The sequence below is a fragment of the Sciurus carolinensis genome, chromosome 3, assembly GCF_902686445.1.
Source record: "Sciurus carolinensis chromosome 3, mSciCar1.2, whole genome shotgun sequence".
Taxonomy (NCBI): Eukaryota; Metazoa; Chordata; class Mammalia; order Rodentia; family Sciuridae; genus Sciurus; species Sciurus carolinensis.
The window spans coordinates 64,841,604-65,129,961 of NC_062215.1; the positions used below are offsets into that span (position 1 = coordinate 64,841,604).

At 39.8% G+C, this 288,358-nt stretch overlaps 10 protein-coding genes and 1 non-coding gene across 23 annotated transcripts; 6 read left to right on the forward strand and 5 right to left on the reverse strand.

Moving 5' to 3' along the window:
• The first annotated feature begins 2,134 nt into the window (after window positions 1-2,134).
• On the forward strand, window positions 2,135-8,852 carry Slc46a1 (solute carrier family 46 member 1). Its single transcript, XM_047545133.1, has 5 exons — window positions 2,135-2,459; window positions 2,826-3,678; window positions 5,803-5,886; window positions 7,305-7,461; window positions 8,203-8,852. Exons 1-5 carry the CDS (start codon window positions 2,232-2,234, stop codon window positions 8,249-8,251), a joined length of 1,371 nt encoding a protein of 456 aa, XP_047401089.1. The 5' UTR covers window positions 2,135-2,231; the 3' UTR covers window positions 8,252-8,852.
• Window positions 8,853-10,323: 1,471 nt separating this feature from the next.
• Sarm1 (sterile alpha and TIR motif containing 1) lies at window positions 10,324-30,197 on the reverse strand. The gene is made up of 9 exons (XM_047545132.1): window positions 29,413-30,197; window positions 24,671-25,289; window positions 22,313-22,525; window positions 21,970-22,061; window positions 21,628-21,863; window positions 18,556-18,658; window positions 18,295-18,484; window positions 12,446-12,567; window positions 10,324-12,307 (listed from the first exon to the last, which is right to left on the reverse strand). The coding sequence occupies exons 1-9, from the start codon at window positions 29,880-29,882 to the stop codon at window positions 12,178-12,180; spliced, it is 2,175 nt and encodes a 724-aa protein (XP_047401088.1). The 5' UTR covers window positions 29,883-30,197; the 3' UTR covers window positions 10,324-12,177.
• A 1,566-nt stretch (window positions 30,198-31,763) lies between these two features.
• On the forward strand, window positions 31,764-34,734 carry Vtn (vitronectin). Its single transcript, XM_047545425.1, has 8 exons — window positions 31,764-31,925; window positions 32,022-32,141; window positions 32,220-32,549; window positions 32,630-32,769; window positions 33,038-33,194; window positions 33,382-33,534; window positions 33,996-34,337; window positions 34,539-34,734. The coding sequence occupies exons 1-8, from the start codon at window positions 31,862-31,864 to the stop codon at window positions 34,649-34,651; spliced, it is 1,419 nt and encodes a 472-aa protein (XP_047401381.1). The 5' UTR covers window positions 31,764-31,861; the 3' UTR covers window positions 34,652-34,734.
• Sebox (SEBOX homeobox) lies at window positions 34,720-37,645 on the forward strand. Of its 2 annotated transcripts, XM_047545426.1 has the most exons (5): window positions 34,720-34,779; window positions 35,411-35,454; window positions 36,087-36,121; window positions 36,284-36,444; window positions 36,601-37,645. In XM_047545426.1, exons 3-5 carry the CDS (start codon window positions 36,091-36,093, stop codon window positions 36,976-36,978), a joined length of 570 nt encoding a protein of 189 aa, XP_047401382.1. In that variant the 5' UTR covers window positions 34,720-34,779; window positions 35,411-35,454; window positions 36,087-36,090; the 3' UTR covers window positions 36,979-37,645. The 2 variants fall into 2 exon arrangements, with proteins under 2 accessions (XP_047401382.1, XP_047401383.1); XM_047545427.1 differs by lacking the exons at window positions 34,720-34,779; window positions 35,411-35,454 and having other exon boundaries at window positions 35,992-36,121.
• A 1,746-nt stretch (window positions 37,646-39,391) lies between these two features.
• Window positions 39,392-43,559, reverse strand: Tmem199 (transmembrane protein 199). The gene is made up of 6 exons (XM_047545509.1): window positions 43,332-43,559; window positions 41,863-41,936; window positions 41,445-41,534; window positions 40,896-40,938; window positions 40,579-40,691; window positions 39,392-40,287 (listed from the first exon to the last, which is right to left on the reverse strand). The coding sequence occupies exons 1-6, from the start codon at window positions 43,540-43,542 to the stop codon at window positions 40,192-40,194; spliced, it is 627 nt and encodes a 208-aa protein (XP_047401465.1). The 5' UTR covers window positions 43,543-43,559; the 3' UTR covers window positions 39,392-40,191.
• Window positions 43,560-43,667: 108 nt separating this feature from the next.
• Window positions 43,668-52,521, forward strand: Poldip2 (DNA polymerase delta interacting protein 2). Its single transcript, XM_047543937.1, has 11 exons — window positions 43,668-43,916; window positions 45,421-45,502; window positions 46,423-46,520; window positions 47,180-47,276; window positions 47,449-47,524; window positions 47,738-47,845; window positions 48,281-48,417; window positions 49,223-49,249; window positions 49,453-49,578; window positions 50,589-50,668; window positions 51,464-52,521. The coding sequence occupies exons 1-11, from the start codon at window positions 43,756-43,758 to the stop codon at window positions 51,576-51,578; spliced, it is 1,107 nt and encodes a 368-aa protein (XP_047399893.1). The 5' UTR covers window positions 43,668-43,755; the 3' UTR covers window positions 51,579-52,521.
• A 172-nt stretch (window positions 52,522-52,693) lies between these two features.
• Tnfaip1 (TNF alpha induced protein 1) lies at window positions 52,694-64,489 on the reverse strand. 6 transcript variants are annotated; one of them, XM_047543942.1, is made up of 8 exons: window positions 64,347-64,478; window positions 62,830-62,983; window positions 59,946-60,264; window positions 59,165-59,334; window positions 58,454-58,543; window positions 58,325-58,377; window positions 57,206-57,401; window positions 52,694-55,382 (listed from the first exon to the last, which is right to left on the reverse strand). In XM_047543942.1, exons 3-8 carry the CDS (start codon window positions 60,148-60,150, stop codon window positions 55,146-55,148), a joined length of 951 nt encoding a protein of 316 aa, XP_047399898.1. In that variant the 5' UTR covers window positions 60,151-60,264; window positions 62,830-62,983; window positions 64,347-64,478; the 3' UTR covers window positions 52,694-55,145. The 6 variants fall into 6 exon arrangements, with proteins under 6 accessions (XP_047399898.1, XP_047399895.1, XP_047399896.1 ...); XM_047543939.1 differs by lacking the exons at window positions 62,830-62,983; window positions 64,347-64,478 and adding exons at window positions 60,843-61,226; window positions 61,579-62,818; XM_047543940.1 differs by lacking the exons at window positions 62,830-62,983; window positions 64,347-64,478 and adding exons at window positions 60,843-60,998; window positions 61,099-62,818.
• Window positions 64,490-64,722: 233 nt separating this feature from the next.
• Ift20 (intraflagellar transport 20) lies at window positions 64,723-71,315 on the forward strand. 7 transcript variants are annotated; one of them, XM_047546291.1, is made up of 6 exons: window positions 64,723-64,876; window positions 67,506-67,738; window positions 67,894-68,022; window positions 69,140-69,225; window positions 70,368-70,471; window positions 70,914-71,315. In XM_047546291.1, exons 3-6 carry the CDS (start codon window positions 67,896-67,898, stop codon window positions 70,993-70,995), a joined length of 399 nt encoding a protein of 132 aa, XP_047402247.1. In that variant the 5' UTR covers window positions 64,723-64,876; window positions 67,506-67,738; window positions 67,894-67,895; the 3' UTR covers window positions 70,996-71,315. The 7 variants fall into 7 exon arrangements, with proteins under 7 accessions (XP_047402247.1, XP_047402254.1, XP_047402253.1 ...); XM_047546295.1 differs by having other exon boundaries at window positions 64,725-64,876; window positions 67,703-67,738; XM_047546293.1 differs by having other exon boundaries at window positions 64,726-64,876; window positions 67,527-67,738.
• Window positions 71,316-71,383: 68 nt separating this feature from the next.
• Tmem97 (transmembrane protein 97) lies at window positions 71,384-80,139 on the reverse strand. The gene is made up of 3 exons (XM_047546290.1): window positions 79,857-80,139; window positions 73,508-73,652; window positions 71,384-72,687 (listed from the first exon to the last, which is right to left on the reverse strand). Exons 1-3 carry the CDS (start codon window positions 80,124-80,126, stop codon window positions 72,434-72,436), a joined length of 669 nt encoding a protein of 222 aa, XP_047402246.1. The 5' UTR covers window positions 80,127-80,139; the 3' UTR covers window positions 71,384-72,433.
• A 9,536-nt stretch (window positions 80,140-89,675) lies between these two features.
• Nlk (nemo like kinase) lies at window positions 89,676-229,644 on the reverse strand. The gene is made up of 11 exons (XM_047546043.1): window positions 228,995-229,644; window positions 150,217-150,346; window positions 140,632-140,687; window positions 117,537-117,643; window positions 115,620-115,705; window positions 112,080-112,289; window positions 108,468-108,569; window positions 99,833-99,919; window positions 94,958-95,156; window positions 93,708-93,801; window positions 89,676-91,712 (listed from the first exon to the last, which is right to left on the reverse strand). Exons 1-11 carry the CDS (start codon window positions 229,450-229,452, stop codon window positions 91,658-91,660), a joined length of 1,584 nt encoding a protein of 527 aa, XP_047401999.1. The 5' UTR covers window positions 229,453-229,644; the 3' UTR covers window positions 89,676-91,657.
• LOC124981474 (U6 spliceosomal RNA) lies at window positions 179,165-179,269 on the forward strand. Its single transcript, XR_007107998.1, has one exon. It is a non-coding gene; the product is annotated as a U6 spliceosomal RNA (small nuclear RNA).
• Window positions 229,645-288,358: the final 58,714 nt, after the last annotated feature.

Below are 288,358 nucleotides of genomic sequence, written 5' to 3' on the forward strand. Positions count from 1 at the left end.
ACAGGGACTTGGTCAAAGTCTCACGTGACAGACACATAGTTGTGACTCTGACTCAGTGCTATGAACACACCCTTAGTCCATACTGAAATGGATGATGCTCTGATTTTTAGGGCTGATACGTGAGAAGCAACAACTCAAAGTAGGAAATGGCTTTCCCTCATGCTTGCCCCTCTCTTCCTCTTTGTGTCCTAAAACAGAAACAACTTTATGAAAGCTGTGATTGGCCACTTCTGGAAAGAAAGCTCAGTCTGGGTGCAGGCTGACAAAGCTGCCATTTGAGTGAGGAATCCATGTTTCTGGTTACAGTCTCCCAGCTTCTAGGTACTTCCCCAAAGCCCCTCAAAGCTTACTGAGCACTTATTCACTGATTCCAGGATTAAACACAGTTTTGAGAGCCTAGTACTTACCACCCCTGAGCCCATGGCAGACATTGCTAGTGGACCACAAGACTCCTTCCCACCAAGCCAGAGAAGCAGTTTATCTTAATGCAGCAATTACGACACCCCTCCCTCTCTTTGGTTGACCTCACTGGACCAAGCTTTGTGTAGGGGTGTGGGGGTGATGACAGGCACCTAGAGACTTAAATGTTTCATGTGGTATTGCCTGGAAGTCCATGGAAGGTAGTGGGGCATCAGTACCTAGCCAGCATTCACCTAATCTGAGCCTCATATTCTGGTCCAGGGGAGATGAGAATAGTCAATAAATCTTAACAAGCCCAGACATGGTATGGTGGCTAGAAGTGGAGTCACCTTCCACTCTAAGAATCAGGCCTTTTTCGAGTCACAACTAGTGCAGGGGCCTGCCTCCAGAAAACCATCCATTCAGCTGCCCTGTTAGTTGTCAGGAAGGGCCTTCCCTAATTCTGTTCCCCTGTTAGTCCAGGTCTCTGAGTGAGAACACTTGGAGCCCCCGCCCTCACTTCTTTAAAGTATTTGCCACAATTGCAGTTTTACATCAGTTGGAGGGACCAATCAATTCCATCAATTCTGTCTCCCCTACCATTCTAGAAACTACCAGGCCTACAGAGGGCTTTGTCTATTTTCTTCAATATTATGTTCCTAGAGACTCCAAGTATGGTGGCTGGTTCATAAGGGGTGCTTAATAAGTGCACTTAATGAATGAATAAATAAGTGATAGGGAATAAGGCAGGTATGTATGTATTTATTTATTTATGGTGCTGGAAATGGAACTCAGGGCCTCTGCATGCCAGGCAAGCATTCTACCTGGGCCACACTCCCAGCCCTCTTATTCCCTTTTACAGGCAATAAAACAGAGGCCCAGACAGGAGGTCTGAGCTACTCAGCAGCAGACCAGGTGACTACCTTCCGGCCCAGTTCCTACAGTGGGCGCACCCAAGAACCTAAGATCACACCCAAATGGCCCTCCTCTGTCTTCTGCTCACACACTGCTGCCTTAGGGGAATTGCAGAGTCAGACCCCAGCCCCAGAAACAAGATTAGTTTTGCAGGAAAGGGATCCTAGCTCAAGAGTGGGGCAAGTGAGAATCTACTATTAAAAATAATAGCACTTTCAGCGTATCAGACACTGTTCTTTCCCAATAACTTTTTAAGGCAGGTTTTATTATGAAGAAACAGGTACAGGGAGGTAAGTGGTATGCCCCAGGCAGTGGCAGAGCCCAAGTAGTCCAGCCCGGGCAGTTGGTTTCGGGCTCCACGCCTTCACGCCTCCACGCCTCCATCCGAGTTGCCTCTGCACAGTACTGCAGAACATCAGCCCAGGCATCTGCAGTCATGTGCTCCTCTAGCTCTGCTTGAGTGCCAGTTGACCTTGCTTCTACATCTGTAGATTTGGATAATAGGTGTGGCTAGCCTATTAAGTTGTTCGAAGATTAATGCACACAAAAGTTTAATACTGTGTCCAGTATACAGTAAGTGTTCAATAAATGTTAATTATTGATGTTATTATTGTCAAAGTGTTTCTGAGCCTAGGAGTGAGGGCTACCGGGCGGTATCCTCCCGCACAGTACACGTGAGGTCACCCTGCAGGCCAGGCCTGCAGAGCTCCTCGCCGCCCACTCCCAGCCTAGAGCACGCCCAGCAAGAGTTTGGGGTGTGAGTACCACGCCCCGCCCCACCTGAATTTAAGAAGGGACGCTGGACCCGGGCGCAGGCGCAGACAGCGCAGGTCCTGGCCTCCAGCCGGGGATCCGGGGCGGCGAGTCACGCTCCAGCCCAGCCGCCGGCCTCCAGCAGGCCCCCGACGCGCACGCGCATGGAGGGGCAAGCGAGCCCCGCGGGCGAGTCCCGCACTCCACGCGCGCCGCCTGTGCTGTTCCGTGGCCCTGTGGAGCCTCTTGTCTTCCTGGCTAATTTTGCCTTGGTCCTGCAGGGCCCGGTCACCACGCAGTATCTGTGGCACCGTTTCAGCGCGGATCTCGGCTACAATGGCACTCGCGACCGAGGGAACTGCGGCAACCATAGCGTGGACCCCAGGATGAAGGTAACAGCGTGGCAAGGGTGGAAGGCCGCGGGGCGGGCCCTGGCCTCGAGAGTGGGGGCTGCCGAGGGGCGGGGCCTGCGGGAAGGAGGGTTTGTGATTGCAGGGTGCCCTGCCCCCCACCCCCCGCCCCCAGCACAGGGATCCTGCCTGAGAATTGCAGCGTAGGGCATCCCCTGGGCAATTAACAAAGGGGGAAAGGTAGAGAAATGGGGCCGTTTCCTCGTCCCACTGTACCCTCCGGTGACTGTTTTTGAGACTTGTATGAAGATTCTCTGAAGTTTAGGCCTCCAAAGAAAGTTCTCAACCCTGTATCTCAGTGGTAGGCAACCACTGAGGAGTTGCATCCTAATAATTGTGTTCCCCCAGGAAGTGGAAACCCTTACCTCCCATTGGACCCTGTACATGAATGTGGGCGGCTTCCTGGTGGATATCTTCTCATCCACGCTGCTTGGAGCCTGGAGTGACCAGGTGGGCCGCCGCCCGCTGCTGGTGTTGGCCTCGCTTGGCCTGCTGCTGCAAGCTGTGGTGTCCATCTTTGTGGTGCAGCTCCAACTCCACGTCGGCTACTTTGTGCTAGGCCGCATCCTTTGTGCCTTCCTCGGTGACTTCAATGGGCTCTTGGCTGCTAGCTTTGCCTCCGTAGCAGATGTCAGCTCTAACCACAGCCGCACCTTCCGAATGGCTCTGCTGGAAGCGTGCATTGGCGTGGCTGGGATGTTGGCAAGCCTCCTTGGGGGTCACTGGCTCCGGGCCCAGGGTTATGCTAACCCCTTCTGGTTGGCTTTGGCCTTGCTAATAGTCATGACTCTATATGCAGCATTCTGCTTTGGCGAGACGTTGAAGGAGCCAAAATCCACCCGGCTATTCACTCTCCGTCATCATCGATCCATTGTCCACCTCTACCTGTCTCCAGCCCCGGAAAAGTCCAGGAAGCATTTAGCCCTGTACTCATTGGCTTTCTTCCTGGTGATCACCGTGCACTTTGGGGCTCAGGACATCCTGACCATCTATGAGTTGAGCACACCACTGTGCTGGGACTCCAGGCTGATTGGCTATGGTTCTGCGGCCCAGCAACTCCCCTACCTCACCAGTCTGCTGGGCCTTCGGCTTCTGCAGTGCTGCCTGGCCGACACCTGGGTGGCTGAGATTGGTCTGACCTTCAACATTCTGGGGTTGGTGGTGTTTGCATTTGCTACCATTACAGCTCTCATGTTCACAGGTACAGTATATGGGCTCAGGGATAGCTAGTCCCAGAGGCACTGGGACAAAATTGGGGGCCAGCCACTCATTGCTCCCTAATGTGGTTCAGACCTGTGTCTTTGGAAACATGTTATGCCTTCTGCCTGCCAGAGGACAGATAACTAAGAAACCCAGAAAATGCCACCTTTTTTAAAAAAAATATTTTTAGTTATAGGTGGACACCTTTATTTTATTTATTTGTATGGTGCTGAGGATCAAACCCAGTGCCTCACACGTGCTAGGCAAGTGCTCTACCACTGAGCTACAACCCCAGCCCCCCAAAATGCCATCTTTGATAAATGGAAAATATAGCCTTTAAATAGCCAAAGTAATTAATGCACAGTATCAACCATAAATATTGTTAGTAATTAGAGCAAAAGACAAAAGTATGGCTCATAGACTAATTGCTTCACCCCTTGGCCTCCCATAGCCTATTCATGGTGTTCTTAAACAAAGTTCATGCCATTAATGCCTTGATACTCGCTTCTCTGATAAGAACCACAGGACCTACCTCAAGTATCTCAATCAACTTTGTTGGGTTTTTGCTTTTTTTTTTTTTTTGAAGCCAGTCTTCTCACACCACAGATCTGAAATGCCTGCTTGCTCAGTTCCTCTTCTCCCTGCTTCCTCATCTCTCTCTCTGTTTTGTTTTTTTTCCCCCCAGCTGTGTGGCTGGCAAAGGAATGAAGAAATTAACTGTTTTAAAGGGACAGATTTATTTTGATAGAGTCCTAAAATATGTTGTATACAAAGTCAACCATTCATTAGTCACAGATTTCTTAACTCAGTTTCTTGTCTGATAATGAAGCAGGGGGACCAGGTACCTTTCATTCATACCTGCAACCCTTGGGGGTTCAGAGAGGATGAAGATACTGCCATTATTCTGGGGAGACTCCAAGTGGAATTTGGGTGTCCTAAAACCTGAAGTGTTCTTGGGGTGCTTCATCATATACTGACAACAGTCATGTAGGAAGAATAGTTATGAAGAAAACAGGGTATACCCATAAATAACTAAGTACAAAAGGAAAAGGAGCTTATATTTACTATGTCCTTAATGTGCACACCTGTAATCCCAGTGACTCAGGAGGCCAAGGCAGGAGGATTGCAAGTTCAAGACCAGCCTCAGCAACTTAGCCAGACTATCTCAAAATTAGAGTAAATAAATAAATAAATAGAACTAGGGATGTAGCTCAGTAGTAGAACACAACCTCTGAGCATCTTTTCAATCCCTTGTACTGAAAAAAAAAAAAATAACACAGATTGGGAAGTTTAAAACAACAGAAATTTATTCTCTCACAGTTTTGGAAGCCAGAAGTCCAAAATCAATATTACCAGACTGAAATTGAGGTGTTGATGGGGCAGTGCTCCCTCTAAACGCTCTAGGAGAGAATCTGTTTTTCACCTCTTGCAGCTTCTGGTGGCTGTTGGCACTTCTCACACATGATCACATCACCAATTTCTACCTCTGTGGTCACATTGCCTTATCTCTGTGCCTTCTGTCTGTGTCAAATTGTCCGTCTGCTGGAAAGTATATGTATGATTTCATTTAGGGCCCAATGTGATCATCCAAGATAATCTGTCCTTCTTAAGATCCTTACCTTAATCACATCTGCAAAGGCCCATTTTTTAAATAAGGCATCATTTACAGATTCCAGGATTTAGGACCTGGTGTTTTTCAGTCCCCTATACTGCAGAACTATCCTGTGATGAATGTCTTACAATCTTCCTTTTATAGACTGGGAGTTGGGCTCAGGGAGGTACCCAGGGCACACACATAGTAAGCAATGGCATTAGATGTTGAACTTGGGGTTGACTCCAAAGTCCGTGCTTGTTTTCTGTGCCCTGCCACCTCCCACTAACTGCTCCATGGATGGGTGATGTCTGTAGTGGCCATAAGAGATACTCTGACAACAAAGCCATTGGTGGGAATCAGCACCCATTCTTGAAAGAGATAGCCGATAGGTGAACCCAGAGAAGGATGCTCTTCCCACCCTCACCATCAAGAAAGTTCTTCCTGGGTCTAACTTAAGTCCCACATAGGTATGTATAGGAGCTCTCTGCCTGTCCCTGACCCCACTTTCCTGATACATCTATTTCTTCACAGGGTATGGCTTACTCTTCCTGTCATTAGTCATCACACCTATCATCCGGGCCAAGCTGTCCAAGCTGGTGGGCGAGTCTGAGCAGGGTGAGTATCAGAATCAATCTTCATCTGGTTCCTCATGCCCTGTGTTACCTGAACTGGGCAGCCAGGTGGAGGAACAGCCTGTCTTCCTCCCATCTGGGAGAAGTAGCCAAGACAAATGCACTATTGTCCGATGGCCTAGGCCTGGTGGATGTTGGCACCGCCTTGGATTTTTGCAATCAGCAGCACTTGCCTGTGTTTTTTCTTGATAACTGGAGTGGAAGATTTACTCTTTCCAGACCTCAGTTCTTCCATCCATGATGATTCTAGGGTTCCCTGCTTTTCTAGGGTCAGAGTGTACAAACCCAGAGGAAATAAACAATCTTGTACCCCAATGGACAGGTAGGGAAACAGCCCTAGAGAGTTAAATCTATTCAATCAAAGTCACTCAGGAGCTAGGATGCAAATTTGGGTCTCAGGAGCTGGGTTTCAGCCCTGGCTCTGTCATGGACCTCCATTTCCTTCTGTGTAACTGAGTGGCTTGCTCTTGGTGACACATTTACAAACCCTTCAGCTCTGACAGTTTAATCTCAATTTCTACTGGGTCGTTGCTCATTTGTGCAAACTGGTTTCTGCTGGCATAGCTATAAAAGATAGCTCTTCAGTCTTCTGGGTCCTTATATTTCAGTCTGGAAACATCTGTCCTGGAAACAGGATCTGTTGATATCTGGTGGTTTACACAGCCCACCATGGGCTCAGGTGTCACCAGAACCCAGCTGCCTTCATTCACTCACTTAATAAGCTTTTTACCCAGTACTTTTCACTGGGTCCAGACATGTCAAGGGGAAAAGGAGAAAACAGCCTTTATTTACTAGCTACCTCCAGTAGGCACCCTGTGATACATGCTTTACATGTGAGCTGTAAGTTGCTGACAACCTTTGAAGTAGCTGTTAGCCTTATTTTACAGGAGGAGGAACAGAAACCCATCAGGATAAGCTACTCTTCAGTGATCACAGCTATGAATATTGAAACTGGGAATCAAACCAGCAGTTGATACCAAATAGGAGATGATTCCAAAGAGGATAACCCCCCCAAAACAAAACAAAACAAAACATTTCCATCAGGCTTTCATTAGAAGCTATCACCTCTACTTTTATTGTGGATTTAAAAGCAGCCACTTACGTAGTAGCCCCTTTGTGGGGGATGCTTTCCATGCATAATTTTATTGAATCTTTATCATGATATTTGATGTGGTAGGATTCATAGGTGAGAGGGAGGTTAAGTGACTTGCCCTGGGTCTCACAGCTGTGAAGTGGTGGTGGTACCAGGATTTTACCCTGAGTCTTTTTAACTCTGGAACTTGACTTTTTTCCCCCCCTTGGTTCTGGAGATTGAACCCAGGGCCTTGCACATGATAGGCATGTGTTCCACCACTGAGCTTCTCCCCCAGCCCTCAGAGTGTATCATTTATTTCTTCACAGGTGCTCTCTTTTCTGCTGTGGCCTGTGTGAGTAGCTTGGCCATGCTGGCAGCCTCCGGGATCTTCAACTCACTCTATCCAGCCACTCTGAACTTCATGAAGGGATTCCCCTTCCTCCTGGGAGCTGGTCTCCTCTTCATCCCAGCCATTTTGATTGGGTAATATAGGGCTCTAAACCCAGGCTTATAATGGAACTTTATCCTAAAAGGGTTCCTTTTCCTCCTGCTCCCACCCAGAAATGGCAGCTTCATTCCCAGTCCTTCTCCTGTGGGTGTCCCATCCTGGCTGACTACCCCTTGCAGATGGCTTCCTAATCCTCCAGGAGTCAGGCAGAGGGGCAGGTAGGGAAGGATCAGGCTAACACTGCTTCTTGGCCAGGCTGTTACCTCCCCAGGTTCCCTCATTTCCTTTCATTCCTATTTTACAGGTGGAGCTAGGGGCAGCAGAACTGTGTTAAAGGGACTTCCATGGAGCTTCCTCTCTACTGGTGGCTGGGCCACAGGCTAGCCCAATTCACTGACTTCTTACCCTGTTGTCTCTTTTATTTTGAGTACTGGGGATTGAACCTGGAGTACACTACTACTGAGCTATGCCCCCTACCCCTTTTTATATTTTGTTTGAGACAGGGTCTCACTAAATTGCCCAAGCAGTCTTTCTGCACTAGCCTCACAAGTAGCTGGGATTATAGGCCTGCACCACTTCACCTGGATCCACAGTTGTCTTAAGAGTTATTTTCCAGAAACATCTGTCTCTGGATAGTGTTTTTAGCTCTCAGCTTGGGAGGGAGGAATTCAGGAGGGGACCCTGGAACAGCTCACCCAAGTGAATCCTGTGTCACTTTTCCAGACAAGAGTTGAGAATTCTTGTCAAATCTGAACACTCTCTCTGTTCTCTTACAGCATGCTGGAAAGGGATCATCCTCACTCTGAATTCCAGAATATTTCTTAGAGCCCCTGATCCACCTGTGCCAGAGGACAGAGGTCAAGAGAAGCAGAGTGAACACACTGAATGCAAGTTCGCATCTGGGAACCAGAGAGGGCAGCACTTCCTTTGACAAGGTGGTCAAGCTCATTCAAGGTGCCACCTGGTCCAGAGCTGAGCCAGCCTCTGTCTAGGATCAAGAATCCCAATCTGACAGGCCCACTCCAGGGCAGGCAGAAGGGGTCCATTTTCCTTTTATGACATCCATCACTTGGAACCCTCTAAGGGAGACAAGAAGACCTGATGGAGTGAAACCTCAGGGACCAAGTGAAGTGTGTGAGCTGGCATCACTCCCTTCCAGCCCAAACTACACAGCCACGTGTTCTTGATTTGTGCAGCAGCTGCCAATCAATCATTCCTTAATGATGACTATGGTATCCAGTTAGTGCCAGTCTTGGGGCAGGGGCAGGCTTTGGGAGGGACGTGGTTCCTCTGAAGGGAGAATGCTGCTGTCACTGTGGATGGACTTAATCCTTGACTACAGCATTCCCACCCCTGGGTTTAACTGTGCCAATCATAATAAATTAATAGAATCAAACCAAAAAGAACCTTCTGGTCCCCAAGGCATTGGGCTTTGGGGCCTTCTGTTTTTCTGGTCTGCTCACCATAGGTCAGATACCAGCCACTGCTGAGCTGGGCAGGGAGCCCCTGGGTTACCTGTGGGTTTGGTCCTGAGTGTGACCATCCAGCTACATCAGGCTCCCCACTCTCACTTCCTGAGCTGTCAGGAGGTGAAAAGCTGCCAGGTTTGTATGAAGCCAGCAGGATAGCTGGGGGCAGGGCCCTAGCTGCCTGTTCTTGAGGGTCAGTGAGATGCACTTCCCAGAGCCACCTACACTGGTCTTCCTGGCTACACCAGCCCAGGCAGGATCAGTTTTCATTGCCACTCAGCCCTCTGACACCTGCCACAGCTGAGCACTTCAGCAGTCATGTACCAAGCCCATCCTTCTGTCTCTGAAGGTCTTCTGGGAGCTGAACCTGATTTCCCATATGATTCAGGTCTGGAGCTTCCCAGAAAATGAGGGATGCATTTCTAGGGAGTTAGGAAGGTCTAGACCTGAATTGGAAGGCAGAATCTTATTTAATATTAAGGCACTAGCTTTGATGAGGGCCATAAGTGCCCTAGTAGACCCAAATCAGGGGCTACATGACTCTTCACACCAGAACTGCCCTTGGGGGCTTGGCCTGCTGCCTTTTCTCCCCACTTTCTCATCTGCCCTGTAAACCAGTTTGCTGGCTGAAAATCATGCAGGGTAATGGGCGGTTCAGGGCTGGCTAGAGCTCCTGCAGCCTGGGCCCTTGTTGCCAGACTTCTGCCTCACTGACCCACCCATCATGAGGCTGTGAGGAGTGCAGGGAGATGGCTCCGAGCTGGCCTCAGGCCTGGTTCTGGCTAGCTGTGACTTGAGCAGTCTCCTCTAGAAAAGGCTAGATCAGCAGTGCCCCCACAATGTCTGAATGTGGGAATCACACCTGGATGGACGTATCAGGACACATCCTAGAATGAGATGCCTATCTTCATGTACTAAAGAGAAGGAAGAATGAATTGTGGCTGGACTTTTGGTCTCTGAATGTCCCTGAGTAGCTCTTGGCCCTTGATAAGGGGTAGGTGAGGTGGGGTAGGGACCTTATTGACTCAGCCTTAACCTGGGGGCAACAGCTATAGCCCAGACAAGCAGGAAACCTCGACCTTGCAGACCCATGTCAGAGCAGGCTGTGGGAGAGAGGCTACTTCGGAGTCCTATCTCAGGATGAACTCTGAGGTAGAAGTGGAGGGCCTAGCTTTTTGCCCTGGCTGCAATCTGAGCAGTGTTTGACATGGCAGGGGAGGCCACCACCCTGAGCACACTGGCCTGGTTGGGGCAGGCTCATCAGTTCAACTGCCCTGGCTGGAGCCAGAGGCCAAGCTCCGGATTGCCTGCAGAGACTGAAGAGGAGGCAAAAGCTGGACAGTGGAGGTGGTCAGCAGTGGAGCATGTGCCAGACAAAACCCAGGAACTTCTCTGAGTACTACCCATAGGGACAGAAAGACAGACAGATACCCCTGGGGATACTTGCATGCTGTATTATTGACTTCTCTGTGAGGGCAACATCCAGTTTGCTGCATCCTTCACATCCAGGACAGAATCCCTGCTTGAACTGGTGTGCACTCGTGCTGAGTGATGGGGGGAATGGTGTGTGGTCAAAGCCAGGAATGGACACAATCCACTTAAGATGAGGTGAGGGTGGGAAGTGGAAGGAAGGGGTCCCAAGCCTGCAATGAGCCCTTGGCCTTCTGATGATGTGGTCCAAAAGCAAAGAGAAAACTGGTTAGTTCTACAGGGCAGGAGTCTAGGAGCTGAGCCAGCCCTGAGACTTGAACCCACTGCCTCCAGAGGGAAATGCAGGGCAGGGAAGAGCCGACCACACTAGCTGGAGCCTGGGTTATTGGAGGGAGGGCACTTTCTTGCCCTCCTACTCCAGTGGATGGAGGCCAGAGGGACATTCCTGTCTAGCTATTTCTGTATGACCTCCGGGTCAGCCTTTTGGCTAAAACCTATCCCTTGCTGGGGATAGATTCTCGGGCATGGGAGAAGCCACAGCCCTGCAGGGGGTGCATCCTCCAGAATGATTCTCAGGAATCATCAGCCAAGTCTGTCTGCAGTGGCCTGAGTGCTGGGATGCCTGGTTCTGGATCCTGGGGCTGCCAATAATGATTTGAAAAATGGGACCCATTACTCAGTCTTTCTTCCTTACCTGTAAAAGAGGCTGTAAAAGAGGGACAGTACTGGACGGGGTTGCTGTGACGATTACAGAGACTATGAGTGGAGTGTTTGGGAAATGACAAAGATCTGTGAAGGACTTGCTGCTCAGTGTGGTCCCTTGACCACCTGCATCAGCTTGCCCAGGGATTTATGAGAAATTCAGATGCTCAGGACCTACCCCAGATCTCCTGAATTGAATTTTAACAAGATTCCTGGGGGCTGAATGCACTTTACATTTGGAGAAACCACCCTAGGTCATCACCCTTGCCCTTCAGGATCTTGCCTCTTCCCACAGAGCTGCAGGTGTTGTCCAGGCTACTGATGCTGTTGGGGGGCTGCCTGGTCCCCCTCTTCCCTGAGCAAGTAGGTGGGAAGCTATGGGTGGGTGAGGAGCTGGGGAAGCCACTGGGGAATCTTAGGCAGAGCACCATGCCAGGCAGGAATCTTAGGCAGAGCACCAAGGCCTGGGGTAGGTGGGCTTTGAGACATGGCCTCCCTGCCCAGACCTGGGCCCTGGCAGGAGGCTCCCATGCACAAATGTGGCAAAGCAGCCTAGCTGTTTACCAGCCTGTGGGCTGGCTCACCCACAACCTTGACCCCAGCTAAGGGGAAGGCTGGGAGGGGCACTCAGTGGTTATAGGGCAAGGCCACAAGGCAGTAGGAAGTGTCATTGGGGCCCAGGCACAGTCTAGGTAGACAGTACAGTCTGGGTGGACCTGTCCCTGGCTGCCTCCCAGGCCTCAGCCCTTGCTCAGACTATGGGGCCCAGGCAGAGGGGTTGCACGTTGCCCTGATTCCTCAGAGGCTGCCTATTCAAGCCGGCTGCTCTCAGGGCAGCATGTGGGAGAATGTGCAGCTACCCTCCTGCCAGTCTCCTGTGTTTCCAGAACTTGCGGGGACACAGCTCTGGAGGTGGGAGACAGAAAACCTGATGGGAGGGCCTGAGGGGAGAGGACGCCACACTTCTAGGCCCAGCTTCTTACCCTTTCCAGATACTGAGGAAGTTGGGTTTGAAGTGGGCCATGAGGCTGGGGGACAGGGAGAGCCATTTCCTGAGAAGAGCCCAGGCTGACTCAGTTTAAAGAGCTGTTCCGGCAGGGAGGACCATGGAAATGGGAGCCACAGCAGGGGTTGGGAACTGAGAACTGGCTAAGGTGGGCCCATGGGTGCAGCACCCTCCAAACTGGTGTCGGAGCCTGCAGACGAGTCCCTGGAGGAGCGACCCTGCAGGAAGCGGATGATCTTCTCAATGGTGGCCTCCTGGTACTCATGGGACCACCTGTGGGCACAAAGGCCAAGGGATCAGATGGCTGGACAGATGGAGCTGCTGGCCAGGGGTCTGTTTGCTTTACCCTTGTGCTGCCTGTTGGGGTGATGTGTACCCGCTCCCCTTGGCTTTCAGTCCCCAGGGGCTCACTTGATGCCATTGAAGGTAAGCACAGCCTGCATGTCCTCTGGTAGAGCCTGGGGTTCAGGCCACTCAAAGCCATCAATGATGGGCACAATGTTCTTGCCACAGCTTAGAGCAGTCACAATCTCCTGAAGAAAGAAGAGAGAGGAGGAAGAAATTCCTGTCCCATTTAGGAGCCCTGGGGCCACACAGGTGCTGGAGCAGCAGGGGTTGGGGGTGCTGGCCTGAGACTGAGCTGGGGAAGACATTGGTCTTCAAATCCCCTGTGACTTCTCCTTCACTCTCAATAGTATAAAAAATATTTGATCTTGTCCTGGGGCAGAGCTTGGCACAGAGCTCCTAAAACCATGGGAATCTCCTGATTGATAAGAGAATATCTTCTGCTAATGAGATAACTCCCAGCCAGGGGTGAGTGGGTGCAGTGGCCAAGAAAGTCAGGAAGAGGGCTTGTCACCAGAAAGACCCAGGCATGATTAGGTGACTTCTGGAGAGAGGCTACAGGTTGGGTTCAATCCCCATGGCCAGTGATTGATCAATCATGCCTATTTAATAAAACTTCCATAAAATCCCCTAAACAATGGATTTAAAGAGCTTCTGGGTTGGTGAAGGAGCCAGGAAGGTGGTGCCAGGGAGAAGGTATGGAAGCTCCATGCCCTCCCTGCCTTGCCCTGTGCATCTGTTCCACTTGGCTTTTCCTGAGTTGTATCCTTTATAATAAACCCCACTAAGAGTAAGCAAAGTGTTGTCCTGAATTCAATGAGTCATAGAGAAAAACTGAGCTGGGCTGGGGGGTGGTTATCATGAAACTGCCAAATTGATAGCCAAGTCAGACAGAAGTGGCCTGGGCACCCGGGACTTAAGACTGAAGTCAGGGTTTGTGGGACTGAGCTCTTCAGCCTGTGCAGTTGGATGCTCCAGAATTAAACTGAATTGTAGGACACCCCATTGGTGTCAGAAAATTGATTAGTTGTTGGCGTGGGAAAAACCCACACACAATTTGCTGTTGAAGAACACCATCACACGCCTGCATCTGTGTGGCTCCATCACGAGCCCTGCCCTTTGTACTTCTTACTTATTTTTCAGTTCCACCATTTTTCTCTACCTCCACCCTGCCCAGGCTTGTCCAGCCTCCATTCTCTTCACCTCTCCACTCTCTCCTCATCCACTAGTGCCCCTTTAATTTGTTGTCTACAATGCCTTTTCACCTGAACAATCCCTGAAAAATGCAAGTCTGACATATTTATCTGATCATGTCACATCCTACTTAAAACTTCTCAAGACTTTGTCTCTTAGAATAAAGACCAACTCTAATGCAGACTATAAGGACTGTATGGTTGACCACAGCCCATTTCTTAATCCGTACCCCCTCACCACACCCGCAGCCACATAGAACCTACAGCCCTTAGATTTGTCATCTTCCTTCCCTGCATAAGGTCTTTGCATATGCTGTTTCCTCTGCCTTAAACATGCCTCTCTGCCCTTCACTACATCCACTCATCTTTCTGATCGGAGTTCAGTCAACACTTTTCTAGGGAAACTGTCCCACTTCCCTGACCAAGTCAGCTTCCCCTTTTATAGACTCTCAGATTCTACAACCCATGCAGATTTACATTAATTAACAAGTAGTTTACTTAAGTTTGTTTTCTCTGCCACACATAACTATGTGTAGTTTTTACTCACCTTATTAGCATCTTTCACAAAGCCCTGCCCTTGGTCAGCCCTTGCTAAATATTTGATGGATGAAAGAATGAAAAAAATGAATGAATGAATGAATGAATAAAGCAACGTAGCCTAGCAGAGGGGACTGCACTCTGGAATCATCAGATCATCAGATCTAGGTTCACATTGAGTCTCCAAGACAAGCTCTGTGACCATAAGCAAAAATAATGGGCTCTCAAAGTTTCTGTTTTCTAACATAAAACAAAGTTAATGAGAGTCCTGTATCTTGTAGGATTGCTGCATGGAATAATTGCAATATTCCATGGCAAGTGACGAGCTCAGGATATACTGTATGCTTAAGAAGTAATAGGTGTTCATACTCCCTGTGTAAAGTGGACATAAAACCTACCACACTGGGTTGTTCTGAGTGTATTTCTTACTATTAATGGCACTCTGGTAAGTGCTTATTGAGTGTTTTTCCTTTCAAGGGGGAACCACAGGGATGTGACTTTCTTGAGTGCAGTTCACTTGTGGTTTTCCATATTGATTACCCACTAAATGTGGCTTCAGGGAAAGGAGGATTAAAACCAGAAGCAATTAAGCATTAAAAATGACTAAAGAGGAATGATGGAGCCTTTGGGACCAGTCCAAGGCAAATGCTGTCACCATCCTGCCTGCCTCCTCCCTGCTCGCTGTCTGCTGGGATAATGGGTGACAAGCACCCATTGGAATAGAGACTTTCTGGAGAAAGGACCTGCATAACTTCAACCCTGACTGGCTTCTGGAAGCCTCTTGGTTTTACAGCTGAAGAGAAGGAAGCCTAGAGAAGGGAAAGGACCCCCCCATGGTCACCCAACACCCCCTCCAGGAGAGGCCAGGCCTCCAACTGCAGCCATCAGAGACCAAGTCCAGGCCTATTTCAACCAAGCCCTCCTGAGTCTCTGCTGAGCAACTGGATGGATTTTGATCCTGTTGCAATTTAATCAGAACTCTTTAGAATAATTTATTCCATGTAGAATTACATAGAGCCAAAGAGTACAGATTGCTCCCCAGATTCAGAGACCGGCTAAGGAAGGACAGTGGCTTGTCAAGATCCCTCAGTTGGCTAGAATGAAAAATTAAGGGCAAATCTTCTGACCTGGTAAACTTAGTAGATGTGCATTAGAATCACTCATTTGTTTAGTCATTGGTTCAATTATTCTATAAACTTTTTTCTGATACCCAAGGATGCTTTACCACTTAGCCACATCTCCAGCACTTTTAATTTTTTACTTTGAGACAGGGTCGTCCTAAGTTGCTGAGACTGACCTTGAACTTGCAATCTGGCCTCAGTTTCCCAAGTCTCTAGGATTACAGATATGTGCCACTGCACCCAGCTCTATACAATCTTTTTTTTTTTTTTTTTTTTTTTGGAGTGTGGGGGATACCAGGGATTGAACTCAGGGGTACTCGACCATGGAACCACATCCCCAGTTCAATTTTGTATTTTATTTAGAGACAGGGTCTCACTGAATTGCTCAGTACCTCGCCATTGCTGAGGCTGGCTTTTAAGTTGCCATCCTGCTATCTCAGTCTCCAGTCACTGGGATTACAGGCGTGTGCCACCACACCATGCCCGGCTCTATACACTGTTTTGAGTTTCTTTTGTTCTATGCACAGTTTTAGACTCCGGGGATACAGCATGGACATGGTGAGGTCTGAACTCTCATGGAGAGAGTTCCTCTCTCAGAGGGCACCCTGTCATCTTCTCAGAAGGCTGCCTGCTCTGGGTCATTAGCCATGTTCCTCCAGGGTATCTTCCTGGTCCAGAGCCTCCTCCTGAAGCCAGACCCAGTACATGGCTCCTCCTGCATGGCTTCTGGGGCTAGGCCCTCCTCCCCACTGCCAATCCGAACTATACTATAGTGCTGGAGCTTCCCTCCAAACACCCACTGCTAATCTCCTCCATCATGGGCTCCCTGTTTCCCAGTGTTTCAAGCACAGATCTTCTCCCTGCCTTTAGACACTCCATAACCTGGTTCCACAGTTCTTATCCAGTTCTTATCTGGTGTGCTGGTGAAAGTATAACAACTAGCTCTCCATAGAGGAAAATACCCACCCAACCAAACAAACAAAAAAAGCCAGCTGGGTGTGGTGGTGCATACCTGTAACCCCAGCAAATTGGGAGGCTGAGGCAGGAGAATGGCAAGTTCAAGGTCAGCCTCAACAACTGTGTCCCAAAAAAACAAAAACAAAACAAAACAAAAAACCAGAAAAGGCTGTGGATGTAGCTGAGTGGTAGAGCACTCCTGGGTTCAATCCCCAGTAAACACACATACACACACACACACACACACACACACACCATGATTGGTAATGGTGGCCAATTTGCTTGCTGTAAATACTCCCGCCACATGATGGCACTGGATGTGGAGCTAAGAGTAGGTGCAAGCAGCTCTGATATCAGCTGAATCCAACCCTACCTATTATCTCCCTTCCCACGAGCTCAGATTTGCATCATTGAATATAGTGCAGGTCCTGGGAGAGAACACAGGCTTTGGAATCAGACACATGGAGTTCTAAAGCCAGATTTTCTGATTTCTGCACTAGCAGTGAGGTCATGTGAAAATTACTGTACTTCCCTGAGGTTCAGTTTCTTCCTCCGTGAGGTGGATAGAGCAAGACTAGTGGTGCATATAGGTTCATCCCTACCGTCATTCCTTCACGAATGCTGTTCCCCTACCTGGGATGTCTCCTCTTCCACTCACCCACATTCTTAAGACTCTTCTCAAGTCCTGCTTCCTCCATGAAACCTTCCCTGATTATTCCAGCCCTCAATGACCCCTCCCTTCTCCATACTCCATAGCAAGCAACAGGTTCACCTACCTGGTTTAGCATTTACATCAACTTACATATGACCTAGGCAATGTGGGCATATTTGTGTGTGTGTGTGTTAAGAGACCAATGTGATCCTATGATATGTATAATCAGAAAAATGAGATATGCTCTATTTATGTATGATCTATCAAAATGTATAAATGCATTCTACTGTCATGTACAACCAATTAGAACAAATAAAATAATTAAAAAAAAACAAATAGGGGCCTCACTATGTTGCCCAGAATGGCCTCAAACTTCCTCCTGCCTCAGCGATCCTCCTGCCTCAGCCTCCAGAGTGACTGGGACTACAGATGTGAGCCACCATGCCTGACTCATGGATGGCACATTCTTATCTCCTGAACTGCTTGAAGACAAGAACCCAATCTCAGATAACTACTGCATCCCTTAGCTCCAATTCCCAATTCTTATTGACTGATTAATGATTAACCTGAAGATGTGATATGGTTCCATTTACTCATTCATCTATAAGTCTCCTCCTCCTCCTCCTCCTCCTCCTCCTCCTTCTTCTCCTTCTTCTTCTTCTTTTGGTACTAGAGATTGAACTCAGGGGTGCTTAACTACTGTTGCTGAGGCTGGTCTTGAACTTACAATCCTCCTGCCTCAGCCTCCTGAGTTGCTGGAATTACAGATGTGCGCCACTGTACCCAGCCATTTTATAAGTATTCTAAGTTCCTATTATGTGTCTTGCATTGAATATACAATGGTAAATTAAGTGGATATGGTAGGAATAATAATAATAATAATAATAATAATAATAATAATAATAATAGCTGTCATTATTGAGCAATCACTCTGTGCCAGGCATTCTGCTAAGCACTTCACGGTTTAGCTGTTTTAATCCTTGTAACAGTATCCTAGGGAGTTGGTACAATTATTGTCCTCACTTTACAGGAATAAATATGAAGTTCCTTAGAGTTAAGTAACTTGCCCAAGGCTAGAGCTAAGACTAAAACTTCCAGTTTTGTGCTCTTAACAGTGATTCCTTTCTGCCTCTCACTGTACTCTCCTGTGCCTCACAGAGGTTATTTTTCACAGCATTTTCATCCCCCTTGGACCCTCACAACAATCCTTCAAGGTGAATAAAACAGATGTGTTATCCCCATTTTGAAGATGGGAACACTGAGGCTCAAGAGCCCAGGTGACTTGCTAAAGTTGCATCCCAGTCAGAGTTCTGGCTCCCAGCTTCCAGCTGTGCCTGGGAGGTGCTCTGGGGCCAAGTGTTGCAAGGTGTGCAGAAAAGAAGGGATGGGAGGCAGACTCTGTTCCCTGGGCCTGGGGCCAGTACTGGGATGGCAGAGGCACAGGTCAGCACCTACCTTGTGCACCCAGTCCTTGCAGTCATGGTCCAGCATGCACTTGTCGAGTGCCCCAGGTGACAACACCAGCACAAAGTTGCGGGCACCCATGACGCTCTGGATGAGCTTGTCTTCAAACTTGCCTGCTTCCAGCTTCTCCACATCGATAAAGACACTGAAGCCATGCAGCTGTAGGTGCACCTTCAGGAGACTGCAGAGAGGTCCTGTGTTACCACCCTGGCCTCGCCCCAAGGCCCAGAATGCCTGCCTGCCCCTGCTTACCTGGCCAGCTGGGAGCCTGAGTTTCTTCGGTAGCTGATGAAGACATCAGGAATGTCCCCGCCGGGCTTGCAGCCAGTACAGGGCAGTGGGGAGTGCAGCATTTCTGAGTCCAACAAGAGAGAGACAGCACGGTGAAGGTAGCCCCTCCCGCCACTCACCAGGAAGTCCATCATCCCCTGGGGACTTAGTCCTGTGTCTACCCAACCTTCTCGGCCCAGCCTGGGCAAAGTAGCTTGCTCCAAAAAGTGGGCATATGGGGCCTACAGGAAGGAAGGCCATCACCATTGGTGAGTCCCTCTCAAAAAGTAGGCACTATGATTTAGGTACATTAACGTGGCCGTTCAGCCTTCCCTCCTCCCTGGAACTGCAGACCTGCACAGTCAGCAGCCCAAGGCACTTCAGACTCAACACAGCCCAGGTCCTCCCTCACCCCTTCAACCCACTTTTCACCAGAAACCTGGGTATTTCATTGATTCAATAAATACAGATGCTTCTCCACTTACAATGAGGTTACTACATCCTGAAAACCCATCGTAAGTTGAAAATATCATGTCAAAAATGCATTTAAGGCTGGGAATATGGCTCAGAGGTTAATCATTCTGGGGTTCGATCCCTGATACCCATAAATAAATAAATAAAAATGTATTTAATATATCTAGCCTATTGAACATCATAGTTTAGCCTAGCCTACCTTAAATATCCTTGGAACACTTACATTAACATACAGTAGGGCAAAATAATAATAAAATTTTTAATATCTCATGTAATTTATGAACCATTTCACTGAAAGTAAACAAACAAACAAACACACACACACACACAAAACAGAATGGTTGTGTGAGTATGCTTTCATATCATCATAAAATGGAAAGTCTGTAAGTCAAACCATTGTTAAGTTAGTGTTATGGTTTGGATGGGAGGTGTCCCCCAAAGCTTACATGTCAGATAATGCAAGAAGGTTCAGAGGAGAAACCATCGGGTTGTGAGGGTCTTGATCCAATCAGTGATTTAATCCCCTGATAGGGATTAACCGAGGGTAACTGAAGTGGTAGGGTGTGGCTACAGGAGGTGGGAATTGGGGTGTGATTTTGGGTACATATTCCTATCTGTTGAGTGGAAGATTGTCTCTGCTTCCTGTTGATGTGAGCTGCTTCCCTCTGCCACACTCTTCTACCATGATGTTCTGCCTCACCTTGAGCCCTGAGAAATGGAACCCGCCTTCTATGGACTAAGACCTATGAAACTGTGAGCCCCCAAGTAAACCTTTCCTCCTCCATAATTGTGCTGGTCAGATCCTTTTAGTCACAGCAGCAAAAAAGCTAACTAAAACAGTTGGGAACCATCTACATTTACTCAGCTGGTTCTGTGTGCCATCCTCAATGCTTGGGATACAGCAGTGAACAAAACAAGTGAAACTGTCTGGTGGAGCTAAGTTCAGCTCTCAGCACCAGGCACCCGGCTCTGTAGTTTCTACCTAGCCCCAGGATTCCATGTGCAGATCCCTGACACTAGCTACTTCAATGGGCTCCTGAAATCCAGCTAGGATTGTCCCATCTAATTCATCTGTCACACCATCCTTTCTTATCCTTTCTGCAGTACTGCGGATGGAAACCAGGGCCTCACAAATGCTAGGCAAACACTCTCCCACTAAGCTACACCCACAGTCACCAGAGGGATCTTTCTAATATCCAAATCTAAGCATGTCATTGCCCATTTAAAAACTGTGCATGCCGGGTGCATTGGTGCACACCTATAATCTCAGCAACTTGAGGAAGGAGGATCATGAGTTCAAAGTCAGCCTCAGCAACTTAGTGAGGCCCTAAGCAACTCAGTGAGACCCTATCTCTAAATTAAATACAAAGAAGGACTGGGGACATGGCTCAGTGGTTGAGTGCCCCTGGGTTCAATTCCCACTACAAACAAAACAAAACAAACAAACAAAAAACCCTGTGCATGACTCCTTATTTCCCTAGAGAAACTACTTTTGTAAGCAATTTTGGTGTGTGACCTTCCTGTTTTTTAAAAATGAAAACTTGAAATTTTATTGGGAACTATAATTTAAAAATGATAAAAGCTGACCTGGTTTGGTTGAAGCAAAAGAATGAAGCCAAGATCCAGTCCCTTGTGCATGTAGGGGCTTAGTAAGTAGTTACTGAATGAATGGGTACTATGAAAAGAATTAAAGAATTTTTTCTTATAATATTCAGAATTAACACCCACAGACATTTGTCTGTTTATGAAGCAGAAAGATGGGGCCCCAAATCCCAGTTCTGTCATCTGGTTTTTATAACCTTGTGAAATTAAATGTTTTAAACTTAGTTTCATTATCTTTAGAAGTAACAACTGTGATGGAAATGCTCTCTCGGGTAGTTTTTCCAAACTCTTCATACTGGAAACTTACATTTATTTTTAAGTCTTAGTACCTCTTTTTATGCTTTAAAAGATGTATAAAGTTGATTAAAGCATGTTAACTACCCATTGCATAGTATGGTTGTAGAAATTAATGAGGTAATATCTTAAAAATTTAATATTAGTACCTAGTGTTGATGATAAATACTACCTAAATAGTAAATTAGTAACTGAAAATACATCAGCAAATAGAGTTTTTAGAGCCCTAGATGCCTTTGTAAAACACCTCCAGAAACCATACTTTGTAAGCTGGCTGCTACCCTCTGTATGGGCCACCATGCGCTGTCCTACTACCACTACACAAGCTGCCCCTTGGCCTGGGCTGCCCATCCTGCTACCCCATCCCTACCATATACCCCTCAATCCCTGGTCAGGCACCTCCTCTGTGAAGTTTAGATCTGGGTGGACAGGGCAGTTAGTGCTGCCTCCACGCACTACTTGAGTCCTGGGCATGCATCCTGGTAGAACCACGTGGCCATGTGGATACACGCCTTACTGGCTACCCACCTCAGACCGGAACAACGTCTTTACATCCCCAGAGCCCAGTCTGACACAGGGCAGCGCTCAGTCACTCTCAAGTCAGGCTCTGAGCCTCCATCCTGTCTCCCCTCACCCCTTGAGGGCCCCGGGGCTGGGGCGGGGTTTACTAGGGTGCCAGCTGACCTCTGGCGGCTGAGAGGATGCGCGCGCGGTGCACACCCACGCGGATGCCACAGTCTTCCAGCAGCTGCTGTTCCGACACGCGATGCAGCAGGGAGCGGTCCAGGCCGCAGCTGACCAGGCCGTAGGTGTACTGACGGAAGCGCGGGTCCAGGCTGCCCAGCCAGTCTGCCAGGTTGCTGCGGTCGCACGTAGCGTAATTGGCAAACGTCTTGAGCTCCGTGAGCTCCCTGAAGAACCTGTGCCACACGGAGGAAAAGATGTGAGGTCCTGACTCAGGACTGGCTAGTGACGGAGCCGACAATTAGACCTGGTAGGGTCATGCCGGCTGGGGGCTCTCCCTACCTCTTGCGGGTGATGCTCGATTTCATTCCCAGGTCTGCCTGGAGTTCCTCCTCTGTGAGCCGCAGGAGAAGGTCGCCGTCTACCTGCTGCTCCTGGGGGAGAGGTCAGGTGTGAGGAAGGACTCCCCTCCCCAATCCTCAAACTTCAAGTACAAGATGCAAGGGTAGGAAACTGGAGGTGGCAGTGGACCCAGGGGTGGATAGGACCCAGATCAGAGATGGGGGACTTCCAGAATTGCTGTGTGCAGGTTCCCCATCCCAAAAGGACACTGTGGCACCGGAGCCTAAGTATGCAGTCTCGGGGCCCCCAACGGACTCCGGGAAGGCTGGCCCTGAGGCTCTACCCGGAAGCTCTCGCAGTACTGGGAGAAGCCGATCTGCTGCAGCCACGTCTGGACCTCGGCCTCTTTCCAGCTGGCCACGCAGGGCAGAATGCGCCGTGGCACCTCCTCACCCAGCAGGCGCAGTGCGCGCTTCGCCAGCGCGGACGTGGTGCCGTTAGTGGAGTAGGAAACCAGGCGTTTCAAGCTCTGGATTGCGCCAATGTCGCTGAACACCTATGGAGGAGGTGAGGAGAGGACGTCTAGGGTCCACCAACTCGCCAGACCAGTTCCTTCCACTCGTCTCTTCTCACTGCTGAGAGCCACCCTCTCCACCATCTACCCTAGCCCTGCCTTCATCCACTGTCACCTGGTCCTGTGGATTCTCTCTTCTAAAGTTCACTGAACTCTTGACCAGGTCCCCCTCTCCTGTCTCTTCCACAGATTTCTATTCACCTTGGGATAAAGTCTGAGTTCTCAGTATGGCCACCAGGTGGCACAGTGTAGCCACAGTCCACAGCACCCATCTCACTTCACATACTCACTAAGACTCTCACACCTCTGGGTCTCCACTCATGGTGTCTCCAAACCCTTAGTTCTTTCAGACTGTTCGTGGGAAACCTACTCATCCATCAGAATCCAAATCGATTAGCATCTCTTCTGTGCATCTGCTTTGATTCCTCCATAGCTTGGGCCATACCTCCAAATAGGACTTGTACCATGCTCTGAATACCACTGTTACTAGCAGATAATGCAATTTCCATTGGATTATAAGATGAGGACATGCTTAGTCACCACTGAAGCTCTATGCCTGGCACAATGAAGGACATAAATTGGAAATTCAATGTATCTTTGTCAAACTGCACTCATTTGTCCTTGATGGGAAAGGGGTGACAGAGCTAGTGGTCACAACTGCTGCCCAGACTCAGTCCTTGGGGTCCTCACTCCATACACCCCTCCAAATCCTTTCTGTCAAAGCAGAAAGATGTACTTTATAGAACACATCTGCCCGTGGCTCAACTCTGGACACAGAAGAATCAGAAGCTCCTAGAAAATTGGATGTTGGAAGAGACCTCAGAGACTCCTAACACAGTCTCTTTTAGACCTGAAGGGACACATGTGATGAGTGACTATCACCTATGAGATGCTCTCCTCTGAGCACCCTTGCATGAAAGCTGTGGTGCAGATAGAGTAGGCCATGGGATATAAACCACTCCCTGTGCACCAGCTGTTACCAACCCCCAAGAGCCTCCAGAAGATTGCAAAGTAGAGAGAGTGACATTATAGGGATAATCTTGAATCTGCAATATTTAAAAATAAAACCCACAAACTTTTGATAATGAAACTACCACTATTCCCACCAGGGTAAAAACTGTGGCTGTGGTCCAACCCCTTCCATTTTCCAAAGGATGAAAATGAGGCCCAGAGAGGGAGAGAAGGTGCCCAAGGTCACATACTATTTTAAAGCAGTAAGCAAAAGTTTCGATTTAGCCCCTGGTGGTGGGGACCTTCTGGGACTCAGGTGAGAGTTTTCATTTTCGTTCCTGGGTACTGGGGATTAAACCCCGGGCCTTGCACATACTAGGCAAGCACTCTACCACTGAACTGTCTATTTCATTTTGAGACAGGGTCTCACTAAGTTGCTGAGGCTGGCCTTGAATTTGCCATTCTCCTGCTTCAGTCTCCAGAGCAGCTGGGATTACAGGTGTGTGCCTCCACATCTGGCTGGTGAGAATTATTTGGTTGACACATTGATGTCCTACCCTGAGCCTCTGTCTTCAGTCACCATCTCATTTCCAGACTCCAGAACCCAAGGAAACTGCCACTAAACTAAACTGCCACTGAAGCTTCCCAACACAGCATCTCTCAGGTACCTCAAACTCAACATGTCCCACCCAACTCACTTTCTTTCTCTCACCGGCTTTACCCTGTCTCTCACCCAGTTTACCACATCCACTGGGCTGTCTATGTTTATGGCCAGGAGTCCCCCTCAGCTCCTCCTTCTCCACACAACAAGTCCAAAACTTCATCCTAAACATTTCTTGAATGCATCTGCTTCTCTCTGCCACTGCTGACACCCCTGACATTCCCTGTCCCTTGTCATAGCCTTCTATTGGGTCCCTTTACCTCCAGTCTCACCCTTGCCAACCCCCCTTTCCACACAGCAGCCAGGATAATCTTTAACAACTACAGAATCCCCTGTTTTAAAACTGGTCTTCCTCTTGCTCCCCAAACAAGTACAATCTCTTGAGTCTTGCCTTCAAAGCCCGAATGGCCTCTCAACCTTTGTCCTGCTTCATTTAATTCCTAGGTGTACTTGTAGTCTGGGAAGCATTCCCAGGCGTTCTCTAACTACTGACCCACCCTACCCTGAACTGGCACCTTTGTCTTGCCCTGCAGGCTCTTGATGGCGGCCTCAGCGCAGAGGTAGAAAGCCCCGATGCACTGTGCTTCCAAGCGCGACGAGTCAAGCAGAGGCACGAGGCGCTGCAGGTCGTCTGGTCCGCGGCCCTGCCTTGTGTCGCTGGAGTCCACCAGGCAGCGCGCGAAGCGGCCAGGGTCTAGCGAAGCCACGAGAGGCTCCACGAGCGCCAACGTGCCGGAACGCTCTACCTCGCGCTCCACCTCCTTGTTGGTTGCCAACACAGCGACAGCGAGGCAAGCGTGCAGACGGAGTAGCTCGTCCTCCTTGGAGAAAGCGAGCGGAAAGAGCCACTCAGCCGCGCGCTTTTCCACCATGCGTCGTTGCGCTGCCTGGCCGCCATGCAGCGCGCAGTTAGCCAGCGCCAGCGCGCAGTGGCGCAGGAGTGCCGGGTCTGTGCGGCGGCACCAGAACAGCACCGCGTCCAGCCCTCCAGACCCCACCAGCCTCTGGCAAGTCTCCTCGGAGTGCTTGAACATGTGCTCCAAGATGCCTGCCACACTTCGCGCCAGCTCCACGGGTTCGCGCTCCTTCGCCAGGTTCAGGATCACGCCCAGTCCAATGCGAGCCACCCGGTCTCTGCGAGGAAAAAGTGGAATGGGATGAGGGAGTTACCGCAGTCTGGGGAGCTTGGCTTACTCTGTACGAGGGACTGGTCATTTATCCTCTTAACCTCACTGGTACCATATGAGACATGGGGGACAGCATTGTCGTTCCTGCCTCTCACCCTCATTTCTGGCCCTACAAGGAGCAGGCTTCTCTGAATATAAAGGTGCCCCATCTTAGCTACACCTATGTCCCCCGCACCTCCTCCCCGTTTGAAGCAGCATGCTTCTGACTCTGGAGCCAACCCACTGAGTCCCGGGTCCTTCTCTGTCACTTTGTGAAGGATCTTGGGCACCTTTCTTTATATCTCTGCCTCAGTTTCCTTATTTCGTCAATAGGAAAATAAGAACACATCTCAGAATTATTATCAAGACTCATGAGATAACTCATATACAGTGCTGGCACCATGCCTGGCACAAAATAAAAACTCAAATGTTAACTTATGGTCATTTTAAGTTATCACTTGAATTACATCATTCTTAGCTCTCCCTTCAAACTCTTCTCACTCCATGTTGCATGACTAAAGCATATTTATTCATTTGCTCATGGGCATTTGTTGAGCACATACTGCGCACATGCTTTGTGCTAGAGAGGATAATGTTAAACAGTGACCAAGCCTGACTGGGGTTTATCCTCAACTAATAAGCAAGTCAGTGATAAGCAAGCAAATAATGAATGAACAAGATCTTAGTGATACAGTCGTGATGCTAGCAAAACTAAAAAATGTTATGGAGCATGCCTGTTGGGAACATGTACCTAAGAAGGTGACATCTGAAAGTTAAATGTTGAGAAAATCCTCCCTGCAAATATCAGAGAAGAGTATAAAAGTGAGCAAGAAGACCAGGATGAAGGCCTGGAGGTTGATGAGCTGTCATGATTGAGGAAGAGAATGAAGTCCAGTTAATGCAATGTCTAACCCCAACCAGGAAAAACTGAAAATCAGCAAGAGATCATATGGAAAGTGCACAAGTAATATTCAAATCAACATGGAGAAGCAATGAATGTAGCAGAAAATGGGCAGAGGATATAAACAGATAATTTACAAAAGAGGAAATACAAAATGTAAATAAGCAGATAAAGAGATGCTCTAACCCACTAGTATGCAGAAAAACGAATATTAAAACAACAGTTCTTGGGCTGGGGAGATAGCTCAGTCGGTAGAGTGCTTGCCGTGCAAGCACAAGGCCCTGGGTTCAATCTCCAGCACCGCAAAAAAAAAAAAAAAAAAAAAAAAAAAAAAAAAAAAAAAAACAGTTCTCACTTTATGCCTATTAGGTGAACAAAATCATATGCTATATGATAAAAGGGTTGGCAGGGTGTAAGACTGTAAATGTGCTGAAGCACTGTGGGTGGAGGTGCAGGCTGGGGCAGTCAATCTAGAGAGCAGGCAATCTCCCCCAAAGAGTATCACACAGATTAATGAGGGCAGGAGGGTAAGGATGTTCACCACAGTGTTATTTGTGGTGTGAGGAAGTTGAAGGTCATTGATATCAAGGCCAGAAGAACAGAGGTAATGTGGGCAGTGCCCAATTAGGAGGATTTTGGAACAGTAACAAGTAGCTGAGCAGATGATAACACTGCAACAAAAAGGATCTTAAAAATCTGATATTGAGCCTGCCACAGTGGTATAAGCCTGTAATCTCCAGAGTTCAAAATCTTTCATCTTCACTTTGTGCTTTCAGATATCTGACTGTGTAAACTCCTAGATCATTGGGCTAGTATGTACTTACAAAATCATCTAACCCAACGCTTTCATTTTCAGAGGACTACCTAAGGCCCAGTGAAGGGAAGGGCTTGTTTAAAAACATCCATTCAGAGCTAGGACTTTATTCCAAGTCTCTTGACCCATAGCCCTGAACTTTCAATATACACCTGGCACCTTACCAAAGTTAAAGTGTGTGCTGGTTGCGGGAACTATTTACTCAGTTCCCAATTCTGTGATCTGAGAATATGTGAATCTGATAAAATGGACACATACTCAGGATCCATGAAGGCCTGGGTTCAAATCTCAACTTGAACAGAGAGGGAAATTGTGCATATGTGACCTATACATATGTATGCAAATACTTGAGTAGGCATAGATTTTCTCTGGAAGAGTATACAGGAAACTTGCTTTCAGTGCATTGCTTCTAAAAAGGGGGCCTAGTCAGGTGTGGTGGCACATGCCTGTAATCCCAGTGGCTTGGGAGGTTGAGGCAGGAGGATTGCAATTTCAAAGCCAGCCTCAGCAACTTAGTGAGGCCCTGGATTCAATCCCTGGTACCAATTAACAAACAAAAATAAAGAGGGGGTCTGGTTGGAGAGAGCTTTTAGCTGTATTATTTCTGCACTTTTTGAACCTATGTGCAATAGTTTTCTTTACTATTTTTACTTTAAAAACCTATTTCCTCTAATTATTTATTGTGTAATCTTATGAAAACCATTTAACCTCTCTGAAGATATGTTCATTATGGTCCCTTGGTGGGGGTGGGTTGTAAATTTAGAGGGTTGGCAGTCAGATGGGACCCTCATGGAGTGTTGGGGTTTGGAGACCTGTACCTGTTGGACTTATTCTGGTAGTTCGGTGGGGAGAAAAACTTTGGCCTGAACTTCTGGGCAGTGGGTACAGCAGATCCCTGGAAAGAAAGCTGCAAGAATAGGAATGGCAAAAGAAGTGGGCGTACAGGTGGAAGAATTTTCTTTAACACGAGGTGGTGCAGGGAGGGGTCGATTGGAGTAGGAGGAAAAATGTTTCATAAACACAAATTCTCATTATGTTATCCCTCCTGTCAGGTCCTGTCCCTGGGCAGTTTAGAGGAGCACAGAGATCCTGCATTTCTTGGGAGGGATTTCCATCCTTAAAAAAAAAAAAAAAAAAAAAAAAAAAAAAAAAAAAAAAAATGCACTGCACTCTGTCCTTGGTCCTGAAGTAACACTGGCATTGGTAAATGTGTTGTTTCTTGGGACAGGGACACTGGTTAGTGACTCTCAGAAACTATGCACCAAGTGAGATTGTCATTTTTGGCCTTGAGAAATATTGATTCTGTTTGCATCTTGATGGCTTTCTCTTCCCAATTCCCAGGGGTTTTAGTTATAACTGTCCCAATTCACATGGAAAGCCCACACCCACCAACCTGGGCCTCACCACATCCAGTGAGCACCTACTCCATTTTCTAGCCCTCCAGATTCATGACCTATCTCCATCAGGACACTGATGCTAGATGATAGGTTAATGACATGCCAAACAGAACCCGATCTTGGTTTTCTAGTCTAAACTGTTTCATTCATGCATTTTTGACAGTTGTATAATTTCCACTAACTGCAAGGTTTTTTTTTTTTTTTTTTTTTTTTAATGGCAAACACCTCAACCCACTCCCATCCCACTTGTGAGGGCTGCATGACTTGAAAGTAACTCTTGCAAAATTCTTCTAAACCTGAGGAGCTTGAGAATTCAGCAGGAGACCAGAGTGTGGCAGCCTGAACTGTTCTGGCATCAGAGCAGAGAGAAAGTGAACCCTTGGGTCATACACCAGGCAAGATCCCTAGAGGGAGGCAAAATAAAAGCAACCAGGCTCAGTTGGACCCTGCTTACTGAATCTTGGTACTATGTGGGGAAGGAAGAGAGAACACATGCGTTGGCACCTGCCCAGCTCTGCTCCTCAGTTTCTTCTGCTTCCACCCATTCACCCAGCAGAAAACTTTCTGTTCCCCATCAGCAGCAGCAGAATGAGATCATGTCTAGTCAGGAGAGAAAGTAGCATAGAAGGGCACCCAGAAACATTCCAAGAGCTCTGGGTTTCGGTGGCCATTAGCAATAGGATACCATCTCCATCCATAGAACTGGAGACAGGCTCCTGTCCTAAGCTACCGGCCCTAGAAGTGAATCCTCACTGCACCATTAGTTCTCTGTGTGACTCTGGGCAAGTCACTAAACTTTACTGAACCTCAGTTTCCTCATTTGTAAAATGGACGCTCTGAGCCCTAATAGAGGTGTAGCGTGGGGATATATTGAGGTGAAGCAGGCAAAGGTACGGTGCCAGGCACACGGGAGACCCAGGCGCTCCACTGCCCTTGAACCACCTCCCGCGGCACTCTCCCCCAAGCCCAGAACCCTCACCGGTTCTCAGCCACCAGGATCTGCTCCAGCAGGCGTGCGGCCTGCACGCGGGTCTCCAGCTCCGGTGCCTGCAGCAGCCTCAACAGCAGGTCGAGGCCCCCGTCCAGGCGGATGGCGTCGCATAGACCCTGGGCAACCTCGCGGCCCACGGCCGGCAGCAGCCAGGCTTCCTCCACCAGCTGGAAGACCTCAGATAGGCCCGCGCCCACAGCCCTCGCGGCGCCCGCCTGCTTCAGCCCAGACAGCGCCTGCTGCAGCTCAGGCAGCACACGCTCCAGGGCGCCCTGCACCTCGGTGCCCACCCCAGGCGACACCTCGCGGGGCCCGCGGCAGCCAGTAGCCCACCATGGGCCTGTGCCACCGCCCCCACCCGACCCCGGCACAGTCAACCGTTCGGCCCCTGGTCGTGGGCCGGACATGGTGAAGAAGCGGCACAGCTTGTAGGCAGAGAGGAGCAGCGTCAGGACCATGGGCACAGAGCTACCGGGGACATTCCCGGACTGGAGGGATGGGGCCGGGGGGAGCGACCCGGACCTTGGGAAAACAGGCCCGAAAAAAGGGCTAAGGGGAAGAAGATGCAGAGGAAAGAAATCAGAGAAGGGTCTCAGGCAGCGAACCGGCCAGGAGTGAGGGCAGCCTTGGGGGCGCAGCGGTTGGGGAAGGGGATGCAGGCCCAGATGCACGGAATAGATGGAAGCGGGGAGTAGGGAGGCAAAGGATGGCAGACGCTAAAGGATAGAGGCGGCTAAGACCAGAACAAAGCGCGGTTCCGGCTCAGGATCCGCTGAACTGGGAAGGTCTGCAGCAGCCCCGCCCCTGAGCAGCATCTTTCCCGAGTCGACGCCCCGCCTCTGTGTCTCACGAGGCTCCTCCCTCCCCGCTTGCGCAGCCTACCCCTAGTCTTCTCCAGCCACGCCCACAAGCTGGCCCCGCCCCTTCCCGTATTCGCACCTCACTGCTTTGCTTTGGATGCAGGGAAAGTGGGTGGAGAAAGAACTGACATGGTTCCTCCTGCCCGGTCCCTGCTTTGACGTAAGAGCAATGCTGCTGATTGTACCCCTTCCCCTCCTAGTGGTTAAGGCAGTTGTAGTAACAATTTTGTAAAATTCTTAAGGTTTTATGTTTGTTTCTCAAGCCTCACAAAACGCCTGTGGAGTAGGATTAGTATTCTATTTTACAGCTGACACCATTGAGGCCCAAACAGAAGAAACTGGCCAAAGTCACACTACATTGGTTACAGAACAACAACAAAAAAAAGTCAGCTGAAAACTCAGGATCACGTCCTTCAGGTGGTGAGAGGGCTTCAGAAGTCTGTGGATGCCTAAAATTGGGCACAAAAAACAGGTGTTCTGTGCCAGCAGGCATTTTCTGGGTAGAGGGATCACACTTATTGTGTGTCTAAGCCGGGCGTGGTGGTGCATGCCTGTAATCCCAGTGACTTGGGAGACTGAGACAGGAGGATCACGAGTTCAAAGCCAGCCTCTGCAACAGTGAAGTGATAAGCAACTCAGTGAGCTGCTATCTCTAAATGAAATACAAAATAGGGCTGTGGATGTGACTCAGTGTTTGAGTGCCCCTAAGTTTAATCCCCAGTATCCCCACCCCCCCAAAAAAAGTCTAAAATGTGCTGAATAAGCCTACTCTACAAATGGGAAGACTAAGGGTGGGAACAGGGAATGACCTGCCCACCATTGGTGAATTAATGGAAGCCTTAGAAATCAAATCTGGTTCAGTGGGTTCATATTCACTTTCTTCTGTGCTGTGAAGATCAGCTTGGAGAGATAACACACCCAGAAGAAGAAGCCAAAATCGAAACTTTGTACTTCAAAGATAAAAAATAGAATTTCCCTGGAGTGCTTACCATCTCTGCTCCCATCCTCTTTTCACTGCCCTAAATACACAGCTGGTAGATGAGCACCCAGCCAGAGATGTGCCTCCTCAAATAAATCATGCATCAATAGTCATTTATGAGAATTAATTTGAAACTACTGCAGGCTCTGAGCATTTTGTCTGTTCTAGCTCATGTAACCCCTTAACACCACACAAGGCAAAGTATTGTTAGTCCCATTTTACTGAAAAGAAAGTGACAACTCAGATAAAGCAGTTTTCCCAGTGAGTGACAGCATGAACCTTCTCTCTGCCCTCCAGACCCACCATACTATTCCCTGTACTGATGACCTGATGACCCTGAGCTTGGCAAGGGTTCTGTTTCCCAGCTCTCCCAGGCCCAGGGTTCTGAGAATGTGACCCTTTTCTGCTGCAGCCTGTGGAGTTGGGAAACTGGGGGCTGGGCTGGAGGCTGAGCAAACAGAGCGATAGAAAGGGCAGCTCCTCTTCTCCAGTTCCCTCCCTCCCTGACTCATTCCCCCACCTCCTTTTTCAGGCAGCAGAGCAGAGATTCCAGGAGCTCAGAGCCCAGCTTGCCAGGCCTCTCAGCTAGGGGCCTCTCATGGCACCTCCAAGGCCCCTTCTCATCCTGGCTCTGCTGGCATGGGTTGCTCTGGCTGATCAAGGTATGGACCAAGGTGTTGATGACCATCTGGGGCAATGTAAGGGTGGGTGAGGGTGGCCTGGGCTCGGTTGTGTCAACTGACACCCCTTCTCCATAGAGTCATGCAAGGGCCGCTGCACTGAAGGTTTCAATGCTGACAAGAAGTGTCAGTGCGATGAGCTCTGCTCTTACTACCAGAGCTGCTGTGTTGACTACATGACTGAGTGCAAGCGCCAAGGTGCGTTCAATACTTAGGCAGGTGGGCCTGGGGTACCCTCTGTAGCTGGAGACTCACTACCAATCATTCTGCCTGCAGTGACTCGCGGGGATGTGTTTACTCTACCGGAAGATGAATATGGGACCTATGATTTCTATGAGAGCTCCTCCCTAAGCCCTGACCTGCAGCCCAAGCCTGAAGGGACACTTGAGTCGACAACTGTCCTGAACCCTGAGGAAGAGACTCCTACATCTAATCCCAGTACCCTGGGGCCTGAGGTGGAGACCTCAGAACCTGAGGGGGTGAACCCAATACCTGAGACCCCTGATCAAGGGCTCTCTGATTTCTCCACAGAGGAAGAGCTGTGCAGCGGGAAGCCCTTTGATGCCTTCACTGACCTCAAGAATGGTTCTCTCTTTGCCTTCCGAGGTGAGTCCAGGGGAAGGTCTTGGGGAAGGGGGTCTGCCTCAGGAGCATGCTCTCTCTCACACAGCCTCTCCTATTCTTAGGACAGTACTGCTATGAGCTAGATGAAACAGCAGTGAGGCCTGGGTACCCCAAGCTCATCCGAGATGTCTGGGGCATTGAGGGACCCATCGATGCTGCCTTCACCCGTATCAACTGTCAGGGGAAGACCTACCTCTTCAAGGTGTCAGGCCTAGGAACTGTGGGTCAGGACAGAGGGTATTTAGGGAAGGGCTGAGAGCTGATATGCCCAGAACCATGGTGGCCGGCAAGTCAGATCCAGGACCCTGTGGGACCTGCCTGGGGCTCCATAAAAACAAGGCAGCCGGTCTGAGGTCCCAGGTCCTGGATGGCAAGCCTGGAGTTGGGAATGGCCATGTTAGGGTATGGGATCCTGCCTCTGTGCCCAACCAGCTGCCTCCTTACTCCATTTCACCTTTCCTGTCTCTTAGGGTCACCAGTACTGGCGCTTTGAGGATGGTGTTCTGGATCCTGATTACCCCCGAAACATCTCTGAGGGCTTCAGTAGCATCCCAGACAACGTAGATGCAGCCTTCGCTCTTCCTGCCCACAGCTACAGTGGGCGGGAAAGGGTCTACTTCTTCAAGGGTACTCAGAGGGGTGGGAGAAGGATAGGCAGACGGTGGAGTTGTCTAGGGTTCCTTCCATGCTATCCTGGGGACAGGCCTCAGTGTATGCCCACACCCTGTGCCAGGAACTCCTAACTGGAACAGCCTCTGGGCCCTCCAGCCTTGCTCAGACCCACCCTCCTGATGCCAGCTCCCCTGCTCCCCAGGGAAGCAGTACTGGGAGTATGAGTTCCAGCACCAGCCCAGCCAGGAGGAGTGTGAAGGCAGCTCCATGTCGGCTGTGTTTGAGCACTTTGCCCTGCTGCAGCGGGACAGCTGGGAGGACATCTTTGAGCTGCTCTTCTGGGGCAGATCCTCTGGTATGGTTGAGGCAAGGCTTGCTCTTGTCTCCTGAGGTTTGGAACCCCTGGGAAGGGAGAGGGCTGAACTGCCTGGAGGGGGCTGATTGTGGAGCTATTGATCAAGCGCTGTTTACTCAACCAGACTTTGCTTCTGTTGATCTTTAGGGGGAGGCTTGGCTCCACCTGGACCCCACACCTTGGACTTTGCCTAGCACAGCCAAGGACACAGCCAGCAGAGGGAGGGGCCGTGGATTAGGGGTCTGTGGAGGCCTAGGTAGTGGGGTGGAGACACCAAGGATATGGGGGACACAGGAAGGAACACCGTACAGAGAGACAAGTCTGTGCACTGGGCTCTGTCACCAGCTTGCTGTGTCTTTTGTTAAGAAAGGCGCAGCATAAGAACCCTAAAGGTCCTGCAGGAGAAGGCAGGAATTGGGTCCTCTAAGCCCCCCCCCCCATTAACCCATTCCCTTCCACAGGTGGCGTCAGAGAGCCCAGGTTCATCAGCCGAGACTGGCATGGTGTGCCTGGGAAGGTGGATGCAGCCATGGCGGGCCGGATCTACATCTCAGGCTCAGCGCCCCGCTCCTCTGTGGCCAAGAAGCAAAAATCCAGACGTCGAAATCGCAAGCGCTACCGCTCCCGTGGCGGTCGTGGCCGTAGTCGCAGCCAGAACTCCCACCGACCATCCCGTTCCGCCTGGCTGCCCTTTTTCTCCAGTGAGGAGAGTGGGCCGGAGGCCTACAACTATGACTATGAGATGAACTGGCTTGTGCCTGCCACCTGCGAGCCCATCCAGAGTGTTTACTTCTTCTCAGGAGGTGGGAGCCCCTGCCACCTCTGAAGCTGGTTTTGCTTGAGCCTTCCCTGCTGCCTCCCGTCTCCATGATTTCAACACAGTCTAAGGGCAGAGACCCCAGAAAACCAGGCCAGGGGTCCTTAGTTGCATTGTGGATGCAGTCTTCTTTCTCAGGGCAAGGGTGGGTAGAGCCTCACCCACTCTCTTCCATCCTCTCTTTCAGACAAGTACTACCGAGTCAACCTTCGCACCCGGCGAGTGGACACAGTCAACCCTCCTTACCCACGTCCTATTGCCCAGTACTGGCTGGGCTGCCCAGCCCCTAATCTCCAGTAGAAGTCCGAGTCCACACAGCTGGGTTTCTGCAGCTTCCTCTTCCAGCTTTTCTTCCCAGCCCAATAAAGCTCACTTGGCCCTAAGTTTAAGACTACTGTCCTGACTGGGGTGGGCAGAGCCCTGCCTGGGTAAGGAGACAAGCGGAGCTATCAGAACAGGTCAAGGGGAAGAGAAACAGAAGGGCCTCACTGTCAGTCCCTGCTAAGCTTATTGCCTTCTCTGTGAACCAGAAATATTGGGGGCTTAGAGGGTGTCAGGGGAACTACCCTTCCTCCGAGCTAAGCAGCCTCCAGCAGCCCATCTAAGCAGGCACTAAACCCTCTGGTGATGACAGAAGTCACTAAGCCACTGCTCCCTGGGTTTGGCTTGCTTTGTCCCTTAGACTTGACGAGAGAGTCTTGGTGGAGAGAGAAAGGGCAAGAGAAAAGGTGGGGTCATTGGGGTCATCGTGCTCCCATAACCCACCCTCAGGGTAGGTGAGTAGGCTTGCCTGCCTGCCTTCCTTCCTCTGAGTTACATCCCTAACCCATCTTGTTTTTTGAGACACTGGCTCACACTAAGTTAACCAGGCTGGCCTTGAACTTGAGATCCTCCCTGCCTCAGCTTCCTGAGTAGCTGGGATCACAGGCATGCACTACCACACCCTGCAGGATGGGAGTTTCTTTGAGGTTTCTGTCCTGGGGTGGAGGGCAGTGAGGTCAGGAGAGATAGGGAAGGACTGGAACTGGAAGGAAATTCACATGTACCCCTTTCTTTTAGCAAACCAGCCAAGAAGCTTTCCAAGGAAGAGAGCACTGTTAAAAGTAAACATCAGTCTTAAACCCTCAATTCCACCTGCGGGGCCTCTGGCTCCAGGTTCCTGGGCCCCAGAAAGCCTGTCTGGGCTCTCAGGGGGTCAGTCAGATGCAGGAAAAACTCTAGAGCAGCCCTAGTGTGGACATCTGTTCCTGCTCATTTTCTGTCCCTATCATCTTCATCTTGTTCAGCTTCACTTCCCAGTCAGTTGTGGGATAGGCTTACTACCCACTCTTCCCTGAAGGCAGCTAGAACCAGGGCACTGAGGGCTCCAGAAGGGGCAGTTGAAGTCCTGGGAGCATGGGAAAGACGAATTTCAGTAGCTTTCTGGAAGGAGCCTGGGAGGATTTCATAAAGAACAGGATTGCAGGCGCAGACTGCCACAGTTGTTTGTAGAGGGAGGCTAGAACCTGTTTCCTTTGTGAAGCCGGGGAAGGAGGGTGGCCAACAACTGGCTCCACCCATACCCCTATCAGCCCAATCCTAACCCTGGCTTCCCCTTCCTACTTTGGACTGAACTCTAAGCCTCTCTCCTGCTGGGGGTGGTGCCAGGCACTCAGAGTAGCATAAAACCCCAAACAGATGGGTCTGGTGTGGGCACAGGCCTGGCATGGTCCTCCAGCTCCTCATTCCTTGCCAGCTCCATGGCCAGCCCTGTGGAAGCATCTCCAGCAGGTAAGGTGACAGGGATAGGGTGTGGAGGGTAACAGGTAGGGCAGGGTATGATGGGGAGGTTGAAGAGGGTGGGTGGTATGGGCTGCAGAGTCTGTCAAAGGCTTTGAGGCTGGTGGAGGCTCTGGCAGGGAGTCCTGGTTTGACCCCCATCCCAACCCACAGGCCGAGCCAGTGGATTGGGTCCCCACCGGAGAAAGAGAACCACATTCAGTGTTGGGCAGCTGCTGGAGTTGGAGCGGGTGTTTGCAGCACGACCCTACCCTGACATTGGTACCCGTGAACAGCTTGCCCGGGTCACCCACCTTCCCGAGGCCAAGATACAGGTGAGCCATGACCTCCCCCCAGGAGAGGGTGCTTTCACATAGCCAACTTCTGGCCTTGACCCACAGTTTCTCCCTGGGTGTTCTACCTTCAGGTTTTGTCCTGTCCTAGAGGAGGGGTGCTGGAGCCAGAATAGTCCCCTTCATCTTCCTTACCAGGTGTGGTTCCAGAACCGCCGGGCCAAGAAAATCAAGAACAGGAATCCAGGAGGCCTAAGCCCCAGGCCTGAGCCTCCCCAGAGTTGTTCTCTTCCAGACAACCCCCGGCAGCCCTGGGCACCCCCAACACTGGTCCAGCCTCCACCCTCCACCAGCACAGCTCAGTGTACCTCAGTGTGTCCACAGGCCCTGTGTGCAGCTCCCAGCTTGGGTCTGGGCCAGAGCTGGGCAGGGACTAAAGCTGTAGCCCCACTGGGACTGGCTGGGGCCTCAGGGGTCCACCCTTCTTTGGAGCGAGCTACTCCTCAGACCTCACTGGGCAGCCTATCTGACCTTATTTATGCCTCAGCTATTGTTACCAATGTGGACCAATCCTGATCCAGGTCCAGAATGTCCAAGACCTCTCCTCTGACTCTTGCAGTTCATCCAGCCCTCCTAGGACTGAACCCATCAGACTGGATCCCCTGCCCTCTTCTTTTACATAAGGGAGATCTCTAACGGGAAGAGTGAAGTTCAGGGATTCCTCCCTTCCACTGGCTTCCAGGGCAGCTCAGATGCAGGTCCTCTGCAGTGACTGAGCATGGCACTTGTTACCCAGCACCCTGGACCCTCCTGGGGCATACCCATTGTCTTGACAAACGGTACCATCAAGATGAGTTAAGGGGTCATGTTTCCCACTTTTCCTGCCAGGACCTGTCCCCAATTCTTACCACAGTTGGTGGCTTCCTCCCTCTGACGGGGCGGCCATCTGTTTGATTAGGGCCCTTCAGGCCATTACCTGCCTGCCTGCTATGTGTGCTAGGGGAAGAGTGCTGCTCCTATTCTTGATTGCTGGGAACCCACCCTCTTATGGTTCAAGGTCCCCTCTTCTCATCTCCCACCACCTGGACAAATTAATCAGAACTATGGATCTGAAGAGGGAGTGATATTAAAGTAATAAAGTAGAAATGGAAGCCTGGGCTTAAGTTGATTTAATTTTCAGAAAGATCAGATTGTCCACCCTCTGACATGGGGCTGTGGAGACAACCTGACAGATTTGGGGTGGAGGGGGGTACAGCTGCATTGGGTTTTGGTATCATTGTCATCTGTAATACCAACTAATCTCCAAATAAAACCCAACTCTGTACCTTAATCTGGATTGTTGTGTTGCAAATGAATGGGGTTGAGGGCCGTTTGCCTTGGAAATTTATCTTTATCACCTAATCCCTAAATAGGGCCAGGTTCCACGCAGATTCTGGTCGGGAGGTATTACAAAGGCTTCCGCTAGGATTAGTTAGGGGGATGGTTAATTGAAGGGCTTAAGGCTGACTGAGGCCCTGGGTGATGGCAGCCTCTGCTAGCACCCCTGTCTCAGTCCCACTGATTTCAGGACATCCCTGTTGCTTCCTCTTCTGGAGTTGCTTGACTTTGGGGAAAAAAGCAGAGTTGGCGATAAGTCTGTGCTGGAATGAAATCCTGGATCTGCAATTTAACTGGCAACTCTCTGAAACTATGTGCCTGAAAAGCAGAGTGATAAACTTGCTTCATCTCCCTTTTGGGAATAAGAAATAATGCAGTCAAAGGGCTTCTTGCAGTGTGTGACACAAATAAAAACTCCAAAAATGCTAGCTCCCACTGCTTCTCCATACTAGAGCTCATGAGGAACCGGGAAGGCCTCAAACTTCTTGTTTCTCTGACTTCCTGCCAGGCACTTCTTTAAACCCAGAGTGCAACAGAAGAAAGCATGACTGCCCCCCAATTCCTAATTCTAACTCTGCTCCTGCAGATTTTTTTTTTCTTCTTTTTTTTTTGGTGGTGCTGGAGATCAGGGCCTCACACACGGTCGGCAAGTACTCTACTACTGAGCAACACCACCATCCTGCCCTTGCAGATGGAACCCTCTTTGCACAATGGCCATTGCCTCCTCTTCATTTACTAGGCAGGAGCTAGGTCTTTTATCTCTAACCTCGGATGCTAGCATGATGTTCAGCACATAAAGCAGCAGCTCTCCATAAGATCTCAATGCCACGGAAATCTGTTGTGAGGAGGTGGTTCAGATCCAGTGTTGATTCCATCCTAATAAATAGTGGAAGGAGTAGAATGACTTCAATTTTGCCACATGCCTGTAATCCCAGCTACTTGGGGGGCTGAGGCAGGAAGATCACAAGTCCGAGGCCAGCCTGGGCAACTTAGTGAGACTTTATCTCAAAATAAAAAATAAAAAGGGCTGGATAAGCTGGATATGTAATTCAGTGGTAGAATGCCCCTGGGTTCAATCCCAATTTGGGCGCAGGGGGAGAGGGAATGACCCTGATTTTACTGTGAGATGTTCTAGGGTCAGAATCTGTCTGAGGAGATTCTGACAAAGTTAAATCTCTTTTAACATTTGGAATCCATTCAAGCTAAATTCAGGTTCTGGGGGGATGTGAAAGCTTAAAGCTATGTGGGCAGCCTGGAACACAAAATACACACACAAGGAAATACAGTTATGAATCCCTATAAGGCTTTAGTGCAGTTTTCTGACCAAACTTCAACAACTCAGGTTACTAGGAACACTGCAAAATGTCACCTATGTTTTCTCACAGGTGACATTTCTCTCAACCAACAAACAGAAACTGGCAAATCTTTAGAGGAATTGTCTACTGAGTCACTGTGTATATAATCTCTAAGAATAGAAAAGTTCTGGGGAAAAACAAAGACAACAGGAGCATGTACAATATTAACAAACAGTAAGAAAAACAATTCTCAGAATTATGGAAATCTTTGTGCTTTGTGTTATCTGACATGGGATTTGAAATAAGAACACACTGGGTACAATAAATATTTATTGGATAAATAACTTAAGGTTGATACCCTTTCAAGTCCCATATATAGATTCTACCATCACAACACCTAAGTTCTCAGAAGTTTCACATTAGACAGAGACATCAGGAAAACATCAGGAATCTTTGGCTCCATTTAACAGAGGAAAGACCACAGCTGGGCCATTTGGTCTCAGTGTGTTTTGCCTTCCAGAAAAGGGGCCAAATACCACTTCCTTTTCCAAAAAGATAGCTGCCTGGCATCCAGTTCAACCATCCCATACCAACCTGTCTTTCTCTTATTTGATATCTGTCCTCTGACTGGTTCCTTTTCCAGCACAAATTGAGAGAGGGAGCCTTTCTGCTTTCTCAGAGGCTTCTGCTCTCAATTATAGGCCTGCACCAAAGATGTATGGATGAAGAATAGTGAATGATTTGTGCACCTAGACAAGTTCAAGGCAGTATGGTTTACTTTTGGGAAGGCCTGGATTCCATGTACTCCTGATGGAAAAACCCCAGTCCCAGCAGTGCCCAGAATGAGCTGGAGAAGGCAAATGAGCACTGGGTTCAGGAGAAAGGTACTGAGAGATCAGTTCTTTTAGTTTTAAAGAAGTGGTGTTGTTTGAATCTCCTCCAATGCTCCCTTTGGAAATTTACAGAAGACAGTGCTTCCTGCAAGAATAGGAGGTGGCCTAGCCTGGTCCTCTAACTGGAGCTGAGTACAAAGAGCTTCATAGATTGAGCTGGTTATCAGCGATTGGGAGCCTGGGGCCTCCCAAATCTTCTCCAGACTTTGATGATGAAGCACCAGTTACAGTTCTCCCAATTCACCTTCCATCGCCCGCACCATGACATACAGCTCGGCTAGACCCACCACTGAGGCAACGATCAATGCAGCCAGCACACGCTAGGAAAGGGAAAAATTAGGCTTAAGGAATGTAAATTAAGACCCAGCTCTGCAGCCCTCAGCACCTCTAACGGGGATGGAAAACCTCCAACCCAGTCCCTAAGTTGGGGAGTGGGGAGAGTCTGGCTTCTCTTGGGATAAATACCTGTTCCCCCCCACCAAAAAATGCTCTCTTCGATTACTGCATAAATATGCTCAATTTCTAACCTGTGCAAGGCACTTCCACACACATCCCGTTTCTCCACTAACACCCCCACTTGGGTCACTTTGCACGGTCTAGCTCATACTCACCGAGGCCATTTCTGTGAAGATATACTGACTTCCAAGATAAGTGCAGACAAAGGCAGCTGCCACCGTGACAATGAAGTTGAAGATGGTAATGACCAGAGCCTTCACTGACCTCACTTTGAGGAGGAGCCCAGAGAAGAAATTTTTAGGTCAGCATTCTCCAGGAGGCCCTGTTCCCTCAGAGCTGCCTCCCCCATCAACTGGGTTCCTTTCAAAGAACAAGTCTATATAGCTCAGCCTTAAATCCAGAATGCTAGGGAAGAAATGCCACCATCCATCCCAAGGAGAGGCTTTGAAAGCCTACTCTCCTTGTACCTCACCTTGTTTTCCCAGGTCACTGAGAGTCCCACTGTGCCGTGAATCCTGGGAAAAAGAAAAAGTAGATGATTTTAGAATGGAAGCAGCTCAGAGATAACCCAGAGAGCACTCATTTGTCAGTCTGGCCTCAGCTCTCTATATTCTTCAACACACTAAGAACACACACATTTTGCCATGTATTCTTTTCTTTAGGACCAGTCTGACTTTTTGCTGGACCACAAAGCAAGCACTTCAGAGAAGAGGACATAGGCTCCCAGTACTCATCTACTCCTCTCCTGTTTTAGGGAAAGGACATGCCAGAGATTAGTAGGAATCCTGTCATAAAGAAGGCTGCAAGACTCATCTCCATCCCTACAATGTTTAAGAATGTCACCGTCTAAGGCCTGAGTCTCAGTGAGCTGGGAATTACACAGTTTTAGGTAACACAGAACTTGTATGGTTCTGGAATAGGAGACAAGCCAAGTTTCCACGTTGTTTGTTTCCTTTGCATCTGTTTTTCTTTCTGTTTTTAAGGGTTACTCAGTCCATGCATTGAGGAGCAGGCCTGTTACCTGACAGGTGACATTACGAGTGATCCGCTTATACTCCTCATTGGCCAGTTGTATCTTAATCTTCTCAAGCCGGGCAACTAGCTCTGGGTTCTAAAGCAGAAAAAAAGCATGTGAAAAGAGTGATATTCTTCTACATAAGTCGTGCTAGAAAGCGTGTCATAATCATTGGTTCCAAAGGGGCACTGAATTACTAAAGGTGCCAGAAGACCCGCGGACCCGTTACATCTTCACTGCTTTGGAAACTGGTGTTTTTTGGATCTCAGTTTTCCAAAGCTATCAAATAGAGAAGGCAATACCTGGTTTACTCATCTCAGATCTCAAAGACTTAAAAGACAAATTTTAAAGCCCCAAAATTGATTAAAAAATTTGATGCCCAACTCAGTCAATACCCACTCTCAAAAATATATCCTTCACATACCCGAGGAGGCTTCACAACTTTTGGGAGATAGATTTCACTGCCTTCCAGGAGCTCATGAAGGTATAGTGTGGAATCTGAGAAGAAAATGTTTCCAAAAATGTGGTGAGCCATAGAGCTGAGGTTGAAAAAGTAAGATGAGAGAAGGGTCCAGCTCTTTTTTCTGCCAAAATAAAAACATGCCTATACCTATGTCAACCGTTGCCAGTATCATTTTCAATTAGGAAAAAATCTAGGACAATTCCACCTAAGTATTTCCTAGTGCTGCACAGCTTACTATAACTGTCAGCTCTCAATTACTCTGCCAACATAAAAACCAACACCTAACATTTGCCTTTGGGTTAGGTCATTTCTTTTCTGTGTTTTTTTTTTTTTTTCTGGTGGAGCCGGGGATTGAACCCAGGGCTTTGTGCATGTAAGGCAAGTACTATACCAACTGAGCTATACCCCCAGCCCTGGGTTAGGTCATTTCTGTGGTCAGACAGATCTGCCCTAAATAGGTTTAAGTTACAGTGAAGCTAAATACTTAGAGATCACTGTATCTGATAATTCCTAAGATTCTTTTAGTTCTAATAGTTGAGCAGTATACATTTTGCACTTCTGGTTAGGCTCTGTTAGTTCTGGAAAAAGAACCAGTTTGTCCTACTCCCTTTCTTTATAGATAAGGGCACTGAGGCTCAGGAAGGAGGAATAACTTCTATGAGGGAAATTAGTTGCAGAACTAGGATTAAAACTCATATGCTACCAGGGTGCAGTGCTGCACGCCTGTAATCCCAGTGGTTCAGGAGGTTGAGACAGGAGGATGGCCGAGCTCAAAGCCAGTCTCATCAAGAGTGAGGCGCTAAGCAACTCAGTGAGAACCCTGTCTCTAAATAAAATACAAAACAATGCTGGGGGTATGGCTCTGTGGTTGAGCGCCCCTGAGTTCAATTCCTCCAGTTCCCCACCCTCAAAAAAACAAAAAAAAACTCACATGCTATTCCTGGTCTAGACCTTTCAACATTGCTTTTGTCATTCTATCTCCAAGAGAAAGAAACAAAGAAAGACAATGTCAGATGTCACTATTCTTGCTTTTGAGATGGACCAAAGAGCATAGCTCACTATACTATGTGATTCCTAATGTGGCAAAAAAAAAAAAAAAAAAAAAAAAAAAAGAAGGAACGGAATTTGGGAGATAGTGTTGGGTTAGATCCTCAACTTCCTCAGGGTCAGGTGGGCTTCAGATGGGTTTAGGTATGCCTGCCAAGAGAAGAGGAGACTCAAGAGAACAGAATGTGAACAAGTAAATTTTGTCGTCCAAGAATTATTCCCACAGAAGAGGAGAAGGGTGTATGGGTGGCCCTTGGGTTTATGAGAAGACTCTTGGTTGGTTACGTAAGTACTTTACAGGCGAGAGACAATGAGGGGAAAAATTTTTTTGGAGGAAGTAGATCTGGAAACAAGGAGGAGTTCTGGGCAGAAGACCGACTCACCCCTTTCTCGTAGGTGCTGGTGCAGATCCCGGATTAGACGGAAGGAAACCAAGCATCGGGGGCCACTAGGGCTATCACCGTCCGTGTGCTTCTTCCCCAGGGCGGCCTCAAGCTCGGCTCGCAGCGTCCGAGGCAACTGCTCTGATTCCAGTTCCCCGCCGGGGCCCAAAGCGCGTACCAATCGCTCGCCAGCAAGAAAGGAAGACGCCATGTCTAGCTGCCTTTGTGGTCAGGTGACCCCAAACTCGGACTTCCGCCCGCTGTGCGCCGGAAGTAACTCGGAGCTCGCGGGACGCAACTAGGCAAGTCAGAAGAGGGCCAAGGGGGCGGGACGCGGCGCGGGGCAGTGTGGGGCGGGGGCGGAACGCCGCCCCGCCGCGGGTCGGGCCCTGTGTCAGCAGCCGAGCCGGCGCTCGGACGGGATATGGCAAGCTGTGTGGCCCGGAGGGCCCTGGCCGTGGGCAGCCGCTGGTGGTCCCGGTCTCTGACCGCGGCCCGAGGGTCGAGGCCGCTCTGTGCGGCGGGTGGACCGGGGGCCTTCCCGCCAGTGGCAACTACGACGACGCGGAGGCATCTCTCGTCTCGGTGAGGGAGGGAGCACCGGGGCCGGTCTGGGGTTGGAGCCTAGGGAGCGGCGTATGGTGCTCCTGGCCCTTGACGAAGCTAGGAGGCCGGGCTGCCAGGGGGTTACCGGCATACGACCTGGGAGAAGTTCGGAGCACCGAGCGACGTTCGCTGTCTGGGACGTGTGCCAGGAGCAGAGGAGGGAGCACGGCCCAGGGGCCTCGCTGTGCAGGCTGGCCCGGAGCGGGAAGTAGTAACAGTCCCCGAGCGAACCCTACCTCCCCAGCCGAGGTTCCCAGCACCGCTGTTAGTGGACAGCTTTTGAATGCAGCCCCGGGGCTTTTGACTTCAGCCCCCATCCCCTATTGGGCCCCCTTCAGGAAGATGCTAGAGGTGGGAAGCAAGTTGGCTTGAGTGTGGGCCCTCGTGGGTCCCAGGTTTTGTTATGACCTTGGTACACCCGTCTTCTGTGTGTGATTTGGGGAAGGGGATTTGAAGTATGGCGATGGTGTGAGCAGTGTCTCTGAGGTTGGGTCAGGCAAATCAAATTGGGGCCAGTGTTTCAAGTTCTCTTCTCCAAATTAGAATAGCAGTGCTTTGAAGGGCCCCTAGAAAGAGCAACACTGTTGAGAGAGGTAAAGTGACAGAGCTGCCCTTATAGTGATTGAGATCAAACACTAATACTGGGGAGAGATGATAGTTATTTGCAAGTTAAAATCCCTGTGAAAATTAATGTCTGAACAAAACTGTAATTGAGGGGCTGGGGAGATAGCTCAGTCGGTAGAGTGCTTGCCTTGTAAGCACAAGGCCCTGGGTTCGATCCCCAGCACCGCAAAAAAAAAACAAAAACAAAAACAAAAACAAAAAACAAAAAAACTGTAATTGAGAGACTTCAGTACTTGGTGTAATGCATGGAGTACATTAGAGAATCTAGAAATGATTAAATCCTTAAGGGCAAGGTAAGGACTATAGAGGGGAAATGGACATGGAATTATGATCAGAACAAAATTGTTTTTGAGACTCTCTTATACACTAGGCTCAGGGGGGCAGCACAGACTAATCCCAGGAATTTACAGTCTCTCATGGAGATAAGAAATGGACACAAATAACTGAAATGCAAAGCAGGAGGGACAGTTAAAATGCTGTGGGAGGTCAGGAAGTGGGTTAGGGAAGACATGGGGCAAAGGGGTATATTTAAACAGGGTATGAGGGCATGATATGAGGAACACTGAGTGAGGAGAGAAGAAAGTGACCTGGGAGTAGTAAGATCTAACCCTGGGAGATTAGAGAGGTTTTCATCAAGGAGGAGCCTGTGGCTGAACCTCAGGGGAGGAAAGGTAGCCACTTTGTGGTTTGGTGGCTTGGCAGAGCCCTTACCTGTTAGATGGCCACACTTCCCAGCCTTTCTCTGCTGCCATTGCCCTGGCCCCTCAGTACCCTAGTAGGTTTTTTTTTTTTTTTCTGATGGATAAGTAGTGTTACCTTCTTAGCTTTTCATTTGCTTATTCTTTTTATTCTTGATCAGAAACCGACCAGAAGGCAAAGTGTTGGAGACAGTTGGTGTGTTTGAGGTACCAAAACAGAATGGAAAATATGAGACTGGGCAAGTAAGTTTTGGGCTGGGTCTGCTTTCATTTTCTTGCTCTGCTTTTGAGCGGAGTCATATTTAGTCACAGGACTGAATGATATGATTTTCCATCCCCCCCCCCCTTTTTTTTGGCAGTGCTGGGGAATCAAACCCAGGGCATTACACATGCTAGGCAAGTGCTCTACTGCTGAGCAACACCCCTAGCTCCATTCCACTTTGATGTTTGGTATCAGAACAGAATCACAGATTTTTTAAGATGTAGTTTCTGTGTTCCTGATTTTGAATGCACCTAATAGTGAGTTTTCTTTCCATGTTATAGTGGAGAGAGATTGTTTGGACTATAGTGAGGAGAAAGCCAAGTTGCTAAAGGTTCTTCTAACATACTGGATAGTAAGAAGTTAGTAGAGGGAGTTTTAAGGAAAGCAAACCTTTGATGTCTTGTTATCAAAGTGATTACAGTGTGGTAGCTCTGGGTGTGGGACTCTTTTTCTGTATCAGGTTTGTTCCAGGTCCACTGTGATAAATTGAGTCCTACAAAGGTAAGGAAGATTTTTTTTAAATTGTTTTTTAGTATGCCTAAAATGGACCAGGCATTATGCATTTGGGTTAAATCAGAAGGGAAGGTAGACATGGTTCTTGCCTTCATGGAGTTTATGGTTGAGGAAAGAATTAATGACATGTAAATGGTTGATAGCTGTATACTGCTAAGTGAGAAGGTTAAGGAAGGCTTCCTGAAGGCCAAACCTTTGATTTGAAGAGTCAGCCAGGAGAAGAGGGTGTACAGTGTTCTGAAGTTGGCCTGGGTTGATCCTGAGGGTCAAGGGAAGAGGTGGCAAGACCTTGTGCTGTAGTTGCCTCCACTTGTGCTGCTTTGTGCAGCCCAGCTGGATGGACTTGCTGGACTGCAGACTCACTAAGGCCACCTCTCTTTCCTTCCAGCTTTTCCTTCATAGTGTTTTTGGCTACCGAGGTGTCGTCCTGTTTCCCTGGCAGGCCAGACTGTATGACCGGGATGTGGCTTCTGCAGCTCCAGAGAAGTAAGTTTCCCTGTCCTGCCTCACAGTATTCTTAGGAGGAGGCCTGACTCATGGTAGACATGTAATTGGGGCCTCAGGGGTGAAGACAGTATCCTCCGGGAGTACTTCTGTGGTGCTCATACCCATGGAGACAATAGAGCTGAGTGCTAAGAACAGTTTAAGCCAGAGGGTCCCTTTAGGCCTACCCAGAATGCTCTCCCCAAATCTGGGTTTTCATAAGTACCCCAGGGAGCATTTTGGGGACCAGTCTTTTTGGTTTCTTGATGTTCAGTTGGAATCTTTCCTTTAATCTCACATCATCTGTAGAATACATTAAAAAAGAAAAGGAATAGCTCTATTAAATGATCACAGATAGTCCTTGGGATGTGAGACGTGTAGGGTACTCTGAACTGAGGTGACAATTAAATTTTCTCAACATGGCCCCCTGCCAGGAGGCATCTAGAGAATAAGACAAATGGTGACTGTGTGGGCCCTCCAGACTTCTTTGTTTGTCTTGACTGGAGAACAGCCAAGCTGGGCTATTGTTGAGCAGTGCCCAGCTGGTACTGAAGCTCCTTAAGATCAGGACCAGCTTGCTTAGGTGAGGAGGTGGTAGGGATCTGAGTCAGGCACCACTTCCCCTTCTCTCAGGGTAATCTTGGGCTTCTTCCACCCTGCAGAGCGGAGAACCCTGCCGGCCATGGTTCTAAGGAGGTGAAAGGAAAAACTCACACTTACTATCAGGTGCTGATTGATGCCCGTGACTGTCCACATATAGTAAGTAAGCAACATGGCTGGGTCCGGGGTCCCCTCCTTGGGAAAGGCCTGTATGTATCCCAGTGGAGACAGAGAGGGAGAGGGGTCAGACAAAGCCTAGACCAGCTCTGACCTCCAAGATGCTAGGACCAAACAGTGACCAAGAAAGCCCCTGACTCACTTCTTGCCTTAGTCTCAGAGATCTCAGACAGAAGCCGTGACCTTCTTGGCAAACCATGATGACAGCCGGGCCCTTTATGCCATCCCAGGTGAGGAGCTAGCATCTGAATGGTACTGTGGAGAAAGTGGTATGTCCCAGGGAGAGAATTCTGCTGTTCTGTCATCTTTTGGGAGGGATTTGGGTGTCAGGAGGTATGGTGCCAGTGTTTTCTACCCTGGGCAAGGCCAGGAAATGTTTCTTCTCAGTCTCTCTTCTCTCCTTTCCTCCTGTGTGAGTCTTATTCTTTCCCTTTCTGTTCCAGGCCTGGACTATGTCAGCCATGAAGACATCCTCCCCTATACCTCTACAGATCAAGTTCCCATCCAACATGAGCTCTTCGAAAGATTTCTTCTGTATGACCAGACGAAAGGTAATCTTTCTCAAGAAGGGAGACAGGAATAGGAGGGTGTTTTCTTCAAGGAGACATCCCATAATTCCACAAGTCTTATTTCCATAATCGTTTTTTAACTTCCCCTTTATCCTATGAGGGCAATGGCTCCTGTCTCCTTCTAGGGATAGAAACTGAGGCTTGAAGGTGATAAGTGACTCAAGGTTGCTTGGCAATAGCATCTGGAGGTCTGAAAACGAGGGCTGCTAACTCCTAGTACAGTTCTTTTCCCATGACATCACTATCCCCTCAGGCTTTATTCTTGGTAGCATGTCTGTGCTTTGTAGCTGTGCTTCTTTTTTCTCTGTCCTGTTTGCCTGGACCACCACTGGGAAGGAGTTTGTAGGAGGGGCAGTTGGAGCATGGGTGTAGCACCCTGGACTCTGGCTTGGACTAATCTATTGTCTCTTGTCCTAGCACCCCCATTTGTGGCTCGGGAGACACTACGGGCCTGGCAAGAGAAGAATCACCCCTGGCTAGAGCTCTCTGATGTCCACCGGGAAACAACTGAGAACATTCGTGTCACTGTCATCCCTTTTTACATGGGCATGAGGGTATGTGCCCAGCCTGTGTTCCTTCCCACAGGGCTAAGTCCCAGATTCTGTGTGTGTCCTAATATTGACTGGTAGAGTGGGGCTGGGGGCCTAAATCTAAACCATGTCCCTGGGGTTCTGCTCCAAAGTGTCATGTGTTGGGTGGAGTTGGGTAGCCTCTTGATGGTGGCTGACATGAAGACCTAGAGTAGGTTACCTATAGGTCCCAGGAAGGCATTCTCCATCTAGGCTCTCCTTTCCTGGGGCTCAGGGGGAGCCTTGCTTAAGAGTGTACACATACTTACCTGAATGAGAGCGGGCTGATCTTCACAATTTATACATTAATCAAATGTTTATTGAGCTGCGTCTTGCCTCACTCTGAGCCAGGCTTGGGATACAAATGGAAGATTGTTTCCTCCTTTTAGGTTCAGAGTCATGGAGAAGGTCAATATCCAATATATGAAGTATTACAGTATTAGAGGCTGTGGGAGGATGGAGGACAGGGTCCTGGGCAGCAGTGATGGGGGCCAGGGCTGGAAGCAGGGTGGTGAGAAAGGAAGGCACCCTGTAGTTGATTTGTTGGCATCCAGCTGTTGGTGCTCTTGGCAGGACAAAGAGGAGAGTGGCCATGAGTAGGAGTGTACACGGGAGGCTGCCTGCCTGTGGGCTTGTTGGCCGCAGTCCCAATACCTTCATCATCCCACACACATTCTCATCTTGATGTCTCTGCAACCTTTCTGGAATACTTCTACTTTGGAGGCATGTTGATGGAAAGAGACTTGGTCTTATTCTCTGAGACTTAAATTCTTTGTGTTTTTTCCCCCAGGAAGCCCAGAATTCCCACGTGTACTGGGTGAGTGTTTCTCTGGGGTGGGGTGAGCTTAGGAGGTGTGCCCCGGGGTCAGGTGGGGAGGTGTGTTCACCTCCTGGTGTGGGTGGAGCCTGTGCAATGTAGGTGTTAGCCTTTGTTGCTGTTTGCTCTCCACAGAATTCCAGGTAGGCTTGCCTAAGGTCTGTTCTTTCTCAAACATGAGCTCTCTCCCCACACCCCCACAGTGGCGCTACTGTATTCGTTTGGAGAACCTGGACAGTGATGTGGTACAGCTCCGGGAGCGGCACTGGAGGATATTCAGTCTCTCGGGCACCTTGGAGACAGTGCGAGGCCGAGGGGTGGTGGGCAGGGTGAGCATTACTGGCCAGGTCCTGCCTTGCAGGCCCCATGGGCTTCATGCATGGTTTCCTCCTCTGTGGTTACAGAGGCTTGATGTGTGAATACATTGAGTTGTCTCAATGTGGTGATAAATCTAACAGCTCTGTGGGATAGGTTACCTGTAACCCATTTCACAGATGAAGAGAGTAAGATGGAGAAGTTAAATAACAAACTCACAGTCAATCACTAGTAGTGACAGGGTCGGGACTTAAATCCAAATGATTCTGAAGTCAAGGCTTGTGTATTTGTTGAACTGCATAATATCTGAATTAAAGCCTGAATTTGAAATGTGTTTAGTTAGGTGGGATATGCATACCACCGTCACTCATGGTTGTGTTGTCTCTGGGTCTTTATATGTCTATGTCCTCTACTGGTCCTTGAAGAGATCTGATTTTACAGTACCTACCTACTCTGCCCTGTCTCCTGAGAAACAAAGTCACAAGTAGTACTAGTGCCAGGGTCAACATTCAAAGCATTTATCCATGTCAGGAGAGGATTGGGGAAGCAGGGTGGAAAAGTGAATAACAGGGCTTGGAATTATATAATTGACTTCAAATTCCAGTTGTATACTCACTGCACTTTCACCAAGTTATATAACCAAAACCTTAGCTTATTATTACTGCAATAGAGATCACACATAGAACTTTATGATCACTGGAAGTAAAGCGTCAGAGGTTTGCAGAGTACCAACTGTGGTGCCTGGCACTTAATTCTCATGAATGGACACAGGAAGGGATGCTTTCAGAGTGGGTCTTATGCCTAGCATCTTTGCTGGTACTTAGTCTGAGATTATCTTACCCAGAGTCAGAATAAAAGGCCTCCTAGGCCACTGGCAAGTAGTCACTGTGGCAGTGCCTGCTGTAGTGGTGTCTCAGGTAGGGGGCACTTAGTCTTGATGAACTGGTAGTCAGCATGTGGCCCTGTGGTTCAGGGAATGTGTCCCTGGTACTTGGCCTGACCCCTTTTGCCTGTATTCTCACAGGAACCAGTGTTATCCAAGGAGCAGCCTGCGTTCCAGTATAGCAGTCACGTCTCCCTGCAGGCTTCTAGTGGGCACATGTGGTGAGTATGTGATGGGGCAGGGGCCACTAGACTCCACAGACACTGCTACAGGTCTAAAGAATGAGAGCTCACAGCAAGCTCAGAGCTTGTGGCCAACTCTGGGCCAAGCCAGGTTGTGTGGGACTCCTCTGGGTTTTATGAGTGCCTGTTCCAAGTTCCCTGTGGTCTGTGGGCTGAGGACTTAGGCCCAGGGATCTGATGCTACACCGAGTTGGTCACATAGTTGGTTTTTCCCCCTGGTGTTTCATGTCTTTACCTAAAAATGCAACTGGATAGCTCATGCAGTATGTGTTAAATGTATTGAAAGGATGGAATCTGTACAACTATATTTTTCTTTCTTTCTTTCTTTCTTTCTTTCTTTATTCTTTTTTGAGATGGGTCTTGCTATGTTATCCAGGTTGGTCTTAAACTTTCAAGTGATCCTCTTTGCCTCAGCCTCCCAAGTTGTTTAGACTACAGGCACAAGCCACCATACCAGGCTGTGACTCCTCTTGGGTCTCTGGACCAGTCTTTTTTTTTTTAAGTTGTAGATGGACATAATACCTTTTATTTATTTATTTTTATGTGGTGCTGAGGATTGAACCCAGTGCCTCACATATCCTAAGCAAGTTGTGGGTCTGCCACTGACCCACAACCCCAGCCCTGGACCAGTCATCTTGTCATGAGCTAGACAGAAGAGAGCTCAAGCCTGCCTCACCATGCTGTGGCTCAGGAGCTGAGAGCATGGAGCCATCCAGATCCACAGAGGGTCCTCTGCCCCAGCTTCCTCTAAACCAGCTTTTCTCTGACCCTCAGGGGCACGTTCCGCTTCGAGAGACCTGATGGCTCCCACTTTGATGTCCGGATCCCACCCTTCTCTCTGGAAAGCAATAAAGATGAGAAGACACCACCCTCAGGCCTTCACTGGTAGACCAGCTGAGGCCCTGAATGTCTAGGCTTGGCCCCTCAGAACAGGTCTCAACCCACAATTGCTGCAGAACTCCTCTCTCTCCGTTAAGGGCCACATGGGGTCATTTAAATCCTTTGCAACATTTGATTGTACAGTTCTTTTGGAGGGGGGTTGTAACTGTTTTCTTTGGAAGACCCATGTAGGACTCCTCCAAGGCTGGCTTGCTCTTATTAAGCCCTGCCTACACTGTGTCCAGTAAATGTTGCCACCAGAGAACTGTGTTCAGCTGCCACAGAGGTGGAGGAGTTTCCTGGCCTGTCACTCAAGTTGTCTGGAATGTGAGGTTTGGTCAATAAACCAGTACGTGCTTGGCCATCCTTGCCATTTATGCCCTCAGGGTCTTCTCAGGCTCCCTTTCTGATCCAGTGGGGCCCTGGATTGCTTTCCATGCAAGGTCATGTCTAGGAAGCTGCCTCTGCTGCTAGGGTTTCTTTTCCCCTCTGAGTCTGGCTGGATGTCTCCCAGGGGCACTGTGCCTCTCAGCCAGTGGGTGGGCACTGGACTGGACTTTTATTTGTCATCTGCCAAGTGCAGAGGCGGCCAACTCCAGGGCCACAGTGGTCTGGCTCTTACCACTAACCAACCACCCGTGTACCTGGCCTCACAGAGCCTGGGAGAGGAGTGAGGCAAGCCAGTCAAGCTTCCTGGATTACTGGGCTTGCCAACTGTGAACATGGATCTGTCAAGCATCCAGACCACAAGTGCAGGAATTTGGCCAAGGAGCAGCTTAAGGTATGGACACTGACCAAGCCAAGCTACTTCCTGAACTTCTCTCAGTTCTCCAAGAGCCAGAGATGAATTGGGCTCATTTTGCCTCAATTCTTAGGATTCCTTCTTCACCATTGCAGTGATTGTTAGAGGTCGTTTCCTTCTTGAATGATTATTAAATCTCGGTTGCAGCCCTTGTTAGTGTGTTCTTAATCCTCCACCAGGGGGAGCCTGGGTTGTAGGGCCCTGTAGTCTAGTTTTATGACCTAGCTAAAACTCAAGGTCAGGTTGTGAACAGAAACACAAGAACCAAGCCCACAGCTGCAAGCAAGCCAAGCTCTCCTCAGTGTAAACAAAGACTGTACCACTGCAGCATAACACAATTTTATTAGAAATTAGTGTTTACTTCCATTACTTAGGCTGAGCAAGAAAGGACTGCAATTATGTGATAAAGGAAAAATTCTCTCATGCCAGGACCTGTGCCATCCTTCAGGTAGACTGTAGTCACATACCAGATTCAAAACCCCAGTACTGGTCTGCATTGTTAATGGCAAGCGTCCAGTTTTCTCAGAAACCAACAAGGTTTGACCTTCATCCACACTTTTTGTTTACTCCCCACTGGGCTGGTTGGAGTTGAAAAATTCAACACTGCCAAGAGCTGCTTTCTGAATGGGGCTGGGGAATTTCCCAAACCCTTAAGCCAAAAAGTCTGATTAAAGAAGCAGAGATCATTTCAATGAATTGTTAGTGTTTTCCTTAAGACCAAGAAGATATATTCATTCAGAAGATAAATGCCCACCTAGCCCTAGACTACAGTGCTTTCTCAGGACCAAAATGAGGTATCACTGAGACAGCCGAAGATCTGAATGTCAAAGCACCAAGTAGAAGCTAAGGGAACGTGGAGGTCAAAGGACAAGCATGAAGCTGCCTCAGTGGAGAGCTGGCAATCTGAGCATTAAAGGGCTTCATGAGTGCAGCTGAGAAAATAGGCCAGGGGTCCTAGGCTGGAGCATTCCATCTCCTTAGGAAAGCCACAAAGCCAAAGCCCAAATTTGGGGGGGGTTTGTATGTTTGTTTTTGGTGGTGTTGGGGATTGAACCTAGGGCCTCATGCATGCCAGCAAGTGCTCTACCACTAAGCCATATCCCCAGCCCCCAAAGCCTAAATTTGCCCAAAAAATGGATTGTCATCTTAATTGCAGTGAAGGCTGGAAGACCTAGTAGCTGATCACCAACCTGACTTGAGAGTCTTTAGCTAATTTTACATTCAAGACTGACTAATATAAAATGCCTGATTAATAAGTCACATTTCCCCTGTCCCATCATGTCATTCCAGGTCCTTGTGAGTGGCCAACCCTTGGCCTGGCATTTGCCCTTAAGCTCTGTGGGATCAGCTGTGAGCAGCCCTTAGAGTAGTCAAGAGGGATAAATCAGACAGCCTGTGCTCCTTCTTGAGGGAGTAGGTAACGTACATAGCCACGCTGGTTCATAAGGCTGGCAGAATACTCCCTGAGAGCATTCCTCAGGAAAGAATTCAGATGAGCAGACTCCCGAGGGCCAAGCCAAACACAGGATGAAAACCAAAGCCCTGAGAACTCATACCTTGGCTGATATGTGGCATCTCCATGCCATGAAGGAATGAGGGCCTTCAAGGGGCTTAGGTTTTTCCTATAGCTCTGTGTTCAGAGCTCACCACTGGGCAGAACCACCATCCTCAGCCAGGACAAAAACCAACAGCATGCAGGTTGGGGTGGGTCACGGGCTATTGGATGTGCAGGGCTCAGTCCACTGTCCTCAGCTAATGGGCATGTAGGCCAGCACTGTACAATGCCCATGGGCTCTAAAGACGTCCACGTGGGGCTCATGTTTATGGCCCAAGGTAGCTCCTATCCACTATTGACTACTTTAGCCTTTACAGTATGTGAAGTCAATGTGCCTTGGAGCTAAGGGTATGCAAGGACAAGAATCAAAGAGAACAGTCCTATTATATCCCAAGAGTCAGTGACATGACCCTAAGATGTGGGGGCGAAATGTCTCTTCTGGTGGCATGCTGTAAGACCACAGGTCTCATCTGACACAGCCTGCCGGCCTTGGTGCACTGGTCTGACTGGGTAGGCTGACAAAGCCAAAGCTGGTCAGTTTTGTTTTTATTGCTTTCTCTTTATCCCCTCCCTCAGAATCCCTTGCAGGAAAGGGGATTAAGGGTCAAAAAAAGGGGTGGGTCAGGGCAGATTAATCTCCTGAATAACAGTACAAAGTGCTTTAAAGACAGATCCCAAAAGCATCAAGAAGGGCTGAGGGGTCTATCTTATGCAGGCTTCTGACACCCTGCAGGGGTAACAAATGCCCAGTCCCCTCATTATACAAAACTATTCATTTCCTAGATTTTTGTTTAAAAATAAAACTCATCAAACCTGTGCTTCAACACCTTAGGAAAAAAGAAGCCCCACCTGTGATAAAGACTGGATCTCCACAGCACCAGAAGCAGCCTTTCCCCCAGAATGAAGCCATTCCCATGGGGCTCTGCTGAGGAAGGGTGCTTAGCAAAGGGCCCAGAGGGGAATGTTCTTAGCAGGAGGTGGGAGGCTGGTCAGCTCACTCCACAACAGAAGTAGCTCCCTGCTGGACAGGAAGGGAGAAGCATCTGGTAGTGCTCAGCAGTCAGGGCCAGGGAACAGGATCCACCCCTGCCCAGGCCCTTGACCTCACAGGAAGGGCCTGTCATTTCTGAGTTCTGGAGCTGACAACCAGCCAGTAGCAGTGTGGAGCTGCAAAGGGTGGGAGACAGGGCCTTTTGTGCCCTGACTCCTTGAGGGTCTTATCAGTCACGATGGGCAGACTGGTGGCCGAGCTGCCGGTCATCGTAAGTGCTATAGCGCTTGACATGGATGCGGCGCACACGATCCCGCAGTTCATAGGCTTCCTCATCTTCACTGGGGGAAGCCTGGCTGCGGCTTCGGCTTGTGGCCTCCAACAAGGAGTTGTCAGGGACTCGGGGAGTCTCATAGAGTAGGACATTGAGTGTCTCCTCATAGATTCTGGCCTCTGGAAATTCCACCTGGGGTGAGGTAAACAAGACTGATTGAGGTTTTGTCTCAGAAGGAGCAGCCTATCAGGGCTCTCAGCCCAGTGCTGCTTCATGAGGCCTCCTAACTCTCAGAGGAGACAGAGGGTTGTTTGTTTCACAAGGGTGTATAGGTCTTCCTCTGAAGGCATGAGGAGATATGATAACAGAAGACTATTCCCAACCCTGTCCCACCCTAATCCAAGACTGATGGGCTAGTTTGCACAGTGGGCCTAGATAACACCAACTTCACCTACTAACTGTGAGGCCTTGGGTCTAAGCTTTCCAGACTGCAGTTTCCATTTGTGTAAAGTGATGGTTAATATCTCCCTCCAAGAACTGCTATCAATATCGTAAGAAAGATGTAAACTGCTTAGAGAGGCTGACACAGTTTCTTTCTCTTTCTCTCTCTCTCTCCCTCTCTCTGCATCCATCCATCCATCCATCCCAGCTGCTCTGATGAGCGGTCTTATTGCTTTCTGTTGCTTGCCTGACCCAGCCTGCCCACCCCCAGGATCAATAGGGAGGAAAGACAAGGAATGGCAGAATTCCAGCAAACTTGCCATGCCAAGCTTCTGTGCCCTTATCTCTCAAATGGGGAGAATGGCAGAAGCCTGGCCTGTCTTGCAGGTGTGGTGTGAGGGGTCAGAGGAGCTCATGGACAAGAGAACATAGGAAACCAAATGGCACACATCTGTAATCCCAGTGGCTCCAGGGAATGAGACAGGAGGATTCCAAGTTCAAAGCCTGCCTCAGCAATTTAGCAAGGCCCTAAGCAACTTAGCCAGAACCTGTCTGGAAATAAAAAATAAAAAGGGCTGGGGATATGGTACAGTGGTTAAGTGCCCCTGGGTTCAATCCCTGGTCCCAAAAAAGAACACAGGAAGATGACAGGTGCTGTCATGGTTGCAACTCAGCCCCGAGTCCTCCCTCCATGGACATGGTTGAGAGTGCCATACTCACTTCTACTCTTACCCCCACTGCTAAAAATGTCAGGAGGAAGCAGGGCCACTTCCTATAAGCTACCCTTTGTCCCTCACAAAACACCCAGCTGTAGGCACTTCAGCAACCTGGTGGCCAAGAAGGTGCTATCTGAGCCTGAGCCCTTCACACCCATGACTTCCCCCAGATGAACTACTGTTCCACCTCAGAAAGGCCCTGCCATCTCTGGAACTGGCCCTTGTTATTTTCCAGGGAAGATACCTTCTGCATGCATCCTGAGTAAAAGGGGTTAGCTCTGAGTTTGTGTAAATTATCACCTGTCAAATGCCTCAGGCATGCCCAGCACTGTGGTGTTACTGCAGAGTTTAGGTGGACTGACCAGGAACACCTTACTAATGAAAGCCAGAGAGATCACATCAGTGTTCTCGAAAACCCAAGCCATACCCGCTGCACCACTCTGCTTTCTGAAGAGCTGTCTCATTTTCATATCTCTGGTAAACTTACACTCTCATTCCTGTGTTTGCAAATGAGGAAATGGGCCCAGATAGTTCAATGGCTTATCCAAAATCAGACAACTGGTATGTGGTGGAACCAGAATTCAAACCTGAATTGGGCCAACTTAACAACCTTGTCCTTCCCACTGCATCATACAGTTTCCTGCTTGTCAGTGCCTCCTGTCCCTTAGCCACCAAAGCAAATGGTTTCCATCCATTCCCCAAACCCCTTGTTCTAGTTTTGTCCTAACTAGCAGCATCAGAGCATGTTTGGCAAAGACAGCCAAACGCAGAGCCCTTTCATTGTGGAAAAGCCTCATTTGGGGGCAGCGCTGCCCCAGTTGCTGTGTGTTCTGCCTTGTGCAGAGGAAGGCCCCATACCTTGGTCTGCTTCTTCTCTGTGGCATACACGATGGAGGTGCAGCACACCTCTGCCAGCTTACGACCTTGGCCATAGAAGGACCAGCAGCAGATCTCATCACCAATCACATCCTTGATGAAGAGCACGCGGCCGTTGAAGCGCAAGGACAGCTTGTCAAACAGCTCTATGTTTTTCAGCAGGTGGTCATCGGAGTTGCTGAAAAACCCACGAGGGCCAGCAGGCCTGGGAATGAGGTTCTGGCACCAGAGGGGCTATTATGGTGAGCTGGGCCCTCCCTTCCCCTCCCTGCTGGCCATGCTGAAATGAAGACAAGTCAAGATGCCAGGGGAACAGGAAGACAGAGTCATGGGGCACCCTCTGGGTTTGGGGGCCTGTGAGGAAACTGGATTGAGTTGGTTAAATTACAGCAGAGACTAAGGGAAGGGGTCTTCTCTCCCTAAGCTCAAAGGGAAGGAGTCATGCTGCTACTCCAGCAGGTGGCTGGAGGGGTTGAATGTGCCCGTCTACAGAGAAGCACAGGGAGAGTCTGGGACTGAGTCCACAATCATCTGTGTATACTTAACTGTGGCCTGTTGCAAGGCACTGGAGGCCATGGGGAAATTGTCCCAGTAGGAAGTACAAAGGCTGCAAGAGCCTTAGGAGGACTCCCAGCCAGCTGGCTTCCTAGCAGCCCCGCTGCCTAGTGAGACTATGTTGATGAAAACACTGGGCATGCTCCTGATATGATACATGTTAAGGGCATGTTTCCTGTTCCCTCTGTATCTCAACTGGATCCTGTGCCAAGTTCCAAATGCCTCTGCCCTGATTTCCCTTCCCGCTGAGCATAACCAGTTCAAAGCCCCAGACCTGGGCTGGGGATATAGCTCAGTGGTGGAGCACTTGCCTAGCACATGTGAGGCACTGGGTTCGATCCTCAGCACCACATATAAATGAATGAATAAAATAAAGGTCCATCAACAACTAAAAATATATATAAAAATAATTAAAAAAACAACAACAACAACAACAGACTCATGCTATCCACTCCTTGGGTCTGCTGCCCTGTGACTGCTCTGGCTATGCCCTTTCAGCTACCTCTGAAGCCCCTCTGAGGTCCCCCCGCAGACATGCCCACCTACCTGGTGTAGGAATACTTATTGTTGCTTCTATTGTACAGCAGCTTTACCACGGGCTGTGAGGAAGGAGAGAATGAGGGTCAGGCTGGGGGTATGGCATCCCCTGGCCACAGCCCTCTGAGCTCCCAGTACCTTGGTGGAGGATTCGATGAGCCTGTCCTCCTCCCTCAGGGACGTGATGATGGGGATGTTGCATACAGGCTGGTAGGAGTCCTTCTTGTCCTGGGAGACACATGCACAGAGCAGAGAGCCTTCCTTGGATTCTTCTGTTTGCCAGGTTTAGCCAGGTACCCCTGTAGCCCCTCTGCCATGGCTACCTTCTGCTTAGCAAGGAGGCATCAGACAGAGATCATGAGGTCCCTGGCAAGAGACCCTGACAGCTGGCAAGCAGAACCCCATTTCCAGAAAACCTGGAGTCTACATACCTAAGCACATGGACTAGAAGCAGAGTCTATTCTCACTGCTGAGCTTCAACACCTGGCTGCCAGGTTGCTGGGCCTGCACGGCATTTCATTGTTCTAACTGGTTTGTTGGTTTGGTACTAGGAATTGAATCCAGAGGCACTTTACCACTGAGCTACATCCCCACCCTTTTTTTAAAAAAAAAAATTCTTATTTTGAGACGGTCTTGCTAAGTTGCTTAGGGCCTCACTGAATTGCTCAGGTTGGCTTTGAACTTGCGATCCTCCTGCCTCAGCCTCCTGGAATTACAGGTGTGTGCCACCACACCCGACTCATCATCAACTTCATCTTCCACACAGAAAGCCAGGCACTGACCCTTAAGTCTCCAGAGGAGTGGCAACTCCCAATCTCTTTAGGTTACCCCCAAATTCTGTCTACATACCTGCAGGGCAGTCTGGCACATGTTCACCAGGCCCTGAATGAGGTAATATTTTGCTTCAGCCATCAATTCTTTGATTTCTTGCCGGTTTTGAGGGAGGGTGATAGTGTCATCTCGGAGGTAATTCAAAATGGTGCCAAAGTGCTTTCCACATCTGTCTATGAGGATCCAGCCTAGGGATTCAGATGGGCCCCAGAGGATTAGTTTGCCTCCTGCTAACCTCAGAAGCAGGCAAAGGCCACATGATGAGCTAGGTGGCAGGTAGCAAGGAAAGGACCTACATGAGCACACAGCCCAGGGTGAGAGGAATGGGAATGCACACTTGAACTCTTAGGCCCGTGGCTGCTCTTCACCCTTCCTGTCTGAAACCAAGGACAGGCACACATCATGGGAGACACAGGCCTGCCAGGATCTGTGGAGGCTCACAGAGGTCTAAGCTCAGGAACACTAAGGCCACCCTGACAACAAAGAAATCACCAGCCCTCGCTCACTTTCTGCCCACAGCCCAGGCTGTACAGTAACAGCTCTTAAGAGAATTTAGTACTATTTAAATATTTTAAAAGTATGGATCTTCTCCCCAGAAAATGAATAAATATACAATATTTATGTACCATTTCAGATAATTCTGTGGTTCTCCTAAGTACTCCAGATAAAGAAGTCCTATTCCAAGTGAGAGAAAATGTGAATCTGGATTCTAATCTACCAGGCGTAAGGCCTGCTCTGAAGTCATTTCTCAGGACTCTCCCTTATTTCCCTACCTGCCCAGTCAGCCCTGATGCCTCACCTTCTTTGTCAGTCAGCACCTCCATGCGCCCACTGAACATGGCCTTGAGCATGGTGTCATGCCGGGTGAGTGCCCGCACCGTGGTATAGTACAGGGAGCCGCCTACATTGAGCTGCACGTACTTGTTGCCCAGCCCTCCTCCCTTGAAGCCACTTAGCTTGGGCTTGGCCCCTGAGGCTGGGCACAGACAGGTGTCCCCCGACATCTCCCGCTGCAGGTAGATCACCACACGGCAGGAGGTAGGCTTGGAAGGCTCCGCCGTGGTGGAAGTGTTCACAAGGAAGTGTCCTGGGGAGGCCAGAGCCTCATACTCTCAGTGCTGTGAGCAGGAGATAGGAGAGAAGATGAAAGTCAGCAGAAGAGTCCTCAAATGAGGGAGGGCTAACAGTAGGAACCCTCACCACAGGATTCCCTCCTTGGTAAGCCAAGCATTCCCAGCGAGGCTTCATCCCTAGGCAACAGTAGGAAAGACTTTCCTGCTGTTCCTCATTGTACTGGAAGCCAGGTCTGGGAGTAACGTCCCAGACGCCTATCTTGTTTACCTCATCAGCCTCTGAGACTCAGTTCTGGGTGGCAAGGAAGACAAGTAAAGCCTTGGAACTAGGCAGAGAGGGTCTGGGGAAGAGATCACCCTGGGGATCTACCAGTGAGATTCTAGATGTTTTCTTTACAAGGTTCCCGGGATACCAGACTTCAGCCCAAGATACCAGGAATTCAGCCAATCTAGGAGTTTCCCAGGAACCAGAGGGACAGGATGCACTTCCTTTCTCAAGATCCCAGACTCAGGAGCAGCCTGGCCAGGCCTTCCTTTAGCACTGGCAGGAGGGAGCCTGTCCTCAGGAGAGGACGGAATGGGCCAGCCTGCAGCAGCTGGCTAATGTTCTTGGCACAGGTTACCTGGACTCCTGCTGGGCTTCCTGGCTTTCCCCTTTCTTGGCACCAGACTTGACCCGAGTTCCTGAAATTGTCATCATTTTCCAAGGCAGAACAACTACAGGATAGCTATTTTTGTTTCTTTTTCCTGAGAGGGAACCCGGTTTATTCTTTTCTTTTCTTTGCTCCAAAGGAGAATGAGAAAGTATCAGAAAAGATCAGATGATAAATCTAAAAATGGCTAAGTAATGTGAGGATTAGAATACTACATGGAGCTTACAGAATTGAGGAGTAAGGAAAGCAAAGCCAGGTCACCCTCATGATTTACATCCTCTTTTCTTCACTTTTTTTGTGATTTGCATTCTAGGTTCTTAATCCATGGATTCAATCAACAGTGGATTGAAAATACTTGAAAAAAAATAACAGCATTTGTACCAAACATGTAGACTTTGTTCTTGTCATAGTCCTTAACCATTCAGTATAACAACAACTTACAATGCATTTACATTTGTTATGGCTCAGATATGAGGTATCCCCCACAAGTTTCTGTGTTAACGCAGCAATGTTAAGAGATAAAATTATTAGATTACGAGAACGGTAACAATCAGTCCATTCTAGTTTGCATGGACTCGGGCTGTGCCCTGGAAGGGAACATTTGTCCTGTGGCCCCTTCTCCCTTCCCTCTCTTTGCTCTTCCTGACCCTGCTATGAGCTGAGCAGCTTTCCTCCACTGGGCCCTTCCCCCATGATGTGCTCTCACCTTGGTCCCAGAGCCATAGCGCTGGCCATCTATGAACTGAGACCTCCAAAACCATGAGTCCCAGATAAACTTTTCCTCCTCTAAGTTGTTCTTGTTGGGTATTTTGGTCCTGGTGATGAAGGGTGGACTAAAACAACATTATAAAAGTTATGATAACCCATAAGAGATTTAAAGTATACAGGCGGATGATCATCAGTTATAGGCAAGTAATATACCATTTTATATAAGGGACTTGAGCATCCCTGGATGTCAGTATCTGTAGAGGTCCTGGAATCAACATTCTACAGATACAGAGGTACAAGTGTATTATGTTTTGGCTATCTAAACAATCAATAAAACTCATTCATTGAAGAAAAAATACAATAGCTAACATCCATAGCATATTTACTATGTACCAGATACTATTCTATGCATTTAGTATCTATTTGTTCAGCAATAAAGAGTGCTTACTATGTTAAGTAGTAGGAAACTTATGTTTTGGATATGAAGGATCCCCTAAAGACTCATCTGTTGAAGGCTTGGTCCCCAGTGCAGCAACATTCAGAGGTGGGGATTTGGGGAACTGATCAGATCATGACTTTCAACTTCAACAGTGTATCAATCCATTAGGGATTCATATTTGATGGCATTATTGGGATATGGTGGTAACTACAGGCAGTGGGGCCCAGTTGGAGGAAATGTCACTGAGGGTGTTCCTTGGAAGGGTCTATCTTTTCCCCAGCCCCTTCTTCCATCTCTCTTGCTCTCTCTGCTTCCCAGTTGCCATGGGGTGAGCAGTTTTCCTCTGCCACCGCCTTCTACCACATGTTCTACCTCACCTCAGGCCCAAAGCAATGAACCACCAATCATGGACTGAAACCTCTGAAACTGTGAGTCTAAATAAATCTTTTCTCCTCTAAGTTGTTTTTCTCAAATATATATTTTGTTCCAGCAATGGAAAGTTGACTAAGGCAAGAACCATGCAAATATACTGTCTTGCCTTCAAGTCAGAGAACATGTTAGCAAGAATTAAAAAAAAATGTTAAGAGTTAACATTTACTATGCTTCTGCTATGTGCCAGGCACTGGAAACACAGAGCAACTACAGAAGAATCATGTCCTCATGGAGCTTACATTTAAGTGGGAGAAGACAGAATATAAACATGGAAACAAACAACTGAAGGAGATGAAAATAAAACAGTGATAAGACAGTGACCAGGGAGGGGCACTAATTTAGTTGGAAGCACAGGGAAAGTCTCTTTGGCAAGGTGACCTTTCCGCTAGGGTCTGAGAAGAGCACTCCAGACAGATGGATGAGTAAGTGCAAAGTTCCTGTTAGAATCCAGTTTTAGGAACAGAAAAAAGGATATGGTGGCTGGTACACAGATAGCAGAGGAAGTTGGTTTGATGAAAGCCAGAGGAGGTACCTGAAGTAGTAAATAATAGTAAAGTGTTTGGGTTTTATATTAATTACAATCCTCCCTCCTTCCCTTCCTTCTTTCTTTCTTTCCTTATTTGCAGAATGGCCAATCGGCCACTCTACCACTGAGCTACATCCCCATCCCTTTTTATTTTTACTTTTGAGACAGGGTCTCACTAAGTTGCCGAGGCTGTCCTCAAGCTTGTGATCCTCCTACCTCAGTGTCTCAAGTTGCTGGGATTATAGGTGTGGGTCACCACACCTGGCTGCCCATCATTTCTCATAGATGCAACCCAGAAGCATGGCACTGGTTTTCCCAAGTTCCGTTCACTGTTCTGTTCCCCCAACAGTGCCAAGCACATTTTAAGTTTTCAACATACGTCAGCTTGTTAGACTGAAATTGACCCTGAAAAGATTTAGATAGGTCCCTGGGAAGAATGCTCAGAGAGGGTGCTGTATGAAGTAGTGAATTCCTTTGGTGGTTTGCCTCAGGGATCGGGTATGGATGAGATGAGCCCCAGGACACTAGAATGGCATGAAATCACTTTATCTTCCAGTGCCTACCCCAAAGGGATAAATCCACCCCTTAAAAGGTTTTAGCAAATTCCATGTGTATTTTGTGTCCAGTCCCAATACCCCCAGGATCACTGAAAGCACACATACACGTCTTTCTGCCAAATCAAAGGAACTCAATGATGGAGCTTGCCAAGAGAGGAAGTCAAATCCAGAGCTAATCTATTCTTTTCCTACAAAGCAGTTGCTTTAAGCCCCTGGATGACGTCATGCCAGATTCCACCCAGACCAATGGGTTCCAGGAGTCCTGTGGCAGGTGACGCCCTAGAAAGTAATTCCGGTGAGAATGAAGTTTCCACTGATACCTCAGTGCTCTTCCTTCCGGACTTATGTGTGGATATTTGGGGATGCCTGGGGTTAGGGGTGGATCCGTGTCTCACTCAGCAAAGCTAAAGGGAACTCAAGCAGAACAAAGGACAAACCACCGCGGCCCTGTAAGGAGGTGGGGTCCTAAAGGAAGAAGAGCTCAGAAATCAGTCATACATCGAGGACGGCGGGGGAGGGGAAGCTGTGTTTGGCAAGAGAGGACGGATCAAGCAGAAATCCTAGGTGTGAAGTTTAGGCTTCATCCAGAGGATGAAAGGGGAAATTTTAGCAACACCCAGCCTTTCTTGTAGCTAGAGTAAGCTCTCCTCCAGCCCGCACCCTGCCTTTCTACTGAGAAACCGAGACACCTACCCCCAGCCGAAGATTTGAACCCTCCATTTCCCCTAAGCCGTCCCATCCCTTTTTCCCCTGACCCGGCCCAGGGGTCAGTCCACCCCTTCCCCTACCGCATAGGCATGCCAGGCTCTCACCGTCCCTGGGGGCGCCTCTCCTTCTCAGCTGAATGGCAATTCGACTCCGTGCCGCCCCTAGCCTGTAGCCGCTTGCCCAACAGCAATCCCGGGCTGTGAGCTCACATCCTGCTCCCGCCGACTCCTCCCGGAGCAGCGGCCCTGCCCTGTCTGTCTGGGAAATTGGGACTACAAGGCCCAGCATGCACTGCACCCGATCAGGGGGCGGAGCCAGAATCCTGCGAGCGTTCCCTACTCCCCGCCCTCGCGGTGAGAGCGCAGCTACTTCCGGCGACCTCCCTGGCGCAAAGGCCTCTGGGTTGTGTAGGTAGTCATCCCTCCCCTTGGGCCTATATTTCCCAGCAGGCACTGTGGGTGTGTGGGTGCAAGTCCTTCCGGTGTCAGGCAGTGAGGCTGTGGTAAACAGATCCTGTATCCGTGGCAGCAGCCGAGGCGAGCTAGCTGCGTACAAGGCTGCAGCTAACCGGAGGTAGAAGCTGCCTGCCAACGTCAGCCTGGGCTGCAGCGCGCTGGCGTTACGGGGTTGGCAGGTAAGTGGTGATTTCGGGTCGGGTTACGGGCCGACCAGGGGCTAAAGGAATCTGACAGGCCCCCTGCGAAAGAAAAGGCAGACCCAAGCGGAAAGAAATGTGGGGATTCTGCCAGACTCTTAGGGAATGGTTTCATACCCAGCTAAGGCCTGAAGCGTGGCCCGTTGATAGCCGCAGGGAACTGCGGCTCGGAAATTGCGTGGAGTTTACTTTGAGAAGACCGCCAGTTCCTTCGCCCCGGCCTTTTCTGACTTTCTGTCCAGTGCCTCTTCCACAGCCCATTGGTGGAGCCCGTAGGTAGTGCCTAGTGTGGACCTGGGAGAGCCCGGACGCGGACAGCGTAATCACCGCCCTTGTCCTTAGGGAGCTCAGTCCCAGGTCTCTGATGTTCCTCATATACTCAGACACGTGTGTGGTGTGAGTTGTGAAAGAATCCTATAGTCCTCCGTGAACCTTCTCCCTACATCCCTTCCATCTTACCCATCTCATTAAACTATCCCCTCAAGTCATACATTTGGTTCAAGCCAGACTTATGGGAATCATGCCTGACGTTTTCACTCGTCTTCATTTCATTCCTAAGTCTTATCAGTTCATCTTAGAAAACATCTCAACTCAGAACACTTGTCTAAAGCTGCAATCTTTGGTTTTTGCAGTAACTTTCTATCTGTTTCCACAGACATTCATTCCACAAACATTAACTAAGTGCCAGTTATGTGCAGGCACCATACTAGGTGCTAGGGTGACAATGAGAAATCAGGTAAGCATGGCCCTGCCCTTTAGTTTCCTCCAGTCCAATCTCCAGACTGAGTCAGATCTTCCTAAATGATAATGTCACTTTGCTGAGAATCCACCAGGTGCCCATTACCCTCTGAAATTCTAAGTTCATTACTGCAGCTTTTGGAGCCCTTCCTAGTCTCCCTGTCTGGCTTCATCTTGATCCACTCTCTCCCTCTTGCTCATTTTTTTGATCACACTAGTCTTTCAGTTCTTGGAAGATGTCAGGATTTTTTTCTAGCCTCAGGATGTTCCCACATGCTGCTTCTTCTGCTTAAAATGCCTCCCTTCTGCCTTTACTTAACAAACTTTTTGACATCCTTTAGGTCTCAGTTTAAACATCACTTTTTCAAAAGGCCTTTACTGACCTCTTTCTGCTCCATGAGTTATGTCCTGCTGCTTCTTTACATAGCCCCACGTGCTTTTCCTCACACTATTATTATAATTTGTGATTAGTTTACTCTCTGTCCAGAGATATTTTCAACAGCACTTTATCCCCAGAGCAGGGACTTAGGAGTTTCTCAATAAACGCACACTCTCAGGTAAGGCAGTGGAAATTGACATGTTTGCTTCATCATATTATATGGATCTTTCTAGAGCATCTGGTTTGATCAGTTACCTGGTTAAGTACTTCGACTATATGTCTAAATAGAACAAGCAGGAAGACAGATTTTTTTTTTTAAAAAGCCCAATTATAAGGAAGCTTTGAATGATTAAAACGTTTAAAAAGAAAGATGGTAACTCACTTTAGTTGATTCCAGTGCAGCCAAAGGCCAGAGTCATATACAGAGATCCCAAAGACATGTAGTAGTTGACTCACACAGTGCTGTGGCAACAGTAGGACTTTAATTCTTTTATTTCTTTATTTTTTGGTACTGGAGATAGTACCCAGGGTCTTGCACATGCTGAGCATGTGCTTTGCCACTGAGCAGCATCTCCAGACCAAGGGACTTAATTCTGTCCAAATATTGTTCCTCCTGTGGTGCACCTGTTTCTGATAGTCACTCTCAGAATCATCTCATTCAGAAATAAACTTCTCTAACAAAGCTGAAAGGGAAACAGGTGTAGCTGGGGGAGATGGGAGCAGAGGAAAGAGGTGGTGCAGAGCCAGGTGATGACTGTCTTTGGAACACCCAGGTTTTGGAATAGGCATAGCAGCCAATGGCTAGACCTAATTAGCATTTCCTCCTTTTCTCTTTTCTTTTTTTGTGGTGTTGAGAATGGAACCCAGGCACCCCACCTCCCCTGCGCTTGCTACACAGGTGCTCTACTGGGCTATACTCCTATTGCCTCCCTTTTTGAATAGATCATGCATGCTTCATTTATTTTTAGTATTAAAAAATTGATTTTTGAGCCAGAATGAGGGTGAGTTTCCAGTTTCCTTCTCGGAACTGAGGCATCCTTTCAATGATGTTGTACCTGTGTCCATGCTGCTTTCTCTGCTAGGAATGCCTTTCCCTGGCCTCCTTATTTGGTATGTTCTTGCCGATACTTCATTCTATTTTGTGTTTTCTGCTAGGAAGAGACTGACTCAACTTTGGTTCCCATTTCAGGCAACTGTACAGTGTCTTGCATCGTACGTTTTGGGTAATATTCTGACTCATAGCTTATTTTTTAACCCTTTAAATTTACCCAGATTTTAAAAATTTGCTTTTTGTGTTATTCCACAAACAAAACATGTATTTGAAAAGCCTTTTTGGGTACATAAATGGGGATATATAAATATGTCTATGGCTCATAACACTTCTGATGTCACTCAAGTTAACTGGCTCTGTTCTCTTCCTGTTCTTTAGTGATATTTCTGTAAAGCACTTAACAGCATAATTTTTCAGTTTACGTGTCTGTCTTCCTCCAGCTAAACTATGTGCTCCTCCAGGGCGGGCACCATGTTGCATTCATCTCTGTACCCCCAGCATCTAGCAGTCTTGGCATGTAGTAGGCACTCAAGAAATGTGTGTTGAATGAACGATGCCTGTGACAAGCAACTGGACTTTATTCTTTCCTGACCCTTGCTCCTATGACACACCTCTTCTGCCACTGTCACCCCTTCAGAACAGAACTTCTGTAGGGAACCTGGAAGGGAAACAGGTGAGGTGAAAGGTGGAGGCAGTGGGAATGGGGATCCTTTGGAACATCAGGGGTTTTGGCATTAGTGTCTGGGGGCAGGAGTGGGCTGGGGGGGGCAGCAGGTATTTCCTCAGTGACTGAGAAGTGATTGGGTACTGGGCCTGGTTTCTCTGCAGCTATGGCCAAGGACATCCTGGGTGAAGCAGGGCTGCACTTTGATGAGCTGAACAAGCTGCGGGTGTTGGACCCAGAGGTTACCCAACAGACCATAGAGCTCAAGGAAGAGTGCAAGGAATTCGTGGATAGTGAGTATCATTTGGGGAGACACAGTGCTGCTCTGCTTTGAGCATTTCTATTTGCACCCCACCCCTACCCCTGGCTGCAACTCTTGGTCCTGCCAGAATGGATCAAGGAGCCTGACTTCTGAATCCCCATGTGCCTGCTATCTTCTTGTAGTGTCATGTCATCCTACACTGAACACATTGGGAGAAGAGGGTGTTTTTTGACATGCCATCTGTGATATTTTGCTCTCAAAAACCTTAAACTTTGTGGGGCAGAACGATGGTTTAGGGGTGGGAAATAGAATTATGTATTATTTGATTTCTTGATAGAAAGTGTTCTCAGTGGCAGGCTTTCCATTATTTGGAGTTAGAGGCAATAATTTGAAGTCTCTAGAGGCAGCTCAACAGACTTAATGAAATTACATTTGAGCTGGAGACCTCAAAATCTGTCCCAGCAACCAAGCAAGCCCAGTGCTAGTGGAGAGAGCCAAATCTAGCTGGAGCAAGGGATTTATGAACCTTCTGGGCCTCCCTGTGCTGTGAAGAGAGTTTCTGGTGAAAGTTGATGGGCTTCATTGCCAGTTAAATTGCTGTGTGCGTGTTTCACTCTTTGGGCCTTCATTTCCCCTAGTAAAATGGGGTTCCAGCTTGCCAAGGACAATGAAAAAAGTGAGTGGGAGATTAAGCATTAAAATGCTGTGAGCTCTTTACTTGGCTCTGATTATGGGTGGGAAGGTCCCACCCCACCACTGACTGAAATCTAGGGTATGTGTGACTAGTCCAGAGGTAGCACTCATGTTCTGAGACAGTCCTTTTGAGAATTGTACTTTGTGCTTCCTGTCACTCCTGAGGAATTGGGTCCTCCAGTTGGACTACCAGAAGCCTGCTGCCTTCATAGCCTGAAGTAGCAGCAGGTGGCTAGCGCAGTGGTAACTCAAGGTCCAGGAATTCCTGGTCCACTCTGGGCACCTGACCACCCTTCTCTAGGTTCAGACCAAGGATGGGAGACTTAGGTCAGCAGGCACCAAACTGTTTTGATGTAGATTAGAAGGGGCATTCAGCTCTGCACTCACTGCTTCAGGGGAGTGCTGAGAAAGAGTGATAATGCTGAGGAAACATTTTTTTGTTATTTCTCCACAAGAAATTGGCCAGTTTCAGAAAATAGTTGGTGGTCTAATCGAGCTTGTTGACCAACTTGCAAAAGAAGCAGAAAATGAAAAGATGAAGGTAAGATCAGCATGCTTCTGGCCTGGCCTGGTTCTCCAGCTTCTTAGCCTTTGCTCTCTTGGTTTGTTTTTTTTGAAGGACTGGTTGGGTCCTTTTAGTCAAAACAAGATTTAAAAAAATGTTTTATTTGTTCTTTATAGTTGTACATGACAGTAGCATGTATTTTGATGTATCATACATTACGTGAAGTACAACTTCCCATGTGGTTGTACATGATGTGGTGTTACACTGGGTGGGTATTCGTATATGAACATAGGAAAGATATGTCTGATTCTTTCTTATTTTTATCCCCCCTCCCTTCCCATCATTTCCCTTTGTCTAATCCAGTGAGCTTCTATTTCCCTCACCCCCAATGTTAGTATCCACATATCAGAGGAAACATTTGGCCTTTGGTTTTTTTGTGATTGGCTTATTTCACTTAGCATGATAGTCTCCAGTTCCATCCATTTACTGGCAAATGCCATAATTTCACTCTTTTTCATGGTTAATATTCCATTATGTATATATACCACACTTTCTTTATCCATTCATCTGTTGAAGGCCATCTGGGTTGGTTCTATAGCTTAGCTATTGTGAATTGAGCTGCTGTAAACATGGATGTGGCTGCATCACTGTAGTATGCTGATTTTAAGCCCTTTGGGTATAAACCAAGGAGTGGGATAACTGAGTCAAATTCCATTCTAAGTCAAAACAAGATTTTAGTAACAATTTTGGGTCCAATTAACCTGAGCTTATATGCCAGGATACTTGCATTGCTTCCTTGGATCTTCACATTAGCACTGAGGTGGTTTATCCTACTTATATACATGGAGAAATGAAGGCTTACATGGTATAGATAACTTGGTGGAGGGCATGAGGCTAAAGGGCACCACCCAGCCAGCCACTGAATACCTGCAGGCAGGGCTCTAGGAATAGCCCTGGACCTGCCCCTAGATATAGGCCAGTTCTCACCAGGCACTTTGTAATTGGTAGGTTAGCCATAGGTTAATCATCCTTCTGGCTTATCCCCAAAGCCCTGGTGCTCCACTTTCTTTTCTCCTCTGGGCACTGAAATAACTCCTGGTGGCCCTCCCCCATTTTGGGGACTTCCTGCTGTAGATTAGTTTAATGAAGCCATGAACTTTAGCAATTCTGTTTCTCAGGCCATTGGTGCTCGGAACTTGCTCAAATCTATAGCAAAGCAGAGAGAAGCCCAACAGCAGCAACTTCAAGCACTAATAGCAGAAAAGAAGATGCAGCTAGAAAGGTAAGAAGTCATGCTGTAAAGCCAGTTCGTCATTCCACTTAAATTCTACTTTTGCTTCTTGATCATCTTTATTCTTCATCATTTCCCCAGGAATAGCATCACAGTTGTCAACCCATTTTGAAGAGTTTTAATAAATTACATTTGATGGGAAGGAAATAGAAAATTGGTTAATATAAAAACAAACATCCTTGAGGACGTTTGCGTATGAGAATTCAGGTAGCAAGGGGCCAGTTGGCTGGCTGCCAGAGGCAACTTTATTAGGGCTGGAGGTTTCTCATGGGTGGCCCTGGGCAGGGCTTTGCCTATTTTTTCTTTTTTGACATGACTTCATTCTGAACTCACCATTTCTTGCAACCATTTAAACCACTGTAGTCTTCTCTAGAAGACTTAAGTCTATGGTTATTTCATCTTTTTCAGGGCTTCTAATAATTTTGTTTTTCAGGTATCGGGTTGAATATGAAGCTTTGTGTAAAGTAGAAGCAGAACAAAATGAATTTATTGACCAATTTATTTTTCAGAAATGAACTGAAAATTTCATTTTATACCAGGAAGGCAAAAAAAGGCCCCCAAACCAAAAAACCTCTGTACCATTCCAGTGACTGGACTAATGACCTACATGTCTTGACAGTGTGTAAGGAACACTACCCTCTGAGGGCAGTAATGCAGTCCAGGGGTAGGACTGGAATGAGTCATCAGTGAACAGCTACTGCCAGTGGCCATGAAGGGCAGGCTCTGTCCTCTTACATTCTTAGTATGAATGAAGCAGTCTGTATACTTTGATCCTCTTTTTTGTAAATTCACAAAACTTGGAAAGAAAAGCAATAAACTATCATTTTCAAATGGCTTATTTGCCTTTTTTCCCCTTGTGAGAGAACTCTGGATGCTGTTCCCCCAATCACAAAACAAACCAGGTAGTGGTCAGCAATTGCCTTTATTTGGATCAGATGCACATGAGTCAGACAGTACCAACAGTCAGACCAGTATGGCTTGTGAACAAAAAGGACAAAATCAGGGAGTTGACTGGGACCTGTTTTTTGTTTTTCCTCTTTAATGTTGGCCTCAAGTAGACTTAGAGAACACTGATGGAATGTCGAGCATTAATGTGAAGAGACCTGACAGGCACATGATGGGCTTGTCACACCCAGCTATCCCCACCCCTGAACAAAATGATAATGACCAGACTAGCAGGAAGGATGAAGCTGTCCATTAGGAAGCACACTTCCAGAACAGTCTTTAGATGCCAGACTTGTTTCAGGTGGTCTTTAAAATATGGATGACTAAGATTTGGAAATAAAATGAACAAGGTGACTTAAAATCTCCCGGGATGATGTATTTAAGAAACAAACATCTTCCAGTTTAACCTGTTTGATTGACAGGTCATCCTGGGGCTGAACCTTAAGGAGAACTAAGTTTAAACCTCTTCTGCATAGTATTTTCTCTTTTTTCTCCCAGGGGTAGAGGTAGGACCAAGAAAACATAGTTTCTAATGAGTATTAAAGAGGCACAATTTCTAATTTGAATGGCCTGAAAAACTCCACTATTTTGTTGATTGGTGACAAGCTATAACGAATCATGAGTCAAAGGTTTAGTCGTGTGTATATGCCATGGATTAGCTGCCTTATGAGTCAAGCAAGCCATGTTTTGAGGAAGCTTACTCAGCTTCTGGTCTGGTCCTGCTTTTAGAAATCCTACAATGGAACTCAGGCATATGGTAAGGTATTTGACACGACTTTCCTATGAAAACCCATACTCCTTTGCCCCACCCCTGCTGATCAATCTGTTCATCCCAGTGCCCTTGGAAGGTAAGGGTTTCATGTGGCTCCTGCCACCATCGTGTTCTTATGCACTGTTGCTGGTGTTTCAAATGCTACTGAGACATGGTTCAGAGTAGTTTTTCTTGTATTGAGTCAAAAAGGCAACTGCCTTGTGAAAGTCTCTTCCCTGGGTCAGTGGTTGTTTTCCTCATTTTCTCTTTCTTTTCTCCTCGTAGAAGGGATTCTTCAACATGAATAACAGAAGTATGAGGGGAAAGACAAAGTAGGGGGCATAGATGGCTACAAGGGTTATTCGTTCATGGAAAGTCTCAGGACCTTGTCCTTTGAAACCACTGGCTTTGGAGAAATCCCCAAATAGAAATGTGGAGAGAATTGGAATTAAGGTTGTTAGGGTGTGAACTGAGTAGATGATTGCAGGCATGCGGATCCACTTGCAGTTTCCTGAAGCAAAGAGAAAAAGATGGTTAGATCTGTGTATGACTTCCAGGATGTCTGCAATGTTCTTTACCCTGTCTCTGCCTGTTCCCTTCAAATGAACCTTTTTGTGCTTTTCTCAAGGTGGAAACTCAGAAAAAATGGTATTATCCAGTATGCAAACTTAGTTGAAAACTAGGACCCTAGTTCACTGACTGCCAGAGAATCAAGGGTGAGGGTCAGAATATAACTCAGTGAAACTGTATGACAGTAAAACTTCCATTACCAGTTTGGTCTAAAATGCAAGGGGAGGTAAACCCCTGTCCCAGCATCCTCTGTGAAGTTATCATATATAGGCAAGAAGACTGCAGTATGATTCAATGCCTCCAGTAGGCATTTTCAGCTGTATGAGCTTAGTTACTAAGGACAGGTATGGCTACCTTATTTATAAAGGTATTAATTATAAAAGAACATATAAGAATTTTTAAATGAGAAGTAAAGCCTTTTATGAATTCATTTGATGCTATTGCTTGTAGGTCAGTATACTATCCAAAGTAGGGCAGTAAAGGCAATAAAGATCCGATGCTGGAGTGAGGGGGATGACAGGTTCATCCTTTAAGTGTAATGGGAGAGGTTTCCTGATAACGAGGCAGCTATGTGGCCCAGTTGACCAAACAGTCTGAGTCACATTAATGCCCCTTTACCAGTCTATCCTGGCTGCTTCTACTGGATCCTTTGGGGCCTTTGTGTAAACTTCAGGGACTACGCCCCTCTATGTTAGAGATACTTTCTCAAGATTTCTGGGGCCTGCTTTCTCAGAAAAGGGATTTTCCCACCATTTACCAACCTCTGAAGAAGGCATATGTTGCAACAGGAAAGAAAGGCAGCTGAAACAAAAGCTCGCAAAACACGAAGGACTTAAACCACACTGGGGTGCTCTGCATCAGAGGGTCTTTGAACTCTTTAGCATACCAAGACAGCAGATTTCTAAACTGGAAAAAAAAAGAAATAAATAAAAATAAATAATAATCATGGTGAATTACAGCACCTGGCCTGGTCAGGTTCAGTAACTCCAAGTCATTTAAAGATAACTGGGGGTCTCTTATTGTCCAATCCCCTTGGCAGCAGGTGGCACACCCAGCTGGCTTCTGTGACACAGTCTAGTCATTTAACAAAAACTCACTAGCTCTAACTCAAATGTTACCTTCTCTGTGAAGTTTTTCCTCAATTCTTCCACTCCCTTCTTTATACTACCCAGCATTTAAAAAAAATTTTTTTTAGTTGTCAATGGACTTTATTTTATTTATTTATATGTAGTGCTGAGAATTGAACCCAGTACCTCACACATGCCAGGCATGGGCTCTACCAGTGAGCCACTACTCTAGCCTATTATGACCCAGCATTTGAAAACTCTGTAACACAAATTCAGTGTCCACTGTCAAGAGCAACAGACAGTTGGCATGTAGTAGGCTCTTAGGATGTTTACTGCAGGAAAGTGACATTTCTGTCCACATCCTTTTGTAGGGAAATGACAAATCTGAAAATCATCCTGACATTTTCCCTTTTACAATAACTGCACATCCAACTCCAAAGGCCAGATTCCCTCAATACAGAAATAAGTTGAATTTCCCCCTTTTTTTTTTTTTGGATGGGGGGGGGTAGTTGCGAGACCCAGAGGATAAATCTAACTTATGTGGAGATGTAATTTTTGATACCTTAATATCATAAATAAGTTCTTCATTGTTTTTAACTTTGATTCCCATTTTTTTTCCTTTGAGAACATCAGTAGGATATTTATGGAATATGAACTGCCCCAAACTATATAGCTGCTAGGTTTCAAGGCTTGACTTAGCAGTCTCAGCTCTAGCTTGGGCCCCACCCTTGTAAATACCCTGATAATCAAATAAGAAGATGCAGATCCATTCTGACATGGCTATAGGCAGAAGAAGGAAGCAGCAGAGTTTGAGGCTGCCCACTTCGTTTTATAGGAGCCCAAAGCCTAGGGGCTTGGGTCTACTACCAAGGGTCTATCACAGCCTCCAGGAGATGGCACTGTCCCAACATACATTTCAAAGCCAAATAAGTGTCTTGATATTATGAATGAAAACAACTCCATAAACTGAACATGGTGGCATATGTCTGCAATCCCAGCAACTTGGAAGACTGAGGCAGGAGGACTGCAAATTTGAGGTCAGCCTCAGCAACTCAGCAAGACTGTCTCAAAATAAAAAGGGCTGAGGATGTAGCTGGGTGGTAGAGCACCCCTGGGTTCAAACCCCAGTACCCTCCCCACAAAAAAAGGCAACTCCAAAGTTGACAATTTAAACAACAGAAAATTCAAGAGCATTTTTTGGTTAATGTTTAATCAAAAGATAAAGGTTCACTATTATGAAATAGAGGTCTATTCTTGATGTGAACTGAATTCATGGCAAGGCAATACCCTCTGCCGCCTCCTAAGCTCTTTTCAGGATAGTAATGTGGTAGGTAGGAAAACTCAAACAGGATAAGCTGTTGCTTCTCTTCAGGGCTCTATTTCCTTATCTGTAAAATGAGCAAGTTGAACTAAATGATTTATGATTCTTTTTTCTTTTTAGATTTATTTTTTAAAGTATTAGAGGAAACTATGTGCTTTAAAAGATTTACTGCATTATGTACAACTATGATGCACCAATAAAAAGTGTGGAAAAAATGAAAGTAAAAAGAAGATTTACTGCAGCTGGGTGTAGTGACACATGCATATAATCCCAGTGACTTGGGAAGCTGAGGCAGGAAGACTGCAAGTTCTAGGCCAGCCTCAGCAACTTAGGGGGTCCCTGTACAAAAACCCCCAAAAAACAAAAACAAACTTCCCAACAAATGAACCAAAACAACAACAAAAAATACACAACCTAGGCTCAATCCGCAGTATTACAAAAATAAAATAACAAAGATGTACTGCAAACTTGAAAGGCATTCTGGTAATCTTCTATTCAATTTGTAAACAACAGCAATTCACCTATTTCATACATCAAAGTAGGCTTGTACAGTGCTGGGCTATAGGGGGAAATTAGCAAAATTTAAAAATCTAGTCACTTCACCCTAATAATTAGGACTAACTGCCCACAGGCACATACCAGCCACCTGATGCCATAACATGAGCTGGACAGAGGGTAGGCAGAAGACCTAGGCCCCCAGCAGAGTGGCGAGGAGCGTGGGAGCCTGAGGCAGAGCTTTTGGCTGAGTCCTGGCTCTGGACAAGACCCTTGAGCACACTACTTGCTTCCCCATTGATGAAGCAGTGCCACCCTTACTGTGGTAAGAGACAATGACTTAATACATGTCATCTTTAGAACAATCACTAACACCTAAAATTACTTGATTGGATGTAATTAATACATATCTGGAGATGTTCAAGTTAATCCTATTAAAAATCTTGGCATTTAACTGGTCATTAATAATTATATATTAGTTAAGATCCCTCCCCCCAAATAGAAGGTAATAAAATTGTTTCCATTTACACCGGACTCACCTTTGACTCAACTCATCACTGTTACCCATGGAAATTTACCTGGCTGGGCGAGGGCTGGAGTTCAGTGGTAGTGCACTTGCCTAGCACGTGTGAGGCCCTGGGTTTGAGCCCTCGTACCACAAAAAGATTCACCTGGCCTGCACACACGGCTCTCTCAGCCAAGTTTTGCTCTAAAATCTTGTACTTCTCTAATTTAGAATGAGGACACACAACTACCTGTTTTTCCTTATTTTAACACAAGCATTTTATCTACCTGCAAATGATACTACAAAATTCTTCCCATGTGTTAACCAAGGCGAAATTCTTCTACTGTTTCATAATAAAGTAGTTTTACCAAGTGATTTGATTCAAACCAAGAAAAAAATAATATGCAAATTTCAGTCCAACCATGATGTGACCTCCCCCAACAAAATCATTATTTCCCACCCCAAAGCAGCAAGAGTGAACAGGGGAACAGGCCTTCTAAACCAGGGTGCACCCCACTTGCATGCTGATGCCGTCAATCAACAAGCACATACATACAGTTTCGGGCCAGATCCTACCTGCATTGGTGTTTTTTTGCTTGTTTATTTAATATTTTTAGTTGTAGATGGACACAATACCTTTATTTTGTTTATTTCATTTTTTAATGTGGTGCTGGGGATCGAACCCAGTGCCTCATGCATGCTAGGCAAGCGTCTACCACTGAGCCACAACCCCAGCCACTGCACTGGTTCTTAGCCTTTTAAAATCTTTTTATTTTTGGTGCTGGGGATCAAACTCAAGGCCTTGTACATGCTAGGCATACACTTCACCACGGAACTAAACTCCTAGATCCAAAGCAGAGTAAATTCTACCCAACCAAATATACCTGTTTAAATGGGGTCTTAATGATGCAGGGCACATTTTGGTTGTATTTTCTAAGTGGTGAGCAAGGAGGGGGAATGGCAGAAAGGATAAACCAACAGGCTCTTAAGTCTGGGATGGCTACATGGAGTAACATGCTAATTCCCAAGTATGTAAGGGACCTATAACATCAAGAGCTTATAAATAGGCAGCCTGCCTGAAATCTTGCCATACAGGTTTCAAAAACTATAGATATGGCAGAACAAATTCAAGTTACCTTATAAAAGTAAGGCAGAGGGAGATTTGATCAAATAAGAGAAAGTGGCAATGTGATGACCTGAAGAGATTAACGTGGTGTGGCCACAAGCTGAGAACACCGCAGAATGGGAAGAGGCCTGGAACAGGTTCTCCCACAGAACCTTGGAAAGGAACCAGTCCCGATGACACCCTGTAAGATTCATTTTGAACTTCTAATCTCAAGAATTGTGAAAGAATAAATCTGGGTGAAACCACTATGTTTGTGATGATTTGTGGAAATTACTACAATGTGTGCATACATGTATTTTGGCAGTGCTGGGGATCAAATTCAGGACCTCATGTATACTAGGTGAGTGCTCTACCACTGAGCTGTATCCCTACACCTTAGGTATGTTTGAGCTTATAACTTAAACTCCTATTTATAAGTGGAGGCTACATAGCCCTGACTTGCTCTCTCAGCCAGTTCCTGAAGAACCAAGTAGCCAGACTGTAGTACAATGCTCTTGCTACATACCTCCTACACTTTTCCCATGGAAATGGAGGTCAGAAGTCTTCCCAGTTATGCTTAGTTCTAAAAGTGAGCAAAAAGGAGACTTATTGGAGTCAGTGGTTCTAAACCTTTTTGGGAGGATTTGACCCCTGGAAAAGTTGACTCTTCCAGGAAGCACACGGCACATGCAATTTTGTATACACTATTGAGAGCTTATGGAGTTCGGATTAAGAATTGCTTTGCAGGGGCAGGGGTTGTGGCTCAGTGAAAGAGCTCTTGCCTAGCATGTGTGAGGCACTGGGTTTGATCCTCAGCACCACATAGAAATAAATAAATAAATAAAGGTAACAAATAAAGGTAAACAAACCAAAAAACTGCTTTACAAACTGGGCATGGTGGTACATGCCTGTTATCCCTTGACTGAAGAGGTCAAGGCAGGAGCACTGCAAACTGGAGGCTGCCCTCTGTAATTCAGTAAGCCCCTGTCTCAAAATAAAAGAAAGGACTGGGGAATGTAGCTCTGTGGTAAAGCATGCCTGAATTCAAACCACAAATCTCCAGCACCAAACAAAGACAAAGAACTGCTTTGCAGAGAAAAAGCAATTCAGGAGAAAGTGAGGCAAAAATCAAATCTTTAGGCAGAGGAATGGTGGCACATGCCTGTACTTCCAGTGACTCTGGAGGCTGAGGCAGGAGGATCTCAAGTCTCAAGTTTTAGGCCAGCCAGGGCAACTTTGGTGAGACCTGTCTCCAAAACTAACTAACTAACTAGCTAACTAACTAACTAAAATAAACAATTAAATAAAATCAGGGGTAGGTGAGTGGGGAGGGGAGCACTGAGAACTGTAGTTCAGAGGCAGAATGCTCCTGGAAAGGAAAGGAAAAAGAAAAATCAAATCAAATCTTTGGGTAGTGAAGACAGTCTTATCCACAGTTCTATCAAAAGGTTGGAGAAACAAAATCGAGGGCAGGAATTCCATGGAAGGTTACATGGTCCAGATAAGGGGAAAACAAAACAAAACAAACTCAGACAAGAAAACAAACAAAAAAACCAACTGTAGTTCTGAATACTTTAAAGCAAAAATGATCTCCAAAACCCAGGAAATGGGGCCGGGGTGTGACATTTCACCATTTCACTCGGGTGCTCATTCTTACTCAAACCCAGTTATAATGACAGATGTACTCAGTCTTGAGCTTGGGTTTTTTGTTTTGTTTTTCTGGTACTGGAAATGGAATCCAGGGGCGCTTTACCATTGAGCTACATTCCCCACCCCTTCTTATTTTCTATTTTGAGACAAGGTCTTGTGGAGTTGCTTGGGGCCTCACGAAGGTCCCGAGTCGCTGGGATTACCGCACCCAGCACTACTGAGCTTTTGAAGTTGCTGTACCTCCAAGATCTTGCAGAAGCGCTGTCCTAGCAGCATCAACCAAGGTGTGAAATCTTTAGACAGCTCGAATTCTATTTCTTTTCTTTCTTTGGGATTAGACTGGTATTTTAAAGCCCTCCCAGAAAACTACAACTTTGAGAGACTAGGGTTTTTTGTTTTGGTACCAGGGATTGAGCCCAGGGGCACTTAACCACAGAGTCACATCCCGAGCCCTTTTTTAATGTATTTTATTTGAAGACAGGGTCTCGTTGAGTTGTTTAGGGTCTCGCAAAATTGCTGAAGCTGGCTTTGAACTCGCGACTCTCCTGCCTCAGCCTCCCAAGCCTCTGGGATTACAGGCGTGCGCCACCATATCCGGCAAGAAAACCCTAACTTTGAAACAAATCCAACACGTGATGATAGATACTGGTTCATCCAGGCTATTTCCCTCAAACACTGACAACTGACCCAGAGGTGAAACTGTTCAGTATTAACATACCCAGGAAACAAACGGCTTTAAAGGGAACAAAACGTTTGTACCCTGCGGTGTGGGAGAAGGGGCTGGGGCAGATGAACAAAAAGGGCGAGGAAGATGCAGCACGGAAGTTAGGTAAGAGGGCGCCGGCGTAGCGGGGAGGGAGAAGTGTGCCAGGGGAGGTTCTACCGGACGCCAGAGCAAAACCGCAGAGCACCGAGGGGCCTCGAACTCGGGGGACCCGTGGGCGGGAACCCACGGGGCGCTCCTCACCTTGGCCCAGTAGAATTCTCGTGGCAGCACCACCTGCAGGTCGAAAAACAGAGTGATGGGGATGTGGGAGAGGAAGTAGAGGCCCAGCAGCAAGTCAAGGCTGCGCCTGACGATCACAGTCACCATACTGTGGTCAGGCGGGGAGGAGTCGAAGTCCTCTTCGTCCCGACCCGCAGACCTGGGAAGAAGGCCCGAGCCCTCCAGCGGCGCGGGGATCCCAGGCCGCAGCTGCCGCTCCGCCCCCTTGAAGGCCATGCAGACCACTCCCATTGGCTGGTGGAGAAGCAGAAGAGGCGCGCGAACAGGAAGCGGGACTCTCTGCGGTGCGCTATTGGCTTCTCCGCGTATAGCTTTAGGGAGGGCGCCCCGCAGGCCGTCTCCATTGGCTGCGGGGAGCGCCGCGTGAGCGGGGCGGGGCTCTGGCCCTACCACGTAAATGAGCGCACGGGATCCCGGTTGCCAGGAGATGCCTGGTGTCTCGGCGCGGACCGCGTGTTGTAAGGGGCTGCCCGCCTTGGTCCCTTTCCCTCAAGATTCTGTTCGCCCGCTGAGTCGTGTTTGCCAGCGCCTGTTAAGTGCTGGCCATGGAGCGTATGATCTGGAGCTGCCAGTACACACTGCGTGTGTCAGAGCTGGGCAGGCCGGGCTTGTGCGATGGTGCTGTCAGCAAGATCCCTGTCTGGCCGGGGTTGGGGGTCCAGGAAACTTGAGAAGGATGCTTAGGAAGTAGCCTCAGTTGATAGCGGAGGAGGTAAAACTGACAGGACTTGGTGATTGGCTGTGGAGAATGAGGGAAGATCAAGGATTCATTTCTTATTGAGCAAATCGGTGATCTTTTATGCAGAACCCAGTTCGGCTTGGAACAGGATGAGTGGGTTTGCCATTCACTGAGAACAGGGAACACAGGGGAAGTGAGTTCAAGAGTGTTGACACTGAGCAGGCTCGGCAGCATCTGGGTGGATGCTAATAGGCGGTTGAATGAACCTGTTGGAGACTAGATTTATGAAACGTCAGTGTTTGATGGGGATTAAATTTTGAGAACTGAAGGCCTGGAAGAAATTCTAAAGGAGCTCCGACCTCAGGAGTCATGCGAGGAGGGGACCGAGATGGAAGTGGGCAAGGAAGAGTATGACATCACAGGAAGTAGGGAGGGTCAGCTGGGTCAGGGCAACCCTGGGTGGTACCCACCAGTGGCCCTTTTGAGAACAGTTGTGGGGGTGGGGGAGGATGGCAGATGGCAGAGCAGCAAGGAATAAGGAAGTGGGGAAATGGAGGCAGAGAGTGTCATGAAGGGGAGGAGAGGTCCTCAAAAGAAGGTGTTTAAAGTTGATGGTCAGGGGAAAGTCTGTCCATAGAGTAGAAAATGTGGCTCAAGGCTTCTGTGAAGGTGGAGGAAGGATTAGGTTTAGGGTGGGATGGTTTGTGTGCCCCATGGGTGGAGGGATTGTTGGCAGTGCTGAGGTGAGTGGTCCTTGACCTGGAGCCCCCATTCTCCTAGGCTGTGCTTTTCTTCATTGTGAGGTCAGCTCAGGAAAAGGGAGCTGGACTCATCCAGAAGTGGTGTTCAGGAAAACAAAGGTGATTCCAGGAAGCTGAACAGGAGAGTGGTTGAAGTGATGGAGCATGCAATTCAAGCTGGTTAGGAAGACCTGAGGCCAAAGGGGGCTGGTGACAGAGAAAGTGAAGTGAATGGGTTTGAGACACTGATGAGGAAGCCCAGCGAGTGTGCTGGGTGTCATTGGCCAGGAGGTTGGAAGATTAGGACAAGGAGGTGCAATGTCTGGAATCCTGGTGTCAGGAAGTTCTGCCTGAGGGAGAGTATGACTGAAATGGAATGGGGAGGAAGGTCTTTGAAGATGAGGTCAAGGGACAAAGTATCCAAAGGCCACCTAGGCATGTTTAGGTGGGGAGAAGGCTTGTAAATAATGGTAGGAATCAGGATGAAAGTGGACATGAGCTTAGGGGTCAGGGAGACTGGTGACCCTGAGTCTGACCTTGAAGAGTGAGTAAATGAACAGTCTGCATCAGCAAGGGCTGTGGGAAAGCTGAGTTCTGGGGAGAGCCAGGTGCCAGTTTCCACAGAGTTGATGGCTGAGGGGCACGGAGGGGTTTGGCTGGGGAAGAGCCGGTGTTTACCTGGGGAGTACAGTTGGCAGCGGTTGAGAAGGCATTGCAGTAGAGGGACATGGAGGTCTGTCTGGGTTGGGGAACAAGGGATGAATGACCTGAATGGCCGAACATGCAAGAACAACAAAGTTCTGACTGGTTCTGGAGCTGGCAGGGGAGCGAGGGAGGGGTATTCAGTGCTGTTTTTTTCTGCTCCAGCAGAGAAAACTCCCCTGTAGGGAGGCTGAGGCAAGGATAACTCAGAACCTGCTGCTGCTTTTTCTAGAAAAAAGGCTGATGTCTGAGAAACTTAGGTCACCTGAGGAAATTGTTATGAAGTAAGGCCTTGAAGACAAGTTGTCCTTCCTGCCCTCCACTCTGGCTTCAGTTCTTCTTGTACAGACCTGGAAGAGAATATGAAGAGCTGGGAGGGCCCTTACAGATAATCGAGGGTCTAATACCTCATGAGGGAACATGCTTAGAGAGGTATTGTTCCAGCTCACAAAACTGGTAACAAGGCAGAGAATAGAACCTGTGTCCTAAACCCCAGCCCCTCTCTAAAAGGGTGGAGTAGTGTTTAGTTCAGGCCTTCAATCTCTGGAGCAGGGCAAGCGCCCTCCCCGACAAGGTCCCCAGACCTTCCTGATGAGGGAAGACTAGGGCCCAGGAGAGGCCTGGACAGGCAGGAAAGGGCCTGGGTGTGCCATCCCCACCCCCAACACCCAGAATGGTTTTAAGATTGTGGCAGCATCTTTTAATGAACATGGAGTAAAGACCCTTGTACTTGCTGGGGAAGGAGTGTGGGGCCCTAAGCTGGCATTTGCCCAGGGAACATGGTAACTGTACAGCTGTCAGTGTGACTGCAACTCAAAAAACATCTTGCCCAGCCAAGTTTGTTATCTGTAGATAAAGATTTTCAAGGCCAAGCACTTTCACTGGAAATCTTTATCTACAGATAAAAATTAACTAAAAAAAAAAAAAAAAAAAAAAAAAAAAAAAAAATCTCTCTCCTGTTGTGTCTTCTGTTTGAAATTCCTTTAGTGGGAGAACGGTGGTTCTTGACTTGATGAGGTCAGATCAGTCTTAGAATGCAAATGGACCTGGGAGAGGTCAGCTGAGGAGGACACAGCTAATCTGCAGTCATCACCCAAAAGCAAAAGTCCTTATGAAAAGCAAAAGTGCTTATGAGAAGAGACTATGTTTAGGACCTTATGAAATTCATTTGCATTATGATGAGACAAACACCATCAGCCCAACAGTGGACACTGTGGTGGTGCAAAGGGGATTTTAGCCACTTTCCTTCCTCTCTGTTTTTGCTTCACTTTCCTACTTAAAATGCACCCACCCTTCTTACTCTACCCCCTGCCCACCTCCCTACATCTTTCTCTATTTTAAGGCCCTGTTGAAAGCCATCCCCCGACATTGTGTCTTCCTTTTTTTTTTTTTCAGGATTGAAACCCAGGGCCACTCTACTACTTAAATTCATCCCCAGTCCTTTTTGTTTTTTTAAAAAAAAAATTTTTTTTTAAGTTGTTGATGGACTTTTATTTTTGTTTTTTTGTTTTTTTTTTTTTTTTTTGCGGTGCTGGGGATTGAACCCAGGGCCTTGTGCTTGCGAGGCAAGCACTCTACCAACTGAGCTATCTCCCCAGCCCTGGACCTTTATTTTTATGTGGTGCAAAAAAATGGAACACATTGCCTCATGCATGCTAGGCAAGTGCTCTACCACTGAGCTACAACCCCAGCCCACCCTTTTTATTGTTTGGGTCTCGATAAGTTGCCCAGGCTGGCCTTGAACTTGTTGATTCTTCTGCTTTGGCCTCCTGAGTTGCTAGAATTAAAGGCATGTGCCCTGTGCTCCCCCCACCGCCACCTCCACTGTCTCTCTTTAGTGGCACTGTCTCTGAACATGTTTCCCACTAGACCTCAGGTTCTGCACAAACAAGCACTGTGCCTTATGAACCTTGATTTTACTAACATGAAGCTGGAATCATTGTTGAATGAACTAAACAGAGAAGTCAATCCTCTGCACATGCAGACAAGTCACTTAGGAGAAGGAACACTGGGTCTAATGCCAGCTAGCCAAGGGCATGCTGTAGATGGATCAGATTTCAACAGGTTCTGATATTACGGAAAGCGGTAAAAGCTGGAAAGCCACTGTGGCTCCCCAATCAGCAGATGGCTTCATGCCTCAAGACCAAACCAGTAGACTCAGAATCTCTCCTAAGATCTGTGGGTTTCATGGAGGTGGTGGGCAGCTGGCCACCTTGCTTTAGGCTGACTTGAGTGGTTCCCCCCCGACCTTCTTTTTATCTTTTTTTGGTACTGAGGATTGAACCCAGGGGTTCTTTATTCCTGATCTATATCTCCAGCCCTTTTTATTTTTTATTTTGAGACAGGGTCTCATCAAATTGTTTAGGGCCTAAGTTGCTGAGACTGACCTCAAACTTGTATTCCTCCTGTCTTAGCCTCCCAAGTTGCTGGGATTATAGGTATGCCACTGCACTAGGCTTCTGCTGGCTTTGATGGAATGGGAAGTATGCCATATCACTCCTGTGATAGTTTTTCCAAAAAAGTTTGAAACATGGGGAAACAAATTCAAATCTTTGTGAACCTTTCTATGTGATAATTGACTTTGTCCCTTCACAAATGACAATGTCACAAAATAAGAAAAGGCAGAGGGAGGGAATCTCCTATTTTAAAGGACACTAAAAACACATGACAACCAAATATAAGATGTGATCCTAAACTAGATCCTGAATTGGAGGAAAATACTACTTATAAATGAAATGAGGAACAACTGGATAAATTTGAATATGCACGACATACTAGGTAATATATCAATTGTTAAATTTCTTAGACATTTATCATGATGGGCTGGAGATGTGTCTCAGTGTCTCCCTAGCACTGAAAAAAAAAAAAATTGGCATGATGATGGAATTATACTTAGGTAGGAAAATGTCCTTGTGTTTAGAAGATTTATTAGGGGTGAGTTTTCAGCAAAAACAAAGTCATAAAGTACATACACTTGTATACAAAATGTAAACAAATTTGCATGTACATAAACTAATAGGGAAAATGTGGCAAACTAATTAAAACTGGTGAATCTAAGTGAAAGGTATGTGAGATTTGATGATATTATTTCTTTCCACTTTCCTATAGAGAGTCAGGGCTAACAGGCCTAACCCTCAAGGAAAACAACAACGAAAGGGCTGGGCATGTGGTCCAGGCTTGACTGCTTGCCTCGTGTGCTCTGGGTTTGATTCCCAACACTTAAGATGGGAGGTGGGGTCCTTATTAAATTGGCATCATCAACTGTAAGCTTTTTATGATTATGATTCCTACTTACCCTCAAGAAAACTATAATAAATTTTTAAATTATATTTTCTACAGGACTTTAAACTTGGTTATAAAATCCTGAAGAACACATTTTTAAAAAAGAATGAGTCTAGTAGGTTGTAGGATATAATATCAATATATATAAATCAATTGTATTTTTAAACACTAGCAATGAACAATCAAAGTGAATTCAAGAAACTCTCATCAAAAAGAATAAAATACTTAGGGATAAATTTAACAGGAAAGCCTTATATACTGAAAACTGCAAAATACTGTTGAATGAAATGCTAAATAAACGGTAAGAGCCCGGTTTACTGATCAGAACTTATTATTAAGATGACAATATTCAACAGATTGATTTAAAGACTCAGTGCAATCCCTATAAAATTTTAGCTACCTTTTGTGTAGAAAATAACATTTTACAATTCGTATGAAATTGAAAGGGACCCAGAATAGCCAAAATCATCTTGAAAAAAAAAAAAAAAAGTGGAAGGACTCACTTCCTTATTTCAGAATTTACTACAAAGCTATAGTAATCAAGACAGTTTGGTACTGGCATGAAGACAAATACAAGTCAATGGAATAGAATTGAGATCTAGAAATAAACTACATTTATCTTTTTTTTTCCCAGTACTGGGTGGGAATCAAACCCAGGGTCTTGTGCATACCAGGCAAGTGCTATATCACTGAGATCCTTTTGTTTTTTATTTTGAGACAGTCTAAGTTGTCCAAATGGCCTTGAGTTTGCCATCCTCCTGCTTCAGCCTCCTGAGTAGCTGGGGTTACAGATGTGTGCTACCAGACCTGGCTTCAATTGATTTTTTTTTTTAATGTCCCTTAAAATGGTTTTATTAATTAGAAGAGACTGAAAATACATTATGTAATGGTTAAACATCTTTCCATTTGTTGGAAAAATACAACTTGTATATAAAATTTAAATGTACAGTTCGGTGGCATACTTAATGAATGTACTTAACATTCATTATTGTCCAACCATCCCCACTATCAATCTCCAGAATTTTTTCATCATCTCAAAATGAAAACCTACACCCACTGAACAACAACTTCCCAGGCACCACAGCCCCTGGTAACCACCATTCCATTTTGTGTCTCTAAGAATGTGTTCTAGGTCACTCATATATGTAGGACTATAGGTTACTTGTGCTTTTGTGTCTGGCTTATTTCACTTAAAATAATGTCTAGAAGGTTAATCCATGTTCTATATCAGAATTTCCTTCCTTTTTAAGCCTGAATAATATTGCATTGTAGTTATATCACATTTTGTTTGATGGACATTTGAGTTGTTTTCACCTTTTGGCTATTATGAATAATGCTAGGAACATGAGTGTACAAATGTTTTTGAGTCTGTTTTCAACTCATGTATGTACTCAAATGGAATTGCTAGATCAAATGAAAATTGTTTAAATTTTTTTGGAGGAACTGGCATACTGTTTTCCATAGCAGCTGCACCATTTTTCATTCCCACTAGCAATGTACAAGGGTTCCAATTTCTCCACATCCTTGCCAACATTTGTTCAATATTTAAAATTTTAAAAAATCTTTTGCTTTAAATATATTTTTGCCAGAACTGTGTAGCTGCAGATTCAGGCTAATTCTAACTATGGAAAATGTCTACCATATAAACTAAATGGAAAGTCCTCATTGGCAAAGCAAGCAGTCAAAACAGATTTCCCTTCTGTTGGAAAAAGTCAAACTTCATTTTATGTGTTTCTACAAAAAAATATCTCACTTCTCAATGTTGAGACAGAGAGCTGTGCCATGAAATTGCTGCCTGGGTGAAATGAATACTGCCAGTCTCAGTATTTCTTCTTTATTGGTACTGGGGATTGAACCCAGGGGTACTTTTAACATTACACTACAGCCCCAGGCCATTTATAGTTTTATTTTGGGGGCTGGAGATGTAACTCAGTGGTAGAGCACTTGCATACATAAAACAAAAACAAAAGACAGTGATTTATTCTGAGACAGGGCCTCGCTAAGTTGCTTAGGGCCTTGCTAAATTGTTGAGGCTGGTCTTCGACTTGTGATCCTCCTGCTTCAACCTCTTTATCAATATTTCTTCCTAATGCTCTTTGCTTTTCTTTCAAGGAGTTCTTTCTCAGGATTGACATACTATTTGACAGTAGTAATATGAAACAGATGAGGTCTTTTTTCTGTTGTGGTGGTGGGGACTGACTCGGGGGTTTTGCACATGCTGGGCAAGTGTGCTACCACCGAGTTACATCCCCAGTCTGAGATCTCTATGAACAAAAACTGCTTAAATTGTCCCTTTATTTGGCAACCCACCATGTTTTTATACCCAGGAACATTGTGCCATAGTATTATCTATGATATGTAAGAGTATATCTTTCTTTTGTAAGTGGGAGAAGAGGGATGTAGGAAAACAGTGATCTTGACTCTCCAAACCCAAACCCAAACAAGTACATGCCCATGTACTTCCTAAGAGTCTTCATTTTACCCTTAGAGGTATGTATATCTAAGTTTAAAGAATGCTGCTCTAATTTGTTTTATTCTCTTGCACCCACCATTATTAATGTTTTATGCAGTCTATGTTTGCTCACTTCTCACCAGTTTCTTTGTTCACCAGCTTTGCTTTGCATTAGAGATCTGCTCTTAGTTATTCTTTTCCTTTTCTTTTTTTTCTTTTTGGTACTGGGGATTGAACCTGGGGTACTCTACCACTGAACTACACCCCAGACCTTTTTATTTTGAGACAGCGTCTCTTAAATTATTGAGATTGGCCTTAAATTTGCCATCCTCCTGCCTCAGGAGCCTGAGTGGCTGGGATTACAGGTACACACCACGGTGCCCGGCTTCTTTCCTTTTTCTTGAAGTAAAGTAATGCCCCTTTAGAATTACCTTAAGTGGGGCTCTGCTGAAGGGAAACTAAATTTGTTTTCTAAAAATATCTTGAGTTGTCTTAATTTCAAAACTCATGCAAATTCTATTCTTTAATGTTTTTATTTTAATATGAAAATTATATTTTAAGTGAAATACTACAGGGGAAAAACAAAATAAAAATTCCAGACAAGAAATTATCTTCATCTTCTGGGATCTTAAATTACAGCTGATCGCCCTACCTTATCTGTCTATACTGACTGGTTTTAGAAATTCCACATTTTGTAATTCTAACAGATTTTGATAGATCCTTTGATTTGCTAAGCAGTTTCCAATGGGAGCAGGTCAGTATATTTTTCTCTATTATCTACCTAAGAAGGACTTTAGCTTCGAAGTTGTATGTGTGCTAGGTGCAGAGGCACATGCTTGTTATCTCAGCTACTCCAGAGGCTGAGATAAGAGGATCATAAGTTTGAGGCCAGTTTGGGTACCTTAGCAAGATCCTGTTACAAAATAAAAATAAAAGAGGCTGGGGATGTAGCTCAGTGGTAGAGTGCCTGCATTCAATCCCTAGCACCATACAAAACACACAGAAAGAGGTTATATATGCAATTCAAAATGCTCTCTTGTAAATGATGGGACACTGGGTTTCTTATTTAAACATTACTGATATTAACACAAACTTCTTATAAGCAATTATTGTACCTGGTATTCAAAGTTTATTGAACAATGGGGCTGGGCTACAGCTCAGTGCTACAGCACTTGCCTAGCATGTGTGAGGCACTGGGTTTGAGCCTCAGCACCACATAAAAATAAATGTATAAAAATAAATAAATAAAAGTATTGTGTTCATCTACAACTAAAAAAAAAATTTAAAAAACAAAGTTTATTGAACAAATCAACTAATTCGTTCTTACTCTCTCTCTTTTTTTTTTTTTTGGGTGCTGGGGATCGAACCCAGGGCCTTGTACTGACTGAGCTATCTCCCCAGCCCTCTAATTTGTTGAATGAATAAACTAATATAGGATTTTATACTAATTTATATGAGCTAGAATAGACAATGCCTGTTTTCTCCCAACCCCCATGTTTGGGGGAAACAAATCCACTCCTTTTGCTACATCAAGAAAAGAAAGGGAGAAGTAAATGCCACCTGCAAACTCAAGAGTAAAATTGCTTGGTCCAGCCTCAGGGAAAATATTCTGAAGTCAAGCAGTCTGGTTTCAGGTCTGAAGTACACCAACTGCCACAGAGCTGAGACTTCTTCCAGAGTTTGGAAGTGCCTTTGGGCTTTAGGGGCAGGACATAGGAAGAAGAGGGGGATCAAGTACTTGTGCTAGTCTCCTTCACCCAGAGCAATTTACTTTTATTTATTGTATTGTATTTCAACATATTGGGGTAAGATTTCACATGAAAATTGACTTCTTTGCCTCAAAAAAAAAAAAAAAAAAAAAAAAAAGCCTGAAAAAAAAAAAGAAAAAAGTTTGAAAATTATAGGACTGAGACTCTGGAAAGATTTCCACATTGTATATATTTAAACACCAACATCTTTGATATGGGTTAATAAAGTTTTTGGTATGTTTTTTGGTCAATCGTAGGTTTCAGGGAAGATTAAAACAAAACAAAACAACTAATGTCTTTTAGGAGATATAGTGGAAATATAAATAGCAAACATCTCAAAACTGCAGTCAGGACACAAGCCATACTAAATAGAAAACAAAGGAAAGACATGGAAATAAAACAGATGACGCATCCTTTTCAAATGTCACATTTAATGTTTTCACCACTGTACTTCAAATCTACATTGTACAAAGTGACCAGAAAGTGTGCCACGGTAATTGACCAACCTCTGAGATTGTACCTTTCACACCAGTGTCGTCTCGGGCTCTTTTGATACTAAACACGTTTCTCATTCAAGTGAATTGAAATGCTTCAGTTGGGTTGATTCTCAGGAGCCTCATAAAAAAAAACAAAGATATTGCACCATCTTTGTTTAGTAATTCAATGTTTGTTTCTTTCACAGCAAATAATTACTTCATTGAAGTTAAAACTTCCAAACATAACTTATTAATAGTCTTCAAATTCAGCTCAGATCACTCAAGATGAAAATACTCTGCTAAATACAGATAACTTACAATAACTTTAACAGTTAATTGTCCATAACACACACCAAGGTTTTTTCCTAGACCAATTTTAAGACGATCCATTAGTACTCCTTGTACAGGTGAAAAACGATCTTCAATTTTCTTGTCTTTTTATTTTTAATATAAAAGTTGGAAGGGACATTCAAGTTTCAAGTCTCCACATTGAACTTAAAAAAAAAAATAGTCATCATCAGCATGTGGAGGTAAACAAGCCAAGTTGTATAACTCCAGGAGGTAGAGGCCTTCAATTTGTATTCATATATACATATGCACAGAAGAATTCAGTGTTCCAACAGAAAAAAGAATTTGTCAAAAAGTAATAAGTTATTTACTACTGTGACATTTCCAGACTCCCACAGCTTTGCCTAAGGACACGAACACATTTGACATAATTCCCTATGTGCCTTTTTTGTGGCTTTAAATGTATTAAAAATTTGTTTTTGTCTTTTATTTATTATTTTTCACTGTCCAGTGCAGGAAAAGTCTCACAAAATTTCACAGACCTAAAATGTGCAAGCTAGTTCTCTCTCTATACAGCAATGTTGGAATTTTTTTGAAATTAGCCCAGAAATGAATTATTTACACACATGAAAGATGCATGCTTGGGTTCTTTTATGTAAGAAAGAGCAGAAAAACTTCTAATAAAAATAGATTAAATATATATATATATATTTATACTGGGTAAGGAAAACAAAAGTTTAGTCTCTCCTAGTCACAAACTCATTCTCTCTACCCACAACATTGGTTTTTAGACAGCACACATCACCATCACAGCTCTAATGAGAAGCTAATTATAGGGCTTGATCATTAGGTGGCATGCCCCTCAACCCTACCCCCCTCCCCCAGGCACAGCCACGATCAGCTCACGTGGCTCCATGATTGGTCGCAGGCAAGGTTTCTAGATTCTTTAGTTTTAGAAAACCCCAAATCTTTAGGAATGGCTCAAATATCAAAATGTATGACTGTCCTTTGTGTGTGTGTATGTGTGTGTGTGTGTTGACTGTATGTGAACAATCTCACTTCATTTAAAAAAAAGAAAAACAAAACAAAAACCCCAAACTCCCAAATTTGGTTCAATTCTCTTTTGTTCTGAGGTGAGCCATAACAGCTGCACTAATTCATAAAACATGTGCAACTCTGGGTAAAATATTTTTTCTTCTAAAAGCACAACCACTTTACAAGATTAAAAGTCTAGTAACATTTCTAAATATTATTCATATCATACAAGTAGTGGTTGTTAATTTAAAACTTCATTAGTAAAATTACAGTACAAGCATGATTAACCTCCAGAATTGCAAATCCCAGACTCCAGTGGAAAGCTACATTACATCTTCAGTAGTACATTATCTTCCACTGTCACTCCCACACCAGAGGAGACGGGGGCATCTCAGACGGCTGAGCAACAGTGGAACTGGAAGAAAACAGAGATGGTAAAATTTGTTGTAACACCACAACGGGCAAAAGGGCAATTCAGTATGAGTGCTTTCCTCTCTTTACTTGAAAAAACTTGTAAAGTTCATTTCTGGATTTTTGTTTCTTTAATTTCTTTAAAGTTGAATTTGCTTCAAATTGTTCATTTAAGTGAGGTGATATGGTATAGTAGTTAACATATGGGCTTGAAAACAAGTTATTTACTAGCTGCATGGCACTGAGCAAGCTCCTTAATCTTTCCTCATTTGGAAAAGGATCATGCTGTCTGCCTCATAGGACATTCTGATGAATAATTGAGATAATGTATGTAAAGTGTTTTCTGTGATCCCTATAATGTAAAGTAGCTGTTGTAATAATGTCTATATTCAAAGTAACCTTAAAATAGAATTGTCTATTTAAAAGTAACCTCTCAAAATAGTGGGGACCTATTTTGAAGGAGCCTCATAGCATTCTTTTATCACATATTAATGGAGTAGTATGAATAATCATTCAGCATTTGTTATCCACAGATGTTACTAGATGTACTTCCCACCTCTAAAGTTGCCAATTATATTATAAAGTGAAAGTGTGGAGGATGAGGTAGTCATTTTGCTTCCCCAGGCCCAGGTTACCAATGATTGGCACCTAGAAGGTTGCTAAACACCTAACTGAGTCACTGACTCTTAAGGGAAATATTAAAACAATGTAATTTAAAACAACAGAGAAATAAAAATTGCAAATTAATACCTCTTTCTATAGAAACAACAGGTAGAAGATTTTACAAAATTTTAAACAAATATTTCTTGACTTTGGTTCGACAAATTCAAAAAACTTTAATACCACGTATGAAAGGAAGACAGAAGTAGGGAGGGGGAAAAGGAAAGGGAGAAAGACAGGTGGGAAAGAAAGGAGGGTGTGGAGTCTCTCAGATCCAAACCCACTCTTGTCCTGCTTTGTGTGATACTGGAGCCAGATCCTATACTTCCCTCTCCTTTGCTATCTGGCTTAATGTTAGCCTTGGTCAACAGAGGGCGCTGGAAGGGCACGGCTAGGCTGTTGCATTAGGAAGCAGCTTCCCTTCCTGCTTCTGGCATGTGGGTTTTTTTTGGGTTTTTTTTTTTTTTTTTTTTTTTTGTTGTTGTTTTGTTTTTTAAACACAGAAGGCCTGACTTTGGTCAATCCAAACTCTCTGGCAAGCTTCTCTGCTATCCAGCAGACCTCTTTGATGGGCTAATTCTTCCCACACCTTTTGGCATATCTCTTCACCATCCTCAAGCTGTGTGTTCCTGTGGCAACTCTACCCTTTTAAAGAGATCCTTGGATGGAGGGGCCTCTTCTAAGTTTTTAATTTCTTCCTTATTCACTCTCCCTCAGTCCACATAGGAAGTAGCAGCTTTCTGTATTTGCTATTTCAGGATCTTTCAGAATCTTTCTTAGAAGTTAATCATGTTTTTCTAATTAATGAATCTTGTTATTAAAATTTCCCCATTCATATTCCTGGAGTGATTTCTTTTTTCTGACTGGACCCTGATTGATATAAGGAGTTAGGGGGAAAGATCAGGAAAAGGAGAGAACAAATAGAGACTGAGCTTGCTAAGTTCCAAAGTAGGTTCATAGTTCTCTAAAAAGCTTCTTGGCTTCTCCTCTAAACAGGCCACATTAGCAGTCCACCTGTAAAAAAAAATAAATTTCCTGCTTGCAGTTATTATGAAAGATGACCATATCTAATCTATGCTGCTGCAGGAGGAGCCCATACATGACCAGGCAGCATGATAGTCATCTGGGAAAAAAACTGCCAAAGCAACCACAGTGAACTGGCACCAGTGTAAGAACAATGCTCACATTTTTAATCATGACTGAAGCCAAAGTTCATAACAGAAACTTACTGTTGGGCCTTTTATCTATGTTATCTTGATAAAAACAGAAAGATACTGAGTAACAAAATCATAGTGGCATCCTTTTAATTCTAACAAGAATATTAGAATTACATAGTTACCTAATAAAGCTCTTAAAAGCAGCAGACTGAGGGTTAATGCAGAGAGGCACTCTGTTTCCTTTCTGCTGTTCCAAAATGAACTGGTGAATAATTTCTGTGAAGAAAACAAAACATCATGCAATCCATTGCCAATCTATAGGACTGAAGCAGTGAATTCTCAGCTACCTCCAGTCATCTGAATAGAATTTCCTTCTGGTTTACTTAAATCTGACTTATATATCAACTAACAAGCAGAATCCAGATAAATCCTACAACCAAAATGACAGTTGTAGCTGAACACAAACTGGTAAAAAACCCAGTGGTGGCTTATACAGACTGGAAACCCCATCAGTGGGAAGAGTAAAATGGTCTAGAAGTTTGAGAGACTCCACATGGTTAGTGTTATAAGTGAGCTCTTGTAAATTGCTGGTAATTATTACCTTTTAGAAGATCACTTAAAAACTTCACTTGGTGTTTAGGTACATAGTTTGAGCTGGTTACTGTGGGGCTGACCTTGTCTTCTAAAATGTCCTAGAGCAGACACTTAATTCATTCACAATTTTGAATCTCATCGCTTCCACTCTGACCCCAACAGAAGATTATGATGTGTAATTTTACAAGTTAGTTATCAGAAATTCCCTTCCCTTGTTACTATTCAAGGAATGTTTCTTTAGTGGGTTTTTAAATTTTTTTCCTTTTTGGTTGTGGATTGAAACCAGAACTCCAGGCATACCCAGGAAACAGTCCCCAGTCCCCTTAGTGGATTTTTAAAAAAAATATTTTTAGATGTAAATGGAAACAATACCTTTATTTTGTTTATTTATTTATTTTTATATAGTGCTGGGGATGGAACCCAGTACCTCATGCATGCTAGGCAAGTGCTCTAACACTGGGCCATAAGCCCAGACCCCCTTAGTGGATTTTTATCCTCTTGAAAACTTTGTTATATTATATAAAAAGTACAACACATTTCCTTTAATGAAATGGCACTGAGTTTATAAAAATTAAATATATTTTGAGTCACATTCATTAAAACTTTGAAAATAAGAACAAAATATGCATTCCTTTGGCTTACCTTCCCTGGAAGTAAGCATTTTTTGTAACACACATAGCTTTCTTGTCATATATTCCTTGGACAAACAGCTATAAGCAAGGTTGTAAAATAAACATATGGCGGAGCTTTGGACAACTTCTAGACCTTGGATTTTTGCTCACATAGTAAAAATGTTACTAGTCATCTTGGCTGGCCAAAGGCCAAAAAAGATACTCACCTTTAACCTGTCGGACAGAACTGAGGTTCTTCTCAAAAGTGTCATCAAATTTGGGATTGGTGACAGGCTCAAAGTCACTGGTATAAACTCTTCCAGTAGAGGTGGAAAAGCAACATTTACACATACACGTGTGATATCTTAGTCGCCCTTCATCTAGGTAGGGGTGGGCTAAGGCATCCTTAGCGGATATTCTTTTTGACTGAAATCAAATTTAGAGACCAGCACATCAACACTACAGATAAGCATGACCGTCTACACAGGATCTTTCATAAAACACTTACTGCTTTACACAGCTTATACTTAATATTCACAACATTCTGTGCAAAGAGTGATAATGGAATGTAGAGGTGTGTAACATAGCAGTAGAGGGAATATATGATTTAAGACCACAAACAATTATCTATTACTGTAAAACACTTAGAAGTGCTTTTCTGGTAAAATTCTGATAACTTCCTATCTTGAAATAGATATATATATAGGGTCCAAAGTGACAAATATAATGGCATTTAAATATATACTGAATATATACTGCTTTGAAGGGTAAGTTGACTTTTTTTTTTTTGCTATTTAAACATTTTTTGACAGTGCTAGGGAATTAAACCCAGGACCACCTGCATGCTATGCTAGTCAAGTGCTCTATCACACAGCTACATCCACAGCCCTTTTTATTTTATTTTGAGTCAGGATCTTGCTAAATTCCCAGGCTGACCTCGAACCTGTGGTCTTCCTGCTTTAGCCTCCTGAGTAGCTGGGATTATAGGCCTGTGATATGATATAAATCTACATTTTAAATAATAGCCTATGATTTCCAAATGTGTCCATATTTGGAGGAGATGCTGGCAGTTTGACAAAGCTGCTGGAAACTTTTATTCTCCTTGAATATTGAATAGATTGGACAAAAGCACATCTAAAAGCTGTTGGGATTAGGTAGAAGACAATGGTCTGAAATGCCATTTGTGAAAGACAACTCACTATTAGAAGAGTGGTCTACTCTGTGGTTTCTGGCACTTTAGATCAGAATACCTAAAATGCTAATTTTAGGCTTGCTAACCCATAAACTTTTTTTTTTTTTTTTTTTTTGAAATAGGGTTTCACTTTGTTGGAGCCCAGTTTGGGCTCCAACTTGCAAGCCTCCTGCCTTAGCCTCCAAAAAAGCTAGGACTGCAGGTGTGTGCCACTGTGCCCAACTAATCCATAAACTTTTTAACTCATTATTCCTTTAAAAAATTAAAGAAAATAACCATCCATCCTCAGTGCTCAGTGGACATATAATTATTACTGAGAAAAAGCAGATTTTACAGGATTTAAGGATAGACTCAATGGCACAGAACAAACAAAAACTGACACTTGGCTCTGCTTCCAGTATGAACAAGCACTTCATGTAACACAATTTTAAAAATAAAATAATTCTGCACTCAAATAAGTAAAAAATAACTGGACCATTCGGATTAGTTCTGGTCCCCCAAATAATAAAATGTGAGATATTTTTCATAAATCTGGATTTCCCCCAAATACTTTTTATCTCTGATTTTTGCTATGCTGATATATTAAAGGCATGTCATGACCTTTCCAGCTAAGCTAAATACAAAACAATTTTACTGTTTATCTAACATGAAGAGACAAACACAACTTGATAACCTTGTTTTTTTGTTTTGTTTTCCTTTCAATACTTGTATTTTTGGTGATCCAGCCCTTCTACAGTCTGACTGCCTGGCATTCTTAGCAAGTAATCCTTTTCTTTTTTCTAAAAATGTATGAGTCTTCTTTTGGCAGCTATTCCTGGAGCTAGAGATCCACTGGGACAGAGGTCTAGTGTTTGAACCCAAAGAAGAAACAAGCTGGCTGACAGATACTGTGCCCACTGTGTTGGTCCTGAGCCCCTCTGGCCCTTGCTTCCCTTTCCTTGGTGCCTCTGATCAGTATCATGTGAGGCACTGAGGTCTCTGCTTTGGCACACTAACTCTGGCTGTTGGCCAAGTGTGCTTGTAGCTGAGCATGCCACCTGTCCACACTGGGGCAGCAGTGATTAAATCTGGGCTTTAATTTCATCATCTGACCATTAAGTCATTCCTGTCAGGTGGCAGATGGCAGACACTGGGTCCGTCAGCTGGTATCAGCAGCTGGAATCTAGTTCCAATGTTAGTCTTTTTTGTCTGCAGATTCTGTTATTTCCTGAAATTTGAGAATGCAGGGTTGAAAAGATTTTGGTGTCTTCCTGACCACTGGTAGCACACTCTGTTGTGTTCTGTGTGCACCTATAAAGGTTCTATTTTACCTGAGAGAAACATTTGGACAAAAAGTAAATCAAATCCTTGACATGCAGTGATCAACTTCCAAGTTTCTATAAACTAACATCTTTTTAGAACTTCTCAATTTAAGTCTAAAGAAAGGTGACTATCATTTATGGACACTGGGGGGAAAAAAAAAAAAAGGAAGTAAAGGAAGAAAAAAGAAAAAAAAAAACAAAACTACTTTTCAATAGTGATCCTCTTTTGAAGGACCCAATGGTACTTAATTACATAGTGTATATGTCTTGTTTCTTTAACTGATCAACATTTGTAGTAGATATGGACACTTGTTTCTATACTAGATTTTGTTGCCTTATCATATACAATTTCCATGTTACACATATAAAATGTTTCTAAGTAAACAAACTGATATATTTTGTATACTTCTGTAAGGAAACACACATCATGAGATCTCTTATAATCAAATGGTGTAAACTCCTATTCTGTATTAATTTAAAGCTGAATTTGCTCCCTGTGGGGGAGGGAGAGGAACAAGCCATCTCTTGCCAGATAAATCTTTGTAACTATAACCACACCAAAAGTTTCATTTAATTAGGGGTGATAATCCCAATATTAAGGAATAAGGGCTATATTTCACATGTAGAAGTTATGTCTAAAAGACCTCCCAGGAAAAAGTACTTGGTGCTTGCCCTACAGCTTAGGAAATTCCAGCCTTCTAGGTTGTAAAGATTGACTTTCTGATAGGTCAGGAGCATTAATAAACATGGGCTCTTAGAGAAAATGGATACCTTACAGATATAAGCACTGCAGGCAAACCTGGCAGAGGCAAATTAATCTAAATAGAACTTAAAAAAAAAAACAAAACAAAAAAAAAACAATAAAATATTTCTAAAACAGAAAAGTAAAATTTAACCCTAGGGTCCTGGTTAAATTTGCAAAATAAAACAAAATGTCAAAATGAGACTGCCAGGTGCAGTGGTACATACCTGTAATCCCACCTACTGGGAAGGTTGAGGCAAGAGGACCTCAAATTTGAAGCCAGCCTTAGCAACTTAGGAAGATCCTCAGCAACTCAGACCCAGTCTCCAAATTTAAAAAAGGACTGAGGACGTGGCCCCTGAGTTCAATCCCCAGTTCCTTAAAACAAACCAACTAACTAACTAGTGAATAATACTGAATCACTAGCTCATTATGCAAGTATGTGACAGAAACTGTCCTTAGTGGTGGGAACTTGACCTTAAGGAGTTCATGGAAGCAAGAATTATCATTTTGTCTTGTTTCTAATATCACTATGCACTTCATATACCACAGTAAAACATGAAACAAAGTAAATAAACAAATACTTAATAAACCACCACAATAAAAAGTCCACTTTGTTCCCTAAGATGTCACAAAAATAACTTGGTTTGCCCTGATTGGTTCTGGCTCCCCGAAATAAGAAATATAAAAATAATATAAAAATGTGAGAAATATAAAAATAAGAAAACTGACTACTTTTCACAAATTGAATCTCAAACAGCACATTTTTTAAAATCCTGAGTCTTTGTTATGTTATGTCTGAAGATAGGTGTGACCTTTGTAGATTTGAAAATCATGTGAGAAATCTGTTTTTTCCTCATCTCATACCAGTGTAATTTTGATTTTTTTTTTTTGGTAGCAGGGATTGAAGCTAGGGGGTGCTTAATCACTAAGTTAAATCCCCAGCCCTTTTTATTTTTTATTTTGAGACAGGGTCTTGCTAAGTTGCTAATGCTGACTTTGAACCTGTGATCCTCCTGCCTCAGCCTCCAGAGCTGCTGAGATTGCATGCGAGCACCACCAGTTTGTGATCTCTTTTATCCTTTAAATACTTGTCATGTTTTGTATTTGGTGACTTCTTTGTATTCCTGTCAAGTAAAATTTAAAAGATTTTTCCATTTTTCAGTCTTCTTTGAAAATAATTACTGGTACAAATATGAAATATTCTTTGGATGAATGAATAAACTGAGCTGAATTTATGGCAGACTTTGCTTTGTAGTATGTCCCAGAAGAGTAAACTCAAGAAAGGGCATTCGAAAATGCTACCATCTCAACAACTCGAAATTCTTGTTCTTATGTAATACAATGAGCAGATTTTTTTCAAATAATCTTAATTTTTTTTCCTCCTGATTTGTCTTGATGTCAAGTTCTTTTTACAAATATCAAGATAAATAAGAATTATACAATTTATTTTTCTTTCTTTTCTTTGGGCATTTTACTACTGAACTACATGTCCAGCCCTTTTAATTTAGTTTTTATTTGGAGACAGAATCTCACTAAGTTGCTTGTAGGGCCTCACTAAATTGCTGAGGCTGGCCTTGAACTTGGAATCCTCTTCCCTCAGTCTCCCGAGCTGCTGGGATTACAAGTGTGTGCCACTGCTCCCAGGGCAAGTGGTAGTTTCTTATCTCTCTTCACCTAGTGTCTTGAGCATTAATAATCCAACTCTGTGTGATGAGTGAGCTTGGTAAACATGAAACTGGGGATTAAGGTTTATCATTTGACTAGTCATTGTTTATACTGCCAATCTATTCAAAACTAGGATGTTTCTCTTAGAACATGTTTATTTTTAATTCATTTAAAATATATAAAAACAAACACTACTTACTGGATCAAAGACCAACATCCTGCAAAGGAGATGGACAGCTTCATGTGTAGCCTGACTAGACAGGGTATAGAGTACAGGAAGAGATGGCTGTGAAAAAAAAAAAAAAAATCAAATATTTAAGTGAGTCTTTATGTATATAGATATGGATTATAGCCAATTTATAACAAGGTAAGAAGTCAGCTCAAATGATGATGTGTACAAATAAGTATAGACTCAAAGGGAACAAGTTTTCTCTTCATTAACCAATCTTCAAAAATAACAATTGGGGGCTGGGGAGATAGCTCAGTCAGTAGAGTGCTTACCTTGCAAGCACAAGGCCCTGGGTTCGATTCCCCAGCACCCAAAAAAAAAAAAAAAAAAAGTAACAATTGTCACCAACTTTCCAGTAGTATATTTTATACTGTATGATGACTCACTCTAGGTCGGAGCATAAAAGAGCCTCTGAAAAGTGAAATGATCCTGTAAATATTGGTTCCTTAGTGTTGCATAATAAATGCTTCGGCAAGAAGGAAAGACCAAACATGCCAAGGGGTGGGAGAAAAAAGAAAAAACTTTGGCCACATGCAAAATTAAGCACGTATGAAGTATGCAACAGAAAGCATGTGAATTATGTCGTATGACAATATTACCATAAAAGTATTAAAATACTAGTTCTAAAGGAGCTATACAGGATATTAAAAAATTTACAAAATCTTCTAAGGATGCCACTGCTTCTGCTAGGTCTGTCTGAATTGCCTTTACCACTGATTTCTTAATTGTCTCAGAAGTGGCCGGTACATCCACATGGCAATAAGTGACTTCCTTACAACTGAGGCAAGGAGATGGCTTTGATGAGAAGTCACAGAGCTAATGAAACTTCTATGTCATTGCTGGAAGTATCTGGGGACAGAGCAGGTAAATGGCATCATTGATCTCTCTAAATAAGTAAATTCTTACCATAAGAAAGGAAGAATCAAGGATGGTAACAAAAATTCTAAATTCATGATGATTATTATTGGCATGATTGTCAATTTATTTATTTATTTTTTTAAAAAAACTAATTTCTTAGTAGGGTAATTTTTTTCCCCCTAATGTGTTTAGAACTACCTCCTACCTTCAGTAGCCTGTCTGGTAGGCCAAAGTTCATCAGCTCAGATGACAGTGAAGTCAAAGCCTTGGTTAAAGAAACTAACCTGCTGGGTTGGGGATGCAGCTCAATGGTAGAGCATTTGCCCTGGGTTCAATACCCAGCAACACAAAACAAAAACCAAAAAAAAATAACTTATCTTTGGTGGTACTGACCTTCATTCTGCTTTATAAAGTGAAGCAGCTCAGAGTCATGAACTATATTTTATCTGAACCTGATCTATTCCTAGTTCTGAATACTTCTTATATCCTGTTTCTTCAGGGATTCCTCACAAAACTTAAAACTTCTGGGAAATAATTTCAGACTAGAGCAGTTTTTCATAGTTTTCTGGAGCTTAATGTATGTGGACCTGATACCAGCGACTCAGGAGGCTGAGGAAGATCTCAAGTGCGAGGCCAGCCTCAGCAACTCAATGAGGTCCTATGCAACTTAGCAAGACCCTGTCTCAAAATAACAAACAAAAAAGGGCTGATATGGCTCAGTGGTTAAGCACTCCTGGGTTCAATCCACAGTACCCCCCACCCAAAAAAATTGCAGGAGGTAATGATTCACTATACAGAAGTTTTTTAGGATCAAAGAGTAGATAAGATTAGATGTGGGGCTGGGGATATAGCTCAGTTGGTAGAGTGCTTGCCTTTCAAGCACAAGGCCCTGGGTTCAATCCCTAGCACTGCCAAAAAAAAAAAAAAAAAAAAAAATAGATGGGTATTCGAGTCCTGCCTTGTCACTAATTAGATGAATCTCAGTATCTTTAAGTATAAAGTGAGGAAGCTAGCCTAGATAAACTCTGAAGTTTACTTTCATTCTAAAATTTTATCACATTTGTTGGAGATGTATATCAGTGGTAGAAAATTTGCCTAGCATGTACAAGGACCTGGGTTCAATCTCTTGCACTGCTCAGAAAAAAAAAAAAGAAAAAAAAATCTAAAATTGTATCAGACTTAATGGAATTACTACAGATAAAAAGCATTAATTATATGCCTAGAAGACAAATTTAATTGGCATTCAAGTGTTTGTAAACCAACTTACTATTCTTGGTTCTTTGGTGCATTTACACTTTTGCAGATGGAGAAGTATTTCTTAATATCTCATTTAAAAATATGTAAGTCCCTAATTATCTGTATTGGGACAGGGAGAGAAGTGATGGAGAAGTTTTAACTTACAACTTAATTTATGTTTTCTTTATAAATTTTTTAAATTATGTAACATAATGTAATTTGATATTCTTGAGAGATTTTTGTTTTGACTTTGAAGAGCTGTCCTCTTTTGCACTGGCTTGTGCAGGTTGGCAGCCAAATTCCAGATAATTCTTAACAGACAGTGAGAGTAAAATATCTCACTATAAGCAATTCTTCCCTTTCCACTCTCTAAGTAAATCTACTCCTCATCTTATTTTTGTGATGGAGGTATATAATAGTTTACAGAAGAAAATACTGGTATAACTACTAGAAAATATGGGTTCAAATTATAACCGTGCCATCATTAGACTTGGGTAAGTTACTAGAGTCTTGGATTTCTCGTCTATTAAACTGTACCAATATAAGTATCCTTACCTACCAACAACAGTGCTCATCATTTAACATCCACTAAATGCCAGGCCCTGGTTTGGTGTGGGGGCAATAGAGATAACTAAGATCTCTCTGGCAGGCAAGGAAGACAGGTAAATAGGTAGTTCCTGACATTACTAAGGAAGATAGAGAATAAATTAGAAGGCAAAATTTATGAGACTTGAGGATGACTAGATATGGGACAGTGGGCTTGAGACAATCAAGTGAGTAGATGTTAAGGCCATCTAAAATGTCAATGGTAATGTAATCTTTCTTTACAGAGGTATACCCCAACAAATACATTAGAAATAAGACTAAGTGCCATTGCAGCCTAGAACAGCTATGTTGCAATGCCAATATTTCTTTAGAAAAACAACTGAGTTTCCAGTACTGGCTCTACAGGAAAGATGAGTACAAGAGGTACTGGACTTCTAATTCTATTTTCTTCCCACCAATTCACCATCCATTATGGTCAAAACCAGTTGGGTCCAGCAACAGATTAGAAATTTGTATTTCTCATAAGTATAAAAAATCACTTTGAATAAGAGAAATAAATTGAATGCTTAAAAGTAAGAGCTAAATAACTTATTTGGAAATAAGTTTTTACCAATTCTTCCAACATTCACACATGTACATTTTCCCCCTTTAAAAAATACAAGTTCATTTTCTGTTTGTTCTGCAAGTTTATAAGTCACTCAGTAATGGAGGAGTGAGTAGATGCCAGAGCTGAGTCATGAGGACAGAAAGGGTCATAAAGGGTGCTCTATTAATGACTATGATTAATTGTTAATGAAATGAAGCAAGAATGAGCTTCTGAACTTGGTTGAGAGGCTCTAAATGTTATGACGCAGTCACCATAAGCTAAATGCAGAGTGCTGATCACGACAGTGAAATCAACCAGGTGGTGGCAAGAATCCTGAGCAGATGTTCCCGTTAGTTTTCACCTAACTACACAAAAGTTTTAAACCTTAGCTGGCAGCAAAGAAGCTGTGGTGATCGGTCAGCAGCATTACTCAAGTACACACGATGCGTGGTGTACTACAGCAAGCACTCTAGGATGATACAAAAGAGACACCACTAGAAAATAAGTTTGAATCAACTGAACTCTAACATATTATGAGTCTATTAAAGGTAAGATAGGGTACCTGTTAAGAGATAGGACTATTTTCACTAAATTAAGCTTCTCTTCATCTAACATTTTAAGTTGTAAAAAAAGAGACAATAAATTAAAAATACCATACAATGTTTCTGTCTGCCAAGAATTCCCTGAGTTTTGGTGATCCATCCCCATTTTGCCCTCAAACTAAGTGGTTTGGCTGGGCTTGATTTCAATCTCCTAGTTCCCAAGACGGGCACCTGACTTAGACCTGGCCAATCAAATGACATGATTTCCCAAGCACCAAGACTGGCTCCAGGATGAGAATGTGGTCTAAAACTCGTTAGGAACAGACAATGGAATGGCTAGTCCAACACAGACCCTTAAACCTCTTTTCCCTTATCTGACTTTATTATTTAGAAAAGCTAAGTACTTATTTTGTCTGCTATTTTGCAACCGTGAGGCCACTTATGATATAGTTCTAGATGCTGACACGTGAGTAGAAGCATGCTAGGCAGTGGTCAGTGCCTCCCTTTTCCTGTTTTGAAAACGGACATAATTTCTAGACGAACTACAGTTATGTTGTGGACCATGAGGTGATGAGCAAGAAGAGAACAAAGTCAACATTCTAAAGATGGAAGAGTTGAAAGTAAGAAAAAAACAGACCTTGACACAGGTGAGTTGCTCTATCAGCTTTAAACTACCTGTGGACTTTTTAATATGAGGGAAAGATGAACTGATTTCTTTAAATCACTATAAGCAAGATTTTCTATTATCTTTAATTAAACACATTCCTAACTGGATCAGAAACCTCCTAAATATTTCTTCTAGAACTATTTGGAAAGCTCTTTCCAGAAGGACTGCTATGGTAGTAGAATATAGGCCTGAACTGTTGGTTCCATCTTTGCAAAAGATTTCTGAAAATGATGTCAAAACACAGGAAAACACAGCAGAAAAGGAGAGGTCAGATTCTTGACACAGAATATTATCTGGCAACCTGAATTCTAAAAGTCAGTTACTTTTCAGTTTTATGAAACTCTAAGTCCCCTTTTTTGCTTAAGTCAATTTGAACTGTGAAGAGTCCTAACTAATACAAAACACGGAAGTATATGTATTAACTAGTCACACAAGTAAATTAATTTGAGGCAGTAGTCTGTGGCTTTAAGAAGATATTCAATTAGGTATGCATGCCTGTAATCCCAACTACTCAGGAGGTTGAGGCAGAAGGATCACAAGTTTGAGGTTAGCCCAGGCAATTTAACCCTGTCTCAAAATAAAAAATAAAATAGGCCAGGAATGTCACTCAGTGGTAGGGAGCTCCTGGGTTCAATCTCTAGTACCAAAAGAAAGAAAGTATTCAACTAAGTTCTCCTTGTGTTTGTGTGTATATGTAGACATAGATATATAAACAATAACATATATGTTTATGTATCTATGTCCACACACACATACCACACATACAAATTGTATTTTTTAAAAAGTCCCAACAACTAGTAGCATATATTTATTTGTTTGTACAATACATCTAAATAAATGAACAGAAAAATGTGCCTGGAAAGATATTCTCAAACTAATTCAGAGGAGATTGGGATTAAGGATGGTACTTGAGGATGAATTTAATTCTCTATAAATTGTATTTTATTTTACATGTACTTACATCTTACTTGCATACATATATATATATGCATAAATAGTAGTTTAAAAAATATGCTGTGAAGGTGTAGGTAGATCCAGGCAATATATACTAGCTTAGAAACAGGTTTTAGAGTTAGAAAAACCTGTTTTTGAGATTGGGTTTATAATGTTAAGCATGTTATTATTTAACTTCTATAATCCCTTATCTTTATGGGTAAAAAGGAATAAAAATGTTACACTATAGTGTTTTGAGCATTTAATGAGCTAATATATAAGAATATATAAGAAGTGCTTAGGACATTTCTTAGTACATAGCAAACTTCTAATTACTGTTAGAAATTGTTACTAACAAAAATGGCTATTTGCATCTAATTTGTAGCTATTTAAACAACTACTTATAAGATACTTAGTTTTCCTTTTCATAGTTCAAACTAAAAAAACCTGAATTTTTACAAGTATTCCTCACAAGTTTAAATAGTTAACCTAAGGTTCCAATATTAAGTAATTTAGAATGCAGTTAAGACAGAGCTTGCTCCATGAAGACCTTCAATTAACCAAAGCAGTTTCACTGAGGATTACTAGGAGAGTTTTCTAAAAGTTAGATGTTCTTTCGGTATACATGCATTTTAATTTTTATGTAAGTAGTAATGTGTTATCTATCTCATTCTGCTTTGTTTATAAGCTTAAAAGGAATTCGCTTAAAACATTTCAGTAAGTTTTCGTAAAGATTCCTTATGATGATAAGACTTAAAAAGGATTGAACCTTATCAAATACTTTTTCTGCACTGAGATAATCATGAATTTTCTCATTTAAGATATTAAGATATATTAATAGATTTTCTGTAGATAAGCAATCCTTGCATTGATGGGATAAACCCCATTTGGTCATAATAGATAATTTTTTTTTTTTTTTTTTTGCGGTGCTGGGGATTTGAACCCAGGGCCTTGTGCTTGCAAGGCAAGCACTCTACCAACTGAGCTATATCCCCAACCCCAATATATAATTTTTTAAAACAGGCTTTTCATAGTATTTAGTGACAGTTTTAATGGTAAAAAAGTCATCTAAAGATAAAATTTTAAAGTCTATGCAAAGTATATCTATTTAGCCTTTGAGCAGAAATGGTCTCTTAATTTTCACCCTACTAGTTTTCTTTTCAAAGTCAAAATGTTCTGACACCAAGACTTGCTAGGGCTACCAGTAACCTTTACTGTGGTGATCCCTTAAGGCCACCAGGAAACTCAGAAATAATAAAATGTTAAATACCAAGAAGCCTTACTGTTAAGAGGCCAATTCATGCAAAAATGTATGTGAAAGGACTAAGGAGGTAGCTCTAGCCTGTATAAGGCCCTGAATTCAACCCCCAGTACCCAGTACTAAGTTAAAAAAAAAAAAAAAAAAAAAGTGTAAGAAAATATTCTGTTACACCTCAATCTATTTAAAGAAAATGGGACTTTTTCATTTCTTACTGTATATTTTAGAAAATAATGTGACATTCACTATGTTTATTTAATTGAAAGCTCTAGATTTTTACAACTGTCAAATTTTACAATTTCTGAGAGAAAAGGAATCACTTGCCAGGAATGCTCAAAGGAGTGCACAGTGAATTTTGGTGCGGTAAGTTCTTCTTCTTTTTTTTTTTTTTTGGTGCTGGGATTAAACCCAGGGGTACTTTACCACTGAGCTACATCCCCAGTCTGTTTTATTTTTTATTTTGAGATAGGGTCTCACTAAATGGCTTGGGGTCTCACTAAGTTGCTGAAGTTGGCTTTGGACTTGTGATCCTCCTGCCTCAGCCTCCCAAGTCACTGGGATTATAAGCGTGCAACACGACACCAGCGTTTGAGCTCTACTTTTAAGATGTTCTAGATACAGGTTCGAAACTTCTCAGGAAGTTTCTCTTGGCTGCTGTTTAGCAACTCTCTGACACAGAGGATTAATTAACTGGCAGCCATTAGTAATAGTTGAAACTCCTCTAGAGATGGAAGGGTGGCACCAGGGTGTCTGATTTTCACCACATTTCATTACTGTCTGTCTTTAAACTGGGTAAAATTTATTAAACGGATGAGATTAGTAAAAGAGGAAAATTATTTTGCTGCTTCCAAGGATACATTTTCTATGAAGTACTGACAAATTAGTTAATGTTCCTGATGCGGGCCATAAATGGAACACAATGGATCTTATTACTTCCTTCTATATTACAGAATCTTCCTCTAGCTTAAGAATAACTGCACTCTTCTAAGGGTGTTGGGATTTCAAATTATTTTATTGTTCTAAGCTAAATATCAGAGAAAGATGTATCCATTAGGTGGCTCTTTAAAATACAAGCATCTCTCTCTTTATTAGCTTGGGATTGACTTGGAAAACACATTTTATCTCACTTTCCTTTATGACTGTGAAAATAAGTTCTGGAGTCACACTAGAATTAGAGAGCGAACTGCAGGGAAAGACAAGGCCTTAGCCAAATGGTTGGCTGGCCATTTGAGAGGAGTGTACAACTGTCATTTGGTACTATCAATCAGATTATCTAAAAGCCCAGGAAAATTAGTTGCCAGCTCATCCTGTTCAAGCCTTATCTGTTCTGTTTCAGTTTGCTGTTCCTAAGAAAAGTATACCTCTTACTCACTCTTCACATCATTAAGCTGTTTTGTCCAAAGGGGATTAGGAAAGTGCTTCTCAAAGATGCTGCTAAATCAAGAGGTGGAGATAAAAACCATCTTGTCTTTCTGAGCAGTGATTTTGCTGGTTTCAAGTAATATTGCTCAGTACAAATCTGACGATCTCTCTTTATACTTCTTTTCTAACAACTCTCACACCTGATTTATGTTAGAGGCAAAAATGCAAAGCAACAACTTCATGTTCCTGGCTGAAATAAGAGACACCAGGAATTCCGGCTAAGTACTTGGAAAGGACATCTTGATATATTTGTACTGAGGTCAAAGCTCTGTCAACTTCTCCCGTATGTATCAATAAACCAGGAGATACAAAACCAGAGGTCATTTATTGGCAAAAGTGCTATAAAAATATGCATTTTCCCCCTATATAATTGGGAATGAACATATTTTATTCAGTTTGGCAAGTTTTAAACTTTTTTTAAAATTTAGGGCCATGAAACAAAAAATTTAATAAAACCTACAAGTAATACCTTTGTTTAAAAATTCTTAATACATTATTCTTTTAGAAGAGAAATTCTGCCCAGTTACCATATAAAGATCTCTATTTTCCCCTTTTACCTGTTTATGAGGACCCCTGAGTATGTGTGCCTTAGCGCCTTCACAAGCCGTCCTCATTGCTTCCAGTGATGGTGTGCCCAAGAGATCTGTGATCAAATCCAACTACAAGGAAACATGAAATACAAATGGATAATAAGATCATGGAAACAGTCTTTTATTACTCTTAAATAATAGCCTTAGAAACAGGACCAAATTTTGGGAAAAACCTTAAAGCAAACTCTAGATTAACTAACCAAGAGTCTCTACTTCCATTTCTGTTCTATTCAACAAAAACAAAAACAAAACTCACTAAGATATTTACTGAGCCTGGTGCAGCAGCTCCGTAGGCTGAGGCAGGAGCAACACAAGTTCAAAGCAGCCTCAGCAAAAGTAAGGTACTAAGCAACTCAGTGAGACCCTGTCTCTAAATAAAATACAAAATAGGGCTGGGGATGTGGCTCAGTTGTTGAGTTCCCCTGAGTTCAATCCCTGGTCGACCCCCTCCAATAAAAAGATATTTATTGGAAATTCATGATTAAAAAGAAAAAAAAAATATATAATATGTTTTGGTAAGCATGGCATTCTAAGGCTAGTCATTTAGGAGTCTATATCTGCATGTTGCATGCCTATTGTCTTTTTTTTTTTGGTGTGTGTGTGTGGTACTGGGGATGAAACCCAGGAACTCCCTACCACTGAGCTACATTCCCAGCCCTTTTTATTTTTTTATTCTGAGATAGGGTCTCACTAAGTTGCCCAGACTGGGCTTGAACTTGTGATCCTCCTGCCTCAGACTTCTGAGTTGCTGGGATGACAGGTGTGCACCGTGCCTGGCCTATTGTGTTGATGTTATGGCATCTATGATCTTTGTGGAGTTGAACTTTTCTTCTGATGGTGGTTAATAACTGTCCTTTCAAACAGTTAATGAATGGATTCTGATGCTTCAAATGGGTTCAAGCTCATGGAGGAGCTCCACAAGCCAGTAGTGTGGTTTAGTAAATACTCAAAACATTCTGACCTGAAATGAAAGATGAGCTCTTATGTTTGGACCAGTACACATCCTTTACATTCTAGTCATGCTAAAAATCTCTTACACTGGCAGAAAACTGTGGTACTTAGAAAACTATGAAACTGCATAAGGTCATACTTAGCTACCTGGGCACAACAAAAGAAAGCAATAAAATGGTCTCACATACAAATCTTCTGGTAGCAAATCATGAATTTCCTGTAGTGTTACAATTGTTCTAATTTTATAACCTAATTAACAATAACAGGAGCTTGGATTATAGCTCATTGTTGGAGCACTTGCCTAGCATGTGTGAGGCACTGTGTTCGATCCTCAGCACAGCATAAAAAAAATAAATAAAATAAAGGTACTGTGTCCATTTACAACTTCAAACAAACAAAAAACAATAACATTTCGTTCACATCCTTCTAGGATGGGAAATTCTGACCCAGAAAACACAGTTTTCTGCATTCATCTAAACCATCATTATCACTGCTATCCAGCAAAAAGGATATACTTGAGAAGCTTGCTTTCCATAAAAGTTAGATCTCTATACAAAACTTTTTGGGAAAAATGTAGAGGCAATATTTTTGGGTCTCTAACAACAACTCTAAAGGCAGAAGGAAACGACTGGTTTTGGGAAACATTCAGGAAGTTGTCTAAAATGCATTGGATCCATGGGAAACACGAAGTCTGCTCTTCAGCACTTAGGGTAGTTATTTCTCAAAGATACAGAGAAAATGCAACAGAAAAAATAACTACTTCTTGGGCTTGGGTTGTGGCTCAGTGGTAGAGAGTTTGCCTAGCCTGTATGAGGCACTGAGTTCGATCCTCAGCACCACATATGAATAAATAAATTAAATAAAGATCCATCAACTAAAAAAATTTTTAAAAAATAAAAAAATAACTACTTCTGTATTCAAGTTAGACTCTCTATTTTACATATTGATTTTTCATCCTAGAACACACTGACAATAGTATGAGTTCTACTCCAGTGCTAAAGACCTATGAATTTCTCTAGAAAATGAAATATATGAATCCCATAGTCCAATTGCAAACTTTTTTAGCATCAACCCGATTCTTGTTCAATATTTAGGATTTGAACACCTCTTTATTATTATTGTTTTTACTTAAGATTTTCTGTATAAGATATTGTCATATTCATTTTATGATAGTTTGTTATGTTCAGATATGATAATCTTATGGGTAAGTCTCTTAAAAAACTCTATTTTCTAAAGAAATTGAATAAAGTAGATATTTTCAATAGTAGTCAACATTAGATTATGTATTATATACATCTGATAATTTTTTAAATCACTAGGATCCATGTAATCTAGGATCAATCAAATTTTAATACTTCCTTGCTCAAAATGTTTCATTGGCAGGTTCCTTTTCTTTCCCTGTGATGTCATTTCCTATAGGCTCTTTGATCCTATTATCCCTCTAACATGCCATACTGCCTTTTATTATGATAGTCCTTCTGGGAACACTCTTCCCCACCACTTACTCTCTCATATTATGCAAGTGAAATGTCATCCTCTCAGAGAGTCCTTTACTGCTGCCCTACTCCCCCATCATTTTCTATTCTTAACTGGGTGTGATTTTTCATCGTAGACTATCATTACTTGGTACACTTATTTTTTGTCTTACGTGACAGTTTCACAAAGGCAGGAAATAACTTTGCCTTACTTACTGCTATATCCCTAGAATCCTGGCACACCACGACCATCATAACTAACATTTACTGAGTGCTTACTATGCGCCAAGCCTTATTTTCAGCTTTGGTATTTTATCTAACTTTCGGCTTTAGAAGTTTTTTTTTTTTTTTTAATTAAAAAGAAGGTCAGAGGGTTTAAGTAACTTGTCTGAGATGTAACTGATAGTAAATGGCAAAAGTTAGATTTTGAACCCATCCACCTGATTCCATGGTTTGGGCTCATTGCTGTTACATTATTTTCTTGCAAACAATATTGTTAAAATTTATGAATAAAAAATACTTAGGATATATCTAAGAAAAGATGTGCATTAATGAATTAGTATAAAGATAACTGAGGCAACATAAAAACATAAATGATTTCTTTTTTAGTTTATTTCCCCCCCCTGTGGTTCTGGGGAATGAACCTAGGACCTCAAGTGTGCTAAAGCATATGCTCTAAACTGAACCACACCCCTAGCCATGAATGATTTCTTAAAGCTACATTTTATAATAATGATTAGAAAATTTCTCAATGTTCAAATTTAAAGAAATCAGTAAAAATTTATATTCTAAGCACAAAATGGAAGTACATAAAGTCACCAAATACATCTTCAAGTCAGAGCCATTCAGTTAGAAAGAGAAACCCTCTAACAACTGAAGATTATACCTGTGCAAATTGCTACAGCAGCGTCTGCTGCTGTATGCATCAGTGCATGTAATAAAGGCAACACTTCCTCTAATAGGCTCATAAGTTACAAAATGAATCTTTCTGTAATCCTCAAGTTTATAACTTTCTGAATTTTAAGTGAACCTGAATTTGCTAAAAGCAAATTAGACAGTACAATGGATAAGCCCAAGACATGTGCAAGATGGTTTTTTCCTTCAACTCTGTAATAGAATTCAAAACTACTAAAGCCTTAAAGTGAAACCACACCTGCTGAATGGGACTCTGTGCCTGAAACAATATTCTTCGTCCTAGTAGTTCTGCAAAGATACATCCAACAGACCAGATGTCAATAGCATTGCTGTAATGACGGCTGCCCATTAGGATTTCCGGAGCCCGATAATACTGAGTAACAACTTCCTGAGTCATATGACGGGATTCATCTAATTCTTCCACTCTGGCCAATCCAAAATCACAAATCTAAATAAGAAAAGACAATCAAAACATTATCAGCAGACAGATACACATGGGAAACAAAAAACACAAAGAACCTTGACAGATCCCTGAACTTTGAAAAGTTTTTAATGATACAAGTAGAGTACATTGGTGTCAATATACAATCTGGTTTTATTCAAATGAGAGGGAAGAAAAGTCTCAAACTTCAATGTTTCCAAATAAAATGATATATCTTAAAAAAAATTCTTCTCATCTTCAATGTGTTCTCAACTGATAATTAAGTGAAACAAAGTAATAACACAGATAAATGCATATTTCTAGTTTTAAGGTAGAAACAAAACTATCTACTTTCAAGGTAGGCTTATAGAGGAAGGTATGATAAAAGAGGTATATCTTGAAGACTTCCTGAGTTGAGACTACTTGCCACTTTTATTTTATATGTACAATGTACAGTAAAATTTCTTTAAAGCTATGTGTTTCAAACTGAGTCCTACTGAATCCAATTCTGATGAGGTACTTCAGGAGTTCCATAAACACTTTATTCAAATTTCACACCTATTCATTTAAAATACTAATTCATACTCAAACATGTGCATGTCAAAATGCAGAATACTAATTCTACTAGGTTTGGTTCTTCATGCCATGAATATTTAAATGAGCACCTGTTATATTTCAGCAGTGTATTAGAATCTGGAGACACAGTTAATAAGAAAGACTGGCTGGGTGTATAGCTCAGTATTAAGAGTATGTGCTTAGCAAGTACAGGGCCCTGGGTTCAATTCCCAGTAACAATTAAAAAAAAAGAAAAAAAGTGACAAGTTGACAGACTGGTTAGTTTCTACAGGATCAACAAATAAATCTTTTCTATTGCTATTTAACTGAAAAGTAGCCTGAGGTTGCAAACTACCTGTTAATAAACTACAACAAGGTCACAGTAGCAACTACTACTTATCTCCAAGTATTGAGATTTTCTTGATATTGGGAAAACACTGATGATGAGATAAGATAGTAAAGATCATATAAGTTTCAGTGTTCTCTCTGATGAACTTTACAAGTCAATATTAGAAATGATAAAATAATGTTTTAAATCTGTTTTCTAAGTTGAGGTGCCAGAACTTGAAAAGGGATTCTAGAATATTTTCGAAAGTCTGAAAACTACTGCTTTAAAGAAAACAAAATTTACCTCTAATTTTTGGCGATCTCTCTTTCTGACTTGAATCAACTTTGTCTGGTCACATCAAATGAATGCATGTGTGCAAGTGGGGATGAGTCAGTATGAAGCCAACATTTAAAAAACTTAATAATGAAGAAAAAATTTCCAGACAACACAGAAAAGTCATAACAAAAAAAGTCCAAATTTATCACATCTTCCCAAAGGTTAGTGTTCAAGTAACATATAATATTTTTAAAACATTTATTACTAGGTCATGATTTTCTAGGATATCTTTAAAAACAAAACCAAACCAAAAGTAAGAACTTAAATTATTTCTTGCATTTGCATTTTAGGAGAAAACCCAACCAACTACCCAATGAAAAATGTCTTCTATTATAAAGCAAATCACTTTAAAAACAGCCTGATCCAGAGTCCTTTTTTTCTGTTTTTTTTTTTTTTTTGTTAGCAAGTGGAAGACAATCTGAACCTAAAGTAAGAAACTTACAATGATCAAATAACTAAAAATATACTGAGGATTTCCAGCAAAATTATCTAACTTTGCTTAATAGGAAACAAAATATGAATAGAAGCCATGCATAGTGGTACATCCCTGTAATTCCAGAGACTCAGAAAGCTGAGGCAGGAGAATTCCAAGTTCAAGACCTGGGCAACATAATGAGACTTTGTCTCACGATGAAATAAAAAGGGCTCTGGATGTAGCTCAGTGGTATAGCACTCTTGCATTCAATCCCTAGCACCTCCCCACTCCAAGATAGAGACTAATTTAAAGAAAATGTTTTGTTATAATTATCTTCAATTAATTTGTATATTTGAGAGAACAGAAGTAATGTCTATAGCTTTATACTTTACTGTGGCTTTTTAAAAGGAAGCCTCTAGGATGAGTCAAAGGAGCAGAACAAAATTTCAATTTGTTCTGATCTGTGTTGTGTATTCATAAATGACATTCTCCTTTAGTTACCCACTTATGTAGCCAGAGGTTACAATGCCATAATAGATGACTTGTAAAATGGACTTCAAGCAGTTAATAGCATCAGGCATGACAGGTTTTATACAAAAATCCTCTGTAAAGGCTTCCAACCAAAAATCCAAATAAGAAGAAACTAGTTTGTCACATGACTGATTTGGTATGAATAAGACAAAGAATTCCTAACTATAAAGTTTTTAATGTGTTTTATTGTTTAATTGGAAAAGGATAAACTAAAACTACTGCCATTTTTGAGGAAAATATGAAAAACTGTTTTTTAACTCTCTAGAGTTAAAGGAAGAACTCTTCAAGGCTATAATGAATTTTCATTCATAGGCACTACAACCCACTGTCTTTTAAAGAGAATTGACTCACAGTTCAAAGAAAGCACCTAAATTCTTTAAAAAATGCAATTTATTTCTACATTTAAAATTGTTAATGCTTGGTTTAACTGTCAACAACCTAAGTAATAACAATATTTTGATTACTTTTAAATAGGTAACATTTAAATGATGGTTCTCCATTTCAAACGTATCACTGAAATGGTAAAAATAATTACTGTAGACTAAAGTACCATACAGTACTGTACCCACTCAAGAAATAAATGAAATTTTTATTTGATTACACAGAGATGACACAGCTCTCTAAAAAAGCCCTTATCTCTAATTTCTGTGAGGAAAAATATGGTAGACCTCTCATTATTCAGGAGACCTGCCAATATATATCTGTATTAGAAGTAGGGAAATGCACAAATGTGGATCTTGCTATTTGTGAGCCTCTATAACAAAGGACAATGGAAAGTGGGACTAGGGAGAGAATTAAACTTCATGCTTTCTGGAGTGCTAAATATAATCAACCCTGTAATCCATTCCACTTCAGGGGAATAACTGAGGATTGGCTATGATAAATTGAGGAAATACACTTGATAGGTGCATAAACCTTTTTGTGGTCTAGCATTTTCACTTTTAAACATATTTCTGCTTCCTACTTTGCTACCTCAGTCAAACAGTATACAGAACTGTTAGCTGTGCAAAAATGTAGACAGTCTTCCTAAAGGCCCTATTTCACTCTCATCTAAATAGAATCTAGAACAGTCTTCTAATATTTTTTCTGATATACACTTTCTTTAACAATGGAACAATATCACAAGATGTCAACTTCTCTATTATCCACTATAATTCTAAATTCAGTGTTTTTAAAAACTGAAAAAAGATACCTTAAGAACACAGTTGCTGTTCACAAGAAGATTCCCTGGCTTAATGTCTCGATGTAAAATGCCAGCTGAATGGAGATATTTCAAACCTGAAATAATGAACAGATTTAATTGCAGATGTTTAATTCCTTTTAGTCAACCAATGATTCTGGATAAACCTTAGAAGGTTACAGAGTAGAGGATTTAAAATTGTTCCCTAAATAACAGCATAGTGAATACTATTAAAAGTTTGACTTAGTCCTCTTTCAAAAAACCCATTTTGCTACAGTAAAACCATGCATACTCCAAGATGTCTATAATTTAATATAGTACATAGATTTAAACACAGATAAGCCTCTCAGATCCCTGAGTTAAGAATGACCATACCAATATCCTTGAATTGTTTATCCTTGTGGCCACTGAAGTTCCACTACTGATTTTAACCTGTGATTCTGAACCTACTTCAACAAAATAATTTCCATTAATCAACAGGGAGTCTTTCCCAGGACAGATTTTTCACTGATATGACAAAATTGAGGAGCTTGTTCATATGTGTCAGTAGTATTCTCTACTACTGAGAATCAAGAGGGTAATCACTTTTTTTTTTTAATATACATTTTTTGGTTGTTGATGGATCTTTATTTTCTTTAATTATATGTGGTGCTGAGAATCAAACCCAGTGCCTCACACATGCTGGGCAAGTGCTCTACCACTGAGCCACAACCCTAGCATCCAGATAATCACTTTTTAAATAATTTTGACATCTTAAAAGATTGGGGCTTTCACTCTGCTAAAAGTCACAGCCTCAAGGTTAAGTCTTTTTTTTTAATGAGATGTAGCAAACCATATATTTCCGTAAGTATTAAAACAGCCAATAATCTTCTCCATTTCCTTCTACCACAGAATACCAACAAATCTATAGGAGGTGAACTTTCTAGTTTAAATATTGCTTATGCATTTTAATTCTTTTAGCAGATGCTTTTCAGTCTCTTTAAAGAAACACTTAAATCTATGAAAAATGTATTTTACTAGGTAAGAAAGCTGTTTCAGCTTTAAATAATTCTTCATTTGTAACAGCAAATTCTGAAGGACATAATTGATGGCAGAAGCGGCATCTGTCATGTTGATCTATATAATTTCTTAGTTAAGTCTGTGCTCTTTCTTTCTTTCTTTCTTTTCTTTTTCTTTTTCTTTCTTTCTTTCTTTTTTTAAAAAACTACCAGGGATTGAATCCAGGGGCACTTAACCACTGAGTCACATCCCCAGCCCTTACTTGTATTTTATTTGGAGACAGGGTCTTGCTGAGTTGCTTAGGGCCTTGCTAAGTTGCTGAGGCTGGCTTTGAACTCACGATCCTCCTGCCTCAGCTTCCTGAGTCACAAGGATTACAGGCATCTGCCAGTGTGCCTGGCTAAGTCCATGCTCTGAAAGAGCCATTCTGGAATTACTTAGCTGGCTTTTTCTATTAGTCTCCTCTTTCTGCTTTGGTTTTAAGGTCATTTTGTTTGTCTAGAGTTGGACTCAGTATGCCAACCAACACCCTGACAGGTACACCTACTGTTGGCCTGCAAGATGCATTTCATCCATAAGAATACAGTCCTTTTTAAATTTACTCATCTGGTACCATATACTCCTACTCTGTAGAGAATTAAAGCCTGCTTAAGTGGATTTGTGACAAACCACTCTGCTTATTTGCTTTCCTAGATTAACTCAATCAATTGCTCAGTGAATTTCAATGGGCCTTCTCTTCCATCATGAAAATAAGAACTATTTGCCATTATGTAATATCGAATAAAAAAATGATGAAATACATTTTGGTCCACAAGAAAAGATCATTAGGAAAGAAGAAAGTCTTGGAAGGCCAAATTAAAGTTCAAATGAACAGTAAAACATTTCATTTATGCCATGACATTGCCATTTTCTTCACGAAGAAAACCTTACCTCGCAAAATCTGATAAAGAAAAACTTTGACATGATCTGAGCTGAGTGGTTGAGGAGAGACGATAATTTTATGTAGATCACTCTGCATCAATTCTGTGACAACATATCTTAAGGTTTTAAGTTAAGGATAGTTCAGAGAATTCAGCCCTTGATCCCCTCAAAGCAGTCATCAGATCTAAAGGTAACTGCCTTTCCAAGGCTAGAAAAGTTTAAGAAAAAAAGCTTCTAGTACAATGGAGGTGAGAATTGATCCTTTACAAGATAAAACACTGACAAAATTAAAAGAATTTACATGTTTAAAAGTTAGCAGAAGTAAACAACCAAATGGTTGACTTATAAAAAGCATCATAAAAGAAAATACCAAAGGTAAACATTTGAAATGACAGGCCAGGAAAAGTGCGAAGACTAGTCTCAAGGTCTATTCAGAAATGTAACTGGAGCATCCTTTGAATTCAAACAAAAGGGGGTTTGGTAATCTCATCCTAGACCACCATGGAAAAAGATCACAACCCATCCACTGACTATTGCTTAACTTACTTTATAAAGTTTTGCAAAAAGAAGCAAAATGGTTAGTCTGAATCCAAGACTCGCCACACTCTGAACAAATTAATTTTTATTATTTAACTCTGTATAAGTTTATGAAACCTCCTTACAAAATTTCAAGATTCTTATGCTTTGTACTCAGTTGTATTCTCGGGGTTTTTTTAATCAACACATGGCAGATGATTTGAGAAACTGGGGAACCATGGAAATGTGGAATTCAAAACTCCTGCAAAGCACATGGATGTTACAGATATTAAGGAATCAACTTTTGCTGTATCTAGAATAGAATATATCCATGTCTTACCCTGCCTGAAGTTCAAAACGCATTAAAAGTTTAGATGAATTTTATGATTTAACTATAACCATCCTTAAGACAATTTCCAATTTAAAAGTTTTAGCAAACATAAGTACAAAAAGGGACAACTTGGGAGCAGGGAGAATTAATAATAGCATTTGACACAAAAGAGTGAAAATCCTTTCTCCTTGAGACATTTTTTTTCAAATGTCTTTTTAGGATACCAAATGTCTTTCCTTCTCCATCATTGTTAGCTGTTTCTATCTCTTTTGTTAGTGTTCCTTTCTTTTCCAACTAAATGTTGAAATGCCCCAGGGATTGGTTCTTGGTCCTCTTCTCTATTCACACTCAACTTCTTGGGTATTTGATTTCAGTTCCATTATCTTAACATGAGGAAGTTGCTCACACCACCAACCACAAACTTTGGAGTCATCCTTGATATTTGTCCCTCTCAAAATTCTGTTGATTTTACCTTCAAAATTTAGCTACAATTTGGGTACTTCTTAATATGTCTACTGTTATCACTCTGGCCCAGATTTCTAAAATACAGAATGATCAAAATAAATTTTTTTACTGTTTTATTTGTGCCTACACACTGGCATTTACTGTATAATACAGAAAATATGGCTGGGCAGGGTGGCACATATCTGTAATCCCAGCAGCTTGGGAGGCTGAGGCAGAGGATTCCAAATTCAAAGCCAGCCTCAGCAACTAAGTGAGACCCTGCCTCAAAATAAAAAATAAAAAGGGCTAAAAGGGCTAGGGATGTGGCTCAAGGTTAGGTTCCCCAGGATTCAATCCTTGTTATCAAGAGTTGGGGGGTGGTGGTTTCAGGCTTCTACATGCTTACATATTTTAGTCTCAGGTTTTATCATCCATGTTCTTTCCAAAGAAGTATATTTTGCCTCGTAATGAAACTGAGACAATGTGATTTGACATGTAGAATTTCCTTATGGGACAGTTTTCAGTGACAAGTTAGAATTATCCCATAAAATGATATTAGCAGGGTTATATTGAGTTTTTCTTTTTATTCAATGTTTTCTTATAAGAATTTTCAAACATACAGAAAATTTGAAGGAATTAAACAGTGATCACCCATATACATACCAACCACATAGCATCTTAATATTTTGCTATAACTGTTCTATCACACATCCATCAATTCATTTAATTTTTTTGATGTATTTCACAGAATAATATTTTGGGTTCAAATTGTGTCACTATTCTGCAAAAGCTTTCCATCTCATTTTCAGTAAAAACCAAAGTCTTTCAAAGTCCATAGAGGGTCAAAGTGATCTGACCTTCTTTTCTGACATCCTCTCCTATCACTTTTCTCCTGGCTATTCTTTGGATGTGCCAGACACATTCCAACCTTAGACTTTGCTCTAGCTGTTCCCTTCGCAAGTACTGTACTTCCCAACACCTACTTATCCCTTACATCTTTTACCTCCTCTGCAGTTTTACTTAAGCCTTATCTTTCAAATAATACCTACCTTGATCAATCTAATACTGAAACCTGTACTTCCTACCCAACTGTTACCTCCTTGCACAGCTCTCCTTTTTTCCCCTTAGTGCTTATCATCCTATATAATTTACTTCTTATGTTTATTGTTTGTTCTATTCAACCGTGCTCCATGAAGGCAAGGAATTTTGTCTGTTTTGTTTACAAGTCTATCCCAAACTGTCAGGATGGTGCCTGCACGTAGTAAACTCCTATAAACATTTACTGAATGAATGAGCTAATGTATATTGAGCACCTAATAGGTACCAGGCATACTACTAATTATTTTAAATATATTATCTCATCTAATTTTATGGCAGGCTGGGCATGTAGCTCAGTGGCAGAGCATTTGTCCCACGTACAAAGTCCTAGATTTAATTCCCAGCACAGAAAAATAAAAAACAAAAACAAACTTTCATTTAATTTTGATGGTAACCCTACAAAGTAGGTAGTAGCATCTCCAATTTACAAATGAGGAAAGTTAGGCTAACAGAGCAAGTAACCTGCCTAACTAATGTTACAAAGTGGTGATGTTTAGATTTGACTGTATCTAAAATTGCTTCAATGGCTATCCATAAGTTTGGATTTATCTTTTCTTCTTTTTGAATAACATTGAAAAAAAGCTGTTATAAAATAAACTAAATGTTTACTGTGTTCCTTCAGAATTTCAGCTGAAAAATGCAGAAGCAGTAGAACTGGGCGGGGGATCACCATTCTGCAACTTCTGTGAAATCACTGATCTAGCACTATTAATAGCTAGGAAAGCCACTTGAAAGGGATGAGGACAAGCCTGATAGCAACTCAATCCACCACTCAATTTTAGCATCACTTAATGTGGGACAAAATATTATGTCTTTGTGATATGCACACCACTGACTACAAAGTGTTCATGCCTAAAAAAAAGTCCAATTTGAGTAAAATCTGTCCTCTAGCTCTGGTTACCAGTTTATTAGAAATACAGGGAATAAAAAACCAGGATACCATGAAGAAGCAAACAGACAAACACTATATGGATCATTCTTCAGGAAATATTTCTCAACAAGTCAAAGACCCCTCCCCTAAAGTGTGAGTGATAGGTGGGAGGGGAAATGAAGTCAGTCAGGAATGTCTGGGATAAAGGAGACTCAAGAGATATAATAACCAAATGCAAATTTGTGGACTTTGTTTAGATTCTGATTCAGAGAGATCTTTAAGGCAACCTGAACAGATATGAAGGAACAAGCTAATTTTAATAGACATGATAATGGCATACTGCTTATGTTTTGGAAGTTCTTATCAGTAATGCATATTTAAGTATTTACAGGTGCAATAATGTGATGTTTGGGATGTAATTTAAAAGACTTCAGCTCTCCCCCTCAAAAAAGGAGGCATAAGGAGAGAGAGAAAATGAGATTGGCAAAATGATCAGTATCACTGAAGCTGAGCATTTCAGAATTATTACACTATTGTCTCTACTCAAATTTCCATAATAGTTTTAAATTTTATTGTAGAAAACTGGGGAAGTACAAAGAAACGTAAGAATATAAAAACTACCCAGATCATTATCTTTTTGAACTAAACAACAACATTTTGATGAAAATATGTATCTACATAAATGTATACTTAAAATAAAATTGGGCTTATGATATATACATGGCTTTGCTGTATATTTCTTTAGTGTAATAAAATATAAACAAATAAGTTAAAGATAAGGGAAGTTTCTCATTAAATAAAGCAGGATTTTATCCAGAGTTCTAAAGCTTAGATATAATTAATTTAACCAATCCACCACTGTTAAAAATAAAGTTATTAATAGGGCCTGGTGGCACATGCCTGTAATCACAGTGACTTGGGAGGTTGAGAGGAGATCACAAGTTCAAGGCCAGCCTCAGCAACATAGCAAAACTCTCAAAAACTTAGTGAGACCCTGTCTCAAAATTCAAAAATTTCAAAAAGAGCTTGGGATGTGGATCAGTGGTAAAGTGCCTCTGGGTTCAATCCCCAGTATCGACAACAACAAAAGCAACAACAAACAAACAAAAAACTCTAAGTTATTTCTATTTTTTTCCCAATTTTAAATAACCCTGGGCTAAAATCCTGTACATATAACTTTATGTGAATCTCACTATTTCCTAATGATTGATTCCTGAAGTGGATGGTATCACAGAATAATTGTATATTCTTTATTTTTCGGGTCTCTTTAATTTTTTTACTATATACTTTATTAAATTTAAAATACCATTGTATTACATAATCTTTTATGACTTAGAGTGCTATTTAGATTTTTTTTAATGTAATTTGTCATGAGGTGAGTAATCTCCCTACTACTAGATGTTTAGACTACTAGTGTTTCATTATAATGTAGCAGTTAGCGCTTTATGGTATTGCATTATGAGTGAACTTTAATTATGTGTAGATACTCTCTCTTGGTTAATACATTACTCCAGAAAAGAGCCCTCAATCTTCTGTCTTAGGAGGTATAGGCCAGGTTGCCAGGGTTCTGTGTGAGTGGGGCTGGGAGTCAGAGAAACCACAGCCTAACATGCTGCCTCCACGTAATAAACCTTCAGTCTTCTGCAAGGTAGGGTAAGGAAAGATGGGGGCATTCTACAACATCCAACACAGGTGTGTAACCAAGTCTGTGTTCAGAACCACCTGCACCCCTACTTTCTGAGACACCTGAGGCCTCCAATTTCTGAGCCTTTTTGATGTTCTGTAGCGAGAATCAAGCTGTTTCTGGTTCTCACCACTGCCACCTTAGATGTTTGCCCCTTCTGGTTTGAATTTTTATTCTTTACTGACATTTTAGGAGGACCATAGGGAGTAGTGGAAGTAAAGATTTGTGGTCTTATGACTGTGTTTGCAGGTTGAAAACCATTTACAGGTATACTGGCCACATGTTTGCATGAGCATGAGTGATGGAAAAAGAGAAAAGTGAGAGTGAGGGCAAAATGTTGTCCTTTGCTCAATTTTATACTGGGATGATAATATGCTTCCCATATTAAGTAAGATAGTAACAATCTTGTATATACTAAAAAAAAAAAAAAAAATCCCATGAAGAAATCTTAATTACAGGATATAGACAAGAAAACAGTTCTATTTGCACCATTAAGACTCAATCAGAAGATCCAATATTTTTGAGTTGTACTGGTTCCAGAAATCTTAAGGGACAAAAGCAAGGGAACATTACATAGAAAATAGAACAAAACAAAACAACAAAAACAAATGGAAAAACTTCACAAGTGCCATTACTTTACCAAGTGTTGTTCTCATAGTTTGAATGCTTAGGTCCCCCCAGAACCCATAGGTTGAAATCTTAACCCCCAAGATGATAGTATTAGGAGGTGGAGCTTTTGGGAGGGATTAGGTTATGAGGGCAGAGCCTTTAAGAATGGCATTAATGCTGCTACAAAAGAGATCCAAGGAAGCTCGTTAGTGCTTTCCACTATTTTAGGTTATAATGAAAAGACTATAAGGACAGAAAGTGGGTCCTTGGAAGATAGCCAAATCTGCTAGTGTCTTAATTTTGGACTTCCCAGCCTCTATAACTCTGAGAAACAAATTTCTGTTGTTTATAAGTTACTCAGTTTATAGTATTGTTTTTGTTATTTTTTTACAGCAGCCCAAATGGACTAAGAGAGTTGTCAACTTGAGGTTTTATTCATGAAAAAAAAAAAAAAAAAAGTCCTAAAGAGAGTAAGAAGCATTCATCTGTATGAGATATCAGTCCTACCTACTTAGTTTACTGACAGTATTTTGCTCCTGCCAGCACTGAAAAGTTCTTGCATGGCTATGAAGAGCAGGTTATATGCTATCTGCCTCACATATCTACAAAATTGGCAGCCAAGTTGCAATGTCAGAATCTTTGGTGTTAGTAGTGACAGCTGGTATGCATGCAAGCACCAGAGAGAAAACATTATAATTTTCAAGTTATCAGGTTGAATTCATAGAGCTGGCACTTTGAAAAATCTTGCTTTGATTTATAAAAGGAGCAAATTGAAACAAAATCCAAATACAGAGAATAAGTATGAAATGTCATATTCTTTCCTCCAACAGTGACTACATTTTCAAAGAAAGGAGTAAACGGAAAACTTTGACTGGAACAGGTACTGTTCTAGCCAGATATTGTATAATGAATTACTTATTTTAGAAAAATTTCATCATTTCACTTAGCATGATAAAATGTATCAGGTTAGGATGTTGTTCATCCTAGATCTTATGAATTTGAATGGACAAATTGGACTATTTTGTGATCAACAACAATTTCATATAGTTCACCCTAACACAAAGCAAAAGTATTGTCAGATATTAAAAAAATTGAAAAGTGAAGCTTTCAAAATCAATATGGAGCATGATTTCAAGTAAGTCAATTCCTCCACATTAAGACCATATACACGTGCATATTTCTCACAAAATACAAACCAGCTGGTGTTTCCTCTGCTAAGCACAAATTCCTACATCATCATGTCATTGTCTTCAGGAAACATGAACTTGAAAAACATTTCATTCAACCTTCTATTAAAACATTTAAGAAAGAAGAGTTTTTTTTTTTTTAATGCTACTTTCATATCTCTGCTTCTTGAAAAGATGACAGGTTGGATTAAAAAAGAATAGGATTAGGTTAATAAACTCCTATTAAACAAGAAAGTCTAGAGCAAAAACACAGAGCTCTTGTGTACCTTTACCATTTTCTATCTATCTTTGTTCAGAAATGTTTTCCTCTCCTAAACACAAAGGACTGAACAATTTTAAATAGTCTTTTAAAAAAATGATTAAAACAGTCACTTCACAGAGAGTAAGTCTTGTCCTGCTTTAGTTTAGAAAAGTAAAGTTTTGGGGGAAATATACTTTTCATTCTATAAATGGAACATTTTTTCTTCATAGAAAACAACCCAACAACCAGGACAAAGTTTTAAATATTTCTTTGGAAAATATAATTTCTGAATTTGAAAATTTAGCACTATATCTGCAAAAATTTAGAGGCATCACAGACCATTTTATGATAAGGTTTTTGCTTTGCTGTAGCACAAATCCTCTGAAGTCTCAATCCCCAGCATAATGTCTCCCAGATGTCTCAACTAGTTGCCATGCCAACTATAGCAGCTTAAATTAAATGAGGGCCTGAAAAGGCACCTGCATCACTTCAGGTCTGTTGCGCATTAAATAAAGCTCTCTTGACAGGGACTCAGAGGTGCCATTAACTTGAACAGCATCTATCTGATTATTGTTTCTGAGTAATTTAATGAGGGTCTCTATACAAGAGTAAAAACAGGGTGCTCTTTCCCTCTACTTTCCTTCTAAATGGGATAGCCTCTCCAACAGCTGGTGTACCTACTGGGTCAATGACTTTGCCATGGTCTTTTAAGTTACCACTGGGTGAAGATAAACTATAGAACCAAAGTTAGGTCTTTTAAGGAGAATATTAGCAGATTAACTATTTCCCCTATTAAAACTCATCATTAAAAATATGATCATTAAAAGCACACTGTGCAAGGTATGCCAACCTCAAAGTGATTTGAACAGCCCTGTTATAAAATAAATTGCTGCTGATTGCAGCAATTAGTTAAGTAGCTCCATGAAATATGAATTTCAAAATGTACTGATTTGCTTCAGAAAAACGATGATGCAAATGAATAATTACAAATGTACTGAGGAGGAGACATGGCAGCTCAGGTGCTCAAGAAAAACAGTGTCTCTATTGCTTTAAAAAGTTAATTTAACTAACATTTCAAGGTTTCTTCACTGCTTTCTCAAATATTAGTTACTGGAGAACATCATTAATAGGAGTACAAACTTGTGCTAGAGAGGTTATGCAATTTACCAAAGGTCACATTCCCAGGCAGTTAAAGCCAGGACTAGCTTCTAGTCCTGTGCTTTCTCAATCCCTCAAGCTGCTTCCCATTGGAACTTGCCTTTATGAGTCTACCATTCCCATCTCTTAACCAAATATCATAGTGTGCAATTACTTTGAAATACAGAATAGCTGAATTCCACACTTTTAATTATGGGTTATGAGGAAAGGAAAAAGTATGTTAACTTTTTTTTGGAAGCTACTCTATGACTCTTTACAAGTCATCTCATTTAATCCTCATGATACTCTAATTTGTAAGTATTCCGTATTTACAAATTAAACACATTGAAGACGAAAGAGGTTAAGATGTTTGACACAGCACTTGGATTCAAACCTTGGTTGGAATGATTCTGAAGTGTGACCTGTTATTTTTCCAGTGAAGGAATGTCAGGTTAACAGGCCCAATAATTATGATACCCCTTTTGCCAATGACTGAAGAAATACAAAGGCTATAAGAATTATAAGCAAGTTTTTCTAGTTCTCTATCTCTTTGCCTCAGTCTCTTTTTACTTCCGGAGTATTCACTTCCTTCAAGTCTTATTCCTTTTACCCTTCTTTTAATTTGATAGTTCAAGAAACATTTTCCCTGTATTTATGAATTATTTATGGTTAAGCAGTTTCATATTTCCTATTATTTTGTTAAACATGAGATGAGATAAACTTTTAAAAATCAGTGTGTGTGTGTATATAAAAGGGACAAGGGAGTTCAGGGCTTTTTTTTTTTTTCTTTTTTAAACTTGTGATTAATCCCAGGGACAGTACTGCTGAGCTACATCCCCAGCCCTTTATTTATCTTGGGACAGGATCTCCCTAAGTTGCTGACCTCAAACCTATGATCTTCCAGCCTTGGCTTCCCAAGTTGTTTGGATTATAGATGTGAACCACCACTCCTGGCAAGGCTCATTTTTTTGTGTGTGGTAGTGTAGAATGGCTGAGCTAATGGTCCTTGATAGGAAAATGGGATTTTTTTCCCCCTGAATTAGAGACTGCTGGAAATATAGGACAGGCCGTGGATGACATGTAAAAGTTGAAAATATGTTTGGGAATCATTAGATACAACAAGAAAGAAATAACAACCCCTACTTTCTATTAAATGAACTTTGTTTCAGGTAAAGCATTAGTTTTGCTTTGGGTTATAATCTTATTTTTCTTTGCAAATAACTTTTTTCTCATATTAATTTTTCATTTTTCTTTCTTTAATTAAAAAATCTGGATATTAATAATATATAAGCACATTACCATAAATAGACTGTAAGTTCAACCTTCATGGCATGAGATTGTTTAAAATAGTGCACAAGAGTGTCAAAAGCTGAGTTGTTAGTAGAGAGTGCCCAAATATAAACAGGATAGTACTGCCAGACTCCCAAGAAGATGGCTTAGGAAGAAAATGTCTTCATGGAGGACAGTATTAGGGGCAGGAAAAAGCAAAAAATAGAGGGCCTTCTGAGGATCAAAGAAATGAGATGGGAATACACTGATACAAGAAAGGCAGAGGAAAAAAAAAAGAAGAGTTTTTAGGATTAAAGTCAGGTTTGTATGGTAATTTTTTTTGCAAAAAAAAAAAAAAAATTATGGGTAAGGAGACTAGGAAACTAATCTAAGGCCTGACAGTCAACTACACCTCAATGTTAAGCCTCCTATGACCTCTTGCTACAATTAAAACAAATCTGAACTATGATCAATATTTGTTTAACCTACCTCAATGGTACTGCATCTATTTTAGGAATTTAAGAATGTAGGATAATCAGCCTCACACCAGAAATCCTGACCACCTCAACTGTCAAAGACAATTCTGCAGAAAAAGCTACACAGTCACCACAGAAACAAAATGCTTGACATCAAATTCTGACCTTCAATTATGAGTAAGATGATTGAGTACTTTCTGTTTTTAGGAAGTCATGATTACTCAAGCAGTGTCAGAGGCTGTAGGACTGATGCCAACAGAATCTTTGTTTAACCATCATCATTAGCATCAATAAATACTGACTGGGTACCAAGTGGGTGTAGAGAGAAAGCTAACTCAATGACAAGACAGAGAAAAAAGATGAATGCAAGACAACAGTCAAGGGGTTAGAAAAAGAGTGACATTGATCTATAAAAATCAAGTAGAGAAGACAAAGGAAACAAAACTATTTTAATATACAAGGACACAGAAGCTTGACTGGAAAAGAAAAAGGGCTGATATTTATTCAACGCTTTGTATGTGTTAGGCATCAGTTTTAAATTTATTTTGCCTCATCAACTCCTAGTTATTCTAAGAAGTAAGTCCTATTATGATCTCCATTATACAAAGGAGCAAAGGTTTAGAAAGGTGAAGGAACTAGTTGAAGGTATGCTAGTATGTAAAAAAGGTGGCACTAGATCCCAGTCCTTGTTTTTAATCTGTTCCTTTGAAAGAAAGTAAAACCTCAAAAATCTAAAACTACAGAAAAAAGGTAAAAACAAATAGTTCTACTTCAAAAGGGAGAAGGCCTGGAAAGTTGTTTTTTTTTTTTTTTTTTTTTTTTTTTTTTTTTTTTTAAATGAGGAGTTAAATGGATTTAGCAGTGGGAGGCAGTGTGGTGTAGGCTTTGGAATCAAAATAACCAGGATTACAGTCTTGACTCTATCACTTATTTGCTTGATAATATTAGGCAAGTTAACTTCTCTGAGTCTGTTTCTGCAGTTTGAAGCAGGAGGATCGTGAGTTCAAAGCCAGCCTCACCAAAAGTGAGGCACTAAGCAACTCAGTGAGACCCTGTCTCTAAATAAAATACAAAATAGGGTTGGGGATGTGGCTCAGTGGTTGAATGCCCCTGAGCACTTGACCCCTGGGACCCCCCAAAAGTAAAAAATTAAAAATAAAAAAAATAGGCACAATGATATCTACTACACAGGGTTACTGCCAGGATTTGGATGTATGAATTTGGAATTACATAAAAATGCCTGGCACAAGGGGAACAAAGATTAGGTGGTAATTATCATTACCACTCTTACAGGAAGGAGGAAGGGTAGAGTTATTAAACATCAATATACCAGTTGTTGTGCCCAAAGTCCCTCATACATAGAATTCAGGTATACCCTGAAATATCTCTTATAAGGAAGATTATTATGTCTATGATCACTGAGAAAAATGAGGTCCATGGAGGAGTATCAAATAATGTTTTCAAGGTCTAAAAGCTAGTAGGGCAGAGCAGGTAAGGATTTGAATTCAGGGCTGCCTGAAATAAAAGTCCATGACCTTTGCTGAAATATATGATTCTGCTCTTATTTTTCCAACATTCTTCCCCCGGGGGAAAAAAACAAAAGAACCTAAGTGAAAAGGAAACCAACAACCACTCAAAAAAATTCTCCCTTTAAGCCAATGGAATTTCAAAAGGAAAGATCAGGCACTCTCAAAATGATATCACCACTGAGGAAAATTCTATTCATTTATTAATGCAGTCTCACGTGGTTTTTGGCACTGAAAAACATTGTTCATGACAGTTACATTCCTTCAGAGTTTATTTGAATGTGAACAAAAGCCCTTTCTGAGACCAACAAAGATTTTCTATAGGAGATATAATTTTGGAGAAGTATCTACATGGTTTTGGATGGACTGGAAACTCAAGGGAATAATTAAAAATACTCCTCTTTGTGAGACCTATGAGAAGCTCCACACAAGGGACACCTGGTTTTTGGTAAAGAGGTTCTAGTAACTGAAAGGTTGCTCAGCAGCGATCAGATTAGTTTCCTGAAACTGATTAACATTCACTTATCCAAACACACACACACACACACACACACACACACACACGAACATACATAAAAAAAAATCCAAAACACGTGCAAATCATATTTCTCTTGGAAAAATGCCACTTTAACCTGATTCTATTTTCTACCATCTGGTTCTTGTGTCACCTCTAAGTGATTTATCAGTAAGAGGAAAAGACTGCCAATTAAACATATAATTATTAAACCAATTGCCAATTGTAAGAGGCAGTCTAGTTCAGTTTTCTTTATTAATATTTAACAATGACACGCACAGAGCATGCAGAGAGCAAAACAATGCAATAAGTAGCACATAAATAAATTGAACTCTGGCTAAAATAACAATTTTCACTAGTGTGTTGTAGGTCTATTAAGTTTCCTGAGGTATTGCTCTCAAATTGAGTTGATAGCAGGAGACTCAGCTGGTTTGTCAAGTGGTTAAAAGCCCCACTGATACCCTATATCCTCCAATTAAGGCAAGTCTGATATATTTAGTGGCTTCTGAAACCTCTAGGTCTCCACAAAATACATGCCTCCTGTTGTCTAGCAACTTTAAAAAATAGAAATAAAGTCAGAACAGTGGGATATGACAGAACAGATCAAATAAATACAGCCCCATGAGCTTCCTTAAACCCTCACACCTGAATTATGTATGTCAAGCGGCTAATAATCAGAAGGTTAACCAGAAGGTTAAGCAGTTTAGGAGGATGATAATGGGGTTCCGAGGCTTTTCAGAAGTTCAAATTAGGTGTGGCTTTGTAGCTATTCAATATTATACTCTAATAGTTGAGAGTCCCGATAGCATTTCATTCCCACCAGCTGGGAAGTTTTAAAGATATATTTATTTTTTAATAGGTGAAAAGATTAGAGTCAAGCTTTAGATTTTTTTTTTTTTTTGGCTTCACCTGGAACACAGGTGTTTCAAAGAGCTGCTATGAATAAGTTGCTCCAACTATAGTGATTCTTCAAAGAAGAGGGGAAAATATTCCAACTGAGCTGGAACTTTAAACAGTTTAAAAAAAAAAAAAAACCCACAGGATCAGTAATACACTAAAGCCTAGTAATCTTTATGCAGACAGGAAGGGCCTTCAAAGGAACTGAAAAAAAGGAGAGATGACAACTACTACAGGGTATAGAAAAGGGAGGTGATTCTTGGGATCTCAGGCTGAAGGATTTTATGCCATAAATTTCTAATTAATAAGAAAGGTCTGGTAAAGGCAATGGAGAAAACAGTAAGAAAGGCACAATGTGGATGCAGTTTGGATGGAAGGTTTAGGGGTGACAGAATTGTACATTGAATTTATCTTCTAGGATGAAAAGATTCATAGGAATTCCTACTTTCTTCAAGCTTCAACAAGTTTTACCTCCTCTGTAAGATGCTTCCCTTACTATTATAGCACTTACTAAGTACTAAGCACTGCTGTGTCTACCCATCTTATTTTAATTCTCAAAATAACTCTGAGGCAGGAACCATTGTTATTCTAACTTCCCGGATGAGGAAACTAGGGAACAGAGAGGTTAAGAAACTTGTAGTTTGTAGTACAAAAGTAGTAAGAGGCAAAGCTAGGATTCAAATCTAGGCAGTCTAGTTCAAGACTCTGCGGTCTTTGTCATTATAATTGATTTTCTATTACCTCAAGCTAGTAGAATGCTGGTTAGATAGGCCCTGAATCAATCATAAGACTTTTGAAATAAACAAGGATGAAGATCTTGTTCCTATTGCATATGTCATGAAACTCAAGATTTCTGTCGTCAGGCAGCAGAACTAAGGGATGATGAGAGTGTGGCAGACGGAAAGAAGAAGGGTGCTAATTTTAGAGACTGCTGTTAATTATGTTCCAATACCAAAAATACCTATTGGAGAAGGCACAAAGGCTTTGAAGGAAGAACAAAGGGAGACATATGACTGGTCAGCTTCTTAATATAAGAATACTCTGAGAATATGAGAGGAAGGTCAACTTTCCACACTTTCATGTTCAGGTCTGCCAACCTAGCCTATGACTTAGACTTTTCTTCCACCTCCCAGACAAAAGATGAAGAATAAAACTAATTTGTTACATCACTTTTAGAGAATCAGTAAGAACTGAGGGAGTGCTAGTGGTGGTGGCACATACCCATAATCCCAGCTTCAAGGGAGGAGGACTGATTGCAAGTTCAAGGCCAACCTCAGCAATCTAGTGAGACTCTGTCTCAAAATAAAAATATTTTTTAAAAAGGGGGATGGGGATGTAACTCAGTGGTAGGACATTCCTGGGTTCAATCTCTAGTAACCCACCCACCCAAACAAATAGAACTGGGGGAGGTTATAAACTATTAAAAATAAATGTTTACTTTTGATAGATGAGGTACTACACAAGTATGTAATAATGAAGCAGTGCTAAGTAAACACTTTAATAATAGAGAGCTAACCATTTTGGACAGCTCAAGTTGTACAGACGTGTGATACTGTCTTATACAAAGAAACACTACCTAACAAGTTCAAATACTCTTAAATCTAGAGTTTAGAATTATATCGGACTGGCTTGTCTGCTCAACTGAAGAACATATTTAATGTTCTATGTGCAATGAGCCACTGATGTATGAAAAACTATTAATGCTGTATTAAAATCTTTCAGGTAACAAAATAAGGATATTTAACTAATTGAGCTGAGTTGGGAAAAGAAAATGGAGAACCTGATGTATCAAATTATTTCCTACAGAATGAATGTGAACAGAAAGCTTTGAAAACTCAATTTTAATCCCTAAAAACTCTTTACTGAGTTCAGATAATGGAAACTGATCATTCTTTTTCTATTTCATATTGGACAGAAACCAACACTAAGCCAGTTTATAAAAAATAAATCTTACATGTTTATCAAGTAGGTCCCCATATTGGTTCTACAATAATTTTTCTCATTCTCTCGTTTTAAAAGAATCTTCATTTTAATATGATGTATACTGGAACAAATATGAGAGTTGGGTGACTTCTTCAAAGGACACAGTAAATTCTTAGTTATCTGCATACTATGGCTTATTAAAGCTCTAAGCCATGGATTCTCTTACACAAGTATGAGAGTTAAAACAGGCTTAAACCCACCTTATTATTATGTTTTAATAAAATATTTTTTAAAAAATATTTCTTTAGTTGTAGGTCGAAACCTTTATTTTTATTTATTTTTATGTGGTGCTGAGGATCAAACACAGTGTCTCATGCACTAGGTGAGTGCTCTACTGCTGAGCCATAACTCCAGCCCCTTAAGCCCACTTTAAACATGAATTCTGAAATCCTATCACTCCTGGTTGAAAGAAGAAAATTCCACAACTGTAAATATGTGGGACTTAATAAAATCTCTTTCCTCACTTTTTTTTTTCTTCCAAAATCAGGACTACAAGGAAGGAAATTTCAACCTAGATCTCAGATATCAAATTGCCTAGACTGAAATAAAGGGGAAGGCATTAAATAGCATGGATAAAGAAAATCTGGTTTGTGGATATCACTGATTTCAAACAATGCTTTGCAAATGAAAGAAAAACAGCAATGTGTCAGAGAGAACTGTGTTTTATTGTAACAAATTGTCAGCCCTAAATCTCATCATCTTCTTTCCAAGAAAAAGCATGGGCGCCTTTACAACCAGAAAAAAATTGGTGTGTGCTTCAATTAGAATCACTGACCTTTTCTGAAGCATGCCTATGCCTCTCTATATAAATCAATGGAATAAAAGGTCATTTTGTTAAAACATTTGAATATGACAATCTCTTTCCTAGGAAACGGCAAAGCCCTTTTTGTTTTTTTTTTTTCTTTTAAGCAACTAACTTGTATATAATGTCAAAAACTAAAACTACCTCAATTGCAATTTAAAACTGACTGAAAAATCAATTCTACTACCAAAACCAACAACAAAACAAACAAACAAAGAAAAACAGCTGGAAAGCTATCAATGTAATCTGAATCCTTGTCACTAAGATCATAATCAAGTAGGTATAAAACAAGAAAAGCATTCTAGAGAAAATTATGCTATTTCAAATTTCAGCTCTCTTCTTCATCAAGTACACTGGAGAAGGAAAAGAAAGCTTGGTGTCTGTCAAATGTGGATGGTACATCCTGGTGATTTCTCATCTTCCACCATCAGAACCCTCCAAAGTGAATGCACAGACATACAAATCCAAAGATCATGAGTCAAGGAATAAGAAACCAAAATGACTAGAATAGTCATTTTTTGAATATAAAATTTGTTTTGAAAGATGGATTTCTACCTATATTAGGAACGTTTTATTGCTCCATTTGTTTTCATTCAGGAAGAGAAGAGGCAAATTCTTCAATTACCTCCTAATCCACTAAGAGAGTAAAGGATGCATATATCAGTCATATAAATTGTAATGCAATGAATATTAATACTTTCTCCAAAAGGCAATGAGACCTCAAATCAAACCCATTAGCCCTTAGCAGGTCTGAAGAAACTCACTTCTTCTAACAGTTTCAAATATCTTTCTACCCAATAGAATGACCGCATTTCTTCCAGTTTGATCTACTGTAAAATGGCATAAATGATGTCATTAAAACACAAGAGCGGATTGCTATCAGTGGTATAAAGAAGAGCATTCTGAAGGGAGGGCAGGTATCTCAACATACCACTGTACAGGTGCTTCCTTTCCACCCAGTGCAGTACATTTTTGATTAGAGATTTTGAAAGACAAAGATGTTAAACAATTCTGAAGAGCAGAGAGAATTAAAAACACAGAGAACAAAAATCTGTAAGAATGACTCCAGGAGAGGTATATGAAAGAAGTTTACTTCTGAATACTTTTTATGGTAATTGGGAAGAGAGGAAATAAAACAATAAACCATTTAACAGGATCTGTCTTCTCTGTCTAGATATATGATCTGATGTAGTATCTTATCCATTTGTTCACAGTACATACTTGCTAAAATTTACAGAATGAATATTCTATTATGCATACAGATCTGTCATTTATTAGTATTGCTTCACACTGACATTTAATTAGTACAGATATGCAGAAAAGGTTTACATGGACCTTTGAATAGGAATCATATCTGGCTTAAAATTTGGGAAAAATAAGAATGTAACTGAAAATATTAAAAATGTACTTACCTACTAATATGTAACTGCTCTTGTATATCGATAAAGGACTATTGAAATGTAGATAACTCTTTCAAACTTTTTTTGGGAGGAGGAGAGGAGAGAGGGAGAGCAGGGCAGTTTCTGTAAAGTTTTGAAATTTAAGGTTTAAAACAAACATTGAGTATCATTAAAAACACCCAGGAAGATGCCAAGCATCATCTTTTCTCCTTTACAACTGTCTGTACATAATAGTCACTGCCTCTTGCCCCGCTCCCCTCATCAGGTTCTTGTTAGTGTTTGGGTTTTATCTTTTTAAATTGTGGTAATGTGCACACAACAAAAAATTTGCCATTTTAAGCATTTTTAAGCATACAATTCAGTGGCACTAAGTACATTCACAACGTTGTATAACCATCACTACTACCCATTATTATTCCAAACAGAATAATGATCAGTACCTTTCTGATTCTGATTCTTCATAACAAAAGTATGGGGTCCATCTTTTATTGAGCCCCCAATGCCTACTGAATAAAGACCAATTTCCTTATCTCAACACTCAAGGTCCTCTATGAGCTGGCCCCAACTAAATTAATTTTTCATTATTTGTGTAGGGTATTCTCGAGGCAACAGGATGACTAACCATTCCCTAAAGTTGTTTGTGATGACTTACTCCACTCTTTTCAATGTCACCTGTCCAAATTCTTTTCATACTTTATTGATGATATGAAATGCCTTTTCCTCCAACAGTCTCTTTACTGTTTTTTCTGTCTGCAGTAACTTCTTTAAAGTTTGATACCATCTGTCTATATTCTTTTGGTACACTCTACCACATATGGTAGTTATTTCTTTATATCAAGTATCTCTCTCATTAGACTGTATTCTCCTTGTGGGAAAGCATTAAGAGGCAGCAGAACATAGTGAATAGAGAAAAATTCTTGGTTCTGGGAACATAGTTGATGCTTATGTTTATGGAATAAATGAATGGAAATTCTTATAATATGGGAATCTTTCAAACTGTCAGGATATAAATTTCCAGTCCTTGCTGGTACTGCTACTGTAGAAAGAGTACACTTAAATATGCATAGCTGCATTTCATTTGCTTGTTTTAGTTCTTCACTGACTCCTAAGATTCCCTGAAGCTTACAGAGCTCTTTCAAAGCATCAGAAATTCTAACCGACCCAAACTGTCAGGTAGGGTCCTTGCTCTCTTTAAAACAAGACTGACTGCACAACTCACACTTATCATCCAAACATGGATACTTTCAAGAGTGAAAGAAGGAACTTATTAATAATTATACTAGGACATCAGGTAAAATCCAAGACTATCCCTAAAAACCAAGATGCATGGTTATCCCATTAGATTTCTCACTGCCACTGGATTTAGGATGTAATTGCTTCTATCACAGAAGACTTGTACTACTCATATTCTTCTTTGTAAAATGCTGAGATTATGTCTCAAGCTAAAGATACACTTTTCCCCAAAAAAAAACAAAATTTTATTTCAAATCCAATAAGCATCCAGTGCTTTCTGGGAAGGGGTCTCTTTATGTGCACTGTGCAAAGTCCAGAATCCTGACTGAAGAAAAACAAATACTCCTTTCCAATCAAACAATTAGAACTGGCTTCTCTAGGATTAAATTTCATTAGGTTCAAACTAATTAAGGGCCAAACTGTTTTCATACAGATTTCCTAGTAGAAATTCAAAGTACAAAATGAAAAATGTAATCCTTTAAAAGTTAACACATCAGCTCAGAAAAAATATAGAATCTTTAAGATAATTATGGAATATATTTCCTAGGTTGATATATTAGAATAAAAACTCTGAAAACAAAGTTAGAAGATAAAAAGGGCATGGCAGAACTTATTGCTCCTTCCAAGTATCTACAGCTGTTACATCCTGTAGGTAGATTCATAAAGTTATAATTTAGACACTGTCTTATTTTCGGTTAGTAGAAGGAATTATCTAAAGATGCGTGATATTTTAAAACCCAAGCTAAATTTCTGGTAGGCAGTGATATAATCATTTTTATTATAGTTTCAGACTCTTGAGAACTAGATCTGATTAGCTATATGATGATACTCTTATTGTACCCTTGGTTGCATCAAATACAGAGAACTCAGATTTTCTGAAATGATACTAACTATTCAACTAGTTTTTAAGATGTCTGATTTAAAATATTTATATAGTAAAACTTAAATATACAAATTAACATCACATTTTTTCTAAGAAAACATAATAATGTGATACCATATATACAATGGAAATTATTTTTCTCTTCACAATTCAAGTAATATATAGTTTTGACTCTATGTACTGACCCCTTCAACTAAACATTAAAATAGTCATTAGATGCATAGCAATATTACTCAGAACTTGCCTAAAACAACAGAGCCTCAAACAGACCTCAAAAATATTTTCCTAAAAACATAATTCTTTAGTATTCTGTATTTCAAACTAAATCATTCCTTCCTAGAGTCTTTATAATCCTGTGGTAGTTACAGGTACAATTCCTTTTTAAGGATCCAGTTTTTCCAAATAACACCTCTACTGGAAAATACTTACCTTTTTTTTCGTGCAAGATTTTATGTATAGCTAAAAATTATAAGACAGAAAACTTAAGAAAAAGGAGGTTCAGGTCAGGTTTGAAAAATTTTTCTATCTGCAGTCATTACTCTGCTATGAAAGTTATGTGTTAATTTTTTAATCTGAAGCTAAAAAATTAAATGATATAATGAGACAAAATGAGGAAGCAAAACATTTAAGTAAATGATGTACTAGAGGACTGCATGAGTGTTTTATGTCAAAGGTTTACTTGAACACTGATGAACAATTCTGGGGAGAGGAAATTTCATAGAAACATTCTGCTAACAAATAAAGTGGACTGAAATTAACTACTAAGAGCTACTAAACCACATACATGACACTCATTGTTTTAAACCTAACTAACCCTTCTCTGCTTTCTAAGTATTTCAAATAATGATGACTCAAGGCTCTCCCAAATGTAATTTAATTGTAGTCAATAAGAGACCTAGAACTCCTACCCTTATGGAAGTGCACACAGGGTTTTTATTTTTGTTTAAAGGAATGACAAACCCTAAGTACACAACATTAATGCTTGATATAAATTATTTGTGGCCAGGCACAATGATGCATCCTATAATCCTGGTGACTCAGAAGGTTGAGAAAGGAGAATTGCAAGTTCAAGGTCAGCCTTGGCAATTTACCAAGACCCTGTTTCAAAATGTGAAAAAATAAAAAGGACCAGGCATGATGTACTTCAATGGTAAAGCAACCCTGGGTTTAATTCCCAGCACCAAAAACGCAAAAACAAAAAAATAATTAATGCTTGAAATATAACCTAAAGCAAAATAAATATAATGAATGAGATATGTGTTCAGTGAAGAGAACCTAAATATATTTGGCATTTATTTAATATACCCATTTTCACCAATTATCTTAAAATGAAAGTATCCCCTCCCTTCCCACAGATGGCCTATGTATAGTAAAAGTGAACTCAGCAGACTGGTGCATTCTGTCTTCAGGATTAAAGGAAATAACTTTATAGTCACTTGAATGACTGCCTGATAGTAATATCTTTGTACATATAGAGTTTTAGCCATGACAGATTATGCTTATAATATGATGTATGGTGAATACCAGAGTGTGCCTGGGGCCTTTGGTTATACCATATTTGTTTGATCTGTAGGGGCAAGAAGGGACAGAGGGCTAGAGACTGAGTAGCCAAGGTCAGTCACATGGGTGCTCTATACCTCTGTAACTGAATCCTAATACAATCCCTGGGCACCAAGGCTCAAGTGAGCTTCCCTGGTTGGTAACAACTTGCTCATGTCATCAACATGATTGCTGGGAGAACTAAGCCTTGTCTATACAAATCTACTGGGAAAGGACAACAGGAATGTCACACCAGGCCCTCAAATCTTTTTCTTTGCTGATTTTAATCTTTTTGCTGTAATAAACTGTAACCATGAGAATAACAGATTTTGGGGGTCCTTCCAGTGAATCATTATATCTGAGTGTGGGGGACTGGGGTTGTGGCTCAGTTGTAAAGCACTTGCTTGGCATGTGTGAGGCACTGAGTTTGATTCTTGGCACCACATATAGATAAATAAAATAAAGGTCTGTCAACAACTAAAAAATATTCAACAAAACAAAACAAAACCAAACCTGAGGGTGGTCTTGGGAACTCCTAATATAAGCTATAATACAATAAAATTCATATGTGATAAAGGGAATTTCTTCTAATTTCAAAGTTTGGTTTTAGCAACTTCATTCCCAAAGAGGCAGAAATAATACCATGCACTGACAGGAATACTCTGCAGTGAATTTCCTTTCTATCAGCTTTGGGTTAAATAAGGTAGCTTCTGGTCAAGTGTTGCCCACTCCACCAGCACCTTCCTTTCCTTCAATGAGGACCCAGAAAATCTTCATGAAATCTATGAAATGGAATATATTTTCTTGGTTCTTCTACCCTTAGGTTAATTTTGTATACTTTTTTTTTTTTTTAAAGGTATGTCATAACTACCTGGTCTGGCCCAAAGTATCAAATACACACAGACATTCTTTTCAGACAGGAATTGGTCATGGGAACAATCCTTTCCTTGGAATGTGTAGGGTGGGGCTCTCTAAGTCCACCAAGTTCTACTGACTAAAAGGATTAATTCCATAAAGCATTCATGGATTAAAGTATCACCAAGGATTATAGCATTCAAAAGTTCTGATTTATCACGGATGGGGATGTAGCTCTGTGGTAGAGCTTGCCTAGCATGCATGAGTCCCTAGGTTCTGTCCTCATTACTACAAAAACAACAACAAAAATTTTTTTTTGGTTTATCTGATCAAACCATCCCAGTTGTGCAGTGTGGATCAGAGAAAACTGTATTATCTTATAAGGTTTCTCAATTCCCTAGCCATCTCAGCTGTTCTTTTTTCCCTTGAGGAACTCCTAAAATTATAAAAGATAATTATTTACTATGGAATTACTTACTACAGATATAAGAATGAGATCCATTTATTTTATTGCTGAATCAGCAAAAGAACCTATTATATGGGTTTCCATTCTAAGTAACAGTCTTAAAGTATTAATAAAAAATAAACGGTACTATCATGAGCCCACCAAATTCAATGGTTTAAGATTATCTGTCTTCTACTTAAAGTGTTATTAAGCTAAATGCAGAATGGAAATTGGTGACACTTTGCCCAGGAGTGTCAGATACGTGAACCTATGCCTCAATTTTTTTCATGTACACTCTCAGGAGCTACTATCATGCATTATGTTATAGATTATTATTATTCACAATATCTAACATACTATTTTTAGACATTAACAGTAGAAATAGGAAAAATGTCTTTTTTCCTGAATCATATACATAGGGGTTAAAAACAAGGTCATATAGTCAAGACTCCCTAGAAATGAATGTTGAATCCAACATTTCTTAGCTCTGATCTTCTACCTTTTGTACCTCGATTTCTTCTTCTATAAGATGGGAATAAACATAATAGTTTCCCAAGAGGGTGGTTACAGGGATTAAAAAAACTCATGTGTGAAGAATTGAAAATTGTGACTGGCATCTAATAAAACTATACAAGTAATTGCCATTGCTATTACCATCACCATAATCACTAACAAGACCATTATTCCATGGAACACAGGACATTTAACTTACTTACATTTAACTTAATTCTTTAATTTTTACCTTACCCCAAGTGTTATGAGAAAGGGCAATATTATTATCTTAACTGACAGGCAGTTGCTGTATATGGCAAAAGGACTATTGGGTTCCATTACAACATGGCTCCCTCATTGGTTTCATCTGTAAAATAAATCATCATCATCATCATCATCATCATCATCATCATCATCTACCTTATAATGCTATGTGGGGATGCAATAAAACACCTGTTTGGATGCCCTATTCTGTGGTATCACTATACAAGATATGTTGATATTACTGAGCTCCGCCAGATACTTGAGATTTCAAAATTACCTGGTTCCAGGTATTCAACCACTTCTGTTGGGATGAGATTTAATAAAATTCAAAGCATAAACCCCAGGTGTTAGAACAAAAAATTAATTTAAAAAATTGTCCCCTTCTTTCACATTCCCCGGTTAGGATACATTTCTTCAAAATAGTCAATGTGTGGAGGTTGGAGTATGTCAAGGGCAGAGAGTACCTGAGAAAAGGAGGAAAAAAAAGTCAAATTTAGAAAACTAAAAAGGAAACAAAAGTCATCATAAATGCAAATAAATGACTTATTATCAACTCTCTATTGATTTAAGGCTATTAAAATTACCCACTGAAATTAACTAAATTTATCTTTTATGAAACAGTCCTAAATATTGATGAGTTTGCAAATTTACTATTTAAAAGACAATTCTAGCTAAATCAAAATGAAAGAAGCAACTGTGTTTTACAACGTGCTACCAAAATCCCTGTTCAGAAAAGCATGTTGGAAAGAAATGCCCTATTTTTAACAATCAGTATCGCTCTGAGAAGATGAGGAACTATATCCATCTACCATTCATTTCTTTACTCTTCTGTTCAACAAATGTTTGCTATACACATTCTACCTGACAGGCACTATGGTAAGCTCTTGGGTTATACAGATAAACAAAACAGATTATCATCTCTGCTTTCATGGCTAGAGGAGAGGTAAACATGAAACAAATAAATAGTTACACAAATATACAATTATGACATCTTTTATTATGAATTTATGTTTTATTATGAAGGAAAATATAATCTTTCATAATTAGGGGCAGAAAGAAAAAGCTTGCTTGAAGTAACACTATTCTAAGATTTGAAGGCTGGGTAGGAGTTGGTCACACACAGCAGGCAATGTGAAGACACTGAGGCAGCCTTTAGAAACAGAAAAGCCAGCACTCATGGAACACAGTGGATAGGAGGAAAACAGAGTGGTATAAAGCAGAAGAGGAAGAAAGGAAATATATCACGCAAAATCTCCTAAGTCACATTAAGTATTATGGATTTTATTCTAAGTACAAGAGAAGAAGTCACCAGAGTGGGGGAAAAGAGACTTTTAAGACATTTGAAATTCAAGTCCTTTATAAAAGCAGCATACTACCAATGTAATCTAACAGATCTATTTCCCCTTCCAGCTGTCTAGCTAGTCTTTTTAAGTCCCATCTAAGATGGCGTACCTTAAGAATTTCAACCTATCTTGCCAATGAGAAATATCAGGCTCATAGAACATAGAAGACATTAACAGGAAATAAACAGTGTGCTACAAGTCCCAATTTTCTAATATTTACCTTAGTCTTTTAAGGAAAATTTTTTTAAACCATGGAGAATATCAAACATATAAAAAGGAGGCAGAATAATATAAAGTATACTCATGTAATAAATACCTGGCCTAAGTTACCCACATGGTCATTCTTATTTTATCTATAACCTTTACTCCCTCTATATAATTTTCAAACATATATTACACTTTTTCCAGTCTTACATCAGTTAAGTATTGCTAACAGGTAACAACTTCAAAGAAGGAAATTACTGAATCTAAAGATTATATATTTTAAATTTTTATTTATTCATTGTTTTTCAGGGCTGAGGATTGAACACAGGGCCTCAAACATGATGTTTTTGATAATCATCAAATATCGAGTACTCAAATTTTCAATTTTCTTATTTAAATAAAGTCAGTCTAAATCAGAAACTAAATAAGATTAATATTTTATGATTGAGTGATGCCTTTTAAATTTTAACCCAAAAGTTTCTCTTGGTCTTACCTGTGCAAGAAACCTGTTCATTTTTAAGGTTATTCTGTTTTTTCAGTCAAGTATTTCTCACTTTAAAATTTATTTTATTAAACTAAAACCTCCTTTAGTGAAAAAGCCTTCATTCACTTTAAAACCAGTTAAATGTAGAGGTTAGTTTAGATGTTTTTAGAAGGAATATCTATATTTTCTTTTTAAAATTAAATGCTTATGCTTATAACTTTAATATAAACAATAGATTTTCTAGCTTTTTTTTCAATGAAAAACTATCATTTGAAAGGTAAATTATTTCACTTCTGTATTTTCTAAAATCCATAATAGACCAATGTCACAAATCCACACGAATTTCATTCTCATTATGTGATAGAAAAAATTTTAACAGGAATATTTGAAGCTTGAGGAAGGCAGCCAGAAATTAGTGTTTTACTTGACATCTTTCAGACTCTGAACTCTGTATCTGAACAACATACATCCTGTCTTGGGGGAAAACAGAATGCAATGAGTGACAGTGTCCATTAGCCAAAGCTATTTTACACTTCAAATCTATCTGCTATAATTAGAGGTTATCTAGAGGAAAGTGACAACCAAACATTTTAAACCTTGAGAGAGAAGAATGAGGCTTTTTTCCTCCATATTTGATGAAGCTTTTTGTAGAAGTCATTCAAAACAGGGGCAGATATTTGCACTATAGCATTTGTCTGTGATTGTTAACTTCAAAAGTATAATATTTTAAACTTTGCCTGGAATTTTTTATATGCCTATTGTTTTATGCTTACTCTTTCTACTCTAAAATGTTTATCAGAGGATGGCATTCCACTGTGTTTTAGGTGGCAAAAACATACTTAGACCAAGAGAAATGATCCAGAAATCTCAGAGAGAATGTAAATGAGTAAATGAGAAGGCATAGTAGTTTCAAACTCCAAACTTCATGCCTGACTCCCCATTTAAATAGCTGGAGTTTCTCTATAAACCCCCTATTATTTGAAGGAAGGAAGTATGGGGAATAGCCTTATGATGTAAATAGGAAAACTCTTGTAAAGACTTGGGCTTATGAAGAGTCAAAGTACCCCAAATTACCAACTCTTCAAAGGATCTCAAATACAAAGACAGTAAGCAGACTTAGCTAATTAAAAAGTTATCACCAAATAGTGTCTCACACACTTCTCAAAGTGAACAAAAGTTCATTATGTTAAGTGCTTTTTAGGATTTTAAGTCTCATGATGTTAGAAGAGTCACTATAAAGTGGTTACATGATGAGCAAAACCTTAGTTTCAATCATCCCTTCACCAATGAAACAATTCATTGCTGTGCCTAACCACAGTCCTAAATATAAAGAAATGTAACTGTTCATTCACTGAACATTTACTGAGTTTCTACTGTCAAGGACTCAAAGACAAGAATAAGATAAAGAAAGCTGGTAAAGCCTACGTTTAGGAAAGAGAACAACCCCTTTCTATTCTCTGATCCCAAGAGATTCTAAGTTCTTTAAGGTGGAGACTGTTATTACTACTATATTTTAGAGAGTTGTAATATAAGGTACACAAATCCTAAGAGTATAATTTGATGAATTTTTACACACACACACACATTATTTTAAACACCACCCAAATCAAGAAATTAGGTATTTTAAGACCCTTAAAAAGCCCCCTTGCTCTTTTTTTTTAGTCAAAAACTATCCTTGTATTACTTCTAACTTCTGTCCCTATAGATTCATTCTACCTGTTCTTGAACTTTACACAAATTACAAAATAAAGAGAGAAATCTTTTGTGTATGGCTTCTTTCATACTGATATGCAATAAGATTTATTCATGTTGCTTTTTGGACCAGGGATTCATCCTTTTTATTGGTATGTATTATGCCACTAGAGGAATGGAATACACCACAATGTACTTATCCAGAGTACTGCTGGCAGGCATTTGCACTGTTTCCAATGTCTAACTCTTACTAAGAAAGCTGCTACAAGCATTCTTGTATATGTCTTTTGATGGATGTATGTATTCATTTCTCTTGTTTAACAAGGGATACAACTGCTGAGTCATTGGGTAGGTGTACCTTTAGTATTAATGGGCAGTTTTCCTAAGTTCTTTTACAAATTTACACATTCACTAGCAATGGATGAGAGTTTCAGCTGATCTATAACCTTGATAAACACTTGGTATTTTCAGTTTTTCTAATTTTAGTCATTCTGGTGGGCATAGTAGTATTTTATTTATTTGCATTTCTCTGATGACTAATGACTGGACACTTTTTCATATGTGATCCTCTTTTATGAAATACTTAGAAGTCTTACTGATGGGCGAAATGTATTGATTATAGAAATTATGATATATGATGTCCAGATAAAGGATTTATCATCTGAAAAATGTCAAGTAAAACATTTCTATTTTCTTCCTCAAACATTAACTATTTATTTATTCATGTGCATGTGTGTGTGTGTGTGTGTGTGTATGTGTGTATGTGTGTATTTGTGTATGTGAGGTATTGGGGCTAGAATCCAGGGCCTAATGGAGGCTAGGCAAGTGCTCTATCACTGAGTTACATCTCTAGTCCCATTTTCTTAACTTTTTAAAAAAAGTACTAGGGATTGAACAGAGTTAAGCACACACTAGGCAAGCACTCTACACCACTGAAATATATTCCCACCTCCCTTTTTTACAAATTTTTTTTTGAGATAGCGTCTTGTAAGTTGCCCAGGCTAGCCTCAAACTTTCAATCTTCCTGGCTTAGCCTTCCAAGCAGCTAGGATTAACAGGCATGCACCATGGAGCCAAGCTCCCATTCTCTCAACTTTTTGATGAACCGTCTCTCGTTAATGGTGTCAAATTTAATAATCTTTTAAAAAATGTTTAATGCTTTATTTGTCCAGTTTAGAAATCTTAGCTTGTCTCAAAGTCATAAAGATATCTTCCTGTTTTATTCTACAAGCTTTATTATTTTATCTCTTACATTTAAGTCTATGGCCCATTTTCGATTAATTTATGTGTATGATGTGAAATAGAGGCTAACGTTCATTTTTTTAAAAATACAGGTATCTGACTCAGAACTACTTATTGAAATGGCCATCATTCCTCACTTGGATTGCAGGGGTACCTTCTACTCTAAATCAAATGAAAATGTATGTATATGAGTTTACAGACTTCCTGTTCTGTTCCATTAATCTGTCTATCCCTCTACTGCTTACTACCTATAAAACAGTCTCAATATCTAGAAGTATGAATTTCTAATTTTATTCAACTTCTTTGAGATTGTCTGGGCTATTTTAGATCTTTTTCAGTACCAAACATTGTAGAACAGTCAATTTCAACACAGATTTAAATATAAAACCCTGTTCATATTTTAATTGGAATTATACTGAATATACAATTCAACTTGGGGGAAACAGGCTTATCAACAATACTGAATCTTTTAATCCATAAACATGTAAGACTATATATTATTTTAAATGCCTCAGTGATTTGCCCAGTATCACCAACTTCTGACATAGAGCAAACAAAATCAAACTCACTGGAAAGTAATGTTATCTATATAGCATCTTCTGCTTTATCACTCTTTGGCAGAAGAACAGTTAGTATTACCAATGGTTTGTACTATTTAGCAGTTAGTATTATTGATGTGCTACTAATGTCTTAGTATTACTAAGATTTCTGTTTCTTTTCTCTTTCTCTTTTCTTTTTGATATTGGGGACTGAACCCAGAAGTGCTTTACCACTTAGCTATAGCCCCAGTCCTTTTTATTTTTTGAGACAGGGTCTTGCTAAATGGCTGAGACTGGCCTCAAACTTGCAATCCTCCTGCATTAGCCTCCCTAGTTGCTGGGATTATAGATCTGCATCACGATACCGAACTCTAACATTTCTTTTTTTCTGTGATTTCACTCACTCACTCTTCAAAGACTAACCATCCACTGTATGCTTAGTGCTACCGCTGAAAGACAAAAAAAGTGCAAGACTTGTATGTGTGATGAGGGGGCCTTTGGCAGGAGTCAATGGACTCTAAGGGGGCTCTAAAAGGCTTCAGAGGACAACTGAAAGTTTACAATGACATAAAAATTTGTGTATGTGCATTTTTAAAGAAAGTTCATAGCTTTCAGCAGATTCTCAAAAGAGTACAAGATTTTAAAGAACTCAAAGTGCATAGATGGGTCAAGAAGGAATATTCTGCTAGCTTTTATCTCAGATTCTGACTGGATACTAGTGATAAACCTAAATAATATCAATCTTTAAATCCCTTTGTTTTCCTAAGTTACTGAAATCAAGGTGAACCTAGCCTTCAAAATGGTGAAGCAGCTACTCAGATATGTGTCTGAGGGTGCATGCATAGAAATTCAGTCAGATCACTGGAAATCAATGAATTTGATACAGTGACTTTGAAGATTTCTTTCAAAAGAAAATACAAAGCCTTTTAAGGCTTTGTAGCTATTCTCTGATATATAAAAAGCCTTCTAAATTAAAACCCAACCTTCCCACAATGACCAGGTTAATTTTTCTAAATGCCAACTTTAACATGACATTTCTTTCTTTTTTCCTCTATTCAATCAAATCTTGTTCTCAAAAGGCTCATCTTAAGGTTTATCTTCTTCATGTCTGAAGCATCTCTGAGTTTGTAAGTCCACAATTTTTCTCTTGTCCTTAATATTATAGTATTTAGCACCAGAGAAGCCTTAAAATAATCTACTGCTACCTGGCCTTCAACCCCAGAAATTCCCATTTAGTATGTCTGAGGTGAGAACCACGACTCTATTTTAAGGTTTCACAGTAATTCTAGGCTGCTTCTAGGTTTGGTTGTCCAGATCCTTGCTATCTATGCACACAGCACAGACTGTTCTGCATTAATGTTTAACCATGCAGGCAAGTCTCCCATGGCACCTTTATCATAGTATTTATACATTTCAAAAGTTATGTAAGCTACTTAAAGATAGAGACCCCACAAGGTAATATAGTTTAGGCATATAGGATATACACAATGAATGTCTGCTGAACTAATGAAAATTGGCTCTGGAGCTAGACAGGTTTATACTCTACATCTGTGCCACCTTGACCTTGGGCAATATTAACTCTAAGCTTCTGGTTCCTCTGTAAAGTAGGGGTAATAATCCCTATTTGACAAGATTTTTAAGAAGTAAATTAATTAATATATATATAAAGCATCTGGCATACTTCCTGAACACAGCAACATGAACTAAATATCTGGTCTACCCTGTTCAAAAAGGACAGTGTTTTAAGCATTTTTATATCTTCTATATAACTTAACACTTTCCACAGGACACAGTTAATTAATAAACATTTGTTGCCTTAACTACATCAAATACTAGTTGCCTCTTAAGACTAGCATTCCTTACATACCAGGTATATTGGCCCTGAGATACTTAGGAGGAATAGATCTCAAGCACAGCAGAAATTCATTATGTATAAAATAGTGGTCCCATACCACCTTCACCTCCAACTATCTGCTTCACTTTCAAACGCTCCCACATGTCACAGGCACTCTTTTTGTGATACAGCTCAAGAGCTCAAAAGAGGATGTGTGTACATGAATATATGTGTGCGTGTGTGTTTAACAGATTTGTATGCCTTTTAAATCTAATTTCTACAATAATCATATACTGTTGTTTCTGCTTTTACCATGTTATATTTGCAAATGTTTTAGAAAACAGCCCTTGAAAAAGTTTAGGCCCAATACATATCACTAGAAAATAGAAACACAATTCAAACCCAGTTTTGACTCTAAAGCCTAGACCTTATAAGCTACATTAGAACTGGTAGTATTTTAATTTGTGTGAATTTCAGGAATTGTTTACAGCTTTTTTTTTTTAACACTACTCGGGGCTGGGGAGACAGCTCAGTCGGTAGAGTGCTTGCCTTGTAAGCACAAGGCCCTGGGTTCGATCCCCAGCACCCAAAAAAAAAAAAAAAAAAAACCACTACTCACTCAGGCACTGTATTTGGAACGTTAGTTACTCCATAGAGATGAATCACAAGCAAAAAAACTACCGCCTAGACAGCAGTCTATTATATTATCCATCTTCTTATAAGCCAAGATTAGTCTGAAGATAATAAATCACTAAAAAAAAAGGCTTAGTAAGTCAATTTCTTTTTTTCTCTTTTTAATTTTTTTTTCAGTTGTAGATGGACACAATATCTTTATTTATTTGTTTTTATGTGATGATAAGGATCAAACCCAGTGCCTCACACATGCTAGGCAAGTGCTCTAACCCTGAGCTACAACCCCAGCCATAGTAAGTCAATTTCTGAAGCCACCTTTGAAGTATTTCTTTATCATGGGTACTTTTACTTGTGTCTCTAGCAATATATATAAGGCTTCTACTCTTTGATGCTGGGGTGGTAGTAAGGTAAATTCAAGAAATAACCAGACATCTTTCTAAATCACATATCCAAAATCTGAGGACTACTCATAAAATAGTAACTCAAATGGTATTTTGAAACATTAAAAGAAGCACATTGCTAGGCAGTTTCAAAAGACAGCAATATTTTTGTATGTTTGTTTATTTTTGTTTTTTGTAGTACTGGGGATCAAACACAGGGCCTGATATATACTAGGCAAACACTCTACTACTCAGCTGTAGCTCCAACCCAGTGATATCATTTTTAAGCTTAAGAAAAAGATATTTCAAGAAGATAATCAATAAAATGAAATATGTTAAGCCAAGAAGCTTCAAGTGAACCATAAAATAAGCTTGGTATTCTTAGTTTTACCAGATACCCTGAACATTTGTAATTTTTTTTCTTAAAATGAGACCCAAACTTAAGTCAAAGTTATAAAAGTTTCTGTGCAAACAAGCAGTCAGACTCACAAGAAATCATTTTTTATACAGTTTTTATTATGGAAATTAAAATAGCACAGGTTGAGTACTATCTGAAGAATTTGAGGCAATTTTTCTTTTCACATGAAATTGAAAAACAGGGTCCAATGCTAACAACCTCCAGGTAGACTTTACACATTACAAAACTTTTAACTCAGGATTAGTTGAGGAAAACCTATTTCTCAAAATGCAATGAGTCTATTTGTCCATGAGTCTTCACATTTCTACATAAAGTCACAGATAAACTAACCTTTGTTATTGTAAGGGCTATACTGTTTTTAAAGAAGACACTCTTTTCCTACATCTCTAATTAAAAATGTTAAAGAATAAAAATAAACACTAAAAACCAGGATTAGATTACTCACTTAAACCATTCGCTATGTATTAACTCTATTTTTGTGTTGAACATTAGTATTATTCTCTGTTAAATATCAACATTTGCTTTGTATCAATTAATATTTATCTGCCAGTGAATAAATCTTAGAATTCACTTAAACTTGATCATTGTTCAGTCCTAAAAAGGATCTAATTTGTCTCAAGTTTCTAAGTTCCTTAATAAGACACTTGGCTGTGGTTTCCTTCTAACCTATTTTCCCTACAAACACATGCTCCCTTTTTCTACAGGCTTTAAACATATTTAATAGCTATTCTTTGAAATAAAAAGACATTCAGACTCACAAATGCAGTATACAACACAATACCAAAGCCCATCTGCAACTTAATATGTGTAATGTTTTATAATTTGGGGTTAGGCCTCATGCAATTTGGAGTATAATTTTCAGACCTCCAAATAAAATTTTGATAAAATAGACTCCCAACTCCAATATGCCATTAAGGTTAGAAATTACTGATCTCAATAGTGAAAATTTAAGACAGTTATAGAGACTTAAAGACTACTAGAGAAGTAATGAAAGAATACAACTTAGAAAACTGAGTTTGTATACATCTATGTATGTGTGCCCCTTTCCACAATAATAGGTAGTCTATAATCTCACTGATGTGCTTATAACTTTTCAGAGTTTGGCATAAAATTATAGCTGATTTCCAAATTTTACTTGCATTCTTTTGAACACTCTTTTGTTCTTTACTAATTCAATAAAGTAGGTTTAGAAAGTAGTTTCCCCCAAACACCAATTTCACTTACATTATCATGTTTAAAAAAACACAACATCTTCAATTCCCGGAAGACTCTTTTGCAAGAGACCAGATTCTGGAAGACGTTGGGCATCTTTTTGAGTGCTACTCTCTTTCCATCTCTTGGATCTGTTACTGACCTAAAGAAGCAATATTTGGGGGAGGAAAAAAGACAGAAATCAATTCCAAACCTTGTTCTCCAATTTTTCAGATCAGATCATGACAAATATCTTCATCTTAAAACAACATTACATCCATATAATAAAACTTAAGGCATTAGTGAGAAAGCAGAGTATCCACAAAGAAAATGTTCAGTTACCCAACTCATCTTCCATGCTTTAAAAAAAAATCCCTGTTTATTAAACATTGTGCCCTTTCCGGATGATCACTAATACATCTGAGATTGGAGGAATATTAGTGGTAAAGCCATTTTAAAGATGGGAAGAAAAAATAAATAAACAGCATAGCACATTAACCATGATCAAAGTCAATCAGTCGCATGCTTTATTTTCAGACCCATATTCAAGATGGAAGAGATGGTCAAACACAATTTAAATATCTTGGTTTCTAAACAGATGAACACCTTTCAGTAAAATGGGCTAGCATTAGGTGAACAATGTCCCTTCCTCAGAAGTCTAAGTGGAGGCTTAGAGATCCCTCTAGTTCTTAAGTAATGATAACCTCTTCCCTTTTGTTTCCCAGCTTTCAGTGTGGTAGTTGTTCCTTGTGGATATTATTTCTTTAATAGCTCAATGTTCCCCGTTTTTTATTGTAGTCTTATAACCACTTGCATAACAAATTTCCTGTAATTACATTTCCCTATGTTTGAAATATCAGTGTGGTTTCCATTGAACTCAATCAATACATATTAAATGAAATAATTAAAAGAAACAAATCAATAAATTGGGTAAATCAGTCAACTGGTCATTTGGCTATTGATATGCCTTGAATTAACCTAAAGGGTTTTTTTTGTCTACCCACCATACTAAGACTGGTTGTTCTATGTGTTTACCTAGATTCCTGCTGATCATTCTCAGCTACCATGATCTTTAGTTCTGGTTCTGATTATCCAGTACTTTGAGTATTCCTCTTAGATTTGAGTAATTTTAAAATCTGATCCATGTGTCATCAATGCATTTATTCAAGTTTAAGTTCAGAAAAAGACAGAATGCACCTTGTCAACAGATAAAGCATTAGAAACCATCTATGAAGCTGTTACCCAATGATTAATCTTGGGTATATTCAATTAATTACTCTTTCAATTCACTATGATCAATGTCATCATCTTGTCCACAAGGAAATCAAACAACCATCAAACTGCCTTTCTGAAAATAAAATATTCCTATTATCTACCTATATCTAAAACAAAATCACCCAAATTTCTCTATGAATTAATCTTAGTGATCACTACTTTCTTTATCAAGTATGGGAAGCTCATGTATGGGAAGCTGGCCTTATTTAGTAGAATCAGACTAGGTTGAGCCATGTGACAGATACCTGGCTTCTAGGAACTGCCGAGAAGTATGTGGCGCTGCGTGGGAGTGGTTCCCTGTCTCTTCTGGAATTTTCCCCCTAAGAGGATGGCTCCCCTAACTCCACCCTATCCTGTCCATCACAGAAGAAGCTCCTCCTGGTCCTTGCCCCCTTTTACCTGCATATTATAAGTATAGGAGAGTTGGGCAACTCAGTTGTTGTAAAGAGGCCAGAGTTGATATGACCAGACCGTCACACCCCCATCTCATAAAAAGAATATTGGCTCTCGTGTGTCTGAGTAGAAAAGTTTTTTGGGTCATAGACAGAAAAACCTCCAACATCCTCCTCTGGCAGTTAACCCTTTCCTCCTCCACATGAGACATGGCAGAGAGAACCCCAACACTCATGAAACTCTTAAATGATGGATTCTAGTATTTTTAAACACAGGAGGGCTACTTTTTCTTCTACTGATTGAAAATTTGGTAAAACAATTAAGTATTATCACTTTTGAGTTTTCAGTAGCTTGAAATGTAATTCAGTTAGGCCAGGAGACCTAATATTAGACACCGCTGCTTAGAAAATAACAAACAAGATCTAGAACACGGCTTAAATTGCATATAAACTAGGAAAATAAAATAGTGGAGAAACTGAATATACATTATAGTCTGTTAGTTGAAGGCTATTTTTTTTTCCTTTTGGTTCAATATACTACTTATGTATCTAGCTAACAGAAGACAAAAAATGTCAAGGAAAAGTCAGGAACAGTGGCGCACACCTGTAATCCCAGTGACTACGGAGCCTGAAGGAAGAGGATCATAAGTTCAAGAGCAGTTTGGACAACTTAGTGAGGCACTGTCTCAATATAAAAATAACAAAAGGGATAGGAATGTAGCTCAGTGGTAGAGCACTCTTGGGTTCAATCCCCAGAACAACAACAACAAAGTCAAGGAAATACAAAGGAAGGAAAATTTTGGATTACACACATTATGTAATTGTCATGTCTCTAGTCTTTTTAAACCTGGAATAGTTATCTAGCATGTCCTTCATGACAATACTGTTTTTGAAGAGTACAGGACAGTTAATTTATAGACTGTACCTCAGTTTAGGTTTGTTTGGTGCTATTCATAATTAGATTCTGATTATGCTGGCTTAAAAAAAATTGTTTCATTGGTACTGGCAATTGGACCCAGAGTCACTCTACACTAAAGAGCATCCCCAGCTCCCTACCCTCCTTTTTTTTTTTTTTTTGTTTCCCCAATTTGAGACAAGGTCCCAGTACGGTGCTGAGGCTGGCTTTAAATCTGGTGATCTTCTTGTTCAATCTCCAAGTAAGTAGTTGAGGTTATTCCACTATGCCTAGCCCTGCATTTTTGATAGGAATACAGAAGTACTATCTTCTCAGAGCATCATATTTGCAGGCAGGATGTTAATATGTCCCATCACTGGTGATAACTTTAGTTACTTGGATGAGGTGTCTGCCAGTTTTCTCCACTGTAAAATTACTATTCCCTGCCCCCCACTGTAACTGTAAATATCCTATTCCTCATTCAACTTTGACTTACTACCTTCAGCATCCATTGATTTTTGCCTAAAACAATTATTAAGGATGCCAAATGGTACTTTAATAAATTTAACACCTTTAATAGCCCAGAACAATAAATACTAGTTTTTAAGTGAATAAATTGATTTTAAAAAATGCTCTCTCCAAAGGCCTAATCCATTATTACTTCTTCCTAACTTGTGACCTGTTCTTGCTGATCTTCCTATTGCTCTAACATAAACCTGCTCCTGGAAATACTTAGTACTCAAGATTAGTACTGTGTCTTGTAATGTTTTAAGGTGAAATTTGCAAAGCAGCATTTTATTTTATTATTCATGCAAAAGTCAGTCATGCCTGTGGCTGGTAACAATATAACTCTAATGAATGTGAATGGCAGTGCAGTAATTTCACGCCATGTTGAGTTTGTTCTCTCTTAACTTGAGTTAGCAGATGCTTTAGTTCAGCACAAACAGTACCACACAGCAAAGATAAGTGTGGAAGCATGTTATACAGGAATTCTTTTATTTCCTTTGTTACTCAAAGGCTTGTTGTGCTTAGTTTCTCTGTTGCTGCAATACCCTGGTTACTCCAAATACTTTTGTTAATTAAGCTCCAGATGTAGAGATAATGAGTAACTTTTAGGGCAACTTTGCTCATTTCAGAAAAAAAGGAGCTATCCTTATACCTGCAATTCACTTATTGGTTAGTTATTTTCCCTGCTAAATATTGGATGCCCTAAATAGTATATCTCTCATTTTCATCTTACTACCATTTTAAGCATTCAAGTTATACTACCAGGTGTTTACTTCCCAAATTTTAAATTAATATTTGATTTTTTTCATACACCATGTTAAAAATAAAGTTGTAAAGGTTTTGACAAAGATTTCTTTACACCTGCCTGGAGTGTGTCATCTTCCTCTGCTCTTAGAATAAGTCCAACTGTTTTTTAAAAAGGCAAAAGAATCTAAGTCATTCTTCAGAGAGAGAGAGAGAGACCTTGTCAAGAGTACAAAAACAAAACAGAAAGCTTTTTAGATCTGTTGTGGTCATTTTGTCATAAAGTTTTCTTAATCCCAGGAAACTATGACCATTGTCACGAATCTGCTTGAATTATTGAGAAGCAGAAAACCTGGAATGAAACAAGAATGAAACTTATTGGGGACACTTTCCTGGGCACCAAAATGTCACTTAAAACATGTTTAAAGTATCAAAACATCTTTAAATTGTTGCTTAAAACATCTTTAAATTAGCAAGAATCTCCAAGAAATTTAAAGTTCCTCATCAATTTTTATGCAAAGAATCTTTTTCCCTATGTTTTTAGCAATTCCCAAGTTTATGTTTCTGATACAGGTTTTTAGCTATTCAAGAGAAACAAATGATTTATAGTAAGAATGCTTCAACTTAGATTAAGAAAATCAAGTACTCCTAATTCTATTCATGTCAAGTTGTCATCAGTAATCCCCTATTTTTTGCTATATATACTACAATTACTATGTCAACTGTACCAATACAGTATATAGCTCAGTAACAGAATCTCCTAACTAGATTCTAAATATTTAGATTATTGCTTTCACATTCATTTTGAAAAGCACTTCCTTAGAAGTTATTTTTACTTTTATTTAGATTGTATGCTTGAGAAAAAACAGATTATGAGGCAAAATTTTTGACAAATAAGTCTAGAAAATGTATCCTTGCTGTACTTTAGTCCTTGTTATATATTCAAAGGCACATGTAAAATTTAAGGAATAAATTAAGGAACAAGGAATTTATTTTTATGTCTCTTTGCTCTTTCTAACCAGAATTTTAACAGGCTATAGTATGTATGCACTCTGCCATAATTTATACACCATCTTGAAGAAAAAACCCTGTAAGCCTCCCTCTCCCATTTTAAAAAAAAGGGATTCTCATCTTCATGTTTACATTGTTTGTTCCATTGGCTGAGTTTTTTGTTTGTTTATTCAAATCTGTATTTGCTGAGTTAGCTGTATGCATAAGAAAGGGATCCTTTTTCTTTTTTCTCAAGATTCCGTAAAATGATTCCCAAATTTGTTACTTTATTTACTTTATATTATAAGGAAAAAAGGCTTTATACAATAGGTAAACCAAGGCTATGGTGAAACAGTTCATCATTCATTCCATATCCTCCTAACATTATTGACTTGCAGAAGCAAAATATCTATATTTAACTGAAAGAGTTAAATATGAACTTAACTATCCTCTAATCCTGTTTAAATAAATGACACTAGGCCATTCTGATCTATTGTGAAGCACTCAAGGGCACTGATAGAGGAGCAGGGATAAGCAACAGGCCATCCATCCAATATCAGATCACATATTTATTTTCAAATACTTATTACTAGAGTAAGAACTCACTTTTAAGACCCCTCTAATTTCCCACCAATAATGCTGGATAAGTTAAAATGTAAATGAAAATCATTTAATTTTTTTTTCCTGTGGTCCTGGGAATATTTGATTGCTCTTTGGACCATGAATTAATCAGTTCCATCCATACTGTACATCCTGCAAAGATATAACACTTTTTCCCTCCTAAGTCACTGTCAAATATCTCTGTGAGGAATCCAACCTGCCTGCAATGAAATGGTCACCCTGCCTTTTTAAAGGGGATTTTCTCACGTGAGAGGGTGAACATGAAACAGCCCGTCTGCCAAGTGTAGGGAGTTTTCATGGCCCACTAGTCACAGTTCTCTCTTAGGAACAGGCCTATGAATATTGCATGGGGAGAAAAACTAGTTGCAATGAAGAAAAGGTTTCTATGCAAAGCCACAAAGGAAAATAATTTACATCTCCCTCTTGCATTTTAACAATTTTGGGCAAGAAGAGGTCATAAAGGGTAACTAAAACTATGTCACAGAAAAATGCACTTGCTTTTAATCACATTAATGACTTCCTGAAAGTTATGTGTTCCATCATAAGAATACTATTTAGGACTATAAAGGCTAAAAAGGTTAAAAAGCTTAAAGAACGGCAATTTTTGCTGCACATTATGTTTCTAAACATAGAAAATGCCACATGACATCTGGGCATGGTGGCACACGCCTGTAATCCCAGTGGCTCAGCAGGCTGAGGCAAGAGGATGGAGAATACAAAGCCAGCCTCAGCAACTTAGTGAGGTCCTAAGAAACTCAGGGAGACACTGTCTCTAAATAAAATTAAAAAGGGCTGGTGACGTGGTTCAGTGGTTAAGTATCCCTGGGTTTAATCCCTGATACCAAAAAGAAAAGAAAGACAAAAAAGAATTGTTTACTAACATGGTAGGTTTATAACAGTGTGGCTTTGCATCATCAAAAAACTTTTAATGAGGGTCAGGGATAGAACTCAGCTTGCCTAGCACATACAAGGCCCTGGATTCAGTCCCTTAGCACCATGAAAAAGAAAAGAAAAAAACTTCAGTGAATTTAGAAAGAAAGTTCACATCATCAGGAAAAAACTTTGTTCTTGTCATAAGGAACACTTTGTTATTTAATATTTTAATGGGTAGGCTAGTATTTTAATAATTAATACAAAATTCAAGTCATGGTATACAGATGGTTAAAAAACAGTGAACACACTAATAGTGAAAAGACATTTTTTAAATAAAAGGGGAAATTTGAATATGGCTTGGTACTATGGTTATACATAAAATGCCTGTATTTTCTAAAGATGTATACCTAATTTTATGTCTCAAAAAACATAAAGGGCTGGAGATGTAGCTCAGTGGTAGAAAGTTTACTTAGCATGCACAAAAATCTTTGGTAATAATAAAAACAGATAGTTGCAAACTGAAGCAATCTTGATAATTATCATATCGGGATGAGAAAGTAAAGAAAATAATATGTATTTGAAATTTTTCAAAATAAAAAAATAGAAATGAAATTTATAAAAACACTATTTGTAATATTAAAAATATTCTCCCAGTAGCTCAAGAAGGTAAGGCAGGAGGATCGCAAATTGACAGCCTGCCTCAGCAACTTAAAACCCTGTCTAAAAATTAAAAAACAAAACGGGCTGGGGATGTGGCTCAGTGGTTATGCGCCACTGGGTTCAATCCCTGGTACCAAAAAAAAAAAAAAAAAAAAAGCAAGAAACAGAAAGAAAGAAAAACGTTATCTGGGATTAAAGCTAACAAATGCTATGCTATGAAAGACTTCTACAAAAAGCAACTAAAAACTTTTGAAAACATTAAAGAATAGACACATATTCACCAACTAGAAGATGCAATAGTGTAAAAACTTCAATTCTCCCCAAACTGACTTCTAGCTTGAGTGAAATCCAATCAAATCGTCACAAGGTTTTCTTTTTGTGAAACAGACAAATTATTTCTAAAGCTTTTATGGAAATGCAAGGGTGCAAAGAACAGCTAAAACACTTGAAGAACAGGTGGGAGACATTGCCCTGCTAGATTTGACGCCTTATTACAAGCTACAATAATTGACATCACGTAATTTTCGTGCAAATATAGTCCAATGAAATAGAAATATGACCTAGTAATGGAATCTTGCATATATGAACACTCGACTTATCAAAAAGGTGGCCTGAGCTGGGAGTGGTGGCCCAAGTTTGTAATCTCAGCAGCTTGGGAGGTTGAGGCAGGAGGATTGTGAGTTCAAAATCAGTCTCAGAAACTTAGCAAGGCTCTGAGCAAATCAGAGACCCTGTCTCTAAACAAAATACAAAAAAGAGTTGGGGATGTGACTCAGTGGTTAAGTGCCTCTGGATTCAATTCCTGGTATGGGGAAGCAGTGGGAAGGTGGCTCTGTAGAGCAGAGGAGACAGGAAAGTTATAGTAGTTATTGAGTTATTGTCTCTTAGCTTCAAATCCATCCTGCTAAATTCTGGTCTGTAATAATAGCAGCTGAATTCAATTTATTTTTTTCCCCAACTCTTGTAGAACTAGCCTCACTGTATCCTCCACCAGAGACACCAACAGTAGTGAGCCCATATCCTTTCCTCAGGTGACTGAATTTGCTGCATGAGGTTTAAAGTTTTAATAATTCCAAGTTCTTACCTATATTCTCCCAGGTGTGAGATGGAAACTGCTACTTCTGTGATATCTTAGTGCTCTTTTCTTGCCTTTTTCATTACCTACCCAACAACTTTATTGGTATTTTTTTCATATTGAACACTGTTTAAGTAATTGTAGTTTTACTTCACATTACATACACAAATAGGTGGGTTTTAGATACAGACGTGAAGTGCAAAATCACACAATTTTTAGAAGATAACATATAGGACAATGTCTTCAAGATATCTGGGGGAAAAAAGATAATTTGGGCAGGGATAAGATGTCTTCCATGACAAAAAAAAAAAAAAACAACCCACTAATTATACTGGAAAAATTGATATTTACCTACTTTAAAATCAAGGACTTCTGTTCCTATCTATACATTGTTAAGAGATAAAAATGCAAGTCACAGAGGATGCTTGCAACACTTACAAGAACAAAGGGCTCTTATCCAGATATATATGGAACTCTTATGAATCAATTTTTTAAAGTCTGGCAATAGCAAATGTTTTATGAAGATGTAGTGCAATGGCAATTCTTAATAGACTTTTGGTAGTTGTGTGTGCATTGGTAAATCACTTAGAAAACAAGTTGGAATATAGATAGATAGATAGATAGATAGATAGATAGATAGATAGATTTTGACCCTGTAATTTGACTCCTTGATATATACACTAAAACACATACACTTTTTTTTTTTAAGCAGACATTATTTGTAATACCCTTAAAATAGGAAAAAAACTCAAATATCCATGAACAGTAGTAAAATGGCTTAAAGTGATATTTGTATTATGGGATATTCTATAGCAATTAAAATGAACTACTGCTACATGCAGCACACAGATGAATCTCACAAACAATTCTAAAAAAAGAAACCAATCACAATGAACATGTACTACAAGATTTCTTTTCTATAATATTAAAAAAAACATATGACAAGTTAAATTCTAATGTTTAGGGATATATACTTAAAGAGATACAAACTTAAGAAAGTGGTTACCATGAAGTGTGTTATACTTAGGAGTGGAGATCATGGTGGGAGAGGGCATAGAGAACTTCTAGGTACTAGTGATGTCTTAGTTTTCACCTGAACGCTTATAGTGATATGTAATACTATTGTGATAAATCATTGAGCTGTACATTTTATTTTGTGTATATGTTTCTATATGTGTGTTATATACAACTGAAAAGGCTTTTAAAAAAGGCAAACTGCCCAGTTTAATTTTTTGGCATAAAAGCATTTTAGCTTGAAATCTGTATAAGTAATTTTTAAAGAAGATGATTCTTTCCCTTATTTTTCATATTGATATACATATAGACCAGCTCAGTGGATTTTTGTCACTTCTTTCCCTGTGCCACAGGTTCATTCTGTAAAGAGTAGTATGTTAAGATATCTTTTTTTATGTTTTGGTACAATTTCAAAGGAATCTGTTTGCTCAAAAAAAAATAAACAGGAGATTCCTGCTGTGCCTCGTGCGCTGACAGACCTCCCGGCTCTGGTGTGTTTCCTTTGCTGCCGACACTCATCATCTTGCTCGGCCCCATATTCTCCTCAGGCGGACCCTGAGGAGGTACATCAGACCTTGTTGCCCAACAAGGACAACAACTGGTGCCCCCTGTGAGGAACACGAAGTCGTCGGGCTGCGGTCCAGCCCACCTAGTCCTCCTGCCTTGAGGTCCCACATATGCCGGTGTGGAGGGAGTAACCAGCCCAACCATCAGTGGCATGTCCTAGTAAGGAGTATGATATAGTAGCCCCATTCTCCACAAGTAGTGGGAGATAATTGTTTCACAATTTTCTGCGTCCAAACCTGAATTGAACCAGGAAAAAGGGTTAAAATGCCCTAGGCACAAAGTTTCTGCTAAAACCTGTCAGCTCCTTCTAGATCTCAGTCAAGGCTTACATTGAAATGTAAATGGAGGAAGCCAGAATGCTTCTTAGTAGGAGACCGGTCTCAAACCAAAGGAAAAAAAAAAAAAAAAAAGAGCAAAAAGAGTCTTATCTAAACTCCAGCAAAAGTAAATTTTATGGTGCTTTACTAAAGTAATTAACGGCCATATCATTTTTCCAGGACTCTTGTTTTTTTTGAATTCTACATTTTTTTTGAGCTCATGACTTTTTTTGATTTTTTTATTCAACTAGAGTTTTTGAACATCTGTTACATTGCAATGGAGATTCACCTATAAAGTTACAAAGCCTTTGATTTTGTGTTATTTGTATATTGTGCTGTCTGATGTCATGTTTTGTCTGTATCAAAATTGAGCACTCTTAAAATTAAAATTTAAAAATGGATCCAAATATTTTTAATTCACGTGATTTAAAAAGGTTCAATTTAAATTAGGTAAACTAATAGAAGTAAAATGTCTTTAAAATTAACTCACAAATCTCTAGGTGGTGGTCAAACTAATAAAATGTTGATGTTTATAAAATGTCTAACACATCAATTTTTCTAGGACTCTTCTTCAACAGGAAAGAGATGGCAAATACTATTTACACTTGTCTAACATCTTTTTTTTTTTTACACTTGTCTGATATCTTGGGTTTTTTTTTTTTACAATAAGATGAGTGAATTAGAGTTGACATATATGGGATTACTCAAACGTGTTTGTTAGAGGCATCTGATTAATTTACAAAGTTATCCATGGAGTAACATACTTAAAAACATTATTCTTTGTATATTAAATGTGTTCATATTTTCCAGGTATATAAGCCTTTAAAGCAGAAAATTTATCAAGATGCTAGTCTCCAAATTAAACTTGTCTGTAATGGTAAACCTATCATTTAATATTCTATATAGGACCTGACATCAATAGGGTATATGTAAAATTTGTTAAATGTATTTCTAAAAGTTAGAGCCTGATTTGTTTCAAGGTTAAGCATGAAAGCATTTTGCCACTTTGCCACACAAAAGGAAACTTAAAAGCTCTCTCAGCCTTTCTTTAATTCATGTTTTAGATAAAATGTTAAATTGTGTTAACTAATGTTCATATAGACTCAGGAGTCAATATATGTAAACTGCCTAAAATGACATTGAAGAAAGAGTATAATGCGCAATAGCAAAAATGGGACAACAGTGATTAAGATTAGGGTCTCTAACCTCATGACTTTAGACAGTGGACTTCCTTGAGAGCTACACAGAACTCCTAACATTGCACTTTGCAGCTATACCATCTTAGATCTACAGGTTCAACCTGATTCCTTGGCCGCTCTCATCCTGCAATGGCGAAGGAAGGAGGGCTTTGCCTGTTCCTTGGTGAAGAGTGCTGTTTCTACGCCAACCGCTCTGGCATTGCACAAGATAAAATCAAAAACTTACAAGAAGATCTGGAACATCGTAGGAGCGAGCTCCACTCTAATTTTCTCTGGAGTGGGTTATATGGGTGGCTCCCCTACCTCCTCCCACTTATGGGCCTGCTAATCACCATTATCCTTGTGTTCACCTTTGGGCCTTGCATAATCGATAAGCTTATCCATTTTCTGAAAAGCTAGGCTAAGTCTATGCAGCTCATGGTGGTCCGACAGCATTATACCGCCCTTCATAATGATGACTGGGAGCCCTATAGGATCATGGATCACTCGTTTTGGGACACTGGGGTCTAAGTATCTCTCCCTTAAGCCCTGCTCCTCCTGAGGGGCCCGCTTGAAGTGCTAAGGTGGTAGTCAATGACGGGTAAGACCTCAGAGGAGGACAACCTAAGACAGGCACACCTTCAAGTAAGGCGGACCCCCAAACTGCTAGGGTGATGTTCCATGATGGGTAAGACCCTCCCAGGGGCAACCTAAGACAGACACACCTTTAATATAAAACAAAAAAGGGGGATATGTTGGGACTAATGACACATTAACTAACTCAGGCTGACTCCTTACTCCCTGGCGAGTGAGCAAGAGCAAGGCCTCAAAGGCGGTTTCGATAGTTAATGATGATAAATTGGACCACTGTCAGGGATTGGTTAACAACAGTTCTGTGAACGTGATCAGCTCGTGCTTGCCATATAGTCCTATGGGACTCTCACCTGCATGAACACCCTGTGCCTTGCTGACCTTTAAGCTAATTGGTTCCCGCCTAGCCCCCACCCCACATAAAAGCTGTGTGATTTCCTCAATAAAAGAAATTCCTGCTGTGCCTTGTGCGCTGACAGACAAAAAAATAAAAATAAAAATAAAAAAAATAAACATTTTCTTCATCTTTAAACAAGAATATACTATTAAGAAGCATTCCATAGGAAAATGCTGGCAGCAGAATTGAGGACTATAGTCCCACCCCTAATCTAATCACAGTCTCCTAACATCTTCCATTGTGAAGCAAAATGCTGAAATAGCTACAATATATAGATGTGCTTCAGATATAGATGTGTGTTTTTAATTAGTTAGCCTGTTATAAATAACCAAAACCAAAAATATTGCAAAAACAAAATAAGAGGCAAGACTTCCAGCTGTGGCAAACTGAAGAGGTCAGCAAATCCTCTCCCCAAAACAACTATAAAATTAGATAACATTTATCAAAAACAAACATTTCGGGGCTCTAGAAAATGACCAAAGTCAAATGACAAATTTAAAAGTATTTATGAAAAAATGCTAAAATTTGATTCAAAGAACTGTGGGAGTCAGTGGCATTACTGCTTGGAGCTGCTCCTTATGCATACCTACCCTGACCCCAGCACAGTTCCTGCAATAGTTCTACCTGAGAAGGGGAGGCAATGAAAACCAGCAACTTAGAAATCAAAAAATCCACACCCAGTGGCTGAGAGTAAAAGTATCAAACTCCACTGGAAAATAACAGAGAAAGACTATATAGCTCTGCTAGCCTGAGTTGCTGCCCCAGATGGGAAGATAAATAGACAAGGAAACTAACAAAGAGAATCTGAAAATGGAAGAACCCCTATATGGTCTAGATAAACTCTCTAAACATTGTTGGCTGATTGGAAGTTAAGTATATACACAGAGGGAACCAGAGGGGGACCAAGAAGAATTTTTTTTGCATGAGGTACAGTCACTCAGGTCCCTGCTTTTTGTTGTTGTTGTTGTTTAATTGTTATTTTAATTTCTGGCCTGCCATTCTTGGGGTTTCCCTTGTGTCTGCATAGCCTTATAGTCGGTGGTCAGTGACTGAGTAATGGTTGTGTTCCAACATTCTGAGCCAGTAAGACTTTCACCTTTTGATCATCCCTCTGTGTGTATGTGTGTGTGTGGAGGATCTCATCGAATTTTCACAAATGCCTAGCTTTTATTTTCTGCTGAGCCCTTTAGTTCTCCTCACATACAGGAAGCCTCCCAGTTAGCCAAGGATGTATGGAGAGCTTGGGCTGAGAGGATTTGCTGAACCCAAAGGGTAAGTTAAATCCACACATACATAGATATCTAAAACAGAGAAGTGGGGGCTGGGGCTGGGGCTCAGTGGTAGAGCGCTTGCCTAGCATCAGGATTCGACCTCAGCACCACATAAAAATAAATAAATAAAATGGAGGTGTTGTGCCCATCTACAACTAAAAATATGAAAAAAAAAAAAAAAAAACACTAGAAGTGGTATGTGAGTAAATAGAGGAATACATTGTTGGGCTTATAATATGTATGTGCAATGTATTTATATGACAATAATAACATAAAAGGGAGAAGAAACTGAGCTATATTGGAAAAACATTGCAATATTTTACTAGAATCAAGACAATATTAATTTGAAATAGACTTTGGAAATTAAGATGCATGCCTGGAACAATCAATAAGAAAATAACTAAAAAACAAAAAGAGGGTTAAACCATCAAAAGATGAGGACTGGAATTGTAGCTTAGTGTGAAGTACATATTTTGCAAGTACGAGGCCCTAGGTTCAATCCTCAGCACAAATGTGGATGTGCAAACACACACACAATCGACAGATTAGTAAAAACAATCATCTACAAATATCTGTTTAACACAAAATAAGGAAATAAAGGAAAAATATAGGAACAAAAGAAACATGAAGCATATAGAGGGCATTTCATATTTGTGGTTAAAAGACTCAATTTTAGGGCTGGAGTTGTGGCTTAGTGGTAGAGCTCTTGCATAGCTTATGTAAGGCACTGGGTTCAATTCTCAGCAATAAATATAAATAAATGAATAAAAAAATAAAGGTCTATAAACATCTAAAAAAAATAAAGAATCAATGGTAGTATGGCAATTCTCTCAAACAGTGACCTCCTGATTCCCTAAAATCTCAGTCAAACTGTAACCATCATATACTCCTGGTGGGAATGTAAAATGACACAACCACTTTGGAAAACAGTTTGAGTCTTTAAAAGTTAAATATAAACTTACATAACCCAGCAACTCTACTCTTTGGGTCTACACAAGAGAAATGAAAATATATATCCTCACAAAAACATATGTGAATATTCATAGCAGCATTATTCATAATAGTCCAAAGCTGGAAAGAGTCAAATCCATCAACTAGTAATTGTATAGACAAACTATAATACACCTATTCAATGGAACAAACTACTACTTACTAACACATGGATAAACCCCAAAAGCATTGTGCTAAGTAAAAGAAGCCAGACACAAAAAGGCCATATAATGTACAATGATACCATTTATATGAAAGTTTTAGTATAAACAGTGCATTTCAGTTGTTGTCTAGGGTTCAGAGTAGAAACTGCTAATTGGAAGTTTTTGGAGTGATGAAAATATCCTAAAACTGAATACTGAAAATATTCTAGTAATTGTCATAGAACACTATAAAATGTTCACTAGAAGTCACTGAATTTATGATGGGTCATTTTATGGTTATGTCTCAAAGAGCTGTTAAAACAAAAATCATCACCACAGAATACCAAGCGTTTACAACATTTTAGGTTCTATTCTGATTTATTTTCTACAATTCCTTACACTTTGTCTTTAATATTTTATATAGCTTTTCCATTTATCCAAACAGGTTATTCACTAAACCAATACAGAAATTTCAAATCAAATATTCAAACAAATACAATTTTTATTTTGTTTCTTTTTCTTTCATTTTAATGACATTTTATTTAGTTCATCTGGAATTCCTATCATGTGTGGAATGAGATATTCATTTATTATAATATAAACTATGGGCCAATTTTTGGAACTGCTATTTGCTTTACGGTTCACTAATTCATTTTCAACCAGTACTTATCCAATAAGATTACTGATCCCATGGACAGGGATGTAGCTCAGTGATAGAGCACTTGCCTACCATGTGGGAGGCCCTGCATTCAATCTCAGAGTGAGAGGAACAGTACTATTAACCCTTGAGCACAAAGATTCTATTACTTATATATATCCTCCTAGAGCTTAGAACAGTATCCCGTCCAGGTCAATTTCTATACTAAATCACCTGGTCATCAAGAATTTTTTTTTTAATGCCAAAAACCTCTTAATACGCATTCTAATTATATTATTCTTGAGAGTTTTTTCATCTAATATGTATTTTAATTATATTATTATTGAGAGTTTTTTTTATCTACGTTCAACAAGATTGCTTTTAATTTTGTGCCCTAGTCTTAGCAGGCATCATATTTTGTCTGACTCACAAAAGAGTAGCCTTCCATTAACTTCAGTGTTTATTACCTGTTTATATGACATAAGTATTACAAGTTTAAAAATATTCACAGTGGTTCCATTAAAATTTCTTGTGTTTCCTATTCCAACTAGTTTATCCAAAGTGTGTAGTTGTATAGTGTTTCTAAATTTTTGCAGGCTAGTTTATAAAATTTTTAATTTAAAAAATAACATTTCAGTAATTTTCGTCTTAATTTTGTCTTATTACACTGCTCTTTTCTAAGGTCCTTTTGAGCTTCACTGGTTCATTTTATTTGCTTGTTGAAACAGGCACAGAAGAATTGAAGAAAACTGTTAAGTTTACTTGCCAGCCTTATGAGCTGGATAACTGAGGTTTTCATGTCTTTCAAATAGTACAGTGCATTTATTTTATTTCCTTTTTTTATTCTAATTGAAGTCTTACTATGTTTTGCTGAGGATGCTACAGAATTTAAGTTGAATTTATTTACTAAAAAAATTGTGTATATTCAAATATGTGCATTTAAAACAAAGCACATGTGCCTACTTCCATTTCATTTTCTCAAAATTTTATCTTATTACATTATTGAGGGCCATTAATTTTTGGTTTATTTGAATGGAAACTTGCACAGTGAAATAAACATTGTCAAGTGTTCTAGTATATAGTTCTTTTATATATATTTTAGTTGTAGGTGGACACAATACCTTTATTTATTTATTTTTATGTGGTGCCAAGGGTTGAACCCAGTGCCTCACATATGCTAGGTAACCGCTCTACCACTGAGCTACAATCCCAGCCCCTGTATATAGTTCTTATACTTATCAGTTATCATTTCTCATTTTCCTTTATGTTATCTGGAATACATGTGCTGGTATATAACCATGGTGTATAAGACATATTTCAATTTTACAAAAAAAGTTGTTTTTAAAAAAATTTTTTTAGTTGTCAATGGACTTTATTTATTTATATGTGGTGCTGAGACTCCAACCCAGTGCCTCACACATGCTAGGCAAGGTTCTACCACTGAGTCATGACTCCAGTTCCCAAAAAAGAAGTTTTAAGATAAATATTTTATGTATTTCTCATTACACATGAATTGGAAATGATTTTAAGATAGTGATATACGGAAAACATCATTTGTTCATATAAATAAAGCACATTGTGTAACAGAATTTAGTTGAGTAATAAGTTCTGAATATGCAAAAATATTCTATAACTGAAAAAAAATAATAAAAAATGTTGACTCAGGTATGTTTTCAATAAAACAGGTACCACAAATCATTACTCTATATATTTCATGTTAGATTCTCCAACCATAACATGGATGTTTTAGAAGCAGGATAAGTTTTGGGGAAACATATTTGGAAACATGCAGTGACAAATATTGATTTTTATAGTTATGGTAAACAAAGTGACAAAGGAACTTAAATAAATCATCCATGATAGGAATAAATTTTGCAAATAATCAGGTTTTAAAGCTATGTTGGTGTTCTAACCATGACTGCAGCCTTGGCTCTGGGCACTGAAGCTTGCTGGCATGAGGTAGGGAGCATGATGGCTCTAAATGAGTAGGGTGATCATATTTTGTTAACAAAATCTACTGCAGGCCCACCTGGGGAAATGGGAGTAAGTTCAAAAGCTGCTAGCAACAGATAACAAGGGTTTTCTTCTGTGCCCAACCTATGGGTGAATCATCAGTTTTTATTATAACTCATTCTTTAAGAAGGGATGGGAAAGGATCTGGCTGCCCAAACATCTGGCAGAGGCTTTACTGATGACTGAAACCTTTTCCTAAATTGATTTTTTTAAAAAAAAATAGCAAATGACATCTGTAACCCTTTGAAGAACCATATTTTATCCCATTTGAAAAGCCAGTTACCTGGAGAAGATGATGAAAATACTATCCCAGGTTTAGATCTGAGGCATACCAGTACTTGGATCAAACAATACTTTAAAATTCTTTCATTACCAGTTAAAATACATAGATTAATGTAATTATAAACTATAAAATCTCAGGTAAAGTGGGATGCATTTGCCTCAGTCACAGTTCATTAGCCAAGACAAGCTACCTGTTATATACCACAAGAATTTCAGGTATATATTACATGGTAGAATGATTTTATTTTATTTTATTTTGCAGGGGTGGTAATCAGGGATTGAACTCAGGGGCACTTGACCACTGAGCCAAATCCCCAGCCCTATTTTGTATTTTATTTAGAGACAAGGTCTCTCTGAGTTGTTTAGGGCCTAAGTTGCTGAGGTTGGCTTTGACCTCACCATCCTCCTGCCTCAGCCTCCCAAGTTGCTGGGATTACAGGTGTGTGGCATTGTGTCCAGATGGAAGGACGATTTTATTTTTTATTTTAAAATTATTTTATATATTTTTTAGTTGTTGATGGACCTTTTTTAAAATTCATTTATTTATATGAAGTTCTGAGAATCAAACCCAATGCTTCATACATGCTAGGCAAGAGCTCTACCACTGAGTCACAACCCCAGCCTTGGTAGGATGATTTTAAATCCTCCTTTGGGATATGAATTTAAAAAGACAGCTCTGGGTGGAAAGGAGGTACCTGTCTCCTTTCTCTTGAGCTATGATAGAAACTGTGAAGATTCAAGGAAGCCATCAGACACAATCAAATACTTTAAAATTCAAACTTTAAATCAAACAATACTTTAAAATTCTTTCATTACCAGTTAAAATACATAGATTAATGTAATTATAAACTATAAAATCTCAGGTAAAGTGGGATGCATTTGCCTCAGTCACAGTTCATTAGCCAAGACAAGCTACCTGTTATATACCACAAGAATTTCAGGTATATATTACATGGTAGAATGATTTTATTTTATTTTATTTTGCAGGGGTGGTAATCAGGGATTAGACTGTAGCTGAATACAGAAAAATGTTCTATGGCCTAGTATTTTACTGAAGAAATGAACACTTAACAAAAAACTACCTGAAGAATGAAAGTCTACTAAGCCAAACTAAAATGGGATTTAATGGTGTAACAGTTTTAATTGTGGAAGACTAGGGAAAAATAGACACAAGAAAGTTATGGACGGATTTAGAAGCAGAATGGCATCAGTTTGTTCTGAGTTTCTTCCTTTCACTGTTTATATCCAAAATATCAGGGTGGGATGGGGTGAGGGGGAGTTTCCTGAAAGGGTTTCATGTAAAAAAATTTCAAGGCTATTACCACTCACCTCTAACCAAATAACTACAAGCTACTTCCATGTGGATCCTGATTTCTGAATCTCTCCTCGAGAGCCTTGCTCTGCTTCTTTTCAGTTTCACCTCATGAAGAAGGATGAAGAAGGATCAAAGTGATGAGGACAACAAATGCAAGTGTGCTTTCAAAAAAAGTCTATCAGAAAAATACCACTCACAACATTCAATAAAAATAACTAAAACCCAGAGTTCTTCCATTGACTGGCCTCACTATGATAAAGTAAAAAATGATTATTGATAAATAGCAATTTTTATCAGGTCACAAATCCCTAGGAGAAACAAACCAGAGAATGAGAAACTACTAAGATCTAATTAAGAAAGAAGCTGGATAGGCAGCTTTACATACTTCTATTCCAAGACTATCTCAAAATCCCTGCTCTACTTAGAGAATATGCAAGTTTCAAAGAATAACATAATAAAGGGAACATCAGGTAAGAAACATTTATCACTAGATAAATGGTCAACAGGGAATTTCAAGTTGAAAAGGAATTCTGAAATGTTTCATTTTCTAAACAGCAAGTACAACCAATAATAGAAAAGAAAATGAGTGTATACAACAAAATGATAAATAGATGAGGTAAAAAAAATACCAGGTAAAGTGGTCAGAATAAACTTTTTAAAGAACTTCATCTTGAAATCATTTCTCTTAGAATTTTGGTCTAACTCTTTGACATTTTCAAATTACAAATCTTAATCTGATCTTAAACTATAGGGAGAGCACCTGCTAGATAGTAGATTTTTGCCTGTTTTCAAAAGTATTCAAATATTGGTTTCAAATGTTCTTCAATGACATTAATTTCCTACCACTATGATAACCAGATAAAATTTAAAATTTAGCATATTCCCAACATCACTATCTCACTTATACACACACAGAATTTTCTTACTGTAATCTTAAGACTTTATAATAATGACTATTTGAAACAGTTCATCATTTGTGTGTGTGTGTGTGTGTGTGTGTGTGTGTGTTTGGATACAACTTTCAAATGAAATTTTTTGGATTGCAAAAGCTCCAAAGTTCAGAAAAAGGGGATAAGGTATAACAAATAATCTTAGAAAGTGAGTGCAAGAAGATTTTAACTAATGGTAAAAAGACATGTAATACATAATCTCAGTGGTGGCTGGTTTATTGAATTTCCACTAGACTTCTAGAGAGCAATCTACAAGATTCTTTCTTGTTAGAGAAGGTTTTAACACTATTACAAAGTTGCGAGAAACAATAAGAATCATATGAAACAAAATAAAACTTCCCTGCATGTCATTACTTTTCTGCTTTTTTCCCCTTTTTTCTTTTACTATCTTTTCCTTCAAAGAGAAAGGAGGGAGTGTACAGAAAGAGATAAATACCACCAAAAGGTTGTTAGAAACTGCAGAGTTGCACTCTACAGATGATGTGATTTGCTTTGTGGCAGAAAGACATATACAACAGCCACCTGCAAATTATTCTTTGTACAAACTTTTTTACTGGGTACCTAACAATGAACAAGTAGTCAGTGACCAGGTGCTATATGATATAAAGAAGAATAAGACAAAGCTGACACGCTGAAGTGTATCCAATATAAGAAACTACAAAGAGAAAATGCAGGTCAGACTCTAATAAAAGAACTTTTATTCATTAGGCTTTCTAAATCACTACATTTATTTTACAACCTTATCACATCCCTCAAAACTTAAAAATATTCCAAAAATCCATTCACTGAAGGGAGAAAAAGTTTTTTCTACATAAGTCAACAATATCCAAAAATGTTTCATCAAAGTAATATTGCCAGCAGACATCTATGGATTATTAAAAGTTAATATTATCTTTTCTATCTTGATAAAAATATAGTTCAAGTAATTCAAATGTGAGATGGACAGGCAAAGAGGAACATTAAAATGCAAGAGACAACAGAAAACAAAAAATGGTAAACCCAAACTTTGTTATATCACTAATTACATTAAAGATTCATGAACACCTTAGTCCTAGCTACTTTGGAAGCTGAGGCAGGAGAATTGAAAGTTCGAGCTGGCCTAGGCAAATTAGTGAGACCCTATCTCAAAAGAAGAAATTTTAAAAGGTTGGGGGTATAGCTCAGTGATAAAGCTCCCTGGGTTCAATCTCCAGGACCTAAATAAATAAGTGAATGAATAAATGAATAAATAAGTAGGTAAATAGGGCTGGAGATGTGTCAATGGCAGAGTACCCCTGAGTTCAATCCCAGTAAACACACACACACACACACACACACACACACACACAGATTCATAAATTAAGTAAGCCAATTAAAAGGTAAAGACTGGGTTGAGGATGCAGCTCCGTGGTAGAGTGCTTGTCTAGCATGTACAAGGTCCTGGGTTTGATTCACAACAATGGGGGAGAGACAGGGTGAGGCAGAGACCATAATACAGATGAAGAAACAATACCCAACTATATGCTGTCTGAAAGACACAGACATAAACATATAGATAAAAATTGTATAAATGGAAAAAAGTATACCATGTAAACAATAAGCCTAAGAAGATTAAAATGTTTATATTAACATCAGACAAAATAGATTTCAAGAAAAAATTTATATAGGAAATAGAGACTTTTACATACATAAAAGGGCAATTCATGAGAAAGACATAGCAGTTGTAAATATGCACTGAAATATCTATCCTATGTGACAGGAAAAGAAAGTAAGTAAATAAATAGATGGCATACAGATGAGAATAGAAGAAGTTAAAATGTCCTCATTGAAAGAAGATATGATCAGTCATGTGGCAAAACCTAAGGAACCTTTAAAAGTTACTAACATTAATAAATGAATGCAGCAAAGTTTCAAGATATGAGGTCAATTTACAAAATTCAATCATATCTCTACATACTAGCTTTCAACAATTAGAAGAAAATTTTTTTTGAAACTACATTTATAATCTTTTTTTTAAAAGCATGAAAAATAATACTTGTAAAAATCAGTTTAGAGACTGGGGAATGGTAAAGCGCTCACCTAGAACACATGAGGATCCGGGGTCCATCCTTAGCATCACATAAAAATAAAATAAGGTATTGTGTCAGTAACAAGTAAAACATATATTTTTAAAAAATCAATTTAGCTGGGCACAGCACCCCACAACCTGGAGGACTGAGGCAGAAGGATCTCAAGTTCCAGGCCAGTCTCAGCAACTTAGCAAGATCCTCAGCAACTTAGTGAGATCTTGTTTCAATATCAAAATTAAAAAGGGTTGGGAATGGAGCTCAGTGGTAAAGTACCCCTGATTCCAATCCCCAGAACTGCGAAAAATGAATAAAAATAAAAAAACAAATTTAATGAAAGATATATAAAGTTTATACACTGATTACTGCAAAGAAAAATTAGAAACAACCTAAATAGAGAAATATACCATGTCCATGGATTCATGTTCATGGCTTCAAAAATTTAATATTCAAATGACTTAACTTCCCCAATTGATCATTAGATTCAAAGCAATACAATCAAAGTCTGACAGGCTTTTTAAAAGAGACATAAATAGCTGGTTTTAAAATTTAAATTTATATAGAAATGTAACAGGTAAAACAAAGTTGAAAAATTTTTATTACCAGATTTCAAGACCTATTATAAAGACAGAGAAATCAAGATGGGTAGTATTGGTATAATGATAGACATACAAGTCAGTAAACAGAACAGAGTCCAAAAATAGACCCACACATATATGTCAATTCATTTTCAACAAAGGGGTTAATATAAATCATTGGGACAAAAGATATTTTTCAACCAGTGGTGCCAGACTACTGGGATGTCCATACGGAGAAAAAAGGAGTCATGATCCTTACCTCAAAAAAAAAAAAAAAAAAAAAAAATTGACCACAGACTTAAATATAAGAGTCCATACAAAGAAAAATGAAGTTATGACCCTTACCTCAAAAAATAAAAAAAAAAAAATTGACCACAGACTTAAATATAAGAGCTCAGACTATTAAACTTTCAGAGGGAAAAAATGGAGACAAATTTTGTGACTTTGGGTTAGGCAAAGATTTCTTAGCTAGGACCCAGACTGAGAACTTGATTAAGAACTTTTGCTCTTCCAAAGAGACTAAGAAAATGAAAAGGCAAACCATTAAATGGGAGATGATATTTTAAAACACCTATTTGACAAAAACTTGTATCCAAAATAACTAACAATCCAATTATAAATGGGCAAAAGAGCCAGGTGGAGTGGTGCATGCCTGTAATCCCAGTATCTTGGGAGGCTGCTGCAGGAGGATCATGAGTTCAAAGCCCGCCTCAGCAACTTAGTGAGGCCTAAACAACTCAGAGAGACTTGTCTCAAAATAAAATACATAAAGGGCTGAGGATGTGGTTCAGTGGTTAAGTGCCCCTGAGTTCAATCCCTAGTACCAAAAAAAACCCCAAAAAAACAAAAGACAAAAGACTTGCACACTTTATAAAAGAGGATATTCGGATACTCAATAAGCACATAAAAAGAAATTCAAATCACTAGTCAGAGAAATACAAATTAGAACTACAGTAGGATTCCATTGTACACCCATTAGAATGGCTAAAGTTAAAAAAGACTGACATTTAGCACTAATCGTACTAGAATGTAATTACAGTCAGTTTTTCTATTCCAACAAAACCTGAGTTCATGAAGGAAAAAAAGAATGAAAACAATATATGGTAATGAGGATATGGAACCATTTGAACGCTTATACGTTGCTGGTGAGAATATAAAGCATATAGACATTTTAGAAAGCAGTATGACTATCTTATGAAGTAAGCATATATTTGCCATGTGACCTAGCAACTCTACTGCTAGGTATTTACCCAAAAGCAATGAAATATATATCCATTAAAGACTTGTACACAAATGTTCAAAGTAGCATGACTCACAAAACCCCCAAATTCAGTACACTTCAGATACCCATCAAGGAATGAATAAACAAATTTTAGTACATCTATATTACAGAATGCAGCTCAATAATACTAACAAATGAAACTTTACTTAAAAACAACACTGGAGTCAGGCATGGTGGCAGAAGCCTATAATCCTAACAACTTGGAAGGCTGAGGCAGGAAGAGCACAAGTTTGAGGCCAACCTCAGCAACTTGGGTCTCAAACAGGGTCTCAATTTAATGAGACCCTGTCTCAAAATAAAAAATAAAAGGGGTTGGGGATGTTGCTCAGTGGTTAAGCACCCTTGGGTGCATCCCCCAGTAACAACAACAACAAAAAACAAACAAAACAAAACAAAAAAGCACGGATAAGGACTGGGTATATAGCTCAGTTGGTAGTGCACTTGCCCAGCATGTGCAAGGCTCTGGGTCTAATTTGAAGAGGATGAAAAAGAAAGAAGAAGAAAGGAGGAGGAGGAGGAAGAGGAAGAGGAGGGGGAGGAAAAGGAAAAGGAAGTCCTTTTTATATTTTGAGACAGGGTCTCGCTGAATTGTTTAGGGCCTTGCTCAATTACTGGGGCTGGCCTCAAACTTAGTCATCTTGCCTCAGACTCACAAGCTTCTGGGATAACAGGTATGCATGCACCACTACACCTGGTTATTTTTCACTTCTTCACTGAGGAAAATGAAGATGTTTCAAAATCCCTCTTTATTTCTCTGCTGTTTGGAAATGGGTGTTGGAGTGGGGAAACAGAGAAATGTCTCTAAGATCTACCTGGATTTTTGACTGACTTTTATCAATGGCCCATTGAAAGTGCCTCCTTTGATGCCCAGGTACCAGGATTCCAGTATTAAGGATCTTATAACCTTCTCAGTCCAAATGCAAACAATTGACAGATATTTTTCCTCCTTTAATGCTCTTTTAATTACATGCACTTAGATCTAGAGATCTAAGGCTATACTAAAGTAGGATTAAAAATATTTAAAAATCTTTGAATTTTCAAAAATTCAAGTATATATCAATTGAGCTGCGATAACAGTTCTATAAGGTTTGGGTCACTCTACATTTTCTCAGCTTAATTATGGTAAACTAGGCTAAAAGTATACCTTTGTCTCATATACAAAATTATAAATTTACACAGTAGGATCAAGGACTTACACATTGTCATCCTCTTCAAAAATTAATCCCTATTTTTAGTATAAAGTCCAGAATGCTATTTAAACTAGATTTGTCTGAAATCAGTTAGGTAGTCAGCATTCTTTCTCAACTTCTTCAAAATAACTATATCCTTGACCTATAAAAGAATGTCTGTACTGACAATTTCTTGAATGTCACTATTTAATAAGGCATTATCATGAATGTACATTATTTATGAGAGTAGGTTCTTGCATTAGAAAGTAAGACCTGAATGAAGAAATGCATGGGAAATTTTGGAACAGTTTAATTCTCCACTCTGGTTTTATGATTTTATGATTTTAAGTGCTATAGTTAAAACACACAACCAAGATAAAAGGACAGAAACATACTTAGAAGATGACTTTTCTGTTTGTGCCAGCTGTTCTAGAAAAATCCTAGAATACTTACAGTGAGTGTCAGAATACCATCTGGCTGTACCAATGATGTAATTTTTTAACTGTAACTTTAAAGATTGACGCAGAGTTTCCTTTGTAAAGTCAGACACATTAAGTTATACGAGAGCTATGCTAGCTGGGGGTTGGGAATGCCCTAACAGAATAATCACTTCAACTACAAATTTTTTTTTTTTTTTTTGCAGACATTTGGAATAATAAGATACTCTACATCTTGATCAAGAAGTGAATTTTACTGGTCTTAAAATAAAGTCTGGAAGATTAAAGTGTATAATTAGAACTACAGTCCTGAACAGTAGGATCCTTGCCTCTACAAGTGACTTGGACAGAGAGATGCATCTTTTCCCATGAGATCTACATGTCTTCTACAACTATGTGAGTTTTAGTCTAAAAATTAAAAAGAAAAAAAAAAAAGAGAGAAAAAACACAAATCTATCACACACAGAAGCTGTCAATCTGAGTTGGGATCTGAATGAATCTGGTAGCACTGCCATGTAGAATTTTCAGCAAACTCTTCCCTAGGGTTCCAAACAACCGTCCAAGTTGGGGTACTGCCACTATTAGGGGAAAATATGGAGAGAAAACAGGACCAGGACAGGGAGACAGCAATAATAGTATGGTATAACATTTGCTAGTACCATGTATAACCCACAGTGTCTTTTGCCACAAAGATGATCCTTTCCTGGCACTTAAAATAATAACTTCCACTTGAGGTGGCTATTATTTGTTCTCTTCCATGTTATTCTGCTGGTAAACAGATCACATCCCCCAAAAGACTGGAAATTTGGAGCTGGGGGAGGTCCTCTTCACTCTTTGGTTAAAAGCTGTAAGGATGTGGAACAGGGACTGCCTCTGGTATAGGGAGAAAATAATTTAAGAAAATAAACATAATTTTCAGAGAAAAGAAAGGGAACAAGAGTTTGATAATATAGTGTCTAAGGCCAGTTCTACTTTTACCTGTCTTGAATGATAACAAATCCTCTTTTGTCAGAGTTTCAGTAGATTTTATAGTCCGAGAATCCTGACTTCTACACTCACCTTTACTAGACGCACATTTTCACCTGTACAAAAATATTAGATTTTGTATTCCTTCCCCTCCTGTCACCGATGATAAACAATGTAATTTGCCTCTCTAGCAAACAAACCCCTAGGAGATGGCACTATTTAAAAGAATCCTTTTCAGATATTTAATCTGTTGAGTATTGACCTTATATTATATATTACCATGGATGCAAATCAGTAGCTTCTTTGTCAAGAACTCTTTCCCAATATTACGTCCCTTTCTTGCCTTTTGTTGGACTCAGACAACAAAAGGCAAGTGGCTATGGCTGGGTTAATAACACACTTATAAACGTATCATTTGAGCATTTCAAAGGCTCAAAAGAGAAAGAAAGGTAGCCTTATTGAACTCTGTTCATTCTCACTTTCAGGTTCCTAGGACAGAAACAATCAGACATTAATTCACAAACTCTTTGGGTAGTGTGGTTTTGTTTTAGGGGTGCCTTTACTCAGATATTTGAACACAGAATCTAACCAATCCCTTCCTAAATCCTAGAAAGTTCTGAAAAATTACAGCCTTTTCAGAGAGCTTAATTTCACCTCATATGAGTATAAACAAGTCATTTTATTTGTTCAGAAGTTATTGTCATCTGATGAGAATATAATTGTTACTAGCAATCATATTCTAGTAAAAATATTGTGCCTCTTTCTACCACTCTTATAATTAAGTAATAGTCATTTTTTTGGCAATCTTTCTTGTTATTCTCTTTTTACAGATATTGAATTGAAACTCTAATGTGTTATGATGCAGATCATATCCTGACTTATGCAGTCTGACAGAAGAATAAGGTCTGACAAAATGTTCATCAATTATCAACACTAGCAGAAACCATTAAGCAGTCCAGAACAACACCAATACATTAGCTGAACAAATGAAATAAATGAACAGTGAGGGTCTTTGATATGCAATTTTCATATGAAGGACTGTCACCTTCATTTTTCAAACCAGAAAACCAATGTACAAAGAACTTAACAAACTTGCCCTGGGGTAACAGAGAATAAGTACAATTGGATTAAAGTCTGCTGGACCCTATAATATGTGTTTTTAATACTATATACCAGGCATCTTTCTCAACTATAAAATTCCATAAAGCAGCAATTACAAAGTTTTCTCTCCATACTTTTCAAGGACCCTTTTGGCCACAATTATATTTCGCAGAATTCTTTTTATTACAAATTGCTCATCTTGGTATGTCTATGGAGTAAATTGAGGGGAATACGCATTGAGGACAAGCAGGGGGAGTTAATGGGGACCGCCTACAAAAGCTCTACTTTTGGAATGCTATTATATATAGATCAGCCTACTTCAGGAGCACTCAGTTTTGGTTTCATTAAGTATGTATGTATTTCAAGAGCCAGAACTATATTTAAGAAATCCATTGTATATTTTTTCCTAGCACCTTGTCACAAGAATATTTCAAAGAAACCAAAGTCTTTTGTTTCATTAATATATGTCCCCTCCTTCCTCCAACTCCCCTCCCCAGCAGTTACTATTCATTAGTTGAGAGAGAGCATTTCTCAGAAATCTGGTTTAGAAAAACTTTTAAAATATAACAAAAAACATGCCACTTAGTTTCTTAGCTGTTTCTACTGAGGGCAGGGGACACAGTGTATTCTGTTTCACTGTTATCCCTTCACCACTTGTTATACAATAGGTGTTTGTTGAATGGGAGGACTTTATTAACTTAAACCTGATTTGAAAACAAAGAGTTTTATAAAATACAATTGAGCTGAGTTTGAGGATGGAATAGTCTTAATAAGATAAAGAAAAATCCTGCAATACTGTTCTAAAATATTTATATTTTAATGAGAACAAAATTCCCAAACCATGACTTCCTAAAGAAAAATAAAAATTATAAAACGGAAGAATTATCACATCAAATAAATGTTCCAGATCTGTGTTTGTTATAAAGAAATGTATGCCTCCACAAAATTTCTGAAACTGCTGATATATTAAATGATCTAACATTCAATGATCTAAATTCTTTTTAGAAGACAAACAAAAATAATGAGTAGGGTTTCCAAACCTTTCCTTCTCCCCTTCTGTTGTTTTAGATATGAGCAACACCAATCTTAATGCAGGAAGACTTGGGAGAAACCGAACAAAAGTTAGTACTGACAGAGGGATGTTTTATTTCTTCCCATTCCTAATGAGAACAAAAGGGTGCTGTGCGAGTGCTACATGCTACCAATCCAAAAAGGTTATGCCCTCTGGCAGCTCATTTAAGAACAACCCGTATACTGTTAGTGTAAAGATTTCTGGGTCTTTCTGGTTCAACAAGGGGTGCCTACCAGGCAACATTTCAAAAGATGATAAAATGAAATTCAGAATTTAGAAGTCAGATTAGATGTCAAAAGAAAAAAAAAAATCAGATGCCAGCATAACAAAGCCTTTTTATCTTGGAAGATATAGAGTAAGTACATTATAAAAAAGAAAGGGCAAGAAAGGTATATTATTCCAATATAATCTGTTTTACTTGGATTAAATGCCATGAAATCTGTGATATGTGTTCTGGGATACTTCAAAGTGAAATTAACAAGGTTCTCCAACAGGAAAGAGAATGGCCCCACAGATCAGACAGTTTCACTGGAGTCTCATTTTAGAGAGTACAGTAGTTCCCCCTTCTCTGTGGTTTCACTTTCCTAGGTTTCAGTTAACCACAGTGAACTATGGTTTGAAAAAATTAAGTTGAGTACTCACTTTGGCAGCACATTTACTAAAATTGGAATGATACAGAGAAGATTAGCATGGCCCCTGCACACAGGGTACATAGGGCAGGGACAATTCACAAATTTGTGAAGTATTTCATTCAAGAAAAAAAAAATAAGTAGAGAATTCCAGAAATAACCAATTCATGAGTTTTTAATTGTGCACCGTTCTGAGTAACGTAATAAAATCTCAGGCCTTCGCACTCCATCTCTTCTGGGATGTAATTTATCCCTTCATTCAACATATCCAAAAAGAGTAATTGCCAGCCAAGACTGCAATATCCAGCAAAGCTATCTTTCAGAACTGATGGAGAAGTAAAAACTTTCCATGATAAGGATAAACTAAAAGAATTCATGACCACTAAACCAGCTCTACAAAAAACACTTAAAAGATATACTGCACACAAGAACTCAAAAACAAACTCCAAAGCTCCCAAACAGATAAAGCTGACTAGACCAGCAACTACCTAAATGAAAATCAAAACTAAATCAAATATGGTAAACAAACCAAAATGACAGGAAATAACAAACACCTATTCATAATAACAATGAATGTAAATGGTCTCAATTCCCCAATTAAAAGACTGTCAGAATGGATTAAGAAACCATATCCAACTGTATGCTGTTTTCAAGAGACTCAGCTCATAGGCAAAGACACTCAGGCTAAAAGTAAAAGGATGAGAAAAAACATTCCAGGCAAATGGAGTCTGAAAACAAACAAGAGCAGCTACATTCGTATCTGACAAAGTAGATTTTAAGCAAAAATTAATCAGAAGAGAAAAAAAGAAAGTCATTATATACTGGTAAAGGAAACAACCAACTAAGGAGATATTATGATAGTAAATATTCATTCTTCAAGCGTCAGTACATCTAATTATATATATAAAAAAAAAAAAAGGAAATTTTTTTCTTGACAGTAAATCCCCCAGATACCACAGTACAATAAAATTGGGGGATTTCAACACACCTCTATCACCAATAGATCATTTAAACATAAAATCAATAAAGAGATTTCCAACCTAAATAATACTATAAATCAAATGGACCTAACAGATATCTACAGAATATTTCACCCCAGAACAGTTGAATTTGCTTTCTTCTCAGCAGCTCATGGAACCTTTTCTGAATTAAGACCATATCCTAGGTCACAATGTCTTAGAAAATACCAAAAAAACAGATATAATCTCAAGCATCCTATCAGATCATAGTGGAATAAAACTAGAAATCAATAACAAGAAAAATTATAGAAACCACATAAACAGATGGAGATTGAATAATTCTTTTAAAAATGAGGAACGGATCATAGAAAAATGAAAGAAGAAATCAAGAAATTCATAGAAACAAAAGAGAACATATTAAAATCTCTGTGACAGTATGAAGGCAGTTCTAAGAGTAAAGTTTACAGCTTAAGTACCTACATCAAAAAATAGATCCCAAACAATCTAATGCTACACCACAAGTCTTTAGAAAAGTAAGAACCAGCTAATTCCAAAATCAGTAAAAGACAGGAAATAATTAAGATCAGAACCAAAATTAATGAAATTGAGAATTTACAAAACACAATACACAGGATCAATAAAACAAAGAGTTGGTTCTTTGAAAAAATAAACAAGATTGATAAACCCTTTGCCAAACTAACCAAAAGAAAAAGAGAGAAGACCTAAATTAACAAAATGTGAGATGAGAAAGGAAGTATCACCACGAATACTTCTGAAATTCAGAGGATCATTAGAAACATTTCTAAAACTTGTACTCCAATAAGCTACAAAATCTAGAAGACACTGACAAATTTCTAGACATGTATGACCTGCCCAGATTGAACCAGAAAGATATAGAAAAGCTAAATAGACCAATATCAAGCAATGAAACTGAAGCAGCAATTTAAAGTCTTCTAAAAAGAAAAGCCCAAGAATGGATGGATTCTCAGATGAGTTCTACAAGACCTTCAAAGAACTAATACCAGTCTTTCTCAAATTATTCCATGAAAATAAAAGAAAGGGAACACTCCCAAATACATTCTATGAGGCCGGTATAACCTTTATACCAAAACCAGACAAAGACACATAAAGGAAATAAAACTACAGACCAATATTCCTGATCAACACAGATACAAAAATCCTTAAAAAAAAAAAAATTAGCAAATCACACTAAAAATTACATAGAAAAGACAGTACTCCATGATCAAGTGGGTTTTATCCCAGGGAGGTAAGACTGATTCAACATAAATAACTAATTCATCACATAAATAGAATCAAGGACAAGAATCATTCTCAATAGATATAGAACAGATCTCTGATAAAATCCAGCACCCATTTATGTTAAAAACACTGAAGAAACTAGGGACAGAAGAAACTGACCTCAACATTATAAAGGATATTTGTGATAAACCCAAAGTTAACATCGTAATGAAGAAAAACTGAAGGCATTTCCTCTAAAAATCAGGAACAAAACAAGGATGTCAACTCTCACCACTTATATTCAATATAGTTCTTGAAAATCTAGCCAGAATAATCAATCAAGAGAAGGAAATTAAAGGGATACAAACAGGAAAAGAAGTCAAATTATCTTTGTTGATGATGACATGATCCTATATCTAGAAGATCCAAAAAAACTCCACCAGAAGACTCCGTGGGTTGATAAATAAATTCAGCAGGATACCAGATTAAACTTCATAAATCAATAGCAAACTATATTCCAATTGTGATTCTTCTAAGAAAGAAATTAGGAAATAATCCCATTCGCAATACCTCAAAAAATAAAAAAATACTCAGGAATTAATCTAATCAAGATGAAGGACCTCTACAATGAAATCTATAGAACACTGAAGAAAAAAACTGAAGAAGACTTTAGATGATGGAAAGACCTACCAAGTTCTTGGACAGGCAGAGTTGATATTGTCAAAATGGTCAAACCTCCAAAAGTGTTACACTTCAAAGCAATCTCCATCAAAATACCAATAACATTCTTCATGGAACTAGAAAAAAATGGTTCTAAAATTCATTTGGAAAAATAAAAGACCTAGAATAGTTCAAGGAATCCTGAGCAAAAAGAATGATGCTGGAGGCATCACAATACCTCATCTGAAGTTATACTACGAAGAAGTAACAAAAACAGCAGGGTACTGGCATCAAAATTGCCATGAAGACCAGTGGAACAGAAGAAAAAAGAAACAAACGAACATAGTTAGTCATCTGATACTTGGCAAGGATAACAAAAACATATGTTGTTGAAAAGACAGCTTTTTCAACAAGTGGTGCTGGGGAAACTTGATATCCGTATGTAGAAGAATGAAACTAGACCCTTATCTCTTACCTTGCACAAAAGTCAAATTAACATGAATCAAAGACTTAGGAATTAGACTAGCAATGTTGCAACTGCTAGAAGAAAACATAAGATCAATACTCCAACACATTGACTAAGGCACCAACTTCCTTAACAAGACTCCAATAGCTCAAAAAATAAAAAGCAAGAATCAATAAATGGATAGCATCAAATTAAAGAGCTTCTGCATAGCAAAGGAATCAAATAAGAGTGTGAAGAGAGAGACTCCAGAATGGGATAAAATGTTTGCCAGTTACTCCTTTAATAGGGGATTAATATCCAGAATACATCAAGAACTCAAAAAGCTTAACACCAACACACCCCCACCAAATATTCCAATCAAGAAATGAGCAAAAGAACTGAACAAAAACTTCTTAAAAGAAAAACAAAACAATGGCCAACAAATATATTTAAAAATGTTCAACATCCCTAGCAACCAGGGAAATACAAATAAAAACTACATTGAGATTTCAACTCATTATAGCCAGAACAGCAAATATCAACAATACAAACTGGGTGCGGTAGCGCATGCCTGTAATCCTAGCGGCTCAGGAGACTGAGGCAGGAGGATGGCGAGTTCAAAGCCAGCCAGTGAGACCCTGTCTCTAAATAAAACACTTAAAAAGCTGGGGATGTGACTCAGTGGTTAAGCACCTTGGGTTCAATCCCCAGTACCAAAAAAAAAAAAAAAAAAAAAAAAAAAAAAATACTACAAATATAATAAATGCTAGGGATTTAAGGGTGTGAGGAAAAAGATACTCTCATATATTATGTTGCAAATGAGTATAATTACTTTGGAAAACAGTATGGAGATTCCTCAAGAAACTAGGAACGGAACCACCACATGACTCAGCTATCCCACTCTTTGGTATTTATTCCAAAGAACTACTCAGCATACTATAATGATATAGCCACATCAATATATATAGCAGCATACCTCACAATAGCCAAAATATGGGATCAGTTCGGGTGCCTGTTAATAGATGAATTAAGGAAATGTGGTATATATATAAAACAGAGTATTACTCATCATAAAGAAGAATGAAATTATGGCTTTTACAAGTAAATGGGATAGAATCAGAGAATATCATGCTAAGAGAAATAAGCCAAACTCAGAAAATTAAGGATTGAATATTTTTTCTCATATGCAGGAACTAGACCAAAGTAAAGGGGGTGGGGGGACAGGGTTGGATATTATAAAGGTAGAGAGAAGGTCAATGGAGAAGAAAGAGATTGAGGGGAAAGGAAGAGGGACAGGAAAGGGGAGGAAATGTGGAATGAATTTAACAAAATTACACTATGTGCAAGTATACATATACCACAGTGAATTCCATCTTCATGTATCTTGTTAAAGCACCAAATTTAAAAAAAAAAGACTTTATTTTAAAAGCCTAGAAAAGCCAAGTGTGATGGCTCATACCTATAACTCCAGAGACTTGGCAGGCTAAGCAGGAGGATTACAAGTTTGAGACCAGCTGGGGCAACTTAGCAGAACTGTCTTAAAATAATGGTAGAGTATCCCTGGGTTCAATCCCAAAAGGGGCGGGGGTAAACATAGAAACAACTAACAATGCAAAAAATGAGCACCTCTAGTACCAAGGAGACCCTGGAAGGAAAAATGGCTGATTCCAGGTCTAGGGCAGGAAATGCAATAGATAAGCCTGGAACATTTTGTCATATCTTACTAGGCTAGTAGGGTGTGTCATAAGAGCTCAGGAGCCCAGTGGCCAAGATAGTATAATTTGTACAGAAATAAGACAGTGAAAATACCAAATATAATTAACTCTATAATAGTAATATTAATTGATCACTTTTGGAGGATGCTAGTGAATTAACTCATTATTTAAAAAATGAACAAAGTGAATGTATTATGTATTTATTTTATCTTTTATACAAACTATATCCTACCAATAAGTAACCAAATAGAATATAAAGTTAAGTTTCACTTCACTGAAGTATTTCAGCTAATAAGGAACAATAGAATTAGAATACTACCATTTGGCCAATATAAATGAATTAGTAGATCTAGAGTATTAATCATCAATGTTTACTAATATAAAAAAGGACAGACAACTCAATATTAGGTGTTTCTTGATTAAGTAGAGGCTACTACCTAGTGAAAGAGTGATGTCTATCCACCAAAAAATTAAAAAAAAAAAAATACATGTGATCAAGTCTCCCGATTCAAATATCAAGGAACAGAAGAGGAAACTGAATACCATGCTACATCACATGGATGCAACCAGTAAAATCCAAACTGGTAAACTATAAGAAAAAAATCACATGCATTCCTCAAAATGAACTTCCAAGAGGAAAAAAATGAGAGCAATATGGAAAAAGAACCACTCCCTGGAAGTGGGAATTCTCAAAGTTCAGCCTTCTTTTTATGTCTCTAACCTTTCCTCCTTGGTGACCTCATCCACTGTATATCCAAGGTTTATCCAAGGTATAAACCTTGTGATTGATTACCAAATCTCTCAAACTGACATCAGAGATGATATATCTAAAACTCAACTGCATCACTGGTTATAGATTCACAGTACTAAAATGAATCTTAAGAGATCATCCAATCTAAACATCTACCTAATATAATATATTCATCTAATGTAAACTTTCTTTTTCAAAACAAAACTGAATAAAATTCAAATTCCCTGTCTGAACACTGAAAGCCAAATCTGTTTCTAGTTGTAACTTTTTTCTTCTCTTCTACATATATTCAGTTTCACTGCCACAGTAGACAATAGATTTTCCCTAAATATGCCTACCTGCCCTTACCTAATCTGTCTTCCTACCATTGCCCTATCTATCTACTCACCGTTGGTGAAGCATGAATGATTTTCTATTCTTACATTTCTCCACACAAAAATAATGGTGAATGATAAGCATCTCTGATACTGAAGCTAAAACACTCAGAATCAAATTTATCTTTCCAATTTCAATTCAAATACCATTTATTAAAGTATACACAGATCTAATTCATCTCTGACCCACATTTCCCAAATTATCTCTCACTTGGTACATAAAGGCAATTTATATAAAGGTTAAAAAATTAAATCGGGGGCTGGGGAGATAGCTCAGTTGGTAGAGTGCTTGCCTTGTAAGTACAAGGCCCTGGGTTTGATCCCCAGCACCCCCCCCCAAAAAAAAAAATTAAATCAGATTACTTTTGAAGTTATAAACTTTAGGCATGGTAGAAATGGGATGGTAACTTTCACATAAATTAAGGGTGACTAAATTTTCTGTCTCAGTGAAAGCTCATTTACTTTGCCAACATAAAACTGAAAGACCCACCCACACTCCTCATAAAAATTATTCTGCTTGCAGTATACTCAGTATCAAGTTAACTTTCATTTTTAAATGAGATATAAGTGTAACCAGAGTTTTTTCTAGTTTCATTAGAATTCAGTTATGCACTTTTGGTAAAAAGTAACAAAACCACAAAACTGTATTTTCATATATTGTTAGTGAGCACAAATTTTAAAAAGTTGCCATCTAATAACATATTCTTCCCCCTTACTGGCAAAGAAAACTGCAACTCTTTTCAAGGCAGAAATGCATTCAACTAAAAAAACATTATTTTCCTTTTCTTCTCAGTTATCACTGCCGAGTGATTCAGTTTTGGCCAATGAAGTATAAATGGAATTATGTGTGATTCCCAGGAAGACTACTTAAAAGGAAACTAGTAACATGTTTTTCACTGCCTCTAAAAGGGGTAACAGTGACTGGGAAGACAGAAGAAAAAGAAAACTTTATAAACCTTCTGTGTCTTTAGAATTTTGAACCATTCAAATGTTTTACCACATACACATGTACATATATAAACTCACATAAAAAAAAAACTATAGTAATTTAGCTGAGGATACAGCTCAGCAGTAGAGCAGTCGCTTTGTACAGGTGAGGTCCTGGGCTCCATCCCCAGCACTGCAAAAGAGATAGATAGACATATAGATAGATAGATAGACAGAAAGAAAAACTCATTAGGGTTTAATGAAGAAAAATGGCAATTTTAGTATTCAGAGATCATTACATGAGAAATTTGCTGTGGACGTCAAGTAAACTATCTCAACAAACCAACTAATATACCCACCCCACAACAAAAGCAGGAATTTTTAAGGCAACACAGTATCCAGGTAAACATTCATCTAAAAGAAAATATTCCAAACTAATAAGTTTGAGTCCAGAACATGATATAAAATAAACACTAGTATTTTTCCAGAGTAAACCTTACAAATAGAAATATATACTTTCTTCTCTTGTTTGGGTTCAGATTTATTTATTTGAGTGATGCTTTGAAAAATGCCCTTGGTGAGGAGAGGAATAATAGTAACTTTCTCTGCCAGTTGTGGTAAACTATTTCATGGATATGAGTCAAAAAACTTGCTAACGGAATAGTGTAAACAGGGTAGAGTATGGGAGGCATAAAACATATGATATATCTAATAAGTTAAAAACTGTAAGCACTTGAAATAAAGAATAAAGCAATTTGCCCAGCATCACCTTTTTTGATGAGTCACACACTAAACTTCAGCGCACTGAAACTGATCTACACAGCATGGAACAATAGTGCAAAAAAATACAAAAGGCAATGGTATAGAACTTAATAGCCTACTGACAAGACATAGGCCAGGCAATTCATAAGCCCAGAAGACCTCACCCCCGTTACTCCCTTTCTCTGGACTGGTATTAAGGGGGCTGTATTTTTTTCTATTTCCTGATTCAATCACTCACTAACTTTCAGATGAGGGGTTGGTTAGACACAATGAAAGAGTCATTTTCTAATTCAAGAAACCTGTTTCATCCTTGTAAGCCAGTGACAGCTAGAAATAGGTGTGCCGCAACATTTACTAATGACCTACTTTTATGTACCTTTTTCATAAGTATCTCATTTAATCCTTATGATAAATTATAGGGTCGGTTCTTTTATTTTCATTTTACAGATGAAAAAACAATACTCAGAGGGGCTGAGGAAGGTGCTTATAATCACACAACTACCAAATGCAGAACACTTCGGCGATGGGCCAAGTTGCTGCCTCTGAATCCAACATATTGAAGTATGCTTTACTTCAATCATCCTGAGTTTCCTCAAATCTTGAGCTAATGGATTTTCTTCACAATCCTAACTAGCTGTACAACGATATGGTTCATTTCTTTCACAGTTGTTTTGTGCTAGGCAAAAAAGGATGCCTACTATCTAGTAGGGAAGAATCTGGAGACCACTTGACAATTCTTAAATCTCCCCTCTGTGGCTACTTCTATATGTTTTCTTCATATCAGTATATTAGTTTCTGGCCATACAAAAAAAATGTATTGCTTATTTGGCAATATGAAAGAAGTGTGATTTAAAACAATTAATGTACATAAAACCTGTGTTCAAAACTCCAAATACTTTAAAATCCATGTTGTACAAAGAATGATTAAATGCATGAACTATCACAAAATATACCTCTGAACAATAAAACACATTAAAGTTACTGATAGAACTTTTAAAAAATGGATGTGTCTTTACCTTCTGATAAGTTTAGATTTAGCAGATCTGGGTTGGGAACTAAACATCTGATACACACCCCTGGTTAAGCATTCACTACAAATGCTTAGACTGTATTTTAAATTTATATAGTAATCAAGTATAGGAAACTTCTTTTTGAATGTGATGAAAAGATGACTTCTCAGCATCCCATAAAATAATACTCTTCTCCATTCCAAAAATGTATCTGATTAAAAAGTAACCAAAATCTCCATAAAGTAATTCATGTATTACCCTAAGAAAGATGATATTTATACATACATAAAGATATTGATCCATCACTACAAGGTGCTGTGTTAGGCATTGTCACGTAAAACAAAGGGAAAGCCACCCATCCTGTTATCACAAATTTTTCAGTCCAATAATTTAAAAAATTAAATTAGTCTCTAGAGATCAAGTCATTTCATTGGTACATATAATTCTGAAAACAAATGGAAGATTTAACACAGCTAGTTTTTTACATGTTGAGCAGCAAAATGGATGGTATAGCAATGTAAGTCTGGGAAAAGGCAGATAATAAAACAACATAATAGACATTTCCTCTGCTTTATTTCTATACCATGTGACTATTATTCCAAGTAAACAGTTCTCCGCACACACAGTTTTTATGATCAACTAACACACTTTTTAACAAGGGACACAATAGAAACCTTGAACTTAAACTACACAGTAAAACCAATTCTAATGGCTAAAAATTCCCTCGTAAGAGACTATTTAGATATAACTTTTAGGATAAACGAGAAAATTCTAAGATGTGCACCTGCATACTTTATATTACTTAGTCATTACAAACGTGTTATTTCCTCAATGTTTACATTTCAAAGCTTTTACAGCCAAGAGCACTCTACTCAATTCAAAAACTGACAGGCTTTAGTGAAGACAAATAAACCTCTTTGGATCATCAACTTTAGAGGTCAACATTAAATTCTGCTCTTCGATTTCAGCTCACATCCAAACTGATCCTACAATAAGAAGAGCAGCAGGAAACACGGAGGATTGTGCTTCCCTTTTGACCCCACCTACCCCTTTTCCCAGCTTCCTATTCACAAGGGCAGAGAGGCATCCTGATTTCAGACAAAAGGAACTCATAAAAATGGGATGAACATATTAACAGAAAACTCATACTTAGGCATCTGGGACTTGTCAAGATGCATTTTGTCAAAATATTTTCTTACAATTCAGGTAACTCAAATGAATTTTTGGTATAATGCTAAACACACAAACACATACTTAGCAGCTAATAATGTTTAAAAACACAAGGTTATATAGAAAAATATTTTCTTTGGCCAGATCTGTCAAAAGTCAGAATTAATATGTTGCAGATGCAACATTTCTATTTAAGGAGTTATTTTAAAAGCAGGAAGAAATTTTGGGATGTGGGGAAGCTTCTCTGTGTGCAACTGACAAGTGATGAGGGGTAAAGCATTCCTAACACATGTTCTTGCAGGCTGATTTGCTTAGGGTCATAGAATTTGCTTGGAGATGTCACTATCAATTGCAAACTTGATAATGGGTAACATAAAACCTAATTATCTTTGCTACTCCAGTATATACGTCATCCACCCAAGTGAAGGATCTACAACAGAGGCTTCAGGATAAAACCTAAAGGTACATTTTCATACTCTTGCCCCTCAATGAAACTTTCTTTCATTTTTATTTATATTTGTGGTTACATTGGAGGGGGTCACAGTGGGCAGGAAAGAGGTGGGCATTTTAATTTCTAAAAGTCATTTAATGTTGTCTTATAATTACTACCTCCATGGATGTATAACCATTATCGCTTGTTAAAAATCCAAGTCTAGTGGCGCACACCTGTAATTCCAGTGGCTTGGGAGGCTAAGGCAGGAGGGTTACCAGTTCAAAGCCAGCCTCAGCAACTCAGTGAGCCCTAAGCAATTCAGAAAGGGTTGGGGATGTGGCTCAGTGGTTAAGTGCCCCTGGGATTCCCCAGTACCCAAAAAAAAAAAAAAAAAAAAAAAAAAAAATCCAAGTCTAAAAGAAAAGCAGATTACCTGAAGGAACCAAACTCCTTGAATAAAAGGCACACAATTAAAAACTACAGAGAAATCTTTTAGAAGCAACTAATGCTAACATTTTCGGTGTTTGGTTTTGTTTTCAAAAAACTTTCAAAATATTTGACAAGATTATGCACTACACTGATCTGCCAACTTCACCTCTGAGAAACTGCAAACAAATCAGAGAACTAAAGTGGCTGCAAGTGCTACACTTGATATTGGACCCATCCTGCTTCTCCACTTCATCAGCAGCATGAATCTTCCCTGTGCTATGTTCCAAGATTAACCACAAATTTTCCTAGCCAGGCATAATGGTAAATTTAAATTTAAATAATCACCTCTTAAGATTATCATGGTTCTAGCCTTTGACCAGAGGTGTGGTGGTTAGGGATCATTTTCACAATCTGGTGAAAATTAATGAACCTCCTTCTTAAAAAGTGACTTATATACACAAACATGCCCAAAACATTGCACACAATTTCTGCAATTTATAGATCTGCTGAAGAGGCTGACTTGCAGGTTAAAAATCAATAATATGGGAAAACCGGATATCCACACACAAAAGGATGAAGTTGATTACTTACCTATACCACATACAAAAATCAACTCAAAATGAATTAAAGACCTAACTGTAAGTCCTGAAACAATAAAGCTCTCAGAAGAAAGCATAAGGGGAAAACTTTACAATATGGAATTTGGCAGTGACTTCTTAAATATGATACCAAAAGTATAGGCAACAAAACAAAAAAAAAATTGACAAGACGTCAAACTTTAAAACTTCTGCTTAGCAAAGGAGACAACAGAATGCAAAGGCAATCTGTGGAATGGGAAAAAATATTTGCAACTTACGAGGAGCTTATTCTAGAAATAGGGGCTAAATTCTAGAATATTTATAAGGAACTCCTACATCTCAATGACAAAATAACCCAACTAAAAATGGACAAAGGACTTGAACAGACATTGTTCCAAAACAGACATGCAAAAGTCAACAAGCACTCAAAAAGATGCTCAACATTATGCATTATTAGGGAATGCAAATGAAAACCACAATGAGATAACACTTCTCACCCATTAGAATGGCCATGATCAAAAAACTAAGTATTGAGCATTAATAAGAATATGGAGAAACTGGAATGCCTGTGCATATTTGATGAAAATGTAAAATAGTTGTCACTATGGAAAATAAAATCAAGGCTCCTCATATATTAAAAATAGAATTATCATATGGTCTAGCAATCCCACTTCTTGGTATACATCCAAAAGAACTGAGAACAAGATCTTGAGGAGATATTGCACACCTATGATCACCACAGCACTATTTATAATGGCCAAGAGCTGGAAGCATCTGATCATCAACAGATGAAGAGATTAAAAAATGTAATACACACACACAAACACAAACAGAATATTATTCAGCCTTTGAAAAGAAGAAAATTCTATCACAAGGTACAATATGGATGAACCTTAAGAACATCGTGTTAAGAGAAATATTCCTGTCAAAAAAGATAAATACTATATGATTCCACTTATAGGAGGCATCTAACTCCTAGAAACAGAAAGTAGAATGTGGTTACCAGGGCTGAGGGGAGATGGGAAATGGGGAGTTATTGTCCAATGGGTAGAGTTTAGAGTTTTACAAGATGAAAAAGTTCCAGAAATCTGTTATGCGACAATGTGCCTAAAGTTAACACTACTGTACTGTACTTAAAAATGGTTATGGTAGTAAATTTTATGTCATGGTATTTTTACAACAAAAAGAATATATACAGGTTGATTATCCCTTATCCAAAATGTTTAGGACCAGAAGTGTTTAAGATTTCAAAGTTTTTCGGATTTTGCAATATTTGCATAAACTTTGCCAGCTGGGCATCTCTAATTCAAAAATCTGAAACATTCCAAACATCATGTCAGCATCTGAAAAAGTTTCAGATTTCAGAGCATTTTGGATTTCAGATTTTCAGATTAGTGATGTTCAACTTGAATACAGAATCCTTAAAGTGTATGATAAATCTGGGAAGGGAGGCTAATGTCTATTTTCAGAGTTCCTTTGATGCCATGCTATGTCTATAGATGAACTTTATTAACAAACAATTCAAGGAATAAGATAGGGTGTTAAAAATCACATATTTAATGACTACCCTGAGTCTGGTACTGTATAAGGTACATTACTTGTATCATCTCGTTTAATCTTTCAATAAGCCTCTGAGTAAATACAAAAATAAAATAGAAAGTGAGTAAAACTGGTAATAAGGAGAACAACTATGGGAATACTAAAGCAATCCTGGAATAGGGAGATAACAATAGTGATAAAAGTTACTGGTATCACAGCTGGAATGACCTCCAAAGGTTCTTCAACCATTTCCCGAACTGGGGTAAAATCTGCTACCAAGAGGAAGATTTTGGTTTGTTGTATGTAATTTCTTTTTTAAAAATGATTAACATGCTGGGCACAAAGGCAAAGATCCCAGCATCTTGGAAGGCTAAGACAAAAGGATCACACAAGTTTGAGGTCAGCCTCAGCCAACTTAGTAAGACCCTAGCAATTCAGCAAGACCCTGTCTTAAAATAAAGCAACCCTGGGTTCAGGTATATTCATGTATGAATATATACAATTACATATTCATATAATCCAGCAATTGTGGTTCTTTGTATTTATTCAAATGAACTTAAAAACTATATCCACATAAAAGCTGGCACATGGATGTTTTTAATGACTTTATTCTCTTTGTAATGGCATAATTATCCAAACTTGGATGCAACCAATAAGTTCCTCAGTAGGTATATAGTTTAACTGTGGTACATCCATACAGTGGAGTATTATTCATAGCTAAAGTGAGTTACCAAGTCACTAAAAGAAACAGAGGAACCTTAAGTACATTACAAAGTGAAAGAAGTCAAACTAAACTGACTACATACCATATAATTCCAACAATATGACATTGTGGAAAAGACAAAACTATGGAGGCAGTAAAAACATCAGTGGTTTCCATCAGTTTGGGGGGAAGGAGAAAACGAACAGGTAGGACAGATTATTTTTAGGTCAGTGAAACTATTATGTTTGATATTTTAACATATCACAATGGAGCAAGATGTTAATTGTGAAGGCTGTGTGTGAATGTAGCAGGGCCATGATGGATGGGAACTCTGTACTGTCAGATCAGTTTTGCTGTAAACCTTACTAATCTAAAAAACAGTCTATTAATTCTTTTTAAAAAATGTTTTATAATATAGTCAAATTAGATTTTTATAACCATTTTTATTTCAATGCTTAAAAAATGCATGCTATTTGGAATGGTTCTAATAACTAAATTTTAATTTCCTTCTATTGGCTATGCAAGGACCCAAACTCCCATTCAACTGCCTTTACAAAAATAATAATAATAATGATAATCATACATGCTTTCTGAGGGTAAAAGGTAATGTAGAGATTTACAGTACTTCCTGGATTGAAGCAGTATACTACTTCATAATTTTAGCTGAATGAATGGAGGTATTAATAAGCCTTCAATGCCACACTTTTTTTTTTTTTTTTTTTTTTTGTCTCTAAGACCTGAAACTGAAAGCCACCAGTCAGTCATTTGTCATTGGAAATGCTGTAGACATTGTGACAGTCAGGTTAATAGATTACAAACAATGCTCTTGAAGACACTTTATTGTTTCTTTGTTTATTCTTTTTAGTGTTGAAATAACAAATATATACTTTAAGGTAAAACATCCTTCTAAGAACACTGTTACATAAATTCCACCTATAACATGCTTGAGTAAGAAATGGAACTTTCTGTGAATCTGTATTTCTTAAAAAGAATTAATCTTCTTTCAAAGTTTATAGAAGAGAGGACTATTATAGTAATATTATAAAAACATGAAAATCTGGAGTTAGTCTATGACCTCTAATATAAAGGAATTATAACATGTTATTGTCAAAAAGAAGCTGAAGTTCCCAAACACTTTATTCTTTCCAATATTAATGCAAAGTTTAAGTATTTGCTATATCAAATTTGATCAACATACCTAATTTTACCTCTATATTAATATTTTAGATTAACTGGAAGTGTCAGAAACCCAGGTGACTTAGAAGTAGTTATAATGTAACTATTCTAAGACAATAAATTCTCAGGAGTGACTTATCCCCAAAGGCTGGCAAACAAGGGAAGGAAGGAGAAATCAGGGAAAAGAGATTTGTACCTAGTATACAAAAGAAAAGTGCAAAGTATAGAGAAGAGAAAAAAGATATGGATATGAACAAAAGAAAGCACCAAAAAAAGGAAACAATTTTTAAAACACTGGTTTGAGATAAAGCAAGCATTAGGCTAGTGTAATTTTATTTATATATGGATCTAATTCATTGCTTTACATTACCAAAGTGATTCTCAATCTTCCAATGTTACTTTAGAGGCAAAAGAGAGTAAAATGGTGAGATGAATTCAATTACCCCTTTGGACTCAATTTGGTTGGAAGAAAGTGTTTGAATAAAATATGTGTACCAATGATAGTTAACCCTCTCCACTCCATTTCTTTCCTTCCACTGTTCTATAAACCATAGGTTCTGTCTTTAATTATAATTAACTTTCAATTTAAAACACACAGACAGATGCACTGAAATACTCTTGCTACTTTCTCCATCGTTAGGCAAAATATTAGAAGAAAAGCATACAGCTCTCAGTCAGTCACTGTGGTACACACCTGTAATCCCAGCATCTCAGGAAGCCAAGGCAGGAGGATCATGCATTCAAAGCCAGTCTCAGCAACTTAGTAAGACCCTGTCTCTAAATAAAGTCTTTTTAAAAAGGCTGGGGGGCTGGGATTGTGGCTCAGTGATAGCGTGCTTGCCTAGTATGCATGAGGCCCGGGTTCAATCCTTAGTACCACATAAAAATAAAAAAGGCATTGTACCCACCTACAACTAAAAAAAAAAATTTTTTTTTTTTAGAATGCTGGGAACGAGGCTCACTGGTTAAGCACTCCTAGGTTCAATCCCTGGTACCCCTTTTCCCATCCCGAAAGAGAGAGAATACAGATCTTACATTATGTTACTTTGTCAACACGAATCACTACAGACATTTGCATATGCCCCAAATTCTAATCACCAATGTTAGGAAATGAGGCCTTGGGAAGGTAATTAGGTCAGGAGGTAAAGCTCTCATAAATGGCATTAGTGACCCCATAAAAGAGGCCCCACAGGGCTGGGGATATAATAGAGCTTTGCCTGGCCTGTAAGAGGCCCTGTGGGATCCTTAGCACCACCAAACAAACAAAAAGGCCCCACAGTTACCTTCCCCCTTATACCATGTGAGTATACAGTGAAAAGGTGCCATCTACGAACCAGGAAACAGGCTCTCACCACACAATAAATCTGCTGGTGTCTTGATCTTGGACTTCATGTAGGTTCCAAAACTGTGAGAAAGAAATCTCCATTATTTATAAGCTACCCAGTTTATACTAAGTATTTCTCTTATAGTGCAAATGGACTAAGACAATAACTTTTAAAACCATCTAAATTTTTAATTTTTTTTGAAAAATCCAATATTTCTAAAGAAATGAGAAATAACTTGAAAGCGGTCACATTCCTTTTTGGTCCCACACACCAGAACCATCACAACTGTCAGCAAAACAAATTTTTCCTTTCCTCAAAACATTTCACCTCATTTAATACACATATGAAAAAAGAAAAAAAAAATGGACTTTTCACTTTACCAGTCTCAAATTGCTGTTTTCACTATCTGGGAAAATGTTAAAACATAGATTTTGTCTGTTGATGTTTTTAGCTTCTGTTTACATACAACCCCATTCCAAAACAGATGGGAGGTAGCCAAGAGGAAAGCATATAGTGTAAGATTTAAAGAGAGAAGATGGGGAGAGAAGAAAGAAGGAAATCAGAGTCAGGGGAAAGGAGGGAAACAGGGTAGAAAAGTTATGAAATGTGTGTGGGGAACCTAGAAGATAGTCTGCACCCAAAATAAAAGCTAACAAAGTCCTTAACAGAGGAGGCTGCACGTGTGGCTCTGGACTTCACAGCAGACAAAGCAAGAGGAAAACTTAACAACGGTTTTTAGATTGAGGCATTTTTCACTCAACCATCCAATTTTGTAAAGCAAGACAAGGAAATCTGTAGGCTTAGTAGTTATGTCAAAATTCCAAAGAGATTCAAGGAAATAAAACAGATGAACCCGAGGCACAAATTGTACAGAGATGTTGTCACAATGCTAAGAAGTTTTTATACAGTTGTTCTTGTCTAATAATTTGCACAAGCTCAAAGGAGAGGGGTAGTGAAATGCTACCTTCATTTCTGCCTAGAGATTACTTGCATTCGATTTGGACTTTCTGGCACTGCAAAGGCAGTCTGCTCAGCAGTGGACCTTTAATGAAAAGTAGTTGCTAGTTTCACACAAATCGCCTTACAGAGAAGCTTTCCACTGGACAAATATCAGAGTCAGTTGTCTGGATCAATTTAATGCTGAAAGTCTGTTTTAGAATGTTTTAAAAAACTGATTTGTCTGCCAAATCACATGGTATCAACAAGTTAATATAGCCAATATCCTTATAAGCAACACCAAATTATATGACATATCATTAACTGTTAACATGTCACCAATGGTAAACATGCTGTTATTTTATGTACCATCAAAGAGGAAAAACACTGTTTATTAAAATATGGGCTGTGAATGATTATAAGAAACATCCTAGTGAAATATGCTCCTGTAAGTACCATGAACCAGTTAGGTTTGCTTGTGCGCTTACCTTCTTCTCTGACCTGTGCTTTCTCAACTTCATCCCAACCACTATGCTAGTTGGTTTCTCACCAACCTGTTTTTGCTCTTTTATCAGGAAATATTCTCACCTCTCTCTTTTTTGCACTACTGCTTAACTCTTTTCCCCATCTACATATGCCCAAATATGTGGTCAGGTGGGAGGAGCTAGGCAGAAAAAGTGTTTAAAAATCACTTTCTTCAAGAGACACCCAAAGCTCTGTAGATCTCTTTTATTCACTTTAAGTATGTTATAGCCCCAAAACAATTGTATAATCGACCACAGAAAGAAATTTAAATTCAGGCAAAATTAAACAACAACCCCCAAGTCCCCTGCCACCACGCCCCGCCACACACACAGTAATCAAGGTCACTGGGGAAATTTATCCATTTCTTTATTTTTAAAAAATAATAACCCAAAGGCAAAAATTCTCCTTGCCGTTCCAGACATAAAGTATGCAATTTTAAAGTGAGTTAAGATTTAGAATTGGGATGTAAATCTCTACTAGCTTCAAAATTATTCCATCCCAGGCCCTCTGGAGATTACAAGACAGTTAACACTTTAATCATACATTAGTTCCTCCTTAAATGTGACCAACCCCTAGCAATTTACCAAATACTAAATGAAATTAACTTCGACAAGTTGAATAAGCTTTAACGGCTTTAAAAGTTACTTTCTGAAAAATAACTGCAAATTAATTTATAAAGGTCCTAGCCGGGAGCTTAAAATTTCAAGAGTTAATTATAATAATTTAGAGAACTTGATTCAACAAACTTTAGAGAATGACCATTATGTTCAAGGGACAGAAATAACTAAAATCCGGTTCTCTATTTTACATCTACAGAGATGCCTCTCTTTAAGAAAAGAATACATTACAAAGTATGAAAACAAAAATAATAAAGTAATTCATTCTGTCTGGAGGTACAGATAGGGATGGGAGTTGAACCAGAAAAGAACACCTACAAAAGCAGCACAGGGAAAGTGAAAGAGAAAGATGTGCTTACCACAATTGAAATCAGGGAAGATGATTCCAAACTTGTACACAGGGCTACATATAGACTTTACTTTTCCCTTTAAAACACACCTTGTAACATTTCAAAAATAGCTTAGAGGTAACCCCCAAACATACACAACAAATACAAGTAAATTTAGTTGAAAAATGTACCTAAAGATGCTGGATCTTTTAAAATATATGGCAAACCTTGGGGAAGGCAAAGGAATTCCTGGAGGGCAGAAGAAATAAGAAGAAAATATAAATTTACCAGAGTAACACACAGCCAGAATTTTCCCTAGTTATTGGCCAATCTTTGATAGACAAAAGTCTAGGTTTTAATGGATCACTTGCCAAGAAGTCAGGAAACCACCTGGAGCCCCTAGCAGGAAGACTTATTGGGTTATCAACACCTTAATATGCCAAGACCCCAACCCCACCCGGCAAGGATGCAGCAAATTGGAAAGGGGGGGGGGAACCCTCATTCTCCAGAGATAACGGGAATAAGCACTTGGTAGAATTGTAAAATAGAAATAGAATTGTAAAATAGACTTCCACTGAACTCTTAAACACAAGTTTGCACCCCTGTGGGGCTAAAATTCAACCTAGTCATTTGGCCTGGAAAACCTCAAGTCAAAAATTTACTTAAAAACAGATGCTCAAAGACACTCTAGACACTCAAATCACTTCTGGAAGAAGAAGAGGAAGAGGAAGAGGAAGAAGAAGAAGAAGAAGAGGAAGAAGAAAAAGAAAACCTAATTTCCAGCCTCAAAAAATTGTAAAAAATAAAGTTCCAGTGACCATGAGTACACAATTTTAAAAATCAACAGAGAAAGAATAAACTCCTTTAAGTAAGAGGCAATGAACAGCTAGGTGTGGTGGCATAAACCTATAATCCCAGTTATTCAGGAGGTTGAGGTAGGAGGATCACAAGTTAGAGGCCAGTCTCAGCAACTGAACAAGACCCTGTCTCAACATAAAAAATTAAAAGGGCTCCATGGTAGAATTCCCCTGGGTTCAATCGCTGGTATTGGTGGAACAAAAAAAAGACAATGAACAAGAACAAATTATAGAAATGAACCAACACAGCCTGCAGGTAAAAGAATTACCCAATGCAAAAATGGAATACAGAGTATTTGCAATATGCTTTAAGAAATAAAATAGGGGTGAAAAACAGATGAAGGAATAGGAGATTATTAGTAGGTTTGAAAACACAATATTTATTACCTATGGACTTTAAATATGCATGTTAAAATTTCTAAAGCAATTGAAAGAACAAAATAAGGTGTGAAACTTTCAAATAACATAGAGGTGGAAAATCTCAAGCAGTTCATAAAAAGGTAAATAAAGAGAAAAATATGAATAGATGAATAAGATGGTAGAAATAAATTTAAAAGATTAATACAATCAGCCCTAAGTATTCATGGACTCTACATAGGGATTCAACCAACCAGGAATCAAAAATACTCAGGAGGGCTGGGGAGATAGCTCAATTGGTAGAGTGCTTGCCTCATAAGCACAAGGCCATGGGTTCAATCCCCAGCACCACACAAAAACAAAAACAAAAAACCTCAGGAAAAAAAATGCTTCTGTACTAAACATGTAGAGAAAACTGACGGTTTTTATTCTTGTCATTATTTCCAAACAAACAACGTAGCATTAATTTTTATAGGTCCTATAAGTACTCTAAAGATGATCTAAAGCATTACAGGAGGATGTACCTAAGTTATAAGCAAATACTATGCCATTTTTATGTAAGGGACTTGAATATCTGTGAATTGGTCCTGGAACCAATCCCTCAGATATAGCAGAATGACAGTATTCATGAATGACATGTATGGATAAGTACCTCACTTAAAAGACTGTCAACACGAGATTTTAAAAATTAAGTATACATTGTTAACCTGGAATACATAAAATAAAAGCACATGGAAGTGTTGAAAGTAAAAGGATAATAAAAAGAGAAGTTAAAAAAAAACCCACCACTAAAACACTAAACAAGAAAACTGGTTAACCATTTCCAGTGAGCATGAAGGAAGAAACAATGTTTTTCCTTAACAAATAAAAAATAGTTTTTGTTGGTTGCTGGTTAGTTAGGTAGTTACATATGAAAAGTCAGAACTCAAAGAATGTAAATAAACTAAATTCCAGAAACAGACAAGTCCTTGCTAAGAAAGAAAATACTTCAACTCCTTTTCATCCCTGAGGAACAATCACGGGAGGAACAAAGTGGCCACTGAAAGGGGCAAGAAACAAACAAAATCTTTTACCAAATTGTCACTGGTTAAAAGTAGTTTGATTAATTACAAATCTGAGAATTTCTAGCTCCAGAGTTTATACCCAGTCTGCTGAGTCCTTCTCAAAGGACCTTCATGTATGACACAGCAGGACTACTGACAAATATTCAACTCAAGTAACAGGCACCTTGATTTAGTGTAAGGTTGGAGATAGGACAGGAAGGCCCTACTAGTCATCAACAGAATTTTTTCGTAGAAATTGACAATCTGGGGGCTGGGGAGATAGCTCAGTCGGTAGAGTGCTTGCCTTGTAAGCACAAGGCCCTGGGTTCGATCCCTGGCACCCAAAAAAAAAAGAAATTGACAATCTGATTCTATGATATGGAAATGATGAGTTTCTATAATAATGAAAACACTCTTGAATGAGAACAAAATTTTTAGAGGAACTGCACTGTCTGATTTCAAGAGTCACTTTAATTTCAGCAATTCTCTATCAAGGGTGATTTTTGTTCCCTAGAACAAATATGTCTGGAGACATTTGTTGGTTGTTACAACCAGAGAGATGCTACTAGCATCTAGTGGGTAGAGGCCAAGGATACTGCATAACCTATAATAACACAGAATTGCCTCCCACAACAAAGAATTATCAAGTCCAAAATGCCAACAGTGCGAAGATTGAGAAACCCTCTCTAAAACTATAATAATCAATACAATGTGGTATTTACAATAGACAAATGAAACAGAATAAAACTACACTCTATTTACATAGTCAACTGATTGTCCACAACAAATTAAAGTTTTCAATAAGAAAGTCTTTTAACAAAAGTTGTTGTGAGAACATTATCAGTATTTAAGGGGAGGGGAGGCTGACCTCAACATCAACAATAAAAACTCCTAAAACTCTTCCCTTTCTCCATATACAAAATAAATGAGATGGAAAGTGACCTGAACATAAAAACTAAAACTTCTAGGAAAAAACAAAGAACACTTTCATTACTTTAGAGTAGGCAAAGATTTCTAATAAAGACCAAAAAGCACTAACAATAAGAGAAAAAAATCAATACTTGTAACTTCTCCAAAATAAACATCTCTGTTCATCAAAAGATACTGTTAACAAAAACAAAAGGCAAATTTCTGACAAGGAAAAAAATATTCAGAATATATTTGTCTATTAAAACACGTACTAAGCTGGGTACAGTAGCGCATGCCTGTAATCCCAGCAGCTCAGGAGGCTGGGGCAGGAGGATCAAGAGTTCAAAGCTAGCCTCAGCAATTCAGTGAGACCCTAAGAATTCAGTGAGACTCTGTCTCTAAAAAAAATATAAAAAGGGCTGGGGATGTGGCTTAGTGGTTAAGGACCCCTGGGTTCAATCCTTGGTTCCAAAAAAAAAAAAAAGTACTCAGAAAAATAACAACAGACTCCTGCAGTGTAGTACTAATAACAATAACTCAATTTTTTGACTTGGGCAGGAAACTGGAACAAACATTTCAAAAAAAGATACTAACAGTAAACACGTGAAAATGAACCAAAAATCATTAGTCATCAAGAAAATGCAACTTAAATCCAAAATGAGACACCATTTCATACACACTAAAATGGTCACATTCAGACTATCAAATATTGCAAGAAAATGTCATGAATTGGAACTTGCATCTTTGCAGGCTAGTGTAAAATGGTAAAACTACTTTAGAAAACCGTTCAGTGGTTTAAATAAAGTAATATATTTACCCCACAACCCAGTAGTTTCACAACTAGATTTCTGTCCTCAGAGATATATATTCACAGAGACTTAGATAAGAATATCCTAAAACCTGAAACAGAAGGATGGATAAATTGTGCTATATCCATACAGTGAAATATGATTCTGTAATAAAAACAGAAAAAAAATCCAAAATATTGATAAATGCAAGCAGCAAGGATGAATTGCAAAAAGATGTAGAGTGAAAGAAGCCTGGAATGTAAAAGTATGTACATTCATATTGTATGATTTTTCTACATAAAATCTAACAAGTGAAACTAATCAAAGATGACAGAAACCAAAATAGTGGTTGCCCAGTACATGGGAAAGGGATGCATGGTGAGTGAACTTCCCAAGGGTTTTGAAATCTTGGTTGGGAGTCTGGCTGAAATCTGATGAAAATGCTCTGTATCTTGACTGGAATGGTACTATGTCAAAACTCATCAAAATGGATACTTCTGTACACTCTGTTACATGTAAATTACAATTTCAGTTTTTAAATTAATTTTTAAAAAGTAAAAGTGGCAGCTGCATTAGTACTGCATTACTAAGAGATAAAACAAACCTGTGGAAAAGAGTTTGAGATAAGACAAATGCATATTTGAAGGCTCAATAGAAAGATATAACTTCTAAATTTATATGAACTTGGGCTGGAGTTGTGGCTCAGTGGTAGAGCACTTGCCTAGCATGTGAGAGGCACTGGGTTTGATTCTCAGTACCACATATAATAAATGAATAAAATAAAGGTCCATCAACATCTAAAAAATTATTTTATATAAAAAAAATTTATATAAACCTAATAAGAGCTTCAAAATACAGCAAAAGACAGAAGAAAAATAAATTCACTGGAGTTAACAGATTTTAATAATATATTTATCAATAGAAAATTATACATATAAAATGTACTTAATTTTATAAGGTATATAATATTTAAATAATACAATTAGTAAATATCTAGTGGACACATAACAGACATAAACAACTGCAGGATGAACACACATTTTAAACACAATAAAATATTTATAAAAATTGATCACATATAAGTCCACAAGGTAAATCTCAACAAATTCCTAAGAAAATGGTATCAATCATACATAGCATGTATTCCAATCACAACAAAATTATATTACAAGATAGTAACTTGAAAATATCACTTTAGAAAATTAAAAGTGTACTCTGATATAACTTATGGGTTAAAGAAATGCGATAAATGTAAATATACCGACTGATTTTTTTTTTCTGAAAAGTGCAAAGGCAAATAAATCAGCGGAGAAAGGCCAGGATTTCAATAAACGGGACTGGAACAATTGGATAATCATATATTTTTTAAAAAGTTAGAAGCTCTACCTAAATATCACACCTAGTACAAAAATTAACTCAATGCTGGGCATGGTGGCACACACCTGTAATTCCAGTGGCTTGGGAAGATGCAAGGCAGAAGGCAGGAGGATCCAAATTCAAACCTCAACAACTTAGCACGGCCCTAAGCAACTAAGCGAGTCCCTGTCTCTAAATATTTAAAAAGCACTGGCAAATGTGGCTCAGTGGTAAAACATCCCTGGGTTCAATTCCTGGTACCAAAAAAAAACAAAAAACAACTTAAAACATGAAACACAATGTACAGCATAAAGCACTAAACTATAAAGCATTCAGAAGAAAACAGGAGAGATGTTCATCTAAGTGAGGCAAAGTGTTTTTAAATGTAACATCAAAAGCATGATTTGTTAAAAGAAAAAAAAATGATCAACTGCACTTCACCAAAATTAAAATGACTGCATTGCAAAAGACACTATTCAGAGAATTAAAACAAACAAACAAAAAACAACAAAGTAAAATGAGAGCGGTGGTTCAGGCTGGTAATACCAGTGACTCCAGAAGCTGAGGCAGAAGGCTCTCAGGTTCAAAGCCAGTCTCAGCAATTTAGCAAGGCCCTAAGCAACTTACCAAGACCTTATCTCAAAAACTATAAAAAAAAAAAAAAAAAAAAAAAAAAGAAAGAAAAGATCACATCAATGTTTATAGTAGTTCCATTCACAATAGCTAAACTATGGAACCAACCTAGATGCCCTTCAACAGATGAGTGGATAAAGAAAATGTGGTACATACACACAATGGAATATTACTCCGTCTTAAAGAAGAATGAAATTATGGCATTTGCACGTAAATGGATGGAACTCAAGAATATCAGGCTAAGTGAAATAAGCCAACCCCAAAAACCAATGGCTGAATGTTTTCTCTGATGATCGGATATTGATCCACAGTGAGGGGTGGGCAGGGAAGAATGAAAGAACTTTGGATTATAGAGGGGAGTGAGGAGAGGAGTGGGGCGGTGGCGATGAGAGAGACATCATAACCCTATCTGCATGTATGATTACACTACTGGTAATGACTCAGCACCATGTACAGTCAGAGGAATAAGAAGTTATGTTCCATTTGTGAACAATGTGTGAAAATGCATTCTACTGTCATGTATAACCAATTACAAAAATTTTTTAAAAATTAAAAAAGGGGGGGCTGCTGGGCATGTAGCTCACTGGTAAAGTACCCCTGGGTTCAATTCCTAGTACCAATACATATATAAATAAACTAACTAACTAACTACAAAGTAGGAGAAAATATTAGCACATCACACATCTGAAAGATGACTATTTATACTATTAGAAAGATTACTCAAAACCTAGTGTTAGGCTGAAGTAGATATTAACTCAGTGATAGAGTGCTTGTCTAGCATGTGCAGGAACCTAGGTTCAATTTCCAGTATGAAAACAAAATAAAACAACAAAAAAACTGAGATTAAGGAAACGAACAATCCAATTAAAAAATGGGCAAAGGTTTGAACAGACTCTTTACCAAAAAGATATACATATGGCTAATAAACACTTGAAAAGATGCCGAACATCTTTGGACATCTGAGAAATGCAAAACCACAATGATACAGCACTACATCTACTAAAAAGGCTATAATTGGGCAGTAAAACAGGACACTATCAAATGTGGACAAAGATGCAGAGCAACTAGAACTCTCATACTTTGCTCATGGAACCCATACAACTTTGGAAAACAGTATGGCAGTTTCTAATAAACTTAAAATAGTCTGACACAGCCATTACACTCCTGGGTATCTGTCCAAAAGAAATGAAAGATCTATAATGAATGTTCATTCCAATTTTGTCAAAAAATTAGAAATAACTCAAATATCCATCAAGAGTTGAAGAGATTTTTAAGTTATAATATATGAATACAATTAGAGATGAATAAACTATTGATACATGCAACACAGGTCATAAAATTTAAATGTGCCTATTGGATCTGGTACCTAACTGCTAATTAAAAGGACACTAGTCATTTATTTGTCAGAGCAGTTTGAGATGTACGGTAGATGTAGAAATGATTGTGCAGTGGACTGATAATAAATGAGAGGTGAAGGAGTAGTGACAGTGATTGAAGACTACATTTTTCCAGAAACCTGGCTTTGAAGGGAAAGAAAAAAGTTTAGTTTGGTATTCTAAAAGATGATGAAGGTTGAATTTAGGGATGAATTCAGGCTAAAGGGAAAGTACTGCAGAGAGACAAAGGCTGAAAATTGAGGAGAAAAAGGTAATAGATGGACCAAAGTCCTTGGGAAAACTGAAAGAGAACAGGATCCAGGGACAGAAAAGTAGAAGAAAGCTAAGTATGTTAATATAAACCTGTCTGTGGGTGGAACAGGAAGTTATCCATTTCCTGCATCCTTTGGCTTTATTTTCTCTATGAAATAGCAGATGAAGTCATCTGTAGAAAGTGAGGAAGAGGTGGAGTAGGAACTTGACAAGAGTGGTGGAGGTTTGAAATAGTCAAGTGAGCAATGGAGAGAAGTTTAATACTTCCTAGAGAGTGATGAAGACCCAGCAAAGGTTATAAACCATGAACCATGTCAAATTACCATAAAAGTTCCTAAATGTCTAGAGATGAACCTTGTATAAGTTATGGGATAAGGAGATATGTATTTATTCATCACTGTGAACCTGTAATAAAGTCTGGGTTCACAAAAGGAATAGCACTGACCTAGACTGCCATAGCTACCTTCTCTCAACTCTTGATTCTGTTCTACTCCAAATGATTCTCCTTACAACTAATGCCTGAGCAGTTAAAGAGAAATCTGATCATTTTAATCATCTACTTTATTTTGGTGTCAGGTACTAACCCAGGGGTGCTTAACCACTACATTCCAAGCCCCCCCAATACACACACACACACACACACACACACACACACACACTTTTAAACTTTGAGACTGGGCCTCACTAAGTTCCTGAGACTGGCATTGAACTTGCATTTCTACCCTAGTCTCCTGAGGTGCTGGGATTACAGGCACATACCACCGTGCCTGGCCCTTAATCATCTGTTTGAAAACATTCAATAGCTTCCTAGATTCAGACAAAATCTGAAGGTATTTATGTAGCAAACAAGGTCCTTCATAACTGAACCTCTTATTCTCATTTCATAGCAATCACTCCCTCATCCTACATACTGAACTAATTCCAGGTCCCCACACATATCCATGATCTCCCATTGTGCCTATGACTTTGTATGTGAAATTCCTTCTGTTTGAGTTGTCCTTCCCCCATTCCCTAACCTTTTCTGTATCAAAATTTAACCCAGGGCTGGAGATAGCTCAGTTGGTACAGTGCTCGCCTCATAAGCACAAGGCCCTGAGTTCAATCCCCAGCACTGCAAAAAAAAAAAAAAAAAAAAATTAACTCAGATGTCATTCCCATAATTAGTCTACTACAAAAAAATTCACTGCAGAACCACAAGGGTTCTATTAACAACCTAATACTGTGAAAAGTGTCCCCTCAGAATTGTCCAAACTGAAGTCTTAGATATCCCATCTGTTTTAACACAGTAAGCATCCTATGCATACCTGTATATACATCTTAAAAATTTTTTAAACAAATATTCAAGTATAAGTTTCTTCCAAGTAGGATTGCATTAAGGAAGCTTCCTTGGCTTCTCACATTAGATAAGGCACCATAATCACTGTTTTTCTCCATAAAGCAAAGGTGGTAAATGCTAATAGATAATAATTAAAACAGCTAATGTTTACTATAGATGAGATATTGTAGCATTTTACATGCATGGTCACACTTCATTTTCATAAGTACCTGAGATAGGTACCATTATAATTCTCTATTTTATAATGGTAAAATAGAAGAAACTGAGGAGCAAAGCAGTAAGCAACTTGCCTGAAATCATACTACCAATAATAAGTAGGAGAACATGAATAAACAGCAGCCTAGGTAGACTAACTTTAAGACTATGTACTTAAAATAATTTATTTCATTTCTGCCTTTTCTGCTTTACACTATATTAATTTTGTTCCAAGTGCATCCTCAGTGCCCAAAGTCTAGTACACAGGTCTTCATCAAATATGTTTGCTAATCTAAATTCAGATCTTTATATTTATCCCTACTAAATTTCTGCTTGTCAATTTCTGCCTATAATTTTTATAGCACTCTATCTAAATACCTCTCATCTATTACATTAGGCTTCTTTCCTGGCTCCCACTGATCTATAAATTTGATAAGGCTTCTATGTTATTGTGCAAATTATCAATAAAATGACACAAACTCCTACACTAAGGTTCAGAAAATTGTTTCTGACATCTTAAATGTGGACATCCAACCAACTACTTAACCAAAATCATAACTGTTTAAGAGCTTTAAAGGTGTAAAGAATAAACCCATTACTTTGGTAGGGTTTTTCATAACACATGATTTTACCTAAACCTTTGTCAAGGTTTGCAGTTTTTCAACAGGTAAGTCAACACTCTTAACATTTCATTCAGTTCATTATTTCTTATCTTCCAAAGCACTTCTCAGAATTTCTCATCTTGGCTAGGCAGGTGGTGCTCACCTGTTATCCCAGCGGCTTGGGAGGCTGAGGTAGGAGGATCGCAAGTTCAATGCCAGCCTCAGCAACTTAGCAAGGTCCTAAACAACTCAGAGACCCTGTCTCTAAATAAAATATAAACAAGGGCTGGGGATGTGGCTCAGTAGTTAAGCACCTCTAAGTTCAATCCCCATACCAAATAAAAAAAAAAAAAGAATTTCTCATCTTATCCTAATTCCTTTCTGCTAACCCTTCCATTTATCATAAAGCTCCAAAGAAGAAAGAGTGAGGAATAAAATATTCCATATTACTATTTGAACTTTTATGAAGATGAGTGAATAAAACTTCCACAAGTGTGATTCTACAAACAATATCTTTGGCAACAAGAATTTAGGACTTTATACAGTAAAGACAAATGCAAACAACAACATAATAGAACTTTCAGCTATAAAATTACTTCCCATCCAGGAGGGCATTTCAGGGAAAACTTTAGGAAAATGAAAGTTCAATAAAATGTATTGTTTTTAAAACCCAAACCTAAAGAAGTGAGTGGACTGTAGAAAAAACTATATATAAAAAATATATATATATATAAATCACAACTCAGAAGGAACTACTTTTTAGCAATTCCTGGACAGCTTTGGCAATTTAGGGAGACCTATCTCAAAATAAAACATTTTTTTAAATGGCTGGGGATGTAGCTCAGCAGTAGAGTGTCCCTGGATTCAATCCCCAGTACTGCAATCAATCAAAAAAATTCGATAAATAAAAATCATCCTCAATTTTTAATTACTTTTCTTCCTAGATGCCACATTAAACTTTATAACAAGTATGCTACCACAAGACACTGTTAATACATGTTTATTTGGGTATCAATTGCAATAAAAATATAAACTAACAAAAAATATAAGGGATGACTTCTTAAAAGATACAAAACAGTTGTCAATCTACCTTCATTTAAGTTTTTAAGTTATTTACCCCAGTTTGTGTGAATCATACTATAACACACATGGCTTTAATATTAAACTTTTCCTCATTATCCAAAGACAACCATAATGCATTTTATTAATTTGAGAACATTTACTTAAAACATTGTACAAATCCAAGTTTTGGTTTTTAAAAATAAGAAAATTTTTTTAAAAAATCTGTAATTTCACTTTAAGAGTCTACAGTCATCCTTGGACTTTCTAATTGTTATAGAAAGCTCAATAATAGTATTTATAGGGCTGTGGTTGTGGCTCAGTGGTAGAGCACTCACCTAGCATGTGTGAGGCACTGGGTTCGATCCTTAGCACCACATAAAAATAAAAAAATATAATAGAGGTATTATGTCCATCTACAACTAAAAATTTTTTTAAATAGTATTTATATTCAGTGAAAGAGAACTGAAGAAGAAGAAAAGAAGAAAATGGGTAAAACATATTAGATGCAGAACTCTTTTGACCACAAGGGTAATAAAACTCAGAATTAAGTCACTAAATAAAGACTACAGATTTACCTAAGAAGAATTCTAAAGGCAAGTGCCAGCGACCCATGCTACCTACCTATAACTGCTTTACTACCTCCCTCAGTACTCCCTTTTCTAAAATTTTAATACTTTCTTATTTTTATTTGTACAGTTTTTAATAGACATAGCCTCCCAAACTTTCCCCACTAAATTACATAGCATTATTTTCCAAAAACTTAATTTTATGATAATTTGAACAATTCAACACGTCCCATACTATAGCAAAACTAAGTAAGAATCAATTTGTAAGCCATTACTCTTTCTCCTAGTGTACTGGATGAAATGATCTCTTTGTGTCTCTTCTACTTTAGAAGCACAAAATAATGTTTCTAAGGAAATAAAGTTATATTTTTAGTTTTAGGATATGTACAGATACCATGAAACATGTCTTACAGCTGAGACCCCCCCATACATTAAACCACATGATAACTCTCAAATCAAGTTAGAAACTTAAGTGATACTGCATGCTACTTCTGCCACTAGTACTGTTGAATTATAACTAAAGCAACAGAAAGATCACTTCTGGGATCATTCAAGGCCATTTAAAAAAAAAATCGGGAGCTGGAGTTGTGGCTCTGTGGTAGAGTGCTTGTCTGGCATGTGTAGAGGCCATGGGTTTGATCCTCAGCACCACATATAAGTAAATAAACTAAAGGATCCATTGACAACTAAAAAGTAGTTTTTAAAAAAATTTGCTTCTAAGATCATAGACTCCTACTAAAAATATTTCATAGAATTACAAAATAGTAAAAACTGAAACTGGAAAAACTAGTACTTCAACCTCCAACTCTCAACAGTCTGAAATCTACTTACAACTAATTGGTCCTACCAACATCTTTCATATACATGTTCCTAAAGCATTTTATTAAGAATTATTTATCTGAGGGTGCAGCTTTTATGTAATAACCAGTGCTCAGTATTAAAATTCAAAGGTTACTCAACACCCAATTTCCCTAAAATGGAAGTCCCTCAAACTCAAATTTAAGTTAATTTTAATACAAAAACAGTTTTATTTGGTATGGTAAACTAAGCAGTGAAACTTGCTGCGAATATCTTTGATGCTATTAAGGATACCATAAAAAGTTTCCTACAGAGAGATTTAAGAGGTATACCTCAAAGAAGCAATTTAAAATTTAACCTAGTTCAGCCTTTCCTCCAGTTTGACAAGCTTAAATAAATGGGGCAATCATACTCTGGTATGAATATAGATTTTTGTATAAACTCGTATTCATCTTTTCCCTCAAAGATTCATTAAAAGTTTGACAAAGACTAAAACAAACTCATTTCAATTATTTGTCAATTAGTTGTTAATTTGTTCTGCATTCTCCATTTATACCTTTCTCTAAAGTGTTCAAAGTACTATAAATTTCATTTAATATTCAAAATTTGAATAAAGTACCAAAATAAATAAAATTAAACAATATAGTTAAGGGACTAGGGGGTGGATGGTGAAACCATTCTAAAATTGGATGATGGTGATGGTTGCAAAACTCTATAAAAATTCAACTGAGTATTTTTTTCATGTTTTTAGATACGTGACAGTAGGATGTATTTGACATATTATACATAGAGTGCAACCATTACAATTCTGATTCTATTCTTGTGGTCAAACATGATGTGGAGTAACACTGGTTGTATATTCATATATGAGCATAGGAAAGTTATGTCCGATTCCTTCTACTGTTCACTTCAGTATTTTAAGTGGGAATATTTTGTACTGTGTAAATTATACTTCAATAAAATTGTCTTAAAAATGAAGCATGAAAAGAATGAGAAGACAAGTCAAAGATTGGAAGAATACATTGTAAACCATGTATCTGAAAGGGTCTGGTCTCTAGAATACATAAAGAACTCTTACAATTAAATAACAAAAAGAAAAATAAACAACATTTTTTAAATGGGCAAAGGCTCTGAATAGACATGTCTCCAAAGAAGATACACGAACAGCCAATAAGCACATGAAAATACATTCAACATCATTATGTATCAGGGGAATACATTAAAATCACAATGAAGTACCACTTCACATGCATCCTTGTCAGATTATAATAAAAAAGATAGCTGGGTATAGTGAAATATGTCTGTAATCTCAGCGACTCAGGAGGCTGAGACAGGAGGAACACAAGTTCCAAGCCAGCCTCAGCAACTTAGTGAGGCCCTAAACAACTTAGAGAGACTCTCTCTCGAAATAAAAAAAATATGAAGGGCTGGGGACGTGGCTCAGAGGTTAAGCACCCCTGGGTTCAATCCCTGGTTTAAAATAGATAAGAAGTTTGGCAAGGATGTAGGGAAATTAGAACACTCATACACTGCTGTAGGAATGTAAAATGGTGCTACTGTTTTGGAAAACATCCTGGCAGTTCCTCAAAATTAAACATAGGGTCTTCATATGATCCAGTAATTCTACTTCTAGGTACAAATACCTGAGAAATGAAAATGTATATCCATACAAAACTTGCACAACAATGTTCATAAGGAGTACTATTCATAACAGCCAAAAAGTACAAACAATCCAAATGTTCAATAACTGATAGGTAAACAAGATCAAACACCCAAACAATGGAATATCATTCAGCCATAAAAAGGGAAGAAGCACTGATACATATTATAACATGAATGAACCTTGAAAACCTTTTACTAAGTGGAAAAGCCAGTCACAGTAGACCACATTCCATTTATATGAAAAGTCCAGAACAGTTAAATCTACAGAAATAGTCAATTGGTGGTGGCCTGAGACTGGGGATTTACAGTGAATGGGGAGGTGATTTACTAATGGGTATGAAGTTTCTTCTAGGGATAATGAAAATGTTCTAAAATTAAAATGAAAATTTATTCTGTAAAGACCATTAAATTGAACACTCTAAACAGTTATATTGATGATATGTGAATTATATCTTTAAAATTCCATTTTTTAAAAAAGTAAGTTATAATAAACACAAAAATCTAAGTGGTTTCTTCTTGGTAAGAAATTGAATAGGCAGAAATGGGATAGGGAGATTCTTAAGGACAGCTTCAATAGTGTTGATTATGCTCTATTTCTTAGGCTGGGTACTATGTTCATGGCATTTTTATTATTCTTCAAAAACTCAATCAAATATTTTTACACATATCAATATTGCATTTGTGTAGAACTAGGTTGAAGCCCTATTACTCCATCAAATATTTTTTATACATATCAATATTACATTTTTTAGACCTAGGCTGAAACCTATTCTGCCACTTAGCTGTGCAGCCTTGAGCAAGCTACTTACACCTCTCTGAGCTGTAATTTTCTCAGAGAGGAAAGGACTCTACCATGTACCTCCTCTTGGGGTTTTTCTTCTTTTCTTTCTTTCTTTCCCCTTTTTTTTTTTTTTTTTCTTCAGTGCTGGGGATCAAACCCAGTGTCTCCCACATGCTAGGAAAGAGTTTTACCACTAAACTACATTCCCAGTCTGAGGATTACTCTTTAAAATAAAGAAACCTGTCAGGTTTCTTTACAGTAGAAGTTTTTATTTTAAAATTCAAAGTGAGAATCTGTAATCTCATCTCACTAAAATAACTAGTATTGATAGATATCCTTAGACCTTTGAAACATATGAGTAATACTTATTTATATCTTGAGGGGACAATCTCTGATATTGACTTTCACTTAAATTGTGGACATCTTTCAAAGATACTCCATTATTTATAGACATTTAGGTTACTTTCAATCTGGAAGGATTGTAAATAACATTAAATGGACATCTTTATAAATATATCTTTGTATCTAAACTCAATTGTTTCTTTAGTCAAAAGATATGTACATTTAATTTTGAGAAAATGTTCTTCTATCAAGGCTCCATTCGTCTACACTATCATCAACAATTTGATGTTTTTGAACATTATATATTTCTTCAATGAACTGTCCATTCTCTGGCATTTGCCCATGTTCTGTTTACCTTTATTTCTTACTGATTTTAAGAGCTCCCTGAAGATATTAACTTTTATTTTTCATATGTTTTGCCACAGTTTCACCAAATTTGAGTGGTTAGGCTTCTTTTATGGTATATCTTACCAAACACACATCTTAAATTTCTTCACAAACAAATTTGATGTTTTCTTACTTTGAAGTCAAAGTAGTAGGCCTTCTTTCTCCAAGATTATAACAAAAGTTACCAATACTATTTTCTCTTCCTCCTCCTCCCCCTCCCTTTTCATCCCTTCTTTCTTCTCCTCTTTCTTCTTTGAGAGGAAGGAACTTTGATTTTTACATTTAAGTCTAATAACTTGGACTTAATTTTTTGGTATATGATACACATAGATCTAACTTCAGCCCCATACCAATGCTAGCTAAATACCCCAATAAAAGTACAAGATAAACCAGTGGTATGTTAGAACTGATTCACTACTGCTCATGAGGACTGTTACATTTTCAGGAATTTTGCAAGCTGATTGTGAAATACAGCCATAAAAACCTATATTACATAAAGTTATAATGAAGTAATTCACATTTAAACAAAGGTAATAAATACTCAGAAGTCATTACTCCTTAATTATTTTATTATGATTTATGCTTTTACAGTTATTTAACATCTATTTCACCTGAATGGCAAAAAATACAGTATAATAGTGCACTACTACATACTGTTTTCCAACTCAGTGTTTAGTGACTTCACACTGGTAACCTGAAATTGGTTATTATAGTATTTATATTACAGGGGTGAAAAAAATCTGCAAACCCTACAAAGTATGCCTTTTTATTTTTCAGAGGCCCTGTTGCTAAACATGTACCAGCATACCACTGGAATAAGCCATTTTTTCTTTCCTAATTTTATCGAGGATCTCTGTTACATATCAAACTGCTTTGGTGTTTTTGTTTGTTTTAAGATACTGGTTATTGAACCCTGGACTCAAGCATGCTAGGCCAGACCTGTACAACCTAGCTATATTCCCAATCCTTTATATATTTTATGTCGAGAAAGGGTCTCACTAAGTTACTGCCCAGACTGATTTCAAACTTGAGATCATTCTGCCTTAGCCTCCTAAGTAGCTGAGATTTCAGGCAGGCGCCACCACACCCAGCTTGCTTTGCTGTTTTGGTATACTAGATGAGACTTTAGATATTGTTTCTATGAATTGAATCTTTGTTTTTCTAACATGTTATCACAGCACTTCACTGAAAAGGGTATTTTTTCTAAACAATTTAATAACATTCTTTACATAGATTTTAGAAGGCAGTTTTTATAAGTAAAGGATTATTTCTTTTGAAAATAAAGGGCAATCTCTAGAGATATAGTTGGTTACCATACACCATTTTTAGATTAGGGTTCTTAAAAAAACAAAAAACAAAAAAACAAAATCACTACCATGGGGCTGTGTAAATACTACTCTTGAGTGTCCCCTCATACAAATTCTTTCACTGCACGAGGAAATAGGGTATATAAGTGACAGTACTGTGTTAGGCTCCAAACAAGCCAGTGAGACAAGACCCAGTCTCTGCCACTCTCGTCATTTCAGTGGATGCCAATGGGTAGAGAATGGGTGACACAATGTTCGTTTACATGAGCACAGAGAGATAAAGAAGCAAAAACAGGTTGATTTTGATGTATCTTCTAAGAATGAGCATCTACTTGAAAAGGGAATCAAGGTATAAAAACTAGTTATTTCAAGTTTGCACACCTAAAAAGTCAAGCTAATGTATGTTGTACCCAGATCTTCAGCATCTTTCCAGGTAAACATTATAGTGCCCATATTTTAATGTCTTTCCTACTGAGACACTTTGTGATTTTATTTGCTGATACCAACAACAACTGCATCAAGTAAACCAGTAACTATGGCCTATATATTTCCTTACCTATTAGCAGTCATTTAGGTTTGAGCTTCAACTATCTAATTCTAAGGCATTTACATTACGAAACCATGCAATGTAATAGTTGGGTTGACAACAGAACCACCCTTTTTTGCAACTAAACCCAAGGATCTCACTTTCAAGAGTCAGTATATTTCTGTTAAGCCTAATAACTCATATGATAGCCTAGGCAGCAAACACAGCAGCTGTCCTTTCCATAAAGTTGTGACTTATTAGATATAGAATGACAATTTCAACCATTTCCAATCATTAAGTAATATTTCAGACTTTAAAATCTAATTCTTAGGGCTTTGTACTATATATAGAAATAATCATTATCCTTTGGGAAACAATGGCTCATTTACTGAAAATGAGTTTAACAAAGGAATTATTTGGTACTGAAAAATACAGAGCAGTGAATTGGGTGACACAAATCACAGCATCATCAGTTCATGTGACTGCATTAGGGTAATTTACTTAAAAAAAAATTACAGTAACTTAAAATTTAGCTTTAACAATGTAATAGCCTGAATCATGCCACAGAATAGTGAAACTAGACCTTAAGATTATTTTGAAAATATTTCCTTAATTCCCAACCTGAGATAAACACCACAAAAAAAGAAAAACTTTTCAGAATGGAATATTTTTATTCTGCCTGAAGCTTAGTTTTGACTGGCACATGTTTCAGTTACACATTTGATTCACACTGAATTTTCTTTTAAGTTTTAAAAGAATAAACAGCACTTCAAAATAGTCACAAGCTTTAAAACTTAGTTCCTCCTCTAGTCAGACAGCTTACAAAACTTTTTCCATGGAATAGTGAGTTGATGCAGTGACTAGAAATTTCTTAACACTGTAAGTCTAAATTTAATTGAAACTCAATCTCAGCAAGTTCTGTAGAAATGTCTTAAAGTAGATACAGCAAAAGTTACAAAATGCTAATCTACAAGAATAGTTTATGGATATTATCATTGTACAATTCTTTTAAGTTTTCTAAGGCTTACATTTTCTCAAAAAATAAAGGTAGGGAGCATAATAGGCTCAAAATAGATATTCAACAGTTACATTTAACCTGAAAGACTAAGTTGTTATTAGCTACAGGCACATATCTCCTGACATTAAACCAGAAAACTTGGGAGTCACTGGTACAAACAGAACATCCAACAGAGTAGTTTAAATATTTATGATTTTTTTCGGATGCATTGTTCTTGGCTTAATTTATAAAGTATCTTTATTCATTTTGTTATGCTTTTACAAGAACACTTGCTCCATTTTCAAAGGACACTTAGTTGTCCTTTGAAATACTACTAGTATTATTACTGCTATAGCAGCAAAAGAGCAAGTTTAGGTTCAGCCCTCAACCAGCTGTGTATCCTTGAACATATCTCGTAGCTTCTCTGGGTCTCAATTCTCCTATTTATAAAATGAGGGAATTAGACTAGACAGAGTCTTAAGTATCTTCAACTCTGTAATTCCTTTCAGGTAGAACTCTAGGTTTGTGACAATGAAAAAGTCCTCAAAATAAATGGTCAAAAATCTACCTATAGAATGTTAGTAAAATAGGATACAAAAGTGTAAATATAGTGTGATCATGATCCTAATTCTAATAATATTACAAATATATCCAAACCCCCATACCTAAATGCCACCAAAGATAATCTCTGGAGTTGTAGATGCAAACAACTCTTTTTTGCCTTTTGGCTTTTCTGTATTTTTAAAGTGTCCCACAATAAACATATTGCTTGATAATACAGAGAGGGACTTAGACAGGCAAAATCCTCCTTTTTATGTGCTAAAGGAAATTTACATTTGGAAGGCATTCTAGAACTGGAATGAATTTCTCAAAAACAGACAAAATTCTCTAGTGAAGTCACATATCTGATACCTACCAATAGTCATATGAAAGCTGCTGGTTATTGTCTTTGAATTACCAAGTTTTCAGGGGATACAGGGTTTTTTTCTCCACTTATACTAAAACTGATAATTATGATCTCTAACACTTACATAGTGCCAGGCACAGTTCTAAGACTTTATATATATATTAATTCATTTAATTCTCACAACTCTACTCTTACTAGATATACTGATGGCCATGAAGTACGGAGAGCTAAAATAATTTGCCTGCAGATAATGAAGGGGTAGAACCAGAATTTAAACAAAGTATGTCATCAGAATATAGACTCTCAACTTCTAAACCAGACTGTCCCTGTGAACTTAAATGCTATCCTCGGGTCACTCTTTAACTGCTTTTGTTCTAAAAGTTCTTCTAAACTACTTTTCTTAAACTTGAGAGAAATAATAGGGAAGTACTGGGATGAAAAGATTGGCTAGTCTGGCAAGGTGGCACATACCTGTAATCCCAGCACTCCACCAGCTGAGGTAAAAGGATTGTAAATTTGAAGCCAGTCTCAGCAACTTAGTGAGACTCTGTTTCAAAATTAAAAAAAATTAAAAGGGCTGGGGGTGTAGCTTAGTGGTAAAGCTCCCCTGGGTTCGATCCCCAGTACTGGGGGAAAAAAAAAAAAAAAAAAAGGGGGCGGGGGGAGGCAAACTTTTACTTGCTTAAAATTATGATACAATTCCAATTCATTATTACTTCAAAATTTAGATGGGGGCAGGGATATAATTTAATCTTCATGCATATCAGTAAATGAATACAATGACATCTGAGGAATTAAATAGCATTAATTACTATGTTTAACGTTTAAATGTTTTAATAAAGGTGCTTTATTAATTAACATTATCAATCATGACTCTATAGCTAAAACCTACTGTTGTACCTAAAATTTTTATTGACATGTTTTAATCATGTTGTAACTAATTACTTTTGAAGTTTTAAAAGAATATATATTTACTTCGAACTGTGGCTGTAGGTACATACCCAGTTAACTCCACAATAACCTTAACTACTATAACCTATAGAACCTGGGAAAATGAATGCAGAGGAAACCAATCAATTAAAGGTTGGCTAAAGGTTCTCACATAATTCTCTGGGACAATTCAAATCCAAACCAAGTATTCATGTGCCCCCTTTTCTGCACAGTACCCACATTACTTGCTAGTTTTTGTAGTTCAAATTTCCCCCACATACTGGTAATCAGGTTTACAAAATTTCCACCCCTGTTGAAGTAACTATAGAAATCCATAGTTTCCTATTTAAAAAATTAGAAGAGAGATGGAGGTGAAGAAGAATGGAGAAAAAAAATCTTTGCACCAGATTGCCTGTTGACTTAGACAACACCAGATAATTGCACCCTTTGGGTACTTCAGTACTAGTAAAATGATACAGTGAAATAAAGTCACCTGATTTATTTCACTTTAAACAATTTGCAAATCTGTAGCTCTCTGCTATGGTACATTAAGAAAATTAGCATGTAAGAAAAATCACCTGCTTATGTAAATTGGAGGATGATTTTTATCCAAGCAGACCACTCCCCCCCCAAAAAAGAAAGCTCCAATTTGGGTCAAATGACTAATTTTATCTATTTGTTCAAATCTCTCTCTTCACCTTTTTTCTGTAGCTCAAAGCAAGAATTTTAGGTCAAGGAATGGATAAACAAAAAGTTTCTGGTTTGTTTATTTCTCTATAAGGATTTGGTTGCCTGACACCACTGAGCTCTATATTACTTAAATTGAAAACAAGACTGAGAATCTTATCTGAATAATAAAACCACAACACTAAGTGAAGAAAGAAAATAAATCAATGTGAGATATCTGTTCTAATTGGGAAAGAAAACAAACAAGGCAATGATCCGGTATGAATTTTACCTTCTGTTACTTTAGGCAAACAAGGCTTCAAAAAAGAAAATAGCTCAAGCAACTCAGGGCAAACAGGACAACTGCAGAGAACATCAATCCTGTTTCCTTTATAAGTACACCTGGTCAAGTCTCCTAAGTCTGCCACAAATTAGATGAATGTTTACCTTGATCATTAATGACTGCCTTCCCAGCATCCACTAGCGATACTCACTCATCCCTGTCACATAACAACTAACTTCATCTCCGGATCCAGGGTGGGCCTGATTGCTCCAAAAGTAATACTATCATCTCCATTCATAGTGATTGGTAAGAAGTGAGCATAAAATCCAATAAAGGCCAACTAGAACTGTGCTGGTCAATAAGATAGGCAGTACATGGGGCTACTGAGCATCTAAAATGTGGCTAAATTCAAATTGAGATGTGTTGTATGCATAAAGTACACATTTGTAATCCTAGGTACTTGGGAAGCTGAGGCAGGAGAATCACAAATATAAGGCCAGCGCAAGCAACATAGCAAGATCCCATTTCGAATTTTAAAAAGGGCTGAGGATGTAGCTCAGTGGTAGAGCAGTTGCCTAGCATGCACAAGACTTTGAGTTCAACTCTCAGCACCCTAAAAAAAGAAAATGATATACATTGCATTTTTGTAGACTTAGTATGAAAAAATGTAAAATATATCATTAATCATTCTTACACAAACATCATTACCCTATGTACATGTATTATTACATGAATGGTGTGAATCTACATTGTGTACAACCATAGAAATGAAAAGTTGTACCCCATTTATGTACAATGAATCAAAATGCAGTCTGTAAAAATAAAAATAAAATTTAAAAATTAAAAAAAATCATTCTTACAGTAATTACAGGATGAAATGACAATAGGTTGGATATAATAAATACAAATAGGAAAATTAATTTCACTTCTTTCTTTTTACCGTGGTTGCTAGAAAATGTAAAATCACATAACATGTTTTCATCATTTATCTACTGGATAAATAAAAGATTTATCTGCTGATTTGCCATTTCTATAAAAGTGTTCCTTTCCTCTTGTAAAAGAGCTTTAGGGAAGTCACTCTCCTTCTCTAAGCATTGTATGCCCTAAACCGTTGCAGCCTTAAAGCTGTGTGTTAAGGGTCATTTTCAGGGAGGTCCATCTGTAAACTAGTGAGTCCCTTACCCAATTTCACAATTTAAAAAAGACTCCAGAAAAATATTTTTATTTGACTTGCAGATTAAGCTCTGGCTCCCCAAATCAATTTGCCTGATTTCTCTCTCTCTCTCCCCCACACCCCGCTCTCTCTCTCATACACACATACACACAAACAACAACAAAAAAACCCACTTAGTATTAGATTTTATTTGAAATTTAAAAACCAGGGATAGGGATGTAGATCAATGGTAGAACACTTGGCTAGCATGCACGAGGCCCTGAGTTCGATCCCCAGCACTGCAAAAATAAAAATAAAAAATTTTAAATCACTCCAAATATTTAATAAAACAACCAATTATGGGGCTGGGGGTGTAGCTCAGTGGTAAATGGATTCAATCCCTGGCAGGAAGGGAAGATGAAAGAAAGAAAATAAGTCTAAAACACTAAAAAGGTAAAGTACTAACAGGAAAGCAGTATTATCAAATTTACATATAGGAAAGAACTGACTGCCCATTTACAAACAGGCAGGCTGTCCTCCATGGTTGAACCACAACATACATATTCTTCACCAATCAAAAATACAAGTCTTTTGAACAACTGAACATTTAAAATCTGATCTCAAATTTGAAAACTCTTATATAGAAGTCATGAAACTGAAACAGGGTGATATTTATCTCATTTTTCCTTTAAACAATTTTAGAAGTTATTCATCAAGCTATTCCATAGTCCTGAAAAGAGAAAGTTGTCTGCTAGTTGTGGTCACTAGCAGTTTAGTTGCCCACAAGTAAATCCACTATGCTTTACAAATATTTAGGTCACTTTATAACAGAATATTAGAAAACATAGAACTTTATAAATGAGCAAACCAAGTCTCAGAAAGCTTAAATAACTTTAGGTCTTAGGACTGCTGGCAGCAAGACTGGAACTAGAACACTATCTCCTAACTAGTTTAATGTTCTATTATCTTATCATTCATATATATAAATAAATTCTTCCCAAGGAAATGGCACCTTGAACTTAATAAACATAAGTTACCTGGTTTATTAAGCTAAAAACAAAACCCAAGATTTGAAAGAATTTTATTCATAAAAACAAAGTGCTGCTAACACTTATTAAAACAATATAATCTAACATGTTATATATGTGTGTATATAAAATATGCTATATATATGTGTGTATGTATGTTATATATGATTTCCTCCCTTTAATACACATGCAAGGGGGAGGAATCACACACAATCAATTCCTCAACAGTCATCAATAATCTACTTGATAAATGCAAAGGATTTTTCTCTACTCTCATTTTCTGTGACTTTTTATCTATAGCAAAGATCACTTCCATCCTAACACTCTTCCACCATACTGGGTTGTCATTCACTGTGAATACATTTACCTGACTGTGCTTTCTTTACTTGGACCTCCAGTAACTTCACCTACAACAAAATATTCTGTAAGGCTTAGAGGGACTGAGTTATCTCTACCCTTCTATTTATAAAGCAGAATTAAATCTGACCAAGTCACTGTCTTACTTAAAAACTCTCAATAGTTGACATTTGCAGGGAGGGTTTCAATCTCTTCTCATTCCCCATCTCTTAAGGAGGTTTTTAAGACATTTTTGTTAACCATTCCCCTTGTGAAATTTTAATATTATAAGGGTTCTGTATATCTCTCTTTGTTCCCTAATTGTTTGATAATTTTTTTATTTGTTCTTTTTAGTTATACATAACAGCAGAATGTATTTTGACATATGTATACATGGAGTATAACTTCCCATTCTTGTGGTTGTACATGATGTGGAGTTACACTGGTCATGTATTCATATATGAACATAGGAAAGTCATATTTGATTCAATCTCCTGACTTTCCCATTCCAGTCCCCAGCCCTTCCCTCAGCTCCCCCCAATCGGGTGTGCTGTATATCCCTTATTTGGTGTATGTAGACGTGTGCTTTATTTATGAAAAGAGTAAGATTTTTGCCCTTCCAACCCTGCCATACCAGTTATGCCTTAAGCCTTAACTCTTCAGCATGACATTAACTCCAGTCTTGTGGTCTCCTGCATTTACTTAGAATGCCCTTTCCCACTGGTTCATTGTCATTCTAAAAATTTTAAAAAGGTAAAGTGGTATTGGAATAGTAATACCAAATTTACATGTAGGAAGAAAGTGACTGCTCATTTATTTGTAAATAGGAAGGCTTTCTTCCACAATTTAAGTATTACCTATTCTAGGAAGTGTCTATGCTTTCCATAAAAATTCCTTCTTTATGCTCCCATAATGTCCAGGAACTATCTCTACTGCTGTATTTATGGCACTGAATTATAATTATCCATGTACAAATCTATCTCCCCCACTAGAGAGATTAATCTTTAATCTCTATTATCCAAAAGAGTGTCTGATAAACAGTCAACACAAAATAAATGGGTTTTATAAGAAAATGTAAAAATAATATATCCTTATTTAATACTTCAAATTTAGTTTCAACTCTTCACTAAGGAAGGGATACTGGGTTCCCTGAAAGTAGGGATATACTATTTTTTTCATACTATTTACTTGACTGTAAACTCCTTCAAGGCAACATCAAGACCTAAATATCCCCATATCTCAATACCAAGTACAACAGAGATAACAAAAGAAGCTTGATAAAGGTTTACAAAGTTATTCATAGAACTAAATATCCTCATTTACTACGTGCAAGAATGCTGGTCCATAGCAGGTTGACAATAAAAATACATGGACTAGCGTGTTCCAAAAGTGTCAGAAACTTTCACTGTAGATAGTAGATATGATTCAATTAGCCCAACTAACTTAAAACACAGAGGTGAAACTGGGTTTAGGTAAAGAGCACCATGGCAGACATCCCTGCACATACTACCTTTACTCACACCACGACAACTAAATATTAAAGTTCAATCTCATCATAATTCCTTTTGAAGTCATCTTTCCATAATGTCAGAGTGCCAGAATTCTTGTTAATTAATGTTTCTTGGCTAAGTATGTCAGAACTACCAATGAAATCTATCATGACTAGTCACATGCTCATTGACAGTTATGACCATTGCCTCAGGCACTCTGTTACTCCTAAGCAACAACAGGATCAAATTGAGGAGCTATTTTAGTTAGGAAATCATTGTTGATGTACATTAGATGACCCAGTCAACAAATAATTCATTGTAGTATGATGGATGCATAAGGAATCATAACTAAAATCCAAATACAATCTTCTAATGAAACAGCTTCTACCCACCAGCTTTATTCCATTTACTGGTTAGATGACAAATGGAAATTTTTCTTTGGTCATCACGATTTCTATCAAAGTAACCAAATCAGCATATTAAGGAAAAAACAGCATATGAACAGTTGATTCTTGAATTGCTAGAACATCGACAAGTCTAATAACCATCAAGGATAGCCACTCAATTACACTATAAAAATCAGTAACTCTGCCACGCCAAGTTGTGAAGGTAATGAAAAATTCCAGAACTCCAGTAAAGAACTTTTTCATCACGATTTCTATCAAAGTAACCAAATCAGCATATTAAGGAAAAAACAGCATATGAACAGTTGATTCTTGAATTGCTAGAACATCGACAAGTCTAATAACCATCAAGGATAGCCACTCAATTACACTATAAAAATCAGTAACTCTGCCACGCCAAGTTGTGAAGGTAATGAAAAATTCCAGAACTCCAGTAAAGAACTTTTTATACCAAGGAACATTTCTATAGTTGCCTTTGCTTAAAGGGTAAAATTGTAGAATTTAGATTCTATAAACATACATCCAGTTAATGTATTTTACAAATATTCTCCTCTAGCATAGCAAAAGAAAGGGAACTATATCTGACTAGAACACCTACTATTTCTCTTTCTGTACTTACACCAGAGATACTAACTGATGATTAAAATATTTAGAAAGACGTTGTTTTAGCTTCTTTTGAAAGGCAAAGTTTCTGAAATGCCTTTTTAAAAAAATTATCTATCTTCTTTTTCTAGTCTGGTTTCAATAGTATAATAGGAAATTTCTCCCCAAGCATAAAATAAGTTTCTTTTCTGTGTGTGTGCTATGGTTTTGTGTTTTGTGAACATAATTTGGATAATCTTGTCAAGAGCTTAAATTCAAAATGATTTTCAGTGTTACAGGCTATGGGGTTTCAATCACCAAGAAACTGGTGCATATCATTAGATTGTGCTACTTTCATTCTTTTTTTTCTTTCTCTACTTTATGACCATGGTGTAGGCTCTGCTTCTTCAAAGCTCTTTTCACAAAGCAGACACCCCAAAGAATCCAGCTGTAGCTGTTAATCTTGGCTGGTAGTAGAGAAACTTCAACATTACAGATTCTTAACCTGTAAAACAGTTAATATTAAAATACATTTGCGTATACTACTCTTTCTGATGCAACTAACTCCATGAGTTTCCCCAAACATACCCAAAGTGAGCGCATATTTTAAAGTTATAGTTTGTTATTTATAGAGTAAAAGGATCAGAGAAAACATCAAGTGGGGGGGTGGGGTCTAATTTTCACAAGAAAGATGAACAAGCTAGACAATTTCTGCCATGCATAAGGGTTTACACTGAATAATTTTTCATTAAATCACACACATTTTCCCCACCTCACTAGCACTTCTTTAGCAATTCACACTTTCTCATCCAAACACAAGTAAAATGAATTTCCACTAAAGCTGAACTTTAACAAAAAGCCTGTCCTTCACTCACTACATTCTGAGAAGCAAAAAAAATAGTTCCCTTCCCAGTATATAAAACTTCCCAATACATAAGTCTATAATACTTTCTAAATCAGTGCCAATGATCTGACTAGAACCCCTACCAAACACATAATAACATGAATTTTTTGTTAGTTTTTAATTAAATGAGAAAACAGAACAGAATTTTGCTTCTTGGATATGAATTCGACCTTCTTTTACTTCCCTGCATATAGTACAACTAAGAGGACAGTATGATATTTAAAGTCATGCCTCCAAACACAGCTGCATGTTGATTTCACCAGGTAAATCTGACAAATCTATGGAGACTGTTCCATGCACATTAACAAAGGTTTGATTTTTCTACCAACAATAACTACAATAAGAACATTTATTGAGGGCTTACTGTGTGCTTGATAGCATACTCACTGGTTTATAAGGATTACTTCATTTAATCCTCATACCAATCCTGAGATAAGCACTATCATTATCCCCATTTTATAAATGAGGAACGGAAAGGGTAAATAATTTATCAAGATCACAGCGTTAGTAACTAAATATTACTACAGTGAAGCTTAAGTTTTGAAAGATAAAAGTAACCTGCTGAAAGTATTAGAATAATAAAATTCAAAGCTCTCCAACTTTACTTGAAGTACAAAGACAACAGACTTAATGAATCCCAAGATCTTTGATCTTTTAATTAATCAGACAAGTCAAAAACCCAAACACTAATTTTATCAAATAAAAGCTTTTCCCAGACTCACTTTTATCAAGGCAGCATGTGCCATTAATCCAATCTATATTTTACATCGCCAATGTCAAAAACTGCAGTTTAGCAGTCCTAAAAATGCTCTCATGTGGTCAACTTATTGCAACTCTTAAGCAGTACACACTTTGTAACCACTTGAAGTTCTCTGTCCCAGAGATGTCACACCTTTGAAGCACAGCATTTTTCTCTGGCAAATGTGCACTACAGTGTACAAAAAGGTACATTTTACATTCTCTTAACCAAATGAGTGAGGTTACTGTTTGTAGGCTGTTATGTGTTTGCATTATGAAAATGTCCATATGGCCATCTGGAAGCCTTGACATCTGATAACAAAGGTAGAATTAGAAATGTTTTGATAACCCATAAGCAACCCTATCATTGGCAATGAATGTATCTGAAGCTACCCCATGATAATATTACCAGGTAAACTGGAGATAAAACATAGCAGACAGTTGTTAATGAAACTTTAATTGAACTGTCAAAGCACCATCTTTACCAGCAAGCTAATGGGTAATTCACTTCTTTTACACAAATGTCCAATATTGATAAGTTATCCCACTAGTTAAATTCAGCAGAAAGACAAATCAAGTCAAGTAAACTAAATTGTTCCATAATAAATCTGAATGGTAAAATGCTGCATCATGGAAGAATAAATATAAAAAAAAATAAAATAAAATGCTGCATTACTTCTATAAATACCTCTTCTTGTCTACATGCAAAAATAATATTCCTTAAAATTACAAGTCACTTTTTTAACCATCAAATAGTATCCCTAAGTGCATGTCCAGAAAAAGAAATAAGAGCAGATATGGTTCCTTGTCATATGCAATGCCAGAAAAATACCTGCAAAATGCACTAATGAATATATGTTTGAATCTAAGTGGATATTATGATATCCAAGTAGTTATATGGTGCATTGAATCAAGTGATGTATTACTGGAAGAATATTTTTATGCTCCATTTTAATCATTTTAGAAAACAGTTATTTCAGACTCATAAGATGCCTCTTAAATGAAAAAGAAAAATCCTGTTTCAGTAAATGAAAAAACCTAATCAATATCTTGGGTTTCAGAATACTAGTGCGAATTCACACTGGTTTGATTTTCAATCTCTAGTTTTAACAATCTTACTCAGAACAAATAGCACTTAAATCCCAAATACATTAAGTAATTAAATTCAGATAGCAAGTCATCAATATGTAAATATAAAAATAGAAAATCATTTGCATACTAAAAACACACACCTGGGAACTCTTTTTCTTTTTTTTCATATGAAACTGTATTTTACCTGAAATAGTTGATAAAAATACTCAATAAGGGAACTAGAAAAATTTGGTTAAAAAACAAAAAGGACCAAACAATCAGAGGACACAGCCATGTAAGGATACAGTGAGATGATGACCAACCTATAACCCGAGAAGCCAACCCTCAGAAGGAATCAAACCTGCCAACACCCACATCTTGGACTTCTAACCTTCAGAACTGTGAGAAATAAATTTGTCGTTTAAGTGAAAAGAAGGATCTATCCAGGACACTAATTAACCAAGCACTCTAGGACTGTGCTAGGTGCTGGGGAGAAAAAGAAGTCAGTAGATATAGACCTTACCCTCAAAGGGCTGACAAATGTAGTCAGAGACAAGGCAAACATGAAACAACTGGTATTCAAAAGAGGATGGTACACAGAGGCAAACATCAAGTCCATGTTATATTCCACAGGTCATTCAAAGAAACTCTAGAATGGATTCAAATCAAACACATTGAGATTTTCAGATGTGGGTGATTCATTTTACACACTACTAGAATGTATGCTGTGTGAAAAGTTCTTCACCATCCTGACCCTTTAAAAAATGTTTTTCTCCTTTACCACAAACTTGAAGTTAAAACTTCTATAAACTTCTACTTCACACTACCTTGGTATAAATGTAAGTGAATAATTTAGAATATATTCAAGAATATATTAGAATAAAGAATAATAGAGATTAAGAAAAAATAATTAAGAATAAAGAATAATTAGAATAAATTCAATAATTTAGAATATATTCAAGAATGCTGCAACCTGTTTCCCTTTCAGTATCCCTTGTTCTTAGTACTGAATGCAGGACACTAAAATGAGAGCATTCAGAGCTTAAAAATAAAAATCCAAATTCTCATACTCAATGACAAAATTTAAAGAAAGGAACAACCTTTTTCCTGTATCTCCTCTTAGCCCCCAAGGCTTGGAAATCCGCAAGGGTTAGGCAAGGAATGGAAGTTCACAGTGAAATTCCTAAGAATAGGCTATAGAAGGAATAGAAGAAGGCAGAAACAGGGAGGTCTCTGGGCAAAGTGACTAAAGAGGTACCATTATCAGATATACTCTTTCCCATTAGGAAACTCACACACCTTGGAAAGGAAAATGCAGCAGCAGCAACCTCCCTGGAGAGTAGCTGAGAAAAACTGGACTCTACTAGTTTAAAAAAAAAAAAGAAGAGAAAGAGGAAGAAGATGAAGAATCAGATCATTTAGTTGTCTAGATTATAAATCTGAACTACAAAGATAGCTAGTTATAAGGCAAATGGTACTCATCAATTTTAGTCTCAAAAACAAGGACAAAGGAGATATTTACCAAGCTAGTTCCAGAGTTCACTTTCCTGTTGTGATGGGGGGTTTTCCAGACATTAACAATCTATTTTTGAAAGCAATGAAAATATCAATTTACCTATCTACACTGGAATGCTTAATTCTTAAAAAATAAAACCCAGTTCACTCTATTTTTTGATAGGAATAAATACATTTTATTATAAACTGCTAATCTTCCTAAGAAGGGCAAAGAGAAGAAATGCTGCATTTCAAAAATCCATAGACTTTTAAAAATATCCTAGCACTAGCAAAAATAAAGCAGTTTCATTTGTTTAAAAAGTATACTTCCTACAACAGCAACTGACCAAGGGATAAAAGCAACTTAAGAGGCACTAAGTGACACTAAAACATTGTACCAAATGTGGGCCACTGCATAGCTACAGTCTACTAACCTCATTTGTGGTACTCATGTGTGATGCTATATTTAATGCATTCTTATCAGAAGGCTAAAGCTACATACTTCCCAACCGTAGCTTTATGGTTTAAAATAAACCACTCAGGCAGTGATTTTAACTGGTTCAACTATGAAACCTATCTTCTTTGTGGGGATCGAGATCACAAAATAATGCATGAAAAGATGTAAAGGATGAGAAAGTAATCATCCAAAGAATATCCTAATGACAAGATTATTCCAAAGGAATCAAGATGGGTCAGTCATTGGCATTTGCTGCAACTGGGCAACTGATCTAAACTAAATCAAACCCATAAGAGATGACCAAGGTCTTTGTAGGAATAAGTATTTCATACACTGATCTACTGATCTTACATTCAGTGGCTTGCTGACTTTCTGAATAGGAAAGTTTGGTAGTCAACAAACTTATGTGTGTCACTCAAGAGAAGATGCTCCACCAAAATTTGCCATGACTCAAAAGCATAGGCCTAGACAGGCAACGGATTAGGCCTCTTTGCCTCATAAGTGAGGGTGGTTTCCTACAGTGAGTTCAGTAGCTTGCTCCACTTTGGTCAAATGGAGAAAACCATGTGGAATGACTCTCCCAATCAGAACCATGAGGAGAAACCACAAGAAGTTGTGTTTTTCTTCTGATACTCACCAGACAACACCAAAGGCTCCATATCCAATAGGTCTATCCGGCTCAATATCCAGTTGCTGTTGTGGATGATGCGAGTGCTGATGATGGTGCGCCTTAACTGTAGCAGCTGCGGCAGCCTGTACCTGAGCTGGGGCTGCTGCAGCTGGTCCAGGAGCCTGACCCGGTGCCGGTGATGGGAAATATGGCTGTTGCTGCCCAGGGTTTAACATGGCTGCAGCTGCGGCCGCTGCTGCGGCTGCCGCAGCAGCCGAAGAGGTATGCTGCTGTACAGGGTGTACAGCAGCAGCCGACCCCGGATGAAGATGGTGTTGAGGGTGATGGTGGTGGTGAAGGTGAGGAGGAGGAAGGTGTGGAAGGTGGTGGTGATGGTGGTGGTGGTGACCTGCTGCTGCTGCAGATGTACCGCCATTGTAAGCCGCCATCATTTTTGCGTTGGCTCTTGCGCCACAAAGAGACATTCAAAAAAATGCCCTTTGATTGGAAAGCAAACTGGGTCAAGCTGTCATTTGGCCATTTAAAAATGAAGAAAAACCACTCACTCCACCTCAAAAATCATAGAGTGTAACTGGCTTTATGTCTTCATCAGTCAATCCAAACAAGTTAGAGGATCTTGGTGTTTAATTTTTGGGTGAGCGTATGTGGAAAGGTGTGAGTTGCCCAAAAAAAAAAAAAAAAAAAAAAAAAAAAAAAAAAGGAAAAAGAAAAAGAAAAAAAAAAAAAAAAAAAGAAGGGGGAGGGGGGAAAGGAGAAAAAGAAAAGAAAAAGGGAAAAAAGGACCCCTTCCCCCCAGGATTCCTGCCACAAGTGGTACTAAAACTCCATTCTTACTTTGGGGGAGGTTCCAACTTTGAATATGGGAATAAAGGCCAAACCTCCCGACCCCCTGAACTCCACACACGAAAAGGATCAGGTAACACACCACCCTTGGAATCTTGTAAGAGGGTTGACTCATCTACCCCTTCCATTCCCACATCCTTTTCTAAACACCTACCACCTCCTCAAAAACACAATTTTAAAAAATTCCAACCACCCTAAGTGAAAAAGACGGGGGAAATTTTCAGGGAAACCAGTTTCCAGCTTCCCCCCCCCTCGAACTCTCAGGCCTTCCTACATCTCCCCCTATTCTTAGTCTGGTTGACCTGATTGGGGCGCGGGGGGGGGGGGGGATGTACCAAACTTTCCTGGGCAGAATGAGCCAGGGAAGATGGTTGGAGGAATAAGTGAGGAGAAGAGGCGACAGGCAGGACAGAGAGGAGAAAGAGAACCCGGGCAAAAGTAAAGGTAAGGAGGTGCAGGGAGGAATGAAAGAGAGATGGACAGCACTCGGACGCCCAGACAGAGGGAACCGCCCCGCTAGGAGGTTAGGGTCCCGGGGCCAAAGAATAAGAGCCCCGGGAGGCGGGCGGGGTACGGTCGGAAGCGGGCTGACTCCTGCCCCCGCCGCCGGCTGCTTCTGCTGAGGAGGGTTGGGGGGGAGAGCGGGTGGGTCCCCCCGCGCGACGGCCCCTGCAGGGCTTAAGGCTGCTCCGTCTCCCCCCCTCCCCCCCACCCGGCTTCCGTCCCCGCGGCTGCTTTCTCCTCAGCCGCCGCGGCCGCTTTCTCCACAGCCGCCGCCTCCTCAGCCGCCGGTGCCGCCGCGGCCGGACTCACCTCCCCTAGCAAAGCCGGATAGAGCGGAGCCAGCGGCGGACACGCGCAACCAGCCGCCGAGGCCCCGCCCCCGCCTCACACTGACCGGTTGCCCTGGCCAATCCACGCCCACCTGTCCGCGTCTGCCTCCAATCCTTGGCCGGGAGCTTCAGACAGGCGCACTGTTCGACCAGTGGCAACAAGGTGTGGGTCTCCTGGGGAAATCCCGCCCCCAATCCGGGATGGGCAGACGGAAAGACCAATCAGAAGGCACATTTTGACCTGATCGACAAAGCTGAAAGCCAATTAAAAATCAAAGATCTTCGTGACATTTTTCTTTCGCCTCTCTCCTCTTTTCTTTTTCTTCTTTTATTTTTTTGGCAGGAGCAGGAAGCTGCGTGCTAATCCCGCCTGCGAAAGCTGGAAGAGAGGGGCGGAATGAGAGAGCCAATCATGAGCCAGGGACAAAGAACAGAGCAACCAATCCTTGGGTCGAAGATAAAGTGGGATGGAACTGGGGCCAGATAGACATACGATTTGACAAATGGAAAAAAAGGTTGATTTAAGTCCCGCCTTTCAGATCTGCTATAGGGCAGGATTATGGAGAACTTGCTGTCATATCGGAGACGAACCCTTCAAGGGGCGGGGCCAAGTGAAAGGGGTGTGGCCTATAAGGGGGCGGGACCGAGACCAAGAGGGAGTAATCCAAATCATCTCTGGTCCATTGATAAGAGCTACCTAGTTACTATCCATTGTAAGACAGAGTTGTGGAAAGACAGGAAAGGGGGTGGGGGGAAGGAAGTTGAGCTTCAGAAACTAAATGTTCAAGGTTACCCAACAAAGAAAGACATAGGAGAAACTCAGTAGACTGACAGTTCATAGTCTGACTGGTCCATCATGGTTAATTTGATCTTGACCAAAAAGAGGCATTCTCTCCAGCATTCAGAACTTCCTCTCAACAGATGGTAAAGCTGTTGGTATGAATTAAAACCAAAAAAAGTAAACTTGACCACAAAAATAGTAATCGTCTCCCAAATTTTCTAATCAAGTAAGTTCTAGTCATTGAAATCTTACTAAAATAACACCATTCTCTTTTTGGGAAGCGCAGGCGGACTGGGGATCGAACTCACAGGCACTCAACCAATGAATCACATCCCCAACACTATTTTGTATTTTTTTTGCAGACAGGGTCTCACTGAGTTGTTTAGTGCCTCACCGTTGCTGAGGCTGGCTTTGAACTCATGATCCTCTTGTCTCAACTTCCCCAGCCACGTGCACCACCGCACCCGGCATTATTTCACTTATCTGAGTTGACACCACTAACATCTTTAATACATCTTGCATTTAGGCTGCTCTCCTTTAAACCATCCTTCACTGAGGGCATAGTAATATTTTGAACTCTCATCAGCCAGGAAGGAGACTAATGTTGAGGACAATTACTACCAGAACTTCCACTTCTTTGACCACATTTCAAATGTGTGATCTTCCAGCCAAGATGCCACAATTTCATGTTATTGGAGCATTCATTTCCCCCCTGGGGGTTTCAGCTCTAAGTTTGCTGTGGTTGAACCAAAAAGAAAACATGTGCATGTGCAGATTTCTACAGAAATTATGATTCCATGAAAGAGGAGATGAAGAAGGTTGGTATCTTTCAGAATACAATGTGATTTTGGAATGTAAAGAATTTCTTTCAATTGCCTTCTTTAGACTTTGTCACTGACCTGTGTTCTTGATCTGTGAAACATATATGAAGTAAAGAACAGTTTTCTTGATAATGAATTAGCAAATAAGCAAATAAATAAGAAATAAAAAAAAGTAATCCCCTCTTATCTAAGATTTCACTTTCCATCAATTTTAATTATCCACTCCACTGCAGACCAAAAATGTTAAATGGAAAATTCCAGAAATAAATAATTTGTATATTATAAATCACACACCAGTCTGAGTGGTGAGATGAAATCTTAAGCCATCCCATATGGTTTATACCACTCACTCCTTAGTTATTTAGTAGCCCTCTCAGTTATTATATCAGTGGTCACAATGCCTAAGTCATTCTCCTCACTTCATCTCATCACCTAGGCGTCATTTCATCTCAAATCATCACAAGAAAAAGGGTGATATATTTTGAGATGAAAAGACCATATTCACATAACTTTTATTATAGTATACAACATGCAGTTGAATATCCCTAATCTGAAAATCCACAGTTGGAAAGACTCCAAAATCTGAAACTTTTTGAGGGCTAACATGATGCTACAAGTGAAAACTTCTACTCCAGACTTCATGTATCAGGTGGCAGTCAAAACACAGGAACAGGGTCTAGGGCTGGGGCTCAGTGGTAGAGTGCTTGCCTAGCACATGTGAGACACTAAGTTCGATCCTCAGCACCACATAAAAAAAAAAAACAAATAAAACAAAGGTATTGTGTCCATCTGAGGCTAAAAATATTTTTAAAAAAGAAAAGAAAAGAAAAAAGAAACAACCACAGGCACAGCCGGTGTAATGGCCGACACCTGTAATCCCAGAGGCTTGGGAGGGTGAGGCAGGAGGATCACAAGTTCCAAAAATCTATACTATATAATGTTCCAAAATCATCCAAAAAAGGGTCCTTTGTTTTGGACAAAATGCTTCTGGTCCCAACATTTTGGATAAGCAATATTCAACCTGTATTTGTTCTATTTTATAATGAGTTGTTGTTAATCTCTTACTGTGCCTAATTTATAAATTAAACTTTAAAAATTATAATTTTTCTATATTTAATTGTTTATTATAAATGTATATAAAATATACATAGTTTAGGTATTGCTTAAGTATTATCCACAATTTCAGGCATCCACTGAGGGTCTCAGAATGTTTCCTCTGCAGATAGGGGGAAATAATGTACACGTCTGACCATGCCTCTATCCTTGAATAAAGTCAATAAGACTAAACAGCCTGGCTTGACATGGTTCCTGCCTATTTCAAGGACCTTATCTCTTATCTCCACACTCTATACTTCAGACATTCTGAACTTCTTTCAGTTCTTCAAATGCTTTGTTGCCTCCTGACCTTCACTGCATTTCTTCAGCTCAAAACAATCTGTACTCATTCATGCTCCACTTCTCTAATTCATCCTTCTGGTGTTCATGAGAATTTCACTTTTTTCCTGCAAAGCTTTCACTACCCTTGTTCTGGATTATGTGTCTGTGTTATATATCTTCATGGCACTGCCTTCCTCATAGCATTGAGAACTCTAATGCTTTAGAGTTTGACCAGGGCAGAGAGTTTGTCTGCCTTACTCAGTGTCATATGCCTAATTCCTAGGATATTGCCTGAAAAAGGTGAAGACACTAAAGATTTGCATGAGTTACTGTGTGTCAGAGACCAGGTAAAAATCCAAGTCTGTCATTTACTAACTCTTGATTTAGACGATTTAACTAACCTTTCTCAGCCTCAGTTGTCCCAACCGAAATAATATGGGATTCATCAATCTGATATGAGGATTAAATGAGGTGATATATTTAAAAATGCTTGACAAAGAGTAAAAGTTCAATATACATTAATTCTTCTACCCTCACTCTCACATTATATTTGGGATGCCATTCCAATTTTCCATTGTGCATCAGTTTCCTTTAAAGTGTGTTTCCTAGAAGCTTCTCCTCCCCACCCCTCATTTTTCATTTGGTGCATTGTAGTTGTACGTAACGGTGGGATTTGTTGTCATATATTCCTCTGTACACCCTAGGAACTTCTTAACCATGCAAATCCTCTAGTTCTACCCCCAACTTACTGAACCAGAATCAGAGATGAGAAAGGGGAGCAGGAATCTGTTTAACAGCCCTCCAGATGAATCTTACATAAAGTTTAAGAAGCACTGACCTAGAGGAAAGAAGCTTAGTCTTCTTACAGTTTAACCTTTAGCACCTATTATCTTACCTAACACATAGGAAGTGCTCCATACGTGTGAAAACTGATCTAATCTAGCAGAAACTGATGACACATTAAAAGTTACTTATTCCTTCCACACACATACATTGAGCACCAGTTATATCTAGTCGTCGTTTAGCTTCAATGTGGAAGAACTTGCATTAGCTTCCACTTTTCAGAGGCTCTAATTTTGTTTGGAGCAAGAATTTCCAAAATAGGGAGTACATACTCCAAAAGGTTTACAAAGTGACCTATTCGGCTCTTGGAAGAAATCAGTACTACTTCTATTTCCATTTTATTTTTTATTTTGTCTTTTTTTCAATGTTAATTTTGTTAGTGTTTGATAATGTATATAATATCAAAGTGGTATAAATAATTTATACACAAATAAAATGTACAAGTTGAGGAGTTGTGACCCCAAAAACATTATTTAAAAAATTGGGAAATCATTAGTCTAGTGATCATTTACTGTTCTTGGTTTAGATCAGTGCTGCCCTATAGAAATATTAAAAACATATACGAGATTTAAAATTTTCTAGTAATTACTTTAAAAAGCTAAAACAAACAGATAGAATTATTTTTATATAGTTTATTTAACCCAATATATCCAAAAGATTGTCATTTTAACATGTAAAAACTATAAATATTCAAGTCTTTGAAATCTGGTATTTTGCATTTACATAAAGCACCACTCGACTGAACCAAAAGTTCAGTTTTGTCTGTCGCAGTAGTCATATTTCAAGTGCTCATTAGCCACATGTGGCTCATGGCTACCATATTAGCACAGATCTAGTTCATGGGTTTGAATTCTTGTTCTATCCCTTACTGGGTATGTGACCTTGGGCAAGTTCTTTAACCTATCTTACTGTGAACATCCTCATCTGTGCAATAAAGAGGATCCCTGACTTCTTCAGCTGTGATGATTCAAAGAGACAGTGGAAAGCACATAGCCCAGGGCCTGCTGGCTTCTCATCAGTGGCAGTAAGCAGGGTGGTTATTATTAGTATTACAACCCAAGGCCAAGTGCCCTAAATGTCAGATGAGAAATATTCTTTGGGCACAGCTCAGTTCATATCCCCAGCATTCAATCCACATGGGAGGCCTATCCCCTTAAACACTTCACCAGACAGTACAATTTCCAGCCCTTTCCATCCCGTTCCATTTTCAGGAGCTGAGCATGATGAACGAGAAGTCGGAAGTGAGTCAGCAGGATAGCACTTAGAGCCTAAAAAAGCAAGCAGGACATCAGAATGCATAAGCAGGAATATAATGTGCAGGAAGTGGGAGGTGATCTTCCTTTTCTTCCAAGAACTGGCTCGCCCCATGAGTTGTCGGCAGTCTTTGTAGAACTTGGGCCAGGCCCAAGGTGATTAAAGGACAACACAGGGAGCACCTCACATTTGATAGTGCTGGGTGCTCGACCTGAGTTGAGCATGTGACAAATCACCAATGCATCATTCTGCAAATGAAGAAAGAGTCTCAGGAAGCCAAGCTAACTTATGGAAACTCACACAGCTAGTGTTGCCAGCTCCATCTTGCCCATCTGTCCCTCCCACTGTACCCCACAACTGGAGAGAATGACCAAGAAGTGATACCTTGGAGTAATGGGGTACAGGGAAGAACGGGCAGGAAATTCTTCCACTTTCAAGTCTGGCAGCCAAGGGTCTTCTTCCCTGGTAAATGATAACTGTTGAACACTTTTTACCCAAAAACCTTCAGCAGAAAGCAGGTAGGATCACCTCTGACCTTTCAATATATACCCCTTCCGGTTCATGCTTCCTCTATGCCCTGGCTTCTGCCTGCAGGCCTGGTTCATCCTTCTACTTCTTCTTCTACCCAAGTTCTACTCACCGTTCATGGTTTTGCTGTTGGAACCTCAGATCTTCCATGAAGACTTTCTCTGATTATAATCCTTCTAGATCCCACGCTCCCCTAAAGAACTTAGACATTCATTGTCTGCCACATTTATTGGAAACATGCAATACTGTGAAAAAACTTTCTAGCTGTGTGACCTTGGGTACCTCCTGCTTTTGAGTTTCAGTTTCCTTGTACATGTAATGGGAGTAGTAATACCTATTTTAAAGGATAACATAATATTGAGAAAACTAAATAAGGTTGTGTGCTACTATACAAAACTGCTAGCACAACACCTGACCTAGACTGACTACTCAGTAGAGGTGGTTTTCCTCCTCTCTTCTATGTATCGTTTACTTGTTAATTTTTTTTCCTGGTGGCTCCATTTCCAGTGCTCTTCTCCTTGGGAGGTTGGTTCTTGGGGATGAGATGTGATACTTAAACCTTAGTAAATTATAAAATGTTTCTCCCATTTCCCCTCATCCATTTTCCTGAGTTCTTCAAGCTCTCTATCAGCCTTGTGACAGCATAGATCTGTCAGTGCCAAAATAAAGCTAGAGGCTTGATATGCATAGTGTGAGCAAGGCTGAAAACCTTTGAGGAATTTGATAGTGCTGTAGGACAGAGGGCATGTCTATTATCAGTTAAAGGAAGGATCCATAGGAGAAGCCAGAGAGGTCAGGGGAAGAATGGTGTAGGGGAGAGTGGGAGGAGTCAGGAGTCAATGCAAATGAGATAGAGATGGGACATGGAAACATGCCAGGGACTGGGAGAAGCCAGAAGAGTCTAAGTTCACATGCTGCCTGGGCCTCTCCCACAATTGGGCCTCCACCCAACTCAACAAAACAGTCTCTGAGTGCCAAAAGAGTTCCCTGTGCATATATCTGAGGACTTTGGACTCATTTCCCCTCTCTCCATCTTTCAGTTCCTGGGTGGAATGTTCATCCCAGCTCCAAACCGCAGGACCAGATCTTAACCATGACCCACAACCTTGATCATGTGAATTAGGCGATACCCCAAACTTTCCCCAACCAGCGATTAGCATTTTCTCTTAAAATTAGTTCTTAAAGAGTTTAAAATATATTATAAAATCATTATGCTTAAAGTTTTAGGTATCTTTTTTTATTTTGACTACTTAAGTCTTAATAAATGAAAGTCCAATGCAACTCACATGCCTTGGACATAGCAATAAAATGAGAGATGTTTCAGAATGTTATACAGGATGTGTTCTGTGGATTCATTTCCAGCTTGAACACCAAATACAAGACATTTTTCATCAAAAGGACAATAATGAGCTGGGTGCAGTGACACATGCCATGTAATCCCAGGAGGCCAAGGCAGGAGGATCACAAGTTTGAAGTCAGCCTGGGCAACTTAGGGAGATCCTGTCTCAAAATAAAAATGAAAAGAACTAGGGATATAGCTTAGTGGTAGAGCGCCCCTGGGTTCAAATATTGCAAAAACAAAACAACAAATAAACACAACAACAGACTTCTGGTTTCAGTGCTATGCTGGTAAAGGTTTACAATTGGCTGCTCAAAAGAAAAACTAGGGAAAAACAATACAACAAACACCCTGATTGTAGCTGACATCTGTGGCATAAAACCTTCCACCATGGTTGATTTCAAGCAACCGGTAGGACATCACTGAAGGCAGAGTTAGAAAGAGATGCCCACGACAGGTGAGGGCCCTTTCAACATACGTCTGTTACCCTTCTCCCTTCACTTAATAGGTATGGGATGTGATCTAGATATCAGGATTTTTTAAGACTTCCCAGTAGATTCTAATGTCCAGCAAACTTGGGAACCACTGGCTTAAAAGGCCTCCTAATAAGGTCCCAGAAGCAAAAAACAGGCCACTTGATTGCCTTCCAGGGCAGCTGGGTTGTAATCCTAGCCTCCTAGCAAGCTTCCGTGGGAAACTAAGCAGTTTGCTTGGTGGGCACAACTCAGTGCACAGCAGAGGGGGTGGAGGTGGGGGTGTGGAAGGGAGACCAGGATCATTGTGTCAATGTCATCGTCTGACCAGAAATTCCTGGGAGTGCTGGAAACACTGAATTCCTGCCCCAGGACACTCCTCCAGGGATATCATTGTCCTTCTATTCAAACTGTCTTTATTCTGACCAAGTGGCAAGTGCTCAATTTGCTTAATTCTTAATAGTTGTACCTTCAGCCCTGCTGATTGCTTCTTAGTCATTTTAGTAGAAGTGTACCTATGCCTCCATGGGGAAGTGGCAGAGGAATGACGCTTTCTTCTACGGATGACTGCTGGACCCCACCTCTGGTCTCCACAGCACCTCTGCTTACTTCTGTCCTGGTGCTTGTCACATGGCCATGCAGATGCTTATTCATCTGTTGTTTTTAATGTTCTGGGTGCTTCCAGTGGTGGGGACTGGGCCCCTACTTTAAATGTTCTTGTCCCCAGAGCCCAGTGTGTGTTCTTAAGATGAAATAAACTAGTTGCTCCCATCACATTACCAAGTATATTAAACTTTTAAAAACACAAGTATTTCATGAATAGATTCTTATTTTTTTTTAATTCAAAGTTACTATTTAAGCAAAACTTTCCCTTGACTCTATTAACCTGTTCTGCTCTACTCAGAGATGATCACTATCATCAAGTTAAGAGTGCATCCCAATGATTTCGTGTGCATTTACACACACCTATACACATATGTGCACATAGAAATGCATACATTTTTTGTGTTTTTAAAATGCATACTATAATACCATACATATAGTTCTAAAAAATACATTTTCACTTAACAATATGCTTAACAATCTAATCTTTGTATTGATCTACTGATTTAAATGCTGAAGTCACAAGAATTCAAGAATTTGAGTACAATTACTTTATATAGGAGGTGATCCCAGAAAATACTAGTAGGGGAGTGGGAAAGCGACACAAGGAAGTCCATAAAGGATGTTTTTGAAAGCAAGTCATCACTGTAGGTAGCCAGAGCTCAATCCATGGGGAACTCTGGAAGCCACTGTACTACACAATTGTAGACCCCTTCTATGAAAGAGAGCTGGAGTATTCACCTGTCAACTCCCATACGCCATTGATTAAGAGAAACTTCAGAAGGCCATTAACTCCCCAGTACTTTTGGCCTGCCATGTACCTGGACAAGGAGGGCTTCAGTGACCAGAGAAAAGCCATTCTTTGGGGCTGGGGATGTGGCTCAGTGGAAGGCACTTGTCTAGCACATGTGAGGCAGTGGGTTTGATCCTCAGCACCACATAAAAAAATCAATTAAATAAAGTTATTTTAAAAAGCCATTAGTCAAGTAAAGACTGGTGCAAGTAGTTGGAAGTTTATCAGCATACACAGACATGGTAAGACCCAGGTCATATGGGTGGGACACTGACAGGGTCTGCTATCGAATGGACGTGTTTTATCTCATGAAATCATTTCTCATCTAAGTTGCTGACTGACATTTTTTAGCCTTTACAAACAAGGCTAAAAACAAGTGTTTACAACAAGTGTTCCCATCCATGCCTTCTTTCTGCACACAAGCAAACATTTCTTTGGGATGAATGCCTGCAAATGAAGTTGTTCATTATTTTATGTCTCTTTCTAATTTAACTCTCCTGGGCGGGGAATGGCTAACTGTGACCTCTGAACTCCCAGATGCCAGAGTGTTGACCTCCTCTCTTCCTCAATCCTTCAATCCTTTCCTTTCAGGAATTCTTCCAAGACTGAAAAAATGAGAGAATCTAATGGCTTTCCTACAGCCCTGTGTAGGGTTCCCATGGCCTCATCCACACTCTCCATAAACTATCTCTGTGATTTTACCCTTGTCTTCTGCCTTCAGAAACTGCTCACACCGGTACATTCAGATTGCAAATAGTACTGTGCTCAAGAAATAAAAATGAAACTTTGGACCAGTGGATTTCTTTTGCTTGATCATATATTTCACCTCTATTTAACCTGCCTGGGCCATCATTTCCAAATAAAGAGCACACAACCTCAGACTGGATCTATGAAACCCTTTACATACAATTGTTAGTATAAGTACTCAACTAGGAAGTTATTAAAATTTTCAATTCAAAGTTTAGTTTTAATTTTAAGTCAGCTTTACTGAGTTATAATTTACATCTAATAAATACTTGAAGTTCAATGAGTTTTGACAAACCTATATATCCATGTGATTACTATCCAAATCAAGATAGAGTGCATTTCTATCCTTATCCTTTACAACCAATTCCTTCTACCCTGGACCCCAGGAAACCATTTATTTGCTTCCTTTGACTACAGATTAGTTCTGCCTATTCTGTTTCTTTCACAAAAGATGTTTTGGAGATTCACCTATGTTGTTGCTTGTATAGGTAAATCTTTTCCTTTTATTGCTGAATCACATTCTATTGTAGAGATTAATTTGTTTTTTCATCTACCAGTTAATGGACATTGGGGTTATTTCTAGTTTTGACAATTCTTAAAAAACTTCTATAAACATGTATAGGTTTTTGATGTATTTATCCATTTTTCTTGAATAAAGAACTAGAAATAGACTGAACATGTGGCATATGCCTTTTTATCCTAGCTATTGGAAAACTGAGGCAGGAGGATTGCAAGTTCAAGGTCAACCTGGGCAATTTAGTGTGTGACCTTGACTCAAAATAAAAAGAGCAGGGAACGTAACTCAGTGGCAGAACAGTTGTTTAGGATGTGCAAGCCCCTGGATTTAATTTTTAGTATGACACAAAACAAACAAACAAACAACAACAGAAAAAAAAACTAAAAATAAGACTTCCTACTTTAAGTGCATATTTAACTTTATAAGACACAACCAAACTATTTTCCAAAGGATTATACCATTTTACGTTCCCACCCGCAATGTTTGGGAGTTCTAGTTCTTATCTGCACCAACACTTGGAACTGTAGTCTTTTTTAATTTTAGTCTTTCTAGTGGATATGTAGTAGTATTGCTTTGTAGTTTTAATTTTTATTTCCCTTATTGCTAATGATGGTAAAAATATTTTCACTTTTTGGTCATTTGCATATCTTCTTTTTGTGGAGTTTCCATTCAAATATTTTTGTCCATTTTTAAACTTGAATGCAGGTGTTCTTTCTGTTGTTTATATAGGAGTCCTTTCTCATATATGTATATGAGATTGTATATATATATATATATATATTTGTATATACACACATATGTACATATGTATGTAAGTGTGTGTGTGTGTATATAGCCTAATATTTTCTCCCAGACTATGACTTACATTTTCATTTGCTTAATTATGTGCTTTCAAGAGAAGTAGTTTCAAATTATGATAAAATATAATTTAACAATTTTTTATGACTAGTACTTTTGTGTTCTCAGAAATCTTTGACTACCCTAAGGGTATGAGGATGTTTTTCTTATATTTTTAGCTTTTACATTTAAGTCTGCAATTCACATGGAGTTTATTTTCATGTGTGATGTGAGGTAAGGATGAAAGAGTTTTTAATTCCCCTATTTGAATATCCAGTTGTTCCAGCATCATTTGTTGAAAAGATTATATTTTCTCCATTGGACACCTTAGCACTGTTGTTGAAAAATCATTTCAACAACAAATGTGTGTAGGTCAATTACTGGGCACTTTATTCTATTCCATTGAACTATATATCTGTCCTTATGTCAATACCACATTGTCTTGATTAATATAGTACATTTTGTAATCAAGTGATCTAAATCTTCCAACTGTTTTATTCAAAATTATTTTGGTTATTCTAGGCCATTTGCACTCCCACATAGATTTTAGAATCAGTTTGTCAATTTTTAACCTCCCCCCAAAAAACCTTTTGGAATTTTATTTTCTTTTTCTTAAGTTTATAGGCCAGTTTGAGGAGAATTGATATCTTAACAACATTGAGCCTTCCAGCCCATGAGCACAGTTTATTTTTGCATTTTTTTCAAATGGAACCCATGACCTTGCACATGTTTTTCAAGTGCTCTACCATTGAACTATATCCCCAGTCCTTTCCTTGGGCTTTTAAACATTTTTCTGAGCAATGTCTTTATTTTTCAGTGTATAGGTCTTGAATATATTATGTTACATTTCTAGAAGTATCTTAAGATTTTAAATTTTATTGTAGCTGGGCGTGGTAGCACCTGCCTGGAATCCCAGCAACCCAGGAGGCTGAGGCAAGAGAATAATAGGTTCAAGGCCAGTCTTGGCAACTTAGTGAGACCTTGTCTCAAATAAAAAGGGCTGGGGGTGTAGCTTAGTGTTAAAACACCCTGGGTTCAATCCCCAATACCAAAAATAAAATTAAAAGGTTATTATAAAAGGTATTGATTATTTTTGCCAGTCCATTCCTTTTATTATGGTATTAATTTTAAACTTTAGTTTTTTCAATAATTCATTGTTGTATATGGAAATGCGCTTGATTTTAAAATACTGACCTTGTATTGTGGCCTTATTGAATTCATTTATTAATTCTATAAACTTTTTTTTCTAGATTATTGAGGATGTTCTAATCTTATTAATCTGTAAATAAGAAGAGTTTTATTTCTTTCTTTCACTGATTGACTGATTGATTGGTACTGGGAATTGAACTCAAGTGCACTTTATCACTGAATTACATTACTAGCTTTTTTAATTTTTTGAGACAGGGTCGTTAAGTTGCTAAGGCAGGCCTCAAATTTGTGATCCTTCTGCTTTGGCCTCCCGAGTTGCTGAGATTACAAGTATATGCCACTATACCCTGTTTATTTATTTTTCTTGACTTATTACACTAGCTAGGACCACCTGTGGACTGTTGAATAGAAGTGATGAGCATAGCTTCTTTGCCTTTTTCCTAGGCTTAGGAAACAGTCTTCTAATGTTCAGTCTTTCATGAATAAATATGATGTTACTGGTAGACTTTTCATGGATGATCTTTATCAGGTTCAACAAGTTCCCCCTCTAGTTTCAACCTGTAATTGTTTATATTTCACCATGCTACTATAGGTCTTGGTTGTTTTTTCTCTAGTATTATTATACAGAGAGCATAGTTTCAGAGTCAAATAGTCTTGAACTCTGTCAATTTCCAGTTATGTAACCTTGCTCAAGTTCTCTACCTTCCACCTCAATACCTCAATTTCCTCACTTTTAAAATAAGGATCACTACTTTATTTTTTAAGGTTTTTGTGAATGATATTGGGTTTGCTTGCATGTGTCTGATATATGGTAGACACTCAAAAATATAATTACCTCTCTCCATCTCTCGTCTTCTCTTAGTAATATGCTTTTGACTTTATAATGATATTTATCATATCTACTCAAATATTCATAACAGGGTTCTTTTGTAATGGGTGCTGGTCACAAATTAAGGTCAGAACCTCATCTGTGGATGATGCAATGACATCTTCTCTGTGGATTGCAGTAACATGTGACATCCAATTAAGTATTTACTTCTGCTGACTGCAGATTCTATAACTATTCCCAAGCTAAGACTTCCAGGGATTAACATGTTGTCCCAATCACTACAACAACAAATGCACTGTTCCAAACAATACCTAATTATATCATGCTCACTGCTTTTAATAGTATGTCCAGAAAGAATGATGCACAAGTCTTGACTCCCACTCATATGTGCAAAGAACCTTTATTGTTTGTCCATAAACGTGTCTTCTTAGGCCTGGAATTCTCCAGCTCTAAACACAGCAGGAGTCAATGATACCAGGCCAAAATGTATAAAAATGATGTTATAACTCCCAGAGCAGTGATTCCAAATGCCAGCTCCAGAGCAAGTGCCTGATGAAGTGTTTCTCACAGATCTCTGTAGAACAAGAAATATAAGGATGATTTGTGAGTTCTTCATAAAGCTAAATGTACTGTTTCTTACTCTGAGATTGTATCTCTTCTATTTTTTGGTTGTGAAATTGTCCCTATGTGTTGTTTTATGATGACCATTATTTACTCTTCTTACTTGGTATAATAAGTTAGCAAATACCACCAATTTTTTAAAAGTTACCAACCTGAGAACTAGCCAGGAGACTTCAGAATGCCTTGATCTGTGCCATGGTTACAGATCAACTATGTACATTATTACTTAGGGCAACTATGGACCTGTTTGAAGTCACTTTAGATTTCCAGCCTCTATCCTATAACCATGGAAAGTTGACTCCCGTGACAGAGAACTTCGAGAGACTGGGTACACAGGGCTTATGATGGTTTAATGGACTGAGTAATCTTCACCTGATCTGAAAAAAAAAAAAAGTATAATGACCAATTCTAAACATGAAGAAGTACTGGACAAGTTAAAAAAAATACAGAGAGATGGACAAATACCAAGATTGGGCACCCACACCAACATGTTGACTGTTTGGGGAGAACCTGGGATATGTGGGAAGACTGGTGCAGGGCATAGAGATGGAGTCATGAGTGAGAGGAAGCTTAGCCAACTCGACTGAAGCTTACCCTTTTAAGTTTCCATTTTCATAGCTGCTAAGTAGAAAGGATCACCCTGCTTTGCTTCTCTGGAGTGCCTCCTTGCAGAAAAAAGAAGAATGGAAAGGAGAGTGCTTTGCAAACCATGGCATCCCAGACAGATTTAAGAAAAGATTCTTTTACTGTATTGACGATTGCAAAGGCAATATTTCTAGATGCATGACATCGCTCCAGGCAATCCCTGCCCTGAGAAGCAATGATGGAAATGTACATGGCCTTTAGGCCACATACTGTCAGAACATGTTATCACCAAATAAATCTGGACATCCCTATTTTTAACGTCATGCTCCCAAATCTAGTAACTAGGCAGAGAGACTTGGTTCTGGTGAGATGGTGGACACAAAGAGGGATCAGAGGTTCACAAAAGGACAGCCAGGGGTTATGTCAGCTGCTCGTTCCTCCAAAATCTGAGTTAATGTCTCGGACCACATTTGGGCTTCATGGTATACTGATATAAATTCAAAAGATAGTTCATCTGAAGACCTGTCCTAGCGCTACTAAATTTTTCATCCAACAATAAATTATTTTCATGGCCCAAAGACTCATGCATTCAGATCATAGTCCATTATTTAATAATAGCAGTTATCATGTACTGATTGCTACCCACACAGGGGGACTATTTTAACTGCTTTAATAGATTCTCTCATTGAATCCTCCCAGCAACCCTATGAGGAAGGCACTATCGTTGTCTTTATTTTGGTTTGTTTTGCAGTGCTGGGGATCGACCCAAGGTCTTGCACATACTAGGCAAGTGCTCTACCATTCAGTTCTGTTCCCATCCCAATTGTCTTCATTTTTCAGGTAAGGAAATTGAAGCAAAGAACTCAATACATTATACAAAGCCATTCTTTGAATTAGAGATTGAATTTGGACAAGGCAACTGTACCCCAAGTTTAACCTATACTACATTTCTATTTTTATTAAACACATACACTATTCCAAGCGCTGGACAGTAAATGACAGGGATTAATAAAATCAAATCTGTGCCCTCAAAACCACCCAGTCTAGTGGGGAAGAGGGAGGCACAGATAATTATAACCCAATGTAGTAAGCACTAAAATAGGCATGCTTATCCCTCTGACTCGGATTTGTTTTTCTTCAAAGCATCCTTTATTGCCATCTAGCAAACTACATGTATATTTGTTTATTTTTAAATCTGTCTTCCTCTGCTAAAACTATTACCTCCATGACGTCAGCATCTTTGTTTTGTTCTGCTCTATATCCCAGTATTTAGAGGGGTACTTGGCAAATGATATGTTCAGAAGACACTTCCAAAGACAAGGAGTAGAAATTAAATTAAACTGAAGGCAAAATGTCACTAAATATCACAGGATTCTTCCTTGGTAATCTGGACTGACAGAATCTTCATGGAATGGAGCATGCTGGAAAGCTCCAGGGAGAAGATAGGACACCAGCTAAAACTCAGGCAGTGAAGTTGTCTTTTAAGTGGAGTTAGATTTGATGTATGGAGTTATGTTAGATGTATGTGCTCAGGTGCCCCAGTCCATCCCCCACCTCAGCCCCTCCAGCTACATGGAGTGGGGTGCTGTTTTCCACAAATTGACATTTCTTCACACATTCTGTTCTCCTTCCTAGAGGGCCTTCCCCTGTGCCTTTCCTACCCTCTTCTTCTTTCAGTTTTGCCCTTCAAAACTCAGATCAGCAGTCACTTCTTCATTGAGATGCCCTACCTCTGTGCTCCAATCGTGCTATAGTAGTGCTAAAAGCACTTTTAGTTGTTTTGGGCCCTATACCAGAGGCTCCTTGAGAAGAAAGTTCATGTCTTATTTAACATGTATTTCTAGAACCAAGAACTGTGCCTGGCATAAGAATTACATTCATGGGCTGGGGATGTAGTTCAGTGGTTGAGTGCCTGCCTAGCAAACATGAGGCCTGGGTTCAATGTTTCTGAATGGCCAAATGGAAGATTCTCTCTCCACATGCCCTTACAGCAGTGACTGTGTCCTCTTATTCCAGTACTCCTTTCCCTGAGCTTATGAAAGTCCTCCATATGGAAGTTATGCAGTCAATTTTGAGTAAATGCAACCATAAAAATATAAAGAATAATAACATGGGAGTACTTGTGTTTCTAAGTAGAAAAACATGTTACAAAGCTATACAAAGCTTCAAAGTAAAATAGTGTCCCAACTGTGCAAGAATAAATGAGCAAATCAATGAAACAGAATAGAAAGTCCATAACAAATAAAAGTGTGTGTAAGTATTATTTCATGAAGATGACATTTTCCAATCAATGAGGAAGTGATGGATGATCCAGAAAATGCTGGGACAAATTCTTCAAAGATCTGGGATGAGAAGAAAACTTAAATCCTTTTGGCACACTGTATACCAAGATAATTTAATTTAATAATAACTCATATTATTGTTTACCATGTACCAGACCTGCTGTGAAGCAGTCATAAGAATTACTAATGTGAACATCATGATTGTCCTCTGAGGTTGGTGCTATTGATTCTGTTTTTCAGATAAGCAAACTGAGGCTCAAAGAATTTAAATGGATCAAAGTCTCACAATTAATAAGTCAGGAAAACTGGTACTCTGGGGGCAACTAATCCTACAACTTTTCATTTTTGTGTGGTGCATATTATTCTTTTTTAACTTATTTTTATTGACACATAATCAAACATGAATTGTGATGTTATGTTTTGATAAATGTATTGATGCAGAATGATTAAATCAAGATCATTAACATACCCATCACCTCAGATAGTTATTTTTGTGGTAAGAACATTTGAAATTTACTCTCTTAGCAATTTTGTAATATACAATACATTATAATTAACTGTAGTCACCATGCTGTGCAATTGATCTCAAAAACTTATTCCTGGGGCTAGGGTTGTGGCTCAGTGATAAGAGTGCTTGCCTAGCAAGTGTGAGGCACTGGGTTCAATTCTCAGCACCACATATAAGTAAATGAATAAAATAAAGGTCTATAAACATCTGAAAACAAAAACAAAACTTATTTTTCCCATTTAACTGAAACTTTGTATCCTACAGCTTTTACTTTTAACTTCTGTACGATAATATCTCTTACTAAAGTGTTAGCATTCAAACTACTGAAGAATTACTCCTAAAAGAAAAATATTTTTTTCTCTTTTTTCTCTTTCTTTCTTTCCTTCTTTCTTTCTTTCTTCCTTCCTTCCTTCCTGTACTGGGAATTGAACCCAGAACCCAGAGGTGCTTTACCACTGATCCACATCCCCAGTCCTTTTTATATTTTATTTATGAGTCAGGGTCTTCTAAGTTACTTAGGGCCTTGATTAGTTGCTGAAGCTGCCTTTGAACTCATGACCCTCTTGACTTAGCCTCCAGAACCTCTGGGATTACAGGTATATGTCACCATGTCAGGCAAAATAAAATATTTCTAAACATAATACAATAGAAGTATGTTTGAAGCCACTAACTGTAAGTTGTTCAGTTTCATTGGTCCCCAGTTTCCTGATTTACAAAAAGTGAGGAAAACAGCTAAGGTCTTTGACACATGAGAATTCCAGGAGGCTAAACTTCTACTCCAGGTATTGAGTGACTGAGTTTGGTTCACACTGTGTCTTCTTCCCTCTCAAAGGCTTCTTCTTGAATGACACTGCACCTGTTTTCTTCGGTGCTGCTATGGAGACCCAGGGACCCAGTGCCTCGCAGAAGGTAGCAACATCTTGGATATACCTTTGAAGAAATGGATAGATAGGGAAGTCACACAAATTCAGCCAAGGGTTGTGTGGGGGCAACAGTGTCAAAATGTGTCACCACCTCACTGGCTTTATTTGCCACCTCCTTTTAATTTTAGAACAATTTTAGATTACAAAAAAGTTGTAAAGATTATACAGAGTTCCCGTATAGCCCTCACTCTGTTTCCCCTATTGTTAATATCTTACATCACTATGGAAAATTTGTCACAATTAAGGAACCAGTGCTGATACATTATATTAACTAGACTGCACACTCTATCAGATTTCATTAGTTTTTTTTAACTTTTTTTTTCTGTTCCAGGATTCCATCTGCATTACATTTAGATATTGTGTCACTTTAGCTTCCTCAAGACTGCGACAGTTTCCTCCCTTATCAAGAATAGAATTCACTTTTGGAGCCTCCACACTCTAAGACACATCATTGTGGGTTTATGATTGGGACTTTTTAGGATGGTGAGATTTAAAAGCCTTTATGAACAAAGTTTAGATATTGAGGGTCTTGAGTGGCCTCCTGAAATCAATAGTGGGAGCTAGAGAGAGAAACCACCAATGGCCAGATTTCCACCATTTGTCTGATGACATTTCCCCATTCTGGATCCAGCTCTCCCCAAAACCCTGTAGTAAGATTTGCCCTAGGAGTTGATCTTTGCCTTTTCATCATCATTTAAACTTGGCAAAGCATTCAAAAGAGCAAGGAGTCAGGGATGGTCAACAGGCTTTGATCTATGAACCAATTTTAACTAATCAGCAGGGACTATATGAATGATGTTCTAGATTTTCAGAGGCCCAGACTCAAGTTGGGGAACTTCAGATCAAGTGCAGGTTTTGTGGGGGTTGGTTTATTTGTTTTTGTTTTTGTTTGACTTTTGTTTTTGTTTTTGGTGGTGGTGTTGGAGATCAAACCCAGGGTCAAATACATGCTATGCATGAGACCTGGTGCTGTTTAATGCCCATATCATCCCCTTCTTCAATGGTCAGTGCACACAAAACTTGCCACTCAACATAAAAACACAATGGTCTCTTGGTTAAACTGTAATAAATAGTTTTCATCTTTCCTTGCTCCTGCCATCCTCTCTTCTTTTCTGTTTTCCTTCCTTCCTTTCTTTCTAGCTCCCTCCCTCCTTTCATTCTTTGCTTTGTGGTTGCCATATCGCCCAAAAACCCCCTATTGAAAAATCATATACCATCAGAGGCTAAGCCCAGATCTTCTATTTTTGTGTTTTGCTCCCACCAATATATATGTAGTAGGGCTCAGTAAATGTTTGTTTCTGGATGAATTTTTAACTTGAAAGTACTCATTTGCTCAATTTCAAGAGTCTCCAAAACTTTATTTATGTTGGCATAGCTAGCACCTTTTATAAAAATGACATTGATATATATTCACTCAAATAAATTAATGTACCCTTCTTAACTGTTCCCTTTGGCTACATGGACAAACTCATATTCCAAAGCATGTGACCCTGATACTGAAAAAATAAAACAATGCTTGAAGTATTATGCTAATACCTTTGCTGTGAGCATTAAATGATATATTGTGAAGCATTTTACATGGTGCCTGGAACATAGTTATCAGTCAATAAATTTTAGCTACTATTATTGAGAAACTCGCTTTTTTCCCCCCCCATATTGGGGATTGAACCCAGGGCCTTGCATATGCTGGGCAAACACTGAGCTATATCCCTAACTACTTACTTCTCTCTCTCTCTCTCTCTCTCTCTCTCTCTCTCCTGGTCCCAGGGATTGAACCCAGGGGTGCTTAATCACTGAGCCACATCCCCAGCCTTTTTCATTTTTTATTTAGAGATAGGGTCTCACTGGCTTTGAACTCATGATCCTCCTGCCTCAGCCTCCCAAGGTTCTGGGATTACAGATGTGCATCATCTGCCATCCACCTGCCTCTAGTGGCCCACACTTTTTATTTTAATTTGCAATGAGAACTTGCTGAGTGTCGCAGATTAGCCTCAAACTTGTGATCCTCCTACTTCAACCTCACCAAGTAACTGAGATTATAGGTATGTGCCACCATGCCCAGCCCCTTTCTTATTTTTCTTGGCATCATTGTTCAGAGGTTGCATAGATAGAAACATAAAGTGAGTAAAGGGTTAGAGGCATTTTAAGCTTTATCAAATTTTGAATATAAGAACCTCACTTCTAACAAAAAGAAAAAGTACTAGAAAAGCAATAATAATTAAAGAACAAGAGTGTGCATATGAAAGTAGTGTTATAAGTCAAGTATATAAGAAAAGTCAGCTGGACCTGGCCACGTGTCAATTTATTTATTTATTAATATATTTAATGATAATCTACTATGTGTTAAGCATTGTGTTACATATTGGAGGTACCTATACCTAAGGTTAAAAAGAAAGATTTGGTTGTTGCATGGATTTTACTGTTCCATGGACACAGCAGCTAATAAAGAGTAAACAAACAAATATATAATTATACATTGTGATTAACATTATTCATGTCTAACAAAGACCTCTGACTTAATATTGAAGACAAATTGAATTCTTACTTTTTTCTTTGTACCTTATCCAGTATTCTCCACCCCAAGATGCTTAGGTTCAAAACCTAGAAGTGATCATTGATTCAGCTATTTCTCATATCTCAGCCAATTTTATTGTTTGGTTCTACTTCAAATGGGTATTTTTTTTGTACAGGGGATTAAACTCAGGGGCACTCAATTACTGAACCACACCCCCAGTCCTATTTTGTATTTTATTGAGCAACAGGGTCTCACTGAGTTGCTTAGCACCTCGCTGTTGCTGAGGATGGCTTTGAACTCCTGACTCAGTCTCCCAAGTTGCTGGGATTACAGGTGTGCACCACAGTACCCAGCTTAAAGAGTATTATTTTTTTAAATTTTTTATTTGTTCTAATTAGTTATACATGAGGGTATTCTTAATCCAACCTCTCCTTGCCTCTCCCAGGACTACTCTGTAGTTCAAGTCACCATGACCTCTTGCCAAGAGTTGTCAATACAACTTCCTGATCTCACTCTTTTTCCTGTAAAGTCTATTCTTCACACACCATTAAGAATGGTCATTTTAGCATCATCTCCAATATGTATAATTACCAGGAATAAATTTAACTCAAGGGGATGAAAGAGTCATACAGCTAATATAAATATAAAACATTGCAGAAAAGATTGAAGGAAAACCTGTGTTCATGGGTTGAAGACTTATTATTTGCTTAAGATAGCAATACTATTCAAAGACTTATACATTCAATGTAATATGTATCACAATTTCACTGACCTTTTTCTGAAGAAATGGAAAAACTGATCCTCAAATTCATAGGGAATTACAAGGAGCCCAAATTGCCAAAAATGATATAAAAAAGAGCAAAGTTGAAAGACACTTCCTGATTTCAAAACTTACTACAAAGTTACAATAATTGAAATTCTGTGGTTCTGGCAGAAGGACAGACATACAGACTAATTAAGAGATTTGAGTCCAGAAATATAATCATACATTTATGGTTAGGTGATTTTTGAAAAGGATGCCAAGTCCATCCAATGGAGAAAGACTAGTCTCTTTAATAAATGTGGTTGGTGCAAATGGAGAACCACAAGCAAACAACAACAACAGCAAAATACCTGCTTCATGCTACAAACAAAAATTAACTCAAAATGGATCAATGATCTCAATATGAAAGCTAAAGCAATAAAAATCTTAGAAGAGAGCAGGAGTAAAGCTTTATGATCTTGGGTTTGGCAATGGATTTTTAGATATGACACTGAGAGCATGAACAATAAAAGAAAAGATAGATAAATTAGACTTTATCACAATTAAAAGCTTTTGTGCATCAAAAGACATTATCAAGGTTTGGGGAGATAGCTCAGTCTGTAGAGTGCTTGCCTTGCAAGCACAAGGCCCTGGGTTCGATCCCCAGCACCGCAAAAAAAAAAAAAAAAGACATTATCAAGAAAGTGATAATTTACAGAATGATTGGAAATATTTGTAAACTATATATCTGATAATGGTCCACTATCCAGAATGCAGAAAGAACAATAATAAAAAGACAAAAACTACTAAAGTGGGCAAAGGACTTGAGTAGACATTTCTCTAAAGATAAACAAATGGCCATCAAGCCGTGTGTGGTGGAGCATGCCTGTAATTCCAGTTACTTGGAAGGCTGAGACAGGAGGAATACAAGTTCAAGGCCAGCCTGGACAATTTAGCAAGACCTTGTCCCAAAATAAAACAAGAAGGGTTAGGATGTGGTTCAGTCATAGATCACCCCTGATTTCAATCCCATGTACTGAAAAAAAAAAAAGATAATTACAAGTATTGTTAAGGATGTGGAGAACATGGAACCCTTTCATATTGCTGCTGGCAATATAAAATGGCTCAGTCAAAGAGTTGGGGTTGGAAGGAGTGAATAAGAAGTATTTTGGATAAGCTCTGCAAACAAGTCTGAAAATTTCTCTCCTCCTCTTCCATCCTTGTAAGTATTATCAGATACTTCAAGGAGCCATTGACCCTGGGTGGAAACTTGGCACACACGATCCTCATCTAAGGAATTATGTCTTTAATCTGTAGATTCAGAGTCCAGATGCGTCTGAGAGAAAATAAGATCCCACAAGACTGTTTCAGATACTTCTCCATCAGGCAGGAGTTTGACACTATTTTTGCTTCAGAACCACCCACTTATTTGGGGCTTTCTTTCTCAGGAAAGACATTTAACCACCAGAGTTTCCACCTGCTGGAGAGTGGGAAAGAAGAGGACTGGTGGAAACAGAGCTACAAGGCAAAAAGAATATTCATCTCCTGCTAACTGCTTCCATTCCTCACCACATCTTTGCAATAGGAAAGACTGATATTAAAAGAGCTTAAACATTAAAAAAGTGATTGAGTTCACAATCACTTTTGTGATGATCAATCAGAAGTGATAAAGATGCAGGGTGAATGTTCTTTACAAATGGTCAAATCCTCAACTCACTTGGCATCTGGGTTGGTGAGATAAGCAGAGTTCACTGCCAACTTCAAATTACTCCAATTGCAGATGGTGGTACTTGTGAATGGAGATGATCCTTTTGCATGGGATATTTGGAATACAAGAGGAAAGGAAGCTGGTATTACTGTTGGCATTCTAACAGCACTGAGTTGGCCACTTGACGTTTTGAATCTGGACAAGAATCATATATGAGTGGATTTTAGCAATGGAATGTTAAGTCTGTTAGCATGTTAGAAAGATGTGTTAGAACAATCTACCAGGGTCGGTTTAGTGATAATAAGAACTGGCTTTGTCCCAGAGCTTTTTGCTCTAAGCAAAGACCATTATGCTCAAAGCTTCACTCTGACAAGTGGCCAAATCAACACAGCCTGGAGTGATTAAGTGCTTTGGAATTGCAGCTTCCAAAATGGAACTAACTCCTTTGGCAGGCATGGCCAGGTGTGGAAGCCTGCCCTTAAGTCAAGCAAAAATCAGGAAGGATTTTTTTTTCTCCTGAGTTTTGTTCTCAACAGAGTTTGTAACCTGGCCAGTGTGGTCTACAAAAGACTTTTGTAGACCTAAACAAAAGATATTTTAGATTTTTAATTTGAGTCAACATCCTAATATTACATGCCCACTGAATTTTCCACATTTTTTATTGGTGCATTATAGTAGTGCATAATGATGGGTGTTCTGTTGTTACACGTTTGTACATGCACACACATGCCTACTGATTTTGAATCTTTGGGGATGGGGTCAAAGTATTTGTATTTTTCACATGCCCATGAGGTGATTCTAATATAGCCATTTTAGAACCAGTCTGTGGTGCTGAGCTGAAAACTTTTGGGAAGCACTGATTCACAGATGTGGAGGATGCTCTTGAAACTTCCACATTCTTCCTGGAACCAGCAACCCCATGGCTCACCCTCAGTTACTCCTATGATGTCAGAGTCTTTCCTCTTATTGAAGTTTCTGAAGCAATAGACAGTGACTTAACACCAGACTATGGAGTTTGAATCTTGGCTCTGTCATTTGCAAACTGGGTGGTAAATGATGACCCTTTCTCAAGCCTGGGCTTCCCTGTCTATGAAACAGTGATACTTATCTCTCAGAATTGCTGTGAGGAATTCTCGAAATTACATGAATAAAGCCTCTGTCTGAGACCTGGATTCATGGTATTTCTTCTGTAAATGAAGGCTCACTTTTTCAGCCTTCCAGAAGTGGGGTCAGTTGAGTATTCTTGGACTCTTGACTGGGACTCTTCCATCAGGCATTCGAATACCAGAGTGCTGACGTCAATCCAGGACCCAACTTAAAAAAGGAAGACCCCAATTTAAGGAGCTCTGAAGACAACTTGCTGCTTGACATTATAGCCTCTTATGTTAAAAATCTAAGAACCTACTGTAATTACCAATGTAGGTATGTTTCAGTTCAATTCCCTTAAACAAAACAAAAACTATCCCCCATGACAATATTTATTATTCTCCTCCTTCTGGAATCCATGCCTATTTCAGGGGAAGAAGAGAGAGCATAATTCTTTAAGCTACATATTCTCAAAATAAGACTAGAAACTAAGACACCCCAAAATGTGTCCTTAATCACTCAATAATTTGTATAGAGCTGAGGCAGCTACATAAGCATTTCCTAAGACATGGAAAATAAAGCTGGGAAGAATGTAAGTATAAAAGACATGAATTCCAACCCAATAGGGACTCATTTAAAAACTTTAAAAAGTTGTACAGTTTGCAAAATATAACCTTTATGTCTGAATCAACCTCAAAGAGAACAATGCAACATTTCCTAAGAAAGTTGAAGTCAGTCATATGACTTCAGAAAAAAAATTTTTTAACCTAAGAAAGTTTTTGTTTAATGTTGTCCAATCTGGTTTATTTTAGAATCAGTTACCTTCAGATACCTGGTATGCCACACCTATGGATTCTGACCCTGGTGCTTAAAGCTGTGGCAAGAAAAGTAAGAAAGGCAAGGAAATCTTGATCAGAACCATGGGCAGAGGTCAGGTTCAGGAATTAGAATTAAGAGAGTCTCGTTGAAGGAGCTGTCCATCTCTTTGGTGCTGACGACCCTAGCAGGTTACCACCACGAGGCTGCCGGCAGAAGTCGTATATTAGACAATCTTGGGGGTCATGGGAGTGTCTTACTTAGTGAATTTATATAACCCAAATTGGGGTGAGAGTATTCCTAGATCAGAATGGAATGCTCTCAAATCAGTTAAGTTCATCAAAACCTGCTATCCTTGCTCTGCTCAGATGTAGACTATGACTCAGGAAACCCACTAAGGATTAGTAATATCACATCCCAAGAATCTTACAAAGTGCATGGAGTATGAAACCGACATTTATTGAACACCTGATTGCTTCTATTAGGCTATTATTTAATTTAAAAATTTTTATTGAACACCTGATTGTTTGTTAGGCTTTTTTTTAATTAAAATTTTTTCTTAGTTATAGATGGACACAGTGTCTTTATTTTACTTGTTTTTTATGTGGTGCTGAGAATTGAACCCAGTGCCTCACAAGTGCTAGGCAAACTGTACCACTGAGCCACAACCCCAGCCCTCTATTAGGCTTTTAATGCCCATTTTACTTTCATTTAATCTCAAGCGACAGAAATCATTATCCTCATTTTAAATTGAGGGAACTAAGACTCAGGAAGGTTAGGTAAAAGTATTCAATGTTACGCAGCTAGAAAATGGTGTGTCATTCTTCTTGAACCTCAGCCTCTGTATATGAAATTTGTCTAACTTCCAAGCTTGAACTCTTTCATCATGTGAAATTTACCTAGGACTGAAGCCAAGACCTGTGCAGAACCATGCCTATTGGATAGAAAGGAGGGAGGCTCTGGAAAAGCAGACTCAGAAAGCAGGTGTTCAGTCCAGAATATGGAAGTACCATGTTAACCTCATTGTCTCTTTTTTATCTAAGAGGGGCATTCAATGGAAATAAGGTTCACCTTCTTCCTTAACCAGGAACCCATCACTTTTAGATACTATCAAGATGCTTTTCAATGGAAACAATTCTGCCAATAAATGGAGTTGACTTCAATTCTAAGGTGATGTCACTTCTAATATCTTTTTCCCAGAGACATTTGGTACATCCCAAATGACTCATTCTTTACCTCACTCTACTTTTCTTCTTGTTCTCTTGTTAGCCATTTTACTGAAGCAAGATGTAAATCTGAGATGCATGTTTGATATCTTTCTAATTTTTTTCACTTAACTACTAGGATCTTCTGGTCAGTGTTAACCTCCATGCATCTTTGCAATTCTTCCATTTCTTTCCTTTCTACAGCCACTGCCCTGGTTCAGTTTACCATTATCTTTTGCCTAGACTGTTGCAGCAGACTGCAAGCTGATCTTCTTACTTCCACCATGCTAAATATGTGCAGATTTTCAATGATTTCAAATGCCATCCTTTTTAAAATTTGTTTAAATCAAGATAAAAGTAAGAATCACTCATTATAATTTGTTGATTTACCCTTAAATCTCTTTTGATCTATAGATTTCTCTCTCCATTTCTCTCCTTTTTTAAATTTTGCAATATTTTTGTTGAAGAAATCAGACCATTTTTCCTGTAGAGTATCTGATAGACTGGATTTCCTCATTGCATCCCTGTGGTATTGCTAAATGGGTTCCTCTTTCCATGTGGCTTTTGTAAATTGGTAGTTAGATCTACAGCCTTAGTCAGATTTAGATTCCTTTTTATTCAGGAGTACATAGTGTCATTTCATATAATACCTTTGGTGAGCAGTGTTGAGATCCATTCATTCATGAGGAGCTGTAAAATGACGATTTTCTATTGTTCCTTCCTTATTTGTTAGCTGAATGCTTTATAAGAAGAAACTTCTCGTTAACTATTTGGTTAACTTGAGGGAAAAAGAGGATAAATGTTTGATTTGATTTTCCCCATTTACTAATTTTTTTTGGTACCAGGGATTGAATCCAGTGGCACTTAACCACTGAGCCACATTCTCAGCCCTTTTTGTGTATTTTATTTAGAGACAGGGTCTCGCTGAGTTGCTTAGGACCTCATTAGTTGCTGAAGCTGGCTTTGAACTCCTGATCCTCTTGTCTCAGCCTCCTGAGCCTCTGGAATTACAGGTGTCCACCACTGTGCCCAGCCCCCATTTATTAATTTTTAAAATGTGAGTTGGTTTACTCCCATTTTCTCTGAAACCTATTCTAATTAGGATTTCACTTTACCATACCACTGAATCTACTTTTGTTGAAGTCACCAATAAACTCAGGTTGCTAAGTTCAAAGTCCAGTTCTCATTCCTTATACTGACCCATCATCAGCATTTAACATTGAGAGTTAGCCTCTCTGTTCTGAAACACTTTCTCAACTTGGCTCTGAGGACAGTGTACTCTTCTGGTTTTTGTCTTATCTTCTTGACTTCTCATTTTTGTCTCCTTTGTTCATCCTCATCTCTCTAAATTTTTAGGTTGGAATACCTCAGAACTGTTTTTAAACCTCCAGCTCCTTGAAGATTCACCCAATCTTATGATTTTAAAATACCATTTTATGCTAAGTACTCTCATATTTATCTCCCCAAAATCCAGACTCAGAATTCCAGACTCAGAATTATCTACTTGATGTCATCACTTTGAAGTCTAACAGGCACCTACACTTCACCTGCCTGAAACCTAACTCCCAATTTTCTCCTAAATCCAGCTTCATCTACCTCTTTCCCTATTTGGGTTAATGGCAACATTCTTCCAGTTGCTCTGGCTAAAATTTTGGATTAATTTTTGTGTCCTCTTTTTATTTCATATTCCAGATATAATGTGTTAGGAAATGCATTGATTCTCCCTTCAAAATACATACATCATCAGTCACATTTCACACCCTCTGCTGCTACCACTCTGGTCTAAGACACCACCATCTCTCACCCAAACTATGCAATAATTTCTAGATCATGCTGTCTTCCCTTTCCTTACCCTCCATTTGGAGTTTCATTGCTAACATTCAAAATGTGAGACTCAACTCAGTCGTCCTTCTTCACCAAGCAGTCTTTGAAAATATGTCAGATCATATCACTTTTCTTGTCAAATCTTCCAAAGTCCTTCTTCTTGCATCATTTACTTCCATTGTACTTATTACCATTAAATATACCATGTATTTGCCCCATTAATTTTGTTGGTTTGCTCCCTCCACTTGAATGTAAACTGCAAGGCAGCAGGATTTTTCAGTGTTTTTTTTTCCACTGCTATAGCCTAGAATCAAGAACAGAACATTGCATGTGGTGGTACCCAGGGATGGCTTCAATGGCACAGAACCAGTGCAAGAGCACAGGCTCCCCTTTCCAAAGGGGGACTTGGTACTTGGAGTTTAATGCTCTGTGGTTGCCATCTTGAAATTCATAAGCATTTCATCTTTGAATCTGTGTTTTGTAAGTAAATCTGATGGGATAATGGAGTATGTAGTGGTGGTTTCGTGCCCCGATTCACATGTGACTGTGCCTCTGCTGTCCCTTACTTCTTCCAGGTGGGTTCTCACCTATTTGTTTCCCTGCCCCTTCCCAGCAATGCGGCCAGATTATGTCCTAGAGAGGCCTTGGGTATGAGGAAGGGGTAGGTCAGAGTTAGGCATCTGTGGCTGGGCTGGGCACTGAGCTAGTACTTGTCTTGGCAGTTTATCTGTGTTCCAGGAATACGACATTAAATAGAACAAAAAAATACCATGACCAGAGGAGAGAGAGTTTGTGAAAGCAAGTAAAAAGCTTTTTCTTGCTTTTGAACAAGGAGCCTGGTATGTTCACCGTGCACTGAAAGTTTTCACCTGCACATCATGTAGCCAGCCCTGTAGTGTTCAATAAATATTTGTGGAATGAATTAATGAATAATATATGTAAAGCTCTTAGAAGTATCTGACATGTGGTAAGCATTCAATAGAAGTTGGCTATTATCAGCTATCACCTCATTAAGAACCAATTCTTTTTCTTTCTTTTTTTTTTTTTGTACCGGGGAATTGAACCAAGGGGCACTTAACCACTGAGCCACATTCCCAGCCCTTTTTTATATTTTATTTAGAGACAGGGTCTCACTGAGTTGCTTAGGGCCTGTCTAAGATGCTGAGGCTGGCTTTGAACTTGTGATCCTCCTGACTCAACCTCCTGAATCACTGGGATTAATGGCCACCTCTTACTTCAAGTTTAACATTGAAGTTATATCCAGCTATGGTTTTCTCCCCAGTTTGTGCTGTTTCCAGCAGACATGCCTTTGCTTATTGTCTTTTCTGCTGGGAATTCTCTTCTCTTTCCCTTTTCTCCACTTTAACTTACATGGGTACCACTCAACTTGGCCACCCCTTGCTCTAGGAAGTCTTCCCTGATGCCTCCTGGGTCAGATCCTCCCCTCTGTTCTCACCTTTCATCCTCTTCCTCTATCAGGCACAGTTCTTCCAATGTAGGTCTATGACTGAACTTTCTCCGGAGGACCAGAACTTGTTTCTATGAGTTTTGGAATGTGACTGTGCTACCAACCAGTCTAGGAATCTATTTTGCTAAGAATGAGCTCTGTCCCTAACCCAGTGGCCCTTGAGTTCAGTAGTTGCTCCTGTTCTTCCTCATTCCTTATCTGGAGCCAGGTTGATCACTCTGCCACAGTCCCTAGGGTTCCTATAGGACAGGGATCCAAATACCCATGTACATGATCCTTTGTGTTCTCTTTCTTGTGCATGATTTTAAACTCTCTGAACCTCAGTGTTTTCATCTGTGATATGGGAACAAGTGTCCATCTGGCAGGGTTGTTGAGAAGTTTAAGTGAAGAATTCCAGCTTTGGAGGCTGGAGGGGATAGCTCAGTGGTAGAGAACTTCTTAGTATGCTTAAGGCTCTGGGTTCCTTCCCCAGCACCCATGGTACCCTGGGAGAATGCAACCCCACAGTAGGAGCCCAGGACATGTGCTTCTGCCACATGTCATGCTAGCTGGGCCTCTCCCATTGCCACAGATCTGTTGATTCCAAGCTGCTATGAGCAATTTTAAGCTGCCATAGCTCCAGTCTATCTGATACACTGGTCCTGCCTCACTGTTTGTTAGTCACTATCTCCCCAGTAGGTCCTTCTGGCCTCAGAGAGGGAAGAAAAAAAATCATTGTTTTGGTTCAAGTGTGATAAACAGTGATTGACAGGCCTGAAAAAGAAGCTGTTGAATAAGGAGAAAAAAGCCTCTAATTATTCCCCTTAACCTGTCTGTTATCCTGTCTGCTCAATTCATTTTTTGACAACTGCCTTTCCCCCTTGCTTTAGCTGTTTAGGAATAAATTATTTTGAAGAAATGTGTTTTCAAATAAATTTGTTAAGGCTAAAATGTTGACATTTGGGAAATTCCCTATATTCTGAATCTGAGCCTTCTTACCTACTCTCCACCAAGAGACTAGGAATTGCTCTCTCTGGGGAAGGATGGGTGATGGTAGTTAACAGGGACTCAGGTCCAAGGAGAGAGACTAGTTTCTGGTCCCAGATCCTTTGCAATTAGTTGCATGGCCTTCTGGCAATGCCTGATCCTGGAGTCCCAGCTTCTTCATCTGTAAAATAGGCACATGTCACATACCTCTCGGAACAGTGAATTTAACAGAACTTTGGAAATGAAAAGGATTTTTTTTATAGTACTCAAAATAATGATCAATTCAGTGCAAAAAAATAAATGACTTTGGGCTTGTCAAGTTGGTGCTTGCCCTTGGAACTTAGTTTTTGACCTTGGGTTCTTAGTTAGGGTCCTCTGCATAAATCCTCCCATCTCTATAGTGAAGAGAGCCAGTGAACCTCTCAGGGACTCACCTGGGGACTGGGGCTGGAGGGAAGAGGAGGAAAAAGGCTCTTGGGAGGAGGGAGTGAGGCAAGGAACCCAGGGTTTTACTCTCAACTACAAGTTTTAGGGTCATTATCATGGTTAGTGCTACTGTTCCACATTACTTGCTCATCTTCCCCTACTGATGCTGGGGACCCAAAAGTTACCCTGGACTCATTGTCAGTAACCCAGGTGTGGTTTAATCCATGGAGTGGGTCCAGGTACCACCACCCAGTCCCCGACCCAGGGTACTGAAGACTGAACCCAGTGGGGCTCTACCACTGAGCTACATCCTTAGCCCTTTTTATTTTTATTTTGAGACAGGGTCTCACTAAGTGGTCCAGGCTGGCTTTGAACTTGTAATATTCCTGCCTTAGCCTCTTGAGTGGCTGGGATTATAGGTGTTTGCCACCATGAGGGGCTGGAGTGGGTTCTCTTAGTGGTGAATCCACAGAGGCCTGCATAAAGCTACAGTGGGTGATTTCAATGGGAGGAACCTGAATGTGGTGTGGGGTGGACCCCACCTAATCTTAGAGTTAGCTTTTTGGAGTTGGGTGGAGAGATGAACAGCACTACTTGGGAAGGGACCTGAGCACACCTATAATTCTAGTGACTCAGGAGCCTGAAGAAGGAGGATCACAAGTTCAAGGCCAACCTGGGCAATTTAGTACTTTAGAGCTCTCCTGACTTTAATCCTCATACTCCATTCCCCCTCCCCCACCACTGCAAAAGAAAAGAACTGGAGATTTCCACTAATAATATTAATAATGAGCATTTTGAGTGCTTTCTATGTGTCAAATGGATGCTGCCCAGAGGGATTTTAAGATATGGATAAAATTGGCCACTTCTCACCACTTTGCCAACCCTGTAGCCTGTGGAAGTATAAGCTACCTACCCAGCTCCCAGACTTCTGTGACTGGGAATGTGTACTCCCAGGACCAAACCTCCCTTTCCTCCTCTGTCCTCCCAGGTGGCTTCCTTTTTGCACCAGCCATTCCAGACATGAAATTCAGCACATTTCTTCCACCAGCATTCCCAGGGTTATAGTGTGGGCAGAGGAGGAGTCAAAGGGGGTCACACAGTGTAGTAGGAGTCACCCTCACCCTCTCTATCTCTACTCTCCTTCTTTCCATCTCCACCTTTCACCCTGTTCCCCTTTCTTCCTCCTGGATTGTGTCCTGGAACAGAAAAGGATATCAGTGGAAAAATGGTTGGAATGAATCAAAAGTCTATAGTTTAGTGAATAGTACCATGCTAATTTCTCACTTTTGACAAATGATCCATGTTAACACTAGAAGAAATCAAGTAGGTGAAGGACATACAGGAATTTGCTGGATTATCTTTACAACTTTTCTGCAAACTGAAAATTCTTCCAAAATAAAAGGTTGATTTAGAAGAAGTACTTTCCTTTTCTGATGATGTCACAGTACCACCTATTACAGTCCTACCTTCTGCCCAACCTCCTTCTCAGGACAGTTTCTCAGCAAAGGCAGTTCTTTCTTTAATAGGATTTTTGGTGCCAGCTGTTAAGATAATACAACTTTCTCTGTCTTCCTTCAAATATACATTACCTCAATCTGCACAACAATCCCTGTGGCAGGTATTATTACTCCTAATTCCCTCAGTGCTGGAAATTGAGGCTCACAGTAGTTAAGTATGGTGGTGGTACAGTAAGTAAAAGAGTTATAATTCAAATCCGTATATAGGTATACATATATATTTTTTTAATCACTGCTGGGGATCAAACCAGGGGCAGTTTACCACTGAGCTATGACCCCAACTTTTTTTTTTTTAATTTGAGACAAAGTTTTACTAAGTTGCCTAGGTTGAGCTTGAGCTTGTGATCCTCCTGCCTAACTTTCTGAGTGTCTGGGATTATAGGCATATGCCACCGTGCTCAGTAAATCTAGATTTTTATTCCAAAACTCATGTTCTCAACTGCTATGCTAGCTTTCTTTCTTGTTCTTTTTGGATAGGTCATATTCCAACATCAGTATTTAACCTCCTTATCTTATAATTCAAGTCACTCTGATAATCATCAAAATTAATCCATGCATCCCATTCATCTATTCATTAATTCAGTGAACATTTACTGAGCATACCATCCTATGCACTGGCTGTGTCCCAGGTATTAGGTTTCCAGAAATAAGTAAGACATGCTAGGCATGGTGGTGCATACCTGTAATCCCAGCTACTTAGGAGGTTGAGGCTAAAGTGTCACAAATTTGAGGCCAGTCTTAGCAACTTAGTGAGATACTGTCTCAAAATAAAATAAAAAGGGATGCGTTTGTAGCTCAGTGACAAAGTGACCCTGATTTCAATTCCCAGTACTGAAAACACAAACAAAACAAGACAGACTTGCTTCCTGCCTTCAATGGGCTTCAGACTGGTAGAGGAGAGGCAGAAAAACACTTTCAAAGCAATTAGACAAGGCCAGCTATAAAAGGTGGGGCCTTATGAAAGAAGGAGTCACCTATACCTGGGGGCTCCAGGGAAGGCTTTATGGAGGAAGAAAGGTTTGATTTGAATCCTTCAGGATGAATAAGCATTTTCCAGGAAGAATCAGAAATAGAGCACCGCAGGCCAAGGACGCAGCAGGAGCACAGGCGTGAGGGTGTGAAAGAACACCCAGGAGGTGTCAGTGCAGTCTGCCAGAACACGGGGTGTCTGGAGAAAGGTCATGGGGTTGAAGTCAGAGAAGCACAGGGGTCAGGCCATGGACCTTGGGGGCCCTTCTAGGGAGATTTGACTTTACCCTGCAGGTGATGATGGAGGGGCAGGAATAGGTTTCAGGAAGAGAGTAGTATGGTTGGACTTGGGGGTCAGTTGCTAGGAGAGGAAGGAGTAAAGGGAAATATCTGTTGTGTCTTCAACTGGGGAAGAGGCATTGGGGACAAAGAGGGAATAGACGTAGGAGAAATTCAGAATGGTAACCATTCTGGCCCCAAATTTGGAATTTCCCCCAGTTCCTCCTCACTCTCTCTCATTCCCCTCAGCCAATTCATCAGCAAATATTATAAGTACCACCTTCAACATGTATTTAAAATCTGAATACTTATCATGAGGACTATTGCCACCTGTTCTGTGGCAACCCTAGTCCAAGCCATCATCACCTCTCTCTTGAATGATTATGAGGGCCTTCTAACTCATCTTTCTCTCTTCCTTCCTTGTGCTACACAATAGCCAGATGAGCCACAACGTGTTCTTCCTCTGATCTGAGTGGCTTCCCATCTCATGCAGAGAATAATATATCTTACAATGATCTGCTAGGCCCTCTGCGATTGGGCTGCCACCTGCCTCGCGAATTGCATTCTCTAACACTCCCAGACCTTGCTTATCAAATTCAAGCCACACTAGCCTCCTACCTCCATATTCAACAGACTAAGCTTATTTGTATTTCATGTCCCTTAAACTTACTCCTCCTTCTGCCTAGAATGCTCTTCCTCCAGATACCTGTTTGGCTCTCTTCTTCCCTTCATTTAGGTCTCTGCCAAGCATCACCTCATCAAATAATTTTTCTTTGAATGCCCTCTATAAAAAAGCACCACTATCACTCATGGTCCCTTTATTTTTATTTCTCTTCAAAGCACATAGCCACCTGACACATTGAATATTTATTTATTTTACTTACCATCTCTCTTTTCAGACCCTCACTGGAATAGAAGCTCCATGTAACAAGTGCTTTCTCTCTTCTGTTGCCTACTGTGTCCCCAGTGCCTAGAACAGTTCTTGGCACACAGTGAGCACTCAGTAACTATTTGTTGAAGTCTCTCTTGATAAGTGGAATTGGCAGGATTTAATAATTCTTTGGATATAGAATATAAGTTATAAAAATTTTGAGGGGTCAAAAATTTCTAAAGCAGTGCTGTCTAGAATATTTTATTTCGTTACTATCATATATTTTTTTGTCCTTCTGCCCAGTTTATCCAGGGCATCATTAGGTATCATCACGTTTCTCTCCGTTAAAGAGTCATTAATGCAAAACTCCTGACTCCTGAGGAACAAAGTAATACCAGATCTGTGACGGGGTGAGGCAGGAGAACTGCACTCCAAAAGCACACTTAGCTTCCTGATGAATTATGAATCGATCATGGGCTGGGGTGGCAATCTGCTGTGCTTGGTCAGGGCTAACCCATACTAAGGTTTGCTGGCCAGAGGAAACATTTGGGTCTGTGTCCATGCTCTGGACACTAGTTTTAGTCTGGGGACTCGCTCTGTGATGGGAGCAGAGATGGTAGGACACAAAAAGGGACAGAGGGCATGGTCAGATACATGAAATCCAACATAGATTATCTGCTAGTGCTCACCTCCTGAGATGAGACCAAGAGAAGAGGAAAGAGAAGGTGAATGCATTTGTTTCCTTAGTCATCATCTGTGCTGGGGTGGGCTTATGACAACAAAAATTCCTTCTATCACAGTTCTACAAGTCCAAAACTAAAAGGGTAGAAGGGCCATTGTCTCTCCAAGACCTTGGGTAGACTCTTCCTTTGTTTCTACCCAGCTTGTGGAAGTCAGGGTTGTTTATGAGCATCTTCGCTGGACTCAGGCAAGGAAACTCAGGAAGAGCAGCAAACAATGAGGCCAACATAGAAAGAGAAGCAGAATTGAGAGGTGGAAAAAATATCAGAGTTGCTCATCATTTGTATCCCTAACTCTAGATGTTCATGAAGCTCTCTCTAACCTGAACCCTGCTTCATCCTTCTGAGTTTAGGAACCAACATACCTCCTTTTCAAATTAAGCTAGTTTGAATGGGTTTCTTGTTATTTGCAAACTCACAATCAAATAGTACATCCATGACAACATATCTTTTGATTAATTTCCCTTTTCCTCAGGAAACTTAAATGAGTTTGTAATTCACATTCAATGGTTCTAGCCCAAAGAGTGAGGGAAGCATTTAGTTCCTTATTTCAAGGGCTGGGGTGCAGCTCAGGGGCTTGACTCGCATACTCGAAGCCTTAGGTTCAATCCCCAGTTCAAAAAAAAACCATAAGCCAATCAACCAAACAAACAAAAATCCAACAAACAAAAAACCCAGTCAAAATAATTTCTTATTTCATGCTTAAGAAAGCTGAGGCCATATGATAATCTCAAGGTCATGTCATTAGTAAATGCTGAGACTTGATGTGAACCCAGAAATGGATTTAAAGAGCAGGAATCCATTTTTTTCCTCCAATATATTCTCTCGTATTTCTCCAGAAGATTTGAGTAAAGATTAAGGATAAACCATGAGGGTCCTAGTTTCACAACTCATTTATCAAGTTAATGAAACTCTCTGTGTCTCAGCTTCCCCCTTGTAAAATAAGGGCAACATTATTATCTACTTCATATAATTATAGCTACAAATAAGTGAGATTTGAATTTTTATTAATTAATTTTTTTTTGCAGTACTGGGGGTTGAACTCAGGGGCACTTTACCACCCACTGATATACACCCCCAGTCCTTTTTATTTTTAATTCTTTTTTGTTTGTTTTTGGTGGTGCTGAGAATCGAACCCAGAGACTCAGGCATGAAATGCAAGTGCTTTACCACTGAACTACATCCCCAGTTCTTTTTATTTTTCATTTTGAAACAGGGTCTTGCTAAGTTGCTGAGGCCAGTCTTGAACTTGTGATCCTCCTGCCTCAGCCACCCGAGTAGCTGGGATTATAGGTGTGTGCCACTGTGCTGGGATAAATGAGATTTTTAGATACACAGATATAGATGTTATATAGAGAGACATAGATAGATAGAAATCTATAAAATGCATAGTAAGTACAGTGACTGGCACATAGAAAGCACTCAATAAAGGTTAGTTATTATTATAATAATTATCACCATCACCATCATCATTATCATTAAACTCCTGGGCTTAAGCCCAAAACCGTCAATTTGAGCCTTTACTCCCTGTCGCTAGCAGAGGGACAGCTGCACTTGCCGTCAGTTCATTCTCCAAAGGCTCTGGATTTGACTATTGCTGGCAGAGCATTTTAATGTGGCTTAGTGTTTTCATTTCTGTCATTTTGTTGTACCTGCCCCCTGAGGCGGCTGAAGCAGAGAAATACTTGAGAAAAATAAATAAGTTAAATGCACCATGATCAAGCCCCTTCAATATTCTCTATGTTCCAGTTTTTTTTTTTTTTCAGGTGTATCTTTTGGGTAAAAGGTGAAGACTTTTAGTCCAGTGGATCAAAGCCCAGGTTGTGGCCCCTGGAGGTGACAGATTGGGTAGGCTGGGCCAGCAGGTGATAAGGACGACATAGGGAAGCTTGGCAGATAGCAGCCAGGGCAACAATGCATTGAGGAAGCAGTAGTTTTTGAATTCATATAACAGCAGGAAGATCACCCATCAATTAGAGCCACAGATATTCAGAAGCCAGCTTAGCAAACGCTAAAGATTATTTTTAACTACACACACCAGACAGCCGGGCTGGCTCCTCTGGCAGCTCTGTCAATCTCAGCAAATCTGAGTTAGAGTCATGGAAGGAGACAGCAAAGGAGATGGGGGACCAGGACAGCATTCCTTTGGGGTGTGTAACAAGTGAAGAAAAATGTTTAGATTAGGCAGACTGCCCATGGGTCACATCGCCAAGGCCAATAAAAACCTCCTTTCTGTTCAGGTTTTCTGCCTGCTTCTGTCCCTGACTGATGAAAGAATTCTTCAAGTCTTTGATCTATGGCCCTTGTCTCTTGCTTTCAGTTCTGCTCTTTGGAATTTAAAGATGACCTTCAGTGGTTTCAAGGGCTATCCTGCATCTGCATTCTTTTTGGTTTGGATAACACCCTACCTGGCTGGACACTCACATGCATAGATCTTTCCTGACCCTTTCTCACTTTCCTGCCAAGGAACACTAGACAACCTTCCTCCTCTTCCTTACTCTTACTCCTCTCTCTTTCCCCAGAGGATCTGATTCAGTAGGGCTGGTGTGAAGACTGAGCAACTGAATTTGAACAAGTTCCTCAAGTGATCTGGTGCAGGTGGTCTGCGGATCATGCATGCAAAAACATACTTCACAGTTTCCACAAATGTTCCCTTCCATATCTCCATTACCTGTTCAATGACCCTTTTATCTTTGGTTGTAGACTTTCAGAACATGCAGAGGAATAAATTCAACTTGCAGGGGAGTTGAGAAATATATTGTCTTCATGAAACCAAGAGGCCACACAGGAAAAAAATGATATGACATCTTAAGTTCATTGATGATGAAACTTTATGAAGATAGTATAGATAAATTATTGCTACAGTTGTCTTTTCTATCTCTTCTTTATTCAGCCTCCTCTGCCCTATAAAGTTTCTGCCCTATAAAGTTCTTATCCCATGATGAAGAGCAAAAAGTATCCAGGGGTTGCCTTTCTGGGCATTATGTTCTTTTGGGCATCTCACATTGGACACCGTCACTGATCTTGTTCTCAGTTCCACTGATCTCACCTTCACTTCTGGGAAGAGGGCTTTCAGCACAGCAATCCCAATTCCAGAAGTTTTCCACTATCCTTAAGTCCACCACTATGTTTTTTGTTTGCTTTTAAAATTTTGTTTTAGCTGTTGATGGACCTTTATTTTATTCATTTATTTATATGTGGTGCTGAGAATTGAACCCAGTGCCTAGCACACGCTAAGCAAGTGCTCTACCACTGAGCCACAACCCCAGCCCACCACTCTGTTTTGAAGACCCTTGAGTTACCTATATTCTATTTATGAGACAGACTAACTTAAGTTCCATTAAGGACCATAAGGCATTTTAGTTGAAAAAAAGTGAAGTCATAGTAGACATAGTCTGAAACAAAGAAGACAAGAAAAGCCACCATGTTTGTTTGATTGAACCCAGGGCCTCAAGCATACTAGGTAAGCAGTCCACCTCTGAGCCTCATCTCCAGCCCCAGAAAAGCCATCATGTAAACAACAGGTAATATGCTGAGTATGGTGGCACATGCCTATAATCCCAGTGACTCAGGAGGATTGCAAATTTGAGACCAGCCTCAGCAACTTAGTGAGGCCCTATGCAACTCATAAAACCCTCTCCCAAAACAAAAAATAAAAAGGGCTGTGGATGTAGCTTTAGTGGTAGAGTGCCCCTGGCTTCAATCCCCAATACCAAACAAACAAACAAACAAACAAACAAACAAAATTTAAGGTCATACCATTTTGAGGAAGAGGAGACCCTTGTTTCAGACCCAGAGAGAAGGGAAAATGTTCTTTAGCATAGTTTAGTCCATTTCTGCTTTACAAGCAAACCTCTGTGTGGTTAAGATTCTGTGGCATTAAGTCTCTGAGACCTGATGACTTACAACACTCAATCACGTTGTTTGATCATTACAACCTTTCATACTGTAATTAATTTAGCAAATATTCATTAAACTCTTTCTGTGTGCCAAGTGCTCTGCCAGTTTTTTATATATACAGAGGAAAGTGAGTCAGATAGGACTTTGTCCCCAGGGAGCCTACAGTCTAAGAGTTCATTCCATGGATGGAAAACAGAGAAGTGAAATGACCTGCCTACATTGGCAAATCAGGCAGTGGTAGAGGCAAAATTGGCAGCCAAGAAAGATCCCCCATTCTTTCTTCTCCACAGGACTTAGTTATTGAAACTATGATCTCTTGACATCTTGAGATGCAAGTACTGAACCAAGAACTTTAGATGTTTTTTTCCTGTGTGGAGTTACAAGCTCTTGACTCCCCTCCCTCACTCCCATCCACTCTCCTCCAATGAGCCCCATCTCCTGATGCTCATGCCCTTGTGTAATCCTCTTACCTTAAGTGACCAATGACCCACTTCTAGCAAATAAACTACAGAAGTGACAAGATGGCAATTCTGAGTTAGGTTATTAAAAGACTGTGGCTTGTATCTCAAGTGTGCTCTCCACTGCCACTTGTGTTGGGGAAGTAAACTGCTTTGTTGTAAGCAGCCCTATGGAGAGGCCCATAAAGTGTAATGAGGAGCCAAGGTCCTCAGTGTAAGAACTTACCAGGAGCTAAAGCCTGCCACCACTCTCATGAGTGAGCTTGGATTTGGACCCTTCACTCTTGTGTGGTCTTCAGATGATACCACATCTCTGTCCAACGGCCTGACTGTGGCCTCATAAAAGAACCTGCCCCAGAAGCACTCAGCTAAGCCACATCCAGATTCCTGACCCATAGGAACTGAGAGATAATAACTTTTTTGTTGTTGTTTTAAACTCCTAAATTTTGGAGTACGTTGGAATACAGAGGTATGTGATATAGTGCTGCCTTGGTTTTTAATTGAGTTCTCTCCTGCTTTGGGGCTTCTCCAAGGGCTCACTTCAGCCTGGTGATAATTAGAACTGGGAGGCTGGAGTATGTTGAGTGCACAGGAATTAGAGGAGAGTGATCAGAGCAGCAGAAAGTAATTCTATGATGACCTCATCCCTCAGAGAATGGCTGTGGCGGAACACAGGGCTGGAGAATAAAGCCTCTCTGTCATGTGAGTCCAGCTGGACCGGGCAAGGTCTCAGTGCAAAGCTTGGGCTGAAAGTGTTAAAGGCCATGGACTTCCTTTTGCCAAGACTGGGGCTCCCAGCAGGTCATAAGGGACAGGATGAAAAGTGAGAAGGAATCAGGGCAGCAGTATGGAGATTGAAAGCTGTTCTTAGAGTCCAGAGAACAAGGCTCTTCAGCTTACTACTCGTGTGACCTTGAAGTTGTTGAACTTTCTGAATAATATCCACTTTGAAGGGTTATTTTGAAAATTAAATAGGACAATGTACGTAAAGTTTTTCTCAGAATGCAGGTGAATTGCTGACATTGCCATTATTTGCAGAAGGACCCAAGTTGGAGGTTCTGCTTAGATAATTTGTGCTGGGGTCCGAGTAGATAGAATGGGCCAGCAGGGCCCTCAGACCATAGATAGAATGGTCCAGCAGGGCTGTGGACCACAATTTGGTGATCCCCTCTCTAAAATAAGTGTATAAATAAAAGGCCAATGGACATACCAGACACCACCTCAAAAGAGGATTGGAAGCATGGAGAATTTATCTGGAGAAGCCTATTGTCTATGGAACAGGGAGCAAATCTTCAGATATAGCTCAACCTCATTTGACATAGAGACTCTTACAGATGGCTTATTCAAAGAGTCAATGAACAAAAATAGGCAAAGGTTTTCATCTACAAGTCATGACTCATGGTTCTCCAGAGAATTCATACAGAAGCAAAACCCAGGAGGGTGAATTTACACCTCATTGATGTCAGCAATTTCACACTGAGGAGAAAGTATGAGTCTAATGAGTTGGAAAACTGGATAATATTAGAAAAGAAGTGACGTTTCAGAAAAAAATTTTGTAGAAAAGATCACAGAAAATCCATGATTATAAAGGATAAAAATGATCTATAACATTTAAGGATAAACATTTTAAAAGATGAATAAATTAAGTAATAAGAACATATACAACCACTTCCCAAGGTTTACAAGGATTGTTCCTGAATTTGCCATATTTTGAAAATTATACATGTGGTGACATTGTATATGTGAATCTCACAATTCTGATGGTGAAACATAAAACACAAGGCTACAGGGCACGATGAGGTTGCCTGTGTATGATCAATCCCTAAAGGGTTTGAAATAGTAGGTAGAAGCTGAAAACGTGCTCACTTAAAATTTGCAGATCATTTTATATATCTAAATTTAAAGATCTAATTCACCTTTGGGAAAGATTGCTACTGGAAGAAAAATCTCAGAATGACCCTTTAATTATCTAGATTCAAAACATTGCACTGATTTATTGTTCTTGAAGGACATGGTGACATCATTGTTAAACTGACTGTGGATATTGATAATATAAATTATGACTTTGCAGACCTACCACTTACTGAGCATTTACCATGAGGTCATAAGAACCACTAGGGATGTTCATTAAACATACAGATTCTGAGCTCCTCTTGGAGATTGGATTCCCTAGTTCCTGAGTTCTGTTAAGCCCTGGAACCCACAGATTTAACAGAAGCTGGCCCATTGATTCCTATGATGTGGCAATATGGTGCTTGGAAAATGGTGCTTAACATGATTTATGTCAATTAATGGGTACAATTACCCTCTGAAGCTGGTACCATTATTACAGGTGAGGAAACCAGATTAAGTCAAACAGCAAAAAAACAGAGAGCTACTGACACTAGTGCCCAGGGTTGCCTGTCCTCAAAGCCAAGCACACAGCTATTAGACTGCTCTGGCTGATGGTTAGGTTAGCTGGAGCCGCAGGTTTTGGCTATTTCCATCTACCCTCACTGGGTTAGGAGGGGGCAGTTGCTTGCCAGATCTGAGTCACAAAGGGGAAGAATGGAAGGTCTGAAAGTCTTTTTGGCAAGAGATTTCATGAACCCCGAGCTTAAGCAGTGTTTCTTTGGGACCCAGGAAACAAAAAATGTGGCATAAAACTGGGGTTCTGGGCTCTGGATGCTGGTGATACTGACAGCACCAAGAGTTAGCACCCTCAGCAGGTCACTGGGGATCTTGGAAGGGCACCTAAGTGACCCCTTCAAATACTTCCAGGGTAGTGGTGTGGAATAGCACATATGGAATAGGAGAGAAGAACATGATGGGTGTTGCATGGGGATTGTAAGTGGGTAGGTTGTTTTATGTCATATGACATTCCCATAGGCACTGCTCCAAATAACAAGAATGCCTTTGGTAAGGGAGGCTGAAATCAGGTGAGGGCCCACGCCATTTTCATGTGAGCAATAAAAATTAATGGGACCCCATTTAATAGTCACAGACTGGCCAAGACCTTGACACTTAGATTACATAATTGGGTTTTTAATGTGTCTAGGCCTTATTTTATTCCTGAAGGGAGGAGCTGTAGCAGTATCCAGGACAGTGGGAGAGACTCTATTAATAAAGTTATTTTGAACTGAACAGAGAATTTTGAGCTTCACATGTTCCATCTTTCATTAATCATTCCTCAGTTTCCCCTTCCTTCATATTCCATAACCCAGCTTCATTTCTGGCACAGGTCAAGTTCAAGGTCCCTGTGATTGCTCTTCTTGCTTCAATTGTTGCTCATATAGTACATGGAGAGGTAGGATGATGATTCATTGAGCAATGTATGAGGTAGTGGACCAAGAAATACCCCCCAACACACTCACAAACTCCTATCTCATTTAATCCTCATCTCCACCATGAAGAAAATATCCATACATGATAATGAGGACTCCCCTACCCAGACTGTGAAGATAAGGAAAAGAAAGTTTCATTTTGAGAGTCAAAGTCTTTAGATGGTTATACAGTGGATGAGAATAGCTATTTAGAGTGAAATGGAAACCTATCTATGAAATTGTGAGCAAAGAGTTTGAGACCTCTTCACCCCTTATGGTAAGGCCATTGAAGATGATTAGGGAGGCATCCTCAGAGGGACTGTATTGAAAAGTGAAAATCAGCAATTGTTCTTGGGTGGCAACATCCAACATGAAGAGAATGGAGGGAGGTAACTGCCTCTCTATGGCAAGGCATTAAAAGATGGGAAGAGGGCCACAAGCTACTTTTAGACAGGGGCCCATGGTTGAGGTAAACTAAGCAAGACTCTTTCATTGGGTCCTGGTGAGCCAAGCCTCAGGGTGGGAACACTGTTCTGAACCACATGACTGTATCTGGTTTGTCCCAGGCCTTCTGGGTTTTATGCTTGCTACTCTGCTCTTGGATTCTCTGACTCCTGGAAAACTGATTATCAGTTAGCTGGGTCTTAGAACTTCCTAGCTCATAAGCATAGACTATGGTGAACTGATATCCATCAGGTGAACCACGTGACCTTCCCTAGAAATGCCTCTCTGAATCTCTGGTCCCAGGGCGTACTATTTTTTCACAATAGAAAGTTGTAACTCTTTCCATTAGTTAGTTTGGTAGCCAAACTAACTCAGATTTATAACATTTGGCCAAGGTTGCTTAAGCAAAACCTCTTTTGGCTCCCAAACCCACACACATCTACTCCCTGACTCTCTTTGAGAGTGTTGCTTTCCGGTTCTCCTCCTTTCTCTGCTCTCCTTCCCTGTTGGTCCTCCTCTCGTGCCCCTCAGTAGCAAGTCAGCAGTTGTCCACAGGGAAATCCTATTCTGGCTGAAGGTTGCATTAGTGCAAGGAGAGCTTCAGTCTTGGCAAGGCAGCTGAGACCCCAGAACCAAATTACTAGGTGTCCTGGGCCTCAGCAGAGGAGGATTTGAAGTAGACGGAAGCTACAGCTCAATGACTCCTGGAATGTCTTACAAGGTAGGCCTTATTGCTTCAGAAAGAAGTAGATATGGGAGGCTAAAATGGCAGCTGTTTCTTATGGTGCATCATTCAAGTGAGCAGACTGCCTGAGTGACCTCGGGTCAGAGTTCTTGTCTGAGAGAAGCCCTTGGAGGCAATTGTCTGGCAATCTCTTCCTGGCTTGAGAAGTATGAGGAAACAAACTGTTCAAGCTCCAAGGACAGGGTGAGGTTTCCTCAAATGATGCTTTGACTTTAGGCTTTTCTGTCATTATCCCATTTCCTCTTCACCTCAGTCTCTCTCCTGAAGACCCTATATCTTCAACAAGGTCACCCAACTAGTAAGTGGTAGGGTAGGGTCAGAACCTATCTTTGATTCTTACTCTTCCCTGGCCTAGAAGTCCCTAGGTAGTGGGGTATAAAGTAACCTCCTGGGTTGGAAGTACAGGAGCTGCATGAATTTCTAGACGGACCAAGTTTACCAACCACCCTGTGGAACATCTGTCTTAGAAAGACCAGTTTGTGTGTCCCTAGAAATAAGCCTGGTCCACGGAAGACAAACCATTCTTGATTTCTTCACAGGTACCAGAAACTACTAACTGAATTATTGTTATTACAAAGAGGCTGCCATCCAAGACCAACAAAGATAATTCCTCGGACTTCTAAGGACAACTCATATCCCCCAACTGTCCTCCCTCTGCTAATAAATGAGTCAATACAAAGTGCTAGATGACTTGCTTCCTAGTTTTTTGTCCTTCCAATTACTTTCTACAGAGCATGTTATTTGCTTTGGCCTCAGCTTCCTCCTCTTTTCTTTTGTTTTTTTTCCTTCCTTCTTTTTTTTCATTCCTCCTCCTCCTCCTCCGCCTCCTCTTCCTTCTCTTCTTTTCCTTCTTCTTCATACTGGGGATTGAACCTAGGTCATTCAACCACTCAACTATACCCTCAGTTCTTTTTATTTTTTATTTTAAGACAGAGTTTTATTAAGTTGCTGAGGTTGGCCTCAAACTAGTGATCCTCCTATCTCAGCCTCCTGAGTCACTGGTATTACAGGAGTGCACTGCAACTGGCTCCTATCAGCTTCCTCCTATTTTCTTGTGTGGTCATTTTACATTGGGTTTAATTTCTATCTTCCCAGAACTCAGAGTGGTGCCTGACACACAACAGGCATAGAGTGAAAGTTAATCGTGTGCATGAATGGATGAACCAATGACCATTCAAGTGTGGAGGAGATTCAGGGGTCCCTGTGACCCTGCTCCTTTAGGCCTTCCTTTCTTTTTTTTTTTGGCTCACACTTTTTATTGGTGCATTATAGTTGCACATAATGATGGGATTTGTTGTTACATATTCATACATGCACACAATATAACAAGTGTGGCCTCAGATGGTAGTGCACGTGGAGAGGCCTCCCTTTTCTTGATCTTAAAAAGGTCCCTTACTGCCAGGTGTGGTAGTGCACACATGTAATCCCAACAATTCGGGCTGAGGCAGGAGGATGGAGAGTTCAAAGTCAGCCTCAGCAACTTAGTGAGGCCCTAAGCAACTTAGTGAGAGAATCTGTCTCTAAATAAAATATTAAAAGGGCTGGGGATGTGGCTCAGTGGTAAGTGTTCCTGGGTTCAATCCTTGGTACCAAAAAAAAAAAGGTCCCTTATTGATGCCATCAGCCAACACAAAGGAGGTAAATTTGGCATAGATGTCTTCTTTTTATATATGTATATATATTTTTTAGTTGTAAATGAACCTTAATTTAATTTATTTATTTATGCATGGTGCTGAGAATTGAATCCAGTGCCATGCAAATGCTCTACCACTGAGCCACAACCCCAGCCCCACAGATGTCTTCTTTAGGGGAAATTGTGTGAAAACTTACAGTTATGACAATAATAAATTATGATGATGGTGGTTCTTTTAAACAGACATCTGTGAGAAAAGATAAGAAAGATCTCACCATACAGGCCTTATGATCATGGTCAGGGCTTGGGGAAGACTGTTAGGAAAGTCAACAATGAAGAACTATCACAAAAGAAAGGAAATTGCTTCTTACAGGTCATAAGTATGCCATTAAACAAACTAAAACTGGGTGCAGTGGTGCACACCTGTAATCCCAGCGACACAGGAGGCTGAGGCAGGAGGATGGCAAGCTCCAGACCAGCCTTAGCAACTTAGACCCTGTCTCAAAATAAAAAATAAAAAGGTCTAGGAATATAGCTCAGTGGTCAAGCACCTCTTGGTTCAATCTCCAGTACTGGAAAAAGCAAGACAAAACAAAACAAAAAACTAACATTTGGTATGTCCCTTTAGTTGTCTTTTTTTTTTTTTTTGTATATTTCTTTTTTTTTGTAGTGATTGTGCTGCATCCGTATTTTTAATACTGCTGTTTTTTATTCCTAACATAAACATTTAACCATGTTGTCATAAACTCATTCATAGACATCAGTTTTAGTGGTTGAATAATACTCTATTTTATGGATATGTCATAATTCATTAATCATTCCCCCAATGTTGCTCATTTAATATCTAATTCCTCTTCTGTCAAGCAGATCTTTGTGCATTAAACATTTTTCACATTTTAGACTATTTCCTAAAGATAGGAGATCAGGAGTTGAATGCTGAGTCTCAGCATTCTTAAGATTTTTGAGAAGATACCAATGCTGCTGGGTGCAGGTGGCACACATCTATAATTCCAGTGATTCAGGAGGCTGAAGGGTAAGGATAGCAAGTTTGAGGCCAGCCTCCATAATCTAGCAAAGCCCTGAGCAACCTAGTGAGACCCTGTCTCAAAATAAAAAATAAAAAGTGCTAGGGATGTGACTCAGTAGTAAAGCACCTCTGTGTTCAATCCCCAGCACACACACACACACACACACACACACACACACACACACACAAAAGATAACATTACTAGTTTGGGGGATTTTCTCTTGTCTTTGAGAATTTGGGTTCTGGATTCAGACAGGCAGAGTGCCAACCTTGCTCTGGCATTCACCTGTGTGAACTTGGGCACTTTGGTGGACCTTTCTAAGTCTTAGCTCCTTAACTGCCAGTTGAGGTTGATGACTGTACCCTCCCCACAGTGCTATGGTAAAGATGAACAAGTAACATAGGCAAAGCTCATAAGTTGGCATCAAATGTCCTTCATAAATTCTAGATGCTATTAATCTGCTTATCTTTTGTTATCAACAAGGACAGACCTTTTCACTTACAGTAATTGTCTGTTTTCTGTGTTTATGGATTAAGATGTGTTATTTTCAGGTGGAAAAAAAAATGAAACCATAAGGGACTCTAAAAGGAACTATGTATAGGCAAATTAGCAGGCATGTTCTTCTTTCTTAGGGTTCATCTAACCCCAAAGAAAAGCAGGTATTAGTCTCCTACCACTTTTACATCTCTCCTTTTGGTTAATTCTAGGATCTAGCTTCAGACTATCATTCTTCCTCTTTAAATGTTTCCTTTAAGCTAGAGGGGGTGGTGCACACCTATAATCCAGTGACTCAGGAGGCTGAGGCAGGAGGATGGCAAGTTGGGCAACTTAGTGTCCTAAAATAAAAAATAAAAAGGGCTGGGAATGTAGCTGACTGATAGACCACCCTTGGGTTTAATCCCCAGTACCTAAATAAATAAATAAATAAATAAATTAGAATTTTTATTATGTAGAGAGATCCTGAGGGAATATAGCATCACTGGTGGAACAAACTTATAGGGAGAACTGTATTTGATTTCCAGAAATCTGTAGTACCGCCAACCTCTCTAGGAACACGTTTCTTAGTAAAGTTAGAATTACCAGGGCAAGAGCCAAGTGTCCTGGGGGGCAACTTTAGCCCTTTAGGCAGGAGCACAGAGCAGCCCACAGTCGCTGCAGCTTTGCCTCCTGCTGACAGTGTCTGTAAATCCACTTCCTGTCTTGTAATTATGTCTCACGTAGTAATTAGCCCCTTCATATCAATGAAGCCAAATTTCCATGTGTAATGGAGTGGAGCCCCAGCGTATGAGACAAATTGAAATGCAATGTTGGTAGGCAGCGGGAGATCTCCGTGGGGACAGGGAAGACAGCCCTCTGCACGCAGAGTCCTACTGTGTGCCAAGCGCGCACCATTCCACGTACTCCTCACGCTGACCCCTCCTTCCCGGCACGTTCACATTTCTTTCCTTGCCAGATGGCAGCTTCTGCACACATCCTTAGTGGAAAATCAAGACTGTCAGGGGCGCCAAGGCAAATACTCCAACTTGTGTGCCAACGACTCTGTGGCGAGCCGCGGAAGGAGGTGCTGCAGGAACCAGCCAAGGTTAGCCCTCCTTAGGCCTTGTTCCTTCCTGGAGTATCTCTTGTACACTGCCTCTTCACAGACCTGAGTGTGCACAGGCGTGCATGGAACCAGAAGAGGCCCTAGCACACATTTCAGGGTCCCACTAACCGGGAATCCAAAGCAGGGACCCTTCTCTGGGGCGCACATTTGGGATATTCCTGTAAACCTTGACAAGGCAGGGAAGCATGAAGACATGGCTGGGGACATCTTCTGGCTGGATGCAGGCTCATGTCCTTGAGGAAGGAACTCAGTCTCAGGGAACAAAGAGCGCAAACACATCTCTCCATCTCACCCTCCTCCATCTTCCTTTTCTCCTCTCATCCTTCGGAGGCATCTTCTCCCCATAGTCAGGCTAGTGGTGGAGGGCGGGTTCTCACATTCCTTTAGCTTGATGGAGAATAGTTCTATATTCCTTTAGCTCGATTGTAGAGGGTTACAAACGGCTAGGAAGACTTACCAGAAGAGGAAGCTAGATTAGCCTGGAATCCTCCAGCAACCTGTTTAGATACTGCCAGTTGTCTTAGGCTTCCAGTCTCTAAAATGGGGACAATAATCATGATCTTGTTCAACCTCTTGGACTGAGGAGAAGGTGGATTGTGCCCTGTTCTGATTTAATGGAATGCCTGAGTAAGTGCTGGTTTTTTAGTGACATGTCTGGGGAAACATGCATAAATGTATGTTTATGTGTTGTGTGCAAATTTCCTCCACCACATACACATAATCAATCAAACATAGGATATATCTTTTTGTCTTTTAGGAATGTAAACACATCACATATAATAATAAGTAGTTACTACTCACTAACAGCTTACCTTACGCTGGATTCTACCTAGACTTTGCACATATATTCTAATATTTAATCCTAGAAACTCTATAAGGTAGGTATTATTAGTCCCATTTTGTGACCAAAAACCTAAGACTCTGGGTTAAGATGATGGCCCAAGCATTGAGCCCATGTTGAAATGGGCCTCAATGATTATGTTTTTTCTAAGAATCTGGGTTTTTCCTTATATCTTTAAGCAGGTGTTTTTGGACTCAGATGCAAATGTCATTATCCCCAGGCCAACTCCTGCCTTCTAGTCTCATTGTGGTTTTGGTACAAAATGAGTTAATGCTTGAAAGGAGAAAGGCTTTGGGGTTATACAATGACTTTCATCTTTGCAGAGCCCCAGTGTGTTTCTCAAGCCCCCTCCCTAACACCAGAGAGAGAGAGAGAGAGAGAGAGAGAGAGAGAGAGAGAGAGCCTTAACCAACTTAGCCAAGGTTTCTGGCTCAGGATGGGTTGCCAGGGGCTCTGCCCTTCCAAATCAGAAGATGGTTCCCAGGTGGCTTCCCACAGATTGCCTTTCTTTCTCCAAACTGTGTTGCAAATGCACTGAACTCCTATGCAGTTCCCTTTACTTCTTCCTTCATGACCTGGTGTCCTCTTTTTCTCCATACACAGAATTCTAGAAGGGTTCACTACAAGTCCAGTTTCTGTGCCAAGCAGGGGGACCCTTCTCTGTCTTTGCTGCCAGTTCAGGTAGTGAAAGCCATAGCTGGCCATAGCTGTGGGGTAGGAGTGAGAGCAAGGGTTCAAAGCCTGGCTCTGCCACTTGGCTGGGTCACTCAACCTCTCAGGATCTTTTTTTTTTTTTTTTTTTTTTTTTTTTTTTGAGGAAAACAATTCCATTTGCAATAGCCTCAAAAAAAAAAAAAAAAAAAAAAAAAAAAACAAACAAACTTGGGAATCAATCTAACCAAAGAGGTAAAAGATCTCTACAATGAAAACTACAAAACATTGAAGAAAGAAATTGAGGAAGACCTTAGAAGATGGAAAGATCTCCCATGTTCTTGGATAGGCAGAATTAATATTGTCAAAATGGCCATACTACCAAAAGTGCTTTACAGATTCAATGCAACTCCAATTAAAATCCCAATGATGTACCTTACAGAAATAGAGCAAGCAATTATGAAATTCATCTGGAAGAATAAAAAACCCAGAATAGCTAAAGCAATCCTTCGCAGGAAGAATGAAACAGAGGGTATTGCAATACCAGAACTTCAACTATACTACAAAGCAATAGTAACAAAAACAGCATGGTATTGGCACCAAAATAGACAGGTAGATCAATGGTACAGAATAGAGGACACGGACACAAACCCAAAAAAATACAATTTTCTCATACTAGACAAAGGTGCCAAAAATATGCAATGGAGAAAAGATAGCCTCTTCAACAAATGGTGCTGGGAAAACTGGAAATCCGTATGCAACAGAATGAAACTAAACCCCTATCTCTCACCCTGCACAAAAATCAACTCACAATGGATCAAGGACCTTGAAATCAGACCAGAGACCCTGCATCTTATAGAAGAAAAAGTAGGTCCAAATCTTCAACCTGTTGGCTTAGGATCAGACTTCCTTAACAGGACTCCCATAGCACAAGAAATAAAAGCAAGAATCAATAACTGGGATAGATTCAAACTAAATAGCTTTCTCTCAGCAAAGGAAACTATCAGCAATGTGAAGAGAGAGCCTACAGAGTGGGAGAATATCTTTGCCAATCATACTTCAGATAGAGCACTAATTTCCAGAATATATAAAGAACTCAAAAAACTCTACACCAAGAATACAAATAACCCAATCAACAAATGGGCTAAGGATATGAACAGACGCTTCACAGAAGAAGATCTACAAGCAATCAACAAGCATATGAAAAAATGTTCACCATCTTTAGTAATAAGAGAAATGCAAATCAAAACTACACTAAGATTCCATCTCACCCCAATTAGAATGGCGATTATCAAGAATACAAGCAACAATAGGTGTTGGAGAGGATGTGGGGGGAAAAGGTACACTCATACATTGCTGGTGGGGCTGCAAATTACTACAGCCACTCTGGAAAGCAGTGTGGAGATTCCTTAGAAAACTTGGAATGGACCCACCATTTGACCCAGTTATCCCACTCCTCGGCCTATACCCAAAGGATTTAAAATCAGCATACTACAGAGATAAGCCACATCAATGTTCATAGCTGCTCAATTCACAATAGCCAGACTGTGGAACCAACCTAGATGTCCTTCAATTGATGAATGGATAAAGAAACTGTGGTATATATATATATATACAGTAGAATATTACTCAGCTATAAAGAATAATAAAATTATGGCATTTGCAGGCAAATGGATGAAATTGGAGAATATCATGCTAAGTGAGATAAGCCAATCTCAAAAATCCAGAAGACGAATGATCTCACTGATAAGCAGATGATGACACATAATGGGGGGTGGGAGGGGGGCAAGAATGGAGGAAGGAGGGACTGTATAGAAGGAAAAGAGGGGTGGGGTGGGGGGGCAAGGAAAAAATAACAGAATGAATCAAACCTCATTACCCTATGTGAATGTATGATTACGCAAATGGTATGCTGTTGCTCCATGTACAAACAGAAACAACATGTATCCCATTTGTTTACAATAAAAATAAATTTAAAAAAGAGAATTGGCTAATAACACTTGTATCATAAAGTTGTTGCTGGTTCGTAGCTTGGTGATAGAATGCTTGCCTAGCCTGTGTGAAGCACTGGGTTCAATTCTCAGCACCACATAAAAATAAATAAATAAAAATAAAAGGTATTGTGTCTGTCTACAGCTAAAAATTTTTTAAAAAAATGTTTAAAAGGTTGTTGCTGGTGTTAAATGAATGAATATATGTAAAAGACTTGGGATAGTGTTGAATGTATATTAAGTGCTCAGTAGCTCTCATTTTACCCCATGTCAGCCTCACCACTAAGTTCTTTGTACACACAATTCTCATTTAGGTGGCACAACAATCCTATGAAGTAGATGTCATTTTTATCTCCATTTTACAGATGAGGAAACTGAGGGTCACACAGTAATAAGTGAGATAGCTGGGCCTGACTTCAACATTTCTGCTCTAAATCTCTTGACTGTATTGTCCCTTTGTCCCTTAAAAACCTTCTTTTTTTTTTTTTTTTTTTTTCCCTTCATTTTTTTGGTGGTGCTAGGGACTGAACCCAGGGCCTTGTACATGCAAGGAAAGCACTCTAACAACTGAGCCATATCCCCAGTCCCTTAGAAACCTTTTTATAAAGAAAGTCCCATGTATTTTCCTCACCCCTTTCTGGGGCTTCCTAAGGAAAAGTCCTAGAGCTGGGGTTGGCTCATGATGAGGGGTGGGGGCAGTGTGGTGGCTGGGTGACCTGTGGTGAGCTACATCCTGTGATTGCCAGGGCTATCTCCAACTAGTGTTGGGGATACTTTCTGTAAAATGACTTCTAAGGAGTCCCCTTTAGGACTGTCAGGCAGAGTCAAGATAAGGCTTGAAGGGTCTTAGGGAATGAGAGCAGAGAGGGTAAAAATAAACTTTCACATTAATCCATTATCCTAATGATCGTCCTAAAGATAAGCTTGATCAGATATGAGCATTGCTGAGATTGATTTGCCTAAAATAAGAATCTCATTTGCATTTTTCTGAATTTCCTCTACTTCATTTAGCCACATTAGGAGACAGCTGCAGCTCTTGCCAAGGACAAACATTTGAAATATATGGATATTGCCTACAATTATTTATGGGGCATAGGATCCTCCCTACCCACCTGTGTGTATTGTAATCTAGAGGGGACAGCATAGGGAACTTCAAGGTGATACCTCTGGCTTGCTAATGCAGGGTCAGCTTTATCAACTTCCCTTGGACCACATTTTTAAACTAATTGGAGTCAAAGAATAAGCCTGGGTGGGATGTGACTCAGGGGTGGATTGGGGATATACAATGCCCTGGGTTCAATCCCCAGCCCAGGGGCAGGGGGGAATGTCCCAGTAAAGTGGATTAGAGAAGATGCTAATAATGTAGAGTCTGGATTAGAAGATGTAATTTCACATATCTCTTTTTCATTAACTTTTTTAAAATTAATTTTTATTTGTTCTAATTTGTTGTACGTGACAGTAGAATGCACTTATACATTATGATACTTTATACATTATGATATGTAAATGGAGTGTAATCTCTTATTTTTCTGATTATACATATTGTAGGATCATATTGGTCATGCAGTCATACATGTATATGAGGTAATAATGTCTGTTTCACTCTACTATTATTCCTACCCCCATACCCCTTCCCTTCTCTTCACTTCCCTCTACTTAATATAAAGTAACTCTTATTCTTCCCTACCCCCCATCTTATTGTGAATTAGCATCTGCATATCAGAAAAAACATTCAGCCTTTTAATTTTTTGGGTTTGGCTTATTTCACTTAGCATGATATTCTCTAACTCCATCCATTTACCAACAAATGCCATAATTTTATTCTTCTTTAAAACTGAGTAATATTCCAACCTAGATGACCTTCATTTACTATTCATATCAACCCTGAGAGGTAGCTAGGGTAGGCATTTTTATTCTTATTTTACAGATGAGGAAACTGAGGCCCAGTGAGGTTAAGGTACATGGGTTAGGTATAGGCCTATTCAATAGTGTCTAAGGCCCCTCCACTCCCAGGCCTGGGTCTCAAACTCCTGGAATTTCAGGGCAAGATTCTCTGCTATTGGATTCAGATGTCTGAGAACAACTCTGAGAAAAAATGCTTCTCTCAGAGGGAAAGATTTGGCCTTAATCACAGACAAGATCTTGCCTTTCATCCATTTGACCTCCAAAGACCCTTCATGGGAGAGACTGACCCATGAAAGTATCTATAAGCTGATGGGAGCATTCATGTCTGTTTCTTGGCAGAGATGACCATGGACAATTAAGACCCATGACGCCTTAGCTCTGGAGGTTCGGGGAGATCCCACTGACCCCATTTCTATCTTCAGCAGGGGGACCATGCCTCTCTAAGGCCAGCTCCTCTTCAACTTGATTCAATGACTCACTTTTGAAAAGGGAAGTACATAGGCAGTGGAATTTAACAGTCCTGGGTCAAGTCCTGGCCTTGCCATTAATATCAGTGAGTGTTCATAAGGGTGCTCTCTGTGCAGAATTTAATTTATTAAGTTATTTAATTTAATGAACTATTTAATATATTACCTAACCCATTATTTCACATAATCCCACAACACACTCAAGAGACAGATATTAATGGTATTTTCCCCATTCCATAAATAAGAAAATAAATTAATAGAAGTAGAGGATGAATGACTTACCAAAGTAGACAGGCTTGCTTCCTATGATTCCTTTTCTTTTCTTTTTTAAAGTTAGCTTTAAAAAATTTGGTAATATATTCACTTGGCTCAAAATTTACAAGATACAAAAAAGAAAACAGTGCAAAATCTCTTTCCCAGTTCTGTCCTCCAGGACTCGATTTTGCCAGCTGCACAAATTCTCTTCCAGAGATTTGTTATATATACAAGCAAATAGGCAGGTATATCATTCCTACTCTTTTTATGTGTGTCTGGGTGCATAAATCCCTTTTTATTGAAGATAGGAAGTTAAAGTTCTATACATAGGACCGCAGTACAGTTTTGATTTTGGTAGTGTTAATATTAAAGCAGTATTTTTAGTCAAACATGCTAGAGTCCTTTGATTTTCCTGCCTTTGTGTTCTTTGCTTTTTCCACAATACAAAATGCTTGACTTACTCACACGCCTCACCTGGCATCCTTCAGGTGCTGTGTCCTTTTGAGAAAGCTTCCTCCACTCTCGCGTTCCCCCTTTAAAGATTATTCATTTCTTATTCATATCCCACACTTTCAAACTACACTGTAATTATTATTATTTATTTTTTGGGTGCTGGGGATCCAACTCAGGACCTCGTGCATATTAGGTGGGTGCTCTACCTCTGAGCCACACCCCAGACCCTGTAACTATTTTTGTCAATTAACTGTGTTCCAAATCACCTGAGAGGTCCCAGGAGGAGACTTCATTTGTTATTTATTTATATACACAAAACATACTGCTTTTTTGGTGAGAATCTTGACACTTTAAGTAGCGGCATATTAAATACACTATTATGCACCTTATTTTCTTAAACATTTTTATTACAGGAAATGTTCATAAAAATACAGAAGAAAAGAAAATATTGTGAACCCCCATATAGCCATTAGCCCAGTTCTCTAATTATTCACACAGGGCCTATCTTGTTACATCTATACTCCCCTTCCCCTACCCTGGGTTCCTGCCCCTAATTATTTCAAAGCAAATCCCAGACATTACATAATTTCATATATCTCTAAAACAGAATGACTTTATAAAACCACAATGGATGGGCACAGTGGCACATGACCGTAATTCCAGTGACTTGGGAGGCTGAGGCAAGAGAATTCCAAGTTCAAGGATAGTTTGAGCAACTTAGCAAGACCTTGTCTCAAAGAAAAGAAAGGACTGGAGAAGAGTCCTCGGGTTCAATCCCCAAGAAAAACGTAACTACAATACCTATCACATGTTAAAAAAAAATAGCAATATTTTTTTTTTTTTTTTTTTGTGGTGCTGAGAATTGAACCCAGGGCCTAGCACATGCTAGGCAAGTGCTCTACCACAGAGCTACATCCCTACACCCACCCCTTCTTTTACTTTAAGACAGGGTTGCACTAAGTTGTCCCCCTAGCCTTGAACTATCAATCTTCTTTCTGGGTACCTGAGATTATAGGTGTGTGCCTCTGTGCCTGGCTTCAAGGATTCTTTTTGTTTGTTTGTTTATAGAAGCTTTATTTGTAATAGTCCCAAACTGGGAACAACTCAGGTGTCCTTCAATGAGAAGTGGTTAAACACACTGTGGCACACCCGTAGTACTTCAGTGATTCTTTCTTTCTTTCTTCCTTTTTTTTTTTTGGCAGATCTTATTTATTTATTTGTTTACTTAGGGTACTAGGAATTGAATTTAGAGGTGCTTAACCACTGAGCCACATCCCCAGCCCTTGTTTATATTTTATTTAGAGACAGGGTCTCTCTGAGTTGTTTAGGGTCTTTCTAAGCTGCTGAGGCTGGCTTTGAACTCGTGATCCTCCTGCCTCAGCCTCCCAAACTGCTGGGATTACATGCGTGCGCCAGCACACCTGGCTTATTTATTTATTTAATTTGTTCTTCTTAGATGTACATGACAATAGAGTATATTTTGGCATATTTTACATACATGGAGTATAACTTATTCTAATTAGGGCCCCATTCTTGTGACTGTACATGTTGTGTTTCACTGGTCATGTATTCATATATGAACATGGGAAAGTTATGTCTGATTCATTCTACTTCAGTGATTCTTTAATGTTGTAAACTATCCGGGCAATATTCAGATTCCCCTGATTGAATCTCTAACAGATACTGCTTTGTTTGAATAAAAGTTCAAGCAAGGGCTACACATTGCATTTGGTCCATCACCTTCCTTTTTTATCACCTAATAATACTTTGGGAGATCATTTCATACCAGAACATGAAGAACTATTTTATTCTTTTTTCCATTGCACAGTATTCTTTGTACAGATGTACTATAATTCATTTAGCTAGTCTCCTGTTGGTGAACACTTAGGTCATTACCTACCTCTTGCTATTGGGAACAATGCTGTATTGAATAACGTTGTAAATCCTTCATTTTGTACATATAGGAGTATATCTGCTGGATAAATGATCAGAAGTGGAATTTCTATGTGAAAGGATATGCATATTTATAATCTCAAATATTATTGCTGGATTGTCTGTCTTAGGGATTGCACCCAAGCCATCAATATTTGCACTGGCAATATAGAAACGAACTTCTTCCCTAAATACTCCTCAGAAGTACCATCCCTTCTGAGACCTCTGTTCTTGTGATTCCCTTTCCCTGGAGTGTCCTGTCCCACCTTGTACACTCCAATTCTTTAAGAACTAGTTCAAAGGCCCCATCACAGCATACATCACACTGGCTCCTCTTCATTGACTCCTCTCTCCCCACTGGGCAGTGAGGCCCTTGAAGGTATAGACAAGGCACATAGTAGGCCTACAGAAATTGGTCTACAGAGGTACTAAAGAGGTGGGGGTGTAATCTCTGGGTCTTGTTTTAGTGGGAGCTCAGAGACTTCAGTTTATTTTCCTTGGGTGGAGTAAGTCATGAGAACATCATTCACTTTGGGGACCATCTTGCCCCCACGTAGTGGAGCCTAGAAAAAAAGAAAAGAAAATCCAGGTGCCACACTGTCCAGTCCCAGATGCCTGTAGCAGATGGCAGGGTGTCACTCAGACTGGGAAGTCTGATGATCTACTCTGTGGATTCTGACCTTTCAAATTGTTTTCCAAGGCTGGATGTGTAGTACATCCAGTGGAACAGCACTTGGCTAGCATGTGTGAAGCCCTGTGTTCAACCCTTAGCACTGCAAAAAAAAAATTTTTTTTAAATTGTTTTCTATTTAATCTGCTCTGGTCTGGTCTGGAAGACCTTGCTTTTTTGATCTTTAAAAATCTATGCGTTCTTCCGACCATACAAAGGAAACTGTCATTCTCCAAGTTATTATTGACTGGAAGGGCAGGAGCAGGAGCAGAATTAGGTCCCACAAAAGTGAGGGAGGCGGGGGCAGGTGGGAGTAATCCGGAGTGCCTGAGGTGGGGGAGGGTGCAGCAGATGGCTTCCCAGGCAAGCCTTGAAAGCCAGGATTAAAAAGTAATTTTCAGCAAGCTGAAAATGGGACTGCAGATTTGGGTCACCACAATTAACTCTTTCCCAGCTGTATGACAGGGGCCTTGG

Excerpts from the sequence above, each read along its gene's own strand:
- Nlk (XM_047546043.1), bottom strand. The coding sequence starts at position 229,452 with ATGTCTCTTTGTGGCGCAAGAGCCAACGCAAAAATGATGGCGGCTTAC. Across the intron at positions 99,920-108,467 it reads TCAGGGGTCCTCATAAACAG|CCATCTCTTCCTGTACTCTA; the intron begins GTAAAAGGGGAA and ends TTTTTTTCACAG. Across the intron at positions 95,157-99,832 it reads GGATGTTGGTCTTTGATCCA|TCAAAAAGAATATCCGCTAA; the intron begins GTAAGTAGTGTT and ends ATTTGATTTCAG.
- Slc46a1 (XM_047545133.1), top strand. The coding sequence starts at position 2,232 with ATGGAGGGGCAAGCGAGCCCCGCGGGCGAGTCCCGCACTCCACGCGCG. Across the intron at positions 5,887-7,304 it reads GGTGGGCGAGTCTGAGCAGG|GTGCTCTCTTTTCTGCTGTG; the intron begins GTGAGTATCAGA and ends ATTTCTTCACAG. Across the intron at positions 7,462-8,202 it reads ATCCCAGCCATTTTGATTGG|CATGCTGGAAAGGGATCATC; the intron begins GTAATATAGGGC and ends GTTCTCTTACAG.
- Tmem199 (XM_047545509.1), bottom strand. The coding sequence starts at position 43,542 with ATGGCGTCTTCCTTTCTTGCTGGCGAGCGATTGGTACGCGCTTTGGGC. Across the intron at positions 40,692-40,895 it reads CAGTGACCTGGGAAAACAAG|TGAGGTCAGTGAAGGCTCTG; the intron begins GTGAGGTACAAG and ends TCCTCCTCAAAG. Across the intron at positions 40,288-40,578 it reads TCTTCACAGAAATGGCCTCG|CGTGTGCTGGCTGCATTGAT; the intron begins GTGAGTATGAGC and ends TCCCTTTCCTAG.
- Sarm1 (XM_047545132.1), bottom strand. The coding sequence starts at position 29,882 with ATGGTCCTGACGCTGCTCCTCTCTGCCTACAAGCTGTGCCGCTTCTTC. Across the intron at positions 21,864-21,969 it reads TCGAGCATCACCCGCAAGAG|GTTCTTCAGGGAGCTCACGG; the intron begins GTAGGGAGAGCC and ends CGTGTGGCACAG. Across the intron at positions 18,485-18,555 it reads TCAGGCTCCCAGCTGGCCAG|TCTCCTGAAGGTGCACCTAC; the intron begins GTAAGCAGGGGC and ends ACCTCTCTGCAG.
- Tmem97 (XM_047546290.1), bottom strand. The coding sequence starts at position 80,126 with ATGGGAGTGGTCTGCATGGCCTTCAAGGGGGCGGAGCGGCAGCTGCGG. Across the intron at positions 73,653-79,856 it reads GAGAATTCTACTGGGCCAAG|TTTAGAAATCTGCTGTCTTG; the intron begins GTGAGGAGCGCC and ends TTTTTTTTCCAG. Across the intron at positions 72,688-73,507 it reads AACATATGCCTTCTTCAGAG|GAAACTGCAAGTGGATCCGC; the intron begins GTTGGTAAATGG and ends TCTTTGCTTCAG.
- Poldip2 (XM_047543937.1), top strand. The coding sequence starts at position 43,756 with ATGGCAAGCTGTGTGGCCCGGAGGGCCCTGGCCGTGGGCAGCCGCTGG. Across the intron at positions 48,418-49,222 it reads CTTTTTACATGGGCATGAGG|GAAGCCCAGAATTCCCACGT; the intron begins GTATGTGCCCAG and ends TTTTTCCCCCAG. Across the intron at positions 50,669-51,463 it reads GCTTCTAGTGGGCACATGTG|GGGCACGTTCCGCTTCGAGA; the intron begins GTGAGTATGTGA and ends TCTGACCCTCAG.
- Tnfaip1 (XM_047543938.1), bottom strand. The coding sequence starts at position 60,150 with ATGTCGGGGGACACCTGTCTGTGCCCAGCCTCAGGGGCCAAGCCCAAG. Across the intron at positions 58,378-58,453 it reads TCATCGAATCCTCCACCAAG|CCCGTGGTAAAGCTGCTGTA; the intron begins GTACTGGGAGCT and ends CCTTCCTCACAG. Across the intron at positions 57,402-58,324 it reads AATAAGTATTCCTACACCAG|CAACTCCGATGACCACCTGC; the intron begins GTAGGTGGGCAT and ends TGGGTTTTTCAG.
- Sebox (XM_047545426.1), top strand. The coding sequence starts at position 36,091 with ATGGCCAGCCCTGTGGAAGCATCTCCAGCAG. Across the intron at positions 36,122-36,283 it reads TGTGGAAGCATCTCCAGCAG|GCCGAGCCAGTGGATTGGGT; the intron begins GTAAGGTGACAG and ends CCCAACCCACAG. Across the intron at positions 36,445-36,600 it reads TTCCCGAGGCCAAGATACAG|GTGTGGTTCCAGAACCGCCG; the intron begins GTGAGCCATGAC and ends CTTCCTTACCAG.
- Ift20 (XM_047546291.1), top strand. The coding sequence starts at position 67,896 with ATGGCCAAGGACATCCTGGGTGAAGCAGGGCTGCACTTTGATGAGCTG. Across the intron at positions 68,023-69,139 it reads GTGCAAGGAATTCGTGGATA|AAATTGGCCAGTTTCAGAAA; the intron begins GTGAGTATCATT and ends TTTCTCCACAAG. Across the intron at positions 69,226-70,367 it reads CAGAAAATGAAAAGATGAAG|GCCATTGGTGCTCGGAACTT; the intron begins GTAAGATCAGCA and ends TCTGTTTCTCAG.
- Vtn (XM_047545425.1), top strand. The coding sequence starts at position 31,862 with ATGGCACCTCCAAGGCCCCTTCTCATCCTGGCTCTGCTGGCATGGGTT. Across the intron at positions 31,926-32,021 it reads GGTTGCTCTGGCTGATCAAG|AGTCATGCAAGGGCCGCTGC; the intron begins GTATGGACCAAG and ends CCTTCTCCATAG. Across the intron at positions 32,770-33,037 it reads GGAAGACCTACCTCTTCAAG|GGTCACCAGTACTGGCGCTT; the intron begins GTGTCAGGCCTA and ends CCTGTCTCTTAG.